This window comes from Carica papaya, chromosome 4 (genome assembly GCF_054855325.1).
Source record: "Carica papaya isolate Zhongbai chromosome 4, ASM5485532v1, whole genome shotgun sequence".
NCBI lineage: Eukaryota > Viridiplantae > Streptophyta > Magnoliopsida > Brassicales > Caricaceae > Carica > Carica papaya.
In genome coordinates this window covers 30,330,492-30,579,430 of record NC_142312.1, presented here as the reverse complement: position 1 = coordinate 30,579,430, position 248,939 = coordinate 30,330,492, and the positions used below count along the sequence as shown (strand labels likewise).

Here is a 248,939-nt window from a genome sequence, read left to right as displayed (position 1 = left end):
TCACGTAAGACTGCAATACATGCACTCAAACCATAAAATTGATAAATAAGATACTATCACGCTTTCAACTGTAAAATAAATCAACAGAAATCAATAAAGAACAATCTTTATTAACAATCCGTAATTAATTATGCATATTTATTAAATTCGCACAAAATACTATATTTATTATTTATTTAAACTTCAATTCTATGATAGATGATAGAGTGATGGATCCTTACTCGATTTGATGCTTGAAAAGCTAAATTGTTCGACTGAGCCTACGGGCGATTCCCGGTTCCCTGAATTTTTCTTAGAAAATTAAAACGCGCTAATAATATATACAAATGTCCCAAACAAACTCAAAATCAGTTATGGGGCACACTTAGCCAATTTTGGATCTCCAGTCAACTTGTAAAGAAGGACACGATGATCATATCAGTAGAAAAATTACACATAACAGGAATCGGAACGGGACTCATCGAAGGCGTTTTATGAAATTTTCTGCGGCGCCACTACCGAGCTTCGTATGCGCTTTCCTGCTAATTGGCCGGTCTTTTTGCTCCAATTTGGTCATAGGTGTGTTTATAATCGAATTCCGAGCAAAAGAATAAATTTTTACCTTTTTTGGCAGTCGGAAAAGGCTCTATTGCGACGGCGGATGGTGGCGGTCTCCTTCTCAGCGGTCGGGTCTTCTTCTCTGGCGAGGGGGTCCAGTGGCTAGGGTTAGGGTTTGGTGTTGATGGAGGTTTTTTATATCCGTCCGCTTCTAATTTGGGCTGTCGAATTGCAATTAAATAGGGAGTGAATCTGAATCATTCATCGCGATTCAATCTGGACTGTCCATCGCGATCTAATCTGGGTCGTCCAATCGTGTTCAAAATCTGACTGTCCGATCCCATGCGCGCGGAAACGGATCTGGACCATTCAATCGCGGGTACGCAGATCACCCGCGTGGCACCACGTCAACGTCCGCTGCCACACAGCGCGTCCTGATTCATCGAGTCTGTTGACTAGGTGTCTGATGTGGCAAAACTTCTCTAAATTATATTTTGACCCCTGATTTTCGATTTTTCTTTTAAAAATACCCTCATAGTCCAAATTTTCACATATTTTTTTCAAAATTATTTTCAATTTCATTCTCCTTCAATTTTTACTCTAAATTAAATTAGAAAAAATTAAAAAAATATATTTATTAATTTTAAATTACATTAAAATCCTATTTTGGAGTGTTACACCTACCTCCTTAGTATTCATTTCCTTCATGCAATCAACCCATGTTCCTTCATTCATTATACTTATTTCGCCTCTTTCTACTTTGATACAGCAAGTTTTCTCGTTCTTTGCTCTTCTCAATTAGCACGAAATGGGGAAATAGCATCATAAAATACCATTTTGTCTTGGTAAGAAAATTTTTTGTTCCAAAAAAAAAAAGAAAAATGTTTAGGCTTTTATTAAGGGTTAAGCTAAGATGGATATAAGAATGGGCTTTGGAGTTTGAAAAAAAATAGAGTTGATGGGAATTGGTATAGTGGTAATAAGATATAAAAATAGACTTATCAATTACATTAGTTAAATTTTTTAAATGCAATCATATTTTATAAAGCTATCTAATAACTTTACAAAAATAGATATGTAACTCAAAAAATTTTATCCTTTTATTCATATATATGTACATATATATATTTATTTTATCTTTTATTCAGATAAAAAACGAACAGATTTTTTCAATTCTTTTTTTTTTCTTTACCAAAGACCGGACTAAATTAAGATTAAGTTTCGGTAAAGTAATTTTAAAAAATTACCCATATAATAATTTTGTGTAATTAAAATTTTATTGAAACAATTTATTTATAGAAGTTAAATTAGAATATCATAATAATAAGCACATATACATTTAAATAATATGAAAAAGACCCACATTGGAAAAGTCTTTTGCATGGATAAATGACAAGTCACTTTTCATTTTGAAAGACTAAAAAACATAAAAAGAGAAATCTGAAAAGAAAAATTTCAGAAAAAAAAGTTCATAGATTTGCAGCACTTTAAGTTCCAAACTTTATGTGAGATGATGAAATAAAAAGTGGCCCAAAAGTTAATTTCATGAGGCTACATTTCAAAGAAGCTGCCCCTCCCATTCTCATGGAACCCATAATAGGTATAGTAGATTTTATACATGAGTTGTACACAACAAAAGATATATATACATATATATATATATATACATATGGGAAATGGTAGTTTTAGCCTTTTAATTGGGTTTTATTGTAATCAAAGTTATTTTTATCTATATTCGCATGTGTAAATTATTTTGTATAAAAAATTATCAGATTAATTGAATCTGGTTAAAAGTGATATGATACGGTTAAGAGTATATTGAATTTTAACGCATTAAGTTAAAGTCTGACCTTTTATTTTTTTGTCGATATCATAAATAGAGAAAGTGATAGAATTTTCAAGGACTACGTACTAATTTGAAGAATCTATCATATAATGTACAATTTTTTTCTACTATCAATTCAGGTACATTTTCGTTTCAAATATAATCTCAGTGATTTGATACGAAAACAATTTAGATTCGTATTTAGATTTGTGTCATTTATGAAATCATACGTTAATATGTGTAAATTTATCGTAACTTATATATTTGATGTATAATTTGACTAATAATACTCGTATCTCAAACCTTATAAACCCATTTCAAACTATACTTATTAACTAATGAATCTTAAAAATATTTAATTTGAATTAGACATTGAATTTCTTAAGATTCAAAACTTACTTCTACTAAAATCCGTCATTCAGACGATATTCTTAACATGTTTTACGAAATTAAAGGAATTAAACTAAAATATATATTCTCATACAATGTGTAACAACCCCGGAAAATATTAAAAAGAAATGAGTATTTAAATATATCGAATGCGGAAGCGAGATCAAAATTTCAGTTAACATCCCTTACACGAAAAACCAAAAACGTACTTAAAATATAAAAGGTTAAACTAACTAAGAAAGAAAACTCGAAAATAAACTATGCGTATGACTACAGAGTCTCTAGGCATCCCCTTCGTCGTCCTCCTGCGGAACGGGCTCGGGAACCATGTCTTCCTGATCTGAAATGGTTAATTAAGGAGTGAGCTACACTAGCCCAGTAAGAACATCACGATATCTCACCGTCACGGAGATAAAGGTGGGTAGAAAAACACAAAAAGACCAATGGAGCATAATTTACAACAAACTCGTTTATTAACATGAAAACCTTTACCATCCACTTACCTTGGTGGAATTTATGAAAACAATATGAGAAAAACAATAACATTATCATAATCATTGAATAATCTAAGCTGTAAAACATAACACTTATCACGCCTCTTGTAATTCAATCATTGTACAACATATCTTTTTTTCTCATTTACCAGCCTACTAGTATCCGTGGGGGTCCATAGGGGTTCCGCTACCCGTTAACCTTTAACATTCATAATCAGTTTCCAGGGCCGTCCCCATACCCCGTCCGGTATAGGCGCAAAAACCATGAACCTCAATACCCCGTCCGGTATGAGGGTGAAACGGGCCGTCCCCATACCCCGTCCGGTATGGGCGCCAAAACCATAAACCTCAATACCCCGTTCGGTATGAGGGTGAAACGGGCCGTCCCCATACCCCGTCCGGTATGGGCGCCAAAACCATAAGATCTCCATACCCCGTCCGGCATGTGAGACCACAATCCCGGTAGGGTTCCCTACGGACCTGGTCCGTCCACCATCTCCCAGGATATCTAGTCAGGCTGACCCCCATAATACAATTATCAGTCTACACAATCTTTCATTTTCCTTTTCCTCAATCAGCATCATCAATTCACATTTAAACAAGCAAATCGTAATTCATACCAAACAGACAACATACAGTATCAATTTTTCAGTCATTCAACCCATAATTAATAAAAACGTAGTACATGCACACAAATCTGTAAAATGAACACATCAAACCTCATTTTGCATTTAAAGCTGTAAACAGGCCAAATAACAGTAAATCATCAATCACACTAGACTCGGGCTCCATTAGCAACCTTAAGCAATTTCACACATGCGTTAATTCAAGAAATACCGTTTTATCATTTTGAACTTTAATACCGTGATAGGAAATAGGGTGAGGGGTCCTTACTTGTTTTCGGGATCCGAATACGATTCACAGTGCGCCTGCAGGCCGTCCCTAATTTTCCCTGAATTTTTCCCGGGGAACTGAAACACACTAACAGTACCTGCACGTGTTCCAAAAAAAATCCAAATTAGGCCCAGGGCCCCTTTCGGACCAAATCGCAACTCCGGCACGGCGGCTCTGCCGTGCTCCGGCGACGGCGAGTCGCCTCGGGTTGGCTGTTTTCGGCCGTTTTCGGCCGAATTCGGCCACGCTCGCATTGGTCCTTGTCAGAAAACAACCCTAGGGCCCTCGGGGGGCCAAAAAATCACGGAAAAACGGAGCTTACCGGCGGCGGCGCTCTCGGGTGCAGCGGCTCTCCGGCGAGGTTCGTGTTTTGGTGATTCGGCTCCGGTCAACCTGTAGAGAAAAGAATGGTGATCACGGTGATATAAAAATTGCATCGAACGGAGGCCGGGAAGGGCCTCGTCGGAGGCAAAAACCGAGAGGGGGCGCGGCGGCGCCGCTGGGCTTCGGCTGCGTATTCCGGCCGTTTGGCCGGGATTTCGGCCTCGATTTGGCCATAGGAGGAATCAGCGGGGAAAAACGAGTCGGGGGTATGAAATTTACCTCGATCGGCGGTCGAAAATTTCCCCGGTGCGGCGGCGAGTGGCGGCGGGTGGCGGCGGTCGGCCTCTGGTTCGTCTTCTCCGGCGAGCGGCTGGCGGCTAGGGTTTGTGGTCTGGTGTGGGGGTTCTATTTATAACCCCTTGCCTTTTGATCACAGCCGTTCATTTCGTTTTAATCTGGGCCGTTCGTTTTTGATTGAATCTGGGCCGTCCGTGCGTTTGAATCTGGGCCGTCCGATCGCGCGATTGATCTGGGCCGTCGGATCGCACCCACGCGGATCGCCAACGTGGTTCCTTTCGGAGTGACGCGATCTTGCCACGTGGCAGGCCCTGGTTGGCCGGGACTGCTGACCGGGCCTGCTGACGTGGCTGCTGACGTGGCGCCCCCCCCCCCTTTTTTTTTTTTTTTTTCCTCCTCCTTTCCGGGTGCTACAACTCTCCCCCCCATAAAGAAATTTGGTCCCCAAATTTGCCTCATTACTCTTGATCAAACAGATGAGGATATTGGGCCCTAAATTCTGATTCCAGCTCCCAAGTCGCCTCCCTAGGCGTGTGGTTCTGCCACAAGACTTTTACAAATGATATTTCCCGGTTACGGAGTATTCTGCTTTCTCGGTCCGTGATACTGACCGGTACTTCTTCATAAGACAAGTCCTCTCGGAGTGAAAGCGGTTCATGAGCCACGACATGAGAAGGGTCTGGATTGTACTTGCGCAGCATAGATACATGAAACACATTGTGAACCCGGGAGAGCTCAGGGGGCAGTGCAAGTCTGTAGGCAGTGGTACCAATCTTGTCTAAGATTTCAAAGGGTCCAATGTATCTGGGGTTTAATTTTCCCCTTCTGCCGAACCTACTAATTCCCTTGAAGGGGGTGACTTTAAGAAACACCCGGTCACCTTTCTCAAAGGCCAGGTCTCTCCTCCGGGTATCAGCATAGCTCTTTTGCCTACTCTGAGCCGTCTGGATGTTCTTCTTGATCTTAACTATCTTGGACGTGGTTTCTTCCACTAAATCCGGGCCAAACAATCTTCTATCGCCCACTTCCTCCCAACAAATCGGTGACCTGCACGGACGACCGTATAGCGCCTCGTATGGGGCCATGCCGATGCTTGCTTGGTAACTGTTGTTGTAGGCAAACTCTATCAGGGGTAGATGGTAGTCCCAATGGCCTCCGGAGTCAAGGACACAAGCTCGGAGCATATCCTCCAGCGTACGGATTGTCCTCTCTGATTGTCCATCGGTTTGGGGGTGGAAGGCAGTACTAAGGGACAGCTTTGTTCCCATAGCTTGCTGGAGACTATTCCAAAACCGAGAAGTGAATCTGGGATCCCTGTCGGATACCACTGTTACTGGGACCCCATGCAGTCTGACTATTTCCCGGACATACATCTTTGCCAATTTGTCCAACGAATCAGTCATTCTGATGGCCAGGAAGTGGGAAGACTTAGTGAGTCGGTCAACAATTTCCCATATGGCATCGTGTCCCGATCGTGCCTTGGGTAGTCCCGATACGAAGTCCATGGTGATGTGTTCCCACTTCCATTCTGGAATCGGTAAGGGCTGAAGCAACCCCCATGGGCGTTGATGTTCTGCTTTGACCTGCTGACATACCAAGCACTTAGATACGAAGTCGGCTATATCTCTCTTCATCCCATTCCACCAGAATCGGGGTCGCATAGTTTGGTACATTTTTGTACTTCCTGGATGCATGGCGAACCTTGAACTATGGGACTCTGTCATGATGTCTCTTTTTAATTCATTGTCGTCTGGGACACACATTCTGTCCTTGAAACGAATCAATCCGTCGGCAGAAATCTGAAATTCTGAGTTCACTCCCTGTTCTGCATCCTTCTTGCGGTTTACTAGGGCGGGGTCGATTGACTGGGCTTCCTTTATTCTTTGGATTAACTCGGGTTGGACTGCTAGGTGGCTCAAACATGTGGCCCTCTTCAGATCTTGCAGTCGAACCTGCTGCGTAGCCCCAATGGACCTGCATTCCGAAACCATCAGATGGGCTAGGGTGCCTGCACTCTTCCTACTGAGGGCATCGGCTACTACGTTGCCCTTACCTGGATGGTATAGGATGTCACAATCATAGTCCTTGAGGAGTTCCATCCACTTTCTCTGACGCATGTTGAGATCCTTCTGAGTGAAGATGTGCTTCAAGCTCTTATGATCGGTGTAGATCTGAAAGGTCTCTCCATACAAATAATGGCGCCAGATTTTCAAGGCGTGTATGATTGCGGTAAGCTCCAAATCATGGGTAGGATAGTTCTTCTCATGATTCTTTAGCTGTCTAGACCCATATGCTATAACCTTTCCATGCTGCATCAGGACACAACCCAGGCCCAGATAGGAGGCATCACTATAAACTGTATACCCTCCTGATCCACTCGGTAGAGCCAGCACGGGTGCAGTAGTCAGTCGCTTCTTCAATTCTGAAAAACTCCTTTCGCAGTTCTCATTCCAATCAAACTTTGCATTCTTCTTTGTGAGTCGGGTTAGAGGGGCCGCTAGACTGGAGAACCCTTCGACAAACCGGCGGTAATAACCCGCCATCCCTAGGAAACTGCGAATTTCCTTAACTGTTGTCAGCCTTTCCCAACCAAGTACCGCTTCAACCTTTTCGGGGTTCACCGACACCCCTTCCTTCGATATAACATGTCCTAGGAAGGCGGTTTGCTCGAGCCAAAATCCACACTTGCTCAACTTTGCATACAACTTCTTTTCCCTGAGTACCTGGAGGACTTGGGCAAGATGATGAGCATGTTCTTCTCTACTTTTTGAGTAGACTAAGATATCATCGATGAACACGATGACAAATTTATCCAAAAACTCTCTGAAGATTCTGTTCATTAGATCCATAAAGATGGCCGGGGCGTTGGTTAGCCCAAACGGCATAACCAGGAACTCATAGTGTCCGTACCTGGTTCGGAATGCCGTCTTGGGGATGTCTTCTGCTCTCACTTTTACCTGATGGTAATCTGATTGTAGATCTATTTTAGAAAAGACTTGTGCACCCTGCAACTGATCGAAAAGGTCATCAATCCGGGGGAGAGGGTACTTGTTTTTAATTGTTACCTTGTTTATCCTTCTATAATCAATACACAGTCTCAACGTTCCATCTCCTTTCCTTGCAAAAGTAACCCCGGCACCCCATGGGGAAATGCTGTGTCTAATAAAGCCACTGTTTTGTAGCTCAGTGATTTGTTTCCTTAGCTCTTCCATTTCGATGCGGCTCATTCGGTAAGGAGCTACCGAGATGGGTTGGGTTCCTGGCTGTAAGTCTATGGTGAACTCGACCTCTCTGTCCCCTGGTAGACCGGGCAGTTCATCCGGAAATACGTCTGGAAAGTCTCGGACTACTGGAATCTCTTGGATACAAACTTCCTTCTTGGGTTTACCATGTACTACGTCCGGGTCTGCATCGGCATACTTCTGGGTAAGGTTGTAAACTCTGCCCTGGATTGGAGGCCTCCCTTGATTCTGGTTCCTAGGGCACTCCCTCGCATAGTGCTGGGCACTGCCGCATATGCGACAGGTGTTGTTGAGGCGGTAGCAGGGTCGGTCCCCATGATCCCTGCCGCAGTACTGGCAGGTCTTCCCACGAGCTGCCCCCATAGCCTGAGGAGGGCCCTGAACGGCAGGCCTGGGTCTCTTACTGGGTTGGACAGGCATGGTAGGCGCTGGCCTGCGGAGCGGGGCTGAAGGTCGGGAACTTCCCGTTAGCTGAGGGTGGGTGTCGAAGCTCTTTTCTATGATCTGCGCCTTTGCCAGGACTGCCGAATATGTCTCGAGCTCCATCACCAACAAGTGCTGTCTGATCGCCGGGCGGAGACCCCACTGGAATTTCCTGGCCTTTCGGCCCTCATCCAACAATGTCTCCGGGGCATGTCGGCCCAGCTCCAGGAACTTGCGGGCATACTCCGACACTGTCATATTACCCTGGACCAACTGAGCAAATTTCATTTACTTTAAATGTTGGATGTGCTTAGGGAGATACTCCGCATGGAAAGCTGCTAGGAACTGCTCCCAAGTAACTGGTACAGGCAGGGTGGCCCGCTTGAGCTCCCACCAGCGTACTGCTTCCCCTACCAGCATGTAGGAGGCAATGGCAGCCCTCTGCTCAGGAATTACTCCCAAGGTCTCAAATGCTCTCTCAGTCTCCGCCAGCCAGTATTGGGCCTCTTCAAAAGAGGATCCCCCTGAAAAAGTAGAAGGGTTCAGTCTCCTGTACCTCTCTATGAAGCCGGGGTCGATCAAGGAGGGAGCGGGGTCCCGAGGTAAAGGGACTGGGGCCGGCTGAGGGTGAACTGGGGGACCCTGTGGTGGCGCCTGCTGATGGGGTGGGGGCACTGGAATATGCTGTGGCGGTACCTGTTGGTACTGTGGCTGTGGTACCGGGTCGTACCGCGGCTGTGGTGCCGGGTGGTACTGTGGAGGAACAGGCTCCTGCCGGGGTGGCTCGGGATCAGCCTGCTGTAACGGGGGCTCAACCTGCGCTAGCGGAGGAGGTCCGGGTAACTCCTTTCTCTCCTCTTGCCTTCGCTGGGCAGCCACGAGAGCTTCCACCATCTCATATAATCTGTCCAAATCCTCCCGAAGCGAATTATCTTGGGCCGCTCGGTTTAGTGGGGGCCTTCCTCTCCTCATTTCTGTGTACCTGCTCTTACAAGGAATGGTTGAGTAACGACCAATCGGTGAGTATTTCTTTAAAGGACTATAGTGTAAGGGATGGGTCCGAGGAAATGCGGCTCTGATACCAACTGTAACAACCCCGGAAAATATTAAAAAGAAATGAGTATTTAAATATATCGAATGCGGAAGTGAGATCAAAATTTCAGTTAACATCCCTTACACGAAAAACCAAAAACGTACTTAAAATATAAAAGGTTAAACTAACTAAGAAAGAAAACTCGAAAATAAACTATGCGTATGACTACAGAGTCTCTAGGCATCCCCTTCGTCGTCCTCCTGCGGAACGGGCTCGGGAACCATGTCTTCCTGATCTGAAATGGTTAATTAAGGAGTGAGCTACACTAGCCCAGTAAGAACATCACGATATCTCACCGTCACGGAGATAAAGGTGGGTAGAAAAACACAAAAAGACCAATGGAGCATAATTTACAACAAACTCGTTTATTAACATGAAAACCTTTACCATCCACTTACCTTGGTGGAATTTATGAAAACAATATGAGAAAAACAATAACATTATCATAATCATTGAATAATCTAAGCTGTAAAACATAACACTTATCACGCCTCTTGTAATTCAATCATTGTACAACATATCTTTTTTTCTCATTTACCAGCCTACTAGTATCCGTGGGGGTCCATAGGGGTTCCGCTACCCGTTAACCTTTAACATTCATAATCAGTTTCCAGGGCCGTCCCCATACCCCGTCCGGTATGGGCGCCAAAATCATGAACCTCAATACCCCGTCCGGTATGAGGGTGAAACGGGCCGTCCCCATACCCCGTCCGGTATGGGCGCCAAAACCATAAACCTCAATACCCCGTCCGGTATGAGGGTGAAACGGGCCGTCCCCATACCCCGTCCGGTATGGGCGCCAAAACCATAAGATCTCCATACCCCGTCCGGCATGTGAGACCACAATCCCGGTAGGGTTCCCTACGGACCTGGTCCGTCCACCATCTCCCAGGATATCTAGTCAGGCTGACCCCCATAATACAATTATCAGTCTACACAATCTTTCATTTTCCTTTTCCTCAATCAGCATCATCAATTCACATTTAAACAAGCAAATCGTAATTCATACCAAACAGACAACATACAGTATCAATTTTTCAGTCATTCAACCCATAAGTAATAAAAACGTAGTACATGCACACAAATCTGTAAAATGAACACATCAAACCTCATTTTGCATTTAAAGCTGTAAACAGGCCAAATAACAGTAAATCATCAATCACACTAGACTCGGGCTCCATTAGCAACCTTAAGCAATTTCACACATGCGTTAATTCAAGAAATATCGTTTTATCATTTTGAACTTTAATACCGTGATAGGAAATAGGGTGAGGGGTCCTTACTTGTTTTCGGGATCCGAATACGATTCACAGTGCGCCTGCAGGCCGTCCCTAATTTTCCCTGAATTTTTCCCGGGGAACTGAAACACACTAACAGTACCTGCACGTGTTCCAAAAAAAATCCAAATTAGGCCCAGGGCCCCTTTCGGACCAAATCGCAACTCCGGCACGGCGGCTCTGCCGTGCTCCGACGACGGCGCCGCCGCTGGCGGCGGCGAGTCGCCTCGGGTTGGCTGTTTTCGGCCGTTTTCGGCCGAATTCGGCCACGCTCGCATTGGTCCTTGTCAGAAAACAACCCTAGGGCCCTCGGGGGGCCAAAAAATCACGGAAAAACGGAGCTTACCGGCGGCGGCGCTCTCGGGTGCAGCGGCTCTCCGGCGAGGTTCGTGTTTTGGTGATTCGGCTCCGGTCAACCTGTAGAGAAAAGAATGGTGATCACGGTGATATAAAAATTGCATCGAATGGAGGCCGGGAAGGGCCTCGTCGGAGGCAAAAACCGAGAGGGGGCGCGGCAGCGCCGCTGGGCTTCGGCCGCGTATTCCAGTCGTTTGGCCGGGATTTCGGCCTCGATTTGGCCATAGGAGGAATCAGCGGGGAAAAACGAGTCGGGGGTATGAAATTTACCTCGATCGGTGGTCGGAAATTTCCCCGGTGCGGCGGCGAGTGGCGGCGGGTGGCGGCGGTCGGCCTCTGGTTCGTCTTCTCCGGCGAGCGGCTGGCGGCTAGGGTTTGTGGTCTGGTGTGGGGGTTCTATTTATAACCCCTTGCCTTTTGATCACAGCCGTTCATTTCGTTTTAATCTGGGCCGTTCGTTTTTGATTGAATCTGGGCCGTCCGTGCGTTTGAATCTGGGCCGTCCGATCGCGCGATTGATCTGGGCCGTCGGATCGCACCCACGCGGATCGCCAACGTGGCTCCTTTCAGAGTGACGCGATCTTGCCACGTGGCAGGCCCTGGTTGGCCGGGACTGCTGACCGGGCCTGCTGACGTGGCTGCTGACGTGGCGCCCCCCCCCCCCCCCCCCCCCTTTTTTTTTTTTTTTTTTTTTCCTCCTCCTTTCCGGGTGCTACACAATGTATAACATACGTCTATATAATTTAGCATCAAAAATAACTAATACCCATTATAAAGTAACATGAAAATTGGTCCAAATTTATTCAATAAAGTAAAATTTCATGAACTACATAAGATGATTTGCATAGTAGGTGGGAGGGCAACATTCATGACTCTGATTAATTTGATTTCTCTAAGCATTAAAAGTAATAAGTAGCAATATGTGTAACACATTAAATGCTAATTACAATAATGGGTAATTGTGGGACACACATGTGGTCCTCCTTGCCTCTAGATATATACATATACATAGACATAGACATATGTATATATATATACATGTATATATGTATGTATGTATGCATACTATTATAAGTATGGTCCATTTACAACATGATTAATAGCACAAGTCTTTTTGGCTATCATGCCCATTCATGTTACCAACATCAATTACTACTTTACCATCATTTTATTCATTACCATTAACCAACAACAATGTTTACATTATTACACTAAAAAAAAAAATGTTTATCATATTTAATTTAAATTTATTAAAATTTTAATTTACGACTTAATTTAATAATTAATACGTCATTTTTTTTATTAAAAAATTATAAATTTTAATCAATTATATTCTCGTATATTTATGATAAGATAATTAATGAATATTTAAATTTATTAATTTAATTATTATATTTTTATTTTTATTTTTCCTAAAAAAAATTTGTTTTTAACAATGAGGGTATTATTTTATTGCATAAAGACTAACTTTTTTATAACATTTTTAAAAATTAAACAAAAAAAAAACCATATTTGCAAAAAAGAAAAAATCCCATTAGCCCAAACTTCACAAATACATATACACATATATTTGTAAAAAAACAATAAAATACAAAGAAAACAAATTTATTAAATTAATAACAAATATATACAGAGAGAGAAGTAGATGTCCAAAAAGATCCAGAGAATATTGACAACAGAAGAAGATTATCATTCAAAATTTGGCTTTATTATTACGGATTGTCGTATATTATTACAAAAGAAATCAAATATTTCAATTCAATGAGTCTGACAGTAACGTAATGTAATGACTCATAAAATAGCGAGAATTACTTATTTCTATCCATATTTTCATATTCGAGATACGTTAATTTCATATATTACTATTTTGATTTATAATTTATACAAACGATTATTATTTTCTCAATATATATATATATATAATGTTGGTTGCACACTAGAGTATAAAAATAATAGAGTTGGTAATAAAAAACAAATTATAAAATGAAGAAGCTTTATTACTTCAAAAGATGTGTTTGTTCAAATGCATGGAGACAAAAGAAATTAACATTTGGAACAATTTAAATAAGGTGTGTTTGTCTATTTGATAGAAGACATAGCCTTGAATTTCATGTATGCATGACTTTATGTGGATAAACTATATACTTACACACATATTTATATATATAAATATGTAATAAAGTTATTTGGATAAGGACAAATATATTGTTTGGTAGTAGATGAGATTGGGTTTTCTCTGCACTCATGACTTTGCTTATCTACATATATATATATATATATATATACATGCTCATATACTATATATACATATATATATATATTTGTGAGTGTGTTTTCAAATTGGGTATTTTATATATTACTAATTTTATACAAAGTTTTGACATTTTATGGCACAGTGCATAAGCTTGGATCCACATGGTTGGTTCCTTTTTTGGCTTTTCTTCTCATCCTTTCTTTGTTTTCTTTTACTTTTTTTTGTCTTTAAGATTTTTCTTAGATATCAATTTCTTCTATTAGAAAATTAATTGTTATGTACATAATAATGTAGTACCAAATTATGAGTGTTGACTTATTTTTTTTTTAATAAAATAATTTTGACTAAATTCGTAATAAGAAATTTTATATTTTTAAATTTGCAAAATAATTCATTACAAGTCTAATATAATAATATATTTATTTTACTTTATAATAAGATATATCATAAAAATAAAAAAATTACACAAGTTAATTTTGTAATACCACTCGATTTGATTTGTATTAATAACGATCGAGTAAAACAATTTTAGTCAGGATTTGTAGATATCTAACGCGAATTAAAATGAGATAAAATCTAAGAGTTCGAGGACAAAAATAAGAATTTACCCACATGTGATAAGTCTAAAAAATCTTATATATATATATATATAGTGAATTTATCACCACAAGGTGACCTAGATTATGATAAATATAACCTAAGATGACATGTATATATAATATATTGTCAATTTCCTTACATGGGTCCCGCAGTAAAATTGACCGTTTGATGTCAAACATCAACTATCTATTAATATATGATTGCCTAATATTAACCGCATGATCAAAAAGGTTGAATTAGAAAATTTGATTCAGAATTTATTTTAGTGGGGCCTTAAGATTCAGTACACAAGAGAATTAGATACTAATCCCCTCACCTAATAGTTAGTATATTAAAAATTATGTTTATAAGTTTTATTGTTTATACTATATACTATATATATATATATATATACAACTGTTGATTTGTTCTCACTTTATTTTGTCAAAATACATGATGAGAGATAATTGCTATATTACTAAAAAATTATTTATTTTTAATTTTATTTTATAAATAATACATATTTATATATAATATTATTATTTACATGACATGTTATATAAACTCGTACATACGTGTTATTAGATTATAAAGATATAGAATATTAAGTCTGGTAGATGAATCGTGATCGTGTGATTAGATCGTGATTAATGACGAAGACGATTCTAAACAATTGATGCCGTAGAGGATTATTTCCAGTTAAATTTAATCATAAGTAGAGTGGTTACCCAGTTATTTGACAGACTAATCAATATATTTAATTAAAAATAATATTATATTATAAATTAATAAATATACAATTATTAGTAATTCAAAAGTATTATAATTAAATTATTTTAATTTATAATAAATTATAATACTCCATTTTTTTACATTAATTAATTATAAAATTAAAAATAAATATATTATTTATATCAGTTTCACTTATTCATGTTAAGTCATAATAATTTTAAGAATATAATTAATTGATTGTAGAAATTAATTAAAAAATAAAAGATAATTTTTAAAAATTTCTTAATATTACATATATTTAATAATTATATGAAATATCATTTTATTATATTGACATACACACATAGATTAAGCAACTATATAGTATATATTTATTTATGCATACGAAATATATTTGTTATTGACTTTATAGTTTTTTAATTTCAAAAAAATTGAAATTAAAAAATCGAATTAACCAAATATTTTATCCCAATTAATTCCAACAAGTTGAAATTAAATATAATTAGTGGTCAATTTTAAAATAGATTATAATAATATTATTTAATTAATTAAAAATTAACGAAAACTAATTTTTTTTTTTTTTTAAATACTTTTTTAACGACTCTCCTTATTGAGAGCGCCTGGAGTCATCATATCAACGCACGTCAAGAATGTATTTATTTATTATTATTATTTTAACACTCACTTCTCTCTCTCTCTCTCTCTAAAAAAGCTGCAGTGTATTTTACACAGTAGCAGACGGCGACAGAGAGATATATATATATATATATAATTAGTTTCTTCAGAAAAAAATATTTAATTTATTATTAATGATAATAATTAAATTAATATTAACTGAGAATCAATAATTTTCTGAGCAAATTTAATTGCTTTTTTTCTTCATCTTCTTCTTTTTTATTAAAAAATTTGTAATTTTTCATCTTCTGTAAATAAACTCCATCCTTCAACTGGCAAAACAATACGTGTCTCTCTGAATCTACATCCTTCTATGCCCTAGATCCATTTCTCTCTTTCTTTTTTTTTTTTCTCCTTTTCTTTCTCAATCTCTCCACAAGCCCTAGATCATTTCTTGTATTTATCTCTTCTGGGTTTTAAAGTTTCAATCTTTGTGTTCATTTTACTCCTTTTTTTTTCTGTTTTTTTGTCCCCGGGTGCATGCCTTTTTGTTAAAAGGAGCTAACCGTTTTCAAGGTAAGTGGTTTCTGTTGAAATGTTCAGTTTCTTAATACTTGTACGGGTATTTTTTGTGGTTTGGGGTTGTGGGTACTTGGGGTTTTGTTAAGTGATGAGTCAAATGGTTTTTGTGTGTGATTTGATGGAGTGGAAATTTGACTGCACAAAGAACTTTCATTTTCAGGTTGTTATCAAATTATGCTTAATTCTGGCGGTTTTTGGAGTATTGAGTGGTAATTATGTAGCTTTGTTGAGTCATATAGACATTGTGTTTTGGTTGATGTATTCGGTTTGTGTTTCTTAGCGCAGAAGAATGGGGTGGTTTGAATCTTAAGCTTAGTTTTGCTTTTGTACCTTTTTTTAGTTCAGGAATCATGTATTGATTGAGCTTTAGTGAAGATGGGAATAGAAGAGGAGGACAATGTCGCACAGGATCCATATTTGAGGGGTAATTATTGATTCTAAAGGAGGGTCTTGTTTGGAGTGGTTTTGGTGCATTATGGGTTGCGTTTGTTGCAAGCCATCTGCTATTGAGGATAGCAAGGAAAGCCCGAGAGAGCGCCTATCCAGTAAGATATCATCAGACGTGCGGGTGTCCAGAGCCACTTCTTCGAGGAGGGAGGAAGCTTACCGAGCAAAAGATCGATTTGATAGTAATAATGGGAGAACAATGTTGATTGATAAGCAAGTAAATGGGTCTGTTCGGTTGCACGGAGAGAACTTTGACAGGAAGAGGGAGAGGATGGAGTATGTAGTTGCTCAACATCCAGGGATGGGCAGTGTTCCAAAAGCTGTGGAAGGAGAGCAGGTTGCGGCAGGATGGCCTGCTTGGCTAGCTGCAGTTGCCGGAGAAGCTATCAGGGGTTGGGTGCCACGCCGTGCAGATTCTTTTGAAAAGTTAGATAAAGTATGCTCCTTTTTTGTTTTATTTTTCTATTATTATTTTTTTATTGTCGTTAACTGCTCTGATCGAAGTCCTAATCACTCCAAAAAAGTGGTGCAACTTCTAATTGTCTTCTCTTATTGCTCAATTTCCGATACCTGTTCTTTCAGTTTTTAAAAGACGAAGATTAATTTAGGCGAAATGCTAGTCTGTTTTGAATGCAGTTCCTCGCTGGAGAAGCCATTCTTGATAGATGTCTTGGTTCTTCAGCATTGTCTCATGCAAGCAAATTAGTCAATATAAAGATTGGGGCCAACCTCTATCAATCTAATTTCTCACTCTTTCCTTTTTAATGGTGAATCTGCACTAGTTTCCAACAGAGAACTAACATGTGATAGTTTGTATGACGCAAAATTAATTCAATATATTTGTTTACTAAATGTGAACATAACCATGAAAATTTTCTGTAGTCTAGAAGGTAGGGCAATGTTAAATAGAAAAGTTGGATTCTATAGAGTTTGCATAAAACTATGCAAGTTATTTCTTCTTTTATTGAGAAGCAGAGGATGCTGTGATTAAGAAATGAATTCAACAAGATTCATTTTGGTTTAGTACTTTAAATGAGTATTGTGTTCGAGCTATATAAAACATGTTTAAAATGTCAAACTTGTATTTGGGAATATCCAAGAAGGAAACTATTGGATTTATGGATTTCTGAAGTTACTTACATTCTTCTCTTGTCATGAATTGTACTGTTTCTCAATGTTGTGTCTATAAGTGGAAATCCACTACTAGATATAGCAAGTGATGAAAGAAATACACTTAAGAAAGGCTGCACATGGGGATTGTGTTAAAACTTTTATATGTGCTTGTCTTCCCTCACCAATAATAGAATCCTGGTTTGCTCTTAGAAGATGGGTATAGATCCTTCATATGCATGGGATTTTGAGGTTACTGGTTTAAAGCTAGGACGAGGAAGACTGACTTGCATTAATGATATTTTAGTATCTGTATCCCATTTATTTTATAGAATAAGAATGGATAAGAGGCTCATGGGATTGACATGAGGAGGTGGGGATGGCGCTATATTTCTGGGAGCGAACTCCAAACAAATATGAAGCGCATAGATACAAGTTATGCCTTTGAATGAAATACAGTTATGATTGAATCAACTTTTCCTTATTATTGTTACCTTTTAAAAAAGACTGTTTTAAAGGCAATATGCTTGCTTAAAGGCAATATGCTTGTTAAGATTTATCTTTGTGGCTCTTGAAGAATTTATGAGCTTGTATCAAAGATAGGGGTACGTTTTATTCTATTGTCCCAGCCTCAGGCTTGTTATCTTTTTCTGTTATTACCTTTTTTTTTTCGTGTGATAAAATTGGCAACTAGGACATCTCCACTCTCTTCCTCCCATTTCTTTTCTAGAGGTGTCATTTGTTTGTTTACTAGGTGCCATGGGGTTCAAGCAGTCAAACTTTCTGAACTTGGAATCTTTAGAAGGAAGTTTGCAGGACTAAATACATATGGATCATTTGTATCTTACTATTAGTTATTTTATATTTCTCCAGTTGTTACCTGATGCTGTCCAGTAATAACATTTATTTATGCAGATTGGTCAAGGCACTTACAGTAATGTTTATAGGGCCCGTGATCTTGATCAAAAGAAAATTGTTGCTCTGAAGAAAGTAAGGTTTGATAACTTGGAGCCTGAGAGTGTCCGCTTTATGGCGAGGGAAATTCATATTCTCCGTCGGCTCGATCATCCAAATGTCATAAAGCTGGAAGGTTTAGTTACATCAAGGATGTCTTGCAGCCTGTATCTTGTTTTTGAATACATGGAACATGATTTGGCTGGGCTAGCCTCACACCCGGGTCTGAAATTTTCAGAGCCCCAGGTACTTGTGGAAGGTTTTGCTTCATAAGTGCACTAATTGCATATTTGATGGTTCAGTATAACTGGAGTTACACGTGATGCATCCACGTATAGGTTTTCCTAACATTTTTTATCTTCGTTCTTTACTATATCTTTTAGCATGGAACCAATCTGGAAGTAAATGTTAGAATTGAACCATCAACTAATTTTTTTTTTTTGGCACTAAGTTTCTAGCAATGCATTCCTTATGAGTGCATTCTCTATTTTTTTAAAGTCAAGTTTTATGTGTTGGCAGGTTAAATGTTACATGCAGCAGCTTTTACTTGGACTTGATCATTGCCACAGCCGTGGTGTCCTACATCGTGACATAAAGGGATCCAACCTTCTAATTGACAACAATGGCATCTTAAAAATTGCAGATTTCGGTCTTGCAAGTTTTTTTGATCCCCATCAAAGTCAACCGCTGACTAGCCGTGTAGTGACTCTTTGGTATCGACCACCTGAACTCTTACTTGGGGCTACTTATTATGGGACTGCTGTGGATTTATGGAGTACCGGTTGCATACTCGCTGAACTGTATGCTGGCAAGCCTATTATGCCTGGAAGAACTGAGGTGCGTTCCTGGTTGGGTTAAGGAGAAGAAAAAAATTGATGAGAAGTTTCCAAATTTGATCTATGCTTGCCTGGTACAGCAATGATGCAAATCTCAGATGTATATATTCTGACTTAGTTCAGACCATTAGGGAAAAACTGAGGAGGATAATATGTCAGTAAAGCAGAAACCTGGACTGAATCTAGATGTAAATGAAACGATCGGACTGCTTCTTTCCACAAATAGACCTTGTTCTGTAACTTTCTTAGCTGGTTGATTAGAGAACAAATAACGAAATTTTCAGGAAGTTTTCTTGCACGACCTGAAAATTTCTTCTTGGTGGTTTCTTGTTTTATTTATTGAAGCATGTCCCAAGCATGTCCTTAGGTTTTTGGGTTGGCTTTCTGCATAGGACCTTGTAAGGATTTTATAAGTTTGACATTAGTTAGGAGTTGTAGTGTCTGATTTCAGGCTTCCTTTTCTCTTTTGAGATGTGGATGGATATTTTTCTGTCATGATTTATCACCTTTGTTCTATAATTTTCTGTCTTTTCAAGGTAGTTGAGCTGTTTGGAAAAAGAGTATGGTATTTCAGTTATATGAAATAGATTTATCAGAATCTACTTTTTCTTCCTATCAGGTGGAGCAGTTGCATAAAATTTTCAAGCTGTGTGGTTCACCTTCAGAGGATTATTGGAGAAAATCGAAGTTGCCTCATGCTACCATTTTTAAGCCTCAACAGCCTTATAGACGTTGTGTTGCAGAAACATTTAAGGAGTTCCCTGTACCTGCTTTAACGCTTATGGAAACCTTACTTTCAATAGATCCAGCTGATCGTGGAACTGCGGCTTCTGCTCTCAAGTGCGAGGTATGTTGTTTCAGTGAATTAAGTGAAATGATACTCTTCTTAACCAAAACAAAAAAGTGGAACAGAATTCTCCAGATGATTATCCATCCTTTTCTCTGTAATCCAATATGTTTTTGTGATCCCTTTCACTCAATCTCTCTCTCTCTCTCTCTTCCTTTATGTGTGTATGTGTGGTTGGGAGAGATGTCAAGGGGCTGTGGAGATGAGCTTAGTTGTAATCCCTTTTTATATTTCTTTTGCAAAAAATGTCAAAATGCACTATGTTTTTTCTACTGTCAGTCCAAAATGTAAAATGTTCGTTTTGCACTCATCTCTTATTCTACTTCTGGTAGGGGTTTTCTGGACTTGCCAATTCTAGCTGTTGACCTTGGTTTTTGCTTTTATACCATAGATTGGCTTAAGTTGATTATTTTGCACTCTTTGCTAAGTGTTCAAAAATGGATTTTTCATCACATAATACTCCTGGTAAGAATGTATAAGAGATATATAAATATCTCTTAACTTCAACTGATGGTTGGTGACAAAGAGGCAAATATGCAAATTTAGATTGTAGCATAGGTTGACTGCTCAATGAATAACTTGATTGAAGTCCATGGGAGTTAATGCTTGTGTTATAACCACTAAGATAAAAGGACATCTGCGGGAGAAAAAATTAGATTTCATGTTGGTTTTTAAATTCTATTTGCTATCATACTTACATTAATATTGTTGACACTACTGAAAATTATTATAATTTGCTGTTACATTTGTCTTTTGACTTGTTTTGGTTTATGTACCCAGTTCTTTACAACAAAACCCCTACCATGTGACCCTTCGAGCTTGCCGAAGTATCCTCCCAGCAAAGAGTTCGATGCAAAAATAAGAGATGAGGAAGCTAGAAGGTGCATATTATGATGATGATTGTCATACATGTTATACCTTAGCTCCGATCGGACTATTAGTTATTTTTCTAGTAATTATAAGGATTATAGAATAATATTGTAGCATTAAGAGGAATTTTTGTTTATGTTAGGAGTTACATATGCAATAGTGCTTTTTATTATTATTAAAATTCAGGGCCTGACCCTGTCAGCCACTGAAGATTAGAAGGTGAATTTTTTTGAGTGCTATCTTCTTATTCTCTCTTTCCATTTTGTCAAATTATGATCTGATCAATAGGAAATGAAAAGCTTAATGTGCTAAATAAAGGGCTGAGGCAAATAGGGGAGAGCAGAGATGTGAATCAGTAGCTCTGGAAGGCCTGTAGGTACTCTGCAGGGTGCCCTGCCGTTTATGAAAAGCCCTAAATCAAACAATAAAAGATGGCATCATAGTACAGGTTGTGTTCTTGTTTGGTAGTTTTGGGGAGTGGTTTTTGGGTATTTTCATGCCTAATCTCTAACTCCCTCATCTGCCCACCATTGTTTCACCACAAACCTGCCTCCAAATGCCATTACACAAAACTGTTTATCATAAGAATAGTCTAAAAAATAATTATTGAAATTTGGAGGTTCCCTTTTATTAAATGGAGTTTAACACAGCAAGCCTTTGGAGATTGACTTTATGGCATTAGTTGAGTACTTTGAGGTAACTTGAATTTGGTTGTCATGTTGAGAGTTATGTCCACAGCTTTCTGTTTTCTCCTTTTTTTTTTCCTTCTCTCATTTACAAGTGCATGAATGAAAATGTCAATTGCCTAACATTTCAATAGTTGGTTCCTACAAAAGCTAGTTTTAGTTTGCACTAAGTTGTTGGGAGCTTATCCTGGGTTTATGATCTACTTCTGCTTTTCTTTGGTTGATGCTGAATGGTTAGTTCCTGTTCTTTTATGCTGCTACATTGTAAGTATTAATAATTTTATTTCTGTTCACATTGGTAGGCAAGGGCCAGCAGGAGGCAAGGGCCAGAGGCTTGAACTTGAAAGGAGAGGAACAAGGGAGTCTCGGGCTGTTCCAGCACCTGATGCCAATGCTGAGTTAGCTGTATCAATGCAGGTAATATACTGCTGCATTTGCAATTTTATCACTTGTATCTTCATTATATTGGTGTATTCCTCACGTAATTGCTGGATCTTGTTTGCCCATGCACCCTGGAAGTCCTGTAAGCCTTCATTTAGTCTTCAGTATTGATGTCTAATATAGCCAAGGGTAGGGTCTAGGTGTTTCCTTCTTTTTTCTTTCCTTAAATATGTTTTGATTGAAAAAATATAAAGAGCAGTGACCTATTCAAAAGGAAGAAAGAACTTGAATCCAGAAGAAATGAAAGTGGAGGAGATCAGAAGCTATCTCCTGAAATATGAACCATTCACTGGTTAATAGAAGAGAGTGTTGAAATAATTTGTAATAGCTGTTTAGATAAGAAATTTTAATTCAGTGTTGAGGAAATCTAGAACATCTTCCTCTCACATCAAGGACTGAACATAACTCTATTAAAAAAGCTCTTCCTTGTTTCTCCTCTGCCTCTGAGGTTCCCCTCCTATTGCAAGACGTAGCATTTGTTCAAACCAAACTGATAGTGCTTTACCTATTATCTTTTGGAAAGATAACCAATCATCCTGCATAAGGTACTGTTTGATTGGACCATATTGATATATTTTCTGTTCAAAAACTAAAAGTACAAATAAAACAAAAAAAAACAACTCAAATTTTGGATATGGCGTTGCACATGTTACAACCAGAAGCATCGCAATCTTCTGGTCATGATCACATCAGCACTACCATCATCTGGTCCTAGTGCATGCTTGGGATCAATCATGGTCATTAATGTGGATAACATTATTTAGTCTAGTCATGCTTGCAAGTGACATTGTTTGGTAATGACCAAATCTGGTTGTGCTTGTGACTGGTGGTCACCGCAGCTGGACAAGGCTGGTTTCCAATGCTTTTTTGGGTGGTTCTGTCTGAGTTGCTACCAGTAATTGTGACCATTAGTTATGGGTGTTTTGAAATTTAAAAGTACTGAGGATATTTTATCCATGATGTTTTTATTTGTATAAAAAGAATATATTAGTTTAATTTAATTTGAGTAGAGAGGTTATGATTGTTTGACTTGTGCTTTGATAATAAATGCACCTAAACTGATTTAATTACTCTTGACACATTTAGGTGGCCTCATGTGTTTGTAAACTTTGAATATAACAATAGATTGGTGTTAAGGAAACTTATTGAGCTATTCTCTGAAAATTCTATTCGTTTTTCTTTATCCCTCCCTCTCCCTGAATGAAATTGTAGGCAATGCTGTGTCTAAAATGAAAAGGTATTCTCCACTCAAACTGCTTTTTAAAGCTGTGGGAATTTGAAGTTCAGGATCATACAAGACGAGTTAGATATTCTTTGCCAAGAATAGAAGATAGTTTATGTTTGGTTTTTTATTTTACAATTTGCTGATTGCCTGTTATAATTAGCCTGGTATTGATCAATTTTTTACTTTGTGAATGTCACATCTTTTCCTCACACATCTTTCTTTTTCCCCTTTGCACCTTATGTTTTTTCTTTTTCGTACAAAATTAATATTAATTGGATTGCTCATCTCATTCAGAAAAGGCAAGGCCATTCTAATTCTAAGAGCCGGAGTGAGAAGTTCAATCCTCATCCAGAAGAAGTTGCTTCTGGATTTCCAATAGATCCACCTAGACCATCTCAGGTGACAGAATCAAATGTAGATCCACCTCAGGGACATCCATATAAAAGAGCCTCCCATTCAGGACCACTGGCTCATCGAGCTGCATGGGCAAAGGCTGGCAAAAACCTAGACGATGCTTCAAAGATTTCGACTGGGGCTGACTTGTCTGCAATGTCAGGATTAGCCGCAGTGAGGAGGAGTTTATTATCTGAAGAACGCAGTGAGAGGTGTGGTTCTTCGCAAGGAGAAGCTCCTAAACTGATGACAAGGTTTCCTGGCTCCTTCAAGGAGACCTCAGAAACTTTGATACAACAGGATCAAAAGCACCACTGCCAGGGTTCTCATCAGAAGGATGATGGAAGAATCAGCAGTAAAGATCCAGTTCTTGTAAGTTATTGTAACCATACCTTCTTCTCCCATGATGAATTGTTTTTGTCAAATTCCTTGAGTAGGCAAAGATGTGGTATCCTTGTGTTCTATTGTCTTCTTCACCCAAAAAGTGCATTTATCCTAGTTAAATTTCCTTTTTTTGTTCTATCGATCAATGCCTTTTTTGAATGTTAGATATGTGATTATTGTTTATGTTTATTCCAGCTTGGTTATGGGTCAAAGGGACACAAAATTCACTACTCCGGACCATTGATAGTTCCATCAGGAAATATGGATCAGGTGCTTAAGGACCATGACCGCCAAATCCAAGAAGCTGTCAGGCGAGCACGCATCGACAAGGCAAAAATCAGAAAAGTTCAGGTGGAAGGGAACCAAATATCAACAAATTCATTATTTGTTTCTGGTCGGTGAGTTGAGATGAAATTAAACCCCGTGCATTGGGGGATAAAAAAAAGAGATTACTGGGGAGTTCACTGCAGAACTATTAGTACAGTGATTTTCTCTTGTGAAGTATGATTGATGGGGTTTTTGTATAGAGAATCTAAGTAGGAAGAGGGTTGTCTTGGTGAAGATGGCTGGTGGCAGTATTCAGTAAAAAGTTTATAGCTTAGAAATGCTTTTTTTTTTTTTTTTTTATTTAATGCAATTTATCATATCTATTTCTTACAACTGGCAACTGTAATTTCGAAATTTCCCAGCCCATTCTTGTAGAGCTTATTGTTAGTGATGAAAGTTATGTTGAAACCTGACAACGCGATAAAGAAGCAATATGATGTTGTATGTTCGTCCCAGAAGTTAGCATGATTTTTTCGTTTTGGCATCTTTATCTCAAGAACGCAGGAATTTCGATCATTCCTATCAGCTACCTCGAAGGTACTTGTTTATTTATTTATAATCTGTTACATAAAGAGACAATGTTAGGCAGGCGATTTCTGCACAAAGTTACTACATTGCTGTTCAACTGTTAGAAAATTACTATAAAAATATGATGTCTTTGAGAGAACATAGAATTTCTGGAAGGGTAAGATGTTGGGAATGAGCAGCAAGCAAAAATGGCGAAAGCCGACAGCCTTGTTTCCGATCTGAAGTTGAAGTACTCAAAACCCAGCATTTAATTCAATAATAACCGCGTTGGTATGAACTGTCTGAGCTGAATTCTTGTCTGTCTCACTTGTTTGGTTGCCTGCAAAAACTGGGAATTTTTTGAAGTGCAATTATAGTTTGCTCTTTCCAAAAGTTGGAAGCTTGATGAAGAAACAAAGTATAGGGGATTGATTGTCTGCAACAGCATTTCAATTCCTCAATAAAACCTTGGAGGCCCATTAATTTGTTTTTTTTTTTTTTGGCTGGACATTGTTGCAAAGAAATTCTTTCTTGATATATATATATACACACACACACACACACATATATATATATGGTGGATTTTTTTTCAGCTACTTGCCAATTTGTTGAAAATCATAAAACATTAGGTTGAAGCTTTATATATATTTGGAACTTTGTAAGTATAGATGTTTATTGCTTATGGCAATTTCATTTGATCAAGTTTATTTAGATTTAAACAAAGTGTATTTCAAATTGAATCAAAGTGTCATTGAAGTAAATAATTGACTTTGTTTTTAACTTAGATTTTTATTTAAAAGTTGTATCATTCTCTTGTTATTCAAAAAAAATATATTAAAAATTAATGTAGAAATTATAATTTATTAATCTGAATTCAAATAAAATTTTATATTTAATTCATATTTATTTTTTTTTAAAATATTATGTAATTAATAAAAAATTATTTTTTAAAAAAATTTAATTTATATTTATCTTTTAAATTGTGGTAAATTATTTTTAAAAAAATTAATTTAAACGTAAAATTATTTAAAAATATTTTTAAATTATTAATTTTTGAGTGAGTGAAGTCAATAAAAATATAATTTTTTAACGGCCTCGAAAAAACCCGGACAAAAACCATGATAGGGTTTCTCTATAAACAAACCAAATTGTCTTAAATTAACTTCCAAATCCTCAATTTTTGATTATCAAATAAATAATTTCTATTGCATTGGAAATATAATGTTTTGAAATTTGTGGTGATGATACACTGAATTTCAAAACCCTATGGGAGATTAAATGTTAGAAGACAAAAATTTATCAAACCCAAAAAAAAAATAATAATAATAATAATAATAATTTTCAACTTTGAATTGAAATTTCTTAATTGCCCCCCATAATTTGTTTTAATTAATTAAATAGTGAGATTAGTGGGTTATAATTAAAAATTAAAGAGGCTAATGATTCTTTGTTATTAATACTCTCAATGCCACCTGTGACCACATTATTTAGACTTTAATGTGGTAATAATTATTACAACTTGTGTAATGATTCTATAGGTTATTGTAAACTAATTGATTAATTAAGAATAAGTTGTACGATTAATTAATCACAATTAAAGCCATAATTAATTGGATTAAAGAGAAATAAGTAAGAATGAAATTAAATTATGGGTTTTAAAGTTCAAATTTTTGATTATTTTATGTGATGATCCACTTTTATAATTATATATAATTATATAAGTCCATAAAGATATTTTTATTATTAAAGTTGAACTTTTTAACTTTTGAATCAAGTGGTAAGTTAAGAATAATATATATATATATATATATATATATCACTTGTGAAAATGTTACATTTTTTCTAAATTTAAATGTGTATATATACATATATGTATATATAAAAGATTGTCAACTTCTAAAAAAAATACTTTTCTTCCCATGCACGTAAAATCATTCAAGTGTCATCTTACTACTAAAAGCATATATTATAACCATTATTATTATTTTTTTCTTTTTTCTTACAAAAAATTATTCATAAAAATAAAATTCAAAATAGAAAATTAATAAAAAATTATTATTATTATTATTGAGAATTCAAGAATTATTATTATTTTTTTTATAATTGAGACAAAAGTATTTTTTGATTTAATGAAATTTAATTAAGTAAATCCTTCAAGATTATGTTTGGTTAAATGTATATTTATTTATTAAAATGGTTCTTATTTTTTTTAAATTCTATATTAATTTTAATATGCATATGCATATATATATATATATATTTTAACAGTATACTTTATTTAAACTTTAATTCAAATAGTTTATTTCTTTATTTTTTTTACAAAGATCAAATGTTTAAATTGTATGAATTTCAAAATAAATTATATTTAAATATAAAATATGTTTATATCGAATCAAATAGATTAGATATGCGTATCTGAATCCGTATCGGAAGAAATTTGCATTTCGTACAGTAAATCTTTCAAATTAACACGTAATCTTTTAGAGTTCTCGCACTCTATGTTTCTAATAACAAAATAATAAAATAGAAAAATCATGTGCCTGATTTATAAATCATAATGATATATTTATATTGTTAAATTTTTATTACTTTCAATATGACCTATTATAAAATAAAAAATAATACTTTAATATTTATACATAAAAAATTTATATTTTATTTAATGCATTAAATCCTAATATCTGTTTAATCTTAATATATCACTTTTTAAGGCGGACTTAATTAATTTGATAATCTTTTATATACAATAGACTCACGTATAAGTACATACAGTTAATTAAAACTCAACACAAATATTTTAAAATGTATAATTTACAAAATAGAAATCAAAAGTAAAAATATATATATATATATATTACATATTTATAAATCATAACATTTAATCATTTAACCTTAAAAACAACAGAAATCAATTTTTCTGAAATAAATGTAGGTAAAAATAATTACTTAAAAAAATTTAAAAATTTGCAAAAATAATTATTAATCATATAAGAAGTTTTTTAAGTAATAATTTAACCACCATTAATGAAGTTACTTTCCAAGTTGCAACAGTCGCCATTCCATCATCTCAAAAGAAGATGACAAAATTGAAATGTACAGGACACCTTCTTGACCCAAAAACGTTTGGAAATTGCTAGCCTCACGTTTGAGCTCCTCTTTCTTTCTCCCTCTCCCTCTCTCTTCCTCCTCCCTCTCTCTTTCTGTCGCCTGATCCTCTTCCTGATCTGGCCAAACAAGTCTACCAATCCATATACAGTAGACAAAAAGCTCCCATTTTTGGTTTCTGGAATTCAATTTTTTTTTTTTTTGTGGTTGAGTGAGTGCTAAAGTATATCCCTAAAATCGTTGACGTCTTAAGTCTTAGAAGCAGCAGAAGCAGACAAGAGATCCCACTTGAAGATTACAACAAGAGGTATGTTCTTCCCAATTTTTTCTTTCTTAATTTAGAAACTTTGCTTGTTTCCTTTTTAGTGGACTACATCAAAGTTATTATTTTTATAATGGTATTGTGCTCACGTCGTTATAATATACTTGTACTGTGTGTTAATTGTAGAACAGCATCATTTCGTTGGGATTTGATTAAGTATTGTTTATTATTTTTCTAATGGTGCTGTAATCGCTTTATTGTAAATTTTTTTTTATAAAAAAACTGCATATTTAATATACTTTTACTGTGTGTCAAGTGTACAACAGCATCAATTTGTGGGGATTTGTTGAAGTGTTCTTCATATCTCAACATCAAGCACTAGTTGTTTATCAATGAATTCCCAGAGAAAGGAGAAAAAAAAAAAAAAAAACAATTCAAGTTTCTGGTTTTGACGCAATGACTTTCTTGTTTAGGAAAACCAGGCTCTCTTTCTGCAACACCCAGATAATATTTTATTACTTGAGCAATACTTTCTTCAAATTTTCATTTTGAGGGCCCACAGGTTATTAATATTTAGTTTTTTGGCCTCTGCCAACGAAGTTGGTGTGTTCATCAAAAAAGAAAAATGAAGGTTGGTGTTGAGGTGGTGGTTGTGCCACGTAGCCCGCACAGAATAAAGCTAAAAGAGTGGTTAAATTTTAGAAAAGAAACAATATTTAAGGGAACCTGCATACAGTGAGGTAGGCCGCAAACCCATATAGATTATATTAAAAAAAAAGAAAAAAAAATCAAAACTTGTTTTCTCAAAATACTCATACGTGGTGTGTGTTTTTTGTTGTGAGATTATGTTTTTTTTTTTTTTTTTCAATATATATTTATTGAAAAAGATTGAGAATTTATGAGGTTGTGAGGCTGTTTCTGGTGTGTTAGTAGAAGTACAAAGTGAGTAGGCTTCTTGTTTGTGGTTCGGTTCTCAGGTTTCTTCTAAGGGGGGAAGTAGATATTTTCATGGTGCAACAGGTTCTCTCTCTCTCTCTCTATCTCTCTCTCTCTCCATCTACCTATCTGAACTGCATGTATGTGCCTAATGAATATATGTTGATGGGTTGTTAATTGCGATTGTGGTTGTGATGTTTAATGCCGAGACTTGCATGTGTGCCTGTGATTGTGTTTTTGAGTAATGGGTACTTTGGATTTTGTTTTCTTGTTTAAGTTTTTCATGCTGAGCTTTTCCCTGAGTGGTGGTGATGACGGCGGTCATGGGATGTGTGTGCTTAATATTCTGCATGATAAAAGCTTATTCGTGCTTGTTTCCCGTGTGCCACAGGCAATTTTGTTGCTGTTTTTCCGAAGTTGAGGTTTGTGGCTTGATGGTAAAATTTGTTCCTTGGGCTTGAGTCCATGAAATGAGTGTCTGATTCAAAATGGTAACGTTGGAAGTTATAGGGTTTGTGGGAATTGGGAAAATTTCTCTGGTTTTTGGATGGGTTTGTTGTTCCGTTCATTTACCTCTGGGTGGATGATAATGGAGGGTTCTTCTGAGTCTGCTTGGCAGAAATCTGATAGTTCTAGGGGGTTGAATAGCTCTGGTGTCTCAGACAGGAATCCAGGACTGCTGCGTGCTGAAAGAACTGATCTTTCTGGCAGTGCATCACGTGACTTTGGGTTTAGAAAGGATGGTGATGGGGCTTTGCTGGTTCACAGTAATAATCTTAGAAACCTGGAGGTTGGTGCATCTAGGGTTTGTGAGGATGAAGTAGCTGTCGATCCTTTTGTCCCGAGCATCGAATGGGGTGATGTAAGTTTGAGGCAGTGGCTGGACAAACCCGAAAGATCTGTTGACGTATTTGAATGCTTGCACATATTTAGGCAAATAGTGGAAATTGTAAATGTAGCTCACACTCAAGGAGTAGTTGTTCATAATGTTCGGCCTTCATGCTTTGTTATGTCCTCCTTTAACCATGTTTCCTTCATCGAGTCTGCTTCCTGTTCAGATTCTGGTTCTGATTCTGTTGAGGATGGATTGAATAGCCAAACCAATGAAGTGAAGGATTCATCCTTTCCCTTGCCCCATGATATGCATCAGCAGATAAGTAGGCTTAGTAGTGAGGAGTTTCAGTTGCAAACGATGACAACAAATGCTTTATCCGAAGCTAGTTGCATGCAGTCCACCTCAGTGTATACAACCGATGAACTGTTAGAAGAGGGCGAACAAAATAAGACATTGGACAGAAAGAATATGGAAAAAGGAGAAGAAAAGAAGCAACCATTTCCAATGAAACAGATATTGCTTATGGAAAACAGCTGGTATGCTAGTCCTGAAGAGATTGCTGGTGCTCCAAGTACCTGTGCTTCAGACATTTACCGTTTAGGGGTGCTACTTTTTGAGGTTTGTTTGAAAACAAACTTTTTTTCTCTTATTCGTAGTTATTGCTGATGCTGTACTCAACTATTTTTTTTTTGTTGCTGTTTGTTTTTATTACACCGATGGGATCAATTCTACTCGGATAGTTATTCTGCCCTTTTAGCTCAAGAGAAGAGAAGACCAGAACCATGTCTAGTTTGAGACATCGAGTTCTTCCCCCTCAGTTATTGCTTAAGTGGCCCAAGGAAGCTTCATTCTGCTTGTGGCTATTGCACCCAGAACCAAGTAGTCGTCCAAAAATGGGGTAATTTCTCTTTTCAATAACTATTGTAGTTTTCACTTTATTGTCACTTTAGAGACCTTTTCTCCAGTTGTTTCTTGGTTTCTAAATTTTTATTTTACAGAATTCTTTCATTTTTCTCATGGTTAGCTGCGTCCTTTACAGCCTTTGACTTCTGTACCACTTTTTTCGTTTCAATTTCTGTCTTTTTTTTGTTCTTTCTTAAAGCTGTTTGAGGAACTAATTTCATTGTTCAACTTAGTATTAGTCCTATCCTAGCTAGTTTGGTCTATAATTAAGCTGTTATGCTTTAGTGCATGCCAGATGGAAACCATTTACTAGCATAAGACATTCGAAACGTTACTGCTTTGAAGTTGATTGTGTTCTCATGCACAAAAGTGGCAGTTCAGATTCCACTTTGAAACATTATGCTGAACTATCATAAAGGCTTCGTTATTTGATTATGAAGTTATAGAATATTATATTTTTGGAAGGTTATAATTTGACTAAGTAGTGTGCTTCTGGCATGTGAACCAATCCATAATTATTACAATTATGGTTATTGTCGTTATTGTTATTATTATTATTATTACTTTCTTGTCTAACATCTCTATTTTGTCATTGTTACAGTGAATTGCTACAAAGTGAGTTTCTTAATGAGCCCAGAGATTCTCTTGAAGCACGTGAAGCAGCAATAGAACTTAGGGAGAGAATAGAAGAGCAGGAATTCTTACTGGAGTTCCTCCTATTGATGCAGCAAAAAAAACAGGAAGCTGCCAATAAATTGCAAGATACTGTTTCATTTCTATGTTCCGATATCGAAGAAGTTACAAAGCAGCAAACAATGCTCAAGAAAAAGGGAGACTCATACACAGAGCCCGGAAAGGATGATGGCTCAACATCAAGTCCTCCCTTAGTTAATACTGTTGAAAACCATGACTCTTCAAGTACGGGGTCTAGGAAAAGATTCAGACAGGGGCTTCAGTTGCACACCATGGAGGACTGTGATGATAATCTAGATGATGATCCGAAGTCAGATACGCTTGCTGAAAATCCAGAAAGTATTCTTCTTCAAAGTTCTCGATTGATGAAGAACTTCAAGAAGCTGGAGTCAGCATATTTTTTGACACGATGCAGGCCAATCAAACCATCTGGGAAAATGTTGGTTAGACATTCAACTGTGAGTAGTGAGGGCAGAGGGTCTATTGTCATAACAGAAAGAAGTTCTGTCAGTAATTTAGCATCAAAAGATCGGCCTGGTGAACCTAGAGAAGGGGGATGGATAAATCCATTCCTTGAGGGTCTGTGCAAATATCTATCTTTCAGTAAGCTAAAAGTCAAGGCAAACTTGAAGCAAGGAGATTTGCTAAATTCTTCCAACCTTGTATGCTCTCTCGGCTTTGATCGTGATGGAGAATTTTTTGCTACGGCTGGTGTAAGCAGGAAGATTAAAGTATTTGAATGTGATCCTATTATAAATGAAAATCGTGATATCCACTACCCCGTGGTTGAAATGTCTAGTAGGTCAAAGCTAAGCAGTATATGTTGGAACAGCTACATAAAAAGTCAAATTGCTTCAAGTAACTTTGAAGGTGTAGTCCAGGTAGGTCTGGCCTTGGACTTATTCAATTATCAGTTGCCTATTTCTTTTATCTAATCAATTGCTTGAATACTTTTAGATATGGGATGTTACAAGAAGTCAGGTGGTCATGGACATGAAGGAGCATGAGAAGCGTGTGTGGTCCATTGATATTTCATCAGCTGATCCAACATTGTTGGCCAGCGGCAGCGACGATTGTTCTGTTAAGCTATGGAGTATCAATCAGGCAATTCCATTTTTGCACTTGGTGGATGTCAGCATTTGAAACTAAACGTACTGCAGTCATCTAATTTCTTACTTTATGAAGTTAATCCTCGATGTATGATAAGTTGTTCTTCTTACTTGGGTTGCTAATGCAGGGAGTAAGCATCGGTACCATCAAAACAAAGGCCAATGTTTGCTGCGTCCAGTTTCCTTTGGATTCTGGACGTTCTCTTGCATTTGGTTCAGCAGATAATAGAATATATTACTATGATCTCCGTAACTCAAAAATTCCTCTGTGCACATTAATTGGGCACACTAAAACTGTCAGTTATGTCAAGTTTGTCGATTCAAGTTCTCTTGTTTCCGCGTCTACGGATAACACTCTGAAGCTCTGGGATTTATCAATGTGCACATCTCGGGTCAATGATACCCCTCTTCAATCTTTTACGGGCCACATGAATGTGAAGGTACTTTAGCTTGCAGTGAATTATGTTTATGCATATATTCAGTCCGTAACCCACGGTCTCTATCTTTTTCTTATCAGCACCTTATGCTGTATGAGTCATTATTTTTCGTTTGTTTGTGAACTGTTTGAAACTGCTCTACTAAGAAGAGATGTTTGCTCAAAATTATTTCTCATAAACTTATGGATCACTGTAGGGTTACTATTCAGCCTTTTGGTTTTATAAATATGAGGTCTTGGAAAAAGTTACTTAGATTTGAAATCTTTCCGCATTTTTAGTGCTCTCAAGACTTAGAACCCATGCTTTTGTACTTTGCAGTCTAAAACTTTTATATGAGTGGTCATTAAGACTGCAGGAAGGAAGAGTTGTTTTACAAGACTTTGTTATATTCAATTTTTAATTAATCCTTTTTATGGGTTTTAGCAGGAGTGGCTTTTTCTCTATGGCCTGTCCATGAGTGATTTTAGTGCTTGCCTATATCTTTAATATGTCATTACGACAACTTTACTGGTTTAGTTAAATATTTGGCACCATCAATCCTTATAAGTATTATTCTTTACACAGTAATTTCTCATGTAAACATTTATGGGTTTATTTCATCATGTCTGTGTTCTTGCAGAACTTTGTGGGTTTGTCAGTATCTGATGGTTATATTGCCACAGGCTCCGAAACTAATGAGGTACTGAACTTAACATTCACCTATCGTTGCAGTGTTGAGTGGATAAATATCTTTGCAGCATGTTCTTGTGACGTTTTTTCCCTCTGCAATCGACACGCAATCATTTTTTTTCCATTTGTTGTTTTCAATTGTTGGTCCTGTTATGAACCTAGATGTGCGGTGTGCTCTTTGATTCAGGATAATAAGTGGTGGATTGCTTTCTATAAATTATGGTTAGTTTGACTTGAGTGTCTTACATGATTAAACATACTTAGTCGGACTTGGCATTGCCTATCACTTGTCTATCCCTTATTTGCTGATTCGTTTATCCTTTATATCAGTCTCTCATGGTAAGGACAAAGAACATGATAAAGTTATAACCGATTCCTAGAAGTCTAGTATTCAAATCGTGTATGTCACCCATTTCTTTTAATTAATTCCGGCACAAATAGAGTGAGCTTGTGCTTAATCTATGCCTTCAGGCCAAAGGGCTTGTGGGTGTGACAGCATATTGATGTAAAAACAATATATTCGACCTTTTCTTATCAAATTAAACTTTTAAGATAATTGATCAGAATCTATTATTTAACAAAACGACCTATCGTTCATGATTGCTATGGGATTTTCGTCCCTCGTAGATTATTTAATTGAAACATTTTGTTCCATGCATTTTTTTGTATTCGATTATTTACTGGCGCTGCATTTCAGGTTTTTGTGTACCATAAAGCTTTCCCCATGCCAGCATTGTCATTCAAATTCAACAACATGGATCCCTTTTCTGGTCACGAGATGGATGATACTGCGCAGTTCATATCCTCTGTCTGTTGGCGCGGCCAGTCCCCTACTTTAGTTGCAGCAAATTCGTCCGGAAACATCAAAATCTTGGAGATGGTTTAATCTGTCCACACTCCGAAACCACTGATGATCTGTAAGCATTGTTTATGGCGCAGAAAAGAGGAAAATCTTGTATCAACGAATTTGAAAGGTATACGAAATTTAAAACAACAATTTTTGGCAGTAGATGATAGCGGATGAAACGAACATTAAGAGTGAGAATATTCTTGTTGAAAATGTATGTAGATAAAAGAAATTCAAAGGTAGAAGGGGAAAAAAGGAATTATGCAGTCATCTAATCATATGTATATTTTGTAATACTGCTAGTAGTGGTACAACCTTTCATTTTTTACAATCACAAGTAACCTTTTCTCCATTTTTCCCAGTTTGGGGTAAGAAACTGTATGCTGATTACTGAGTGATTTTACAAGGTAACTGATCAGATGCTGTTGGTTGTAACTTGGTTTTCAACAAGTTAGACTATAATTACTGTTGGGTTTTACTTTTAACCTAATAATAACTGCTGGGTAATCAATGGTAACTTCAGTTTTACTTAAAGTTTTTACCTTGATTGATTAACTTCTCATGTTAGGTGACTGTCCAAATTTCCAAGAACAAGAATGAGGGAGTTAGGTGAGTAGCATTCTTTGTGGTATAAAATAGTTAATTTATATACAAACAGTTGATTTTAACTTAATTACTTAATTAATGGGTTAAGTTAAGTTCTTAATTATTTATTTTTTATGAAACTGCTGCAGTGATTTGAATAAATAAATTTATCTTGTGTAATGGGTGTATATTAATTTGGTATTATATCTTTATTAATATATTAAATAACACATTTAATTAATTTTGTTAATCTTAATGTTAGCATCCATTTATTGATTTTTTAAAGTTAAAATTAAATTAAGCATAAATTTACCAGCTAATTCCAAGTATTTCTCAATATCCTGAAAGTCAAGTCAGCAACAAAAAATAAAAATTTCCTCTTGGGATTTCTTCAAAGTGGCTGCATCAAATGACCTAATGTGATTGGGACTTTTCAATATTTAACTATGCAAATTTGTATGTATTTAAACTATTGAGACTCATTCTACTAATTTATTAAAAATATTTTCCTAGTAAAAGTAAAATTTTATCTCCCCATAAAATCTAAGGGGAAGAATGGTTAAGAACATGGAGAATGAATGCTCTAGAAATGAGAACCAAAAACTAAGATTGAACTGTATATTATTCATCCAAGTAATGTGGAATAAGAGTTTTTAAGAATCTGAACTCTAGGAAACAAAACAATGAGAGAATCTGTGTATCCCTGAATGTTTCTATAAATTCTAGCCTTACCGGAAAGACGATCGTGGCCATCATCTTCAATTCCGAACAGCACTCCCCATGTTGGTTTTGTATGTTTAATGTTCTAATCACACTAACATAGCTTTACTTCTAACCCGAGGATGAGGCCACCGCTGCAACTCATTCGGCATAATGTCCAAGTTGTTGCTCAGCTTGTGAACAGAAAGAATTTTGTAACCTCCTTTTTCTGATTTTCAAGTTTTTTTTTTCAATCCGCTGGCAAGAGACTTCAGTCGAAACTATGTACACTGATTTTCACCTAGTCTAGCTGACAAGGTTAGCTTAGTTATTAGCTGGAGAAGCCTCCGGGATCCTGCACCTGGTCTGATCTTGGACAAGTTCCCTACCTTGGAACATTTAGGTTTTCCGGCACACCAGCCCCCAGGGGTGAAGCCCCCACTACTACGGCCAAGTAATTCTCGATCAATTTTATCTAAAACAGCATCATCTTGTTTGAATTTCCGGGCAAATGCAGCACCACTTGCAATCATTTTGTCGGTGTCATTAAGGGAAAGAATGTGGGGATGCTGCTTTGGGGGATTATCCCAAGAAATGTAGTGCAAGTCGTGATTGATAACAGTCTTTGCATACTCCGGTACATTGCAGACAACAGTCTGAAAGTAGCCCTCAGGGGAGGAGACAAAGTTTGTGTAGTACATGAGCAAGGTCCTTGGCAAATTATCCCAACCCCAAACACAGTATTCCACAAAAGATCGTGACAGAGCCATCCATGCTGAACCTGCAATGTTATCGGAAGTTGTATAATGGAACAGCATCAATCTCTCTTTCTTGCTTTTCTAGGAACAAACAGGTTCGAATTCTTGAACAGTTCTAAACAAAGCACAAAACAGTAGCAGAAGCAGGGTGAAAGAGATGCAAAGATTCTTGGGACTAAACTCCACTTGCATCCGCTGCTTCCTCTGAAAAAGAACAGAATGCTATCCACAGAATCTACCTGTATGACTACATCTTCAATTGGTATTTTTCATTTTCTAAAGCCGAAAAGAACAATGAAAGTGGAGTATGGAAACAAATGCAGGCGAGTTATATGATCCTCCCTCGTGTGTTTTTCAGACTAATAGTAGAGTCACACTCAAGCAATTTTTTTGTGCAATTCCCACCTCTAAGCAGTTACAGAAAGCGCAGCCTCAAATCTTGCAACTAGAATCCAGCTGCTACAAGTGTCCCTATATTTCATATCTATTTTGAAATAAAAGCCAGATAATGCCACATAAATTAATGGCAGAGCCAAAAAGATTAGTGTATCTCCAAATTTGCAAATGCTTCCAGATAGACGGAAATGTTTACCAAGCAAATATATCAGTACAGAAGTAAATGACTGGAACTCCAACAGACTCTATTCAAAAGGATAAGGTGACCAATGACTCAATAACAAGGCACGATCAAGCTTTACAAGTACCCATTATAGGTAATAAACAATTATGGGACAAGAAGAACAAATGATTGCTCAAATAGCAGAGCACTAACCTGTAAATAGTTTAAATGCTGTTGGCAAGTCTCGTCGTGGTGTGACCCAAACAATATCTGACTTCGTTGTCATGTAAAGGCCAGGATCTATGATCAATGGCATTGCTCGCTTGTCCCTGAAAAACATTGTCATTTATCTGAGAATACCAATCCACGGAGAAACAGATACAGAGAAAGAGTCATATACAGGGAGGCTTACTCTTTCCAACCTAGCTGGCTTGTGTGCTCGATGAAATTAAGACCGGGGTCCGACTTGGAAAACACATGAAGAAGATCTGCACATGCCAACTTGATTAATCAAGCCATATGCAGAATTTGCAGCAGTCCTTCGAAAAGAAAGAAACTAAAATAAAAGTGTACCATATAGAAACTAACCATCTTGAGTCACAAGAGGATAATCTGAAGCACTGAGATTGATGAACCAATCCCATTCTGCATTTCTCTTGAGAAGAATGGCACAAGCATGAAGTGTATTAGCAACCATGGTGGGTCCCCGATAAGTAACCAGATTGGCCTTGGTGATCATGTAAACATTACCAACCTTGCTATACATTGGATCATTTTTCAACCGAGAAGTAAGCTCTAGTCTTTCCTCTACCGGTGATTCAAGGTCTAAATGGATAACATACTGATTCCGGGGATGATACAGCGCTTGAAGAGTTCTCCAAAGCTTTTCTAAATCACCTTTTGACCCAGAAACCAAATAAGCAAAGCGTGGTATTCTTGGACCATAAGGAGGAGGCGGAGATTGTCCAACCTTCGTTTCAGCAAAATCTGGCCTCGTCTGATTTGCTGACAGCCGAGTTGGGATTATAGAGAAAATTGAATTGATTGTGTGAAGTGAAGAGACAAGGCCCATGTTGAAGGAAGTTGCAAGAAGAAATACCAATATAAGTGAGCTTATCACAAGAGGAAACACCCATTTCTTCTCCACGTTCAGGTATCCCATTGCAAAACCTTATCATGGACTTCCTTTCAACAAACTCAAATCCCAATTCCAGTCAATCACCAATTCATCGAAGCCAGATTTTTTCATTCACCAACAACCAACAACATTCACCTTGTGCAACTGAATGTTGATGGTGGCTGCTCCAGATTCCAGAGCTTAAACAATCCGATCTGGGCCTCGCATATAGCTGTTAAATCATCAAAATAAATGCCTGAACTTAGTCTATAATCAACGTCTATCCTTTTCAGATTAATTCCAAACAAAGAACGTGACAATTTCGTGAACATCTAGCTCAGGTATTGGAATCAGAAACCGACAGGAATTATAAATAAACAAGGTAGAGACACGAAGAGCCAGCCAGAAAATATATATGATAAAGTAAAAGATATGATGCATAAGGAAGATCGACAACCGGGCAAGAAAATCAAACAATAAATAAAGAATTAGTTAAATGTTTGTCTTAAAAGGACGTAGAAAAATTAAAATTAAAATATTCTTTTGTGAACAAGCTCGTGAGTATCTAGGTTTTGAAGAACGCCATAGACGACGATATAAATCACTGGTATTACAATGCCAAATCTTGAATAATCAGATGAGAATTCCTGATCCCAAATTCAAGAACCCAAAACCGAAAAACTAGAATGAAATTTAAAGAAAGGAACAAAAGTAAAAAAGAAGAGAGAATCAAAACCCAAATCTAATAGTACAAGCTTCAAATCATTCAAGCTAACGAACATTCATCAAGATATGAACTAAGAAAATGAAACGAAGATTTCCCAGATACACGCATAGCTCAATCAAGAGCTCTAACAATACATACTCTTAAACACCAAGAAGAAAACCAATCAAAACTCAGAGAAATGCATCAGAGCTGATAACCACATCTTAGACACTAACAAGAATCGAAATGGGAGGAGAAGTACGCGAGAAAAAGAGAAGAAAGAACCTGAGTTTTGCACGCAGATGCAGAAAGCAATCGTTTCAGGCTTCACCAATGCACGTTTCAAGAAGAGAGAGAGGGAGAGGGAGACAGACTGAAGTGTAGGCGGAGAAAGAGAAAAAGAAAATGAAACCAAGATGTGAGAGAGACGACTGTAAATAAATATGTAGATATATAGGTAATAAAATAAATAAACACACCCCCCCCCCAATAAATGAAAACAAAAAACAAAACAATTAAAGATCAATACGTGTGAGACGAGCAGAGAAAGATCAGAACTTGACGATGATGATCAGCAGTCTCAAGTCTACACAACAACAACAAAGAAAGAATCTGTCGTTGGGTTCTCTCCTTTTTTTTTTCTAACTTTTCTTTCCTTCACTCATCTGCACATATATGTATACATGTGAGGGTGTATATATATATATATATATATATATAAAATAAAGAGCTTTAAAGAGAGTTTTCTGTTATTTTCTCGGCGACCTCCTGGGGGGGCTGACCCAAGCCTGCAAACAAGCAAATAGCCCATGAAAAACGAAACTGTTTCCTTCCACGCCTTTATTCCCATTTATTTATAGATTACAGTTCTCGCACACCATACGTGACTGTATCTTACTTGGGTACTTTCATCTTGTACCTTATTTCGGTGCTAATGATATCCGATTTTTGTTTTGACTCGCATTCTTGACTTCTGATAATCCAACGGCTGTGGTTTTTTCTAGGTCTATAAATTTCTTCCACTTGAAATTAATTGTTGGGTTTCTCAATAATTGCTATAAATTTTTTTTAAAAAAAAAACCCATAAAAAATTTAAAATTTTTTTATTATCGGCATATAAATATTAAAATTTTCTTTTTTATTTTATAAAATTCATTTGTAAATTTACACATATTTTTATTAAAATATATAATTAAAAATTATGAAAATTAAATTCATATAAAATTACATGTGAAATTAGGAATAACAAAAGTTAAAATGTAATGTTTAAACTATACATGAAATTTTAAATAAATATAAATTTTATTTATAGTTTGATTTTATATATATATATATATATGTTTCAAAGTTGGTTTTAATTTATAATTTATGACGAATTTTATTTGTATATTAGAAAAAAAAAATGTTGAATAATTAATAATTATTATTATTATATTGGCAACAATTAATTTTTATTTTTGATGAATTTTCTGAAAAGAAAAATTTCTTCTGCAGTGGCGCGGAGCTCGAAAGATTCGATCAGGTGATGATGCGATCAACGGCTAATCATTACGCCTCCTACCGAGATCCATTTTCAGCCGTCGATCCGCTCGGCCGTTTATTGGAAGTTAACTCATGACGACCAACCAACAAGAAACGCAAAGTTCGAAACGTGATCAACACACAAAGCAAATACGACGACGTGTCAACTTTTATTAACTCAGTGGGCCCCTACACAATTAATGGGCCACACTTTTCGATGATCAACTGATCTCAACGGCTTACCCGCAAGATCTTTAACGTGAACGCGCGGACACACGGTCCTCGCTAGTCACGGGTTGACCTTGACCTTATTTTGATTGGCCGGGATGAATATAGTATTATACTTTTATTAATCTCTTGATTAATAATTTAATTACAAAATTAATTGAGTATAATTTTGGTTAAACAAACGGGTTGGTCGTATTTGATTTTTTTGTATTAAGAAATAATTAGAGTTAATTAAGGAAGATAATTTGGTAGGGGTTAAGTCACATGTCAATTAAAGAGTAAATTAATTTTAATTAGATAACATGTTCAATTAATTTACAACTACCAAGATATTGATTGGGTACCATTTTTATATATACATATAATTATTTAAATAAATAGTTATTAGTAATAATATATATTTTTATTTTAATTATTCAGATTGTAATATATTTTGAGATTTAATTTTTTGACCATGCAAAATTGATGTGGGTCACTTAAAAAAAATGGGTATTTTAAATAATTTAAAGTATTAAAAATATAATTCATTACATGTTTAATAATTCATAATATCTTGAAATAATGATTTACATGTAACAAGCAATACAAATAAATATATATTTTTTAATTAGTACAAATAAACGTTTATGATAATTAAATAATCTAATTAAAATGTTTAATATGTAAATTACCCTTTAATATATTCAATCAATATAAATAAACGTTTTTTTTATAATTAGTACAAATAAACGTTTATGATAATAAATTAACCCAATGAAAATGTTAAAAGATGATGATTTATATATAAATTACCCTTTAATATACTCCATTAATACAAATAAATGTTTTTTAATTTAATTATAAATAAATATTTATAGGTTTTAGTGTATTAAAATTTCAAAATGTGAAAAATAATATATTGTAACGTTTAAACTGATAGGTTTCGGTTAAAATCAATCTTAAAAAAAAACGAGGTAAATATTATAATTTGGACGAAAATCAACAATTGTTTTGAAGAATAATTTTGATTTCTGTTTTACTCGTAGATTGCATTACTTAAATATAAAAAATAAAACAGCAATTCTTCTTATTCATACTTAATATATAAAGATAAAACATGTACATAAGAATAAAAGCATGAGTACAACAACTACGAAAGCGAAAAGTTGATGAAGTGGATGACCGATTTTACAGGGGTCTCGGATTGCAACTATAAATCGAGTTTTCTGTCACGCTTTCCTTTCTTTCCTTGATTTACGGCATTTGGGTTCTATCACAAACTTCTCAATATTTTTTAGTTCATCAATCCATTGGAGTATGATATTTACCAAACTACGTAATTCTATACTTATTCTTTTTCTTACTTAATTTACATGTTTCATTACAAATGTAACAAAAGCTTAGAGGTGCACCTCCCTATATCGATAATAATCATATCAATCATTCAATCGGGAAAATGAAAGTGACATTTTTTTTAATTTTAGAAAAAAGGGTATTTTTTGATTAAATTTTTTTTCTTAAATGGTGTAAAATTGACAGAGTTAACAAAAATCGAACTGGTTGAATATCTCAGTTAGTTCGGATAATGATGGAACAATTGAAAACTAACTTATTTCTTTTTAAAATATTTTTTAATGAATTATATTTCGTACATTATATTATACACAATATATTTTGTAATACTATATATTTAAAAAATAATTCGGTCTATCTACGTAAATTTAATTGAAAATCGAACTAAACTGACCTAACCAAACTAGAAATACTAAATTTAATTAAAATTGAAAGTTTAATTTAGGCCTATTTTCTTTGGATTGGGGCCAATTTTGGTTAAAAATTGAATCTTTCCAAGTTTAAAACTGGGTTTCAATAAAAGATGGGGTAGTAGAGATATATATACGCTGAATTTTAAAATTGGGCTTTTACATAGAGAGAAAAAGTGCTTTTTATACTACAGCCCAGTTTATTTTCCCAATTTGTTGTATTTCCCCAATTTCTTTATTTTTATTCAGTCAGGTCCCTGTTTTTTCTTTTTCTCTTCTTTTTTTCATTTCCTCTCTAATTTATTTTCTTTACATTTATGTCCTTCATGTCTCTTTTTTCTCTATTTTCACTTCCTCTGTAATACCCGGAATTAATTTTAAAATTAATGTATAAAATAAAATTTTTAAATTTATGAATTTTTATTTAATGTAAAAATTAGAAAAAAATAGGTGGATGATGAAATTCAAAACAACTTTAAGAAAATGGGTGAAAATTTGGATTATGGGAGTATTTTTAAAAGAAAAATAAAAAACTGGAGATAAAAATATAATTTAGGAAAAATGTGTCACGTAGGACCTAGGCAATCAGCAGCCCCGACGAACCGGAACGCGTCGCGTGGTAAGGCACGCTGACGCAGTGCCATGTGGAAGGTCATGCTGGTAATCCGCATTCCCGCGATCGGACAGTCTGGATTTGTTCCTGTGCGCATGGACGGTCTGGATCCATTTCCTCATCAGGCGCGATCGTACAATCTAGATCAAATCGCGATGAACGGTCCAGATTCATTTTATATTTAAATGTGATCGGACAGTCGAGATCAAACGCGATGGATGACCCAAATTAAAAGCAAATGGATATAAATACCTTACTTTACACCGAACCCTAACCCTAGTCGCCAGCCCCCCCATCGAAGAAGAAGAACTAGTCGCTAAAAAGGGAGCCGATCGCTGCTCGCCGCCGTGCTGGAGCCACCTCCGACCGCAAAAAAAGGTAAAAAAAATTTGTTTGCTTGAAATTTGATTTTGAACACTCTCATGGTCAAATCGGAGCAAAAGGACCGGTGGATGCGTTGGAAACCGCGGGTAAAGCTCGGCTCACCGTGGGAAAATTAAAAAATTACCTCTGATGAGGCCCTTCCTAATTCCTGTTTCGTGCAATTTTTCTACAATTGTATTCACCATTCTGTTTCCCACATGTTGACCGAAGAAAAATGCTCAACCGCGAAGGTGAGTCGGCGGAGCGGCTGCACCGAAAAATTCTGCCGCTGGTAAGCTTATATTTTTCGACTTTTTTCGGTCAACTGATGCCCCTTAACGTGTTTTTTCGTAGAGATGAGTACAAAACCGGCCAAAATCGGCCGAAACTAGCCGAAAACGGCCAGTCCAAGGTAAATTGCCACCGCAAATGACAGTACTGTCACCGTGCCGAAATTTTAAAATTGACCAAAAAAGGGTTTTAACACTGATTTTGGAGATTTTTGGATATTTTTAGGTATTTTAAGCGTGTTTTAATCTCTAAATAAAAATTCAAGGAACCAGGGGACCACCAGTAGGCGCAGCTAAAAGTTTAGTGTTCGGACACCGATTCGGATAAAAATCCCTCACCTTATTCCTTGTTATAGAATTGAAGTCTAATTATAAATAACACAATATTTTACTTAATTTAGAAAACTTCAATAATTAATTACATGATACTAATAGAGGCGAAACTAGTTATTTATTATTGTTTATTCTATTTTAATTGATTAATTGATTTTACAGTTATTAAATGTATGATAATACACTGGAATTGGTAAGATGATTTTGTTGTATTTCATTGATGCATGTATTGCTTATTTTATGTGATTTATAGTTAAATTGTGAAACTAGAAATTAAATGTAAACGAAAAATTGTTTGATTAAGTGAATGAATGAATGAATTGTAGCCTTACTAGATATCTTGAGAGATAGTGGACGGATCGGTTGCATAGGAAACACTACCGTGAACGTTGTCTCATACCGAACGGGATATCGATAATTAGTATTTTGTCGCTCATATCGGATGGAGTATGAGGACGACCCATTTTATCCTCATACCGAACGAGATATTGAGATATGATATTTTTAGCACTCATATCGGATGGGGTATGGGGACAGCCAATTAGTTGACAATGTTGAATAAGAGTTCATGCGTAGTGGGGACATTCCTATTGACCCCCACATATACTAGTAGATAGATAAAAATGAAAAGTTGTTGTTCTGGTTAATTGAATATGAGATTATGATATTGTTCATGTTATTGACTCTATAAGTCAGTTTTGAAAATTTTGCTATGGTAAGTATACAATAATGATTTTATTTATAATAAATGAATTTACTTAAATTAAGAGTTTCATTAATTATTTTTATGATTTTTACCAACCTCTATTTCCTTATCGATGAGTAGTGTGACATTCTTACTAGATTAGTGTAATAACTGGGAAGAAAAGAAAAGGAAAAAAAAAGAGAGGGGAGGGAAACGACGCCGTTTTAAAGAAGGGAAAACGACGTCGTTTTGCAGAGGAGAGAAAATGACGTCGTTTTGAAAATGGAGAAACAACATCGTTCTGTAAGGGGGAAAACGACGCTGTTTTAAGGAAAAACTGGGGTGATATAAATAGGGGGCGGGGGAAGGAAGGAAAAAAGAAAGAAAAAGAAGAAAAGAAAAAGGAAAAAAAGAACGGAGGAAGAAGGGGAGCGGGAAAGAGAAAGAGGAAAGGACAGAAAGTTCCAGAAGGAGAGAGAAAGGAAGCAGAGCAGAGAGAAGAGGAGACCGCGGACAGTGATAGCGCGATCGGCCGAAAGAAGGGAGATGGAAATGGGAGGTACGGTAACAAATTTCAAATACATGTGTTGATTTGAGTTTGAAATGTTTGGACGTGTGGCGTGCGTGGCGACGGCTTATGGAAGTAGCGTTGTATAGAGGAGGTCGTGTAGGTTGAGTGTGTGCAATAAGGCGGGCAGAAGGAAGTTGGCTGCGTGAGAATCTCGAGAGGAGAGAGAGAGAAGGTGACGGTACGGGCGAAGGCTGAGAGAGAGATAGGAGTACCGAGTGAGTGGAGATCGGAAGAGAGGAAAATGTGCGTGAACTGTGTGAGAGGGAGCGGGTTATGTGAGAAACGCGGGAGGAGAGAGGAAGATGTGTGAGGTTAATGAGCGGTGTGAGAGGGAACGTGTTGTGTGAGCAACGCGGGAGGAGAGAGGAAGATGTGTGAGGTTAATGAGCGGTGTGAGAGGGAACGTGTTGTGTGAGCAACGCGGGATGAGAGAGGAAGATGTGTGAGGTTAATGAGCAGTGTGAGAGGGAACGTGTTGTGTGAGCAACGCGGGAGGAGAGAGGAAGATGTGTGAGGTTAATGAGCGGTGTGAGAGGGAATGTGTTGTATGAGCAACGAGGGAAGAGAGAGGAAGATGTGTGAGGTTAATGAGCGGTGTAAGAGGGAACGTGTTGTGTGAGCAACGCGAGGGAAGAGAGGAAGATGTGTGTGAACTGTGTGAGAGTGAGTGGGCTGTGCGAGCAACACGGGCGGAGAGAGGAAGAGGTGTGAGGTTAGTGAGCTGTGGGAGAGGGAACGGGTGGAGTGAGTAACGCAGGAGGAGATAGAAAGATGTTGTGGCAGGAGGATGTGGTTCGAGAGAGAGATAGTGTAACAGCCCCGGAATTTTAAAATGAAATATGTGTATTAAAAAGGTCAAATGCAGAAGCATAATAAAATTTTTGATTAAACATCCCTTACACTAAAACCAAAAACGTGCTCAAAGTATAAAAGAACAAACTAACTAAAAGAGAAACTTGAAAATAAAAGCTATAAATGTGACTACGGAGTCTTCAGGCGTCCCCTTCGCCGTCTTCCTGCGGAACGGGCTCGGGAACAATGTCTTCCTGATCTGAAATGATTAAATAAGGAATGAGCTACACCAGCCCAGTAAGGACATCACACTATCTCACCGTCACGGAGATAAATGTGGGTAGAAAACACAAAAAGACCAACGGAGCATAGTTTACAACAAATTCTTTTATCAATAATAAAATCCTTTACTATCCACTTACCTCGGTGAAATTCATAAAACAATATACGAAAGCAATAACATTATCATCATCACGAAATCATAGGAACTGTATAACATAATACTTATCACGCCTTTTGCATCTCAATCATTTCACAACATATTTTTCCTTATTTACCAGCCTACTAGTATCCATGGGGATCCATAGGGGTCCTGCTACCCGTGAACCTTTAACACTTGTAATCAGATTCCAGGGCCGTCCCCATACCCCGTCCGGTATGGGTGCCAAAACTATAAACCTCAATACCCCGTCCGGTATGAGGGTGAAACGGGCCGTCCCCATACCCCGTCCGGGGCGCCAAAACACATAAGGTCTCCATACCCCGTCCGGTATGAGAGACCACAATCCCGGTAGGGTTCCCTACGGAATCGGTCCGTCCACCATCTTTCAGGATATCTAGTCAGGCTGACCACATTATACAATTATCAATTTACATAACCTTTCATTCCCCTTTTTCTCAGTCAGCATCATCAAATCACACACAAACAAGCAACCAGTAATTCATGCCAAACCAGACAACATTCAACATCGGGTTCTCAGTCATTCAACCCATAATTAATAAAACAGTGATATATGCACACGAAACTATGAAATGAAAACATCAGACCTCATACTGCATTTAAAACTGTAAAATAGGTCAAACAACAGCTGACCGACAAACACACCAGACTCGGGCTCCATTAGCGACCTTAAACAATTTCACACATCTATTGATTCATGAAATACCGTTTTATTATTTATTGAACTTTAATACCGTGATAGAAAATAGGGTGAGGGGTCCTTACTTGTTTCGGGGTCCGAAATACGGCTCTACAGTGCGCGTACAGGCTGTCCCTAATTTTTTCTGAATTTTTTCCGGGGAACTGAAACGCACTACTGGTACCTGTACGTGTCCCAAAAAATCTCAGATTAGACCCAGGGCCCCTTTCGACCAATATCGCAATTCCGGCACGGCGGCTCCGCCGTGCTCCGGCGACGCCGCTTGCGGCGGCGATTCGCCTCGGGTTGGCCGTTTTCGGCCGTTTCTGGCCAAATTCGGCCACACTTGTATCGGTCCCTGCGATAAAACAACCCTAGGGCCCTCGGGGGGCCAAAAAATTACGAAAAACCGAAGCTTACCGGCGGCAGTGCTTTCGGGTGCGGCGGCTCTCCGGCGAGGTTCGTGTTTTGGTGATTCGGCTCCAATCAACATGTAGAAAAAAGAATGGTGATCACGGTGATATAAAAATTGTATCAAATGGAGGCCGGGAAGGGCCTCATCGGAGGCAAAAACTGAGAAGGGACGCGGCAGCGCCGCTGGGTTTCGGCCGTGTTTTTCGGCCAGAATTTTGGCTCCGATTTGGCCACAGGGGAACTCAGCGTGGAAAAACGAGCTGGGGGTATGAAATTTACATCGATTGGCGGTCGAAAAACTCCCCGGTGCGGCGGCGGGTGGCAGCGGCCGGCTCCTCCGGCGTCTGGTTCGTCTTCTCCGGCGAGGGCAGGCGACTAGGGTTTTTGTGGTCAGGTGTGGGGGTTTTATTTATACCTTTTTTGCCTTTTGATCACAACCGTCCATTTTGATTAAATCTGGACCGTCCGTTCTTGATTGAATCTGGGCCGTCCGATCGCGCGCACGCGAATCGCCCACGTGGCCCGTTCCCGGGTCGACGTGGTCTCGCCACGTGGCAGGTCCTAGTTGGCCAGGGCTGCTGACTGGGCCGTTGACGTGGCGCTGACGGGGCGCAATTTTTTTAAATTGCGTTTTGACCCCGGTTTCCAATTTTCTTTTCAAAAATACCCCCAGAATCCTAATTTTCACCCCTTCTTCCCAAAATCAATTTCAATTAAATTCAAATAATATTTTTACCCAATTTTACAATTATTATTATTTTTATTTTTATTATTATTATTTTATATAGATATTTTAAATTATAAATTAAACTAAATAAATAAAATTAATAAAAATTAAAATTAATAAAAAATAATAATAAAAATGCTAAAATTATTGGGCGTTACAGATAGGGAGACGCAGTGAGTGAACGTTGGGGAAGGGAAGGATCCGCGGGGTGAGTGAGGTGCTTGAGGGAGTGGAGTGGGGTAGCTAGAGCTTTGGGAGAGAGCAAGACCCGGGGGGGGGGGGAGAGAAAAGAGAGAGAAAGTATGGGCCGCGTGAGTAAAGTTCGAGGCGGCGGGGGAAAGACGGCGTAAGTAAGGGCACGTAGGGCATGTCGCAGGTAGTGGACGAAGAGGGGCAGTGGGAGTGAATGAATAGTGTGTGTGTGTGTGGCCCGATAGGGGTCGATAGGTGGACGATGGTCGCCGATGTTGATGACGCAAGTGAATAAAAATGGTGTGCGTGTGTGGCCTGCTATAGGTTGAGAGATGGTTAGTGGTCGCCGATATCGGTGACGGGAGAGAATGATCCGAGTGTGTGTGAGTGGCCTGGTATAGGTCAAGAGATGGTTAATGGTCACCGATGTTGGTGACGCAAGTGAATGAAAATGGTGTGCGTGTGTGGCTTGGTATAGGTCGAGAGATGGTTAGTGGTCGCTGATATTGGTGACAGGAGAGAATGATCAGAGTGTGTGTGAGTAGCTTAGTATAGGTTGAGAGATGGATAATGGTCGCCTATGGTGGTGACGGGAGAGAATGATTAGAGTGTGTGTGTGTGGCTCGATAGGGGTCGGTAGAGGAGTGATGGTCGCCGATGTTGGTGACAGAAATGAATGAAAAATAGTGTGCGTGCGTGGCCCAATAAGGGTCGATAGGTGGTTAATGGCCGCCGACCTTGGCAGTGGATGGTATCACTGGCACGCCTGGGATGCTGTCGGGGAATGGAAACCTTGGGTAAAGGGATTGTAGGTACAGGGGGAAGAAACTGGAGTTCAGTAGTGAACTGTTGGTAGAGGCATGAGGTTTATATTGTTGCATTTCACACCTGTATTTTGAGTTTTATTGTACTGGGTTAAATAAACTCACTCTTTTCTCTTTACAGATGATGTAGGGACGGAGTATGGATCGAAGTTGTTAGCTTCCGAACCTAGTGTGTAGAGTAACAGGATAAAGATTCTAGTTTCTTTTGACCGAATAGAATGTGTAAAATTGATGGTAGCATAGATATTGAATATGGTTGTATTGTGTGCGATGACTTGTACATGATTGTAGGTTTATCTTGATCATTGAATAAGGGACTGTGATAGAGTTTCCTCGTGCATGACCGATTGGTTATGGAATTGGTTGCTTTATTAATTACGTCCAACGTGAAAAGAAAAAAAAACGGGGTGTTACAGTTAGTGTAGCTCACTCTTTCAGTAACCATTTCAGATCAAGATGACCAAAATTCAGATCCCGATCTACAAGAGGGTTGCGAATATGATGTCCAGTTGTTTACTTTCCATTTATTTCTTTAATTTTTTCATTGTTCTTTTATAATGGTCATTCTCGTAACCCTATTAGGTATTATGAATTATTGTGTAATGAATGTAAACCATAACGCTATTATTTCGCTTCTGAATTCAATTTATAATTTATTTCCTTTTAAGTTCCCGGTCGTTACATCATTCCTCTTTCTACTTTTCATACTCATTGACATAAATGAGGGATAAACCGTTCAACAGTCATAGTAATATTAATTGATTATACTTAAAAATTGGTTTTTCACTTTCGAGTATAGAGATGATGTCCAAAAATTGTCCACTAACATTTAATTAAGTCTTCTTGTAATTCTTTAATATAATTGAACCGTGTAGAAACTATAACCAGTATTTACACAATCAAACAATTCTTTAAAAATTTTCAAGTATTCTTACCTCCGAAAAAAAATTTCTCATACTTTACCGAGAACTTCAATCATAGACTCTATGTGAGTTTTTTTATTTAGTCTGAAATTAATATGTATAGTTGTATTCTTTAAGAGAGCAAGATCATTTTTTTTTGTATTTTTTCTAATAATTTTTTTTATGACAATGAAAGGTCTCTCTTATTATTGTTGCTAATCATGTTTTTATTTTTAATTTTTTTATTTTAAATGTTATATCTGAAATATTTAAATTCAAATAAAATATATTTATATTAAGATTAGAATTCAGCTTATCAAATTTAGAATTTTTTATTTAATGGTCGTATATATATATATATATTAATTTAGTTTAATTTTAAGTTTTTAATTATTATTTATTATTATATTTTTAAGTGAAATAGAGTTATGTCTCATAGTATTTTAATTAGTTTTGTTTAAAAATTAGAGAGATAAGATATTAAAAAATATTTTTCATTTTATTTAATGTACGCAATTTATTTTTAATTAAAATAATAAAATATTGGTAAATAATAAATTTTTGTTCGATGTATTATATATATATTTTAATTACTATTTACATCTTAAATATTTATATTATAAAGTTGACCCTTGTATTAAAAATTTAAATCAAAGTGGTTTTAACTTTTAGTAGACTAAATTATAATAAATTAAAAAATAGTTTTTCTACAATTCGAAGACCAAAAAGTCGAACACAACATGACAACAATGACGTTATCATTTAAGTTTCTTAAATATATATATATATGTATATGTGTATGTGTGTAATGTATTATCACGAAATATGTATGTATATGTAGTTACGTCTGCATGTGAGTGAAGTAGCGGATACGGTCCCAAAAAACGTGTTCACATTGAGCACGTTGTGTAAATGTCAGCATGGTAAAAATTTGAATACTATAAGGGTAATTTTGTACTTTCTCTACGGCGGATCCATCTCCGTCGGATGCGGTGCGCAGCTCTCGTGATCATCGCAAAGAGGTAAAATGTGGGACCCGCAAAAACACACGTGTAAGACGTCCCGGTGAGAAGAGTCTTGACATTGCCAAGGCAGAGACCGCCACGCGCAAGGCTCCACCAAGTAGTAAATTACTATTTACCGGAAGCAGCAACTGTCTGACACGCGCCAAAGTCTACTGCTTTCTCATTCATAACAAGAGAAAATAAATTTCTAAAATTTCTTAATTATTTATTTTTGTTATATATTTAATACATTTTTATTTGGTATTATATACGTACTATAATTTTGTTAAAATATTTAATTAATTATATAGTTTTAACTTTAGTATAAATTTTAATTCAATATTTTAATTTTAATAATTTTTAATAAACAGTTAATACAATTTTTTTAGTTAATTGTTCTAATTTCATCAAAATTTTAAATTAAATATGTAGCATAATTTTTAAATAATTTGGTAAATAATACATTATTATTAAATATTTATTATGTACTATGTACATATTATTATTTTATTAAAACCTTTTATTAATTCCGTAATTTTAATTTTAGATATCTTAATTTAGGAATTTTTAATAGATAATTTATAAAAAAAATTAATTAATTTTAATTCTAAATAAGTACATTAGAAACATATTGTTATATGAATTAAATAAATTTGTTTGATGATAAATTAAATTTTATTTATCTATAAGAATATTATATTTTTGATAAAATAAAATTCATAAATTATGAATAAATATTATAAACGATAAAGTTTTATTTCATAATATTTCTTGAATTTATTGTTCATTTCATATTTTTTATAGATTTTTATACGAGAAAAAATAGTAAATAAATTTATATTAATTAAAAATAATTTTTTATTTCTATTTTAAAAAATTAAAATATATAATTATTATATAATATCCTCACGGTAATTTTATTTTATGTTTAAAATTGTAATATGTAACATATTTATTTTATAATCAATTAAAAATAATCGAACTCTTATATTAGTGATATAATATTTTTATTATATTGTTTTAGTTTAGATTAAAAAAATTTGAGGATTATTTAAAATTTAATTTTATATTTAAAAATATAATAAATAATATATTAATTTTCCTAAGTAATCAATAATAATTTAATACTTACACCCATTATAATATTGATGGAATCATGTAGGACTATGAGATTAGTTTAATTATTCAAATGTTAATTATTTCATTACTATGTTTTTGATTTATTAGTTTTTAGGCTTTATTTATATACTAAGAGTATTATTAACTTGCGACATAGTTTTTGTAACATGTTAGTGTTCTTATAGGAGTTGTATCTAATGATTTTACCATTAACTTTTTTAAAAATACTTATAATTTAACAGAACGTAAGCAAATAAATATTATATGTGTATTATATAATATTGATTTAATATTAAATAATATTTTAAAAATAATATAATTAAAATAGATATTATTAATCTAATACATGATGCTATTTACGAATTATACAAACTAACTAATATAATTCATTATAAGAAAAAGATATGATTTATGAGATTGTCGACGTGTTATTTTCGTGACAGATGTCATTTGTTTATAGGTTAAACAACGTAATTTCATTCAATAATATATTTTGAATAATGAAAATCACGGTGATAAATGTTATACGATTTTAACTAATATAATTGTGATTTTTGATAATTTATCATATTTATTATTTATATAATTCGTCTACTAAGCTTGATAAAATACTAAATTGACTATTTTATTCTATTAACCTAGATTTGAAGTCGTGAATCGTAATTGATTTGCTTCTAAAAAAAGATTAGTATTTTATGAAAAAATTATGTTAAGTAATATTTGCAATAAATAAGTAAAGGAAGATCTAAAATGGGGTAACCAGAAATTTTTTTTTTTTTTTTACTGCTTGTTAAAATTGGGAATGTTTTGATTACTATGAAAAAAATTTCATTTTTTTTTCTCAAAATCAAATTTTTATTCTTATTTATTTTGTTTTTGATTTTATCTTCTCTTTAAAGGGGACTTAGTGTCATAGTAAATATAGCTGAATCTCTCTCTGGTTCTCTCTCCATTGCTCATCTTCTCTCTCTCTCCATCTTCAAAATAGGCTTGAGGTGGGGGGTCTCCGGGCGTTAATAAGGAAGAAGGGGTCTGAGATCTGACCATTCTATTTTGGATTTTCTGCCAAAACTCGAAATTTAAGGGCCCTTTCTCTAAAGGGTCGTCTTCTGTTCTGCTATAGCAGTTTACCTTCTTTCTTATTTTCCCCTCTGGTAATGCTACTCACCCATCTGTGTTTTTTCGTTCTCTATATGTAAATATATTCAGCCTGTTATTTATTGTAATGGTGGATCTTTTTTCTCAGTTTGTTGATTTTATGCTTGTGGTTTGATTTGTGATCGATCTGTTATTGAAGGAGGTAAAAGGCTGTAGATTTATGTGTTTGATCAGTTTTCTTTTTCGAGTTTGACTTCATTTTGTTTGCTGGATGGACTTTTTGGGTTTGATTGCGTATGAAGGCTTGATCCTGCTTGTTATGACCTGATGTGATTTTGTTGAATGGTGATCGAGACAGATTTAATTACGTCAGATACGTAGGCTGATCAAATGCATATTTATATATATGTAGGAATTTTGTTCTTAGCCTTCCTTTTTTTAATCTGGGTTTATCATGTGATTTGTTTTGAATGGTACATGAAGGTTTGGGCTGCTCATGGGATTAGTTGGTGAATTTTCTGTTTGGTTAATTTTGTTCAAGAGATCTTTGTCAACAAATTTCAAGGACCTGGATTATTCTTTTTTTGTATGTTTTGGTAAAAAATTATTGTTGAAAGATTCAAATACTATGGACACTTTTGTTAGAGGGTTTGATCGATATTGTATTACTTTTTTCCGACCTCAATAGTTTTACAGAACGTGTATAACTGTATTGTTTTTATTTGTGTTGATAATCTTGTTTAATGGATTAGCACGATTTTACAATGTCAGGATGTTGTCTTCTTTATCAGGATAAATGGGTGTTGAGGTCGTAGGTTTTGAGATGGCAACCTCACCAGTAGCAGCTGTAAATGAAGTTGACAAGTCTTCTCTCCACGAGAAACAAAATGGGAAGTTGGAGAACGAATCCATCAAATTTGGTTCGCACGGAGATGATCCTTCTCAAGTAGAAGAAAGCAATGTATCCAATTTCACCAAGGAAGCAGTTGAAGAGTGGCCTGAACCTAAGAAGATCCATACTTTCTACTTTGTCAGGCACCGATTATACAATGATCCAAAAATAAAAGCGAAAATAGACCAAACTGACAAAGAGCTCGAGAGGAGGAATCATGTCCTGTTTCAACTCAATGATGAAATGAGAGCAAAGAAGGTAAATTTAAGGGTCTAACTGTAATTCTGCCATCCTATCACGTTGTTGCTTGTCCATAAAAACTCAAGGTATATATCATTGTGCTTTATGCTCCTCAGTAATGTTTGTGATACATTATTTTGGAATTTGTCAAATGTTGGAGAAAAGTCTTTTGATAACTGATCTTAAGGAGAACATGAATTCCAATAACTTTTCATAGGTAAAGAAGTTTTGATTTGTGGCAGCACGAGTCAACGAGTTAGTGCGGTTAAAATTCCCTATTATTCAGGCTTTTTCTTGTTCTTCTTCTTTTTGGAACAAACAACATGACATTATCAAATGAGAGTGAATAGGGTTAAGCTATGAATGGAAACTGTATCAAAACTGCTTGAATAGGCTATGATGTCCAAGGATAGTGCACATATAATCCTCGGGCTGCCAGTAAGCATAAAAATTAAGAAATTGAGAGGGTTTGTTTTCTTCTCTTTTGAGTGATGGGAGGTTTTTCACAACTAGCTTTTTAATAATATAACATTATTGAGATGTGTTGGAGTAATGTTAATCTTTCTTTTTAAATGTTAATTTTGGTTGTTTCATAGTCTCTAAATGGTCAAGATGAGAGATGTCTTGCGGCGATGTTGGAAATACAGTCATAATTATACGAGAATACTATTTTTTAAATGTTCATTTGATTCATATTTAAGGATTATATAACATTTATTTTATTTTCTAATATGATGGTATAATAAAATAACTTGTGACTTTTAAGTTTACATTTTAATGCCACAATGGTGATTGAGATTTTCATTGGACGATAGGAAATAGTACTTTTGAGATGCTATACATTAATGAAAGATACTTGGATGTAATGACAACATGGTGGTATCATATGTTCTTTTTCCTTTCTGATGATGCTCTAACTTGTGTGGTCATTCTTAATGCTATAAGCCTTTTCAGGATATCGGGTTTTGTTTCTCATTAATTTTTTTCAAATCATTTATGTTTTCCTTTCAGTTAATTTGCTAATAATCATGTGTCATTGTAAGGTTGAAACTTTTGCGCCTTCCATGTTCTTGTGGAGGGAGGAGATGTTGTTTGACAGGAATCCATTGGTTATCTTATTATTTCGTGTACTACTTCATGTATATTTGACAGATTTCTCCAAAATCTCATAGATTTAAGATGGTAAGATGGTTATAAAAATCACAGCTATTAGTTCATGTGAAGGATTGCTGGTAAGGTGGTTGTGGCAAAATTAATTAGAATTAAAGATTTTATTTTGATAATATTCCTAAAATAGCAACTAGAATGAAAAAAGTAAATTCTGTTATGGTTCTATAGGATATTCCAGTTGTTAAACCAATATTTTTATTGTAATTGTAAGGAATGAACAAAATTTCAGCATTGAATCCTAATCTAATTTTTTTTTCTTTTCCTAGGCTGAAAGGTCGGAGCTGAGTGCTCAGTTGTATGCTTTGGTAACTGAGCGAAGGGGATTTAAAGAAATTTTGGATGTGAAGAAAAAGGAGATGGAACCTTTGCAGCAGGCTCTGGGGAAGCTGCGCAACACAAATAGTGGTTTATGCTCATCTGAGGAGGAACTCAATGATCTTGTATGAAGCAACTGCAAGCATTAAATATTGTTTGAGTTCATTTTCGGCTGTGTTTTTTTTTTTTTCTTTTACTTTCTGATTGGAGATTTTGGTGAATACAGATCCAGAGCTATCAGTACCGCATCCAACATGAGAGCATCCCATTAGCTGAGGAGAAGCAACTCCTTAAGGAAATCAAGCAGCTTGAGGGGACAAGGGAAAAGGTTAGAGCTCAAGATGCAATGAGAGCAAAGATTCAGGACTCTATGGGTCGAAAAGAATCTATTCAAGACCAGGTTAAGGTAAGCAATTCAACTTATAAGTTTATAAAAGGTTTCCCATGGTTATCACAAACTTCAGAAGGTCACCAGACATCTTCTAATAGTTTCCTATATTTTTTCGTTTTAGCTCATGGGTGTCGATTTGAATGGAGTAAGGAAGGAGCACCAAGCGATTTCTGGAAAGATTAGTCACCTAGAAGAAAAAAGGAGGGCAGTGGACAATGATCTCAAGGCTTTGGAAATTGAGAGAAATGCTGCCCTAGAAAAGAGGAACCAGGCATCTAATACCATCAAGGAGCTGCGTAAGCTATCTGATGAGGGGGTAGGCTCTTTTCTCTTGTAACTGAGATATTATGGTGCATCTGAAACTCTTTTGGGTTCGATTATATTAATTCAGATGAATAAAATTCAGCAGATCCTATAATTGATGACGTGTTTTTACAGAATACCCACTTTGTCCAAAGCCGAAAAGTCTTGAATAAAGCCAGAGAGTTGGCGGCAAACAAGAATATAAAGGATCTTGAGGAACTTTCATATGCTGAGGTTTGCTCAACTTATTACTTTCCTGGTCCTTCAGAAAAAAGTTACTTTCGTGGAGACGCTTTACAATTGTAATCTTTTGGCTACATTCTTATCTTTTACTTTTAATCGTTGTCTTGATTAGATTGAGAAGTTCCTGTCCTTGTGGAATGGGAACAAGACATTCAGGGATGACTATGAGAAAAGAATTCTGCCATCACTAGATAGTCGACAATTGAGCAGGGATGGACGGATTAGAAACCCTGATGAGAAACCACTGGTTGTACTTGAGGCACCTTTGCCTCCTGAAACTGAAGTATTGCCAAAACCTACTGTAAAACGACCAAAGGAGGATGCTAAGCACTCTCATCAACAAGATGTATCACCTGCCAAGACGGTCCAGAAAGAAGTCAGTAACAAAGTAGCAGATTCTAAATCCACTTCAGAGGACTTTGACATCGCAGACAAGGAGTACACTGTCCCTTCTCCGGTAGTTGAGGAAGTTGATCCAGCAAAATTGAAGGAGATGAAAAGAGAAGAGGAACTTGCAAAAGCTAAGATAGCCATGGAAAGAAAAAAGAAGTTGGCAGAGAAAGCTGCTGCTAAAGCAGCTATAAGAGCTCAAAAGGAAGCTGAGAAGAAGCTCAAGGAAATGATTTAATTAAATAAATAAATTAATTATGACTTCTTGCTAGATGGTTTGGAGTTATGCTGTTATGGAGTAACACAGTTTCCCCTTTGCTTTATTTCAGGAGCGTGAAAAGAAAGCAAAGAAGAAGGCTGCTGCTAACATGCCTGAGGAAACGACTGAAGCACCTGTCGAGGTTTCAGAACCAGAGAAGATAGAAGAAAATATCGAAGTACCTGCACCAGTGAAGAACAAACCTGAGAAGGAGAAAATCCAAAAGGAGAAATCTATTAGGTACAGGAATCGAATGAAAGGTCCTGAAGCTCCTCCAAGAGCAATCCTCAAACGCAAACGATCAACTAATTACTGGGTGTGGGCTGTTCCTGCGACTTTGGTAGTCCTGCTGCTTGTAGCGCTGGTGTACTTCTACCTTTTCTAAAGAAGCAAAAACTAGAATCTCCTTTTCTTTTTTAACATTGCGAAAAACTAGAATGGAGTAGAAGAGTTATGGACAATCTTTTCCTAGTTTTGTTTTTTGGTTTACCTGGTTGATGGGCATGGAAGAGTGGCTAGATCTATAGTGCCAAGATTAAATTCAGTTTAGTTTTGTTCTTTTCATCCTGTGGAGGGAATAGGGATGGACAGAAAAACTCATAATGGTGTTGGTAGTTTAGCCTGAAATATTTACTGAGCCAGAACCTTCATACTTCTCTCTTGGTTGATGCTTTTTCAGGTTTTTGACTTGTAATCATAATTTTTATCAGAAGCTCTTGCTTTTTAAGTAATTTTTGTGTTCTTATAGTACAGATATAGAGATGGGCACAAAGCCAGTAATGTCCATGAGTAAGTATTATGATTATTTTTTTGATATAAAAGGAGAAAGAATATTATTATGCATAAAGATATTAAGAAGGTACTAACTGAAAGCACAAAATTATAAGTTCGATTAGTTGATTCATGATGACGATTCTAATGTCTTTTCAATCTAATGTCATGAGTTAATAAAGTAAAATTAAAAGTATGAAACTATCTATTCTTAATATTTATAACTTGTATTTCAATATATTTGAAAATTTTAATATTTTTCTCTTTTCAAACAACTTATAGAATAGAAATCGGAGTAAAAAATAATTTTTTTTTATTCTTTTACATAAACAAATCCGCGCTTACAGCTTCTTACTAACACTGCCCGTAATAATCCAATTCATCCTCATAATCTCATACACATATAATTTCTTACTAACGCTACCAATAATAATCCAATTCATCCTCATAATTCCATACACATATAACTTCTTATTAACACTGCCCATAATAACCCAATTCATCCTCATAATTTCATACGCATATAACTCCTTACTAACGCTACCCGTAATAACCCAATTCATCCTCATAATTTCATACACATATAACTCCTTACTAACACTGCCCGTAATAACCCAATTCATCCTCATAATCGCATACACATATAATTTCTTACTAACGCTACCAATAATAATCCAATTCATCCTCATAATTCCATACACATATAACTTCTTATTAACACTGCCCGTAATAACCCAATTCATCCTCATAATCTCATATGCATATAACTCCTTACTAACGCTACCCGTAATAACCCAATTCATCATCATAATTTCATACACATATAACTCCTTACTAAGGCTACCCGTAATAACCCAATTCATCCTCATAATCTCATACACATATAATTTCTTACTAACGCTACCAATAATAATCCAATTCATCCTCATAATTCCATACACATATAACTTCTTATTAACACTGCCCGTAATAACCCAATTCATCCTCATAATCCCATACGCATATAATTCCTTACTAACGCTACCCGTAATAACCCAATTCATCCTCATAATTTCATACACGTATAACTCCTTACTAAGGCTACCCGTAATAACCCAATTCATCTTCATAATCCCATACACATATAACTCCTTACTAACACTGCCCGTAATAACCCAGTTTATCCTCATAATCTCATACACATATAACTTCTTACTAATGCTACCCGTAATAACCCAATTCATCATCATAATCTCATACACATATAACTTCTTACCAATGCTACCCGTAATAACCCAATTCATCCTCATAATCTCATACACATATAACTCCTTACTAATACTGCCCGTAATAACCCAATTCATCCTTATAATCCCATATACATATAACTTCTTACTAACGCTACACGTAAAAACCCAATTCATCCTCATAATCGCATACACATAAGACAAAATTCTGTACATCACTGAACACTGAAGTAACAAGTGGAATGTTAAAGCAAATCTCTTTTACATCCATGAAAATATATATCACTAGCTCTCATTAGCAAGAGTTGAATCTCATTTTTTCATTTTAGTTCTTAATGCATTAGATATAGTGAAGAAACTTCAAGTTACATATTTGTATATTGATACTAAATTTATTTTTGGTAATTATAAAAAATCAATTTCTCTTATTTATACTAAGATTTAAAATTTATTTTCAAAGTGTTACTTATAAAAATGGCAACTGAGGATTATGATTTTTAATTTTTAATTACTTGCAAAAAATAATTAGAATTGCATATGATTTTTTTCCTAGTGGGTGGTGTAGTATAATTGTTTATACTAATTAAAAACAATTAGAGAAGCCTGACCCGAAACGGCGACGTTTTGTTCCACCATTTTAAAAAAGAAAGCTGGCTTTTGCCAGTGGCTATGGCTGCCACTAGCTTCAGTGCATCGTGGATGCTAAGAAGAGGGTATCGGGCTTTTTCAGCTGCTTCTCCTCTTCGCATAAACTGCAAGAACCTCTCTTTCAATGCACCCTTTTGCTCTCCCCCCATCAACTATCCACTCAGACATTCAGGTTTATAATAGTCCATATATATACATCTTTCTTCTGCTATCAATGTTCGCGTACTGCCCTCTATGTTTTTCTTGAATTAGATGCGTTTATCTTGGTTTAAAATTGATTTTTGTATCGTTGGAAATACCCACTTTCCCAGCTTGCATAATCGTGTCAAGTATCTGGTTTTTGTTTGTGCTTTGATTTTTATCTTCCTTCAATCTTATGAGTTTGTGCTTGTTTTGTATTTATGTAAATATAGATTCCCATTACTCCAAAGTGCAATATTATATATTGAACTAATTTTGTTTAACGTTATAATTTCTTGTTTCTGTAATTGTACGGGAGATAGAGCTGGTTTAGTGCAAAGTGACACGTCAATGGTGTTCGATGAAATGTCTCCGTCATATTTTTTCTCTGTTTTGGCTTTGAGTGGAGAATTGAAGCATAAACATAGCCCTCGAATTTGTAATTTTTAGAAGCTACTCCATTGAACTTCTCAGTTCTGCTTCTCCAGTAGGAGCATTCATTGCTCGTAGCTCCTTCACATTTATTGTTGATTGAGTCAAGGCTATTGAATGAACTAAGCTCTTCATGCTTAGCTCGCTAAAAAGACAGTTCAGGTTTGTTCAACGTAATAGACATGCTCAAGTTTCATGAACTGCATTGGTTTGATTGAGCTTCAATAGTTGCTAGTGGATAAAGGTGCACAAATGATGGTAACAATAAAAATAAAAAGGCAAAGAGATACAGATTTTGTTGCACCAACAGAATCTTAATTTCATTAAACGAACCATTTAGCATTTTTGCTATTGATACTCCTGTATTACAGCTTCAGGAATATGTCACTTACCACAGGCCATTAAAGGAGATGTTGACATTTTACTTCAGGGAGTGGGAGACCAAAGTACAGCTGAAGAAGTAAAGCATATTCTTGAGATGGTATTCTTATTACCCTTCTGCTATGTTGCCCTTCTTCTCCTTTTCTCGCTATCCTCTCCTACCCATGCTTCCATTGGTGATTTCCATGTACCTCGTGTAGGCCAAACGGGCCATATCAAGAAAAGAAGTTCTCCATGCAGATTTTCTCACCCCACCAGTTTTGAAGGAGTCGCTGCTACTTTTGGGTAAGCTAGCTGATGCGGAAGCAATTGCTCAGGGAGGATATCCTCAGGTTAAGATAACTAACTCCTTGTTCATTTTGTACGGATGCAAATGCATTTAAGTTTAGGTTAATTTTTATAATTTGAAATCCTCTAGGCTGAGCGCTGCAGGATTTCTGTTGGACACTCAGACGTATTGACTAGTGATCCTGATATAGTTTCAGCCTTGAGGTAAATCATATTTTTGCTTCACCTTTTTAAACTACTTCAGAATCCTGCATATCTAAGTCTGGTGAGGTTTTTCTTTATAGATCTCTGAATGTCTCCTTCTCATTTTCCAGTATTGCAGGGAACTTCAGATTTGAACCTTGTTCTCATGGTGACTTCCTTGGAGCAATTCTTGGTACAGGGATTGCTAGGGAAAAGCTTGGAGATATTATCTTGCAGGTATCATGTACGCATAGTTCTACTGCTTAGCTTTTGTTGGTAAGAAGTTTGTGTTTCCAGATATTTGAAGGATTGTTGATGTATAAAAATTAGGGAGGAAATGTTTGTACGTCGAATCCAATATATTTGTTTAACTACTTAATGAACACAAACAGTTTATGGAAGAGCTTTTCTGTATGCCCGGGTTCAAATACTACTGCCTAACAAATTTTCACTAAAAATTCAAGTTTAATTTTCTTCAATGCCCACACATCAAAATAAAAAAATCACCTTCAAAGGAATTCATCAGGTCCAAAATTTCAGTGTGAAGATGCTAAGTCGGCGCATACTCTCTTACCATCCATAAACCCTAGGTTAATTTCAACACTACTCACTTCTTGTAGTGATATCACACTTTTTTTTTTCTATGCTTTCTTCTCCTTATATTCCTTCGCCTGTTCCAGAAACTTCCTCTCTCAATGGAAGTAAAAGAAAACCATTATGTAATTATGTATTTCTATAAACACTGAACTAATTTTTATAGTAGAAATTATCAAGTATACTTCTTTTCCTGCCCAAAGAAGTCTGTTTGAGTGGTTGGAAATTTGCTCTGCCAGCTGCCAGTGACTGGGAGATTTTTAATGCTCTGCACTTTGTATAATCAAATATGAAAGTGGGTTTGATAGTCCATTACTCAGGAATTAGAAGATTTCATTTCTTTCTACTGTCCAATGGGCATTTTACTGCTTTCTTGATATTTAGCTATCCGTGGCCTCCTTTTACTCCTATTTTTATTCTTGTTGGTTGTCCAGGAGGAGAAGGGAGCTCAGATCCTGATTGTTCCAGAACTTGTCGATTTTCTGATATCATCTCTGGACAAGGTAATAATTTCTTTTCTATGCATTCAAATTCTTTTTTTTCTTTATCAAAGATACTTTCTAAAGATTCCTTGTTACTTTGAGCCCTCCAATTTGAACTCGGCTTAGATTTACTACATCTTATTGTTTTCATTGAATTACTAACATTATTCGACCAGAAAGATACCTTCTTTTCTCTAGACTTTTGGTTCATTTAGAATTTTCTGCTGTAAGATGCAACTGAAATTTGGATGAACAAACAACCATAAACCTCAAAATTGCTTACCTTAATAAGGTAATATGCTGATAAAACAGGGGCAGGAAATTACTAACTGCTGTAAGTCGCTTGGTTTAATTGCTTCTCGTATAACTCTGCTAATTTCCGTGTCCTCTTCTGGACTTTTTCTATCACAGGTTGGTAAAGTTCGTGTCTCTTGTACAAAGATACCCTTATCTGCTCTTGAATATGAACCACCAAGGTACATGTTGTTACATCGGCAATTTATTTTCTCTAGCTTCTTGTACACTTCTCCATTCTGGTATCGGTAATGACTTGAAGGTCATCCTTGTGTTTTTCAGGACCAAGTCTTTCAAGACTGTAGAGGCATCACTTAGAGTTGATGCTCTGGCTAGTGCAGGATTTAAAATTTCACGGTCAAAACTAGTTGGTTTAATCAGGTACATGGTACATTAGTGTCCGCCTTTTCAGAATTCATTACTTGTTTAGCATGTCTACTGCTTCCTATGTTATTAACTTCAGTCTTTTAGGAGTGATTCTGGCAATGATTCATTCAAGAAACATGCGTAATTTAGTGATTTGCGTTAAACACTCAATAGATAAGCTCAATTTATTAGTTTTGAAGCCCTCGAACACTATAACTCTCTTTCTTCTAAAGATAGAAACCACTTTCCTACAAACTTCTTCTTTTCCAATTTGAGTTCAACGTCTTTGACATTGGTTGTTATGACACATCTTGTCCTCCGAGACAACGACAAAAAACATTTTGCAGCTGTTGCTTTATGAACCCATTCAATCTGTTGGGAGGCATGGGTTTAAAAAATGGTCATCTTACTGCTGACTTCTTATTGATTTTTTTTTTACTCTCCTCAGATTGACTCGTGAAAACTTTTTTGCCCTTCAAGCAAATTTCAAAATACTTGTTGATGTGTATCAACCCTTAACTTTTCAAATACTTGTTAGCGTCTGTGATCAGCGCTTTAGTCGGATCAAGTTAATATTTTTACCTGGACTCAACAACTTAGCACCGACATAACATGCTCCTCAGGTTAGTATATATAAGCTAAACTTTTTGTTCTTCTAGCAATGGGGATGTACGTGTTAACTGGACCACTATTACAAAAAATGGAACCATACTCAAGACCGGGGATATCGTCTCTGTCAGCGGGAAAGGAAGGCTAAAGGTAAGTGAGTAATCGGATTCATATGAAACACCATTTTAAAAATTTGATATATTTAGCCTAAGATTTTGTATCCATTTTCTTAGATTGGAGAAATAAATTCTACCAAGAAGGGAAAGTTTGCTGTTGAGCTTATTCGGTATGTATAATTACAGAAGCTCTGCAGGACACAGACACGAATGGTTCTGGTTTAAGCTATTTGTAACAGTTTATATGGTTCAAGGCGGGGTAGGTTGTTATACACAAGCTTTGGAGAACTAAAACAAAGTGTAATGAATGGTTGTGGTATATATTTTCTTTAATGAAGTTTTGTATATTCATTAATTAATTACATAGCAGACAGACACACACATATATATATATATATATATATTTCAGTCATGATATAATAAAATCTACACAACTACGAGAAAATTATCATGATTGGTATGGAACCATTAAGACCCAATTCAAATAAAAGCCTCTACTACTATTCCAGTTTAAACTAGTAAACAAATTTTGAATCAAACTGAAAAAGATTAATGCTTTGTAATTAAATGTAATGTAACACTAAATCAAAATTTATCAACAAACTAAAAAACCAATACCCAAAATTCAAAAAAGAGAAGAACCCTAATCGACAGAAACCCTTATATATATTCAAACAGAAGGTGTCTTGCCGCCCATCTCGCATTCATCTCTATCCTCGGCAGGCTTCACGTATTTACGCCAGAAAGGGTGCTTTTGCCAGACAATATTCATCTCCTCAATCGGCACTCCTTTCGTCTCCGGCAAGAGCTTGTGGATGAAAATAGTCATGATCACCACCCACACAGAGAAGAAGATGAATAGACCGAACTTCATGTGGCAGAGCATGGCGGTGAAGACTTGCGCGACGACGAAAGTCAGCAACATGTTGACTGACACGTTGATACTCTGTGCCGCAGACCTGATCTCGAGAGGGAATATTTCACTCGGCACGAGCCAACCCAGAGGCCCCCATGACCAGGCAAAACCGGCGATGTAAATGCACATGGCTACGACTACAAGTGTAGCATACCACTGAGGCAGGACTCCAGGGTTGCCAGTGGTTCCGAACTTGACTGCAATGGCGACTGTCATCACCATCTGTAGAAATTTCAAACAAAAAGCAAGATTTGAGGATTGCCCAGATTGGAAAAACAATTTTTTTTCTGACTGGTTATGTAAATTTACCTGGCAGATGAACATTTGAATTCCACCTTCAAGGAAAAGAGTTCTTCTTCCATATTTGTCCACACTAAAAATAGATACCAACGTTGCTACCATATTTACGATACTGGTAATCAGAGCGGACATGAGCGAGGCATTGGCTCCAAAACCCATAGTCTTGAAAAGAACAGGGGCATAAAAAACAAACACATTCATTCCTGTAAGTTGCTGGAATAAGGGGATGAAAATAGCCATGGTGAGCTGCGGTCTGTACTGTCTCTTTGTTATATTGGCCCATGGATGCTTAACTTTCCTGGACGCCTCACTGGCGGCGACAAGGTCATTGAACTCCTCATCGACATTGTCGACGCCACGGATTTTGAGAAGAAATTCCTTAGCCTCGTCATATTTCTCGCGCTCGATCAAGGAGTTGGGTGTTTCGGAGAGGAAGAAAGAGCCGACGAGGATGATGAGAGCAGGGACGAAAGCGCCGCCTAAACTCAATCGCCAGCCCCAACCGCCAGGAATCTTGGCAAAGAAATAGTTCAGCAAGTTGGCCACTAGAATCCCAATTGTAATCGACATCTGAAACATTATATTCAGAGCTCCTCTGTACTTGTATGGTGCCATCTCAGACACGTAAATCGGCACAGACTGTAACAAATACATATAACGCAAATATGAGCTAAAGCAGTAGAGCTTTTCCGAAGGTTTGAATAGTAGGTATAAATAAATATGTCATACCTGATTGGCACATCCAATGCCAAAACCAAGCAAGATACGGCCGAAATAAAGCATCCAGACATGATTAGCGGCGGCGTTGATAATTGCTCCGATGAAGAACAATAATCCTCCGAGCATCATCGTCACTCTCCTTCCCATCTTTCGGGTTATGCTCGACGCGACAATAGATGAAGCCAGAGCCGCAATATACAGCGACGAAGTAAAGAATGTCAGCTTTTCACTGTCAAATTTGCAGTACTGGTCATCGGATGCTGTCACCGAAGACTCCTTTGCATAAACCGATGGGAAAAACTGACTCAGGAAAGAATCCATGGAGGTTACACCACCTAATTTCACACATCAGTCACAATAAATCAAAAAACTCAAGAAGAAAAACACTGTAACATAACTACATATATATAAAGATTGGTGCATGCATGCACGTACGTTAAATATATAGAAGTTGAAGAACAGACCTGAAATTCCAAGATCATAGCCGAAGATCAAACCGCCGAAAGCAGCAACAATGCATGTCGTAAGAACCTTGGCGGTGAGTTTTCCAGGGTAATTTTTGCCAACTCCGGGAGCTCCGGCAATTCCTCCTCCTGCCATCTTTGACGTTTGAGAGGAAACTCTGGAAGACGGGAACAGTAGTAAGAGAGCAGACACAGAATTACAGAGCGGACGAAGATAATTACTATTGATTTATAGATGAATATGTATTCGAATTTAAGTAGAAGATAAATACTGTTGATTTATCTGAATCCGAATTCGAATATAATATCTGAATTAGAATCGTTTATGGATATAGCCTGATTTATCCGATTCAATATATCAATAGAACTTTGAGTTTTGTATTTTCAAAAAAATTAGAACAGTTCATTTAAGTATTCAATTTTCAGTTATATGTATAAAGAATATTTACAGTAGGGGACTGTTCATATTTGATAGTTTTAATTACATAGAAAATATTTAAATATAAAGCAATATATATGTATATATTAATATAATATAATTAGGGTAATTTAGTAATTTAATAAATTATATAAAAATCAATTACCCATTTTTATATCGATCCGTTTTTGGCCCATTATTATTTTGAAAGCCCATAAACCATTGAAAAGCCCATTAGCTTGTTCTCTCTTAAACCCTAATCAACACTCGCGTCCTTCTTCTTCACCAACTCAGCGGCAGGCAAACCTAGAAATTCTCCTCCTTTTTCCTTAATCTCTCAAGCCGCGGGGCTTTCAACCTTCACCGAACCATGGCGACCCCCACTACTACGGGAACGAGGCAGCTGTCTCAAAAGGAAGCCGACATTCAGATGATGTTGGCCGCTGAGGTCCATCTGGGAACCAAGAACTGTGATTTTCAGATGGAGCGATATGTCTTCAAGCGACGAAATGACGGTATCCCCTTATATTCCCTTGTCTCTTGTAAAAGGCAGCGATTGTTAGTGGGTGTATTTAAGTACCTCTTGATATTTGTATTTGCTCAAGTATTTAAGTGCTCCTTGGCTTTCCTTAGTATTGGAAAATTGCAGTCTGATTTTTCGTGTGCGTTAAGGAATTGAATAGAGGACTCTTGGATTATGCATTTAGTCTTTACAGTAGATCTTTTACCTGCTGCTATTTTTAGTTAAGCGGGGCTTGGCTGATACTGTTCGAAGATTTATGAATACTGAATATTTATGATTCTTGTTGGTTCTAGCATCTATCTTATTATATACTTGGAATTGTTTTTGGGTTTGAAGATCAGTTGACGCGACTGGTAAGTGTCTAAAAGTTTCTAGCCATGATTTGTAAATTTGTGGCTGTAGATTTTACTCAGAACCATTCACAGTTGTAAACCGAACGGAATTTTATCAGTTCTAACATGCATGTTTCCTGAATAGTAATGTGATGATATATCTTTTGTTCCATGAGATGTTACTGCAGAATGTTATTTTTCTTTATGCATGAGATGTTTTTGAAGTGCTTTGTAGGCTACTGAATTTCTCTTGGTTAGCTTCTGATTTGGTACAACAATGCAGCATTGTCTTATCTAGTTCTCTTCCTGGAGCAATTTTTTCAGTTTTTTTTTTTTAACTCACAGGTATTTACATTATAAATTTGGGGAAGACCTGGGAAAAACTAATGCTTGCTGCAAGAGTTATTGTTGCAATTGAAAATCCACAGGACATCATTGTCCAGTCTGCAAGACCTTATGGTCAGAGAGCTGTATTGAAGTTTGCACAATACACAGGGGCTCATGCAATTGCAGGGCGTCATACTCCTGGTACTTTTACCAATCAGTTGCAAACTTCCTTCAGCGAGCCTCGTCTGCTCATCCTAACTGATCCAAGGACTGATCATCAGGTACATTATGCTTTTATTATTCATATGTTGTCTTTTTCTCCTATGTGGTATGTTTCTTATGGATTCAAATTTGCATGCCAATACTCAACCTTTGATGTTAACTACTTGCAGCCTATAAAGGAAGCAGCGCTGGGAAATATCCCAACTATTGCTTTTTGTGATACTGATTCTCCAATGTCTTATGTTGACATTGGTATTCCGGCAAATAATAAGGGGAAGCATTCTATAGGATGCCTCTTTTGGTTGTTAGCAAGGATGGTGCTACAGATGCGTGGTACAATTCGCCCTGGTCAGAGATGGGATGTAATGGTAAGTAAAATGTTACTGTTGAAATATTATTTGTGTGTTAGCGGGCATATTAATTATTGTCTGGAAATTGACGCTTTCTGTCTCGACAATTCCATTTAGGTGGACCTATTTTTCTATAGGGAGCCAGAAGAGGCTAAACAACAGGATGAAGAGGAAGCTGTTCCACAGACTGATTTTGGACTTTCTGCTCCTGATTATGGAATGCCTGTTATTGGTGATCAATGGAGTGGCCAGATTACTGAAGGTCAATGGACAGCTGATGCTGTTCACCCTCCAATTGCAGCTGTTCCCAGTACCAACTGGAGTGAACAAGGTAAGGAATTTTTTTATAGATCTTGTCTCTGAATGATTGATAGTTTAACTATGATTTCATAAATCTTTGTTCCTGTAGCCTTGCTGTCCCCTGCACTCATTGAAAATAAAATACTACTCTTGCAGTTTGATTGTGTGATATGCTGAAGGAAGGCAACAATTATCCATGATTACTTGGTCCAACATTTACTATGTTTGGAGCTAGTAGAAAATTCTTATTAGTTGTTTAGGAGTTCTAATAATTTGTTTTATTTTTGTATCTCTTTTCCTTATCTGATGTTCATGGGTTACTATATTTCGATTGCAGTTCCAGTGGCAGCTGATGGTTGGGATGCTGTCGTTCCCGCACAGGTTAGCCATGATGTTGTTCCCCCACAGGTTAGCCATGATGTTGTTCCCCCACAGGTTAGCCATGATGTTGTTTCCGCACAGGTTAGCCATGATGCTCCCCCTGCTGCTGCTGGCTGGGAATAACGAGAAATCAATTTTCTACTCTTGGTTTCCAATGATAAGGATTGATGATAGTGTAGACATTTTTTATAATATTATTTTTGCAAGAAATGTTATTCTAGAATTGGATAAGTTTATTTTAGTGAATGTGCATCGTTTGCGGCTTCACTTTGGCTACTGTTTACTGATCCTGAGTAGACTGATGAATGTTGTAATGAGATTTACATTCAAAGTTTAGCTATCTCTCATTCTGGAGTTCAAAATTTTTGAAGTTTCCATATGCAGTTGAAGTTTGTGCTTGAGTTCTCTGGTTGCTAGTCAATTTGTATTTGTCAATATGATATACATCACAAACTAGTTCCTACTTTCCTGTACACAAAATAATATTGGCCAAATCACCTAAGAACTTCTTGGCCATGAACCTTGATAAGCTCTTATGATAGAGTTAATCCAATGGTTTTCTCACATTTCTTGCCTGAACCTTAATAAGCTCTTATGATAGAGTTGATCCAATGGTTTTCTCACATTTCTCCCTCCATAGTTGCGAACAACAAGAATTGATTAACTGGGAATTGATTCATTGGGAATTCTTGTCCCTTGTAGATGCCTCTCTTGGGTGAACACTGATTAGCTGGTTTGATTGTTCTCTTAAATTTAGGCTCGAAGAAAAGCTCCATTTAGATGAGGTGAATGATTGTGGGGGATTGAGATTCAAAGCCTGGGTTTATTATAAGAAATTCTCCGTGTAAAAGGCGCAATCGCCTATCCTTTAACTCGTAGTTTCATGTTCATGTATAGCCAAGCTTTTTGTGGTTCTATTTGGTAATTTAATCTTATATATTCAATGAGTAGTGTGTTTGAAATCTTTAAACACTCTGTGTGTTTTATTGGAAGCTATAAACATCAAGATTTACACCTTACTTGCGCACAAATTAGAGAAATAGCTTGAATGACTAATATACTTTATTGAAACCATGAATATTTTCTGTATACACTTTACATATACATATAATATGGTATGTAATACAATTACATTCTTATTGAGTTCATATAACATTTTGTATTAGTGAAATATGTTGGTAATAATGGTAAAATCCAAAACCTAATTCTCCTTATTGAAATTTAAGAGAAAAAAAAAACATTTATCTTTTTCACTTAAAATTAATCTTTAATTAACTACATAATTAATTACCAAACTATCCAGAAAATCAAGCATACCCACAAGTTCCAAACTCACATCTAACCCCAGACTCACACTTCTTACTGCATTTTCCACAATGATTAGCATTGCTAACAACATTAGTGCAAGCTCCACGGCAGCAACGCTCTCCAAACTTACACTTCTTCCCGCAACGCCCGCAATTGTTCATGTCCCCGAGGACGTTCCGACAATGTTTCTTGCAGCAGTTCAATATGCTCGTACCATTATTGGCCGATATTCCATTACATATGTTGTTACTTATTCGATTGCAACGAGTTCCTTTCTTGATTACCGTTTTGCTTGCTAAAAATCGGCTCCTTGATGATAAACTGCCAACTATCGGAGCATCAATAACGTAGACAACTTGATCATCGTCTTCTTCGATGCTGTTGGAGAATGTTGCCGCTGCTCCTTGAAGGTAGAGAGTTACTACAAGAGAGGAGAGAATTATAAGGGCGAAGAGGGTCAGAGAAGAAGAATAAGAAGAAGAAGAAGAAGAAGAAGAAGCAGCAGCAGCGGCAGCCATTTTTGTTTTTCTCTCTAGTGTATCTCTAGCAATAGAATTAACATGTTGATGATATTTAAAAAGGTGTAATTAGTGGGTGTATAATATGTGTATATATATATATATATATATAAATTCATAATGTTAGGAGATGGCAATTGATTGATGCTGCTCTGAGTTTTCACAACACGCCAAGTTGCTTGTTCTACTTGACCATATGCTATTGGTAATTAGGCAGGCGGTAATCTTGATTATCAATTAATTAATATTAATTAATCGTGGTTAATTAAAATTTAATAGAAAAAATAGCCTTGCAAATAAAGGTATTGACGTAAAATTTTTGTATCAATACAATTAAGAAGTAAGTCCTCTATTCTCGCCATGAAATTCGTTTGGGTCCTGCTTATCCGCACTGGATCCTGCCCCGGTTAACCCGCGCAGAAACACGTGGCAAAAATCTTGTGCGGTTGAACCCAGTTTTCCTCGTTTCTAATAAACAAATCGCAGCCGCACAAAAAAACAAGATGTTGACGTTGACCTCACCAATGACCAACAGGGATTGCGGGTAATTTGACCAATTAAATATTAAGAGTGGTTTAATTAGCTATATTTAATAGAAATTTATATTAAATATTATTTATACATTAGTAATAATATAATTAATAATACTTCACGAAAATAAATGTAAAATATATAGATTTGAAACAATATTATTATAAAAAAATAATATTATTCTTCAAAAGATTAGCTCAAAATCTAATATTATTTCAATTATTTTTTAAGTTTATGTGATATATTTTGTAAATAAAAACTATCAATTATATATGATGTATACGAAAACTATATCACTATATATCTATTAATTATATATAATTTTTCGTTGTAATTCTAATCCTAAGAATACAAAGTTTACGAGCATTCTTGAATTTATAAGCTTTAATTTATGGAGGTGAAGAAGTATTTATTTAACTCAAATGCTAAATATAATTATATAATATTATGTATGAATATTATAACACCAAGTCCAAACTTTTTTTTTTAGCTATATCATATGGTATGTGATAATTACATAATATCATATATCATATACATGTATATGATATATGATATATGATATATGAGTCATGTACATATATATTTAATGATCAATTTATATATAAATATATTATTACATTACATTGAATGGGTACAAAAATATATGTAGGCTCAAAATAAGATGGTAAAAGTAATTATATATATATATATATATATATAGAGTTATATAATGATATTATTAAAAATCTAAATATATGTTATTAGAAAGAAATAACACATGGTTTGTTTGTTTACCTACCTTATAAGTAATTAAGTTGACCTCTCACCAATTTTTGTAATTGGATGAAATTTATGTTGAATGTTGACTAAATTGAGATAATTAAATGGTCCTATACATATATATATATATATATATGTATAGGTATTAAATAATTATAAGATCTATAAATCTATAATTGTTTTTGATTTCAATTGGAAGGCACTACATTAATTAAATGACACTCCATTTTGGGTAATTCTTTTTTGAAACCATACCAATGGGAGTTGAAAATTGAACCAAAAAATTTATTGCAATGATCTCTTTTAAGTTTTTTTTTTGTATTGATATATGACGAGATCTACTTTATATTTATACAATAACGGTATTTAATTATATTTTTTTGTACTAATAAACAACGAGATGTATTTTATCTTTACACAGTAACGATATTTAGTTATAAATATTAGTTAGGTAGCTGACCCTGGTAGTCCGTTCTTATAAGAGTAGAAACATAATTTTTTTGTTTATCTTTTTTTTTTTATATAAAAAAATAGAAATTTCTTCGCTTAATGGATAACAGTTTGTTACTAATGGAGGATTTTTTTTCTCAAAAAATTTAAGTTATTTTTTTGTATTAATATACAACGAGATTTACTGTAACACCCAAGTATTTTAATTTTTATTCTTATTATTATTTTTTTTATTTTCTTTTTTTTTGTATTTTAATTTTTTATATTTTTAATTAATTTAATTTGATTTAATTTAATTTAATGAAAATAAAAATAATAATAATGATAAAATTGGGTAAAAATATTATTTGAATTTAATTAAAATTGATTTTAGAAAAAAAAAAGTGAAAATTTAGATTCTGGGGGTGTTTTTGAAAAGAAAATCGGAAACCAGGAGTCAAAACGCAATTTAGAAAAGTTGTGCTACGTCAACACCCACGTCAGCAGCCACGTCAGCGGTCCGGTCAGCAGCCCTGACCAACCAGGACACGCCACGTGGTAAGAAAACTCTGAATAGGGGACGGGCCACGTGGGCGATCCGCATGCGCGCGATCGGACGGCCCAGATCCGTTCCCACGCGCACGAACGGCCCAGATCAAACGTGCGTACAGAGGGCCCAGATTCACGCGTACGGAAGGCCCAGATTCAATCAGGCACGGACGTCCCATATTGCATCACGATGGACGACCCAGATTTAATTCCAATAAAATCGCGATCGGACGGTTCAGAATTAATCTTGATGGACGGTTGAGATTAAAAGACAAATGGTATAAATAACCTCACCCACACCTGACCACAAAACCCTAGCCGCCAATGCCTCGCCGGAAAGAAAGAACCAGACGCCGGAGCCGCCACCCGCCACCACACCGGGGAAGTTTCCGACCGCTGATCGAGGTAAATTTTCTCTCCCTGTCTCGTTTTTCGATGCTGAGACTGCCTATGGCCAAACAGGAGCCAAACCACTGGCCAAACGGCCAGAAAACCCAGCCGAAGTCCAGCGGCGCCTTCCCTCTATTTTTGCCTCCGATGAGGCCCTTCCCGGCCTCCGTTCAATGTAAATTTTATACCACTGTGATCACCGTTATTTTCTCTACAGGTTGATCGGAGTCAAACATCAAACGCGATTCACGCCGGAAGAGCCGCCGCACCCGAGAGCACCGCCGCCGGTAAGTTTCGGTTTTTCATGATTTTTTGGCCCACCGATGGCCCTAGGGTTGTTTTATCTCAGGGATTGATGCAAGTGTGGCCGAATTCGGCCGAAAGGGGCCCTAGGTCTGATTTGGAATTTTTTGGGACACGTGCAGGTACCGGTAGTGAGTTTCAGTTTTCTGTAAAAAATTCAGAAAAATTAGGGACAGCCTATAGGCACACTGTAGAGTCGAATTCAGACCCCAAAATAAGTAAGGACCTCTCACCCTATTTTCTATCACGGTATTAAAGCTAAATAAATAATTAAACTGTACTATTTGACTTTATAGATGTATAATTGATTTAAGTTGTCAATGGGGCCCGAGTCTGATACAGTGTTGGTCTGTTATTATTTGATCTAATTTCCAGTATTAAATGCAGCATGATGTTTGATGTAATTATGTTATGGTCTCGTATGCATGAACTATGATTTCTTTTATTATGGTTTGTATTATAGTGAACCCAGTACTGTATTATCTTATTTGGTATCAATTACTGTTTTACATGTTGTGTATGATTGGATAATTGAGATTAAGGAAAAAGGAAAAAAGGTTATGTGAATTGATAAGTGGAAAATGTGGACAGCCTAATAGATATTCTGAGAGATGGTGGACGGATCGGGTCCGTAGGGAACCCTACCGGGAACGTGGTCTCTCATACCGGACGGGGTATGGGGACGGCTCATTTCACCCTCATACCGGACGGGGTATTGAGGTTCATGGTTTTGGTGCTGATACCGGACGAGGTATGGGGACGGCCCTGGAATCAGGTTGTAAATGTTAATGGTTCACGTGTAGCGGGGACCCCCTATGGATCCCTATGGATACTAGTAGGCTGGTAAAAGAGGAAATATATTTTCTGATGATTGAAATGTAAAGGTATGATATGTGTTATGTTATAAAGTGTGTATGATTTCATGATATTATAAAGTTATTATTTTCATATGTTGTTTTCATGGATCTCACCGAGGTAAGTGGACAGTAAATGTTTTTATGTTAATAAACGAGTTCGTTATAAATTATGCTCCATTAGTTATTTTTGTTTTCTACCCACCTTTACTTCCGTGGCGGTGAGATAGTGTGATGTTTTTACTGGGCTGGTGTAGCTCATTCCTTATTTAACAATTTCAGATCAGGAAGACTTTGTTCCCGAGCCCGTTCCGCAGGAAGACGGCGAAGGGGACGCCTAAAGACTTTATAGTTATATTTATAGTTCTTATTTCGAGTATTTTTTTTAGTTAGTTTGTTCCTTCATGTTTTGAGTATGTTTTGGTTATTGTGTAAGGGATGTTAATCAAAATTTTTATTACGCTTCCGCATTTGAAATTTTTAATACATACATTTTATTTAAATTTCTGGGGCCGTTATATTTACTTCATCTTTATGCAGTAACGATATTTGATTATAAAGATTAGTAAGGTAACTGACCTTGTTAATCCGTTTTTACAAGAGTAAAAGTATAGTCTTTCTGTTTATTTTTTTAAAAATAAAATTTTATCTGCTTGATAGATAACTGTTTAGATCTCGACCGGTAGAAACCATAATAAATTTATTATTATAAAAAAGTACTATATTAATCAATTATCTATTATCAAATATTTTGACGAGGTCGTTGTTTATACTATTTCTATATGATAATTTTGTACTTAAAAATTTTTTTATAAGGAAAAACTATGTATTTAAAAATATTATAATAACTAAATAATATAATTATATCTATCAAATAAGGTTGATTAAAATTGTTACTTTCCAACAATTGTAAATCTAATTCTAACTTTATAAAAAATTGAGAAATTTTTAATATGAAATTATGAAAATCTTTGGTTAAAAAAAGTAAAAAAATAATATCTTATATAATTTTAAATGAAATTGAGATAACAAATATTGAAATCTACAAAATTTAGTAGAATTTAAAATGTAATTATTGAAGTAATTGCTCTTAAAATTTTTTAAGAATATATTTTTTTATTATTTTACAAATTTTTTTATCTTAATTACATATTTTTATTAAAATATATATATGTATCAATTTTTTTTTTTTAAAAAATAAAATTGCTTATACTAAATAAAACCTTAAAAAGTATTAGAGGCCCATAAAAGAGAAGCCCAAAAAGGCATAATCAGAAAATGGAAGAGCCCAAACCAAGCCCAAACCCAAGCCCAAACCCAAGCCCAAACCCAAGCCCAAACCCACGCCCAAGCCCAAGCCCAAGCCCCATTATTAGCGCTCTCCTTTTCCCAACGGCTTTACAGATTCAAATTCAAAATCTGACAAACGCACAGACTTCTCTCGTCTCCCTTCGACCCTCTCCCGGCGTCTGGTTTTCTTGGTGTTCTTCAATGGCGACTCCTAAAACCTACCTTACAACACCAACCAAGACTTCTTCATCCAAAAAGCACCACCTGCAAACGCAAATGCTAAACCTATCAAATTCAGTTGAGTCCTCTTCAATTAGGAACCCCAACTCGTTGTCAAACTCTGACTCCAGGTCCCGATTTGAGGCTTACAATCGACTCCAGGCGGCCGCAGTGGCATTCGGCGAGAAGCTCCCGATCCCGGAGATCGTGGCACTCGGCGGTCAATCAGATGGAAAGAGCTCCCTTCTGGAAGCCCTCCTCGGTTTTCGTTTCAATGTTCGCGAGGTCGAGATGGGAACTCGCAGGCCTCTCATTCTCCAGATGGTTCATGATGCCTCTGCTCTCGAGCCTCGGTGCCGGTTCCAGGTCACACCCTATCAATTCTCTTTTTAGTTTCTATTTCAGTTTTCACTATTTCAATTTTGTGTGTTATTCGTGTTTTCCTTTTCATAATATTTTTTTTTAATGATTTAGGGCTCTGCATAGGTTTCAACAGTGTTTGGGCTTCAAATGGTTATTGGGGCTTTTTCCTGCAATTAGCTTCTCTATGTTTTTAAAAGAGATTTGGTTTTAATGTGTTGAATTAGGGTTTGAAAATTGCTGTGCATTTCAGTATTTTGTTTGTCATGTAAACTATGTTTGTTTGTTTAGAATATTGGAAAATTAAAAGGAAAATGAGTTGAAGTTCCTTTCCTTGTCTCTGTTTCAAATAACAAACTTTAGTCTTGTTTCTTTATATGCCTTCCTATTAATTCTTAATCATGAAAGGGAAATGAGACTTGGCCACTGAAAGCAGGAAGAAGATTCTGAAGAATATGGAAGTACAGTTGTTTCCGCATCAGCAATTGCAGATATTATAAAGTCAAGAACTGAGTCACTTTTGAAGAAGACAAAAACGGCAGTGTCTCCAAAGCCAATTGTAATGAGAGCTGAATATGCACATTGTCCTAATCTCACTATCATTGATACCCCTGGCTTTGTGCTTAAGGTAGCCTATCCTTGTTGAAGTCTTTGGGCACTAGAAAGTTTTACATATTGCAGTGCAATGTACCATATTGAGGAATTGAATTCAAAAACTGTTGACAGGCAAAAAAAGGAGAACCAGAGAACACTCCTGATGAAATTCTTTCAATGGTGAAGTCATTGGCTAGTCCACCCCATCGTATTCTTTTATTCCTTCAACAGAGCAGTGTAGAATGGTGCTCATCTTTGTGGCTGGATTCAGTTCGAGAAATTGATCCAACCTTCAGGAGGACGATAATCGTTGTCTCCAAGTTTGATAATAGACTCAAGGTATAAATTTTTGTTCTTGTTATAATACAACGGAAAGAAAAATGGCTGTGATGAGACTCCGTCTGATGAAAATGAGATGCATGCTATGATATTGTGTTCTAGCTAACTGCTTTTAAGTGCATATCCTAAAAAATGTAGAGGTAATTTACTAGTGATTTGTTGCTAAGTTAATCTGATTTGTGAAAAAGTGAGTGCAGTACTAATAATGACTGATAAGAATAACAGGGGGGAACTACAGACAATTGTGCGGAATGTAGTGATTAGTCTGTACGTAATGCAATGACAGGGGTCCTAGTTGATTGAAAGACTCTCTAACAACTGCAGGAATTTAGTGACCGATGGGAGGTTGACCGATATCTGAGTGCAAGTGGATATCTCGGAGAGAACACTCGCCCATATTTTGTTGCTTTGCCAAAGGACAGGAGCACTATTTCAAATGATGAATTCCGCAAACAAATATCTCAGGTAGATGCAGAGGTCCTGCGTCACTTGCGGGAGGGAGTTAAGGGAGGATTTGATGAAGAAAAGTTCAAGCCAAATATTGGTTTTGGATCTCTAAGGGATTATTTAGAATCTGAGCTCCAGAAAAGGTATAAAGAAGCTGCTCCAGCAACTCTGGCTTTGCTTGAGCAGCGATGCAGTGAAGTAGCTGCAGAATTGGCAAGAATGGACTTCAAAATTGAGGCTACTTCTGATATTGCTCATCTTAGGAGATCGGCAATGCTTCATGCAGCTTCTGTTAGCAATCATGTGGTCAGTGATTGATATAACTAGATTTTATTTTTTAAGATTCAGAAAGCCAGCCGCGTTGCAATATTGCTCTAGGATATCAAACATTCTGGCTTTTTTAATAAAGCTTGTATCATTTGAGTTTTGAGTTAATTAATAGATTTATTCTTCTTTATTTAAAGGCATCTTTGATTGATGGAGCCGCAGATCCTTCCCCAGAACTGTGGGGTAAAACAACACAAGAAGAACAGTCAGAGAGTGGTATTGGGAATTGGCCTGGTGTAAATGTAGCTATTAAACCTCCCAATGCTACACTTCGATTATACGGAGGAGCAGCTTTTGAAAGAGTAATTCATGAATTCCGCTGTGCTGCATACTCCATTGAATGCCCCTCCGTGTCAAGGGAGAAGGTATAATTTCTAGAAAGCAATTCACCTTAGTAAGTGTTTGCCTTTGATCCAGGTAAGAAATAAATCTTTTTATGAAACAGGTAGCAAACATATTACTTGCCCATGCTGGCCGTGGTGGAGGTAGAGGAGTAACTGAGGCTGCTGCAGAGATTGCCCGTACTGCTGCTCGGTCATGGCTAGCTCCTCTTCTTGACACAGCTTGTGATCGTCTTTCTTTTGTCCTGGGAAATCTCTTTGATCTTGCTTTAGAAAGAAACCGCAGTCGCAACTCAGAATGTAAGTGGCCCTCAATACTCCTCAAAGTTTTTGTACACTCTCCATTCCAAAAGCTTTTATAGCAAAACAGATTTAGGTTGTCATTCTCATCTAAATATGATAGTTTTTGCGTTTCATCAATAAATTTTTTTAATTGTAACGGGATGTGCTTTATCTTAAAATCCTTGTGACTTTCCTTTTTCTATATTTAACTTGATACACTAAACGAATATTAGTGGCCAAGGACTCAAGTTGGGAACTTGTATGTTTTTGGGGTAGCAGTTAGTATCCCTGACATCCTAAAATTTTACATTGGAGAATGTCTCATGATATTCTTGCTATATATCAGTCTATTAGACATGATCTATCTGTAAATGGAAACAGAAGTATGAGGAAGCTGAGATATCAGTCTATTAGACAATATCTACCTGTAAATGGAAACAGAAGTATGAGGAAGCTGAGATATCAGTCTATTAGACGTGATCTATCTGTAAATGGAAACAGAAGTATGAGGAAGCTGATAATTTATCTGTAATATTTGTAAGCCCCAAAACTAACAACCATAAGCTTGTTAGATAACCTTTCTTTTTACAAATTATGAATGCTCAATTTATTTCTGTAACTATATTTTCTCCTATTCCTCTATTTAATCCTGCAGATGGAAGGAAACCAGGAAATGTGGATGGTTATGTTGGTTTTCATGCTGCTTTAAGGAATGCCTATCTTCGCTTTGTAAAGGATCTTGCCAAACAATGCAAGCAACTAGTTAGGCACCTTCTTGATTCAGTTACTAGCCCATACTCTCAGGTATGCTATGAGAATGATTATCATGGAAGCTTTGGCTCAACTACATCCTCTTATTTCAAGTTCAATCAAGCTTCAGCTAGTTCATATTGTCTCGAGCTATCTGAGGCAGAGACAATGTCTCATGAGGAAATGATGAAAGATGAGGAGAACATACCTCCTGAAAAGAAAGGGCAGCAAACAACCCCAGGAAAAAATGCAGATGCCAGAGAAAGTCAGATGACTGTGCCTGAGACTCCGTCTCCTGATCAGCCGTGTGATGTATTGTACGGTGCAGCCAAGAAAGAGCTTGGAAATGGCACGGAAATTGGAGCACGGAAAAGGGTTGCTAGAATGGCAGGAAATAGAAATGCTGAACCCTTGAGAGTCCAAAATGGTGGTAGCATTCTGTTTGGAAACGTTGATACTGGCTTTAAATCAGGCTCAGCCTACTCAGAAATCTGTTCATTAGCCGCACAGCATTTTGCACGAATACGTGAAGTTCTTGTTGAGCGAAGTGTGACATCAACTTTAAATTCTGGATTTTTAACTCCTTGGTAAGCTTCTGCATCCTTTTTACAGTTGAGTTAGTTGCCATCATGTTGTTTTAGGAATACAAATAGGCTACCACCATTGCATTTCTTATCTCTTTTCCCTGGGAACTATTAAGGAGATTCTGCTTGTTTTCCCGGCACTTTGATGCCACAAAAAGATGACTTGCCTCTCTTCTGTATCTATGTAAGTTCTGTTTTTCATTGACATCAAGCGTTTCAATTGTAATTATATTGTATCCAAAACTCACAATCAAACTATATACCTCCCTATCTTACAAGCATGTACGCAATAGCGATAAAAATATCTCAAGATTTTCCAAAAACAGATCTCTTTTGTTATGTTATCAGAGCCCTCAAAAACACCATGGCTGACTCCTCTATCATGATACTGCTCATCCATCCTGTCATTTCCATATCTTACTCCTTTTCCATAAAATTAACTTCTAAAGATTACTTAGTGTGGAAGACTCAGTTTCATCTTCTCAATTATCAAAACCTACAAGGGATTATTGATGGAACCAATGTGGCACCGCCAAAGGCCATCCCATATAAGTCCAATTCCCGACCAACCCCAGCCTTTGTGGAATATAGTTTAAATAAGAGCAGAATTTCCCTTAATAAAACTAGACAAAGCCTGGTCTTGCCTTCACTAGTTTTGTGTAAGACCTTAATTTTTTTTTTTGGAACTGCTTTTAGGTTCTGGGTTGCTTGATGGCCTCATGGTTTACTCAAAATTTAAGTTAATCTTTGCTCTAAAAATTAGTGGGATTTTGGGAATGCTTGTTCCTCTCGGGTATTAGACTAATGCAATCTTTGCCTGCACATTTCATGGAGATATGTTCTCATGTTCATTTCTTTAAACAAAAACCAGTAAATTATATTTCTTCCATTTCAGAAATGCCTCAATTGAGAAGTCAAGGACCTAAAATTGAATCTATGATCTTCTTGTTCTATGTATCTAATAAATGAATTTTGTCCTTAAATCCATTATCGTTTCACTCTTTAAAGAGTTCGATATTCTGTGACCATATTGAATTGGCCAACTGTTTAATTAGGAAGCATTTCTTTCATTTTATTTGCTGTTTATATTTTACCATACTACTTCTGACCTTTTGCATATAATGATATTTTTGTTCAATTTGTGAAGCCGTGACCGGCTTGTGGTGGCACTTGGATTGGATTTGTTTGCGGTGAACGATGAAAAATTCATGGACTTGTTTGTTGCACCCGGAGCTATTGATGTCCTACAGAATGAACGGCAGTCTCTGCAGAAGCGTCAAAAGATACTCCAGTCTTGCTTGAACGAGTTCAAGAGTGTTGCTCGTGCACTTTGATAAGACAACCATATCCACATCTTTGCTGAAACAGTGGCTAGGCCCAAGGTAAGGCTGTACAACTCTTTCACATCCCGTGAATATGTGGGCTCCTAAGTCAACTCCCAATTTCCCCTTTCAATTGTTGTATATGCAGACACTATCACTCTACTGTGGGTATGAATATCAGTTCCCTTTAATATAAACCTACGTTCAAAATAATATTAGAGTTAACTCAAGCCCTCAGTCATTGCAACATGGAGATTAGAGCTATTTAAGTTATATTGATCAACTGCTCGTTATTTCAATGGGTCAAATTGAACTTTGAGAATCCCCGAAGTTTCTTTTAGTGTATAAATTTGTAGAGTTCTTTGAAGAAAGTTCGGTTCTTTTGTGTTTTTTCCAAAAATAAAGTAGAGATAGAGATTACCAAACGTGATTCCTCTATAGACATTTTATTGTTTAGAGTATTCTTACACTATTAAATATTGGGTTCGAGTTATAATTACTACTATTTGAATATTTGGGATGATACTCACTCATATGTGAGTGTTAAAAATTGATTGCTTGTGTTTATAGAGAAAATTAGGTTGACAATTGAGATGTTGTGGTAGAGAAGGTTTGGTTTCCTTTTTGCTCTCTTTGGGCGCAAGACTCGCAAAAAGGCAAGCCAGGAATTGATTCCATTTGATGGAAGCATTCATTCATTCATTCACATTTTTCCTGCACTGTTCTTCTTTTTCAGTCTTCCTCTTCCCAAGAGATCTCAAATATCATCATACCCTTCTCAAATTTGAGTCATTAGAAAATTTTTTTGTATTTACCCAGCTACTAAATCTTCGAAAAACTTTTGAATATGAATTCGCACGTTTCATTAATTAACTTGAACAGACAAATTAACGATAACACAACATCAGAAAGAAGATATAAACAATACAATTTCTTATATGTAATGTAGATATTACTCAAACCCACAAAGCAAAATTACTCAACATTCTGCCAAGATTCCAAATTGTGTAAGTACTTGTATATTTAACATCATATTATATTAGTCAGTAGGGTGTGGTGGGATTCCAAATTCAAAATGTATGATGATTATAGAACTGTTGAAATTAGAAAGTACCAAACAGCCTGCTATGGTTGATACTCAACAAAGCACTAATTAAAATTTCCCTCCCCTCCATATTATGATTACACACATGAATCATGATTATATATTTTTTTGACTTTAAACACCCTAAGAAAAATTAAAAAAGAGAGAAAGACAGCTATGGTGTCAGCATTGTGTGTGAATTATTCATGAACCATGTAACATGGATCATGGATGGGGAGAATGGTCCCCACTCTACATATCTCCATTGTCTCTAAAACCAGAGACCTACTCCAACCAATATATATATATTACTTGTAAAGAATAATTTTACCTTTTGTTTTTTCATTTAGAGATAATTCCTATTTGTATCTACAAATTATAAGGTATTGATTCATTGAATCAATCAAAAATAGTTGAAACTAATCTAGAAAAGATAATCATTATTAGTTTTTTAATCAAAGAAACAATATGATTAGTAGATGATTATTTTTCTTTAAGTATTTTGATTTTGAACAAATTATCATTTTAATTTTTGAATCACTAATAATATCACGATTTAATCTTAATTTTTTTTTTTTTTATATTTTTAATGCCTAAAACTTTAAGTAAATAGTTTACTCTCAATGTTTTTTCTGGTAAGTTATTCTGTTCGGTCATGATTGTTATATTTTGAATAAATTTTTTACGATGATTTAATCTGTCGCTGCTAAAAAGTATGTTATCGAAGTAAGTTTTTATTTACTTTCGATCTCTAATAGTTTTAGTAGATTTGCAAATCTACGTGGGTTTGGTTTAGCGTCAGTTTGGTCTGGTTTGGTCCGAACTTTTACCCAATTTGGTAAAGAGAAATTGTGATGTTATGTAACTACTTAAAAGTTGTATTCTTATGAAACCAAAGATTGTTTTGTTTGTGTTTGGTTGAATTTAACTTAGGCTAAAACATTATCAACATAGAGGTGGGGAAAAAATTGGTCTAATTTTTGACTTATGTCTCATGATTGCAACCTTCCTATCAAAGCCAAATAAAAAGGAGAATTCTAAAAATACCATTTTGGATATTAATGAAGTTTTTTTCTTTTGCCACTTTGGAAAAAAATAATAATAATAAATTGTCTACACTACCTTCTAAAACATGGGTACAAACCAAGTCATTTCAAATTTTATTTCACTATTTATTTATTTTTTAAATTTTAAATACACCTAATTATAATAAATTATAAATAATTTTTTTAATAAAATTATACATATTTTATTAATTAAGTAACATACGCACATAAATTATTTTAATAAAAATATACAGAAATACACATTAATATTTTTATTAACAGAAGAAAAATATTAATTATCTAATAAAAAAAAATAATGTGTAAAGTTATATTTTATAATTTAGTTAGTTGGGTTTTTTTTTATATTTTTATTTTGAAATTTTTTTAGATTTTATATGGGATTATAAAGATAAATACTTATTAAAAATGAATTTTTTAAATAGATAAATATAAATTTTAAAATTGTTTAATTTATTATTTTTTTTATAGGAGCTTAATTTGTATTGTGTGAAATTATAATAATGATGTAACTATTATTATTTTATGATTTATTTATTTATTTATTTATTTATTTATTTTTTTATGACTTTGTCTTTCTCAATGGCATAAACTACTATCACAAATTCTTGTTTTTGTATTGGGTGGATTTATTAATTACAATTGTTTATAGCAACTCAATAAAGGAAAATGTAGGACCATGTAGTTTGACTCACAACCACACACACACACACATATACACACACATATATATATACACACACATATATACACATATATACATATATACACATATATACATATATACATATATATATATATATATATATACATAGACAATTTAGTGATTAGAAAACAAATGAGAAAATTTGTGATGAGGAAGGAAGGACACAAAGTCAAGGTCCTCCCTAACTTGTCTATCAAAGTACATGTATCCAAACAAAACACTCACCCACCAAGAAACTTTCCACTTTGTTTTCTTATTATTTCTCCTTACAATTTCCCACTTGCTCTTTACATCACCACCATTCCTACCTATGTACTAAATCATATATATATATACATATACATATACATATACATATACACAATTTATTAATTTTTAGTAAAAACATATAAATTTACTTTGATTTTTCTTGAATTTAATGGATGATTGATCATGGGTTATTTTTTTTTTAGAAAAAAAATTTCAACATGTTAATTTTAAAGAAAATAAAATGTAATTACATGTATATATATATATATATATATATATATACCTAGATTGAAAATACCATGAAAAAAATTAGTAAATAATATTTAATTTTTATTTTATATACGAATCTTAAAATAAATTATAAAATTCTTCGTAAAAAAAAAATTAATAGATTTATAATATTTTAGGTACAAAATAAATATAAAAAATTAAAAGAATAATAATCCCACTAATGATGGGATTTAGAATTTTAATCCCAATATAATTCCCACTAATGATGTGTCATACACATTTTACTGTCGTATATAAATATACAGTTCATCAAAAGTATAATATATATTTTTTTTTACAGAGACAAAGTGTATATATATATGTGTGTATATATATATATATATATATATATATATATATATATATATAATAAGGTATATTGTAGGGTGTGTTTGAATTAATTAGTTGTGGGTTTGGTAGGTTAAATTGGTTTGACTGACTGGCTGTGAGCAATGAGAACGACGGTGGGTTTAATACGACTGTGTTTTGGGCGGTCCCTACAAAGTCAACAATGTTTAAAGCTAAGGTTCCTCCCAATTAAATATTAAATTTATTAAAACCTAAATTTTTAATTGGATTTGGTCAAGCCGGCCGTAACCCTTGACTTTATAATTAGTGTTATTAATCATCATCATTATTGTAATTATCTCAATTAATTTAGTTAATTAAACAATTAATTATTACTAAATTCATATGGTTTATGGTTAAATTGAACACGACTAAGTTAGACACATAATTCATTGATGAAATATTGATCATCTTTTAGATGTGTATTATATTATATTAGACTATATATGTATATATATATGTATCTACACATACATGTACGTATGCATGTATATATATATATATATAGATATAGAGTTTCTTTTTAATGTCAAAACAAATCCCAAAATATTCCAATTTGAAATAGTAGTAGGTATAGCTTATCTTTGTTAAACAAACTAATACAAATTAATTTACTTAATTACAAAGTTAATCATATATTATAATACACTAGTGTTTGGCATTAATGCATTTTAACTTATCGAGTATATAAAATAATTAAAGTTAGACTTATATACAAAATAATGCATAACGCTAGGGTAAATTACAGATTTATCCTCTGTGATTTAATTAATTAACTTTAAAACAAACAATGTGGGATGTTAAAACTTTATATATACTAAGAATTTCATATGTAAATGATGATAATATGTGTATATTGTTAATTGGGTTGATAAATAATAATCAAAATTTAGTTTTACTTTAACAATTTAATTAATTAATTAATTAATTAATCTTAATGGGTCATTAGCTATAGTAACTAATTATCAATTTGTATGCCAAATACATGACTCTTCACATATTTCTTATGAATTATGGGAACCCAATATATGTATATATATATATATGTATGTATGTAGTTGGATGGTAAAGTGAGTGGTGAGAAAATGATTAATGATTAATGAAATGGTTTACACATATGATTAGGGATTAATGGTAGAAAATAATGAGTTTAGTGATGAAGGAATTTGGTCCCCCCACTATATAACTTTTCATATAATAATAATTTATATAATTGAGAATTTGATTCTCTTAATTAATTGCATTTTCTCTTATAGATTTATACATTTGATGATGAAATTTAGAATGTGAACATTTTTTTTTATAATTAATTATACACTAATAAATTTGGAATAGAATATATTCATAGTATATTATTAAAAAAAAATTAACAAAATTTGAAACCCACTTAAATTAAAAAAAAAAAACCCATAAAGTAAATTTCTATAATTAAGGAATTTAATACAACAAATTATATCTTAAGTATGTATTAAGTTTGAGCTTAATTGAAATTTAAATGAATAATACATATGATAATAATAATTAAAGAGGGTGAGTTGCATATTGCAATCCCATCAATTATAAGGATTCTCAAGTCAATTGTATATCTCATATTTGTATATTTATGTATGTATATGTGTGTGTGTGTGTGTGTGTATATATATATATATATATATATATATATATATAAGCCCACTTTGTGGAATAATTGGGAAAGAAATTTTTTTTTTTTTTTTCCTTTTGAAGTCCCAAAAGCCTTGGGAGAAGCATTTTGTTTTCTCTCTGTCACCCAATCAAAAATCAACCCAATAACCCACTTATATTTTGGATTTTAATTATGTAATATATAAATTTTAATTATGTTTGTATATGTGATATATAATTAAATTAATTTTATTCATAATTTTATAATATAGATTTATATTTTTATTTATTGAGTAAAAAAATTATGAAAAAATATTATTCAAAATTTACAAATTTGAATACTATTTTATTTAATTTTTTTTCTTTATTTGTTTATGTATTTATTTATTTTATAAAATTAAGAAAAATTAGAGTAATATGAAGATGTGTTCTTTAAATTGTCAAAGAAAAATCAACTTTGAAATAAAATTTGACCTAAAAATTAAAGAAAAAAATTATTAAGAACATGAAAATTTATATATAAAAATAAATAAATAAATAAAAACAAAAATAAAAGACATAACAAATATTATAAGCAACTCCCTCTCTTCCTCCTCCTCCTTTTTCACTCATCCTTCTCCTTCAACCAATCTAACACAGAACACACTTTTCTTCTTCTTCTTCTTCTTCTTCTTCATCCTTTCTTTCTTTCTCTGCTGTAATTGATTACTGTAGTGATTGGTGTTGAAGGAAACTGGTAGTTCTGTGTTAATGGAAGCCACAACGAGGTCATCGCCATTGCAGGAGACCTATAAAAACATCCCACCATCATCATCTTCCACAACCTCCCCAACCAGTTGCAGCACCATTAATGGCTGTCAAATCCATAACCCACCTCTTTCACCACTACCCATCACCAGATCTGACTCTTCAAACCCTTACCCCACTACCTTCGTTCAAGCCGACACCTCAACTTTCAAACAAGTCGTTCAAATGCTCACCGGCTCCACAGACACCGCCAAACAAGCTTCGTCTCCACAAGATCCGCCATTGATGAACACCACCACCACCACCATTAATAACAACACCAAGTCCTTTGTAATTCCACCTATCAAGACTACGACGCCTAAGAAACAAAGCAGCAGCTTCAAATTGTACGAGAGAAGACATAATTATAATCTCAAGAACAGTCTCATCATCAACACCTTCATGACTGCTTCTTCTTCTTCTTCGTCTTCTCCTGCTGTGAATTTTAGTAGTAGTGGTGTTAATCATGGGTTCTCGCCGAGGAAGCCGGAGATCTTATCCCCGAGCTTGCTTGACTTCCCTAAGCTCGTGCTGAGTCCTGTTACGCCGTTGAATGAAGACCCATTTAACAAGTCGTCGCCGTCGACGGTCGGAAATTCGTCGGAGGAAGAGAGAGCGATTGCAGAGAAAGGATTTTACTTACACCCATCACCCATTTCTACGCCTAGAGACTCGGAGCCACAGCTCTTGACGCTTTTCCCATTGACTTCGCCGCGAGTTTCGGGTTCTTCCTCTTAAAAAGGAAACAACTCCATAGAGATGGAGTTGCAGAGTAGGGTTTGATTTGAGTTGAATGAAGAAGAAGAAGAAGAAGATGATGATCGTTATTGTTAATGGGGTAGGTAAATAGATGTTCAATTTGCTTCAATTGTACAATTTGATTTTCTTCTTAAGCATTATCTGGTATAAAGCTCTTTTCTTTATCTTCTTTCTCTTCTAATTTTCATTTTTCTTTTTTCAACCATGAAAATTCTGAATCAAGATGAACTGAATTTCTCTGGGTAAATTTTCATTCTTGTTTTCTCTGTTTCTTCCCATATTTTTCATGTCAATTACAATGCACAACATTAATATATATATATATATATGTGTCTGTATATATACACACACACACACACACACATACACAGAGAAGACAAAAAATTTCAGGTCTTTGATCCAAAAAGTTTGAATTTGGTAAGAAATTAGAACTGAATTACTTAACTAAAATAAACTCTTAAATGCATTAGGTTAATATTAAGCTAATTATGAAGGTGATTTAGAAATTAAGATAGTTTGAGTTTATTCTATGAATAAGCTTTATAATATATACATACATACATACATATATATTAAAAAAAGAAAACTAGAACTAGAATTATGTACATTGCATGGTGAAGTGATATACTCCTGTTACATTCACCTCCACCTTCACCAACCGAGAGTTGACAATTGACATGACCATTTCACTGTTTTTGCACTGAACCAAATTTTTCTGAAAAGAGAAAGACTTTTAATAATTTAAGTAGCTGTTTAATTAATTAATTATAATTAATTAGCTATGAAACATAATTAATGATAATTTGCTAAGTAAAAGAATTCAAGAAGACTTGTGATTTTTCTTCTCTGTTAACTCAAATTTTAAGTGTTAAACAACTTTGGTTCATTAATTAAGAACACAGACCCTAAATTTTCTTCTTCTTCTTCTTCTTCTTCTTCTTTCTTTCTACCCCTTTTATAATCCCTCCCCCCCCCCCCCCCCCCCAAAACTTTGTGATATATATTTATATGTGTGTGTGTGTATATATATATAGGGTATTTTCTGCATTCAATATTGAATGCAACACTTGGATACTAAAAACTTATGCTTCATATGAAAAAAGTATATGACCAATCCTACTGTACAAATAAAAAAAAAAAGTATATTTTTTTTTAAAAAAAATAAGGATATGAATGTTTTTAATTTTAAAAGTTATATAGTATATAGGCTGTGTGTAATATGAAAATGACTTCATGCATGCAAACATGACTATTTTGGTCATCTGATATGTTGACTGGAAACTAAGAGAAAAACAAGTTCAACAAGTGAAAAGAATGTTTACCAGTTAATGACAAGATCATCCACAAATTGAGAATTACCATTTTCTACCTACCATCCTTGAAATCTTACTACTTTTCTGATCTGGGTTTGATATATAAATCACTTTTTACTGTGCCATTGTTTTTATCTGTACATGGTAATTTGTGGATTTGATCGAAACGTTCGATCTACTGAGCTTTCATACGAAGAATACGTGAACGTATAGATAATAAATTAAACAAATTTGTATCGGTTTAAGGTTTTGGAAAGTTTAGTATAACGTTTTCGAGGTTGATAGGAAGAAAATTTAAAACAGAGCTGATAATACCATTACTCGAACAAGCAAAGAACCAACCGATCATTTCGGAACTTGGTTATACATGATGCAATCTGCGAGCAAGTTGGGTAAGCTTAAAGATTTTTAGGTTTATGTGGGTATGAGAGTAGGGAAAAGATGGGAAGCAACTGTGAAGGACAAAAGAAAAGAAAAGATATCAGTTTGTTGTTTGAAAAAGAAAGAGAGAAAGTCATTGTGGTTAGCCATAACTTTTGAATTTCCAGGCAATCATGCATCCATGTTTACATATACATATATATATATATATATATAATTTTCTTTGCTTTTCTTTCATTTTTCACCCTCCCTTTTGTTTGTCCTCTTGGGTCTGTGATGTATTCTCTTTTTCTTGACTTTTTTCAGTAAGGGGCATGCAGTAGAAAGCTCCAACCCACATATTTGAACAGAGAAATAAACATATAATTACTCAAATAATAAATAATTTATGTCTTTTATTTTTTTAAAAGAGAACTTGTTCAAACATAAGTGGGAGACATGAAAAGTGTTTTTTTAAAAGAAAAACAAAAGTGAAGAGTTAGTGGGAACTCTGAGATATGATGATGATTGAAAATGAAGCAGAGAAAAAAGATTATGACATCTATATATATATATACATACATATAAACAGATATATCTTTCTTTTTCTTTTTCAATATACAAAAATGTTAAAGGCTTTTTCTTTTTCCTTTTGAAATGTCTCAAATTTTGTGTGATGGCAGGAGTGGACCTGCGGACACAGTAGTTGGAGAAGAAGACAAGAAAAAACACCAAAGAAAAGAGTTTCTTTTTGTACCAACTTGGATACCTTTTTACTACCACTTCTGGTTTACTTGCTAAGCAAGTGTAGTTTTCCTTTGTTCTCTCTCTCTCTCTCTCTCAGATTTTATTCACCATTTCTTCTCTGAATCTATTCACAACCATTACTTTCACTTTCTTTACAAGCTTCTTTTTCTTCCTTTCTTATTTGTCATTTACTAACAATATCACAAAGTCTTAACACTGAAATCTGGGTAGGCATTTATTTTCTGTTACAAATATCCGCTATCCCGCTTTCCGTTATCACTGGAAAGAAAACATTAAAACGATAAAAAAAAAAAAAGATTCATGATATAATTTATGAGTCTAGCGATAATGAAATGAGATATCCGAGAAAATTCCTCTCAAGTATCTTGTGCGATCATCATCATGGTAGAATTAAGCATAATAGAGGCTATAGCTTGGTCTCTGTCTTGAATCTTGATTGATTTGAATATCAGCACAAAAATTTTCTTCAATGAAATCCTCTCTGCCTGATGCTAGAATCCCTAGCAGGTTTGAAGTTATCCGACAAAGAATCAAAGGTGTGGCAGACCCTTTTTTTTTGGTAAAATAACAATACTTTTAACTAAATAGACCCAACCTACAAAAGTGGGGAATTTGGCTAATGGAAATCTCCAATTATTGTAACTTTTACCAAGAAGGATGATCTGTAAACCAATTGGCCTTTGGTTTATAGACTCAAATTCCAGGGTTTTTTGTTTTAATTTTTTTTAAGGAACAATGTAAGTGAGGGTTTGAGAACTAAAAAAGATGCCCCCTTATTTCAGAAACAACTGGTGTTGCGTATTATGTTTGATCTGATAGAGCACAACCTATATCAAAATATATTGTATAATAGAGAAACAGAAACACACAGACACCTCAGATTTCCGAGAAAGAATTGATTGTCTTGAAGCCATGATTCTCCGGAAGGGGACCATTTCCAGGCCGAATGGAGATTACAACGTCCAAACCTACAAGGTTGAGAGTTTAAGTATTAGTTTTAACTGTATGATCATACACAAAGAAAGGTGTAAAGGTAAGAATACAGAGCGAACGATAGCAGCAGACAACAATTTTCCCATATGGCTGTTAAATGTGTAGCACATGGAAAATGAATAGATCCATCATAAAGTCTAGAAGATTGTCCATGACTTGCTAAAGTTACAGTTTTAGAGTAACAAGACAGAGGCATCTAGTTTACATCAAGGATAGATTGATGGTTTGCATGACAGGAACTATTGGAACAACATTTTGCTAGTTGACAAAGTAAATGCTGAAAGCAGCTCAATACCTGCAGCTTTGGCAGCTACAGCTTCTTGGAAAACATCTGTTACAAATAAAATCTCGGATGGCTTATCAACTCCCAAAGACTCGAAGATTTCAATGTAACTTTTCGTTTCTCTTTTGTTCCTGCAAGCAATAAACATAGAATGTTCTTATTTACCATAAAATTGTTGGTGAGACACTATTTTTAGGAGAGCCTCATTGGAAGTTGTAGAACTTACCCAACTGCAGTGTCAAAAAATCCTGACAAATATTTTCGTAAATTCCCATATTTTGTATTTCCAAAGATAAGTCTTTGAGCTAACCTGCTACCACTAGAATATATGTAGACCTACAAGATATATGAATCTTTAGTAACATCAACAAGGAACTTTGCAAGGTCACAAAGCGAAATATCCAATAAACAGGAATATTTTACATCTGAACAAAAACTTTTTATAATCTATTACATAGAAGATGAAGGTCAAAGATAATTAAATTCCTAGATTAAGCACCAACAAGTCCTCTTTGACAGTATCAAGACCATTCTTATCCAGAGGATTAAGCTCTAATTAAGAAAATTAATCACTGTGCATAATTATCCTTCATTAACTTGAGAGCGAATAACAGATGAGAGAACTATCTTGTTGGTTAGCTACTCCTGTTGTTTAGACAGTTTTCAGGAAAAAAAAAGCCTCCCTTCCACAGTCAATAACTAGCTAAATCGTTTTAGACCTTACGCTTGAATATAACTCCATATTTTCATAACTTAAACGAGCTCACATAGGAGAAGAGAAGCCAACAAGTGCGACATAAAATAAAATGCTTATGTTTCTGTGTAAGGGAGAAAAGAGATGATTGATGCAATTCTCCCGCTAATGAACTAATAATCCACAAAGCTCAAATTCATTTGAAATAGGTCCAATGTTACATATAAATTTCAACAGCTACCTTATCAAGATACTAAGGATTTACAAGTTTTAGAGAACAAGGCAGTGTTCCCATTAAATCCTTCTCTAAAGACTACTCAAGCAGTGAAGATAATTATCCAAAGACCTTTTTTAAAAAAATAAGTATAGTATGTATAATTGATTCACAAGCACCAATGGGGATGTCAATCCATATACAAAGCAATTACATATAAATAAGGATATCAACAAGATCACCAAAATCCTTCATTGAATAAAGAGGTTCACCCAAAACCACAAAATCCAGGATCTAGAACCATATATTCTTAAACCCATCAATATCTTTATCTACCCCCCCTCAAAAGCTCTCCTGTTTCTCTCTTTCTACATAACATAAAAAATAGCAAGGGGGATGAGATCCACATGTTTTTCCCACCACTGATACCCTTCTAGACCCAAATCTCATCCCTTACCGACCCAACCATCAGCTAACTGATCCCCAGCCACCTGTAAGTTATACTCCATAACTTGTATGCAAAAAGAACACTAAAGTAGGACATGATTACAAGTCTCCGCATCTGTTTTACATAGAAAATAGGACATGGTTATTCACCATGAACTTTCCCCATCTCATCAATTTGTCTATTGTTAGTATACACCCCCTTCCAGCCTCCAACGTGAAGAAAGCAACTCTTGAGGGAGTTTGGATATTATCCAAAGACCTCGCTGTACTTCGTCATTTTTATTTAAATTGGTCCTTAACAATTTAACTTAAACATGAAAATTTTGTATTTTCAACTTTTATCAAATTGATACTTAATTTTTAAAGTAAGAAAAATAAATCTACAATATTTACCAACTCAAATGCTGAAATACCCTCATATAATTCCCTTCAAACTCAAAATCACACCCGACCCACTGCACGCACATGTTTACCTGGTTCCCATCTGCTGCAAACAAATCTAAAACTAACTTTCTCCAAACACACAGCACTCTAGCAACACATGTTACTTCAATTTTGAGGCTACAGGAGCGTATAACTCCTCACTGTCTGGATTATCTAAATAATTGTTCCTCCATATTCACTTCTACTTCTACATCTGTCACAGGCTGGCCACCCGAAGAACTATCTAAATTGTTACCTTTTTTATTCCTTTTTTTATCATGCCTAATAATAACTTCAAACAAATCACCCTCACTACTTCAGTTGCTTCCTCTCCCTCTCCATCGTCACCATACCCATCACCATCTCCAGTTTAGGCATTGTTAAATTATTAGTTCATCTAAACCTGTGTCATTATAAAGGTTACACATTTCAATGACATCTTTGTCCCATTCTATCCCAACAAAACCACTTAGGACATTGTAAAGGCTACACATATAGAGGTTTTGATAATGTATATAGGTCTCCATCAACATACCATAAAATGTTTCAACATTCCACTATTTCAAAGTAACACAATAAATGAATCTGAAAATAATAATCAGGTTAACCAAAAAAGCCATCAACATATGAGTTGAGGGAAAAGCCATCAAGTATAGGACCATCCAAATTCAGTTCAGTTAGATGCAAAATAGAAGATTCACCACTAATTAATTTTTAGAATTCAGCAATATAATATGCAGTGCATTAAAAGAATGAGCTTGTCAACAATTACCTGTTATTTCATTTAAAGAATAAGCTCCTGTGAGTCCTATGCTGTCTCATTAACAATTACCAGTGAATTTTCTTCAAAAGAATAAATACGGTATTTCATTATATGGAACACAACTTTGGTTCTCTTTAGTTACATGACTACATAATCACGATTCAAAATCTATGACGTTGAAAACAATTGCATATAAGTAAACTTAACTCTCACAAACAAATAGAAAACTGATAACCTTTCAAAAAAATTGAAAGGGCGTAGCATTTTTACAAAAAATCTACAACTACCCAAGCACTAGTAATTAGTACCAGAGATAGTACAATCTAAGGTCCAAATGAACTTTTCTACTCAGGACAATTAGTGAGTTAGTGATGGGAAATTTCCTTTAAAAAGAATAAGCACAGGGTAATGCCCATTAAAGGAACAGTGAAATGAAATAACAGCCTCTTCAAACATTTGCAAATTAAAATACAGCCAGTTTTATTAATTGGAAAAATTAATATACATATCAACAAGAATATTTTTATGAATCATCCAGATATTCTACATAGCATGTCAGTACCAAAAGCACAAGAAAGAATTCCACGCATATTATCTGTCATTCTGAATTAATTGCAGAAAGCACAAAAGAGAGAGACAGAACGAGAAATTAGAATAAAATCAGGGAAAAATAAGCAAAGAAGTTGGAGAAGTAAAGTCATAAATGACCTTTATTCCTGAAGAATGCCATTTCTCAAGAGCTCCAGGCACATCCTCAAAAACTACTCCTTCCAATTCATTATTTTCAAATCCAGTTCGCCATATATGACCCTGCATAAATTAATATTAGGTCATATTCCAGTTAGGCTCTATATGGAAGAGTTATGCTCCTAATTTAAATTTCTCTCACCTGCAATTGTTTTAAGGCAGTGATCTTCCGATCGGCTTTTATCATCTCTTCTACATTAGTAACCAAAGCTGCAACTACCTCCTCTTTGCTTGCATCATCAGAGGGAATGGGCACAGCGCCATCAATACCTTTCTCCAGATCATCTTCAACCTGCAACAACAACCTCGTTAACAACTACACAAAGGTTAACAATAGTAAAATGCAAAAAATTATCCGTTCTCTTGAAATTTTCAATGTCCAATTAGAAATTGATTCATTCCTCTGCAGCACAAAAGGATGCAAATCACACACTTAAGCATTAGAACTGAATTCAGATGTTGGTCCAAGTGCTGAAATCGTCTTTTCCTTTTGCCTCCTAAAAGCTAAATATTCATGATGACAAAGATTTCTTTTTAGACCAAAAGTCTAAATTCACCTTGAACTTCTTGTGATTAAACATTTAACCCCCCCAAGATCATTTTCTGTTTAATCAAATGCTGGACATTCTCATCTTGTGCAATTAAATCTTTCTGTCAATGAAAATGTGACTAACATTGAACGTTGTTAATTTTTACTTACGTGGTTCTTAACATGATCTTTTGCATATGTGGCACTGCATGCATGCCACATGTATAGGAACTTTTTATTTTTCTTCATTATTTGAAAAAAAAAAAATTAAGTTATTAAATAAAGTAAACATTGAAAAAAATATTTTTCAAAACAAAGCTAGAGGGTACAGGGATTGCTTATTGGTGCTTATAAACTGCTTTAAGCACCCCTACTTCAATATCCATAGTTAGTAACATAAAAGGCAAGGTACTAATTAGATTCTTAAAAATAGATGAAAAAAGGATATATTTTAGTTTGACCCCATTCAGTTTGAGATTTTTCAAATTAAAACCTCGTAGTTTTTTTTTTTTTGACAACTCACTACCTTGTGGTCCAAACATCAAACTCAGTACTTCATAACCATAAAAGAGTTGAAGAGAATTTAAAAACATATTTATTAGAGGGGCTGGTTAATTAGTTTGACAAAACTGAACCACGAGGCAATGAGTTGAAAAAAAAAACATAAGATTTTGAAATTGAAGAACCTTAAACCACAAAGGGTCAAACTGAAATTTGCTCAAAAAATAAGCACTCGAATCCTAACTTTTTAGGTTTTTATTTTTAACATAACTCAATTATTCTTTTGATATCTTCTTAAAATTAACAATATATATTTATTTCAAAAAAAAAATTAACAATGTATACATGGAACAACAAAAGTAGCAAAATATTTGTGGTAAACATATATTTTTAAATAATTTTTAAATAAATTAACAAATTAGTCCCCAAAGTTTGACAATTGTAACAGTTTGGTCTCAAATATTTTTCATTACAATTTGATCTTCGAAGTCTTATACATGTTTCAAAAGTCTAGTTTCCATCCATTTTCTAATAGAAAAAACTAAAATAGTTAGGACATATTTGGATACCTTAAAAAGCAGTTCATTTTAAATTTTAAAATAGTCTAAAAAATTAAAAAAGGCTCATGTTTATATAAAATGAGTTGCTTTTTAATTTTTTTTTTTTTAAATTTGTTTAATCACTTTAAAATTTAAGATGAACTGTTTTTTAAAGTTTCCAAACATGGTCTAAATACTTTATTTTTTTTATTTGACTGAGTTTCTGAAATGTTGTCACTACTGCAGCCAAAAAAAAATTATGGGGCCAGAACCTCCTTTCTGCAAACTTGATATATATGCTTTCTTTTTCTCTCAAAAGAAAAAAAGGAGCGGCAGTAAATCACTAAAGCAACTAGGCACTAGATTCCCCTCATCTATCACTTCAAACATTAACAGCATACAGGTAACAAAAGGAAAGAGATGATATTTCAATTTCCAAAATAGCTTCCTCAATGAAAGGCAATCCTGCATTTGAGTTCCCTAACAAAGAATCTACGTGATGATAACACAGTAGCAAAAAACAATGATTTTAAGTTGACGCTGGTAACAAAGATGTAAATATGCCACAAGTAGCTTCTTCAAATTAAAACACATAACAAGAATCTTACTTGAGATCGCAGCAATTTAATATCATCTTGAGTTTCGGCAGTATCATATGTTGCAAGCAAATGCTTTCCAACATTATCCCGGGCATAAGGAAATAGAACATCCATGACAAATGATATAGGAGTAGTAGTCCCTTCAATGTCAAGCACGACACAACGCTGCCATCAAAATAGCTTAAAATGAAAATATAATTTCCAGAATGCAAAACAAATTCTTTTGTTCCCAACCTATGGCCTTGAACGATATAGACTGCAGCTCAAGCCCAAATGGAAAGATTTCATGACATTATTGAAGCCCTAGAGAAGACAGAAAATGTAAAATTCTTACATGGTGGGGCTCAATTTTGTTGTTTGAGTCTTTTGTCCCTGCCTTCACACAAACATTTGTTTGACGACTATCACCCATAACTCCTTTTACCTTCTGAATAGGTCCATGGTCTGGGGTAGACCAGTCAAAACCTAGTTGATGAAGCTTGATAGCAGCATCAAAGAGATAGTGATAACATTCAGCCTGAAAACATGAGTCACCAAATTGAAAGAAAAAGGCACTAAATAAGCTCAGAAAGCTGTGAGATATTCCTCCCTCTTGTTGATGGGAACGTCACATGCATTAAGGTTGAAAAGAGAAGAAGACACAAAGCAAAAAAAGACATGCATGCATTTTAGCAAATCCCATGTGGTCAAAGAAACGGGTACACAAATTTGTTTACATCTTTGAAAAATGCCATTTTAACATATGCTGGTGGAGTGCTACATGCTAGTTATTTCATCCATACATTTTCATACAACATCTAGTCCCTGGAAAGTCAGAAAATTGCATGCTATTTATCCCCTTTTATTTTTCTCTTTTCTTCCTTTTGAGAAAATAGACAATTGCCAAGGCACCTAATATAATTAGATTAATATCCTAACTTATGATATCTGTAGGAACTAGAGAATTAGCATAACAAGTGAAACAAAATTGGAGAGAGAAAAAATCTGTTTCATTAGTCCAAAGCTTCAGTTAAACAAAGGAAATAAATTACGAAAAAAACGATTAAATTAGAAAACAGGTGAATTCTGTCAAAATTTATTCAAATCTTTTAATGGATAGCACAAACCTGAGTTTTGGCATTGATCCATGAATCCCCCCACACATAAATGCCGTGATTGCGCACAAGTACAGCTGTTGCCTTTGGGTAGGCTTCTATCTACAAAATATCAAGCAATTTCAGCTTCCAATCAGTTAAAGAAAATATCGAACATTGCAAAAAAGATAAATCAGTGGAAGAAGATATTCAACATGGAAAAAGAATTAATATCTTTTGAATGGAGATAAGAGCTACAGGAATTTCTTAATATGCATTTGGACAGTGCTCCCAAACAAACTGATAAATCACATTGACATAGCTTTTTCTCCCTTTCCCCTTCTGAGTGACAACTTAATGAAGTTTTCTAATTTTGGCCAGTGAAATGTGTTTTATTGATTTTTCGAACATGCTACCCCAAATAAAGTATGCAACATCTTGGACTAAGAGTCAAAAGAAGTTGAATAAGCATGCAAGATAAAGCTATTCAAGTAACATTACCACAATATTTGTTTAAAAAATACACTTTATCAAATATACACCATCATTTTCTTAGGTCTAAGTCAGTGATATCTTTGTTATTTCTCTCTAGGAGCATTGCCTGCATTCCATAAATCAAAAGAAAAGGCAGCACCAGTATCACTGCATGAGGCTGATTGAATGTGTGAAAAGAACATACAGCTTTAGCAAGAGATTCAGTGAGCTCGCTCTCGTAGGCTGTATTCTCTATTATTGGCACAACAAGTTCATCATAATAACCATGTCCTTGGATACCTTTTATCATCTCCATATGAGTAATCTGTTTAGTGGACCAAAAGAAAGGCTGAATTAGATAAACGAGAGAATAAGAAACCATATCCATAAGTAGATGATGACAGTAATTTATATGCAACAAAGAAACCACCATAACAACCAGTGCAAGCATGTGAACAATCCATCAGAATATGTAAGTTATCAAAGTCTATTATAACAATTCAATAATATTAAGTGGTTTTCTAAAGTCCCAAATGCAACACACAGGAAATTTTTTAAATAGCAAGCCTGAGGCTAAGCCCGAGCCAACTAATTATGGTATAAATAGATAGTTTTTTATCCTGTATATAGTACAATGGAACAGTCACGAGAAACCTGTGAGGTGTTCCTTGTCTTTCTTGTAACTTGAATTAAAGAAAGTACTCGGGTTCAAGGGGTGGTGAGCGAATTATGACAAAAGATTCACAAAGGGTTACTCATCTTACTCTATTATTCTTAAACTATAGCAATGTTTCAACTTTTTATTACAGTGGGAAACTGTTGTTTTTTATTGATATACATCAAAGGAACTGAATCACATAAATATAGCATTTTCTTGCTCCATAATTAGTTGCATGAATTCTAACCAATAAGCTATTCGTTTATGCTTCAAAACAATTGCGTGAATTCAGTTTCCCTTACAATAACAACTAAAATGAAACTCTATGAAAACTGAGAGAAAACATCATTATTAGAAAATCCATTTCCAATATCATATTGAAACCATCAATACTAGATTTCAAAGCCTAATCCAGCTAGCAATCAAATTGGCATTGTAGAAACATGAACTGGTGAAAGACCAAGGATCATGATAAACAATCACATAAAAGAAGAGTATAAACTTTTACAATTTCTTATACATGGCCAAAAAAATGATAAAAGACAAGCTTACACGAAATTCTTTTGCCTGTGGATTGATCATCGTTGCAAGACAAGATTCTATTCCATGACTGTGAATAACAGCTCCAGCATTACGCATTTCATATGCCTGGATTACTAGGTAAATAAGTGTTAATGATGACTTCAACCAAAATCAAAAGGCAGAATTAGAAACTAAGACAATATCACCCAAGTTAGGATCTAACTGGTTATAATCATGATAACAATGGAATGAGAATATGAAATGAGAAAACACATATACAGCAGCCTTGCCAACAAAGAAGGCAGAAAGCACTACTAAGATCTTGATCTCAAGAATTATGAAAAACATTAAGAAAACATAGTTTCAATGAATGATTCAATCAAGATATGCTCAAAAATTTAAGTAAATTCTCAGCCAACAACTGAAAGCTAATAAGACAAGCAATTAGACACCAAACAAATGAAAACTACAAGTTAAGAATTACGTAAGTTATTACCATAAAGCACTGGCGATCACCATAAACCTGGTCCATCAAAGATTGCATGGGAATGCTTATTATAATTAGAGAGAGTACATAACTTGGTTGAGAGATTATCTCCAGATAACTTTTATCACTAAATAAACCATCTCGACAAACCTTCAAATACAGAGACATACCTCACTCAAGATATTTTGTCAATGTTTTGAAACTACATTCAAGTTTTTTTTTTTTTGAAATAAAAGTGGATAGTTGTATTGAGAATCAACATTCAAGTTATCAATACAAATTATAAAATATGGTTCAAATAAACATATTAATTAAAAAACTGAAGTTTCAGCTTCAACCACTAACTTGGCCCCGCATCACTGAAATTTTAAGGCAATGAGGATAAGGCGGGTTTTGTCAAACCCCATCAAGACTGTCCAAAAGCAGGAAATATTTGAATGGGATTACCTTTTGATTGAAATTTCTCGGCCTTTTCCTCAATGCAGGCACTTGGCACTTGGCCTTGCTCTGATTGCAATCCAGGGATTATTAGCAATCAAACTTATCAACAGTGTACTTCTGACTGCTGAATAAATGTAGGAAAACATAATAATTTCAAGAGAAAATAACCATAAACTCCTTGATTGAACCTAGCATAACCATTTGGTTCAATAGAGTATTTTTTTTCTCTTTTTTCCTCCAAAAGTGAATCAACTCCAGAAACACAAGAAATTTTCAGTTTCCTTTCTTTTCCTTCATTTCCTCAGCAATCAGAAGGGAACAACTGCAAAAGGAGCAAATAGTATAGGCGACATAGCCACCACAACAACTAGGACTCAAATTATTGCACCCATTTTCCAGAGTATGCATATGAAATCAATCTAACGCACATAACGGTCCAAGTACCAATAGATCCCACTATCTGTTGTCATAAGCAATCTAATAGCATTACGCATTATCAACGAGACAAGACTGCTATGGAAACAATCCAAAATGCATTCCAAGCTGTTTAGAATCAAACATTACCTACAGTAAGCAATCAGGTATGGTTTATTAATTTAACAACTAATAAAGCAAGAAAACTCATACCTTCATGAAAAGAGGAGCACAGTCAGAACATTTGGGCGGCTTATGAGGGTATGGCTTTGGAGATGGTGAAGATATGATAGATCCATTTGCTGATAAGACATACATGTCCTCCGGTTCCATCCTCTCTTTTTGAACACCTATACGCATATTATGACGCAAACACACAATTGATCAATGACAAGACTGCCAACTAGAGAAACAAACCAGAAGAATAACCAGATTAGGATGGGAAATGAATAATAATGGCCAGAGAAGCAATGAGAAACAGAACAACAAACTCACACTAACAAATATATTCCTTCCTGTTCAACAAAAAGTGACCAAGTTACCAAGAAAAGATTTTAGGAAATAGCATTACAGTAAGACATACGGATTCTCTGTGGCCTAATAGATTGTCTAGCAGCCTACTTTTTGAGAAAATAACTGGAAGTATTGGACTAAGTCCAATATCAAAAGGCTTACAGCTAAATCAACATAATTCATGGCTAACTAAACAAGAAAGATAGATCAAGCAACAGATAAACATATACAGGACTCCAAGCCAGAGTAACTCAGGAACTGAAGAGCCAGGGGGATATATAAGATACACTGCAGAAAGTCGGAAACAAACACTCAGAAACTAAACATTCTAAGAATTATGTAGAGGTGCAATTTACTCAATAAATATGTAAGCAGGAGAACAGAATCCAAAAGAATATACAAAACTAAATACAAATCGCGCACAAGAACAAACACATACAAGTCATTTTGCACAACAACAGCTTGCAGAAAATCAAACTGAAAGAGACTGTCTGGAAGAGAATAATGAACAGCCCAGTATAGAAAGACGAACGGCCCAGAAGAATGAACGTGTGAGCATCAGGAACAGACCTACAAATCAAATATCAGAGAAACGGGGAAAAAAAAAAAAAACTTAATCCTAAAAATACAAGCTTGGAAATCAAACAACCAACGAAACAGCAAGACCGTACAATTGATCCCAACAAAAATAAAAGATACATAGGACCTTGGAGAGAAACCAGACATGCACAAGCAAATGAGCATAAAAAACAAGTATAATGATAAAGAAAATCGAATTAATATAACACATACCCAGTTGAGAATAAGAAGTAACAAGCAAATGAGCCTCAATAATCAATAACTCAAGAGCAAAAGGAGAAAAAGAAAAGGAAAAAAAACCAAAGAAAGAGCCCAGAAAACCATTTGCTTTCCAATACATGATAGATAAAAATCGGATGACTACCAGAAGGGGACATGAGGATGAGCTGCTGAGAGCGAGGAATGGAGTCATCCTGGACCTTGATTGTGATGCTACCACCAGTCCCGGATACCCATCCAAGAGTATAGAAATGACGGCATAGCTCCGATATCAAGGCCCTGGTATCCTTAACTGGCTTGCTATCCAGATACGCTTGTGATACTACACTATTCATCTTCACTCCGTTAAAAGCCACCGCTGCTGCCGCCGACGCCGCCATTGTTGCTACGGAAAGAAATCCCAACCTACGTATCTATAAGATTGAACTAGAAACAGAGAAATTACAGGTGAATTTTAGCCATTGTTGCGTTTGATTCTTTTGAAGTCAGCACATTTATCTCGTCGTGGGAATTCAGTTACCTGGCTGTGACTGAAGCGTGTGTTTCTATTGGACCACGAGGAGAACCTTAAAGAGTTAGATGCTTGTCTTTAGCACGTGTTATAATGTAGTCGCGTGTCAAAATGTTAGGGCTGCTTAGGTGCTAATTTAGGGTTTAGTAAGTAATTAGAGAGATAATTATTAACTGAATTTTATTGCAGTTGGCATGCTTCAGCCTTCATTGCTTTGTGGTGTCAAAATTAGTTAATGAAGTCAAAGTTCAACCCATTTTCTGAATAAATTATGACTTAATTTAATTAATGAGCATTTTTCTCCTTTGCTTTACTAATAATACGTTATTTGTTTTTTTTTTAAATAAAATTTCAAAATTTATTAAAAACGTGACAGAAGATTACAATAATAATATAAGAAAAAAAGTTTCATATATATGAAAATTATAATAATTCTTCGATTCATTAGTAATACGTTAAATGGGTTTATTACAGTTTCGTCGAATTCAACTTATCGAAATTTTAGAGTACTGAGTTAGTATAATTTTATAGTCTTCCACGATAAATCTAAATTCAAACACATCCTCGGTTTTTCTCAACAAAACTCACTATGCTTATAAAACATCTGTTTCTACAATATCCGAACTCATAAAATTTAAAATAATGTATTTTTGTGCAACCCGACAACTTAACAATTTAGTTAGTTATGAGGATTTGTAACCCTATAATTTTTTTTTTAAAAAGCTAATAATACATGTCCAGTCGAGTTTATGACAATCGTCCTATATCCACACTCGCTTTCCAATGAGAAAATAGTGGCATCCATATTGCATTTTCACAACTCAGATGGCGATGCCGTTCATTTTTAGTTGATCCTAAATTTCTCGAGCATGTCTTCAATCATACAGAAAAGGATCAGGCAAGGTGTATTGGGGTTGCTTCGGCATATATCCTCCATTGTCTGAGGAGTTTATTGTGTTTAGTTTAGAGTCGCCATAGACAGCATGCAATCTATTGCACTCTGAATTTTGAATATTTCACGATAATAAATTACTCGTTTTGTGATAGCAATATATGAATTATTATATATATATATATAACTAATTTAGATATTAATTAAATAACTTTAAAATATTTGGACTAATTAAAAATTTTTATATTTATCATAAAAAGTTTTAATTATTATATATTTTTAATGTAAATAATTATAAATCACATTAGTCAAAAGATTAATAGCTGCAATTATATTATTAAATATTATTATATTCATATTCATATTAGTAACTATAAATGTTTCAGTAAATGTTTTTATATAAATAAATAAAATAATAAATAGTTTAAAAAAAAATTGAATGTATATTTTCATATACAAATAAATAAAAGTGGTAGAAATTAAAAGATTATTAATTATAATAATTTATTTTAGTCATTAAATAATATAATTATTTTTTAAAATAATATAAAAATTAAATGTTTTTATGTAAATAAATAAAATAATAAATATATTTTTTAAAAAAAGAAAATTGAGTGTATATTCTCATATACAAATAAATAGAAGTGGTAGAAGATTAAAATATTATTAATTAAAATAATTTATTTTAGTCATTAATAAATAGTAAAAATAGTAATAATTAGTGTTAAAAGTTAATATCAAGAATGGTAAAACAAATAGTAAAAAAATTATTATACCTCCCCAAACCATTATTATTCGCCCCCCTAAAAAGGTAAAAGCCAAGGCTTCATCATTTAAATAAAAAGGTTTTAGGTAAATATAATGTGAGAAATGTGGCGAGGTTACCAGAACAGCAAAACGATGCGTTTGGTCACTGCATTTTATAATAGCGAAACGGAGCGTTTTGATCACGGAGACGGCAGCGAAACGGAGCGTTTTGATAACGGAGACGGCCTTACGTCAACACTATCCGAATCTTCGAATAAACCACCCTTACACCCCCGCGGCACTGCAACTCATCGCCCACAGCCACAGACTGCACAAACACTTACCTTCAATCTCTCTCTCTCTCTCTCTCTCTTTCCCGCCCATGTCTCGGGGAACAGACCGTCTCGTGAAGAGCTTGAAGCAGTTCGCAGATGTTCAGTACAAGTTTTTCACTGCTCGTTATGGCCAACAACTGATTGACATTTTTGAATTTCCAATCAAGCTAGTCTTGTCACCTTTCACCCTCGCTTTTGACATCGCTGGCTCTGCTCCTCGCGGGTTTGGCGTCCCCGAACTGATCTCCAAAATATCTTGCGCTTCAATCTTCGTGAGTTCTCTTAATTTCTACAAATTCGCGAGGTTTTTGTCCGCATGGGTTGATAGGTTTGGCAATTTAGCTGCTGTTATCGGTAATATATGTAATTAGGTGAAATGAGTCGTCGACTATTCTTTTTCGGTGCCTGCAACCGATGCTGACTTAGATAGTAGTAATGTTTGTCAGAACGTGGAAATGTGGGAATATCTTGAGTGATATACCTCGTTTGGGTGGATGAAATTGAGCCAATTGATGTTCATTTATCTGCTATTGTGTTTTCTTAGATTTCCGGAAACACTACTTTCTTACTATTGGGTAAATTTTAGATATAGCGTGCCTCGGAATTTGAAAATCTACTAGTAATTGTGGTCAATATTTTTATGCGTCACCAGGTGTTTGTTAAATGTTTTTATGCCCGTATAAGTGCGGTTTTAGTTTCTCACAATTTGGTGATGCATGCGGTTAGTTAAAGAGCACACTGGTGCTTGTTAGTTTGTTTGGTTTTCTTAGTGTGTTTCCCCTTCTCAATAATGGCTAAAGACAGGAGATTTGCAGTAGATTCTTTGGATTCAAAATTTTCCTTCATGGATATTTTTCAGGCTGTTGCTACTCTTGGTACTTATGATATTGTACTTGAGATGGGAAAGAAAGTAATATGTCAAAGGTAAAATTCAATATCCCTCTCAAATTTCATGCTTATGATATTATGTATGTAGTGTTACCATGTAATCATTTGCCTTTTTACTAATCCATATGACTTGTAGTTTGTCCCTTGTATGTGTCACGGTGTTTGATGTTTTCTATAATGCGTAATGATGGATTTTATATTGCTTGGCACTGAAATTAGTTATTGGAAATCAAGTTGAGTCATCATGATCTGATAGCTCATTTTACGTTTTAACTAGACATTTACACATTTGGAATTTATATTCTTGTTCGTTGTGTTTGAATGTAAGACACTAGTTTTGATTTAAATTGACTGCTCATGAGAAAAATTTGTTTATGAATCTTAGGAACTGTAAAACTTGCAATGGATGGCAGGCACTGCGGTGTACCATGTGCAGAGGATCTGGAAAGGTCCACTACCAAATCAAGAATTATACATTGAGAAGGTAGGTAGACCTCCGTTCAGCTTTGAGTTTTCAGGTTTTAATCATATAAGTGAATAAGCTATGGTGATAGGATAAATTTTTTTTGGGAGATTAGCAATTTCTAGACTAATTTTTATATGCATTTTAATGGAAAACTTTGTTGAATATAATTTACAAAGTTTTGGGTGTTGTCTTTGTCTATGTCAGAAATAACACTGGAGGAAACAGAGTCTATATTGTAGATTCGCTGCCGACTTAAAGCCTAAAGTTTTTTGGTTGAGCTGTTAGTATTTTCTTGACCTAAAGGGGCTTTATTTTAGAGGATTTGTGGACCCTATTTTCAGTAACAGTCATTTGGAACAGAATATTCTTTATTGCGTTTCATGCTCTCTAGGTCGAATATACACTGATTAGTTGGTCATTCTTTAAACTTTTTTCCCTCCAGATGTTCCCTATACATGTCAAACTTTGTGTTCATAGAGCTCCTTTGGTCCCAGAACTTGCCTTTTTTATAGTGTTCGTATAGCCTGTAGGTGATGTAGGTTTACTGGCAGATTTGTGAGGGAAAGCTACTAGTGAATTCAGGTCCAGACTGACATGGGTCGGAGGCTTTTGTTCTTTAGTTTCTGAAATTATATTTTGCTTGGAGGGTTTCTTCAAATTTATGACATTACCATTAAATTTGACTTCTGTAAATTATTGAAGCTTAATTTAGCCTAAAGTTATATTATCTTGTTCTCCTTTATTCTTTGGATCTTCTTGCAGTGGTGAAAAGGCAACAGCAGAATGTGTTGCAGATGCTATTGTTGATAATCGGGCTGAGCTGGTGCATCTTCCATCTGCATTGGATATTAATGCACCATTACCATCGAAAGATTGTCCAACTTGTGATGGAACAGTATGTTAAAACTTTTTACTCCATTGTTTTACCAATTTGGACTTGTCTGAGCAGATGTTTAAGTCTTGCGATGTCTTTGTTTGGAAGATAATTCTTGGAAGTTGTAGCCACGAGGATGTTAAACCGCATTGAATTTTATCTACATCACAAATCGTTGGTTTGATTTTTCGTGATGAAATATGTTTTGACAATACAGGGGGTGATGGGCTGTCCTGAGTGCAAACACAAATTACAAGTCAGGATCTCTGCAGATGACGTGAGTTCCTGAAATTGTTAGTATTTATGATGTTAACTTCTCAAATTATTTTATTATATAACTGAAGTATGTGTCAAAAACTGAAATTACAAAGATATTTATAATGCTTCCTAAGTAACATGTCCTAAATAAGATTAAACTAAAAAAATACTAATACTAATATGATTAGGAGATAATATTACTAATACCATTAAGAAACTAACTACTAAAAGAACAAAACCTTAAATTTTAAAACTATAACAATACATTCTAAATAGTAAAATAATGTTATATTTAAAAGAATCATAATTCTTAATCTATTTAGGATATAAACCTCATCTATTCTGTATCATTTTCTCCCAGTTGGAGAAAGGAGAAAGTTCATCCACGAGTTTGAAGTGACGAATGATGTAAAGTCTTAACCTTTGAGCTTTCTGATGAAAATTTCAATTGTAATTTAGTGCCTATAAATAAAGTACCCTAGCTTAGTTGTTTAGTAGATTACTTATGGTTGTTATTCAAATACTGAGATATTCAGTATATTTAAGTTTCGTTCTTAGTAAAATTTCTCTAAGTTTGTATTCACGTTCTATTTGTTCTACATCACGGAGCCTTTGAGCTAACTCTGGTTGAATGAGAGATGACTGTTGTTAAAAAATGATGAAGAGAGGCATATTATTTAATTGATTAATCAAGTAGTAAATTGCAACTCTCTATGCTGCAAGGTTTGTTAGCCCCCTAAAAGATGTAGTTTCTGAGCTTTAGCACCTTTAACAGTGGCCAGAACACATGCCTGATATGATATTTTATGTACGCTGTTGATATAAATAAAATTAGATTTTGATGATCACATATAGTCAGGCCATTTATATATATATATATATCCATATATAGTCAGACCTATATAACCGGTCCAACTATTATTATCTCCCTTAAAAAAAGATGTTCCAAGTTCTGTAAAGTGAAATCAGATATTTGCGGTGTTGACATTAGGATCTAATCTTTTGGCTGATCAGTAAAAAATGTCCTTGCTCAATTACTTGTTTTCTGCAGATCATGGAACCTCCCTGGAAAGCCTACAATGTCCTGAGAAAGATGGATTATCCATATGAGGTCAGTTCTGGGTTTTCGTATATAATATTCTATAGCTTGCGTCATGATTATCATCATTATTATTATTATTATTTCTTACCACTCCTCTGCTCAAATTATTAATATCATCATTATTTCAATATCTTTTTATGTTATAAATTGTTTTATATTTATAATGTAGTAACTTATTTTTTATCATACAGATCATTATCACATAATAAAAATATTTTCACTTTATTTTGATACCTTTTTTGTAATTTTGTATTCCATAACCAAAAACATACATTAGGAGTGTTAGGGTAAATTTCACCAGCCTTCGCAAAAAAAGCAGAAAGGTGCACAACTTCAGCCTGCAAACAAATGGTATAATATCTATCGTAGGATTTGCAGTATCTAGGCTGTTTTAGGTGATAAGACGTTATCATTGTGGGAATATGATTGAATGTTTCTATATGAAATAGATTAATCTTTGGGATTTTCTGGCATCTGTAGATTTGTTATAGAGAGGCATGCATTCAGTTAAGGCGAGGGCGAAAGATAGCTTAAGAATTGAATATATTCAGGCTGCTTTTCTAACTGATTGGTTTTAGTGATGTAGGATAAATATGATTGATTTGTCCAATTAGGGATTTAGATAAAAAAATCTAGACTTTGCATTTAGGGTTTTTTAGGCATCATATTAAGAAGTTTTAAGCATCACATTTAAGAGCTGGATTGTAACACACAATCAGAAATTGAGAAACTCTCATAATATATTATTAAATAACTGAACTACCTCCAATAAGTGAAATTACAGAACTACGTGTCATAATTTCTTAAATAACATATTTTAAATAGAGTTAAACTAAAAACTAGTAAAATAGTAGAATTAGGACTACTACTCCTAATACAAATAGAAAAGTACTAATAAAAATAGAAATCCTAAGTTACTAAAGCTACAATAATATACTTCTACATAGTATAGTAGTTTTATATTTAAAAGAATTATTATTTTTAATCTATTTAGGAAATAACCCATTTTGCATTATTTAGGCAACTGAATGGAATTCTTTGTTGGATGCTGGAGCAGTTTGTCGGTTTAGTGGCTGGCTATATTTTTATCCATGTTTTTTTAATCTTTTTTGCAGGAACACGTTATTCCGTTGGTTTTTCTACTTTTTCATATAAATCTTGTAATTTATGTCTTTACTCAAGTAATAAGTGGGTTGATGTAGTATTCCAGAATAGGTGAGTAGTGACTATTTATGTAAATATCAATTTAAAATTTTCTAATTTAATATTGTTAACCATGTTTTCTATTTCAGCATATTGTTCACAGCATGAAAGATCCCAGTATTGCAGCATTTTGGCTGATTACCTTACCTCAGGTTATGGGCGGATTCAACTATGATGACGAGGTCAAGCAAAAGATTTGGTGGCAATATGAGGTTTCTTAACTACTTTGTTAGTCTGTGTTTACTTGATCATATTGTTTTGACTATTTAGTTTCATATTCTCTCTTTTTTTTTTGCAGATTATTATTTCTATAATTTCTAAAATGTTTGAGTTATTCCTGCAGTTTTAAGCCACCAATAGAATCTTCTGAAGAAAAAACCATAGAGAAAAAATAAGAATGAAACAGTGTATCAGCTCTTTTGAGCTTCTTACTCTTTATTATGGGAAATTTAGTGGTCTAACATAACGAGGAAAGACAAATGATTGATTCAAGAAAGGACGTGTGGCTAAGTTAGATTCAACAAAGGAAACAGCGAATAGTGATATCCTCTCTCGCAAGAAAGCTTCTGTTCTCTTTTCTAGCTAGGCCCTTCTATTTGGTCTTCCCTCCACTTCTCATGCCAACCTCTTCTACTCAGTGATTTATGGTCGGTCTTTTGGCATTGATCTTGAGGGTCGAGATGTTGACTTAGTGACAGTGATTGAGAATGGCAGAGGCAGTTATGCCTCCATTTTCTTTGGCATGTTGAGATGGGGTGATTTGTCAATGCCTTGAGCGATTTTTGGAGAAATAGAGAAAGCTCGTGGCTTAGGAGCATGAACAGGTTACATCAAACATTTTGGTTGGCCTAAAAGTCAAGTACAAATTTGAGGATAAATGGTTGAAAGTTAATGGTTTATGTGGTAAGGTCAATGATTGGTGAAGTGGAGCAACGATAGATTGTATGACCATATTTAAGGTAATGCAAAAGTTGAAGATTGTGAAAGTTGAAATCAAGAAGTGGAGCAAGGAGGAGGGGAGGAGTGAATGTATGTATATCCTATCTTTACTTCAGGAGATTGAGACGATTGATAGGAGGGAGGGTGAAGGTGATTTGTCTATAGAAGACTTGCCTCATAAGGAATCTTCTAAGTTTAAACTATCAAATAGATTACAAATGAAAGAAACGTCTTGGAGACAGAAATCGAGAGCCCGTTGGAGAAATAAGGAAGACAGGAACACAATATTTTCATAGTATGTCAAATCATCACGCAAGGAATAATTATGTGGAGGAGATGAAGATCGGTGATAAGGTAGTGAAAGGTAACGAGTAGTTGAGGCAAGGGATTCATAATTTCTTCTGCAGTTTATAACAAGAGAAATTGGATGGAAGCCCCAGCTGGATGGTATCAATTTTAGGGTTTTGGATGAGACAAACAAACTATCACTTAAAAGAGAGTTCAATAAAGAAGAGATTTTTGAGGGACTCATGCATCGTAAAAGGGATTAAGCTCTTACCCTCGATGATTTTAACATAAGATTTCTTAAAAAATGTTGGCATATAGTGAGAAGAATATTCTTGAGCTTTTTAAGGAATTGCACGAATCTGGATCCTTTGTTATATTCTTAAATTCCTCTTTTCGGATACTTATTGCTAAGGTGGAGAGAGCAATTAATATCAAGGATTTCAGACCATTCAGCCTGGAAGTATTTATGAGTTTATAGCAATGGTGCTGGCTATAAGAATGTCCAAGGTAATTGATAAAGTTGTAGGTGAGTGAGTGCCAACATGCTTTGGTGGAAGGAACGCAAATTCTAGATGTTGTGTTTGTTGCCAATAAGGTGGTGGATGATCTGTTAAACTGGAAGAGGAAGAGTGGTTTGCAAATTAGATATGGAGAAAATTAGATCATGTGAATTGAGGCTTTCTTAATTATTTACTACGGAGAATGGAATTCAGGGACAGGTGGAGCAGGTGGATCTTGTAAACAGGGGATCTTTCTTCTTTTTTCTAGACTTCTAGACGTCTTAAACAAGAAGATCTATTGTTTCCATTGCTTTTTGTTGTTGTCTTGGAAGCATTCCTTTCCAAAGGGGGGAGATTCACATTTATCAAAGTACCTTGGCTGACCTACCTATTTATTACATGTCCTTCTAACAATCCCAATGAGCGTTGCCAAGAGACTGAAGTCAATTTAGTGTAGATTCCTATAGGGCAATTCTGATGAGAGGAGAAAGTATCATTTGGTACTATTGGATGAGATAAAAAAACCCAATGTCTAGGGAGGTTTGGGGTTGAGATCCTTCGTGAAGATGAATCTGGTCTTAGAGGGTAAATGATTTTGGAAGATCATGAAAGAAGAAGGTACTCTGTAGTGGAAGGTGATAGAGGCAAAATTCAGTACAATGGAGAGAGGGTGGTACTCCAGAGTTTTGGCAAGACTGCACGGGAAAGAGCTGCAGATAAAATATGCATGAGTATGAGTAAATTGCATTGGTTGGCAGGAGAGACAAAATTGGATTTTGACAGGATCATTGGCTTAAAGGAGGAGCACTCATAAACTAGTTTCCTTAGATTTTCGCTGCCGCAGGCACAAACTTATCACGATTGTTGAGTCATTTGAAGACGTAGGAGGGAAAATGGAATGACGTGTGAATATGTCGAGAAATCTTAATGATTGAGAGATTGATGAGTATGAGATTCTTCTAAATATTCTCTCATTCTCATCAATGGACAGAAATAATGACCAACCAATATGGAGTCTCCGTACCGTAGGGTCTTTTACGATCAGATCTTTCTATAATTATCTGGTTAAGTATGATACAGTAAAAACCAGGTTTCCTTTTTGACAAATCTGGATGTTTAATACCCCCACCCAGGAATACTTTCTTTGCATGGGAGGCTGGTCTAGGGCGTATATTGACTATCAACAAATTGTTGAGAAGGGATAAGATTATGGTGAATGGTTGTTTTCTTTGCAAAAAGGAGACAAAGTCATGTAATCATGTCTTGCTTGGTGTTTGTTCGCTCCGCCCTGATCATTATTTACTACCAACCATATCCACCTTGTCCCGAACCAAACTTTTTTTCATAAAAAAGTTCCTTTGCTTGAATTTGGGTCGAGTGCATCATGCAAATTTGGGTGGGTCTTGTCATCTCTATATATTATTTGACTAACAGTTAAACCACAAATATTAAAACTACTATAAATAAACCAAATGTATTAAATTTACAAAACCCCAAATCACAGGCATGAAATTGTCCTGGGCCTTGTTTAATGGAAAAAAGAATTACTATTAGAAAAAGGACAAAAGATACTGTGGCAGAGGACTAGAATATTTCCGTCAAAATAACTGTAAAAAGTGCATAAAATTAAAAGCAACATTGTTTGCCAATAGTTCTTGAGGATTGTCAAAAGAGATATCTCTAAAGAAAATGTGGGCTTTGCTCATAAAGAAACAAAGAAAACCAATTTGTCCCAAAGAAAAGAGAGAAGGTAAAAATGATCCTTGAAAAGTCTAAAATAGCACTCAACCACTACGTATAGAAACCATGCTAGTCATCTTAGAGCTACGAGTCAAAACAATGTTCACCAACTCTTCCATAGTCAAATAGTTCATATATCAGAAAAGCTTTTAAAGATGAGTTTTTCTTTTTTTCTTTTTTGTTATATTCAAGTCTTTTGTCTCCTCCCAAGTTAGCATTACTGAGCGGGCAAAGAAGCAGAGAAAAACAATATGTCCCAAAGAAAAGAAAGAAGGTCATAACGATCCTTGAAAAGTCTAAAATAGCACTCCAAGCACTACATACAGAAACCAGTCAAAAGAGCTCTTTGAAGCACCCTAGCTTCCTTCTTGAACCACCCTCCCTCGAAATGACTTGAATGAAGCACTCAACGAAAGATAACGACCCACATAAAGCTAAAAATATAAAAATCCTAGACCACCAGCCTCCAAGCCACCTCACAATGTAGGAAAAGATGACAATGGACTCAGCCTCCCTGAAGCACATAATACATGTTTGGGGAAGAGTGCGGTTTGGTTTGCGAATTTGCAACAATTCCTTAGTGTTGAGCCTATTCAGAACTGCTGTCCAGACAAAAAACTAAACCTTTGAGGGAACTTTAACCTTCCAAAAAGCTCTAGCAACCTTCCCAGAACACTGATATTAACTATATCCCACATATGGACCAGAAAAGTCGTAGTGCGTCTTCTATGATAGACCCACTGGTATCTGAAAAGTTGATAGTAGAATGTTGTTAACCCTTTGGTTTTACATCTTTCTGCTACAATATTAAGCAAATCAGTGTGTTATGGTGACTGTTTGATTTTGTTGCTTTCAGGAATCAATGCGGTATGATCAACTTCGAGATACAGTAGCCAAGCGAAATCCAGGCTGGGAGTATTTGCAAGAAGTAAGATGCTCTCAAGATAATCAAAATTCACTTATAGTGTTTTCCTAAAGATTCATGATTAGATGTGATTTTTTCTGAGATATTAGTTATCTGATGGAATAACCCAGCTATGGCTTTTCATGCAAGTTGGATGGTGACCAGTGACTTGTGAACCAAAACAGCAACTTATATGGAACAGAAAATAGAATAAATTACCTATTTTTAAGTGAAACTTGAATGGAGCTGTAATCACTCTCTTTCACGCATATATGCCTGCATAATCCAATCTCTCTTCTTTATTGATCATAATGGGCGTAATCATTTTTCAAAACGTTTTTTATGCCAACTAAAAATAATGCTCATAAAGAAGCTCGTTTACCTTTTGTTGGGGGGGAAATATGCCTAATATTGTAGAACAGAAGAATCCTAAACGAGAATAATTTCAGCACTAAGAAAGATTAATGTTGTTATTGTTATTATTTACTATCATTAATTTCTTTAGCTTATTTAAGTTAGTTTTTAAGTTATAGAAACTTAGGCTATTGAGATAGATTTTTAAGTTATAAAACCCTTGGTTTCCTCTTTTTATTTGATACTTCTTTTGTTAATTGTAATAAATGCCTACACAAGAGCTAGTAGCTATTAACAATAAAGATAGACGATAATAAATAAAAAACTCATTTGTCAGGGTTTTATTCCTGTTATCTTTTTGTCTTCATTCCTCTTGCTATTCATAACAAATATAGATGATGATAAATTAAAAACACATTTACTAGGGTTTTATTCCCTGTTATCTTTTTACTTTCTTTCTTCTTCATTGTTATAACTAATTTATTCCGTTTAGTACATTTTTTCATATATTTATTCACCTTTTCTCCATTTCCTGAGGTATACTTTTATTCCTTTGTTTCTCATTTGAATTTTCTTTATTTTTAAACTATACATGAGACAAGTTAGTTTCCCTGCTACTTGTCCTGCATCACCTAGTGATGTTACAGGATTGGGATCTTTGTTCTAACTTGTGACATTGCAAGATTGATTCCCTTGTTCTAACTTTTCAATCTTAAATTTTGTATCATTTTGCAGGCCTTGATCTCCATAGATCCTGTTCGTGCTAGGGAAGATCCTGTTATAGTGAAGAATATCCCTTACTACAAGGCCAAGAAGGCCTTAGAGGCGGAAGTTATGAAACTGAATCCTCCACCCCGACCACAAAATTGGGGTGTGAGTATCCTATGACATTCCTTTATTTGTTATGGTTCTTATATCTATAATTTTCAATATGCATGCACTTATCACTATTAATAGATTTATAGTTGGAGGACAATTGAACTAACTTCAGAGCTTTGGCAGGAGCTGAACCTTCCCTTGAATGCATCTTCTTGGACGGAGGAGGATCTCAAAGATCCAGCAAAATTATATGAGATGACGATTCTTCTTAACGCTCAAAGAGAAATTGCCGATAAAATTTTGGATGCACAGTGGGAAACAAAATGGCGTCAAGAAAAGGTTAGTTATTTCACTTTATCTATTCCAATGAAAAAAGTGTAATGTATGTTAAATATGCGACAATGACCTCTTTCAATTGTGGACATCATTCTCTTCTACATATGCAATTCTGAATTTGATTCTTTTCCCCCTGACTTATTAAAATTTTTATGTACTGTTTGCATTTTCATGACCTGTTAATTATCTGAAGGAGTACTATATTAAAATCTGGTGTGTTAGGGTAAAAGCTATGAAGTTACTTTCTTTCAGTTGTATATTTTTGTTTAAAAAATATTAAAGTTCCGTGGAAAGTAACCTTGAAGTGAATATGAGATGTTTGCATATAAAAGCAACCATTTTTATGCAAACATCTCATGTTCACATGCCGATGCATCTCATTTTTAGGCAACCATTTTTATGCAAACATCTCATATAAAAGCAACCAATTTAAATTTATACGAACATGCTTATATGCAGATACCATGAGTTTTTGCTTAAAAGTACTCCAGTTTCTCCTGGAATGAGTTTTGCTTTAAGTTTGATACAGTGAATGTATATAAATGTATGTTTTTCAATTTTCAGTTGAATGAGATGTTGGAAGAGAAGGTACGGCCATACCTCAAGAACACTGGCAATGCTGTCCTTCCTCAGCCTATTATAATAGAATCCCAAAATCAGAATAAGAAGGTTTGTTCTTTTTCTTTTAGCTCACTTCGTTTAGGTTGCTTTTGGTTTAAATATATTATACTTCTGTTCAGTTTTTAAATTTAATTATTTCATAAGTAAAATTAGTTATATAATATACATATTTGATACATAATTGAATCAATTTCACTTTTATGGTCAGTTCCACTATACTGAATTTATATTCTCACTTGTCAATGAAAGAATCATAAAAGAATTTAATTTGAATTGGATATAGAACCTATATATTATGCCTTTTGTCCCTTCATCAAAAACAGAAACGTTACTGATTCAGATGAAATTTTTGGTCATGCTTCATAAAATATTTTGAGGTAGAACATGAAGTTCCCAAGATGATGTAGCCTCTCTCTCTACATATATAATATGCAAGATCTGCATCTTCTCTTTGTTACAGTTTGAACTTTGAACCATCATTCAACATGATGCAATAATTTTGGCTACTTGTCTCTATTTTTGTTTCAGAGCCGTCGACAAAGAAGATGGTGGTTCTTCTAAACAGAGTTGGTTTCAATCAATAATGAATTTGATCCGCACATAAGTGGTACACGCTCTAACTTCTTCTCATCTCTTCATTTTGTATCATGCCATGTTTTAGTCAAAGCAGCATTTCTATTATTAGTCTCTGCACGACTCTGTATTATTGTTTATTCTATTTCTATTCCTTAACGAGATGTATCACTAGAGAAGATACAGATTACTGTGATTTAGTACTATAGAATTCCTTAGTTGCTACAAATTTTCCCTTAGGTTTCCCTGATCAGACTGGATGATATCACAATTATATGATGAAGAGTTTGATTTCATAGATGTTGATGGATTTTGACGTCGATGTTGAAATTTGAATACGTAGACACCATATACTCTCGCAAATAAACTTACACCTGGTCCGATAGCAGCATTTGACTAAATGAATGTGAACTGAGAAGCCAATTTATGTATTATGAAGAAAACACCAAAAAAATAACATCATCTTGCTACATACACAACAAACACAAACAAACAAACAAAAAAAAAAAAAGCCTTATCAAACTTGCCTGTTCTTGGTCCCATTCATAGTAAACCAGAACAAGTATACTTCACACTTCATATTCTACAACAGCTATAACTATTCAATGTATATAGAGCATTTCTGTTTTTTGAACATATGTAACACATGTGCATACACCAATATTCTACATCAGCTATAAATATTCAATGTATATAGAGCATTTCTTGTTTGAACATATGGGACACGTGTGCATACACCAATACATATTTTGATTTTATAAGTTACCCTCAAATTTTATTTATTTATGGAACAGTAGAAAATAGTCATCATAATGAAATTTGGTTAGTCTTTTAAGATAATTATAAAAACTCCCATAATTTTTCTAAATTTTGATACAGTGAATGTTTATATTGGAATATAATTGTATTGATTGATTGATATATATATATATATATATACATACTATAATAAAATTGATGATTATCAACTGTAGTATTCTAATAATATATAAATTATTTTATGCACAAATTTTTGAACCAACAATAAAATTAATATATCAGTAACTATTCCTAGATTCACTTGAAATTACAATATTGGTATATATAGATTTGTATGTATGTATATATATATATATGTATATGTCTATAAAGTGATTAATTTTTTTTTTAATTCAGTGAAAATTAAATCATTAAGTGTAAAAAACTAACACATTCTAAAAGAATTAATTATGATCATTTATACTATAATTCAAAAATTACAATTTTTGTGTCTTATTCAAGAATCCAATTGAAATCATCACTAGAAGTGAAACCTCGTTATTACTCGAACTTTCTGGGAGTACACCGCTGACAAAATCTTACAATATCATTATTTTCCTGTATATATTTAAAATGTAAATATATGTCTACATGTATATATATATATATGTATATATGGTGTTGTAATAGTGTATTAAAGCATCTTGAATTGTGTAATAAATTCAGCGCTGTGTTATGGGGCCTGCAAACAATTGACTTATGAATTGGGTGCAGAGTGGCATCTGCTTCTCTCACAAGCCATGATACATGGCTTGTTCCTATCCTCTTGTTTATATATCATATATATATATATATATATATTATATGTACACATGTATAAATATAATAAAATAATGGCTGTCATTTTCTAGATGATGTTAAAAAAAATACTTAAATTAATGGGTTTATTTTAAATTTTATTTTTGTTCATGATATCATTTTGAGGAATGTATATATACGTATATATACATACATATATTAGGCATACTTTATATACCATGTACATATATACATACATGGTATATGATAATTATTCTGGGTTCTTATTTGATTCTCGTAGATTTTCACGCAATCAAAACATAATCTTTGGACAAAATAAAATTGGATATAAAACAATCATTAATTGTCTTCATAAACATACATAAATCATCTTGGTTAACAAGACTCCATAAACTTAAACACGTTTTTTATACATATACATATATATATTTAAAAGATTTGAATTCTTATCACAGTAAGACAATTCTATAAATATATCATTAATCATATTTTTAATAATTACGTTTTAAGGATGATAAATAATTATATTTAATATAAAATAACATGTTTTATACATATATATATATATAAGATTTGAATTCATGGGACGACAATTTTATAAATATATCATTAATTAGTCTCATATTTAATAATTACATTTTAAGGATGTAAAATAATTATGTTTAATATAAAATAATACGTTTTATTTATACATATATATATTTAAAAGATTTGAATTCTTATTGTAGGAAGACAATTCTATAAATATATTATTAATTAATCTCGTATTTGATAATATAGTATGAGTCTATAAATATATGTTCATGATCTTCAAAAATATATATTTAAAGCAATATAAAATATATTTAGAACTAAATTTTCCATAATTTTATAATTATTAGTTTTTGACATGTTTATCTTATACTCTTTTTTATTTTTATATTTTCATTTATTTACTCCTAAATTTTTAAATATTCACCAAATAATACACTATAAAATTATAATAAAAAATCTTACAAATAAATATAAATTTTTATTAAATATTAATATAAACTCTTTACACAATATATATATATATATATTTATCAAACATCATCAACAATCCAAAAAATTAATTAATAACATCAAATTCAAACAAAAAAAACTTCAAAAAATTAAAAAAAAAAATCAAACAAAGAAATCATTGTTTAGTATAATAAGTTAATTATTTTTTTAAAAAAAAAAACCCATGAATTTAATAAGTTTATTCATTTAAGCACCCAAAACCACACTCAAAACCACACCAACTGATAAACCCAACAAGCCCGAGTAACGCCTCGTGGTTTCCGGTGACTTGCTCGGCGCCGGAGCTGGGGCGGAGATATCAGACGGCGTGCCGGACTGCGACGACGATGGTGCCGGTGACAGAGTCGACTCACCTCTCTGTGATGGAGGACGAGACCCTACTGGAGGTTGTGCCGTTGGAGATGGAGCTTCAGAGGGAGGACTGATTATTGGGGAAGAAGATGATGCAGGAGGGTTTGCATGAGGAGATGGCGCCATGGATGACTTGGGAGGATGAGGAACAGGGGAAGTTGCAGGAGCAGGAGATGACTTAGGACTCCTCACGGCCATGACAACAACGATGAGTTTCTGTCCTTTTTGGCAGTTATCTTTCTCTCCACTAATGAAGAAGAAAGGTCCAGAGTGCTCAAACTTGAAAACAGAATCTCCATCTTCCATTTTCTTAATCGGATTCTTCGTGTTACAGTTGTTGTAATCATCTTTCCCCACCACCAAAACTGAGTCCGATCCTTTCTTGTACTTGAAAACTGGAAAAAAAAAAAAGTTACAAAACACCCATTAAACTCAACCAAACAAAATTTCAAACATGAAGTGAATCAAAAACCTAGAAACGGGAAAGATTAATCAATTTTCAAACACTAATAAATTGTTGACTTACCGATGATGTCATTGACTTGAAATCTGCTTCTTCCAGCCCAGTGATTGTAATCTTCAGAAGGGTGCAACACCCACCCATCTCTTCCACCCGCATAGAATTTATACCCGTGGGAAGAATAAACAAGACATGAAGCCATTAAAACAAAGAAAACCAAGAGATATCTCTGCAACTCCATCTTGGAAAAATGGAGACGGATGACAGAATCCAAATATGGGGACTTTGGTGTTTTAACCTGCGTATATATATATATTATATACAGAGATATTAAGCGAACACAGAGTGATCGAGAAGAATAATGTGGAGGAAGCTTGAGAATTTCTTTTATGGAAGTTGAAGATTCTCGAGATTTCAATGTGGAAGATGGGACACTGAAGGTGGGGATTATAAAGAGTTGCCTTGGCGAGGTTACCGTTGAAGAAAATTTTCGGTAAGCGCGTGAGCTGTCACTGGTAAAATGTGATGAATCATCATCAGCCGTCTGTTCATTTCCTAATTTATAACCGTACACGTGGCGAAATCTGATGGCATCGGGCTTTAATTTAGTTTAGGATAATTAATTCATTTAATAAGGCGTAATGTGCATAAATTATTATATTAATTAGTAATCTTAAATTTTAAATACTAAGATAAGACATAATTTAAAATTTAAATTTTACAAAGTAATTTTGGACCGTGTTATATAAGAATAATAAACGGATGGATTATTTTATTGGTTAATTAGACTTATAAAAGTAATTAGAGATCTAATTATCATGTTTTGTTCATTAATTCACAATTTCATTTGGTAAAACTTTTTTAATCATGATTAGTGCATATGGGGTCGTGAATCATGTTTATAACCTTAACAATTTACTTTTTCAAAGAGAAAAAAAGGAAAGAAAGAAAGTGTAAATTACACTTTTAATCACCTCGTTTTATCGATAAATAATTTAATCAACACAAAAAAACTTAGTATTTAAAATATATGTAAATTCCAACATTTAACGTGTGTTTTGATGACTTTTAGGATGGTTCATTAATATATTGAAATTGTATGATAATAATAAAATTATATTATGTTTAAAAAGATTATATATATATATTAATGTACGGTAATAGTAACTGTTTCTATTTGAATTGATAGAATGATATGATTGTATATATGATTAAATTATTTATTTATTTATATAAAAAAATAAAATAAATATATTTTATAAAAAAAAATAAAGTGACAATGTGGTATACATATACAAAAAAAAATTAAAATGAGAGTATAAATATAAATAATAAAAAAGAATAAGAGTATAAATGAAAAAAAAATAAAAAAATTATTCAACCCACACAAAATTACCGAGTCACTAATGTTGAAGAATCAGCGGATGAGTTGTGGTTAGGGGTGAAATGCCACTCGAACCCAGAGCTAGCTGGTTCTCCCTGAAATGCGTTGAGGCGCAGCAGTTGACTGGACATCTAGGGATAAAGCACTGTTTCGGTGCGGGCCGCGAGAGCGGTACCAAATCGAGGCAAACTCTGAATACTAGATATGACCTCAAAATAACAGGGGTCAAGGTCGGCCAGTGAGACGATGGGGGATAAGCTTCATCGTCGAGAGGGAAACAGCCCGATGATTTGAAAAATGAAAAAAATAGTAGGTTTAAAAACCATACAGCAACTACTAAAAAACTATTCAATATATCTATAAATATAGATAAATAAAATAAAATTATAAAATTATCGTACTATACATTAATAAACTATCATTCATACAATAAGTACAATAATTTTAATACACTTTTATTTTTTTCAACCCAACTAAATATATTAATGGGAAATTAGTTGTTGCGAACCAAATAATATAATATAATTATAATTATAATTTCAATTTAATCATATTATATTCTCATTAAATTATCATATTTTTATTATTTAATACCTAATCATAATATATATATATATATATACATATACATAGTTCTAATTTTTTTTTTTAGATTTAAGTTTGATTTCAAGATTTCCACTTATTTAATTAAAATTGGTTTGTCTTAGTAGGTTATTAAATTGAAAAATATCTACATCATCATAACAACTTATAACCTAATTAATTCATACACTATTCCATCAAATTCCAAACATTTATATATGCATACATATAAATATATTCTTAATTTTCGATTCTTTTAAAAATATTATTAGAATTTAAATTTTCACTAATTTTTTTAAAAATTATTTTTAATTTCATCATCTATCAAATTTATTTCGTTTTTATTAAAAATTAAAATTAAAAAATTAAAAATTTATATTTATAAATTAATATTAAATTATATTAAAAATTAATTTGAGAGCCAACTAATACCGTAGATTTTCTTTTTTCTTTTTGAAAATATAGATTGCATGTGATATGATAATTATGCCCTTCTGGAATTTTGGTTAAAAAATAACCAAAACCCCTAATCCACAAACCATAATTATCATACAATACATGCAATTAACGTGCTTTATTATTTTAATTTTAATTTTAAATACAATCTAAAACATTAATTAATTAATAAATTAATCAAAGTATATTTAGAAATAACCCAAATATTAATAAAAATAATTAATAATATATAATTAATTATGTATTAATCCCATGATTAGTCCGTAATTAACTAAAAAAAAAATTAAGAGAAAATATAACATAGACAACCTTAAAAGTTTCAAAGTATTGTTTGTTTAAGGAAAGGTGGTCTTTTGTTCTCCAAAGCATAATATCATTTGAATGACTAAGAATATATATATAAAAAAAAAACGTTTCATTTGATGTATAGATATATATATATATATATGTATATATATTTAGTAATATAAATTATCAATAATATAATTTACATGGTATTTTTTTTGGTTCAATTTTTTGAAATATTATATTTTATAGAAAACACATTCTTTTAATTTTTTTTTTGTAAAAAAAAATTATATTTGGTATTTTAAATAAGATATGATTCAATTAATGAATCATTTGTTAAACTAATAAATTATATTAACTATTAATTTTAATCATAATTAGCGAGAATGACTAATCAAGAACAAGTTCTACTAATATTAACTATTAATTGCTTTATTAAGAAGCAAATTTTGGTGGTGCATGGCCTCTATAAAGTAAGTTAAATTAAAAAAAAAATTAATTAATTATAAAATTAACTTATTTTAATTAATCGAGCAGAACGAACTAAATCGTAACTTATAATCGATAATAAATTAATGAAGTAATATCCGTTAAATTTATTAATAATTTTTTAGTCATTTATATAAAATATAAAATAAAATAAAAAAATTAAAATATAAATGTTTAAATTTTTAATATAAATTTTAAAATTATTTATTATATACATTAATTAATCATCATAAAAATTATCAAAACGTAGCGTTAGCACTCTAACGACAGTTAAGTAACACATAGTTGATGAAGTGTCAAAAATATGACAGGTCATCAATGACGTGACGCATGACATCAGCACCTCGTCAGATTAAAACTATGAAAATTCCATCCTTGTCCTCGAAATTCCCCTTTCTTCTTCCCTCGCCCTTCAAGTCCTCATACCTTGGAGCCCTAAGGTTAGGGAACCCCAAAAATTCTTGCCATTTTAGTCATCTCCTGGCTCGGTATCGCTCATAGCAACTCCGCGTTGATGGTTTTCTCTCTGCTTCCTGGTCAACTCTGCGTCGCTCATAGCAACGTTGAAAGGATACTGGTCAATCCTTTTTCCTTTTCTATTCTCTCTTTTTCTTTCTTTCTTTGTGGTTATTCTTCTTTTTGTTCCGGTACTGGTTTATTTCTCTGAGAGTTGATGAAACGTTGAAAGGAAAGTTTTGATTAAAGTGCGGCGAACGGCTCAGGGTTTTAATGTTGTGCATTGCATATTACTTGTTTGATGAAATGCCGAAATGAGCCTCCATTTAGATTTGGGAACATTTGAAGTTGACATATAAATATTCTTTCAATACTGATACCTTGGTTTGGTTATTTTCACCATATCCTTTTTAGTGTCCAGTGGTTTTGCATGCTATAAGTAAACTGTATACCCATTGTAGGATACTGACGTGATGAGTCAAGTTATGTTCTTGATGAAGATATTGAAATGGATTTTTGTATAGTTCTATTCTCTTTGAGAAAATTTTCGTGGAATTTGGCATGAAAATAGTGAGTGAGGATAGTAAAAAACACAAAACATGAGAGAGAGAGAGAGAGTGTGTGAGTGTAATACAAAATCACAATATCCATTGTTTCCCCCACACAAAGATACAAATTGGAAGTACAGAAACATAGAAGTAGATAGATAATAGAAGAAGCTTATCAATTATTTAATTCTATTTTGATCTGTGAACAAGACAAAATGTATATTGATATAGAAAAATCAGACCAATAAATACTAATTCTCACCTTGAACCATGAAGGAACATTGCTGTGATACCCAGTTGCCAGAACAACAGAATCAATATCAAGACTTTCTCCATTGACAAACTCAACTGTGTCTCTATAAACATTTTTTATTCCAGGAACAATCTTGATTTCACTCGATTTGATTTTCTGCAATGCACCAATATCCAATAGAAGAGTCTTCCTTACAGTGTTCTTCAGCTCTAATGGACCCATAGAAGTTCTTTTAACTTCATATTTCTCTACATTTCCAATTATAATCCTCACAAGAATGGGCAGAATCTTGTTTACAACCTAAATGGGTATCCACTAAATTTCCTAAGAATCCCATGAATTCATGATTATGAATCATTTTATGCTTGTCTTGATAACAATTACTCTTATTGGAGCATGAAAAACATACAATTGTATTTTTATACATTGTTATTGTGATATTGGTTTTACATTCAGTTCACATTATGTTATTTGTTATTCCCCGACTAAAGGGAAATATAGTTGAACCCTAATGTCGATTCATTCAAGTTCCTCATATTGTCCCAAATGCCAAAGTCCTGATGTGGATTATGATGGTTCAATTGTCTACTATTAATGTGGATTTAAAGCCCCATAATAGACATCAGAGAGCTCAAAGAATCTCAACAGAAGATTTTTTGGGTGCCCAAACTACAAGGTACTTTAATGTGATTTTCGTTGTGCAAATAAGTTTGAACTCCTATTTACATATACAAACTTAATTTTAACTATTGCTGCTTGTGAATAAAACTTCAACGATTTAGTTTTTCGACTAACAAAATGCAACATTGTGGTTTTTTTGTTGGCGCTTCACCTCCAAATACTAGAAGAACATTGATTATGTTGGAGGAAATTAATTTGTTCATGAAATTCATTTAAAAAGTCCATATATGAGAGGGTAGAGATTCCCTACAAAATATATGCATTGCAAATCCAAACAAGGTATCCAATTGTTCATTTGCAGATTCAAACTGTAATTGTATGTGAATTTACACCTCCAACAGCTTGATTGAAACAGATAAATATATAACAACTTTTTTCTAAAAATATTTTTCCTAGAAAAGCTATTTTATCATTCCTACTAGAAGGCATAGCCATGTACAAAATAATTTTTTTTTTGAAATTTTTTATTTTAACTGTGAAAATACCTTTGTGCAAACTTTCATGGAAGGACACTAATGAACAATTTCTTCAGAGTTAAAAGTTTGTTACTAGTTTATAGTTTAAGCTTCTTTTTTGACCCATTACCAGAAGTTGAAGCAGTGAAATGTACATGTAATAAAATTGCCAAGATGTCACAACCATGTACCCTTCTGTAATCCTAGAAATTTCTAGGAAACTGGCATACACACCAATAAATTTACTTGTTTTTCTTAATGTTGAAGTTTCAATGGTGTCAATGATATCTCCAACTAAAAATTCTTGCATATTTCAGGAACAAGAACCTAAAGTCATGGTACAATATTCCTCTCCTACAGTATTTTATTATTGAGATTTTGTTCCACATGACACATTCTGATTGACATTTGTGGAAGTGAATGCTACATCAAATGTTGTACTCGTAACATTAAAAAATTTTTCATGTGAATCAGTTCCAATCGGTTTGCAAGTTAAAAAAAAAAGACAATATTAACCTGAAAATCCCAATTCTCTTCTCACAAGCTCAGACTTACTCCCCTTCTTTTACATGCCTTCTTGTCGAGCAACTCACCCAAGCCCATCAATACTCATTCATGGAGTGACCAATTACCAGTCAACATTCTAATTCAACTGCCTTATAATGCAAGTTAGCAGGAAGGAAGTGGCAATGGTGTCTACTCTTATTCAACTACCTTATAATGCAAGTTAGCAGAAAGGAAGTGATAATGGTGTCTGATGAGATGTCGAAGGTGAAGGCTTATATATTGCAAGTTATTTTTATCAGTATACACCAAAGTTTTAGTGTTACATTGAATATTACATAACATATGAGTTGCATCTACTTTCAGGAGTCGATAAGAAGATATCACGTGTAGTTAAATATGGCATGTAATACCAAATTTAACGACATCAGTGGTGCCTTACAAATACTAGTCATTCTCACTAGTTAGTTCAGTTTAAGTTATTTAACAACTACACCTCTGTAAGTATAGTGCCTATACATTTTTAGCCATTAAAATTTTATTACAGAAAATAAACACTAACACACACACACACACACACACACATGTATATGTATAAGAAGTTGGGTAATTTCTTAGCAGATGAGAGAATCAGGTTCTTTCTCTCTGTTCACTGTGAGACTCACTTTAGACAAGTTTCTGCAAAATGTAATCAACAAGAGAGTGCTGCCTTGACACAACAGTCCACATATCAAACCAATCCACAACCCCTGTATTCACCAAAAAATGAATAATCAGAAATATATATATACATATATAGGTATATATATAAAAGAATGGTTATATATGTGTGTATATATACACACAGACACATTATTAGACTGTTGAGAGGAGTTATCTCACCTTAACACCAAGGTTGAATTTAAACACAAGAAGGCATGCAACAGGCATTCCAACAAAATAGAACATTGCCAAGTTGATATACACTCCTATCTCTTGCCAACCGCATCCTCTTGCCACCCCTACCAAATCATAATCAGTCACTAACAAACCTCAACCTTCTTAAAAATGGTAGAATTTAACTGAAATTGTAATTCGAACAAGAATAAAAGCTAGATTAGAATTGATTATCCCACTAATTTAAACTCAAACTGATAATCATACATTAATAAAAGCTACAAACCATCACTCAGAAAGACTAAATTAACAATGTTCCGGAGCTAAATGTGCGGTGGAAGGTTACGATAATCAATATATGATAGGAGAGGTTGATTTTAATTTACCAACCTGATATGGCACCTTGGATAGAATCAATTGCCAAGGAGATGGCAAGTAAGGGTGTCATTGAAGAAAATTCCTTTATAATTGAAGGGCTGTCACTGAAGAATCCAGCCCAAGTACTATGACCAAAGGCTAAGAAAAGTGTTTCTACAATAGCAAGAAGAATAGAAAGCTTGAGAGTCACTTTCATCGCATTTTTCGCTCTCCCCAGATTTCCGGCTCCTAACTCATTCGACACCCTTGTGCTGCTCAAATCAGAATGTACATATAAACATAAACAACTAAAAACAATGGAACATCGCCAACCTTTTTTAAACTAGCTAGTTAATTACCTTGCAGCAGCACTTAATCCGTAGGTGAGCATGTATGCAATCGCTTGTGTATTCACACTGATATGTGTGTGTGTGTGTGTAAATCAAGAAGTTAGTCAGAGTACTCTAAAGTTGGAAATGATCAAAGGAAGAGAGAAATAAAACAAGTAAGAGAAAACAGTTAAATGAAGCTCACCACATCGCAGTCAGTGAAGTGGTAATTTCTGAATTTGGCATCAGCCCAGATAAGAAGACCAAAATCTCAAATGCCCAATCCTCCAAACTGCAAAAGATTTGGCAACTTGATCAGTTTTTTAAGATTTTCCAATGTCAAGACAAGGAAAACTTGTCGAGAAAATCAGGCAATTTACGCCCAGGAAAGATGACGGTGGATGTGCTACAAACAATTCTAGGAACTATGATCTATTTCTCTTGTTTAATTCCCACTGCCAATATAATAGAATCTCATAAATTAAATAGCTTGGAAGTGAAATAGACAAATTACGAGAAAAATTTGAGGATGCTTACCATACCATTGCAGCAGAAGGTAGTGCTAGTTTCAAGTTTGTGTGGATATACCAGAGTGAGTCGAGTGAAAATCCTTGCCATGTATGGCGAAATCTCTTGGCACAAAACACATACAAGACCAGCAACAAGGTTGATATCCATAACGAAATCGAAGCTGCCAATGAAGCTCCCTTGAAATCAAACCCTGCAGGATGGACCAAAGCATGTACTATACCAAAATGTATCAACAATGGGAGCAAGGAGAGCCAAATCAATGGCATAACAACTGATTGTGCTTGAAGAAACCTCAGTATGTTTTGCTGGAACGCATATGCGAACAAACCCGGAATAAGGTATTTCATATAGAGGGCAGCTGATTTCGATATATCAGGATCTTGTTGAAGATAGAGTAGTAAAGGCTCTGTGTAGAACCATATGATGGATATGACAAGTGAGAAGAAGAATGATATGATGCAGGATGCTTGTAAATGAATTCCCAACACCTTGTACATTTTTGCTCCAAATCCTTGTCCGCAGAGGGTCTCTAGTGCACCACTTAATCCTGTCTAAAATCCAAACAAACAACAACAGGGATCTTGTAAATCTACTAATTTGACATACACAGACAATGAGTTAAGCCTTATATATATACGCACACACCTTGTAATGCCCAACAATTTTTCCACTCTGTATTACCATTTACACACCCATTTTATTTTCAGCTGCATATATTTAATCGATATAGTGTAAAGCTTTTGACTTTGGCCTCATTATGGAAGTGCAAGCACTGATGTAAATATATACACACACACGCACGTATTTAACAAGTTTACATGATATCACAAAGATCCTACAGAGTACCCTTTTGATATCAGCTAATGTAACCCACTAATCCTTGAAATTTCTAGGAAATAAAAGAATTAATCTTTCCCCGGCCTCGGTTTCAAACGAAGCCCCAGATTGAATTTCTTCCGAACTAGAAAAGACAACACTTGAAGTCTTTTGAAGTACTAGAAAACAGGAAGCAAAAATAAGTTCTTGAAGTCCATGAATCAGCTAATAAAGATGATAAAGATTTCAACTTTGAAGTGACCCATTGCAGGGATTTATAGAAATCTCTCAAACCAAGGAAGAACAGGCACTGATGTCCACACATTAATACACATGTTATATATATATATATATATATATATTACCATGAAGGCAAAGCCAGAGACAGAAGCCCAGGAATTGGCAAGAGTGGAGCCGGCGAGTTGGAGCTCGCCGAGGTGGCCGGCGTACATGACAGAAACCAAAGTGATGCAGTAATAGAAGACATTGGTGAGAATCATTGGCGCTGAAAACATTATTTGGGTTTTGATCTCTTCGGCATCCACCATTTTACTCCACCAACCTCTCATTCTCTCTTCAGCTTCTTCTCCACCTTCACCTGCCAGCAAAGGACTGGTTTTTCCATCACAACTTTTCTCGCTCCCCATCTTTCTCTCTCCTCCTCTTCTCTCTCTCCTCTCCTCCTCTGTGATCATATACATACACCCACGCCCTATCCTCTGAAACACACACACACACGCATATATATATATATATACATATATAAATTCAATGCTATTTATTATAATACTCTTCCATATATTCAAGTTTCTGCAGCCGTTCACGTGGGATATTATCTTGTTAATTTTGATTTTTATCTCAAATTTTTTAAATTTATTTCTATTATTTTTATCTTAATTAATTAATTAATACCAATTATATGATAATAAAAATAGTTTTAATTATTTTAATGCCACTATATAATATTAAAATAATTAAGTAAAGTATTTATATTAATATAATTAGAAAAATGATATTTATAAATCTCTTCCTTCAATGTATTGATATTATTTTCAGCCTTTAATATTTGTTGGGCGAACCGAACTCGCGTAGCCACGTCGCAGTTTCGTGACAGTGACATCTGACAACACGTTTTAAAATTTATCTAATGCTATACCCATATTTGGATTACAGCTATATATATATATATATATATATATATATATAGAGCACGTGTATTAAATCATTAATGTATTTACTTAAATTATAATATTTTTAATAAATAAAATTTAATGATTTTAGAAGAAAATTATATTTAAATATCATATTTTTTTTAAAAAAGTTTTATTTTATTATTTTTGAGGATGAGAAAGATAAGTTTTATTATTATTATTTTATTATTTTATTTTATATCTCCTTGGTTACAAAATTATAATACATTTTGAAAAAAGTACTTTAATATTTCCTTACATTATAGTATATATATATATGAACAGCATCATTTATTTCTCAGCTGCATTCTGCAATATGCATGTACCAAAATAAATAATATTTCACGAGTATTATAGATGACACCAAAAGGATTATTATTTGCATAATTGTATGCATTGTATATATATATATATATATATATATATATATATCCGTAGTATTTGCATAGTTGTATGTTATACACACAGACAAATACACACACACACACACATATATATATATATATATATGTAAAAATCCATATTCACTCAGGCAAATTAGACTTTTCCAACGTTTTGAAGTAGTTTTGGCTTTAAAACTTACAAAGGGTAATTCCCACTCATAGTAATATATATATATATATATATATATTATATTCTCTTAATCTTGTCTTAATTTGATATATGATCTTTTAATTACTCTAATCAGTTTCTAACTTTTATTATATATATACATTACAATTAAATACTAAAATTAAAGGGAAAATGGATTGCTTATAAATTAATGTGCATGCATTTAAATATATGTAATACAAACACTATAAAATGATCATGATACATAGCACATTCTTTATGTTTACAGCACAACCAACCCTCAAAGCCATATTACAATACATATATATATATATATGTATATAATACAGATTCACATATCTTGTGACCCCTTCTGCTTTAATAATATTCTCTCACATTTATAATATATATATATCTGTTTCTCTCCCCATAAACTCTGTCATCATCAATATGATCATGAAGATATATATATATATATATTGTTATTGTGGGGAATGCTCGAACATATAATCACACAGCGGCTCGCATTCATCCTTGCAAATATGAGGAGTTGCATGAATAAGCTCCTTCATGCACTTTTCATGGCAAGACACGTAGCATCCCTCATCCAAGTGATCTGCTTTTCCATTTTCCGGGCATCCAAACACCACAATCACAGCGATTAAAACCGCCACCAAAACCTTGTTATTCGAAGCCATTAATCTCGATTAATTAACGATAATTAATGAATAAATGTGAAATATAAAATGGGGTTATATTATGAGAGGGTTTAAGAAAACGTAAAAAAGAAAAAATAAGATATGCGTGCACGCGTACTTGCGTGTGCAAGGAAAAATGTCGAGAGTGTTTTCGTTTTTATAAGGCTCGAGAAAGTTCGTTAATTAGCTAGAAGGCAGACTGTCATGACTGTTTATACATGGTGAAGAGATAATTTAGATGAAAAATTTCATGGCAACCGAGTATAAATTTTGATAGCTTAACCAACACGCTTCCTAATTAGTTTTCATCATATGAGTTTGTTAATCCCATATATAATATTTCAAAACATATGTGTATGTATATATTGAAATTTATATAGTAATAACTAAAATAATTCGAGTATCCTTTTTTATCTTATAATTATTTCGAAATACTTTTTCAAAAGTAAGACAGTACAAAAGTTTATATTATATATCTATGTATACATGTTTTGCGTGTGTGTGGTGTGCATGTTATAGTACGAAATATCTTTTTTTTTTTTTCAACTATAATGTTCTCATTAATTATTATATACAAGATGATTATCTTTTGGCTTAATGATTAGTAATTTCCCAAAACCTCAATAGATTTAGGAAAGTTAAATGGATGATGGTGAAGAATTTTAAAACCCGAGTTCCTACTTCCATCATCTAGTGATAATTTGTCATTTCATATGTCACCGATAAATATAATAAAAATATTGAAACACAAATTAAATACGTAATAGTATTCGTCTTAAACTGTTAACCTATAGACATATCCCTTTTTAGATATTGGCATTGTGCACTCAAACGAGTGGCTTTCCTCATTAATTTCCTTCCGTCTATAGCTCTCTCGATGAAATCTCCCTTATATTCCCTTAATAATACAAATCATGACTGCTTATAACTTAAGATTTCTTAGTATCTAAGTATTTTTCTCTCCCACACTTATCTAATAAGCATAAAATTCTCTTTTTTTTTGACATCTTAACTTGTCTTTGAAGCTTTTCTTGGCCATTATAGTCATTAGTGTCTTGATATTTAAACCAATGCATATATATTGCAAGCCATGCACGATTAACGAAATTATTTTCCTATGTCATGGTCGAATTTAATTATAAGTCTACCTTTAATGATAATAGCTATAATCTTCTATATATGTCTTACCAATTTTTTTTCAAAATCCAAAGATAATGTACAACTAGTCTCTATTTTTGTCACCCTTCTATGAGCCAGGCCACCCTTATTGCATTATTATAGCATCAGGTTGTATTAATGTTTCATCTTTTCGTAGCCTTAAGCTTAAGTTAGTTACCTAATCGATTATCACTTTCCAATTAGATTTAGTTCTCGTACCTTGATAGTAGGACATGCAACATGGTTTTAAAATCACATACCATGGCAAAAAGCTAAGCAACTACACGACCAACATCCTCCATAAGCCATCTACCTTTTCCCAAGCCAAAATCTATCAAGAATTGAGAATTTTCATGTAAAAGGAATTTAATGTCTTAATTAAAAACTATACATGTGATCCTGTCTTTTGTTATATAAAGTGTAATTTGATGAGAAATAAATGGATTTACAAAATAAAAAAACATTGATGATTAAATAACATATCCAAAATACGTTTTATTATTAAATGATATTTGCAAAGGGGATACTTGAATTATTCAGGAACTTTTGATCAAGTACTAAAATTCACTATAATTAGAATGATTATCGTGATTACGATTTCACTAAAGTGAGAGATACATTAAATTGATATCTCTAATACCTTCCTACATGATGATCTTCAAGATGGAGTTTACATGGCTTAACTTTAAGGCTTTATTGATAAGAATTTTTTGTTAAAATTGAGTTTCGATATATATGCATAACATAATATCACTTTGATTTTAAGTTTATAATGCAATTAATATATAAATGTAAAATATAGGTTGTACACAAATTATAAAACTTTACCTGTTGTACTGACTTTTAAAAATCAATAAAAATTATATTTAAGAATTTTTCAATTTATTTATTTATTTTTTTACCATTAATAAAAAATACTATCTCGATCCTTACAAGTTAAATGTTTAAATTCTTTCAACATTATAAAGAGCACATAATCCTTTTAGATGACAGAAACCTAGTAGATATATCGCAACCTTTTAATAACTAAAAACAAATATTTCTCTAAGCTTAAATTTTTATTACATTTGGCTCGTGAATAACGTAGTGAATAGTGTGTTTCACATATAGGTTTTATTATCATACCATATTTATGAAAAAGTTAAGAAAACAATTATCGTTATTGCATAAAAGATAATATCAACCTTTTCTTAATTGAAGTCAATGGCGGGAATCGTAGTGACAATAGGGGTGACGCAACAATAGCAATGGCAAAGATAAGGACAACGATAATGAAAATAATTGTGATATTTGTTACGAAAACGATCATATTATTATTTTATATTATCATTAATTTATTTTTTTAAAACTTAATGGCATTATTATCATGTCAACTTATATAACTCTAGGCTTAAAAATTATGAGAATTTTGAGTAAAATTTAAACATAGGTAATAGACAGAACTTTCATTCGTTTGAACCTTCAATTATACATAATAAAAGAAGCTTATAATAGAATATCTCTTTATTAGTGGGATCACGGTAACCTGCAAATCATAATAAGAAGATATAATAAAGAGTCAATTAACATTCATATCTTTTAACTACATTGATTTTATTAAAAGAGTTAAAAGTTACGTGTTGCAGTTAATATCTTAAATAATGAGAAACGGGAGAAAGATACGACAACGAGAGGGAAGTTGTTTTGCTTTCTTACGTTTGATATCAATGAAACGTGTTGTAAAGCGTTTGCATAATTCCCTACGATCTTTAGTGGAAGCGCCCATCTTGTTTATAGTTTGCACGGCCGCACAACAACGTGCGTTGGGTTTGTCAACATGCTTCAGCACTAGAAAAGATCCGCACGCCATCATTCTCCTCAGAGCATTTTTGGCATTCAATAGCACTTACACTATTTATACTCACTACTAAGATCAATAATCCGAACCCAATTTAGCGCAACCCAAAAATTATGTCATTTTTTTATTGACCATAGATTTTGAGCAGTAAGGCCATTCAATGTCATCTATTCTTAGTGTTTTAAAGACTTAGTTCAAAACTAATATGCAACTAGATTGAATAATCCATTACATATTGTTACTCTAGAGAAATTATATAGTTATACAGTGATTATATTCGTAGTGAGTCCAAATAATAATATCTTCATACGGTAAATTTACAAGATCTAGTTTCAGTCCTATATATTACTTTTAAAAAGTTTTGTATGGTTAATTTACATAGAGATAAATTTGGTTTTAAACTCTGTTTAATAATTTAAAGATATTATGGATGAAGATAAAGAATATGAGTTGAGTTCGAGTAATCAGCTCTACCAAGATAGAGCTGCATGGTGTTTACAACTCAGTTATAGATATAATATACATATATATATATATATTAAGATATTTTAACAAGTAGAGTTCAAGTGAGAATTTGTCAATATTTGACTAAAGTAAGCAATAACTAATCTCGTGAAGTGACAACATGCTGAGAATTATCTTTATCTCCAATGCTTGCAGAGATATTAATCTTGTTCCAGTTTCTGCAAAATGTAACAAATAGCAGAGCAGTAGCTTGGCTAAACAGGCCACAGATCAATCCAATCCACAACCCCTGCACAAAAAGATGAGTGGTAGATATTGAGTAGTTGAAGTATTCATCAAGATGGATTAGCTACATTGTCAAAAGGGCTGTCTCACCTTTACATATAGCTTCCATTTAAATGCCAGAAAGCCAGCGATTGGCATGCCAATGAGATAAAACATTCCCAAGTTTACATACACAGCTAAGTGCTGCCATCCACATCCTCTTGCCACCCCTACAGTATCAAAATCACAAACATGAGTCGATATAAAGTACAAGCCCGGGTAACTTAGTACGATATTGCTTGTATAGAAAAGATACAGATCGAGTACTTCAACTAGACCTGATAAAACACCCTGGATAGAATCAAGTGATATGGAAAGTACAAGGAAGGGAGTAAGTGAGGCAAACTCCGTAATTATTGCAGAGCTGTTACTGAAGAAGCCAGACCATATGTTACGACCAAATCCCAGAAGAGTAATTATCACAAGAGCAAGAAGGACAGAGAGCTTCATGGACATGATCATGGCTTTCTTTGCACCATTTGGATTTCCAGCTCCCAGCTCATTTGACACCCTTGTACTGTCAAGAAGTGTAGTTTTTGTTAGCAGAAAACCAAGCCTAATTAAAACCAAGGAGCGTTTTTTGGCAAATCAGTTCAAATCTTCAAGTTTTTGTGGCTACTGACCTTGCAGCAGCACTTAGACCATATGTGAGATTATATGCAATTGCTTCTGTTTGAACACTGAATGTATGCAAAATAAAAAATGCTGTTAATGAAGGTAAATTTGGACAAAAAATTACATGGACGAAGGAAGTAAAGAAGATGATCACGAATGAAGGTTTACCATATTGAAGTTAATGAAGTGGTTATTTCCGAGTTTGGCATCAACCCTGCTAAAATCACTAGGATCTCAAAAGCCCAGTACTCTAAACTGGCAAAATAGAAAAACAAACACTTGTAAGAGTCTATGATCTTGACAGTTTCTTCAAACAATTGTTATGGAGATGCTTACCACACCATTGCTGCAGAAGGCAATGCCAGCTTCAAGTCAGCGAGGATATAACAAAATGCTTCCAGTGAAAATCCTTCCCATGTATGCTGAAATTTCTTTGAGCAAAACACGTACAAGGCCAACATCAAGGTTGATATCCATAATGTAATGGAAGCTGCCAAGGGAGCTCCCTTGAAACCAAGAGATGTGCAGTGAACCATTGCATAAACAATTCCGAAATGAAGGATAAATGGGACCATGGAGAAGAAGAGCAGTGGCATGACAACCGATTGTGTTTGAAGATATCTCAAAATGTTTTGGAGAAAGCCGAATGCAAATAAACTTGGGATGAGATACCTCATGAAGAGAGCAGCTGATTTTGAAATTTGAGGGTCTTGGTGAAGAAAAAGTAGCACAGGCTCTGTGTAAAACCAGAAAATGGATATAACCACTGAGAAGAAGAATGATATAATGCAGGATGCTTGCAAATAAATTCCCAGCATCCTGTACATCTTAGCACCAAATCCTTGTCCGCATAGAGTCTCCAATGCTCCACTTAACCCTACCTAAGTATGACATTAGACAAGAAAAAAAAATCAATGCAAAAGTATGAGTCTGCATTGAAGTGGTAGTCTTAACATGAAAATTAAAGTTTATAAGACTTTCCAATTTATTTGTGCTTATAGAACACTTTATAATTACTAAAAGAAATCATTGTAAGTGCATAAATTTTGCTGCTCAACTTAGCTACATATGAGATGAATATAAGGCTCTAAAGTCAACAACGGCATGCAACCTACTCCAACAAGTAAAACAATTGTACTGGCTGGACATTGCACAACAAAATAAAACCAATTTTCCCTATAAACAAAGCTGAAGTGAAAGAAGAGTTAATACTAATCTATTTGCAAGACTACGAAATTAAGAAACTGTGTTTGATTAATGAAAATTAAACATAAAGAAAGATAATGAGAGAGTCATCAATCATCAAGGAAGCAAGGACTAGTAAGAACTTGCGGCTAACCAATCAAATCATTCGGCTGTGTTTACTGATTGCCATTATCTTTATCTTCTTTGTCTGCTTCTCCTAATTTGCATTTACCGTCCAGAGAAAATAAAACAGATACATATAAAACAAAAATACCTAATGATGTAGAAAGGCAAGTAACAGACAAACACCAAAACCCGACCAAGCTTTTCTCCCTTTTCTTACTTGCATGGAGAAACTCTACTCCACTAAATTTTCATTTTCAGGGTTTGGGTCCCTAAAATTTCTTGAACAAAATAATGGGTATGAATCTAAGAAAAGAAAGATGGGCTCGGGAGAGAAACAGAGAAAGAACACACTTATTCATCATTAACCCACGAAAACTCAAAAAAGGTCAAAATTATGCTTCTCAGGTATTTGACAAAACGTTTCTCTTAATTTTCATGAAGAAACACACGATTCCATGAACATACACACACGAATATACATGAATCTGAGTGTATTTTTGGTACATATACGTACATATACAATCACGGGAGAGGAAGAGGAAAAGTGAATGGGTCTCAGGCAGTTACCATGAAAGCAAAACCGGTGACAGTGGCCCAAGCATTGGCGAGGGTGGAGCCGGCGAGCTCTATGGGGCCGAGATGGCCTGCAAACATTACCGAAACTGTGGTGATGGAGTAATAAAGCACGCTGGTTAGGATCATGGGAGATGCAAACATAATTTGAGACTTTGCCTCCTCAAAATCAGCCGCTCCATACCACGGCCACCACTTTCTGCGTCTGCTCTGTTCATCTCCTCCATGAAAATGGGCATGGCCGCTGCCACTCACCACCTCCAACAAAGGAGCGGCTGAGCTGATTCGATTATCAAAACTGTTGCCGGGCAACATCCCTCTCGGCCGCTGCTGGCTATGTCTCTGATACAAAGTAGAGCTACGAGATGCTGCAATGATCCATTTTTAGCCAATTAAAATGAATGATGAGAAGCAAACCAGCTGATTTACCGCTCAATTAATATGATATTCATGGCTAACATAAAAAATGTGAAAATCCGTCACGGATGCATGATTGCAACTTGGGGAGGTACGTGAGTAGGAAGATGTCATTTAATAGCTATATATATATATATATATACACACACACATACATACACATACAAGAAAAAATATTATGTACCCGAGTCTAGATTTTACAAATATTGATTTTTTGTATAAAAACCTGAAATGGGTATTCTTCAATTCATTAATATTTTCTGAATCACTTAATTTATTATTTATGCATGAAAATAATTTTTTTATTATAAAAAAAAGTCACCCAATGATTTGCAAAGATTTTGGGCTTACCGTAGGTCCGGCTGCATGAGAATATTTCTCTCCAAGCGGAAGACATTGCGGAGACGTGTGCATTCTTCCTTATGCTGAATAAATTTTCTATAATTATAATAATTTATATAATATAACTTAATTAATAAATAAAATATGTAAATTTGTAATTAAAAATAATATATAATAATTTTTTAATTATATAGAAAGCATGTAAATTAATAAAAAGATAAAAGAGAATAATAATGACGACAATAAGAAAATTAAAAAGATATATTATATATATATAAATAAATTACAAAATAAATACTTAAATTAAGTATGAAATTGAATAATTACTTTCTTTCAATTTTTTATTCTATTCATATTTATTCCCTCTTTTTTTTTCTTATATTATTCTTCACCAAATAATTATTTATTTTTTAATTTAAGGTTTAATTATCAAATGTGTTTTTCATATATAATATTATAAGTAAAAAAAATTTTAATTATAATTTTTAATTTTATTAAAAAATTATTATATAAAATTATAAACGTTTACAACACTTCTTATAAAAAAAGACGACTTTTTGTAATCCTATAAAAAACAAAATTTTATTATAAAAAAATATGACTCTTGATGAGTATATATAAAAAAAAAAATGTTTATGATGTTTTAAGGAAGCAGATAACACTTAAAAAATACATATTTCTATTATCTCTCACGTTGAGTTAAAATATAAATAAATTTGAGTTTTGAAGTACGAAAATTATCCGAAATTCTAGTAGCATATTAGAGAAAACATTCAAGAGCGTTAAGAATAAAAGATTGTTCTCTGTGGACAGAAAAGTAAATATTTTTTTCTATTATTTTCGTATTAAATTTAGTTCTAATTTTCTAACAAAAATAATAATTTTGATTTTCTGACCTTATTTTAGATTTTTTCGTATTTTCTACTCTAACACATACTTCGTAAGTTAACTTTTTTTGTTAAATAAAAATCATATTTTTTTTTTTTACGAGGAGAAACAAAATTAATGCTTTTAAAATAAATCTAAAAGTTTAGGAACTAACTGAGAATGAAAATATTTTAAATATAAATTATAATAGTAATCAAAATTTGGAGACTAAATTAGATATTTTGGGTAAATTTTATTTAGTTGGTATAAGAATCTTTTCTATAAAAATTATATATTTATATATATATATATATAAATTACCTTCTTAACTGTATTTTAACATTAGAATACTATAGCTTATATGTTGGTAATTACTTATATCCTTTAAACACCAAAAAGTAAGCTTCTACTCAATTTGGAAATCAAAACTCAAAATATAACACACTTTTCCATTAAGCAATTTAGTCAAGATTCTTTTCTTCTTTTCAGTTTTCTTCTTCTTTTCCCTCTGCAACAGAAAAAAAAAGGGTCTTGTATATTCCAAGATATCTCAAGAATCATGGTCCTCAGAAAGATTTGAGGTAAACATGATTCAAACCAGTAGCAGTGATCAGTGTTTTTATCAAGCAATAATGGAGTTTTTTGGTAAAAGAAAATTACTTGAAAGCAATAATGGCTGCTTGACAAAATTTAAGGAAAAGAAATAAGAAAAAACCCTGTTTTAATTTATTAATCTTCATTAATCCAAACTGTATGATGTATATTCTTGGATCTGTATGCCTGGTACCTGCAGAAACCTGTCATATATTCCAGAAAATAATACATTCTGTAGAAAATGCAACATTCTGGAATTATATGCTTGACTTCACTGTAAATAATTGAAGATACCCTAATCAGATTTAGGACAACTTCGATCTGCTAGATCTAATTATTCAACCAGCAAAAGAAAGTACATTTTCCATATGAAGAACAGAATCAAAATGACAAAACCAGTATCTTATTTTGAGAGTACATTGCAATTACAACTAGAATAGAGATGCATCAGATAAGTTGTAGCAAAACCAAGACATGATATAATTTAAACTTTGATGAAGAAAAAGAAAAGCTTATCAGTAGAGTACGTACAAAGAAGAAAGCTGGAATGATTTCTGGTTACTGCCATTTGTATTTTAATCATTCTTTTTTCTCTGGCTTTGCTTCTTCTTTGGCAGGCTTTGCCTCTTCTTTGGCAGGCTTTGCTTCTTCTTTCTTCTTATCTTCTTTGGCATCCTTCACTTTAGGTTTTCCAGGCTGTGGTTTCATGAAGCAGAAACAGGAGCAACATGGACATTGGAACAAGAACTTCATTGCTCCTTTTCTCTACCCTAACACTGACAACTTCTACTATTTCTCAGATGAAGAAGACTATATTATCTCTAAAACTCTTTTATGTTTTTTTTTATAAAAAAGGGCTTAAGCTTTTGCAAACCCTTTTTCTTTCTTCTTATCTTGCCTAATAATAATGCTGTTCAATTTTTTTCTATTTCTTAAAAAAATAAATTATTGCCCATTGGATTCCAGTTCAATCACTATCCTCAAGGAGGAAGACATGTTATTAATGATATCTTTTAGGGTTGTGGGGCTACCCATGATGCAAAAATGAAACTAACAAGCCTCCTCCAATTTCTCTGTGGGTCATCTTGAGCATGATATGTTGAAAATTATAGGCTGCTTTTTAATTTTCTTTGTCTCACATTATAAAAGATTCCTAAGCTGGCTGCCAATAAACACACCACAGATTTACACTACCATGTTGTTAAACATTAAAGACTCTTCTTTTCACCCATATGGTAAAGTTATTGTCTTCTTACTTTAATCTGATTGTAGTAATACCAGATTACCTAAAAACCAAATAAAGCATGTCACCTTTTACCTTGAATTTACAGTCCTTAGTCTAATAGCTTTCTACCATTTGAACAATCCTAGAGTAATATTCTTGTTGCTTTGTAGAATGGATGAGAGACAATTCTAGACTGCTCTAAAAAGAATGATGTTTGGCTGGCATGAATTTACAGAGCAACTGTATATTTATAATGTGGGATTGACTTTTATGAGCAAATGTTTCTCAACTTTTACCTAAACGTTATGAGATTCTCAATCTTATCTTCAACCAAGTCGAATGATAGAATTCATAACCAATCGTCAATAAATAATTGGGGGACAGAGAGTATATCTGTTCAATGACAATGCACGTGGCAGTGACATAATTTTTCATTCTACGTATCTGTGATAGCTACATATCCTACTATTGAAGGTGTTCTTGCTATCTACAGTATTTGAAACATCGGATTGGGATTTTTAAAGGTAGAATTCAAAGTCGAGCTGATGGTTTTGCCTCTTGAGAGAGATTCCGATAGTCATAAACCCCAATACCTTGTTTTCGTCCCAAACGACGAGCATCAACATATTGCACAAGAAGAGGACAGGGAGCGTATTTGTTGTCCTGAAGATTAGCATGGAGAACTTTCATTATCGATAAGCAAACATCCAAGCCAATGAAATCTGCAAGCTCCAATGGACCCATTGGATGGTTTGTACCCAGCTTCATTCCGATATCAATGTCTTCCTTAGTTGCCACACCAGTATAAAGAGCATAAAATGCTTCATTTATCATTGGCATCAATATCCGGTTCACAATGAAGCCAGCATAGTCCTGCGAGCAGATTATTGTCTTCCTGAACCTGAAATTTCACTAATCAAACACTCCAAATAATGAAAAAGAAAACACAATCTTCACCACCCTGCTACTCCTTTCATCAGAGCAATTTCAAACATATGGTTTGCTTCAATACTTCAACCTTGAACTTTTTCAAACTTTCCAGCAACTAAAACAAAAACTATGGAGAAAACCAAATGATTTTTGGAAATATTTGTATATGAAGATAAATGCAGAAGTATAGATTACTCAATTACTTGGATTAATTGGACTCGACTTTAATGGTAACCCTACGATAACTACGTAACTTACGAATTCTCTAGTACTATAAATAGGTATCTAACCAAAATAGAATTTCTACCTTGCTAGGCTCTTTCCCAACAGACCAACCCAAGAAAAAATAGGATATCTACGAGAAATTCCATTATTATTATTAAGTATTTTTCTTTTTTTGAGTAGAAGAAATATCATTTAAATGATAGAGAAGGGGAATGTTTAAAACAGTTTTCCCTCTATTCCTCAAGGGGCACATCAAACCATGGCAACCAAGAGCAAAAACTCAAATGAAGCAGCAAGCTATTGATGAACAAAGGAAGTTATTAGTAAAAGATTGCAAGTATCTTATCTTATCTACTCACTTCTCTGCCAAGGCCTTAGTGGCATAAAATGTCTCATCTGATGTATCTGCACCTCTCACAATCTCAACCAGCTTCATTATTGGAGGAGGATTCATGAAATGCATGCCAATCACCTGCACATCACATATGTTCTTCTCCCCTAATCAGATTATGAATGCAGATCAACTAGAATAAACCCAAAAACAATGAAGATCAACTCTGCACAATTAGTATTCTCATTTGATTTATTAACCTTGTGAGGTCTGGTTGTTGATGATGCTAGACGAGTGATGGATATGGAACTTGTATTGGATGCCAAAATGGCAGACTTCTTTGCTATCTTATCTAGTTCAGTAAACAACTTTTTCTTTACATCTTCGCTCTCAATAATGGCTTCAACAATAAAATCCACAGAAGAAAGTTCTTGCAGATTTGTGGTGAAATGTATGCGAGCCAAGGCATCAGCACCAGCTGCCTGTCATATAAAAATCGTAAATTTAAAGGCTAAACCCTACAAAAAAAAAAAAAATTCAAACATTTTCTAAAAGAATTAACCATTCTTTTTTCTTTTCCGATTACCATCTATCAATATATAGACTAATTATAAGTTGACCTCCGAGTCCCTTATAATTACTTCATATATTTTTATATATAGTTATATAGCAAAGAAAAAGAAGAAAGTTACAAATTTAGCACATGGGCAGTTGTGATTTTTAAGATATGAACTTCTAACATGATCGTCATTAAAAATAGTAATACGGGAATCTTTTATTCTTTTTTTTTTCTCGGGAACCAAACATGAAAAAAAATCATGCCTTGGAGAGTAGTCGTTTAGAGACGAAGCGTTGGATGGAGGAGGAGATGGCGGTGGTGGCTCTGGTGAGCGCGTCGGGATCAGTGTCGACAAGCCATACATGAAGGCCGTAAGTGGCTGCAAGTTGCGCGATCCCTGAACCCATCTGGCCGCTACCCACCACGCCCACGCTCTTCGTCTCCGCCATTTTTCTCTGCAAGTCAAAGGAAAGAAAGATTAACACTCTTGGTAAAGACCGCGTAGAATTCGGGAGAAATCGGATGAGGATTCGCAGACGCGTGTACACGCGCCACAGAGAGAAGTGGGTAATGTTTTGCAGATATGGGTTTTAGAGCCCAGGTAAATAGGCTCTGGACTGAAATAAATGAAGACATTAATTTGGAAATCAGATATTAAAACCTAATTAATTAAGAGCTAATTGGAAAATGGGCCTGCCTCCATTTAGTTATTACAATAATATAATATAATATAATATAATTTTATGTAGTAATTATTTAATATTACCCAAATAATAAACTATTGCTAAATTATTATGAATAATTACCACATAAAATTATATTATAATTATATTATATTATTGTAATATGATCATCAAGAGGAGTCTTCAATTCAAATTTTCTATGAATAGAAAGCAAATTATGATCATTGGGTTATAAATTTTGGTTTTTTTTTTTTTGAATTAGATTGTAAAAGGGTACTCAAAATTTTAAGTGGGTATGAATTTTTTTTGAATTAGATTGTAAAAGGGTACTCAAATTTTCAAGTGGGTATGAATTTTTTTTGAACAATTTTAAGAAAATACTCCTTGACATTATTAATTTGGTGTTGTCAAGAGTTTTAAAAAATTTATTGGCAAGTAAATTAGTCACAACACATGAATAAAGTTAACTCCTTTTATTTGCTATTTTTAAAATTATACCACTTTTTTTTTGCAAATTTAATCCAAATTATTCAACCAAAAAAAAAAATGAGAAATTCCTACCTCTCTATCTATCTCTGAGATGTTTGGATTTTTCAAAACTCAATGGACATGCAGAAGATAAATGTTATCCCTACTCAGACCAAGACATAACTTTGACTTGTTCAAATAATAATTAAGGTGAAGCAGGATCAGGAACAACGAATCTCTTTATGATAAACAGATCCATTTTGCAAGTTCGTTATTACGGGTAGTTCCTACAAATGATCGGATTAATATAGTTGATTCTCATCCTTCAGAGACTACGAGTGTAGTAGGAGCATCCGTCGACAAAAAGATCACCCTAAGATGATTATCTCATGGCTATTGAGAACGAATCAAATCAGATGGTTCTATTTCTCAATCTTTTTTTTTTATCATAAATAAAATTGAAACAATTTTCTAATCATACAAATTGTAAATATATAACTTTTTATATATATATAATTTGAAAAGAAAAATCAAACATTGACTGAAAAAAGATAAAAAGCAAATGATGGTAGGTTGGATTTCACTTGCAATTTCTAATGTCAACTATGTGGAAAAAGGGAAGATCCATCAATTGGTCATGATTGTTACAAGGTGGTCATAAAAATTTACATAATCTTCTAAACTTGCTTAGTAAGTTTTAATTATGACTCTTTTACAAAAGCCACCACTCATTCTTTTTTACCCTTTCCCACCACTTTCTTTCTTTTTTTTTTTTTTTAATCTTCTATAATTAGTAAACTAGCTTTTATAAAATCAAATCTTTGAGAAAAATAGCTTTGTTCAACTTGATAAAACTCTAATTATGACTTTCTGCATTATTACGGGTAAGAACGAATTATTTTCATTCTCAAATTTATAGAGATTTTAAAATAAATTAAATCTCAATTTTAAGACATATTCACCTCGAATAATTGAGATTATATTTAAAAACGAGAACGTACCCAAATCTACGACGGACGAAATCTGTATTTTGTGCGGTAAATTTTCTAAATCGATACGCAATCATTTGAAATTCTTACTCGCTCTCTATTTCTAGTGACATGATAATATAATAGAAAAATTTTACGTATATTTTTAATTTGACTGATCGCAAAAATTAAAAATAACACTTGATCTCTGTACATAAAAAAAAAAAAAAAATTCGTACTTTATTAGATGTGTTGAAGTCCAACATCTGTTTAACCTTAACAGATCACTTTTTAAGACGAGACGAATTGATTTGATAATCTTTTGTGCACAATGAACTCACGTATAAACTCGTACACTGGATTAAAATCCGACGAAATTATTTTTAATTTTAAATTTTAAAAAGTAAAATTGAATAAAATAACACGTAAGTCAACCAAAAATGGTGAAAAAAAAAAGTGGTGTTTGGTCTCACATGAAAAATAGGTTTTGAGTAGTTGACCAAACACCACCCCCACCCCAAAAGTATTTAAAAAAATATATATATATATACATTAATTTATATTACACAAAAAAATTATTTAAAATTTTTTAAAAATGAATTAAATATTTTTGAAAATACTTAATTGTATTTTTATTTATTTATTAATTTAATTTAATTAATTTTGTTTTTTTTGAGAGAGAATTAAGAGTTGGATGGTCTTATCACATAAAGTTGAGTGCCATTTTACTTGGATCACGGCATTAGCCCGTGACGTCCGCCTCCCGCCGCTGAAAGTCCACCGGCTATATCCGGTCAAAACCTCTCCTTATTATTTTCGGGCTTGTCTTCCACTTCCCAACTAGTGTTTTGACCTCCCTTCACTCTCCTTACACGTCACCTTCATTTTCTCCACTCGCACTATAGCGCGTCATCCCCAAATTCCAGCTATTTGATTTTGATTTTTTTATTTATTTGTAAAAGTTTTAGTGTGGTCAAATCTTTAATAATTTGTTAAAATTTTAAAATATTATTTTTCTTATTTATTTAATTTAATTAATACATCATCTTGATATATTTTTTGAGTTTCAAAATACCTAAATATAAATAATAAAAATATTTTAAATAATATTATATGCGTTTTATAAAATAATACCATTTATTCTTTACATTTATTTTTTTATTTTTTTAATAAAAAAATATATATATATTTACATAAGATATATTCTTAATTCGTTAATTTTTAAGGTTTAATTTTTACTAGTAGTACCCAAAGAATATAATCTGGAAAAATGGATAGTTATAATTTTTTAAATGAATTTAATTTAAAATTATTTAATCTCAGTACATAAATATTAATATAAGAATACTTTTATTATTATTAAAATGTAACATTAATTAGAAATTAATTCAAAAAATAATTGTTTAGAAATAAAACAATGAGAATAGTTAATTAAAAATATAAATTATAATTTAAAGCTTAACTATAGTTTAATAAATTAATTAATTTTTTTTTTAAAAATGCAAGTCAATATTTATATTTTGGAATATACATTAGTGTTAGTCTAAATAAAATAATTATAAAAGCTAAAATCATCATTAAATCACACAAACACATATACATATATATATATATATATTGTAATTAGAGTGAAAATCAAAGACTTTGGTGCAATTAATTCTTAATAAGAAGAGAGGGCGAGTTCATTTCACGCGCAAATTTGGGAAGTGGGATAATGTAAAGCTTCGTAGTTAGAAGGCACCAACATCAAACTCCAAATCTCATCATGTGTTTTGTTTTTTTTTGGGGAGGGAGATAGAGAGAGAGAGATAAAGATGAAGACAAAGGTAGGTATTTGACGAGCAGAGGACAAGCTCTGAGTCTCTCTCCCTTGTATTCTACTACACACCTCTGAAAACCCAATATATATATATATATATATATAGTTATTAAACTCGAGACTTTAAAAGCATTCAAAAACCCAAATCAAATTTTTCCAGAAAAGTCAGCTCCCGTGTCCTCATTTCAAATCACTAGCAGCTGGGTGTTTGTTTAGTCCAATAAAATATGGAGTAGATTCTCAAGAAAGAGAAAGAACTTTCCTTTTCTGTTCTATGTTTCCTGTGTCCTTGTCCCTGCTCTTCCTTTGATTTGAAATACCTACTCTCTCTTGTCTTTACATTTTTTTGTACTCTGTTTTTTTCCTCCGGAAATCTAAAGGTGGTGGAAGAGAGACGTCTGGTTTTGAAATTGGAGAGGACCCATTTGTAGAAAAAGTGGTGCCTGTTGATTTCGGAAACTTATAAGTGAATATATTGGTAGTGCTAGTGAAATTTCCATGATTCTGAGGCATTTGGGTTTTTCACAGTGCCTTTTTTTTTTTTCCTCATCTTGCTTCGGTGTTGGGATCTGATTTTTTTTAAAGATTCCTCTATTTTCTTCTGTCCAGTTTGAATATTTTTCTAATTAATTCTGCTTCTTTTGAGAGTGCAAATGTGTTCATAGATGTGGGTCTGAATTTTCTTCATCTGGGTCCTTTTCATTCCTTTTATGTTTGGATTTCAACATCTAGGGTTTTGGGTCTCTTGATTTCTCAGGGAAGGTTTTGGTTTCAAGTAGGGGGGGAGGGTGGTCTAAGATCTCAGCTCGTTTTATGGTAAGTGCTAGTTGCTTTACTTGCAAGTTGTTGTTGGTTGGGATGTGAGTATTTAAGTTCTTATTTTCCCATTTGTGTCTGCATTTACTCTCTTTCCTTTTTCCACAAGGCCTCCGTCTGCTGTGTTCATTAAATAGCTTCACGTTTAACTGTATCTGGGTTGCTTAATTTATGGTCTCGGGATTTGATTTTTCAGGTGTGGATTGGTGCTATCTCAATTTTATTGCTTCATTTTCAAGTTCTTTTTCTTCCTTCATGAAGCTGTTTTGGGATGTGAATTTGTGATTTTCTTTTCTTCTTCTACTTCCATTATTGTTCTTCTGGAAAGCCGTGGATTCCCAATTTGACTGTCAGATTGAAGAAAAATTTTCATGGTGTTGTCAGCTGTTGTATAGTTGGAAAAGTTCTTCTTCGGTTACAGTAATGGTGGCTCTGGATTTATTTCCAATAACTTTTCTCAAGTGGGTTTTCTTTGCTTGCTTTATTTATTCATCTTTGAGCCTGGAATCCCCAACTCAAACTTGCCATCCAAATGATCTTTTAGCACTTACAGAATTTGCTGGAAACCTTACAAATGGTTCCATCATCACATCATGGACAAATGCATCCCTTTGCTGTCAATGGGATGGTGTTTTATGTGGAAATAAGAGTAATGGCTTAGTTGCTAATAGAGTTGTCATGTTGGTTTTGTCTAGAAAGGGTCTCGAAGGTGCGATTTCAAGTTCTTTGGGCATTTTAGACCAGCTGGAAATTCTTGATCTTTCTTGCAATCGACTCCATGGAGAATTGCCCGCTGAGATTTCCAATTTGAAGCAGCTGAGAGTTGTTGATTTGAGTCAGAACATGTTGTCTGGACAGGTTTTGGGATCATTTCCTGGTTCACAATCGATCCAGTCATTGAATCTCTCTAGCAATTCATTCGATGGGGATTTAGTGGAGTTTGGTGTGTTTCCAAATCTTGTTGCTCTTAATATAACCAACAATTCATTCAGTGGCCAAATCAATTCAAAACTGTGCAGCTCCTCGAGGGGGATTCAGGTTCTTGATTTGTCAATGAACCATCTTGTCGGCAACATTGAGGGGTTAGACAATTGCAGCACCTCACTTCAACAACTGCACCTGGATTGCAATTCTTTCTCAGGCCCTCTTCCAGGTTATTTGTATTCAATGTCCGGCTTGGAGCGACTTTCACTCTCTGGTAATCACTTGTCTGGTCATTTGAGCCACAAGTTGAGTAAGCTCTCTAGCCTTAAGTCCTTGCTTATGTTTGAAAACCGATTATCGGGTTATCTTCCTGATGTGTTTGGTAATCTTACACAATTGGAACAGTTTGTTGCTCACTCGAATAAATTTTCTGGGCCATTACCTTCAACCTTGGCACTTTGCTCAAAGCTTCATGTACTTGATCTTCGAAACAATTCTTTAACTGGGTATATCAATCTTAACTTCACTGGATTGCCTAATCTCTGCGCACTTGATCTTGCCACTAACCATTTTTCTGGGATTCTCCCAGATTCCCTATCCAATTGTCATGACCTAAAAGTTCTGAGCTTGGCCAAGAATGACTTGAAGGGTAAAATCCCCAAGAGTTTTATGAATCTCAAGTCCCTTTCGTTTCTCTCCTTGTCAAACAATAGTTTCGTCGACTTATCTGGAGCACTGACTGTGCTGCAACAGTGCAAAAATCTCACTACTCTTATTCTCTCAAAGAATTTCATTGGTGAGCAAATTCCAAAAGATGTTAGTGGGTTTGAGAGCCTAACTGTCTTGGGACTCGGAAATTGTGGTCTTAAAGGTCAAGTTCCAGTGTGGTTGTTGAGTTGCAAGAAGTTACAGGTTCTTGATTTATCATGGAATTTCTTGGACGGAACTATTCCTCCTTGGATTGGTCAGATGGAGAATTTGTTTTACTTGGACTTCTCAAATAACTCTCTCAGTGGAGAAATCCCAAGAAGTTTGACAGAGTTGAAGAGCTTGGTATCTACAAATTGCAGTTCGTCTAAAGTAATTGCTTCTACTGGCATTCCTCTTTATGTAAAGCGGAATCGAAGTGCTACTGGTCTCCCGTACAACCAAGCATCGAGTTTTCCCCCATCATTATTGTTGAGCAATAATAGAATAAATGGGACAATCTTGCCAGAGATTGGACAATTGAAGCAGCTCCATGTGTTAGATTTGAGCAGGAACAACATCACTGGTATAATCCCTGGCTCCATCTCCAACATGGAGAACTTGGAAGTCATAGATCTATCATACAATAATCTCCATGGGTCAATTCCACTTTCATTTGAGAAGCTCACTTTCCTTTCAAAATTTAGTGTGGCATACAATCACTTGAAGGGACCAATTCCTACCGAAGGACAATTCTCCAGTTTTCCACACTCGAGCTTCGAGGGCAATCCAGGACTTTGTCGGGATCTAGATTCTCCTTGTAGTGCCATTAACCATTCAGTAGGTCCTAGTTTCGCATCACACTCTGCCAAAAAATTTGGTCGAGGCAGCATTGTTGGGATAACCATCAGTATAGCAGTTGGGATTTCGTTGCTTCTTGCATTTAGTCTTCTTCGGTTGTCGAGGAGGAATATGGGGGATCCAGTTGATGATTTGGATGAAGAACTCAGCATGCCACAGAGATTATCAGAAGCACTGGGATCTTCAAAGTTGGTGCTTTTCCAAAATTCAGAATGCAAGGATTTCACAGTTGCTGAATTGTTAAAATCTACCAACAATTTCAACCAAGCTAATATAATTGGTTGTGGTGGGTTTGGCCTGGTTTACAAAGCGAACCTACCCAATGGCTCAAAAGCTGCAATCAAGAGACTTTCTGGAGATTGTGGTCAAATGGAACGTGAGTTCCGGGCTGAAGTAGAAGCCCTGTCCAGAGCTCAGCATAAAAACCTTGTTACTCTACAAGGTTATTGCAAGCATGGCAATGACCGATTATTAATTTACTCGTATATGGAGAATGGAAGTCTGGATTATTGGCTGCACGAGAGTGTTGATGAGAATTCAGTTCTTAATTGGGATGTTAGACTTAAGATAGCTCAAGGTGCAGCTCGTGGATTAGCATACTTGCACAAAGTTTGCGAGCCGCACATAGTTCATCGTGATGTAAAATCCAGCAACATATTATTGGATGGAAAATTCGAGGCTCATTTGGCTGATTTTGGACTCTCGAGATTACTTCGTCCTTACGACACTCATGTCACGACGGATTTGGTTGGCACTCTAGGTTACATTCCTCCTGAATACAGTCAAACATTAACGGCAACCTGCAGGGGTGATGTTTACAGTTTTGGGGTTGTTCTTCTTGAACTTATTACTGGTAGAAGGCCAGTGGAAGTTTGCAAAGGGAAAAATTGCAGGGATTTGGTTTCTTGGGTGTTTCAGATGAAGTCTGTAAAGCGGGAGGCTGAGATAATAGATTCATCGATTTGGGAAAAGGATCGCGAGAAGCAACTCTTAGAAATGCTTGAAATCGCATGTAAATGCTTAGACCAAGATCCGAGGAGGAGACCTTTTATCGAAGAAGTTGTCTCATGGCTTGATGGAATTGGAATTGAATCTACTCAGCAATGAAATTCAGTCAGTTTCTTCTCAGAATTCTGAAGCTTACAGTGAGATTGTGGTAGGGGGAAGTATACTTGTAAAGCAAAACTGTTTAAAATTTCAAAAAAGGTCAGACCAAACCTTGATCAAGTGACTTGTGTCTCACATAAATCCAGACCTTTGCTTCTGTATTCTGACAGATCAGCTATGTATACATGGGCTATTTTGGCCATTTATTATATATTAAATAAGCAATATATAAAATTTCTAATTATTTGTTCATATAATTTCTTTCCTTCCATATAAATTTGACACACTGCTGAAGTAAAAGAACTTCCTTATGTTGTATGATTCTACATGTTGAACTCATAATTGCTTAACACTACAAATTTTGAAGTGTGAGATACTACTAAACTCCACTCGGTTCTCTGTTGGATGGGAATTGAGAAGCTTTGAAAATTTCTTTTTGTCCGTCAACTTTTTGTTTGTTCAGATTTCTTGGGGAAAGAGATGAAAGAGTTGATTTTTCAACTGAATTAGGTTTTAAGACAAAGAAAATCCTCTTTTTTGACTTTGGTTTTTTGCAGTAGTTGGAGGAAAATCTCTACTCTGCTTGGAAAGCAAGATGCATTCCTACTGTAGAACCTGGAAAAGAGGCTTTTCAGGAAAGAATTTGCTTCTTTTTTTGAAGTAAATTAAAGGCTGATTTGATTGAATGAGACTCTTTGGTGAGCATCAAGCCTTGAGCAATGAACCTATTTTTAGTTGTTGAAATTTTTGCTTCAATGAAGTTAAAAGGGTATTAGTTGATTCCATTTTCAAACCTCTCTCTCTCTCTCTCTCTCTCTCTCTCTATATATATATATATATACACATACACGTATGTATGTATACATATATAAGAATGCATTAGAACTGCTAGCAACAATGAATCAATGGTGATAACTCCAAAATGTAAATTAAGAAACATCTTTTACAAACTAACCACAAAGTTACCATTCCACCCAGTTCCACTTTTTAAGTAAATATGAACTCAAAAACCGAGTATGGGTGACAGAATACATGTTTGTTATATAAAGAAAAATTGTAAGCAATGTTGAAACGTGTAAAAGTTGTTCAACGTGTACAGAAAGTAGCTCACAACAGTGGCATACACCTTCATCCCCAGGTGTCACTCTTCAAATTGGGAAAGCATACAATACATACATATATGTATGTATTCATGTACATATATACGATCAACATCTCCAAAGCTTCCCCCCCCTCCGCCAAAGAACTATTTTCATTCTCACACCAGACTCACCTCCGCTCGTTTCTTCTACTCCAGTTTATGAACCTGCCGCAGCTATACATATAATCACTTCCCCTACTTCATTATTAATATGATTTTAAAGGTAGTTTCTTCATTATCAGACTATGAAATAAAAGAATAAATAAAGAAAACTACGAGTGGAATACATGAATATACGTGATTTATATGTACGTCTTCTTGGGGTGGTGGTGTTAGGTGTTGAAATTGTTCTACTACTGACACGAGCATGCAGGTAGGTGGGTATTTCACTTTATATATATATATATATATTTGTCTTTTCCTTAGATTTTATGGGGGTCTTAGTCAATAATTTAACTCATTCTAATTTGAATATTATATATTTATCACATAATTGTATTAATTATATTCATATTAACACTATATTTAAGGAATAATAAAAATAAACATGTTGAATTTAAATTGGGTATAAAATTGCTAATAGTATATTTATAGAATATTATTACCAGGGAAGGAAAGGAGTGGTGGGAGAAGCCGAGACTGAAGCATTGGGAACCAATGACGGCAAGCCACCCGGCAGAAGCGCAAAGTTTCCCGGCCGATACCGGGGGGAAAGACGGGATGAAAAAGGCGGTGGAGATGGCGGAGGAGAAGCCATATAACAAATTTTAAGAGGCCTTTTTGGATCCCCCAACAGGCCCATGGGCCCAAAAAAAAGGCGGTCATGGTCCAAAGTTGGTGTTAATGACAATTCAATACAACATGAAAAAATATTATATAAGACAATATGAAAAAATAAAAAAAAATAAAAGATGATAATGTTACACTTAATTTTTTTTTTTCCATATGTATAAGGTTAATGTTAAAAATAGTAATTAAGGTAAATTTTAATTATAATTATATTTAATTCAGAGTTATATGAAATGAGTATCACGAAAATTTTTATTTGTTTATTTCTATAAACATGTTTGTTTCTCTATGGGTAAAAAATAAGTACGTGTATCTCTCACCATTATATGAATACTCATTTTATTCATTTAGGAAACGAGAAAAACAAAGGAGACATTTGAAAATGTCCTAGGGTTTGCTCTCTCGTAAACCTTCGCCTTCTTCCTCGCAAGTAAATCATTTCTTATAATATTTTCTTGAGTTTTAATGTTTTTTTTTTGCTTAGATTTAGTGCAAAAAATCTTTTATTGCATTAGAGCCAATGATAGAGAATGAAATCCCCACCTTAAATGTCATTTAATATTAAGATCTACCGAGTAGAATGATCAATAATCCTCCATATTCGAGTATCCTATATTACATTACAATTAATGAGAATTTCAGAGCCTTGTTAGTTACACAGTTGCTAAGCTCTAGTAACTATTACTTTTGGGCTAAATCTATGAAACGTGCTTTTAGAATTAAGAACAAGTTAGGTTCGTCGATGAGAGTATTACAAAATCTATAGATATGAGCAGCCCGCTCATAAAATACCGCTCGTATTGTAATAATATTGTTATTACCTAAATACATAACATATTATCAGTAGATACTAAATGCATCACGTTTTATATAGAGAATATATCAATTACAGAACGAACTCGAATAAAAGCATGCACAAAACAACATCCACAAAATCTATGAGGTGAAACAGTAACCTCGTAAAGGATCAGGACACTGTAAGTTTTATTTTTTGAAACTCAAAGTCTTTTCGACAAGTTACTTAATTATGAGCCAGTTCCTAATTGTGCATGCGGATGGTTGAAGTTTGTAATAGAGTATCAATAGAGAGATTGAGTAATGAAGTTTTTAATAGGGTTGAATGAATCATATAAGGAGATTAAAGCATAAGTGTTTTTAATAAAATTTTTTCTTAACTTGAACGAAATGTATTCTATTGTATAACAATAAAAGAAATGTAGGATGACTGAATATTTCACCCGATAGAGCACTGACTTTCAACATTAAAGAGCCAAACAAGAACACTAAAGTACTAGTTCTAACTAAGAAAAGTACTACTATACACACTGTGAGGTAGTAGATCATCTTGTAGAGAGGTGTTTTAAAGCCAATCCCAATAAGCATGTGTGCGCACATTATGGGATGTTTAGGCATAATGTAGGGGGATGCTATAAACTATACGGGCATCTAAAGGGCACAAATTACGTGGGAAAAACAAGATATCTATTGTGAATCATGTTTCAACTTTCCCCACGGTTGCAGAAAGTGGAACAAGAAACTAGAGTATCATCACTCTAAAATAATATATACAATTGATGACCTTACTACAACAAAATAATAGTCTCAACTCACATGGTACAATCATTGTTCTCATCCTGTTCAGGTAACAATATCTCAAAATTTTCTAATATGTCTTTTTATCTCGATTTATATACAATAAAATAAAAAATATTAGAAAAAATTTCTCAGATAATTTATTCATTTATGAAATAAGAAGAAAAAGGAGAACATTCGAGATGGCGACCTAGGGTTTGCTTTCTCTCAAACTTTCGTCTTTTTCCTTGCTAGTAAAGCGTTTTTATGATATTTCTTTAGATTTCTAGCAATTTCTTGCTCATATTTTGCGCAAGAACCCTTTTGTTATTAAGTCGTTCTAACATTTCTACACATAAAACTAATGATTTTTCATTGGATGTTGAGTGCTACCTTATCAGTCAAATTTTTGTAAATAATAGACTAAATCTTTAGGTTTGGTTATTTATGAAATTTAGGTATTTGTCTCTGAACATTAGTAACAGTAGATCAAAAAAATCATTTTACTTACAGAATAACTCCAAGTTATTGTTTATATTTGTAAAATATTTTGAAATGGTATAAATTTGAAGAAGGGTGTTTTGGATATATAAAAACAACACCAAGTCTAAGAATCTGATACTATCTTTCTTCACCACCAGAAAATAGCTGGAAAAGTTGTTTGTATGAAGAAAACGATGAAGAATAAGATAAGAACAGAAACCAAACAGAAGAAGCATTCCCAGTGAAAATGACCCACCATTATCACTACACCAGTTCAATCATTTTCTTCATGTTCCAATTCATTTGTCCATCAAAATGTCAATTTTAAGTCTTTGTCTTTGGAGTAAGTCCATTCCTTTTCAAATTTACAAATAACTCATGTCTCAAACACTGTTTATTCTTAACAGTGAAAAAACAGAGGTTTTCTCTTATCATGGGTAAGATTTTTGGTTTGAAAACTCAAGTAGAAGGGTGATTTGGCTGAGGACATTGATGGGAAGAAAGAAAGAAAGAAAGAAAGAAAGAAAGAATGAAGAAAAGAAAAGAAGAAAAGAAAAGAAAAGAAAGTAAAGAAAGAGAAGGGTATCCTAAAATGAGAAAAACAAAATACACAAAGACAGTGTACCATTGATGTCCTGTAAAAAGCATTTTGGTGCTAAAATGAGAAAAACAAAATGAAGAATCTGATGAAGATGGACCAAAATAAGGATAGAAAATGATTGGCACTTTGAGCCATTTTATTTGCTATAAAAAGAGCGACGCGGAAGAGTGAGCGGGTGAAATTTAAAGCTTGATCAGATAGATACACACAGGACCATCATCTTCAAAATTTACTACACAAATTTTTTGTTCTTATATGATTCTTCTACCATTGTTTTTGGACATCTACCTCCAGTATTATCCAAAAGAATTAGTTGAAACTAATTATTCCAAGAATTTACTGGAAAAAAATCAATATACTGTTTATTGTTACCATCGAACAGATGTTAAACTAAAGAAGTAAATGGTTGATAGTGTAACATATCAAAACAAGTTTTCTTACCAGTAAGATTTCTTGAAGTATTAAAAAAGTAGACTGAAAAGAAAATTAACTTTTACATCAACACCAAGAGGGTAAGTTTTGCAGTTGAACTATCACATTTCAAATGTCCATATATATATAGAAAAAGCAGAAGAAGGAATAAAGCATGGAGTAGAAAAGAGATTAAATCGATTTGTCCATTTGGATTGGAAAAGCATAAGGCACTCTGCCACTGTACTGCTTGTCCAACACTAACAGGCAGAATTTTTTTAACTTATAGTGCTGTACAGTCCATTATACATTTCTTCTTCTTCATCTTTTTCTTTTCTTTTACTTTTCAAATTAAGGTTCGCAGAAACTTTACCTTCAGTCCACCCTTATGTCAGGTTCTTGGCAATGTGAAACTGTAAAAAGTAAATTTTGTAGTCAAATTAGGGCAGGAAAAAAGAAATGAAGAAGAAAAACTCAGATTCTAAAAATAAAACAAAGTTAAAATGCATTTCTCTCTCTCAAACCTTAAGCCTAATACACACGTCTCAAAGAGCAGCAAAGATCTCAGTTCTAATGATAAATAACACAACTATGTATAGTGACTTCATGAAAAAATATAAATAAAAAAAATATGCTGCATGGTACTGAATCATATAGCGTTAAGGGAGCATGTTCTTTCTGAGAATTTTTATTTTCTTTGCTCAGGTAATGTTGTGTAAAATCATGTGGTACTACCCACCTAAAAAACTGTTATTAGTAGGGACAGCTTCAATTCAAACTTCCCAATTCCTTCAACATCTCTGTTCAATCTTTCCCTGTCTCCTTCTTAATCAGTATCTTTTCAGGGTTCACAAAACTTAAACTCAATTGTTAAAAATCAAATCTATATCAGTTTAATGACATTTTAACATGATGGTTTTACATATAGAACAGAATCATTATATGCATGTCTTCTTAAACTATACATAATTTTTGTGAGCTATAGAATTTCTATTCCCATAAATTCAGGCTATAAGAGCCCTTTGTCCCACCAATAATTGCCTGTATGCACCATACGGGTGCTTTGCTGTCAGGTAGGCCTGTTATTCCAACCATTAGTAAGAAGAGATTTGAGTTTAAAAACTTGTAATGGCATATCAGCTAAGACCCAGTTCCTAGCTTCTCTTAATTTTTTGAGCTTGTAATCCTTTTCACCATCACACCAAGCACAGATATACACATACAAACAAGCAGCGAAATGTACTATGTGGTCCTGCTCCAACTTTCTTTTTTCCTTTCCAACTTTTTCTTGCTATCTATTCACCTTCATAAACAGGATATATCCGCATACCATTTTCCATCAGCACTACCATTCACTGTGACATATTTTGAAAGCAATGGAGGCCAGAGGTCTTGAAGGAAAGCTATACTCAAAGGAGAAGGCCATCAAGGATTGTCTTGTTATGGAAGTGGACAATGACATGGAAGACGAAGAAGAAATTGGTAGTATGGGAGATGGTTTTGGTGGAGATGATGAAAAGAAGAAGAAGGTTTCTGGTAAGAAAGGATCTGGTAGCACCAGTGGCAGCGTGTCTCCACCCTCTTGCCAGGTAGAGAAATGTGGAGCTAATTTGGCAGAGGCCAAGAGATACCACAGGCGCCACAAGGTGTGCGAGATTCATGCCAAGGCGCCGGTTGTGCTTGTTGCAGGACTCAGGCAGAGGTTTTGTCAACAATGTAGCAGGTCTTGATTTCATTTCCATGTCATTTTGGTTATAGCCTTTTCAACTACTCCCTCGTTTTGACATGAAGTAGAAATGCTAAGGATTTTATAAGCTATTGGTTAACTGAGGTCTGCCCTGCAGTACTAGAATGGATTGAAATCTCTAATGACTATCAATTCTACATAACTTCATAACCATGGTTAACTTGAACAGGTTCCATGAATTGTCAGAGTTTGATGAAGCAAAGAGGAGCTGCCGCAGGCGTCTAGCCGGACACAATGAGCGGCGTAGGAAGAGTGCAGCTGAAACATGCAGCGAAGGGTCAAGCCGGAAGGGGGTGAGTCCTCAGTGCAGGCAGACAGATGAAAGAGACAGAATACAGATCAATCTTCCCGGTACTTCCTCATTCAAGCGTTCTCAGATCAGATGAAGTGGTCTGCTCTGCTGCTTCATTTGCTCCCTCTCTTCTGTCATCTACAGCTTCCTCTATTCCCGTATCAATATGGTACTTATTATATGCTACGTATGACGATAAAGCTACTGCAACCAGGCATATGTTTCAACTGTTTTCCGTTATGTGAGTCTATATGATGCTACTATTGGATAAAATAATCGGGTTACAGCCATTGCATGATTCACTTTTGGTGAATATGTGGTGAAGAAAACCAACTCCTAGCTTCAACTTGAATTTTTTTGCGTACTTTGTAATCAGACATGACGGCATGATGAGGAATGCTATAGGGAGAAAAAAAATGTTGCACTGGAAATTATTACATATTGGTTTGCTAATGCTGTTTGTAAAAGCTTTCTCTGTCCTGCATGTTTGTAATTTATCAGGTAATTTAAAATCTCTGTAAACCAGCTTATGACCTAGTTTGGTTAGAAAATATCTCATAAGGGGGTTTGTTTTGGAATTGTCAGCTTATAAGCCAAAAAAATTTAGCCATTCTATTGGCTTGTAAGTCATACAATAAGCCATTTCTTTCGTATGTAACACAAAACATAAACTTCTCCTCTTCTCTTCTCTTATCAAGGGGGGAAGAAAAAAGAAACATAAACATCTAGCATTGCAAAAGATATGAACAACCAATACAAGAAGATTTTCTCAAAGGAGTGGTGAAACTCACCAAATATTATCTTACCATTAAAACTTCACAACTATGACAGAAATATCATCTGTGCTACCCCTAGCAAGAGCCTCTTCTGTAAGGTGCTTTGCTGCAGACCGAGCATCCTTAATCACGTGCCGGGCAGAGTCCACTGCTTCTTGATTAGTCATTACCTGCCATTGTTTAGGGGGAAAAAAACAATAAGAATGCAAGAAAGCACAATCATATGCCAACAGTGTTGTAAGTTCAGATTTGTCCAAGTCACTAACCTTCCATAGCCCATCACTAGCCAAGATAGCAAACTCAGTATCATCGTCTATCTTTTCCATTGCAACATCTGGTTCTGAACTTAGATGTACCTTTATGCTCTTGTCACCAAATGCCCTTGCCACTGCCAACTGCCCATCAACACGCGGAACATCCCCTGATTTCAAGATAAAAGCTTTTGGTCTTAACATAAAATGTGAATAAGAAAAAAAATTGCCATGAGTACAAGGCTTAGAATTTGACATAAAAGTCCACTTTATCACCTTAAATACATTATATTCTACCACTTCCCTTATGTTCTAATAAGCAAGAGTGTGGATGTAATGAGATAGGCCATCTCTGGACTTGAAAGATTTGATAGCGTGTAAATAATTGAGTTGAGTAGCTATATGTTTAAGCAGACATCAGTCTCTTACCTGGGAAGTTTGATACAAAACCACCTCTATTCTCAATGATCTCCTTTTCCATGTTTGGTTCATGATCAACTGACAGCTGTTTGGCAACACCATTCTTGCAAATAACAGCACGAGAATCACCAACATTAGCCACTATCAGCTTCTGGCAGTTGATCAGTATTGCTGTCACAGCTGTTGAACCCCCCTTTCCCAAATCAACTGCCTTGTCCAATATTTTAGTATCAGTAATACGATATGCTCTCCTGATTGCTTTCTCTGGCTCTGACCAGAAATCAGGCTACTTTGCAAGAAAATGAAGATCGAAAAGAAATTAGCTAATCACAGAAAACCAAAACCCTTGTTACATAGTACTCAGACTGCACATAGTTCAACTTGGTGTAGTAAAATTATCATTCAATTTCTAGTCAATTCATTAGTATGATTCTCCTATTACTCTTAATATGCATAGTTATAACATAATTTGGATGAATTCCCAGCATAAAAAATTTAAGGTGGGGTGGTGTCAACTAATACTTCATAAATTCTGTTCTAAGTACTAATAGACTTACGAATTGAATAAGACTGAAGCAAATGCTGCACAAGTGAAATAGATATCACTACAAATATGATAAGAAATGGGAAAACACAAATTCAAGGCTTCTCTATAAGTTCGTTATTCTCAAATTTAAGAAACTTCAAGGAATATCTAAGTATGGTCCTCCATGAATACTAATCAGTATTGCTGCTCAAAAGGAATAAACAGTGTATTATATGGAGAGATGAAGATGAAAAAGATTACCTCATTCAGTATATTATCAAATAAATGCGAGCATAAGTAGTCCGGAATTTCGTGGCTGAGATGACCATCAAAAATTGCAAATAAACCAAGCTCGTTTTCGTCAACTTCCTTGAATTTTGCAACAACGTAATCTTCCATGGCATGGTGAGCTTTCCCCTTTACTAAGTGATAACCATGTGTTATTTGCTTTGACATCTTACTCTTCCCTTTCCCAGAATCAATCTGTGATGAACCTAACTTTTGCTGCAATGTCAAACACCAAATCTAAGCACTTGCTCCCCCAAAAAAGAAACCCATAAAAATGGGGGGAAAAAAAGAAAGACAAACCTAAACAGATTACAAACAGCCGGTCAAAATCAACCCATTAATCCAGAGAGAACAAAATCTAATAAATCTAAAAACATACCTCTCGCAAAAACATGAAAAATCAAGCGAACCCAAAAGCAAGTTTTAAATTTTAATATAAACCCATTAACCAAAACACAAAAAGACAAGTGGGTTATATAAGTGGCGGACGTGCGTACATATATTATGTACCTTGACAGACATCTTCAACCTGTGAAGGAATTCTCTAGCGATCATGGCTACTGGGTTACGTGGGTATATATATATATATATAGAGACAAAATATGTTGATTAACGGCGAATAATACAAAATTCAGAAAGTGGGTATGACGCGGGCACAGTGGCCGAGACGAAGGAGAGAGATGGGAAGAGGAATCAAGGGTGGTAAACGGAGAGACAAGTGTAGAGGGTGAAAGACGAGCAGCGTTGTCGTCTTGACACGACTCACCTCCTTCCATTTCTTTGGCTGCGTTCTTTGCGCTAATCCTTTGAAGCATCAGCCCTTCGCGCCACACCACCTGCTTATTCTATTTTATTTTATTTTTTCAAAAACCATTATCTAAGTATCTTTCTTCTTTCAAAAACAATTATCAATTATCCATTTGGTCTTATTCAAATTTAATTGTGTTCCTCTTAATTTAGGTTCTCATTTACGAAAATTTTTATGTTTATAATCAGTATATACATATATATATATATATTTGAACGTTCATTATCTGACTGAAATTAAAAAAATTATATCAAATTAAGGTGTTCTATCCACATCAAACAAGATTAAATAAAGTTCTAATCTATACTCAATCTACAACGATGTTATCTGAGAAGATTAATCTATTCTGATATGATTCTGGTTTAAATTGATTAATATATAATATATATATATTATATGTAATACATATGTTTTATCCTTAGTTTTAGCTTGTGATTTCATAAGAATTTAAACTTGCTTGCTGATTCTTTTTTTTTTTTGGTTTTATCTAACAAAATGGAACTAAGATTCAAACTTGAGTTATTGAGCTTCATAGAGGGCATGCTATATAAGCTATATATATATATATATTCATGGCTTGTCATGAATCTTGACCATCCATACTTCCATTTTATCTACAATAGAATGATATTAAGTATTTGGGACCATCTATATATATATATATATTAAGTATTTGTAAACTTAGACTGTTTATATTAAAATTAAAAAATATATATAAATTTGAATATGTACTTTTTTTTTATTAATATTTTTAGCGAAATAAATTATTCAATTAATTTTAAATAAGTAAAATAAAAAATAAATAACAATATAAAAATACCAAAATTTTTACATAAAAAATCTCTCTTCCCACACGAGGGTGCAACCATGGGCATCTCTTCAATGGACGTAACATATGAAGGATTGACGTACTCCTTCTGTAATGGTGCAGCCATGACCACCTCAATTAATTCTTCATTATTACTAGTATACGTAATATACGATAGATTCATATACTCTGCCTACAAAAATACAGTCATAATCATCTCCTCAACTATTTTTCTATTATTATTAGTAGGTGTAACATACGATGGATTGATATACTCCTCCTGCAATGGTGTAGCCATGACCACCTCAACGGTCTCTCCATTATTATTAGTAGGTGTAACATATGATGGATCGATGTTCTCCACTTGCAAATGTGCAGTCATTGTCATCTTCCCGGTTATTTCTTTATTGTTATTATTAGTAGGCGTAACGTATGATGGATTAATGTACTCCTACAATGTTGCAGTCATGACCACCTCAACAATCTCTCCATTATTATTAGTAGGTGTAACATATAATGAATCATTGTACGCCACCTGCAAAAGTGTTCTCTTCAGTTATTTTTTTTATTATTATTAGTAGGTATAACATATAATGGATCATTGTACTCCATCTGCAAAGGTGTAGTCACAGTAATCTCCTCAATTATTTTTTTTATTATTATTAGTAAGCGTAACATATGATGGATTGATAAACTGTATTTTATTTTGATTATGATCTTCTACATCAATGCTCAACTTTTTTTTTGTGAGCATTATCATTATTGTCGTGTTGAAACTTCATCAATTAGATTTTTGTTGGATGTTGGAGTTTATCCATGTCTTTATTTCTAATTCTACAAAGTACGTAATCATCTGATTGTACAAATGAAAACGAAATATATATATATATGTTAGTTTTGTTTTATAAATTATTGATAATAATCTCAAATGAAACTAATTGAATAACATTTAAAAATATCGGTACGATACATTCAAAATTTCAACAGAGATTGAACTCAGAGAGTTAAAAGGTAAAAAACCTTGCTTCTAGACAAACCTAAGGATTTAATTGTTCATGCTTAGATTAGCGTTTCCTTTTCAGTTTACATTAATCTTTCCATTTCAGTTTAATTCAATCACATATTGTTAAGAATTTTTAATTCGATCAAAAGATAAGTTGTGCTTCTCCATAAACAATATCAAACCTTGCAAATGACACAAACAAATGAGCCTGCAATGTTAAAAAACTTGTTTTCATAGACTCACAAGTTAGAACATTTGTGGTGATTACTTATATATATATATATATATAATATATATATATAATTCTTATGTATTTCGTGCAATTTTGTTAAGCTCCTACGCCTCTTCACTGTACATATTTCATCTTGTAAATTTTTCTCTATTCAACCACCTTTTTGTCTTCAATCAAAAAATGCAGACATGTTAATTCATCAGGACATGAACCAGCTGAGTGTCTGAAGTATTTGAATCTTTTCAGAAACTCCGAAACAATGGAGGCCGAAACCTGATCATCCAAAACTGCTTTGACAGCGAGCCTTCTATAACCATTCAAGGGGAAGGAGGAAAAAAGAACCTCTGAAGATCTTGGACGTGTCGGTAATACAGCATAATTCCAAGACTCTCCAAGATTCTCCATTGTCAATCAGCAAGAAGAAACAATGCTACTCCAATCACCACAAAGAGGAAAACTCGGAATAAAGAAAATAAAGAAAAGATATATAATATGTACATTCCATCCAAGAAGCTGATTGCAGAAACTAAAGAAAGAAAGAAAGAAAGAAAGAAAGATTACTGACATCCAGTAGTGAAAACTCATGCATGATCCAGCGACCATTCTCGGTGTTCTTCTTCTTCTCCTCAAACGCAAGCATCTTCTCGTACCCAATAACGTTCTCGTCTGTGTCGACAACCTCCACCGACCTCTCCATCTTCCATGCACCGCAACCAACCGTCGGTTCATTCTTGTCGAACACCATCCATGGCTCTTTCTCATACGGATCAACCTCAGTCACTCCACCCACTTCATCCTCTCCTCTCACCTTCATTCCAAGAATCTGAAACACCTCTTCATCGCTCGGTGTAAAATGGAAGCCAATCCTTGCAACGTCCATCACCCACTCTCAACTCGCAACTCTCACCCAAATTTGCTTTCTTTCTTGCGCTTCTCTCTTTCTTTCTCTCTCTCTGGCGTACTCTTTTCTGGTTTCTGACCCCTCTATCTCTCTCTCTCTCTCTCTATATATATATAACAGACATAAATTTTTAATAAATATATATTCATATATTATGGAATATTGGATTAATTATATATTCCTCCAAATAAACTTTTCAAAATATAATTAGTTAATTAATTTTTATATAATAAGCTTCCCACTAAATATTTTTAATATTAATCATATATCACTTTATTATAAATATTTTACCAATTATACATAAATAAACTTTTAAACAATTGTTATTATACTTAATTTTATTACATAATTTAATACATGTTTATTAATATTATATATATCACTTTCATTTGAATGTTTCATAAGTAAATAAAGTTATTCCTAAGTAGTTATAAATTAAGTATTACAACTAATTATTTTTTGTGTTATGTAGTAAATACAGATTTTAGGTTAGTGAACTCATCTCTTTATTGAAAACCCTGCAAGTAATATATGATCATATTCATTGCTTGTAATATTTACTGTGCCTAAATTACACTCAGAAGTAAATTTTTGTATCTATAACTCAAGAACAAGCTCATTCAGTTGGTTATCTAAAAGAAGTGATTCAAAGATTACCTGAATCCATGTTTCTCATCACACTAACAAAAAAAAGCATATATGTATAGGCAAGTTCAGATTAGTAAAGCCAAAGATCCATTAAATAACCAGAAATCCATTCAACATAACAAGTAATCAATATAGAATAACAAAAATGCAAAATCTGTTTACAGTACTCGGCGAAACCTTCGAAATTAAAAACATACTGCCCCTATACCTGCAACCAACTGTCAAAATACCTCAGCGTTTCCCTCCACCACCACCAATTTTGGGACCTGTAGCGCCCTTAGGAGCGTTACCCTTGCTTCCCGTCTTCTGTTGCCTTGACATCACTTCAGCCTTCTTTGCCTTCTTTTCGTCCTTCGTCTTTTTGATCCGTTCCTTAATTTCACTGCAAAATAATTATAAATCAAACGAGAAGCAGACCAAATATACATACTAATAATATTTATTCACTTCAGGAAAACACAGAAATGGCTATGAAAACTTAAACTAAATGTTCCAGAATAGCAAACAGGAAAACTATTAAAACTACACACACCGGAGAGCAGCTTCCCTAGCAGCATCACGAACTTCTGGTTTCTCAGCTCTTCTCTTTTGGATAACTTCCAAGGTCGCACCCACAATGGACCTGGAGTACGGTTTCTTGGTGGTACGTCTTCTCTTCTTCACAGCCTCTTGGGCAATGTCCTTAACATGGTAAGGAGACATGACTATGAGTTGGCTGATACTAGATATATTTTTTTCTTTCATTAAATCGACACAGAAGCATTGCGCAGGTGCAATTTTAATAGGCCGAAAATGAGTCCAAAAATATATCCAAGTAACTGATTAAACAAATTTGACTACCATGGTTTAAATATGGACCACCTACTCCTTTGAAAAATTGAGGGGCTTATCACATATCATCTTATCACATTATCCACTCAAAGAAACAAGATAAAAGACAGATCTTATTGATCAACTGACTGCCCTGTCCAGAATCAAAAACCAAAATCCAGTGAATTTTACCTTCTTGTGTTGCTTTCTGTACATGGCAGTCCAGGTCAGCTTCGATGGCTTCAAGCGATTGTGGAAGTACCTCTTGCATTTTGAGTTGGCAAAGAGGAAAACCTAAAAAATACAGTGCACTTAGGAGAAAGTTTTGCCATTTAGGAGAAATGTCAAGCAGGGAAATCTGATAAATTCAAATAAAAGTAGCCAACATTCACCTGAGAATCAGAACGAATAAATCTGATGCCTTTCCCAGGGTATATCTTGGCCCCACTGAAACGACAGAGTTCCGTCCTATAATGCCAGTAATTTTTTAAGTCTGAGTCAGAATCTCAACATGATTATCCAATATTTAAGCACAAAAATTCATCCTTGTCATGTGAAATAGAATAAACATTCTACACAGGAAACCAATTGCTTTAATTGTTTTTATCTGCAATGAAAATTAACCAAAACTAAATCTCATATGTTCAAATATTTTTATATGCATTTTCACTCTTCCACCTATGCTGATGCAAGGAGCACAAACCTGAGAACTTAAACCTAAGCCTCGCCAGGTATTCCAAGAAAATAAAATATCTTAATTTTTTGCTATCCGTAACCTCAAGCGTGAAGTACCATATGATGTAAGAATGAAAATGAAGTGGGATGCAACAAGGAAACCACTGCAATTCCATTTGCATTTTCATCATAACTAATCAAAATGGAATTTTTCAGCAAATATTGCCTTAAAGAATTTAATTTAATTTCAATCATTAAGGACATTGACATCATGACTGGAGTACCGATTCCCTAATGAATTCAGATAGTAAAGCCAACCAGAGAATCCTGCTATTTGTCTATTCCAGGAATCCAACACTTTTTCTTATGTCCGTTTCCTGAACCCAAAGCTTGTAATATTCAGGTATTCATTTGAAGGAATATACTAAACTTAAAGAGAATGTCCAGGGGATCATGGAGATCACTTATGAAAAAGACAGTGTCCCCTCGAAATACCATAGAAGACCAAATAATGATCTATTAATTTTTGCCTCTTAACTAAGCTAAAATGACATATATTGATACATATAGCTACTCAAAGAGGCATTTTGAGATCTTCACTCTGCTAGGGTTTACAGGAGCCCTGTTGCAGCCTTCCAGCAGAAACAACGGCTGTCCCCGTCCTTACAAAGAAAATTGTGAAGGAGCGTCTGAAAAATTCAACACGCCTCCAAGTTATAAGAAGATTTCCGTCAAGGAAAACTTGCGGAGGCTAATGGGTATTGACTCAAGACTCAGAAGAAAGTCCCTTATTGGTTATGGCTCGTCACTATCTTCCCAATAGATTTAAGAAGTTCGTTGTTCTCAATGTGAAGGAGCTTGAAGTTCTGATGAACATAACAGAACCTACTGCCACGACGTACTAACCATAAAGAGAAATGAGATTGTCGAGCGCACAGCACTATCCAATTTGGTGGTTTTAGCAATTTTTCTTGACATTTTCAGGATTTTTTGGTTTCTAAAATTGGATGTTTTATTTTTTCTTATCATGATCTGTAAACTTTCAGGTTTAAGTTCGGAGCCTACTAGAAAATCCTTTCTTTTTTTTTTTGTAGAAGAATGAAAATAAAAAGAAGCATTCCGAGATAACGAAGAGGAGAAACTTACTTGAGAACCATGGATGCTACTCCGCTAGCCGCTGCTGTTGTTCCTCCTTTCTGCGGAAACCCTAGAACATAAAATAGGAGACGCAGTATATATATCGTACAATTATCGAATTAAAAAAAAGAAAATGAAAGCCCTAAAGGAAAGCCTCTGTCGTTTGCGGGTGAAGAAAATCAAACGATGCCGTTTTAATGCCTCAAAGGGGCCGGGCTTTTTGGATTTCCTTGGGCTTGAGAGAATTCAGAGATGGGTTTTAAAATAATTTGAATAATTAGGTATTTAGAATTATAAGATTAATTTGGATTTCAATGTATTTATTTGATAAATTATTAAATTAGTTTACAAAAATTAACACTTATTATAATTTATTTTTTAATTTTTTTTATTATAATTTAAGTTCTCAATTTTTTTAATTTTTTTTTTCAAACACTCATTTTTCTTTTATTTTCTAATTATTTTTTAAAAAAAAAAACTAAAATAGTTGTTTTTATATTTCCATGTTTTGAAAAATAATTCAAAAAATTGAATTTCACTAATTAATCAAATTAATAAAAATATTATGTGTATTTTTATTGTTATTAATTATTAATTTATTCAATTTGTCAAAATTATTTTTTGAGTTATTTTTGAAGAATTCAAATATGGTTTAACTATTTTTTATTTTTTAATTATTAAAATAGAAAAATTAAGTATTTAAAACAAATAAAAAATCTTATTATACAAAAAAAAAATATTAAAAACGAAACTGTAACAAATATCAAACTACGATGATTGATCTAATGATTTATCATTCTTTGAATGAGAAGAAGATATGTCGAGTTTTTTAACAATTTGTAATTATTCTAACTAAGAAACTCCGTCATTTCATGATATTCTTTTTGTTTATCACAATTAAGGGAATCTAGCCGCTTGTAGATGTTTCTTTTACTCAAAAGCGTAATAAATTCTCTGGGATCGAAGCTAATTTGATCGTTGCAGTCTTTCTAACAGATTAATAAATTAAATCATTATCGATCATACTGAATCAAATATTATAAATCAATCACCATAAACTCAAATACATCTACAAAATGATAAATTCTACATATTTAATAAAATACGAATTTGTAATTTTCAAACTTTAATGAAATTAAAACTAGGATTTTTCACTTGATTTATTTTTCTTTTGGGCTTGGATTTACACATTAGTTATTTATTTATTCATACATACATATATTATTATAATTATTGTACTTACATATAAATAAATTTATAATTTATTGGGAAAGTTTTGAATTTTCTTTTTTTTTTTTATAAGATAACTGTTAAATAACTTTTTTTTTGCATATTTTTAAATAATAATAAAATAAAATACGATATAACTATTAAATAACTTTCAAATTATATCCATAACATGTAAGAAACATGCAAATTCTATTTTTTAAACACCTTCATGTGACCCAATTTGCCTGCCTAAATTTATTTATTTTTTAAAGTTCAGCAACCCACAATGAAAGATAAAAACAAGAACATCAAATTCCTTTTCTCTTTTTCTTCACTCCATCTTCTTCCTCTTATTTTTCATCTGTTTCGGAATCTCTTCTGCCGTCTTCTAGCGCAGATGTACTTCCTTTATAACCTGAAAGATAATATTACAAAACGCTAACAATTTTATGTTCTTGAATTGGAAGATTACGTATCTAGAAAACACTAGTCTTCTACTTCTCACCCATTCACATGTTGTTGTCATACATAATAAATTTGGTTCGAGTTCAAACAGACTTTTTGCATCTAAATTTGAAGTCGACCCTAACTCAATTTAAAAAGATAAATAGATCGTAGTAGATCAATTTGATCATACAGAATTACAATGTATCTGACATCTTTGCATCTTCTTCCTTTCCATTCTAGTTGTCTCTCCATTGGAGACTAATGGCCAACCTCCAAGAAAATCACTTTGTTTCCTACCCCGAGTTAATTCCCCTCCTCTTCTACAAACCCAAAAAGATCATCTTTAATTCTCTATGGAGAGAATACCCAATAAACTCAACTAAAAAGATTAACAAAACTAAAATAAAAATTTCACCAAAAGCATAAATTAGATAAAGAAGAAAAGAGAATAGTGGAGAGAAAAGACAATGAGGAAGAAGAATAACAATTATGTACGGAGAGATCTAACAACTAGGTCTTCAAAGAGTACGTGCATGGAAGTAGGTTTTTATAGATCAGTTTGAGCATACAGAATTACAATGTATCTGACATCTTTGTATCTTCTTCCTTTCCATTCTAGTTGTCTCTCCATTGGAGACTAATGGCCAACCTCCAACAAAATCACTTTGTTTCCTACCCCGAGTTAATTCCCCTCCTCTTCTACAAACCCAAAAAGATCATCTTTAATTCTCTATGGAGAGAATACCCAATAAACTCAACTAAAAAGATTAACAAAACTAAAATAAAAATTTCACCAAAAGCATAAGTTGGATAAAGAAGAAAAGAGAATAGCGGAGAGAAGAGGCAATGAGGAAGAAGAATAACAATTATGTACAGAGAGATCTAACAACTAGGTCTTCAAAGAGTACAGGCATGGAAGTAGGTTCTTATTGATGTTAGTCGTTAGGGCATATCATCTTCCCTTGCCTCATCCCTCTCCTTCATGTAATTGTTAAGCTCGCTTAAGTCGCTCCTCTTCCCCACTTTATCTCCTCCCCTACAGCTCAACCTCTATATGACCCTTTAGCTCTTAGTTTCACCCATTCAACCTAGCCCCTGACTATCAACTCTGTTCTCCCTCAAATCTCCATTCTATTTCCACCTTTAAATTGACACCTATAATTATGCCTAAATATCAAAATAAAAACTTGAAAAAGAAAACTGACATAAATTCACATTCCAAGACACATACAGACTATAAATTTACATTCCTTTTCACAGTTGTTAAACCAAGATCTTATCCATCATAACATGAAATCCAAACTGGTAAGAATACACAGCATGAACCGGTGCATAGACAAGGAAAGTCTGTACAATTTTTCTTAAATACAGAGCCAACAAATAAATGGATATGACAGGGTGACTGTTAGTCTCATATTTGCAAGTTCATATACAAAATACATAGCAAAGTACCTCTCGATTTTGTCATAGTAATAATTACAGATCAGGAGAAAGGCAATAGCAGCACTTTTTTTTTTTCTTTGGGGGTGTAAGCTCACCACTCACCACTGTCTATACATCTTTCTTCTCTGTGGCTACTGCTTCAGATTTGCATATGGGACACACATTCTTCACAAATAGCCACTTCTTCAAGCAATCCTCATGGTATTCATGTCCACATTCAAGACTTCCTATCTTCTCTTGGTTCTTATAGTTTTCCTGTCAAATACCAGGTTCCCAGTAAATAATTCTAAAATTCCACATGCCAAGACTGTTTATAAGTTTATACCATGAGTGTTATTTTACCTGGCATATAATGCAAGAATCATGTTCCTGATCCATGGCTGGTGCTTCTTCCAAATTGATTGCACATGATAGATAAATTCTTGTTTTCAATCGACTTTGAACAGTTTCTTCTGATAAACCAGTGTTTACATTGCCAATCCGCTCACCCAATGCAAGAAGCTCCTGCAATCAAAATTCATATATGCTCAGATATAATTTTATAAACTTCCATAAAATCCGGAACATATTTAAACAAGCAGGAGACCAAAGTTAAAGGCAGTGGAGCAAAAGAAACTAGTAATTCATAACTCACCTCATAAGACATATTCTCTATGTCTAAACGCATGTCCCTGTGGTGATCAACATAATTGCCTACATCATATATGTCTGGTATCTCCAGTAGAGCAACTCCCTACAAGCATAAACCAAAGGTACCTTAATGCCAATATAAACACACAAAGAGAGGGAGGAAAGGGACACGTCATTAATAACAATCATAGACTTAATCGTAAGTATTTTACTGCCAAAAGAACTACAAAAGCTATTTGTCTCAAATGAAACTGCACATCTAGTAAATTTTTTTTAGAATGAAAAAAGGAAAACACAAGAGAGAGAGAGAGAGAGAGAGAGAGAGCATTACATCAGTTGGCATAACTCTCAGATGCGGAAGATTGTGGTGTCTTAGAGTTGTGTCGTGCACAAATCCATCCCTGTGAGGCTGATATATCCTAAAACCAGTAGGCTGAAGAGGTCCAAGATGCCTGGGCCCCATTTCCAAATTATTCTGTGAAGGATTCATCATGCCACGCGGAGCATAACTAGCTGGCACTCTATATGAAGTTGCTGCTACTTGATTGGTATGGCCTCTCACTCCTTGAATAGCTGGTGCTGAATGATGATTAAAAGTATGATGCCGGAGGTTTAGCTGGGAAGGATGTAGATAAGCTGTGGAATTCCTGTTGCTGGATGTCTCATGATACCTTGGTGCATTCATGTTTCCAGTTTCTACAGAACCAACACTGACGTTATTTCCTGCAGGAATACAAAATAAAACAGAACAAATGAATTACGATACAATAGAAAGGCCAAATATTTGAAAGGAAAAATATGAGAACAGTGAGCCTAAAAAATGAATAAGGCCATATCAGAACAAATATTGACTTGCAATGGGCAATGAAACAAGGGATGGAGAAATTACCTTGTATATAAGGGAGAGCAGGCGCCTGAGACCAAACCGAAGGACCTCCATCATTGCGATTATTGCTCAACTGTTGATCCAACCAGAGAGGGCTGGATTGTGAAAATTGCTGTCCCATATAGTTTCCTTGAACAAAACTATTATGGCTCTGTGCCAGAACAGGATCCATTGCAGTAGAACCTGATCTGTTTCTTACGCTCCTCTGAGATACTACTTCCCTAATTGGAGCGCCTGATCCTCTGTATTGAGGCAAGGTGAAAGATGCACCATCAGTTGCAGCAGCAGGCCCATCTGGATGCCTCATATTCAAAGGAGTAAAAGAAGAAGTAGAGGCTGCTAATGTACTAAAAGACTGAGAATTCCCTGGAATCCCTTCAGAATTCTTTCTTTTATATGAGCCTCTCCCATGATCCATGAAATGCGTATTTCTTTCATATTCATCTGAAGCAACTCCAACCACTCCAAAACTACTGGAAGATGGCAATTGATCAGGTGACCCATGATTTATAGGAACACCAGATAGATGAGTGGGCATATAAGGCACATAGAAATTGGACGCAGACCCAACACTCAAATCAAGATTTGAAGCAGCGTGATGATGCTGAACACCATGGTATTGTGGGATCCCATAGAACATAGCACCCTCATAATGCTCTGGTAAATGATGAGCATCGATATTACTTGTGTTCCTTGCAGCCGTCATTACTGTCTGAATATCAGGATGTGGGAAGCCTGTTACGCCCCCCAAAAAGATGCAAGGCTCAGGATGGAGATAACCCTGACCACGTTGATCCATTTCTAAATCAATCATCTGACTAGAGCATATCATACTTCTTTGTCCCATGTTGCCACTGCAGATTGTCCCTGCTTGTAAAATTTATGTCAAAATTAATCAGAGCAAAAACCACCAAACAAGTTGATATCCAATTTTGCAGAAACATTAAGGTTGGTAATTGCTTAATAAATGTCACAAGTAGGAGAGAAACGTTTACATGACAAAGTAATTGGTTGGATGAATCCATAGAAAATACGTAAATTACAAGAGGAAAAACCTTCAGCAATTTCCAGGTTGAAGCAGACATGTCATAAAAATTGACATCTCCACTTTTTTTCTGAGAGAAAAAACAAATAACACAAACAGAGGGACTTGCATTTTCAACTGACATTCTCTCAAATCCTCATACGTAAATGCTCATATGACATAAACAATCCCCCCTTCCAGATTTTATTTGACCCGTGAAAGACAAAGGAGGTTCATATTTGACATGTTGGTTTAATGGGCACTCTTTTGTAAATAAAGAGCATATAGATATTTGGAGCTTTCTAGTAAGCTTTTGTTAGAGCCCTTTCTCTTGTGCACTGAAGTGACCACCCCAGTTTCCTTCTAAACAATAAAATTCCCTTACTACAATTAAAAATCATGCTAATAAGTATAGCTTCCACTGCGGCAACTTTTTATTTCCAGAATCAAAATCCAGAAATAGTAAGAAACACAGGATCCTATCCAAATAGCCACATGAAAGCTTTTTCTTCCAAACACGACTGTGTGCAACAATGAATACAACCACTCCCGCAAATAAGAAATTCAAGAATTTCAAGCACATCCAGAGACACAAGCACGGCAACATATAATTATTCAGCCGAGCTGCTTAGTAACAAACCTCGTGCAATCAGCAGTTAAGTTCCATATAAGGTGGCATTTTCATTCAAGAAAAAGCATATTTCTGAAGTTCTATTACTAACTATTACCAACTTTAACCATCAAGAATAGAAAATAGAGATCCGAGCACGGTTGGCCAAGAAGAAATATTTCTTTTTCATCAAGCCATTCCAAACCTCACTGGTTTAAGTTCACAGGCCATGCCCAGAATCATGCGAAAAATCTCTTCCTAAGTTTCATAAGAAATAATTAAGGACCTCTTAATTTTATCTCAAACCAATAAGCCATTGACAAAGCCCCTACGCACAATAAGAAAATAACGGACACGACGAACAGAATCTCGAGATTTTACTAATTGTTGCATTACAGAATAAATATCAATTTCATGCTTTAAGGCTCACCTGAAACAACAAATATAGCTATATATTAGTTATAGAGCATGTTGAATCAAACAGATACAAAACGCAGAACCAACTCCCTAACAATAACTTCAAAACCCAAGAAAAAAGTCACATAAAACTTCATCCACTCTGAACTCATGCAACCATGGAAGAATATAAGTTCCAAGTAATTATATAAATAAAAGAGGGGAAATCCAATGAAACTGACGTTAAAAAATTATCAATTGTCAGAAACGCAAAAGAGAATATCAAAAATCTTTTACTTATCCACCTCTTTCTATAAATTCACCAGCATCCCCCGCAAGAAACGAATAAAATCCAAAATTTTCAGCAACAAAATTTGCTAATGATCATGTAAGTTTTTATTTTTTTAAAAAAACTAAAAACTATGCATAGAGATTATTAAAGATATCCAAAAAAAAATTACGTACCTTGTTATCATGAACAAATACACAACTCTCAAGTTTCACCGGTAGGTGTCCGCTTCAACAAGGATGAGCATATACCGAAAATCCCTGCAAAAAATAAACATGAAAAAACCCAATTTCCTTTAACAATCAAGCTGATCAAAGGCGATTAAGTGATCAATCTAAATTGCGATCGACCCCCCAAAAAATAAGTGCTCTGAAAACCCTAGAATCAAACCATTTAACAACAATGGCCGGACGAGAGTAACCTAAACGTCGAAAAGAACAGAGATTGGACACCGATAGAACACCAAAACGTTCAATTTGAAGGAGAACAAATACATCTACCTGATTAATTAGAGGTTTGTCAAAGGGAGAAGAGATCGGAGAGGGAAATTTAGAGAGAAATAGAGAGAAGAAGTTCTCTTTGGTTCTGGTTTTTATTTTCTTTATAGTCGATTATTTTTTATTTATTTATTATTATTTTTTTATTTTTCGCTCTCAGAAGATACACACAGCTGTGGGACCAACCCCCATTCCTAATTATAGTTTAATATTTAATTAATTATCTAATAACGATTAGTAGTTGTAAATGAGTTAAACTTTTTCTATTTTTTTTTTTAAATTATAAACTTAATCACAAATTTAATATAAAAATATAATTCTATTCAAACTCGTAGAATTATAATTCGATGCAAACTCATTTTTTTTAATAAATATATATATATATATTAAATATTTAAATAAACAATAATAATTATTTTTTCTATTTCAATTATTAATAAAAAAAATCAGAATTATATTAAAAGAATTTTAGTTTCGATATGATCTAAAGCTTAATTTAAAATTTAAAATAAATAAATAATTACCTATGAGATAAATATTTTTTTATTAAAATTGTTAATTATTTTCATTTATAAAATAAATAAATAAAAAATTCAAGATTATTTTTTTTTAAAAAAAAAAGAAAAAATATCAATAATAAAATTAAAAAATAGTTACGTTAAACAACGAAAAATATAATTATTATTTAATTTACTTGTTAAAAATATTGTAATTATGAGATATTTGATGTGTATGACCAATTAAATGCACTCAATAATTTCGTTGAATTTTAATTGTACGTCATATTTTATTCTTTAATTCTAGTTAAAAGTATTTTTTTTTCTTACGAATTATTTAGATTTTGTTAGAATAAACTATTTTATTTTGATTATAAATAAATTTAATTTGAATATATAAAATTAATTTTTAAAAAAAAATTATTTAAATTATATTTTCTAAATTATAAAATTACTGAAAAAATACAATGTCGATCATTTTAAAATAATATACAATTAGATTCACTAGAATAGTAATTTAGTTAAATAAAAAGAAAAAAAAAAAGAACATATGGAAAAATGGGTCTTATTGTTTCTATTAACTAGTCTCTTTTTCATCCTCAAATGATCCAAACCATTAATTATAGCTCCAACTAATATTGTCTTGTGACTTATATATATATATATGTAGACACACACACATAGAGAAGTGGGGAGAGAGAGAGAGAGAGAGAGAGAGAGGTGAGAGAAAAGGGAATTCCAATATTAAGGCATTAGGTTTAAAAGTTAAACCGTGTTGTAACAAACAACTCGTGTAGGAATACAAACAAATCCCACAAGAGGTACCATCTAATCATGTAGTTCAAGTTATTCTTATTGTTGTTGACCAAACAAATGACACCCACATGCCCAAAAATGTTGCCATATACTTTTGGTCATTGCTAGCACCGAGTGATATACCAAATTTCAATACACCTTCGTATCTTTTAAATGAAAAAATTCTACTTCTTCTAAACTGCTTTACATGTATTTGGTCATTATTGAATCATAGATAATGGGGTTAGCCAAGAAAGGTAGAATAAAATGGTATGTTGTGGTGTGGTGTGAAAAGGAACTTGATGAGGCTGCAAAGAATAGCCGTAGAGTAGAGGTTAAGGGGTGATTTTGAGAGAGAGAGAGAGAGAAAAAGAAATGCCAAAAGCATATTCTTAAGTCCCATGCAAGGCTTTGGACTTTGCATGTATCCATCACCGGCTCTTTTTATAAATAAATATATGTATCTATGTGTGTGTATATATGTGTATATAGAGAGAGATTATATTTGCAAGTGGGTCCTACCCTATATGATTTTTTAGCCGCAAAAACTTGGATTGAAGTAAGTGGATCCCACACTTTATAGGCAAGTTAAGAATCCCATGTGCTCTTTCTTTTATAGGTGAACGCAAATACGTCTTGTAATTTATTACCCAACAAAACCTGCTTGTTTCATGCCTACTAACCAAATTGCAGCATTTTGTTGGCCAGACATTTCCTATTCAATTCACACATCAAACTCTTGTGCAAAACAAGAGTATGTGTGGGGGTGCTACTTACTCAATCCAAAACAAAAATACTAAAGCAAATCATAATCTACTTAAAAATCTGAACTTTTTACAGATGAAAATTTTGGAACAAACAAATCCCTACCTTCTAAAATGAACCCTCTTAATATTTTACTCATTGATATGTGCCCCCCCCTTCGGCTCCATCAAATTAAGACCCACAAAATACCTTGGACTACCTTATCCAACACAAAGGTAAAGCAGAGAGAACAGAGAATCTTGTTAATTACATTCCAATTCTGGGTTAGATTTGAAAGTTTCCCCAGTAAGTGAGAAAGCAAAGCATCGGGATTCAACCAGTTCGTGCAAAAGCTATAAGAAACTTTTTGTGTTTTGGTTGCATAGAGACCCCCTCATAATGCCCCTAATGTACAAAATGCCTGTAATCTTCGAGCCCGATTAACAAGTTTAACTTTTTAAAAAGGGAATAAGGATGATTTTTGAACTAAAAGTTAACTACTCTTAAGCCACATATACTTAGATAATTAACAAGTATACAACTTGTTGAAACAAACTTCTGATAATGGGATAGGACCAGATTCTTTCCTAGGCAATGTGCTGGCTTCTGCCCAATTTTGGGAGGCTACCTGCACCGCCATCCCAAGCTTCCTCCTATACTTTTTATTATTTTTTATTCATTCATGTTTCTCCAGTGGAAAGATCGGCAACCACAACCTTCATCACCTTCCTCTGGAGAATCTATTCTAATTATGTAACTATTTATTTCCTTATCATAAAGTTTCCTAAACAGCCGAAACATAAGCGAACTGACCCAGAGACCTAATGTCATTTCAGTTAATCGGGTATCTTTTCACCAATTGATGAAACATTAATAGTTGGCATATAAATTATGAGATGCTCAATGAGATAGAATAAAATACAGTAATTTCTAAAAGGTATCGTAACTTTATCGGCTTTAATATACCCATGCACCCGCCACCCACCGCAACCCCTTCACTTTTGTCCAAACATAAAGCTTTGAGTATACAGACAAACATAAGTGTCAAACATTGAAGGAAAAGAAACACTAATAGTAAGCTGATTGCCCTCAACTGCTTACTTGCGAGCTTCAGCCTTTTTCTGTTCTTTGGCTGCCACAAAAAATAGAAAGACCATTACTACCCAATAAATGAAAAATGTTCGTATCCATGTGGGTGCATGTGCATGTGCAATTGTATCTTGCTGTGCTATCTACATTTTGCAATACAAAGTCCATGGGGGCTTGTGCAAAAGTGATGCAAAAATTGAGCAACATGAATTATGACATACCAGCTTTTTCTTCTTCTCGCTTCCTGGCAGCTTCCGCTCTTTGCTGCCGTATCAGGGCTAAGCGCTCTGTGACATAAACTTTAAGTCAAAGCAATGAACAAAATACTAGTTCTACAGAGAAAAGAGATCTCATCAAATAACAAATGGATGGAGAACTAGAGAAAAAGTGATAATGATGCCTCTTCCACATGCATAGTGGTATATAAATATTGAAAAACTAACCAATTATAGTTTAATATTAACCAATTATACTTGATGTCTCTTGTCTCTCAGTCAAACTATTTAATAAATAGTATAATCAACATCAATATGATGCAGCGCTTTCTTATTCAGCTTCAAGGTTCACATGAAATGGAAGTTGAACAATTTAGTAGAGCCAATGTCCAAAAACAAGGAAGCAGTGAACATGACACTTAAACTGGCTATCTTCTAAAGAAGAAGAATGTTATAAACAAAGCACCAAGTGGGTGCTACCCCCGTATAAAGAAAACATTACAGCTATCCAGAAGAACACCAAATGTCAATAATGATCCCAAGATCCTTCCCAGAAAAGATTGACTGACCTCTAAACAAAAAACTCAAGATCTGAAACCAATGATCTCTTATCCTACCTTGAGACCAATGATCTCTAATTCAACCCTGAAACAAATGATCTCTTACCCTACCAAAAGAAGAAATGGTTATACCAAATGGGTGCCCAAAATTTTTCTACCACTGAGTCGCTTACTGCTCAAGAGATGTTCAGGTGATTGACGATTGAATTCTGTGATCTCCTAGACTCAGGGCAGCAAAAAAGATAATTAGAGAATGAAGGCAATGCATTCTCACGAAGGCACAACAGGCAGCCATTGATGATGACTTCTCCCTCTTTTCTGTAAGTTACAACTTGTGTCATTTTGCACAAGGCTGCTTGAAAGGCAAAGAAAGCAACACAAGGCAATGCTTTTTTCTTCCACATCTACCTCCAGATAAGGTAAATATTATAAAAGCAACTTCAGATTGATAAAGAAGACAAATATAGGACTTAACAGAAAATACTCCATTCTCGAGAGGGTGTAACCAGATTGGCAGATGCAGTGGGGTCAACTTGGCAACTAGACAGCAAAGACAATGAAGCAGCTAAAAATTCCAATCATTCAAATTGCAAGTCAAATATTCCAGGAGGGTGTTGTAAAATCATCCCCACCCGAAAGATCCTTGACTAAAGCATCTTTGCTTCGAGAGAACTCAAAAAAACCCAAAACCATAACTTTGAAGGGCACATTCCCAAACCAGCTACCGTGCCAGAAATTCACCTTTCTCCCATTACCAACCCTCAAATGAACCAGTTGTAGCACCAGATTCCACTCCCACTAATCCACTCCATCAGCCTAGCGCCAAAAGTGTCTACAACCCCGCCGTTTTCCACCTGCTCCCCTCAAATTTGCTAGTTGCCTCCTTCCAGAAGTGGCCTTTACCATGCATAAATAGCAACTGCCATTTATCCGACAGTGACTTGTTCAAAACCCATCCTTTGACCTGATTCCAAGGCTCAAGTACGTACAATTACGGCTCTGATCACTTCGGATCTTTCTAGAGGCGTATTTGGTACTGCTTCCTTGATCACAGCAACAATAACGTCACCAATATGAGCATATCGGCGATTACTAGCTCCTATGATTCGGATACACATCAATTCTCGGGCCCCGCTGTTGTCTGCTACATTCAAATGGGTCTGAGGTTGAATCACATCATTTTTAAAAATCTGTTCTTTAAATGCAAAGGACGAAGTCACAAAAAAAAAAGAAATATTGTTTGTAAAAAAAAAAAGCACCTTAGGATGCTTGATTGAGTTCCAAGCCCCAAGATGATATCACCTATGCTCCTAAAAATCATCCTCATATAAAATGATATAGGAACCACCCTTTTCCTAAGTCAGAGAATACTTTGATGGGGTAAGTCTTCCACCCTTATACTTCCTCTTCCAGATAGAGAACTTTCTTTCCATCCTTGATGATTGGATCCCACACTCTGAGATCATTAAACTTCGCAACAAGAGGCAGATTGAGGTACTTGAGAGGAAAGGATGTCACTTTCCACCCTAGAATCCCAGCCAACATATCTACTACCTACATCATTCCTAAAGGAGACTATCTTATAACAGTCGAAGGTTAACTCTTAGCCCCGAGACAACCTTAAAGCAAAATCAAGACACATTTTATATTCAACATGAACTCTCTTCACAATAGAAAAAAAAAAAGATGTCCTTAGCAAATAATAAGTAGGTGATCTCCTTACGAGAAGATCCACTACCAACAACCAAACTGTAGACAAGTTTGCCTAGATTAGTCTTCAGCAACGTTCTGTGAAGAGCCTTTATAACACTAACAAAGAGGACAGAGTGCAAGAATCCCCTCGTCTTAGACCTTTAGAGGAGGGAAAGAAGTCTATACAAACCATTGATTAAGATTGCAAAGGAAGTAGATGCATCTTTTGATTCACTTGCACCACCTCTCTGATCAAGTATATGAATATAGAGCAGGGAACATGATTATAGGTTTTTTCTATATGCAATTTTACATAATATAAATCCCTCCCTTGACTTATAGATAAATTCCACCACCTTCTCAGGCAATTAAATCTGCATCAAGAATTTAGCAACCTTCCACAAATACATGTCCACTCTTCCCCATCACGTGCCGAACGACTTGCCTCAAACGTATGGAGAGGACATCGGCTAGAAATTTATAAATACAAACCAACATGTAAATAGCTGAAAATCCTTTACATGCAGAGGTCCATTCACAGTGGCATTAGAACAAGAAATGTAGATTTCATGAAAGCAACAAGTTCAACCCTCTGTGAAAAACCTCAACTAGTTGTCAGCTTGAGTACCCTTCAGAGTGAGAAGTCTTCTAGCACCTCCCTCATTACTTTCTTCTAGTTCCAAGTAAACAGCCTTTTTGTTATTTTCCAAGCCTGATCTGCAAGTTGCCATCTTCCTTTAGGACTCGAAACCACAACCTATGACCTCTAATCCAAAAGAAAATTGCAAGGGAGATCTAAAGAACCATTTATTTTCCTAGCTGAACAGATAAAGAAATTTGATTTTGACCCATTCTCTGTAACTCTAATATGTCTGGCACTTCACCTTCCAAGATTATGTCAAAAAATCTCCCATCTATCACTAAGGAATTTCCTAGGAGATAAAAATGGCATAAGTGGAGGAACCAGCCAGCCAACAAAGGATAAGAACGAAATAACCTATGGAGGGAGAATTCTCTCTATTAAAGGGAGTGAGAGAAATGCTTTAAATGTATATATTATCTAAAACCATCTCCAGTTTCCAACAGGCCATACCATGCTAAAACCAGTAACAACATTAGAATGTTTCAAGTTCTAATAAAGGGAGTGAGAGAAATGCTTTACATGTATATATTATCTAAAACCATCTCCAGTTTCCAACAGGCCATACTATGCTAAAACCAGTAACAACATTAGAATGTTTCAAGTTCTAATAAAGGGAGTGAGAGAAATGCTTTACATGTATATATTATCTAAAACCATCTCCAGTTTCCAACAGGCCATACCATGCTAAAACCGGTAACAACATTAGAATGTTTCAAGTTCCTGGCTAAAGCTGATGTAAGTAGCCAAATGATCACTTTGCAACAAGACTATGTTATTAGACCATATGAACAATCAATGCATCCTATTATGTTAAAAACATGAACAACATTAAATATTTCAAATCTTCAGCTGAAACTGATGTAAGCAGCCCATAATCACTTTGCAACAGGACTAGAGTACCAGACCAAACGGATTATCAACACAATCTCATCCCTATAAGGCAACAATGCAGAGAAGATATCATTTGGTAACTCAGGACAAGGTGAAACAGTCTACCCAGAGAGGAAGTTTGGGCTTGGAATCTTTAGTAGGGTTCAATAAAGCTCTTCCAGGAAAGTGACTTTGGAGGTTAGTGGGGAAGCAGGGGAGTCTACAGAGAAGGACGGTAGAGGCTAGATATGGGCTGGAGGGTTGGGGATGGTTCTCTGAGAGTCCAGAGGATCCATACAGTGTGGGGTCGTGGAAGAAGATTTGTGTGGGAAAAGGGGATTTCGAGGATCATATAAGGTGCGGGTCGGTTCAGGGGAAAGAATGAGATTTTGGAAGGATGAATTGATGGAGGCTGGCTTATTATCTCATTAATTTCCCAACACTTTTGCTGTTGCTAGAAGTAATGAAGGCCATTGGTAGGCAGTCCTGGGTACGATCCATAGGTAATGAGGTGTGGTATGTGAACTTGATTAGTAATTTGAAGGACCAGAAGATCACAGAATATATGAAGCTCATGGAAGCTAATCACTGGTTAAATCAAATAGTTTGGAAGTAGACAATCCGAAATGGAAGCTAAGCTCTTCCGGTGTCTTTTTGGTGAAGTCATTCTATGGGCATTTGTGCAAAGGAGTGATGGAGATAGAGGATTTTCCAGCTAAGCAAATTTGTAAAGGATAAGAAGATGTTGAGGGTAGCCTTTTTTCTCTTAGAAGGCAACTTGGGAAGAGTATTCTTTCCTTGGATAAGTTGATTATGAAAGGGAAAAATCTTAGTGAATAGATGATTCTTGTGCAAGAGTAATAGAGAATCTTGTCAGCATATTCTTTTCTGGTGTCCATTTGTGCATTAGCTTTGGAGTTTGGCATTTAGATTGTTGGGACCAAATTCAGTTCGGTTAAGGAGGAGCTTCGTGCTTGGAAGGGCATTCACGAGGATAAGAGATTAGGACTTATCCTTCTGACTATATTTTGGGTCATATAAAAAGAAAGGAATAGAAAGATTTTGAGGGCATCAATTCTAATTTTGATAGTTTTGAAGATTCTTGATTCTAGACCCTAAGCTTTTTTATTTGGGGTCATCCAATTTATTGTAATGAGGAACTTAGGGAACTAAAGATATTTTATTTGAGTTGTAAATGCCTCTATACAGGTTGCCTTCTTGGTGCCTATGAAAATAATTCGTACTTTATTTTTCAAAACAAAAAATGACAAATGTACCAATTGTATGGAATAAAAATAAAAATTCAATAAAAAGAGATAATAATTGGAACGAAAATATGACTTTATTCCATGTTCAATTCAAGCTAAGCACAAAAATCCACCACTATGGAATTCAATATAATAGCAGAAAGGAGTCGAGTGAATTTGATGGAAAAATTATCATGAAGCCCTAAATATCAATTAGTCGAGATCAAGGAATAAAACAAGAATTAGACCATGCAAGGTGCTACTTCCCATAGAAAAGGAAGTAAAACAGTAAGTCAGATGAAAGGAAACTTCATTAGACTGATGTTAAAATATGGTAGCCATGTTCAGGAACTTTTTTAAAGGATATTTGCAAAGATCAGTTTTCACCATTTTATATTTTGCCAAAGAAACAGAGGTGCATATAGTTGGTTAAAAAATAATTACCCAAATCTTTTCTTGCTTGTTCGGTTTTCCCTTGTTCCTGCAGCCTCATATATCGCTCATGAGCTTTTTGCTTTTCTATCTCCTCTCTGTAAACATCATGGTCAAATTTACAACAAAAGTATGAATCCTCATCCAAATACAAACACATTGCTCAATATAACAGGTCAAAACTGCATTCACAAGCCTCAACCCTCAGAAACTGAACCCAAATGTGTAAATGCAAATCAATTACATTTGACTTAAAAGATCAAAGTTCAAAAATATGACCTATGGTTTTTTTGTTCTTTTGAATTTAAAAAAAAAATCATCGTATATTCAGCATCTTCAATATGCAGAAACAGATGGCAGTTAATAGGTTCAATCAGCACAACAAGCTACAAAAAGACAAACATTTCAAGTCGAATTTCCAATTAAAGACATTGAAAATAACTACAGTAATTTAACAAGCCTTTGACACAGACTATGCTGGGCCCTACTTCAACTTTGAAACTGGCCCACTAATCTTCAGCCATAAAAGCACCCATTGTTTGGGAAAACGGAAGACATATTCTAGATCATTTATGAGGACAACTCATTCATATTTCTGTTTTAACATTTTTTCCCATCAATAACTGAAACTTCTTTTTTTTCCGAAAATAAAATAATAATATTTAAGAGCATCAAATCAATGATTGAAACTTCTACAACTACGCTTGAAAAAACGTAGTTCTAAAAGTTTTCACCAGCATTTAGATATTTTTATCGAAGAGGAAAGGGCCACATTAAAACACAGAAAGAAACTACGGCGGTTTACATGTAGAAAAACCCTGAAATAATCTTTTCTTTTCTGGCTCACAAGATCCTCCAAATTATCCTGTTATCTTGTCAATTAGTCTTAGCCAGAATAAAAGAATATCAATAATTACATTAATAAACAAGTGATAGTTATAGATTCACATGATAGTTTTATTTTTCCTTCTTTTTCCTTTTGAAAAGAAAACCTTAATAAGAATTCAGATTATTCATGTGATAAGTATTCATGATTATAGATTCACATTGTTTAAGTGTTTGTTTTTTTTCCCTTCCAAAAACTAATCCGTACTAAAATTTCAGTATCATCCATGTGCGCTGTCTTTTTTTAATAAAACTTCACGTGCAAGTCTTGATGGAGTTAATAGATAGCACCTCATTCAGTTTTTAGAAACTCTATTGGCATGATACAGAATTCTCAAAGTCCCGGATTTATAACGGAATTAAGAAGCAGAGTAAAGAATTCTTATGCACAATATAAATTTTTATTAGGAAAAAAAAAGATAAATATATAAAACTGATGTTTCATAAAGTAAGCAGACCACAAGCAGGTGTACGAAAGTATTTTACTGATACTGATGCCATAAAAAGATAAGATTACCTTTCACGCCTTGATAATTCAGTTGTTCTGCCAACCTAGATGTAACGTTTGAACAACGTGAACAGTTAGGAATTTTGTAAAAATAAGACTGAAGAGCGTGTTTATAAGAATTATACGTAAAACTTACATCAGCATCTTTAGCCTTCAGATTCTTTGGTTTTGCCAAGTTAGGATTATCAATCTCAATAATTCCCTGGGTACCTTTCTGTTTCTGCACCAGTTTAGAGCAATTTTAAGTGCAATAAAAAAGGCAATATAAACTATTTAGACAAATATTGTATGCGAATACTCAGATAAGTCATATAATAACCTCACTCTCTTCGTCCACTTCCACTTCCTCTTCAGATTCTTCTTCCTCCAATTCAGCTTCTTCCTGATACAAATTAAAAGCACTTTCTGCTTAATTGAAACGACAAGTGTACAAGTGAGTGAGGGATAAAGAGTAATTATCAAACAAAAATTTGAACTTAAATTCTTACAACATAGGATTCCTAATAAACGATAAAATCATGTAGCAAACAATACAAAGAAAAAAAGCATCACAAAATTACTTTTTGTTATGAGCTTCAACAAAATCACCGTGAAATTTAATAGGATAGATAGACAAACATGAAAAATTCCATGCATCATCTCAATTGATAAAGACCAAGGAATGGATAAAATGTTACAAATCAGTTTTTTAACAAAAACAAAAGAATGATAATAACTGCTTGGAATCGTTCATGTACACTGTAACAAAGTCAACAGTGTGAAAGTAGAACAATACATTGACATTCACATGTTTTAGACTGCCATCTCCTTGTTTAGATAAATATAGCTTCGTTTTGTCAAACTGGAAGCAGTCATCAAAATGGGTACCGCAAAACAAATTGCAAAAGATTCCATTCTTCACTACAAAGACTATTGCTTTATATTTTAAACAAAGAAAAAGGGAGGACATTCATAAAACTGCACAGACTATCTAATTTCGTCAATGAGAAATTAGTGCCAAACACAAAACCTTTTAAAGAACAGTCATACCCGTTTGAAAGTGCGAGGTCGAGCAGAGGTACCAGCAACTGCAACCACAAGAATCAGCTTAGGTCAAATAAAGTATCGAAGCAAACAAAGCCCTTAATCAATAGCACATTGACCCAATTTACAAACAAAGATTATCAAAATAATCATCTTCTATCCATTTCTAATAGTGCTTTATGCATTTCTCACACTTGGTTATATACCAGCTACAAAGAGCTCTAGTAAAAAATGGATGAAGAATCAACCGATCGAACACGTTTCCACAGTAAACATATCTGATATCTTCCTCGAATATTGTGAGCCAAATTACTTAAATTACTATTATTTAATAGAGTTTAAACCAAATCTTAAGAACTTGTAGTTTTCAACTATAACCGAAATTCCACCTCGAATCAACTTCGTGTAAAGCTCCCCCGATTTTTTTTTAAACCACGAGTCATTAGCCCGAACGACCACTGATTGTTTACAATCAACTCAATCCAATATGCAAAACGACGATAATATTCCCTAGATCTGGTCTTAATCGCACAAAGCAAGATATACCCTCACGCATCCATATAATACGAATGTCTCTTATTTATACAAAACAAAAAATATGTATATGCACACACAAAATCTACTAATATAAACACGATAGACGCATAGATAAAGATATATACGTATAGCAAAAGATATATATATGGATAGAGAGAGAGAGAGAGGGAGTACGGAGCTCTTCAGGAGTGGAGAAGTGGCGGTGACCGGTGGGCTTGGCCTTGAACTTTCCTCTCCCCATAACTGCTGCAGAGAACCGTCAACAATCAGAAGATGAACAGATTGTATGGAAGATTTACAGTAGGAGCGCCGAATTCGTAGCAATTTTTTTGATTCGGCGTTTCAATTTCCGGCCAGCCTACTTTTCTTTTCGTTTTCGAACTTTCAATCTTCCGCTCTGCTGATGCCTTTTTGTAGTTGCAACTGAGAATCCCCTCTAGCGTTCCTTTCACGCGCCAGGGTAGCGATGCCGATGTACCTTTCGGCTTTTTATCTCCCCATCCAGAATTTCCTCAATTTTTTTTTATTCTTCGAGTTAATATTTCTAAAATAGATATTTTTGGAAAGGGTATTTTTGGAATTTCACTTTTTTTTGAAAAATTATTTAAAATTAAAATTTTTCCATAATAATAATGTTTATTTAACGAGTTAAAATCTAATTAATATAAATTATTAATAAGAAGTTTATCGTTGATTTTGTATTTAGATCATATTTAATTACGTTAACTATTTAACTTAGTATAGAAACTCATTATTCTATAAGAGAAGAAAAATATAGTCGTGCTTTGTTGGTATATAATTTTATTTATAATATCGTGTTTAGTCATTAAAATTATTTGTATCATTAACAGTAGTGTGTCAATGACATTTACGTTCAACTGATAATTTTTTCTCTTATAATGTATAAGATACGTGAATCATTTTTATAACATCATTATTGTTTCATTCGAGGAAAAAAATTATGTGTCCAATATTATTACCTAATATTACTTTTCCTTATATAATTCAGTTATGTAATCTGTGTAATTATTAATCCCGTTCTATATAAACTAGATGATTGGTTTGTGTTCCTAAATTGAGATACTTGTTTTAAGTTTCAAAATATGTTTCTAAAGTTCTGAATATTTGATGTTGTTCAAAAATTTCAGTGTAAACATTCTGAAGTTTGTTTGCACTATCGTTTATCTTTTATATATTTTTCATTGTCTTGTAGTAAAAAATTATAGTAATTGACTTTTTTTACTTTGCTACTTATATAAATAATAATAACTATTTCTTAAAAATATTGAGGATTTTGTATATTTTGTAATAAAAATAGATATGTACTGTTTACAACAGTTTTAAGTGTGTTCTCATTTTTATGTAATGAGAATATTTTAAAGAATTTTTATTACTATTTTACTGTCATTATGATTATTTATTTGACCATTTTTAATGTCTAAAATTCACTGTGAAAATTTCTCAGATATTTCAAATTCGAATAAGAAGATCTTCAAAACTCTACTCCAAATACAACAACTTTATCGTAAAAAAATTGTTCTGAATTATTTAAATTTAAAAATATAAAACTATCTCTTAAAGTTCTATCCAATTCTTCTAAACTAAATCTATGCATCTTATGAGTCTTATCCCAAATAATAAGTGTTGTTTCAATTAATAAATGAACTTAAAAACTTCCTTGTTTGATGTTGTAAGTCGATTCCTTACAGCCATTTGTAGGAATAACAAATATAAAGTGAGTTGTTTAATCACTTGGAAGGATGAGAGATGTGATGTTGCTCGATTAACAGTCAACATTATTATTATTTTATTTTGAAAGCATACCTTGCAGATAATGTTTTCAATAAAAACATTTTTCGTATTCCATCATATCCATTATTTAAAAATATTCCTCCGTTATCTTGAAAAAAACAACCACGATAATTCTAAGAAAAAATTTCTATTTCTATTGTAGCTAAAAGAAGTTTCTTATATTCAATAGGTAGAAAAGCTTTATCATATTGAAGTTCATGTTAGATAAGTATATATCGTGCTTCCATTAAACTATTGTTTATCTTGAACAAACATTAGCAGATAATTAATAAGAATTTTATTATATCAATTAGAGAAATATATATGTTAAATATCAAAAGTAAATATCTATTGAACTACTTCACATGAAGATGTGTATCTATAATCGTAGTACGTTTAGATTTCATAATAAAGTTCATTTGAACAATTATTTATAGAGCTTTGGTAAAAGATTGTAGTCACCCGATCATGTCATGTGTTAAGATAAATAAATACTTTATTGACATTGACTAATTGCACTATTATATAGCTATGATATTATATACTTACTTTGGAGGATGTGTTTATTTCTTCTCCATATAGTTTCAGTCAATCCTTTAGATATTTCAGTTCTTAATTTTTTTATGATGATAACATATATATGATGGTCTTCTAGCTTCAGTTATACTACAACCATGCATAAAAAACTATTGGTATAATTTTTTCGAAGTCAATATAGTTGTACCTCCACAATCCTATTATGAATTATGTAAGCAAAAAATTATCTCATGCTTAGTTTTGTCCTTATCCTTATCATTATCTTAGATCTAATTTCATATAAAACACTATAACTAATATCCTCGTTGAATCCATTTTCACTATAAGAAAAAAATAAGGATCTTGTAAAGGTAGATAAGATCGACACAATTTAGTATATATTGTAATAAACTATTCTAATACTACGATTATATATCTTTTTCATTGCATGTGTTTCCAATATTACCCACGATTTTTATAAACTCTTTTTTCATTAATCTTAAATTGAGTCCTTAGATTTTTTATGTTCATAATCTATCTTTGACCATTTCAAAGGATTTAACCAACACATTATTTTCGTCTAAAGATATCTTTCAAATCATTTATAATTTATGCTTAAAACTCTTCATGATTACTTAACATGTAAGTTTTATAAATAATTACAAAATTTCAATTATTATTATTTTTGAAATTAAGAAGAAAAAAATGCACGTGTTTGTGTTATATAATATAACCATTAGCATATAAATTTATCGTACTTTATCGCACGCATGCTAGATTGTTCGTTTTTAGTGTCATATATATAAACTTGAACTAAGTAGGTAGCATAAGCAAATTTCCAATCGTATGGTAGGTTTGCTTGTGCGTTTTGAAGACATATGGTCCTTAATATTTGATCATAAACGAATCAGTCTTTCCATCCATTAAGATAAAAGAAAATATCATATTTCATATCCTTGTTTTTTCAACAAAATGTCTGCTTTTTAGGTCTCTAATTTATCAAATGTTCGCTAATAATGTTGGTGGGTTACTTGATTATGGTAATTGAACATTTTCTTGTATACAATACTTTAAGAATGAAGTATTTTTTTATGCACGATCTTTTTTGATCTCTAAACATGCTATTCCAAGCACTACATAATTGACATACACATAACGAATTATCAGTATTCATAAAATACAAAATAATAAAAAATTAATTTTATATTTATAATTGACGTTAATGCCAAGTTAATGTTAGATAAAAAAAGATTTCGGTTATAGTTTTTCTTGCGATGTCTGAGACGAGGTGGTACTCATGATATTTCGGCTTGGAACATATTTTATTTGGTAGTTTTTTGGATGTTAAATACTATTGGATATGTTACTTTTTATTGGCATTGGAAATATATCACATTATGGTAGGGTAACATTGCACAGTTTAATACATCTTTCACTTATTTGATGGGATGGTTAAGAGATTATCTATTGTTAAACTCTTCACAACTTATCAATGAATATAATCCATTTGGTATGAATAGTTTATCAGTCTGGGCGTAAACGTTCTTATTCGAATATTTTGTTTGGACTACTAGATTTATGTTCTTAATTTCTTAACGTGGTTATTGGCAGGAATTGATTGAAACTTTAGCATGGGCTTACAAACATACACCTTTAAACGGTCTAAAGATATAAAATGAAGAGTGCCTGTGAGGAAATCAATCCCAATTACGAAGATGATAAGACCATTGCTTATTTCGGTCTCGAATTTATGTTATTTACTATGCGTGTCATTTATTAATTAAAATTATCATATATTATCATTATAAAATATAAAATTAATTTTTCTGTAATTTTATGTATAATTATATAACAAAATATTATTTTACTTCAAAAATAAAAAATATTTATAATAAATACAAAGTACCGATATATTCAAGTACTTCATGCTATACATCTTTCCACAAATTACTAATATATACTATATAATTTACATTTTACATTAATAATATAATTATTGTATTTTTAATTTGTCTTTGTTGTTATAATAATTTAACAAATATATTTCTTTATTGTAAACAATTATATTATAATCTAATTTTGTCAACATTAAATTATAAATCTTACACTAAACATACATTAGCTTTCTTTTTGGACATGGATTGTACACAAGCGGTCCATCCCACAACCAATTGAAACGGCGTCGTTTGCTCCTCCACCTCAGCTTGACCTGAAAGCAACCCAATAAAAACACAAGAAAGTAAGAGCCATGCCGGCGGCCCTGTTTGGGTAAAATCACTCGGTTTTCTTCCTTGTAGTTTCTGTTCCGGCGTCTCTGTTACTTCACTGTTTAGTTGCGCTTGTCTGTTTCTACCGCGTGAGGCAAGATGGGTACCAATCTGAAGAAAAACCCTAAGCAGCCACATCTTAATCCCAACTGGGTTCAACTCCAGCAAGTCTCTTTCTATCTTTTTATTCTATACATACAAATCCCTCTCTCTCTCTCTCTCTCTCTCTCTCTCTCTCTCTCTCTCTCTCTCTCTCTTTCTCTCCCTCTCTCTGTATATAATATGAACTTAGTTTATATGTTTTGACTGGTTTGTTTTTGTTGTTTCATCAGAAACTGAAAGCTCATTGCTCTAAGCAATGTCAACGCTCAAAAGATCAAGAACCTCAGACCTCAAATTCGATTTTAGGTAAAAACCCATCATTTTTTTTTCAAAGCTCCTTCTGGGTATCAATTATTGTTTGCTTTTGAAAACTGATGAAGCGTATTTAATTCGCTAACCAAACAAACCGTTGGTTTCAGTTCGTTCTTTTAGCCAATTTTATTCGTTTGTTTCTGCTGGCTTTGTTATTTATGCCGATTATGGTTGCATTTACTCCTTGCAGGGAAGCGGAAAGAGAGACCTGATGCGGAGCTTGATGGTTCTAAGAGTAATCCCCTTACTCCAGTAAATGACGATTGCAGGTGCCTATTTTTTATTAGTAAAAGATGGAGTCCTTCATTATCTTAATTATTTCAAATATTTTAACTAGTGAGTGCCATAAACTGTTTTAGCTTTTTGTTGTATCTTTTATGTGGTGTCCTGCGTTCATGGTAGATTGTGGACAGAGGAGAGATGAATTTAATAGCATTGGGGGAGTTGAATTCAGTAAGAGAGAAAGATTTTGAAAGAGTTGATTCTTTTCGTGTATAACTTTTCAATTACTTAGTGATCCATGCTTGAGGGTCTTCACGTTTTATGATAATATTCTCTGGGGTTAGAAGCTTAAATGAGAAAAAATTCTCAAGGTTTATGTTCAGAATCCATCAGAAAGATCTTACCACGTGTTTAGGTTAAATTTCTAGTTTATTGAATATGAATGAGAATCAAATACAAACGGGATAAAAGTTTCAGTAAAAATAGAATTTTTATTATTCTCAGGAGACAATAGGTCTTTAGTTATGAGGCAATTCTCTGTCTAATATTTACAAGTGAAATACAAATAAATAATTATAGAATTGGATATATGAGTGCAGTTAGTTCAATTGTATTTTGAATATATTAACAATAAATAAATTCTACCTATCAAATGATTAAGATTTAGTAATAAAATAGGAACATGATAGATTTTAGCAGAAGGGAACATTATTGTTAAGCTCACGTGAACCGAGAAGCAATCTGGAATCAATGAGCAAAATGAAAAGTAATGACTAGGTTGTGATCCTAAAGATCACATTAAATCCTAGATAAGTGCAAGGATTTCTTCTTGAGAAGTCCAACTTCTACAATTCATTTTATTTTGAAAGTGCTAGTCATAGCTAAAATTAACAAAAATACCCAGAGCCCCTTGGTTGACTTTCCCAAAGTTTTATTAGTGATTGATTTCTTCTTCTTCTTGAAAGACTTTCACAGTAATTTTTTGTTTATTATTGTCAAACCTTTGCCCAAGTTGTTGACTCCATATTGATTGTGATGAAAAAGAACTCAAGGTATTTTCCTTCTTCTTGCAAAGGAGATAGAAATTTGTTTGCTTAGTTCCTTTCTTATGACGTTTTCGGGCAAAGATACATTATCTTAAAGTTGAAGATGCTGATTACATCTTTATTTTAAAAGCTGAGTTCTTGTGGTCTTTTTTTTCCGTGTCTTATTATTATTTTTTTACTCTTGCATCACTCATGAAACATTTGCAGTTTGACAGATGTGGTGGCAATGGATTGTGAAATGGTTGGTGTTAGTCAAGGAAGCAAAAGTGCTCTTGGAAGAATTACATTGGTACTAATTTGTTCCCCTCCGCATCATTTTATCAATCATTTCAATCAATATGATCGACTGTGGTGCATGCTTAAAGATGAACTCTGATGTTATTCAAATTTTAAGTAAAGTGCTTAGAACACATGATGTAAATATACTTTTCTGCCAGTTTGTTTTTTGGAATTATTATCTTGCTGGAATATTTTTTGTGTTCTTAGGGGTTCTGTCAGTGACAACTGATCTTAATGCCGTTTCTTTTGTAGTCTGCATGAAGTACTTGAAACCTGGTTCGCTGTGCCATGTGATTGCTTCCTTTTCCCATTAGTCCTGCTAGTGGTCATATTCTTTGATGAATCCTACTGGGTCTCATTTTCTTTTTTATATAAAAATATAAATGTATCATAAATAGGGCACCAAGGGATGAACTATAGCCTATGTATAAAAGATAGAGGAAGCTTTAGTAAGGTCTAAAAGATCTGCTTCTTTGACCTTATGGTTAAACCCAAAAGGTGGATTATATATCTCCTTCAAAGAACCAGATCTGTCGCACTTTCTTTTGGAAAGATGATATATCTCCTTCAAATGCTCGAGTTTCTTGTCCCCAAATTTTTCATAAAACAGAAAGTGTGACAATGTAGGTTTTTTCTTTGCCGTTCAGAACATGCCACATGTTGCCATGCCCAAGTTTCGTCCAGAATGTAACCATCCACCACCCAGCTCTGCCCTACAAATTTTAAGTCAACTTCCCATAACTTTCTAGTCCAGCTGTACCCAGTAAGTTAAATGGCATGGTGAACCTGTTTCATTTTTACACAGAAAATAAATATATTATGTATATATTGGTTTTATCCGTGTTACTTTGTGTCTTCCCTTCATTATGAAGTCAAAACACAGTTTAGATGAGGTCACTGTCACCTTATATATAGAGTCTAATATTTAATGATTCTACTTCTCTATCAACTCTCATTTTGGGGTATGCTGTTCTTCAGCATGAAATAATGCAGTAAGTACTTCATCCGTGCCTTTTGGCATAATTAGCCTTTAAGGGACGAGGTGCTTCATTTGACTCTTTTGCATTGTAGGTTTTATCTGAGTATTACGGTCAAAATGATAAATGGTCTTAGTTCTCTAAAAAAATGTATTGAAGTCTTTCTTTGGTTGAATAAAGGTTATAATTATATTCATATGTTATGCACTTATAATTATTTCAGTTAATGGCAGGTAAACAGGTGGGGAAATGTTGTATACGATGAGTTTGTTCGCCCAGTTGAACGTGTTGTTGACTTCCGGACACAAATTAGTGGTATCCGACCTCGAGATTTGAGGAAAGGTTGATGTTCCTTCTTTGTAATCTTTTATTCTCCTTCCCCTCTTCCCCAAAACCCACCACCCCCGCCCCCCCCCCCCCCCCCCCAAAAAAAAAGAAATTGGGAGCAGTATGCGGTATACCAGGTTGTTTGTGATTGTCTTTGATAGTCATGGTTATCTGCGGGGTTCCCGTTGTAGATGGACTGTTTTCCCTTGAAAGCTTGCAGATCTTGAGTGACTTTCATAATGTGGGACTTTTTTTTTTTTTCAAAGAATGGTTTTGTGGGATTTACACGTTAGAGTTAAAAATAAGTGCAAATTTGAACTGTTGACTGATACATCTCAGCATTTGGTCCACAATCTAATGGTAGCAAATAATGAGAAATGCTTCAATAACTGTCCCCTTCTCCATTTAGTAAAAGTTTATTTTGGAAGTGACCCGTAGATAATATGCATACAGAATTATTACATTTGTTGACCATCCAATGTCTTTCTTGCAGCAAAGGATTTTCGAATTGTTCAAAAGAAAGTAGCAGAGTTAATTAAAGGAAGAATTCTTGTGGGGCATGCCTTGCATAATGATCTTAAGGTCTTAACGATCCAGTTTCCAGTTTAGCAGATTGCGTTGAAAAATGGTTCTGAGATTTTGACATGGATTCTCTTTCTTTATAGGTATTACTACTAACTCATCCGAAGAAGTACATCCGGGACACATCAGAGTACCTGCCATTTTTAAAGTTGTGACTTTATCACCATGTTATGTTGGGCTCAATTGTTAGTTGCAGCTACTTTATTGTGTCTTCTTAAACTAAAGATGGGTTATTGGAAAATCAGGGAACGGAGAAGAAAGGCTCTTAGGCATCTTGCTGCTGAGTTTCTTGGTGTTCATATCCAAAATGGGGAGCACTGCCCGGTGAGTTAATCCTATACTTGCTTCTTACATGCTTTGCAAGGACCCGAGAGAGAAAGAGAGGAAAAGAAAGCTTTCTTTTTTTTTGAGACGATTAAACTTAGAGTTCTTGATAACTGGGTTGATCTTGTTTGTTCAAATAACTGTTACTTTTTTCTGAACTTCCATACTTTGATGTTTGAGCATAGTTGTTATTCTATTTTTAACTATCAAATTGTGTGTTTTGTGCTCATGGCAATTAACCAAGACAACAAACATGGTAATTTACAAATTCAGAACATTATACTGGAATGTAGTTTCCTGCAGCTCCAATATTTCTGTGGGAGCTGATATAGGACCTTTATCTGTTGTTTCAGATAGAAGATGCACGAGCTGCAATGCTGCTTTACCAAAAGCACAGAAAAGAATGGGAGAAGAGTGTGAAGGATCAAATTAGGCTCAAGCAAAAGCAGAAGAAGCGCAAGCCGAAGAAAAAGGGAAAGGAAGGGAATGTTTCAGATTCTAATCATGCAGTACCATGACCAGCTAATTGTTTTATTTGGTCATTAAAAAAGGAAGAGACTTCTCTACAAGCAAATGCATAGGAAAGAAAAAAGACGACGATGTAGCATCTGTCCATGATAACTCAAGGATGCAAGAAAAATGATCTTATAATTTAATTGGTGGTCTCATGTCAAACAGACGCAATCGATTAGAAATTTTCGTCAATATTTATTTGGAATTGAAGTATGTTCCTTGTCATTTGGAGAGACCTTGATATACCAAAACCAGAATCTTCAAAGTGGATGTATTGCCCTTTTGATTCTATTTTATGGTAGAACTTTCAGAATTGAAGCTTTTGGATTTTCATTTGAATGCACAATTGTAAAATTGCTGGGTTTTAAACTTTGTGGGAACTGATATAAAAATGATAAGATATATATATATATCTCTTACCATCACTACTTTGAATAGTTGGAAGTCTTGTGGCATGTTTCTTGGTTTAAAGATCCCTGCTTGAGCTTTGGTCATCATCTGGTGTCTTGGTGCTTCTATCAGCGTATTTTCAACTTGTATTCTCTCTTCTTCTTGTTCTGATGGTGTTATGCTTTGACTGGGATAGGACACTGGTTCTTCATCTCTTGGTGAGTGTTGCGGTGATGACTCTGCCACAGGAGAGGAAGCTGGTGCTAGAGTTTCTTCAGTGAATTGTCTGCTTGGACTTTCTGGGATAAGAGGTGTTGGATTGGAAGATATGTTCAACTAAGAAGACGGTGTGATTGTAGAAACAGTTTTGGGTTGATATGTTTTTACGAAGCCATGGTGATAAGGGAATTTTAGTTCATTGAAGACAACATTTCTGAAAACATGTATTTTGCCGGTGGGACTGAGACATTTGTATCCCTTGTGTAGTGGACTGTAACTAAAAAAAACACATTTTGTTGAGTGGAAGGAGAGTTTGTGGTTTTAATACGGTCGTAGGCAAGGAAAACAGGCACACCTAAAGGTCTTAAGTTGTTTGTAATTAGGCTTTTTGTGGTAAAATTTTTCTAGTATTGAAAACTGATTCAAGGTAGGTGTAGGCATTCTATTGATCAAGAATATGGTTGTTTCAAAGGCATCAAGCCAGTATTTCAATGGTACACCTAACTCGACAAAAAGAGTGAGACTAGTTTCGGTTATATGCCGATGTTTCCTTTCAGCACATCCATTTTGAGTTGAAGAGTAGGGGCATGAGTATCTTATCCTAATCCCATTATTTTGGAGAGTCTGGGCTAGGCCAGTGAATTCTTCTCCCATGTCTGATTGAAGACACTTTATTTTCTTTCCAAACTGAGTTTCTTTTTTAGTGTTTGAATAGAGTAAAGGCTTGAAGGACTTTTGATTTCTATTTTAGTGGATAAAGGCAAGTGAATCGACTATAATCATCAATGAAAATTACATAGTACCTATGGCCAGAGAGAGAAGAGAGAGTAAATAGTCCCCAAACATCAGTGTGAACAATTTTGAAGGGGGCTTTTGCATTTGATAAAAACAGAGTGTAAGGAAGAAGATGAGACTTGCCCAGTTAACATGCATCACAAAATATATTTTCATTAAATTTAAATGATTCGTTACATGATTTCAGGATGACAGATTAAGTTTTTGAAGATGGGTGTCCTAATCTTCTATGCCACATCAAGATTCTTGATTCAGGGGTTTGATTATGTCTGCCACTGAAGAAGGCTTGACAACAAGGATGAATAGGAGGAGTTGATCCTGATGAGCCCGAGCAATATAAGCCGACTTTAAGCTTCCCTAGCAGCAGCACCTTGCTTGTAGCTTTGTCCTTCACAAAACAGGAAGATGAGTCAAAGGTAATTTCAACATTGTTAGTGGAGGTAAGTTGAGAAATACTCAGTAAGTTTTTATTGATCTTTGGTACATGCAAGACTTTGTTTAATGTTAGTTTTCTATTTTTGGGAGTGTGAATGTTTATCTTAGCAACGTGTTTGATGGACATTTTCTCACCATTTCCAATCATGAGAATTTCACTTCCTTTATATTGTTGCTTGGACTGCAGTATGTTGGCATCTCCTATTACATGATTGTTAGCACCACTGTCAACATAGCAAAGTGGATCTTCAAGGGTGTCTTCAGGAGTTGTTGAAAAGGTTGAACTTTGATATGCCTTTGGATAGTTTTCTGGGATGGTTCCCATGTAGCTATTGTCATATCGGTAATAGCAGTAAACAATAGTGTGGCCAATTTTGCCACACACCTGGCAGATTGGTCTGGAGTTTCCACTAGCTCTTGCTCCTCTTCTGTTGTTGTGACGAACTCCTATGTTAAAAGAGCTGTTGCGTCATCCTCCTCTATTAATTGATTGAGATGGTAAGTTCTGATGAGTTCTGTTATTTTTGATGCTGGAGAAATGCGCTGAGGGACGTTCGAGGTTTAGAGTGGCCGTGGTCAAGTTGAGTTGTTGTAGCCGTTTTTCATAATTGAGTAGTCGAGATTGTAGTTCGACCCAACTTATGCTTTCTTTCTCCGTGATTCTACACACGAGTGAGTTGTATTCAGAGGAATATAAACTAGTAAGAACTTGTGAGGTGAGATCCTACAGAGTAACATGATGTCCTGCTAGGGCAAGGTTATTAATAATTTGTTTGATGGATTTGAAGTATTCTTCCATCTTCAAGTTGCCCTTTTGCATTTTAACAAATTTTCGTTTGTAGTAGATTATATTTGCTTGTATTTTAACTGTGAAAAGATCACGGATTCCTTCCCAAAGGAGTTTTGATGTTGAATGCCCCATCAGTTCGGAGGCTATGTTAGTTTCAGTGGAGCTGTAAAGCCAACCCAGCAGCATCTGATCTTGTGCAAACCAGTCTTCAAATTCTGAATTTACTATGACTTCAATTTCAACACTTCCTTCTATGGTTCTTTCTGTGTACTCAGGTGGGCTTGATTTGGTGCCGGTGAGGTAACTTTCAAGTTTGTTTCCTCTTATGATTGGGAGTACCAAGTTTTTTTAGAGGAAATAATTGTCGTGATTGAGTTTCAGAGTACACACAGAGCTCATTGAGTTACTAGATAGAGTTTAAACTCTTTGAGGTGTTGGGTTGAAGGTTGAGGAGTTGCTGTTCTCTCCTGCCATTATGCCTTGAGCTCTGATACCAAGTTAAGAAAACAATTATTTTGGTATTGTGTATGGAAGCTGGACAATTCACAGCAAAATGTAATCTTCATTCATAGTCATCTTGGTTAAAAGGAGAATACATTTATAGAGCTCTTTGGCTCTTAACAGACAGAAAATAAAAATAACACATGAGACAACAGAGAACAAAAAAACAACGCGGAATAAGCATGAGGTACATGCAGTTTTAACGGTTTTCAGAAAGAAAAGATTTGGCTCTTAAACTGAGGACGATTGCATTCCAGTTGTCGGCCATGCGTATTTGTCTACGGTCTGTGGGATGAGTTGGCATGCTGACTAGAACTTCTGCTGATCTCGACAAGTTGGCACACTTGTCCTAAACAAGTACGGTTGTTGCCAGTTGTTCCTATTCCTTTTATATATATATATATATGTATCGTTTCTATAATTTCTTCATTCAAGTTTTTCCATGCGCGTAATCATAGGAGTAATTTTTTTTATATGTTATATATATGTGATACTCTTTCTTACTTTCTTGAAGTTCTTTAATCAGCTTCTTGCTTTGTATGGATATAGTTATAGTAGTTCTTTCTTCTTTGTTTGTATAGATATTTATATACATATACTTATGTTTCTTTTATATTATATTTCTTGCATTGCAATCAGCTTCTTGCCATTTGCCACTGAGATTCATCAATATTCAAGACTTTTGTGAGAAGATGCTGAGTTCTTGTTCCAAGTCCTCATTAGAACCATACAGTACTTGTCCACCATCATCAGCTGCTGCACACATAAACTTTAAGATTTTATTTTCTTGCTCTTTCCTTGTATGCCATCTGTTTCTTGTATTCGTGAAAGTATATATATATATATATATATATATGCATGTATATAGGAGTAAAATTAGAACTAATGCTTCTTTCATATATATTATATTATATTATATGAATCACTTCTATAATCCATCATCTGAAGGATTCCACCTCCATCAGTTTCCATGCATACGTTTGCAAGTCTTTAATTACCATTTCTTGAATCTGCAAGAACGGTCCAAATTTTATTTGTGAATAATGTTGGGAGAAAATTTAATTTTTCTTTTATATATACATTTTTGAGCTAATAGGTGAATATTAACTTGATTACTGTAATATTAAATTTCTATATTTGTTACTTTATATTTTATATTAAAAATATTATTTAACAGTTTTATTTAAAATTATTATAATTTTTTTAATTCACTCAAACGATTACATACTCGTAAAATTAAAAACAAAAATATGGATAAACTTCAACAATTAACAAAAATTAAATTAGTATATCATCAACAAGATAACAACACTTGAAAAAAAAATTAAACGTTGATGTAGAAGACCATAATCAATATTAAATCGAGTGCATCAATTCGTCATTTTTAATGCATACTACTAATAATATAAAAATAGTTGAGGATATGACCATTAATGCACCCTTAGTAGCGGGAGACATCAATCCATTGGTCACTGCTACACACTTGGCGGCAGAGTATAATGATGGAGAAATAGTTGAGAAGATGATCGTTGCTGCACCTTTGCGAGAGAAAATTGAACGAAATGGCAACATCGTATTTGATATAGATTAATTGTGGAAGGAAATTAAACGGAAAGACAATTTCATAGTTAATAGAAAAGAATTGCAAAAGGACATTGAATGGAGTGACAATCTCGTAAAAGAATTATTAGAGAACTGTGATGAGTAATTATATTAGTTGAAGATTAGAATAGGGTCCAATATGTAAAAATTTCAAATAGAAAGACTTTAAAATGAATGGTTTGTATGTAAAATTGTTTATGTTCATTATATTATTATTGTTATTTCTATCTTTCTATTTCTTTTTACTTATTTAAAATTTATTAAATGATTTATTACATTAGAGATACTACACATAAAGTAAATTTTAACACATTACAATGCTGATAGAGACAATACAATTCATAACTACAAAAAATATCGAGAAAAAAAATTTAAAAAAATAATTTAACATATATTTGAAATAGATAGATTGGTATCGAAGCATAGTTATTATGATATTTATCGATGTCATTCTTACATACCGAATGTTGGGAAAACACACAACCAAATCTGATCCGAGACAAAGGGGCATACTAGAGAATCCCAGGGTGTTGCTGTCTGGGCAAACTGAAGGTTGTGTTAGAACCATGTAAGCAGAAGCATTATTTCGCTAAAGCAGTATCATCAATTGTGCATACTGTTTTTGAGCGATCATGTTGTGGTCTCCCAATCCATTTTCCTCAACCATGGGTGAAGTGGAGACCTGGTTAACAATTAACATTTTGCCTTCCCACGCAATGCAGCTTGTTTCCTTTAGGGTATCCATGAAGTTTCTAGCATTCCTCCACATTTTGTCCAGACATCTCACAGTGTGCTATGACCGGTTTGTTTGAATTGGCCTTGAAGCACCTCTCCACAGAATGGCCTACTACCTCACAGTGTGAGCAGTAATACTTCTCTCCAATAGCAACAGTAACTCCAGTGTTTTTGTTTGGCTCCTTAATGCTAAAGGCTAGAGCCTGTTTGGTGCAACATCCGTCGATATTTCCTTTCATTTTCTTCCTGTTATACAATTTAGTACACCTCATTTAAGCTCGGAAAGGATTTTATCAACAAACATGTGCCTTAATGTCTTTATATATTTCGTTCAGTCTCATCAGAAACTTCATCACCTAATCTCCTCGCCGGTGTTCATCAAAGGGAGCTCTAAGCTTCAAAAAATAAACCTCAAAAGTGCCATTCTCCTATACTAGATTAGCCATTGATCGTTTCACTTCATGAATTCTAGGGCAATTACTTTGAGTATGTCTTTATTCAAGTACATTTCAAAGTTGAAAAGCAGATTCAACACAAAAGGTACTTCATTTAATGTCAAACAGACACTGTTATTTGTATCCACGTTGTTATTACGATATCATTACAATGCAGCCAGTGTCCATGAGTGGGCTGTTTGGATCTACAGATTCTCTAATACTTCCATCAGTAAACACTAATTTGTTTTTTTATTCTAAGGGCACGCTTCATAAATCTAGCCCAAGAATGGTAGTTCATAGAATCCAACAACTGTGTTATAATAGAGCACCGGAGCTTTCATTAGTTCCCATGTAACAAGGGCTACTAGGGTGTAAAGGGTCCCGGACCCCTCTGCTAAAAAAATCTGGCTGTTGGGTTGCATTTGAAACAAAGTTCTCATTCTTCATTGCTCTAATACCATGTAAAGTTTCTAGCCCTAAATCTAGACGAGAAACTGGCAAAAATGTAAGAAAAATAAGCAAAGAAAATGCTTACCTGCACTAGGAGAGGAAGGCTCATGAGAAAGACGAAAACCTTAATCGCCATCTCCAGAATCTCCTTCCGTACATCTTCTTCAACAAATAAAACAATTAGCTATCCATCTGCCGGCGAGATTCACGTGCACCAACAACACATACACGTACGATCAATGCCACAACCACACCATTTGCATAAATATACGCACAAATTGGCATGACGCATACCTGAGTCATTCTCGGAACTCTGTCCACGCTCCTACTTCATGCAATCCTTAAAAGGAAACAACATTATCTCTCTTCCTCGATCTTTGGAGGTCCAACCAAAATTGACCTAGCCGCAAGCCATCTAACCTTTTCCCTTTTCATTGCATCACAGCACCTCCGCTCTCTTCTCCGTCATTGCAGGAGAAAGGAGAAAAGAGGGCAAATGTTGGTAAAGAAACCCCAATCTCCACCCCCCTATACGGCTTCCTAATACGCCACCGTTTTGGGACGCCAGATGTCAAGTTGGGCTTCGGGCCAATTTTGACAGGGCTAAGTGAGCTGGGCCGAAATAAAGGAGTTTGGGCTTTGGAATTTCAGGGTCTCTCCTTTTTTTTTTCTTTTTAGCTCGCACAATAATAATAATAATTAATATTATTTAAAAAATTAATTTCACTTATTACCGATTAAATCACAATTAATTAACGTTTGAAATAATTAAAATCTATTGTGTGTATATATTTATCCTTTTAAATTTACCATAAAATTGCTGGTATGAATTTTCTATTTGTATTTTCAAGCGTACACATGGTTGCTGACCTGACCAAATGTTGAATTAATTTATGAAGAATATATAATAAATAAGCATATACGTAGCTGTATATTCATTCTATTGATAGTTTTCATTTTAAGTTGAAATTCGTCCAAAATTTTGAACCTTAAATTCACCCGACCTATTCAATTGTCTTACATATATATATATATATATATATATTTGGTCCAAACAAAATTATCTTTAAAGATATTGAACTTAGAATAATGGTATTCTTTGGGAAGTGAAGTTTCAAATGAATTTACTTGGATTAGTGACGTTAGAGGAGCGGCTAAGATAACTGAATTTATCAAAACAGAACTCACCCTTCAATGCAAGATGTATTGCTCTAAAATTATTCCACACCATCATGTAGAACTTTGTTCCTCAAAAGTATTCTTGAAATTATTGTAACTATAGACATATATATATATATATATATTCATATGTTTACTAAGACATTATATACTTCTTGTAATACCCGAATCCAGAATTTAACCACGTGGAACGATGACTATTTTTAAAAGAAAAATTAGAAACAGTAGATCAAAATGTAAAAAAAAAAAAAAAAAAATCGGTCGCGTGGGATGACCCAGTCAGCAGCTTCGACGAACCAGAGCACGCCGCATGACAAATCACGCTGATGTCAGCGCTACGTGAGAGAAAAAGATAAAATTTATTCATACCCACTCGGAATTCGATTCCGAATCTCTTTGTGGCTGTATAAGAGCAAAAGTGACTGCGGGTAAGCCAAAAACTACAGACAAAACCCGGCGGAGCCATCGCGGTCGAAACCATAAAACTCCTTCGATGAGTTCCTTCCCGTTTTCTGTTTCACGTAATTTTTTGACCATTGTGTTCACTGTTCTTTTATATGCAGGTTAGCTGAAGAAGAAACCCCAACCGCGAAGGAGAACCGGTAAAGCCACCGCACCTGGAGACCCCCCCGCTGGTAGGTTCGGTTTTTTTGTAATTTTCGGCCAACTAAGGCCCCATAACGTATTTTTTTTTGCATGGATACGTGTAAAACCAGTCAAAACTAACTAGACCGAGGCAAACCCTCGCCGTGGGCAGCGGAGCCGACGCTAAAGCACAACGGTGGCGCGTGCTGGAACCCTAAAATTGGCCAAAAAGAGTTTTCGACACCGATTTGGGATTTTAGGAGTATTTTTAGTTGCGTGGTAAATATTTTGAATTTTCGTAAAAAAATTCAAGAAATTCAAGACCCGTTAGGAGGCGTGGTAGACAACGTAACATCTCCAAATACCGATCCAGGTAGGGATCCATCACTATATTCCCTGTTACGGTAAATAGAGGCTTAATAATTGATAATTCTATGTTTTGTAAAAATTAAAAAAATTTCTAACAATAATTATAAGTCATTAGTGTAACTGAAAAACTGGTAAGGGTGCAATTGCCCTAAACTCGTCTATGTGGCTATTTATTTTCTTGTACTGCTTAAATTACTTATTGTTCTATCGTATGAATTAAATTATTATATTTAATTGCTTTCTCGTTATTAATTATCCAATTATAATTTTTATCTGATTGATTGAGTTGAAATAAGGACCCTAATTATGTTTCTTAATTGTTAAAATATAAAAATGTACTATTTGCTTAAATTCTGTTTGATTGATCTGTGAATATAAAATAAGATGTTAGTAGGCGATTAGTGATTACTTATTGATGGGGATCTATATATGAAAGGTTTACTAGGTACCCTAGGAAAGGGTGGACGGACCCGGTACATAGAAAAACCTTACTGTAGACAATATCTCAGCCGTACGGGGCTAAGGAGTCCCATACCAGAAAGGTTGGGGGATATGGTTCACTCTTATACCGAATGGGGTATCGAGACGGTGGTGTATTTGGCACCCATTACTGGAAGGGGTATGGGAGCGATCAGATAAATTTACAAATCTAGATATTGAGTTCATGAGTAGGGAGATATTCCTATGGACCCCCAGGAGTCCCAATGAGCAGGTAAAAAGGAAGAATGACCGGTTTTACTCACTTATACATAAAATTATAAATGTTATATGGGTGTTTGTCTTATATGTTGATTTTGGAAAATTAGTGACGGTAAGTGTAGAAATAACGTTTTGATATTAAATGAATTTACTTATATTAAAGACTTTATTAGTTATTTTGTAATTTTTACCAATCTTTGTTTTTCGTATCAGTGATTAACGTGATATTCTTACTGGACTAATGTAACTCACTATTCTATTAACTATTTGAGATCAAGAGCACTAAGATCCAGATCCCGATTAGCAAGAAGGTTGTGAGTAGTTTACCTCCCGGACCCATTCAAGAGCTAGTGGAGATTAAATCCTAGGACATTTATCTATTCGTTTTAAATCATTTATTTATTTTTTTTACAAACCACTATAGTAGGAACATTCCCGTAACTCTATTGGGCATTCTAATTTACTGTGTAAGGAATGTAACCCTAACATTATTATTAACTTCCGTATTTAAATTATAAATTCACTTTCTTTAAATTCTGGGTCTTTACAATTGGTATTAGAGTCGTGCTCCTTGGAACCATTCCTTACACAAAGATTTAAAAATACTAAAAACAAACTATTGCCCTTTCTTGTGAAATGTAAGTACAACGATATGAGGAGAGGAAGACCTCTACAAAATCGAATAGCCCGGGATAGTTCGCTTCGAGAGGATGTTAACTAACTTTTTGAGATGTTAGAGAAACTTATCCCTGCCTAGTAGGCCTGTGAGGAAAGGAGGGAGCTGCCAAACCCTCCCCCGCTACTATAATTTGAGTTACCCTTATAGTAGGAAGATCTAGAGCCACCTCAGTACAACCCTGCTCCTCCACTGTATCATTCGATACCACCATAGGGCAACCCAGTCCCTCCACAACACAATCCAATCCCTTTTCCACGGAACTCAGTTCCACCAATGATGGACCCATGCTACATTGAAAGGGACGAAAGACTAAATTCATATACCTTTATGGGGGTATCCTCTTTTGAAGAGGCCGAGTATTAGTTAACTGAGACAAAAAAGACCTTTGCGACTCTTGGGGTGGTTCTTAAACAAAAGATTGCACTTGCCACCTATATGCTCGTGGGAGAGACAGATTGTTGGTGGCAGCTCAAGCAGGCTACACTACCTATTCCAGTCACTTAAGAATAATTCCTGATGGCCTTCAATATAAAATACCTCCCAGAGCACCTCCGATATTTAAAGAAAATAAAGTTTGCACACCTAGTCTAGAGTAATATGACTGTGTCGAAGTATGCCCGAAGGTTCCTAGAGTTGGGCTGGTATTCTCCTAAGAGCATGATAGGTGAATGCAGTAAGGTAAGGAAGTTCGAGTGAGGCCTCCGTCCTGAGATCAAAAAATAGCTGTACGTATTTGAGCGCAGTACCTACTCAGCCGTTTTGACCAAGGTACAACTAGTGGAGAGGAACCTTCGCATTTTTCTTCCAATAGTGGAGAATTTCATACCCTCAGTTTCACACTACAGACCAACACCCATTACACCAGTTCAGCAGAACAAGAGGTCTAAGTCAGTGACTCAGGCTCCTCCTCAAGATCCGGTAGCAAGACGCGGTAAGACTTACTAGCATTGTGGCAAAGATTATAGGGACCAACTTTACTATTGTCTTAATAATTTCTGCTACATATGTGAGAGTGCCTAACACTACGCGAGAGAGTGCCCAAGAAATTAGAACCAGGCCAGACCTCCTATCTAAGCCAAAGCTAACAACCTCACTCAGCAGGATGCTGAAGCCAATGCAGACGTGATACAGAGTACGTACACTATCTGTAATCACCTTGTACATGTTTTGATTGATACTGGTGCTTTATATTTATTTATCTCACATGCTTTTACACTAAACTTAAATGTATTATCTGAAAAACTTGATTCTGCGTTGTTTGTGTCTTCTCATAGGAGTAGAACACCACTAGGGAATGTTATATAGAAAGTTTATATTATAAACATAGCAGATAAAAAATTGAGTGTGGACTTACTAGAGATTGACACGGAGGACTTTGATGTAATTTTAAAAATAAACTGGTTAGTGATGTATCACGCCACCGTAGATTATTTTCACAAGAAACTTGTATTCAACCCTCGTAATAAAGAGTCATTTATAAGTTAATAAAAATTTTAAATATTATTCTCTCATGACAATTTCCTTATTACATAGTACTTTAACTCGGTTTCTTCTCTACATTAGGCAAACCCAAGGAAAAAATTTGTATTCAAAAGATCCTGACAGTTTCAGACTTCCCGGATGTGTTTCCTGATGAACTACCCAGATTGCCAGTAAATAGAGAAGTTGAGTTCACCATAGATTTAACATCAGAAAAAAAAGAATTTGCTTTATTTCATTCTAAAATAAACTAGACTATAAAATACTGATATGTTTTGGCTTATATGTAAAATTAAATAGTCTAGTCTTTAATTCGGTCTCTGTGACACTTTTGGTTCATAATTTGGTATAATTCTAAACTAACGAACAATTTTAATTATAATTGGTCATTGCAAATGTGAATAATTTGTATACCGTAATGTGGAGTAAGTTGTGCAATACAACAATTGATAAGTGAGATCTTTAATTTATAGGAAGGGCTTTATCTCAATAAAAGACTTAGAGGCACTTTTAGCTTGTGGCTTTATACTGTAGTTTGGTCAATATGGTTAACAAGGAAAGATAAACTTTTCAATACAAAAATAGTATCCCTTAAAAAAATATGTGGATTTCATGTCAAATTGCTTGGTGGTTAAAAGTGGTATGTTCTAATTTCTTTTTGGTTTCTTTTCTAGATTTTAATGTTTCCTTACCGATGGTAAGAGATAAATAGTTGAAAACCCAATTCATTGAATTAAATGTCTTGGTAGATCCAGGTTAAGGAAGAACAAAGTTTAATATAGATAGTTCAACAAGGGAAAAAATAGTATTGGTAAGTATTATAGGGTGTTAGAGAAATATGGTGAGTCTACATAGTGTTTGTTCTCTAAAACTACTGGTATAGAAGATTTAAATAGTGAACCATTTCTTTTAAAAATTATTAAAATTTTTATATATCTGTATCAAATTGACGAGACTTAAAATCATGATTATCAAGAATGACTTTAGGTTGTAATGCTTATATACTCTTGGTATAATTTGAATGTTAAACTGGGGTGATAAGAGGTAGTGTTTCAATTAGGTTGCTTGTATTAGTGATTGATTATAAAAAAGTAAGAAGATATTGTTAGTGTATTAGCTGGTTGTAGTATGCATGAGGAGTACCTTGATACGGAAGAAAAAATGGATATTTTTAGGGCATTTATATCTAATGATCTTTTCTTTGATATAGATGTGTTGGTGATATACAATTTTTTTAATAATTTACTTTTACAAAATGATACCTTTTTTTTTTAGTTTTTATGTGTTAACTTTTAAAAATTGAGTTTCAAAACTATATTGTCGAAATTATTGATTGTATTATGAACTATAAGCACAACTATTTTAACTTTATACATCGTTAGTTATCTTGTTGTGATGTGTTTATTAGATATCTGATTAGTTTTATGTACGAGACTTTATTTTCAATTGTGCGGTTTTATTTGCAAGAGTTATTTTATTTTACGATATTGCATGGTTTATTTTAACAAGCCACTTAATTTTTTTTTTCTTTTTTTTACTTTTATTTCGTAGTGCAATTTTGTTTCCATATATTATTTTTGTGACCTTACTGGATATATTAATTCCTTTCTATATCTAATGTGCTTCTGCTTTCTTTCCAAGCTTCTTCTTTGATGCAAAAAGATGTGATAAATGTTGACCGCAATGGGTTTGACCATGGGCTTATTTTTGTTGATTTTTATATATGGTTGATAGTTGTGACTTTGTATCATGATACACTAAGATATATTATACTTAATATACTTATCTATACTTTCCAAAGTATTCAAAAAATAATATAATAACCAAGAAAAAGAACAAAGGCAGGCAAAAAGACAGACAAAGAAAAACAAAAAGTTCAATTGCTCAATTTCGTATTTGAAGGGATCAAAATTAGTTATTCCATAAATTCAATGGAAGCAGATTAATTATATAATACTTATAATATAATATAATATATAGAGCGTTTGGTCTAATTTGTCAAATGTATTTGCACACTTGGGGTATATTGATTAGTTGATTAATTCTTGAAAATATTCTTGTCTCTCCTGCCAAAATTAAACACACGGCTACCTTGTTAATTAGTTCCTATGGAATTTCCTCCTTATGACATTCTTCTTTCTTCTTCAAATTCAACTCAACTAGTAGCCAACCCTTTACGGGCGCCATTATGTATATATATATATATATATGTCTGTATGTATGAGATAGTACAGCAAACCAGCTGAAAAACAAAAGTAATACATACATACCCTAGCTAGCTTACCTTACGAGATACAGAAACAAAGATCAAAACTAGGGTTTTAATTTACAGAAGACGGAGAAGAAGAAACAAAAAAACCATGCAGTACCGATCAGCAGCGGTAAACTTCCAGCGCCATTTCCTAGCTTCCAAAAACAAAACCATGCAGATGGTGAAGAGCACCATTAATGAACCCAGTTGCGACGTCTTCATCAACCACAGAAGCGTGGACACGAAGAGGACCATCGTTACTTTGCTTTACGATCATCTTTCTCGGTTAAATCTGCGGCCATTTTTGGATAACAAGAACATGAAGCCTGGAGATAAGCTGTTTGATAACATCAACTCCGCCATTAGAGACTGCAAGGTGGCTGTCACTGTGTTTTCCCCTACCTACTGCGAGTCATACTTTTGTCTTCACGAACTGTCGCTAATAATGGAGTCGAAGAAGAAGGTTATTCCGATCTTCTGTGACGTTAAACCGTCACAGCTTCAGGTCATGTACGGCGGAAAATTCTCGGTGCAGGAGTTTCAGAGGTTTAAGTGGGCTCTAGAAGAGGCTAAGAATACCGTAGGCCTCACGTTCGATTCTTTTAAAGGGTAATTTATTTCCGTCAACTTTCTCATTTTTTCTTTGTATATATATAAACTCGTTGGAGGATGTTGTTTTCCGGCCTCATATATAAACATATATACATATACATATAGGCCAACTTTCTCATCCTTTCTTTTTCATTTTTTTTGCTAATGATTATACGAACTCTGAATATAATATATATATATATATATATAAATTATACACTATATAAATTTTTGATCGTACATTTGTTACTTACAATATATAAAGTTCTTCTGAAATTATAACATGTGATTAAAAACTGAAAATCTAATTTATGTTTACAGGAATTGGTCGGAGGTTGTAACCAACACTTCAGATATTGTGATTCAAAACTTGATGGAGATGGAGGAGAAGCAGATCAGGAATAGCTGGAAGACTAGTACATAAATGGCCGTTTAAAACGGTGCATTTCGGTACTGGCAAGACGGAATGCAACCATATATATCGAACATGATACAGCACCCTGTCTGGCTGTGTAATCTAATTTGCATACATATATAATATTATTTCGATTAATTGTTGGTATTATATATGTTAATTAACCTTGTAATATTCCTTTCTTTTCTTTTTTTAATTCCAGTTTTCTATCTTTTGACGTGGTCGATTTATAAATGTAATGTTTCTTTACATTGTATATTAAATTATACATATGTTTTTTTATTTCTTAATAAAATTCAATATACATTTAAATTTGTATACTGATGTTGCAGTTTGAAGAAGAAAAGAACAAGAGAAAATTTTCTATCTATTGACCGATAAAAGGAATGTTTACACAAGTATTAATACTGCCAATACACACATGCACACTCAAGATGGATTATGAATATCTCATATATATATATATATATATCTTAAACAATAATGCAAAAGAAAAAGATTGGTTGGTAAAGGCTTGGTAAACAAATTACAAGAAAGAAATCCAAGACAATAGCGGCTACAACAATTGACTGTGAAGAGAGGAAGCTTAATTTAAATTTAATTTATTTTCTTTTATTAAGAATTTTAATAATTTAAAGTTTTCCTAATGCAAGTCATATTAAGTTATTAATTAAGTTTTTGAAGTATAACCATATACACTCGAAAGATCATATATATACTCGAAAGGTCATCTCTAAGATTTAATCGTACGATGTCATTTGTCGTTATCGAGGAGAGGCAAAATGGATCCCCCCATTGCATGGATAACACACACAAAAAATCTAACAATAGCCACAGCAGTTATGTTTGCTAGGTGACCCACACTTACAAACACCTATCTACATCTAAATTACATTTTAAACTCTATCTATGTGCAGTTTCACCGTGCCCGCTGAACTTCAGCCACACACATACATATTCCCCTCCTCGATTTAGATTAAACGAAAAGGTATCTAGGGTCCACACCCTATTCACTCACATCCTCTCATTTCCAAATTCTTATTTACTTTCCTCTTATTCTATTTTTCTCTTAAATTTTATTTAAATTAATCATTTCATAATCATAATTATTTTCCTCCTATTTTTATTCATTTTCTTACATTATTTTATTTCTTTTTCTTAACCTTCTGCTTAATTGCTGATTTCTTTTAAATTTAAATTTTATTCCTTATCATCAGTTCAAGTATTCCTCACTCCTTGATTTTTTAGTCTCCATCTCCTCATAAATTCCAAACAGGTTAGGGTTCACTCGTCATAGGTCCGGGTTCTGTTCTTCGTCAAAAAATCAAGTCAATATTTGTTTTATGTTTAAAACACACATAAAATTAATAATATACATGCATAAATTTAAAATCCTAATCTATATTCAGAATTAGAAATACTTACAACTACTTTGCACAACGACCTTTCCATATCTGCTTGAGTCTTCCTAGATATGCTCGAACGTCCTGTTTCATGGTACACACACAACACATATTATTTAATGCAATTTAAATATTAAACAAAGGCTAAATTCGACCGAAATTATAGACTCTAGTGATAACCCGACAAGATGTTCAGCTCACTATGTAAGGGTGAGCAATCTGCTCCCCTTACAGTCCCCGATTCTATACCTGGGGATATCAAGTTCTGTACCCGAGGAAAAGCACCTTGGTTCCCTAGTGAGCGAGTGACTAGCTGACTTCGACCGTCCATCCCGTTGTCGTACAACTAAAACAGTCACAAAAAGCTTACTTGGGCCGGCGTGGTACGATTCAACCTCAGGTTCAACTCTGGATGGTCTTCTCGGTTCCTCGCTACTCCCTTTGTTTGCTTCGAAGCTTAAATAATAGATTTCACACCTACATACCGATTGGTGCGAAATAGGAAAAGGGATTGAAGGAAAATAGAGATGAAAAGATGAAATGGAGGAACTTACCTTATTTATTTCGGTTTCCATCGTCACCCAATGCTCCTCAGCCCAATTTCCCTTTTTTTCCCCTTCCCTTCGACTTCCTCTTGCATGACCCTCCCTTCCCTTCGGTCGTTCTCTACTTTTCCCCGCATTCTCCCGCTCAGTTATGCTCCCTCCTTATCTCCTTTCCTCTTTTCCAACCTCCTCTCTCTCACCCGAGCGACTCTTTCTTTTCTTCTCTCATTTTCGAGTTTTCCTCTCAAAATGAAGAAGAAACCTTAAATTTTTCCTTATATACACGTCTCCTTGGACTGTTGGATCTTGCAAGTCTCAATCTGATCTGTTTAATCTAACTAGAATCTCATCAGTTGAATTCCTCGGACAATTCAATTAGAACTGTCCATCTCCCGATTTTTTTTGCCCCCCTTCCATTTCCATTTATGTATGCTTTTACTCACTTTTTTCTTACATATTTTTATTTAGATCCTTAAAATAAATAAAAATCCTTAGGTTTTAATATTTCTTTCATTTAGACCCTAAATCCTAATTTGATTATTTATTTATATATCTTTTTTTATTTTATTTGGGTTCGAAATATTATATGTTGCACAAAGTATTTTTATTAATTATTTCATCATAATATTTTAAGTGTACGGTCAGGACTCTAAATGAAAGTTCGGGCTATTATATCATGGGTTCCACATTATGTGTAGAAGTGGAACATCATTAGCATTAATGAAATTTTTGGATCTATAAAAAGATTGGATAGTTTAGATGCCAAAAAAATAATGTTATCTAATAACTCAAAAGTATAATTTTTTTAGACAAATTGATACTCTTGTTGGATCTTATGATCTCAAAGGCCAAAGATTAGTTAAGTTGTCGAAGATTTTTCAAATGAAATTGTGTATGAAGGAATTATTTCACGCTTTTGATAAAATCTAAAGAATAGTTAGCAATGACGATGTCTTAAATAAATTAATGCATCCAAAAAGAAATATTAATACCTTTAGTAGATGATGAGTAACCTGATTTTGATTGTTGAAAGCCAAAAGAAGAGCCTGATTGAATTTAGATTTTCATTATCATGAAGCTTGCTTAAAACCATAAAATGATTTTTGAATCTTACAAACTAATTTAACATCTAACTGGGAAGACTCCACCCGTGTCTTTTGATATCCGAGTAGAAAATCCATGCAAACTTTCTGGAAAAATCATGATTTAAGAAGGTATTATTGACGTTTAATTGTGTAAGATGCTATTGTTGAGAGGTTATAACAGTTAAAATGAGCTTAAAAGTGACTAATTTAGCAACAAGAAAAAAAGTTCCATAAAGTCCACTATCTCTTGTTGGGTAGAGCCTTTAGCTACTAATCGAGTTTTATATCTTTTGGTAGATCCATCTAAATTATATTTTATTTTGTAAACCCATCGACAACCAATCGAATACTTATTTCACGATAACTCTACCATGTCAAGTGTTGTTCTTTCCTATAGCGAGTAACTCTTCCCGTATGACTTTTCTCTTGTGATCATAAATTATAACCTGATGACAAATTTGTGGCTTAATTTGTAAAGAAACGGAGATAATAAATGTCTCATGTACATGGGACAAGCGATCATAAGAAATATATCGAGATAAAGGGTGCTCAATATAATCAGATCAAATGACATGTTTAGAAAGACTATAGTGAAACTCTAGTCGATAGGAAAGATGTCTTCTTACTTCTAAAGATCTTTAAATTACCTAATCTGAATTGGAGACCACTTGAATAACCTTAAAACCTATGGATTGTTGTTCAAGACTTGAAATATTATTGTCAGCAATAAGAGTGGAAAAAATAAAATGATCACATAATTAAGAAACAACTACATATAAAGGCCTAACAAAATATGGAAAAGGATTTGCATAAATATATTGAGGACATGCATCATATAAGAAGTTATTTATTCATGAAAGCTAAATCTCGAGAGATAAAAACTTTCTTTAATGTCAATAATTTATGTCAATGTCGCTAATATTTAGTATCAACAATAAGATCTTTGGTTGGAAGGAAAGAGAGCAATTGGGTCTTAGTTTTGATAGTTCTTTTCTTAGTTTTAATTTTTCTTTTAGGCCCGTGATTGGTAGGATTATTAATAAAGATTGTAGTTATGAGAGTGAAGTAGGAATGAAATCGAGTCAAGTTTTAAATGAGTCTTATAAAATTCAAACCAGATCCATCTACGAAATAAAAATTTGAAAACCGACTCAAGTCCAAAATGGATTGATAAAAAGTGTCATGTAGTTTAGGCAGTGCAAGTTTTGAGTTAAAACTAAAATGTCTCATGTCCAATATATAAAGTAAAATATTTTTAATATATAAATTATTATTATATATAAGCGGTTCTATTTAGATTTGTTACCTCTCTGATTTTTTTGACATACCAGTTTTGGTTGGAGCATCTTCTTAATTTCTTGCACTTGAAACATCTTTTTGCCTTAATTCCAATAACTTATTCTTTTTTTGTAACTTTTTTTTTTACTAAACAAAATTTAATATATTATTTTTTGGTTTAAAGTTTGAAATAAATTTAAAAATTTAACAAACAAATTGTGGTAAAAAAGTATTTTTATTAATAATAAACATTGATCAAGATTTATATTATCGTAATTAAATTCATCTTCTTATTAAAAATCATACGATAATTACTAAATTAAATTGCTTACACAAATTACTTCATACATACACATACATATAAATCTTTTTTTAAATTGTTTCGTCAAAGATTAATATTTACGCACAATAAATAGAAATTAATTTCTTGGGCTGGACCTATCGATAAGCCCAAGCTAATATCAATGGCTGACTCAACTCATCTCGGCCCATAACTCAGTCTGTGACTGCTATTATATTTTTATCAATAACCTCAAAAAAATTTGAATACAATTAATGATATTATTTTTTATTTCAAATTTAATATTATCAATGAACATTTAAAGTAGAAAAATTAAATAAAAATAAAATATTTTTTATCTAAATAAAAAAAATAAATGTATATTTAATTAATATTATTTATAGAATAAGGAAACTAATTATTATGAATCGGTGGTAATAATAAATATTGTTTTCGTACAAAATAATTTTTAAAATAAAATTTCTTATTAGGCTTCAGATTCTTTTGCGCAATTTGCAAACGGTTTAAAAGCTTCTAGAAACTCAAATTATTTATTTATTTATTTATACAAGGCAAGTATATATACAGCTGCCATCCAATTCAAAGAGCCGCGAATGGCTCTCTCACTACCAGACCCAATATCTCCTCTCTCTCCCATGAACCCTAACCAATTTGTCTGTATTCCCTTTCTTTATTTTAGTTATATATATGTATATGTTTACATATATGTATATGCATACATGCAGATGAAGAGAAATCAGTTCTACTCATCTTCCCCCTTTCATTCTCAATCTTTATATGTTATTTCCTTCGTCTTCTTCTTCTTTTTCTTCTTCTTGGTTTCTTGGGCTATAGAGTTGTGGGGTATCAACGGAGTCAGAGACGATGGACGTGGAAGTCAAGAGAATTAGGGAAGAAGAAGATGACAATCGTGATGAGTTAGAAACAGCCGCCATTTTCAAGAAAGCAAATCGACCTGTGACGTTGAAGGTAATTGTTTAGTTACAACCCACAAAATGTCGATGTTTATAGTTTTGAATTAATCCCGATTAGATTCTTCATGCGATAAAACTGGTTGTTCGTCACTGGATTTTCAAATCTTTAATTTACACACATCTTTATCTTTTCTGCATTGGAATCTGACCCGGAAACCGTAATTTCATTATCATATGGTAAAGATACGATGATATTTAGATATATGTGTATTTATATATGTGTACAATAACAGTTTGAGGATGTTGAATACAAAATCAAACCCAAGAAAGGTTCTGTATGGTGGAACCAAAATCGGAAAGAAACCCAAGAAAAGCTCATCTTAAAGGGAATAACCGGCGTGGTTCAGCCGGGGGAAATGCTGGCCATGCTGGGCCCATCCGGAAGCGGCAAGACCACTCTCCTAACAGCTCTCGGCGACCGTCTCGGCGCCGGCAGCGGAAAACTCACCGGAAAAATAACGTACAACGGGAAACCTTTCTCAAACGCAATGAAGCGAAACACAGGATTCGTCACCCAAGACGATGTTCTCTACCCTCACCTGACGGTGACGGAAACCCTCGTCTTCACCGCCTTGCTCCGGCTCCCAAACAGCTTGGGAAAGCAGGAGAAGATTGTTCAGGCAGAGGCAGTCATAAGCCAATTGGGTCTAAGCAAATGCGAGAACAGCATAATCGGGGGCCCGTTTTTAAGGGGAGTGAGCGGAGGGGAGAGGAAAAGGGTGAGTATCGGACAAGAAATGCTGATAAACCCCAGCTTGTTGTTCCTGGACGAGCCGACGTCGGGTCTGGACTCGACGACGGCGCAAAGGATCGTGTCGACGCTGTGGGAGCTTGCAAGAGGCGGAAGAACTGTGGTGATGACGATACACCAGCCGTCGAGTCGGCTGTTTTATATGTTTCATAAGGTGTTGGTTTTATCAGAAGGGAACCCTTTGTATTTTGGGGATGGAGAAGCTGTCATGGACTACTTTAAAGGCGTTGGCTACGCCCCCCTCATCGCCATGAATCCTTCAGATTTTCTGCTCGATATTGCCAACGGTATGCTTCATTATCTTTTTTTTTTTAATTTATTTTCATCATTATTTCTAACTTCAATTCTTTTTAATCAATCGACAAGCAGTTTAGTCGGTGGTCAACAACCTGGTGGCAACAGTTCTCCGTTCTTCTACGACGAGGCGTCAAAGAACGCCGCCACGACTCATTCTCCGGCCTCAAGATCGCTCAAGTCCTCGTCGTCTCTCTACTTTCAGGTCTTCTATGGTGGCAATCCGACCTCTCCCACTTACAAGACCAGGTAAAATTCAAACAAAACAACTTGCATTTGAATTTCTTGGCATCAATTAATTCTATCTCGCAGATCGGACTTCTTTTCTTCATAGCTGGATTCTGGGGATTCTTCCCTCTGTTTCAAGCAATCTTTACGTTCCCCCAAGAACGGATGATGCTCGAGAAAGAAAGATCTTCGGGCATGTACAGACTATCCTCATATTTCATGGCGAGAGTCTTGGGAGATCTCCCAATGGAACTCGTCCTTCCCACCATCTTCCTGACAATAGTTTACTGGATGGCTGGCTTGAATCCCACGGCGGAAAGATTCTTCCTCACCCTATTGACTCTTCTGCTGAGCGTGCTGGTGGCGCAAGGGCTGGGGCTGGCGCTGGGGGCAATGGTGATGGACCAGAAGTCGGCGACGACGCTAGGGTCGGTGATAATGCTTTCGTTTCTGCTAGCAGGGGGGTTTTACGTGCAGCACGTGCCTGGGTTCATTGGATGGATAAAGTACGTTTCAATAAGTCATTATTCGTATAAGCTGCTGATTGGATCGCAGTACGGGTGGGATGAGACTTACCCTTGTGGGAATGGTGGGACGTGTTTGGCTAGGGAGTTTGAGGCGATTAAGAGAGTTGGGATTGAGGATCAAGTTTTATCTGTTTTGGCTTTGTTGTTAATGCTTGTGGGTTATAGGCTTGTGGCTTATATTGCCTTGGGAGGATTTCAGTGAGTGAATAAAAAGTTCATTAGTAGAAGGGTGATATATATGTTTTTCTTTTTAAATTCTAATGGGTATGTGCGTAAATGTGTGTGTATATATATATTTATATATATATGTGTGTGTGTGTATATATCTGTGTGTTGTGTATAACTTGGATAAAGCTGTTCGCATTGGACCTTAAGGTGGATAATTAATGGGCCTAAAAAGCCCATCACTGAAATAATAGAGCCCGTAAGAGATATTTTAATAAATTATGTTTTTTTGTTGTATATCATTAGGATCGAACTCGGGCCGCGAACAAACTTCAAAGTGGAAGTGTTTCATCTTGGAGAAAAAAAATAAAAGGTACATACATAGCAATTATGTAATTACAAAAAATTTAACCAATAAAATATCAGTTTAGTTAATATATTATGTTTTATTTACATGTTACGAGTTCACATTCATTGAGTATGCGGAGTTCTCGACTCTGAATATATTATTATTGAACGGCGATGATCGTCTTATAATATTAATATGAGGTTCTTCTACCATCTTGTTAAGTAAGTAGTGCATCTACTTATTAAGGTACGATCCTGTGGCATTTTTCCATTCTATTTATTTTATTTTCAGTTACCTTAATTTTTATCATTCTTGATAGCGGGTTAAGTATGAAGGATTTTTATAGGATCAATTCATTTAATGCCTTTAAATAAAATTATATGAATTTATGATCACGTTGATTGACTTTGGATTCCGCATCAAACATCTTCAAACTATTGTACACATATATTTAAATATCATCGTATCTTTATCATATCAAAATGAAGATTATTGTTTCCGGATCAGGTTCTAATGCAGAAAAGATATAAGTATGTTGTGAATTAAAGATTTAAAAATCAAGTGACAGCATGATCAATTTTATCGCATGAAGAGTCTAATTGAGATTAATTCAAAACTATAAATATCGACATTTTGAGTTGTAGCTATATAATTACCTTCAACGTTACAGGTTGATTTTGCTTTCTTGAAAATGGCGGTTGTTTCTAACTCATCATGATTGTCATCTTCTTCTTCCCTAATTCTCTGGCCCTCCACATCCATCACCTCTGTCTTCATTAGTGCCCCGCTACTTCAATGCCCAAGGCACCAAGAAGAAGAAGAAGAAGAAGAAGGAGAGGAAAAAAGAAGAAGAAGAAGAAGAAGAAAAAGAAAAAGAAGAAAAAGATCAATAAAGTTGATTTCTTTTTGTTTTACTTCAATTTAAAGCCTTAATTTGATAAAAATTAAATCTTAGGAGACTGATTTTTTCCAACTAACAATATTATTTTTCTCAATAAAAATTTTACTTTTCAATTTGATTATTTATTTATATGTTACATTTTTCTTTGAAAAATCTTACACTATTACTTTGGAGTTTATCTGAATTAGATATTATAATTTTATCATATCACTATTTGAAAAGTTAACTTTTATTTTTATTTTTATTTTAATATTGAGATTATTTTTTGCTTAATAAACTTATGACATGTTTCGTCTGAATAATTAGACGTTCAGCGTGTGATTACAACGAAGTAATTTTACTTTTTAATGATATTATTAATAAATAATATTTATTTTTTACTTGGATCTCTTCTTTCTTTGAACGAGACTTTTCCTTCAATGAATGAAAGAGCTCATTCTCTAATTGGGATTATAAATTTCCTACTAATGTAGATTCAGCTTATTCGTATGTTTATATCTTTTCATTCCATTCTTCTTAGTGGCAAGAGAACATTTTATTGATATCTCAGAGGAATTGTATACTCCTACTTGTGCTAAACAATCGCTTTAAGTATGAGATATGATCCCTTGACATTATGTTACGCGAGAAAAAAATGCACAACCTACTATTTCAGGTGTGGATGTTAAGGCAAAGAAAATTTATATCTTCTATAAATAAAAAAATTCTATCATTGGTGGGTTAGATTTATACATCAAGCATAGAGCTAAATAAATTACATTTCCATATTACAAATGAGACCCACGACTTCGCTCACTCCTTCTCCCGCTTTGAAAGACCTTGATGAAGTTACACACTTTGTTATGTACGAGGCTCCGACTCAATGTTCTGCTCCCAACTCCCACTTAGCTTTTTTTGTACATTGAGATTAATTTTTTTAAAAAGATAATTAGTCATGTGCCTTTTATATTAAAATAATACATTTACCATAGTTTTTCGTAATACTGTTAATAAAAATTATCTAAATTATTAATTAAGATACTGTAATTTTTTATAATATGAATAATTAGTTGCTGATTTTAAGCGTGAAATTCGTTAACATATCAGTTTGAGTTGTGAAAGAACTAAAAATATAAATAAATAAAAATTTGACTAAATAATATTTAAATTTTTATTAAAAATTATGAATACTATTGAAGTCCAAAATCTAGAGGAGAAACGAGCATCTTAATCTGAAACTACTGACACCGAAATACCATGAAATCTAATCACTTTCTTAATATATAGCCTGACAAGTTTGTCTAAAGGGTCTGTAGCTTCGTTAATCTGTCCACTATCATTCAAATAGTATCATGGTTCAACTTGGTTCTAGGCAAACCCATCACAAAGTCCATAGTGATATGTTCCAACTTCCATTCTGAGATTGGTAAAGGTTGAAGTAAACCCCGTAGCTTATGATGTTCAGCCTTGATCTTTTGACAGGTGAGACATTTATTAACAAATTCAAAAATTTATTTTTTCATTCCATTCCACCAATATCGAGGTCATAAATTCTGATACATCTTGTGATGCCTGAGTATATGGTAAATCTATAATTATGTGCTTCCTCTAAGATGAGTCTCTTTAAGTGCGGATCATCAGGAATGCACAGTCTTCCTCTGAATCGAAGCAACCCATCATCATGAACTCTGAAGCCAGTCTTAAACCCTGTTCGGTCTCTTTCCTCAAGGTCCCTATAGTAGAGTCAGCTTCTTGAGCATTTTTAACTTTTTGAATCAAGTTACAATTTTAGTAGAGTCCTTATAGTAGAGTTAGTCTTCCATACCATAGGCCATGCGACTCAATGCATCAGCCACCACATTTCTTTTTCCTGAATGATAAGATATCTTGCAATCGTAGTCTTTAAGAAGGATTATTCATCTACGTTGGTGCATGTTCAGTTCTCTCTGCGTGAAGAGATATTTACAACTCTTGTGGTTAGTATAAATCTCAAATGTATTTCTGTATAGATATTGATGCTAGATCTTAAGAGCATACACAATTGCAACTAATTTCGAGTCATGAGTCTGGTAATTTCGTTCATGGTTCTTCAGTTGTCTTGACCCATAGACAATGACTCTACGATGTTGCATTAAAACACATCTTAAACCCTGATATGATATGTTAGTGTACACTGCATAACCCTCTGATCCACTTGGCAGAGCTAATACTGGAGCTGTCACAAATCGATTTTTAAATTCATTAAAACTATTCTCACAGTTTGTAGTCCATTCAAACTTAGTATTTTTCTTAGTAAGTCGGGTAAGAGGGGTTGCATTTTTAAAAAATCTCTTCATAAATCAGTGGTAGTACCCAGCCATAACTAGAAATTTACGATCACCTTTTACAGTTGTGGGACGTTCCAATCCCATAATAAGCTCAATTTTTTTCGAATCAACATATATTTCGTCCTTGAAAATCTCGTGACCTAAAAAGGTAACCTACTCAAGCCAAACTGTATATTTGCTCTATTTTGCATATAGCTTCTCTTTCTTAAGGATTTTTAGATCCCATCTCAAGTGTTCTATATATTCTTCTTGACTCTTTGAATAAATCAAGATATCATCAATAAATACAATAACAAATTGATCTAGGCAAGACTCAAATATTTGATTCATCATATCCATAAATACTGTCGGGACATTTGTCAATCCAAAAGGTAAGACTAAGACCTCGTAATGGTCATTTATGGTTCTAAAAACAGTCTTTGAAATATTTTTAGGTTTAATTTTCATCTGATGGTAATTAGATCGTAAATCAATTTTGGAAAAGACTTAGGCCCTTTATAATTGATAAAAAAGATCATCAATCCTAGGTAAAAGATATTTATTCTTGATAGTGACCCGATTGAGTTCTCTATAATTAATACAAATTCGTTTGGTTCTATCTTTCTTCTTAGCTAACGTCACAGGAGCGCCCCAAGGAGAAACACTAGGGTGGATAAATCCTTTTTCTTGGAGTTTTGTTAATTGTTTCTTTAACTCTTCAATTTCAACTCTTTGTAGTCTATAAGGAGTAATAAAAATAGGTTGAGTGTCTGGTTGTAGATCAATATAGATATTCTTGAACTACCAACACATTATAAAAATCAATCTCCTTATTTTTATTACCTACCACGTCAACCTTCACACGTTAGGTTTTTTAAGTTGTATAACTTAAATAATAATATACTATTAATAACACCATTCTATCACAAAATAAAAGTTTCTTCATTAGTAATATTAAATACAACTTTCTTATTACGACAATCTAGAGTCGCATAGTAAATTGCTAGCCAATCCATTCCTATAATTATATCAAAATCTCTTACATCTAAAAGTATCAAGTCTATCTTTAGTTCTCTCCAAGCTATCTCTATTGTACAATTTTTATATATAACATCATAAAGTAATACATTCATGCCTAACGTAGATATCATTAAAATATGCTTCAAATAAATAGGTGTAACACCCAATCGTGGTGCAAAAGTGTGTGACATGAATAAGTGTGGAACCAAGATCTATTAGTGTCCTAACTAAGTTTTTAGAGACAAGATATGTACCCTAGACGACGTTTGGATTTACTTTAGCATCTGATGCAGTAAGGGTATACACTCATCCCCGTTTTGGAGCTTCCGTATGTTCCTTCATAAGTGGGCAGTTGCAAATCATATCTTGTTGGCTACCACATTTGAAACATAATCGAGTAACACAATGGCACGACTGATTACCATGATTCTTCCTGCAAGTACGGCAGGTTGGTGCCTTACCGAGTGTTGATGGTGGTCTAGGAGATATTTCTGTTGTCATTCTAGGCCTTTTATCTTGTGAACCAAAATTGGAGTCGGCCTTATCCGAGGTACAGAGTGTCAGGAAAATATTCAGTGTTGAACAACCCAGAAACCTTTCACAGGTGATGGGAGCAGGTAAAGTGGTCTGTCTAAATTCTCACCAATAGTCAGTTTCACCAATAAGTAGGTATGTAGCAAGAATCACTTTTTGCTCAGTAGTCACCCCCAAAACTCAGAATGCCTTTTCAACTACCTTTAACCATCCTTCAGCTTCAATAAAATTCTTGGTACTAGCAAAGGTAAGAGGATTAAGTCTCATAAATCTCCTATAACAATCTGAATCTATAATGGGTGATTTTGGATTATGCGGAGCCAATACTAGGGGAGGACCAGGTATCCCTTCCCTAGGCTGATTGACAAGCTCCTCTACCATGTGGTACGACCAATTAGTATGTTCCTAGAAGGACATATAATTGGGATGTTGTTCGGTGGAGGTCGTACACATATCATTTTACAACCCTACATCCAGAAAAGAATGGATTAGAACATTCCAACATAACGTTTTCTGCTCCTCAATATCCCAAAAATTATAAGAAATCATATTTAAACTCTAAAACCTCATGCACAAGGGATGATTCTAGGAACATGGGCTCTGATATCACCTGTAACACTCCAAACTTGGTATGAGGTGCAATTCCTACTCATGTCATTTTCATACAATGGGCCTACAAAATATACATATGCATAGCTTCAAAAATTTAACATACAATTTAACATCACATGTGATATATATAATAGTTATATATATAAAATATGAGGTCAAAATTTAAAATTTATCAAAACAAAATGAAAATTTCTTGAATATGCACAAAATATACATGAACAGAAACTCTTTCACAAGTTCTACTCGTCTGGCAACGATTCTAACTATTCTTTCTCCTCTGAAAAATATCATGGTAAGATTTAATGAGTTTTACCAACCCAATAGGTATTTTCGTTCTTCCAAACCCATATAAGATCTCATACAAAAATACATAATATGAGACAAATGCAGCAATAATGTTTTCAATGCAAAATTTATTTGTAATTTCTATCATTTTCTAAACCAGAATTCACTTATTAAATACAATTATTTTGAACATTCTAGTTTCACATGTTTCTGGTTAGATTTCTAAATTTTTCTCGAATATCATTTACAACCTCGAAATATAACTACATACACTCAAAAGAATATATATACTCTCGGATATCATTTATAACTTTGAAGTATAACCATATACACTTGAAAGATCATATATACACTCGAAAGATCATATCTAAAGTTTCATCGTGTAATGTCATTTATGTCGTTATTGAGGAAAGACGAAATGGATCCTCTCATCGCATGGATAACACACACACAAAATCTCACAATGGCCACAGCAGTTACGTTTGCTAGGTGACCCACATTTACAAATACCTATCTACGTCTGGATTAAGTTTCAAACTCTATCTATGTGCAGTTTCACCATACCCGCTGAACTTCAGCCACACACACATATATTCCCCTCCTCGATTCAGACTAAACGAGAAGGTATCTAGGGTCCACACCCTATTCACGCACATCCTCTCATTTCCAAATTCTTATTTACTTCCCTCTTATTTTATTTTTCTCTTAAATTTTATTTAAATTAATCCTTTCATAATTATAATTATTTTCCTTCTATTTTTATTCATTTTCTTACATTATTTTCTTTTTTTTTTCTCAACCTTCCACTTAATTGGTGATTTCTTTTAAATTTAAATTTTATTCCTTATCATCAGTTCAAGTATTCCTCAGTCCTTGATTTTCTGGTCTCCATCCCCTCATAAATTTCAAACAGGTTAGGGTTCATTTGTCATAGGTCCGAGTTCTGTTCTTCGTCAAAAAATCAAGTCAGTATTTGTTTTATGTTTAAAACACACATAAAATCAATAATATGCTTGCATAAATTCAAAATCCTAATCTATGTTCAGAATAAAAAATACTTACAACTACTTTGCACAATGGCCTTTCCAGATCTACTTGAGTCTTCCTAGATATGCTCGAACGTCCTGTTTCGTGGTACACACACACAACACATATTAATTAATGCAATTTAAATTCGACCGAAATTATGGATTCTAGTGACAACCCGACAAGATGTAAGGGTGAGAAATTTGCTCCCTTACAGTCCTCGATTCCATACTTGGGGGTATCGGGTTTTGTACCCGAGGAAAAGCTCCTTGGTTCCCTAGTAAGCGAGTGGCTAGTCGAGGTCGATTGCCCATCCCGTTGCCGTATAACTAAAACAGTCATAAAAAAGTTTACCTAGGCTGTCGTGGTGCGATTCAGCCTCAGGTTCAACTCAGGATGGTCTTCTCAGTTCTTGGCGACTCCCCTTGTTTGCTTCGACGTTTAAACGATAGATTTCACACCTACATACGAAATAGGAAAAGGGATTGAAGGAAAATAGAGATGAAAAGATGAAATATACGAACTTACCTTATTTGCTTCGATTTCCATCGTCACCCGGTGCTCATCGACCCAATTTTCCTTCCTTCCCCTTCCCTTTGGGCTCCTATTGGACGACAGTCCCAACTCCGCTACTCTCTCTTTTTTTTTCCTTGCAGCGGTCGTTCTCTGCTCTTCCCCTGATTCTCCCGCTCGGCTACGCACCCTCCTTCTCTCCTTTCCTCTTTTCTGGTGTCCTCTCTCTCACTCGAACAGTTCTTTCCTTTCTTCTCTCATTTTTGGCTTTTCCTCTCAAAATGAAGAAGAAACCTTAAATTTTTCCTTATATACCTGTCGTACTAGGCCGTTGGATCTTGCAAGTCTCGATCTGGTCTCTTTAATCTGAATAGAATCTCATCAGTTGGATCCCTCGGACAATTCAATTAGGACCGTCCATCTCCTGATTTCTTTTGCCCCCTTCCATTTCTATTTATTTATGCTTTTACTCCCTTTTTTCTTACCTATTTTTATTTAGATCCGTAAAATAAATAAAAACTCCTAATTTTTAATATTTCTTTCATTTAGACCCTAAATCCTAATTTGATTATTTATTTACATAATCCTAATTTGATTATTTATTTACATATCATTTTTTATTTTATTTAGGGTCCGGATATTATATGTTGCACGAAGTATTTTTATTAATTATTTCATCATAATATTATGGGTGTACGGTCAGGACTCTAGATGAGAGTTTGGACTATTATATCATGGGCTCCACATTATGTGTAGAAGTGGAACATCATTAGTATTAATGAACGTTTTGGATCCATAAAGAGATTGGATGGTTTAGATGCCAAAAAAATAATATTATTTAATAACTCAAATGTGTAATGTTTTTTAGACAAATTGATACTCTTGTTGGATCTTATGATCTCAAAGGCCAAAAATTAGTTAAGTTGCCGAAGATTTTTCAAATGAAATTGTGTATGAAGGAATTATTTCAAGCTTTTGATAAAATCTAAAGAATAGTTAGCAATGACGATGTCTTAAATAAATTAATGCATCTAAAAAGAAGTATTAATACAATTAGTGGATGATGAGTAATCTGATTTTGATTGTTGAAAGCCAAAAGAAGAGCCTGATCGAATTTAGAATTTCATTATCTTGAAGCTTGCTTAAAACCATAAAATGATTTTTGAAACTTACAAACTAATTTAACACCTGGCCAGGATAACTCCCCCCGTGTCTTTTGATATCCCATTGGAAGATTCATGTAAACTTCCTCGAAAAATCATGATTTAAGAATGTATTATTGATGTTTAATTGTGCAAGATGCTGCTGTTGAGAGGTTGTAAGAGTTAAAATGAGCTTAACAGTGACTAATTTAGCAACAAGAGAAAAGGTTCCACAAAGTCTACTATCTCTTCTTGGGTATAGCCTTTAGCTACTAATCGAGTTTTATATCTTTTGATAGATCCATCTAAGTTATATTTTATTTTGTAAACCCATCGACAACCAATCGAATGCGTATTTCACGATAACTCTACTATGTCAAGTGTTGTTCTTTCCCATAGCGAGTAACTTTCCCCGTATGACCTTTCTCTTGTGATCATAAATCATAACCTAATGACAAAATTGTGGCTTAACTTGTAAAAAAACATAGACAAGAAATGTCTCATGTACAAGGGACAAGCAATCATTAGATATATATCGAGATAAAGGATGCTCAATATAATCAGATCAAATGACATATTTAGAAAGATTATAATGAAACTCCAGTCGATAAGAAAGATGTCTTCTTACTTCTAAAGATCTTCAAACCACTTAATCTGAATTGGAGACCACTTGAATAACCTTAAAACATATGGATTATTGTTCAAGACTTGAAATATTATTGTTAGCAACAAGAGTGGAAGAAATAAAATTATCACATAATTTAGAAACAACTACATATAAAGGCATAACAAAATATGGAAAAGGATTTGCATAGATATATTGAGGACATGCATCATAAAAGAAGTTATTTATTCATGAAAGCTAAATCTCGAGAGATAAAAACTTTCTTTAATGTCAATAATTTATGTCAACGTCGCTAATATTTAGTGTCAACAATAAGATCTTTGGTTGGAAGGAAAGAGAGCAATTGGGTCTTAGTTTTGATAGTTCTTTTCTTAGTTTTAATTTGTCTTTTAGGGCCGTGATTGGTAGAATTATTAATAAAGATTGTAGTTATGAGAGTGAAGTACGAATGAAATCGAGTCAAGTTTTAAATGAGTTTTATAAAACTCAAACCTGATCCAACTACGAAATAAAAATTCGAAAACCGACTCAAGTCCAAAATGGATTGGTAAAAAGTGTCATGCAGTTTAGGCAGTGCAAGTTTTGAGTTAAAACTAAAATGTCTCATGTCCAATACATAAAGTAAAATTTAACAAACAAATTGTGGTAAAAAAGTGTATTTACTAATATTACCGTAATTAAATTCATCTTCTTATTAACTTAAAAAAATCAAATAACACTAGATTAAATTGCTTACACAAATTACTTCATACATACACACACATATATATCTTTTTTGAAATTGTTTCATTAAGCATCAACTATTAATATTTACGCATAATCTATAGAAAATAATTTCTTGGGCTGGACCCATCAATAATCCCAAGCTAACATCATGGTTGACTCAACCCATCTCGGCCCATAACTCAGTTCCCACCCTATACAAATATGTTATAAGGTTTTGTAATTATATTTTTATTAATAAAAATAAGATATGTTTGATCTAAAATTATAAAGCTAACATAAAATTTATAGTTATACAAGTGAAATTATTTAAATTATACATTAGCTATATAAAGTGTAATTAATTTTATATAATAAATAACTATAATAAAAAATTAAATAAAAATAAAATATTTTTCATCTAAATAAAATAAATAAATGTATATTTAATTAATATTATTTATAGAATAAGGAAATTAATTATTATGAAGCGGTCGTAATAATAAATATTAGGCTTCAAATTCTTTTGCGCAATTTGCAAACGGTTTAAAAACTTCTAGAAACTCAAATTTTTATTTAATTAGCAATTTTTAGTGCCCTAATTATATATATAATTAAACAGAAAGAGAAATTGAGAAGCTTTGGAAGTGGAAACAAGGCAAATATATATACAGCTGCCAGCCAATTCAAAGAGCCGCGAATGGCTCTCTCACTCCTGACCAATCGCACCTGACCAGACCCAATATCTCCTCTCTCTCCCATGAACCCTAACCAATTTGTCCGTATTCCCTTTCTTTATTTTAGTTATATATATGTATATGTTTACATATATGTATATGCATACATGCAGATGAAGAGAAATCAGTTCTACTCATCTTCCCCCTTTCATTCTCAATCTTTATATGTTATTTCCTTCGTCTTCTTCTTCTTTTTCTTCTTCTTGGTTTCTTGGGCTATAGAGTTGTGGGGTATCAACGGAGTCAGAGGCGATGGACGTGGAAGTCCAGAGAATTAGGGGAGAAGAAGATGAAAATCACGATGAGTTAGAAACAGCCGCCATTTTCAAGAAAGCAAATCGACCTGTGACGTTGAAGGTAATTGTTTAGTTACAACCCAAAATGTCGATGTTTATAGTTTTGAATTAATCCCGATTAGATTCTTCATGCGATAAAACTGGTTGTGCGTCACTGGATTTTCAAATCTTTAATTTACACAAATCTTTATCTTTTCTGCATTGGAATCTGACCCGGAAACCGTAATTTCATTATCATATGGTAAAGATACGATGACATTTAGATATATGTGTATTTATATATGTGTACAATAACAGTTTGAGGATGTTGAATACAAAATCAAACCCAAGAAAGGTTCTGTATGGTGGAACCGAAATCGGAAAGAAACCCAAGAAAAGCTCATCTTAAAGGGAATAACCGGCGTGGTTCAGCCGGGGGAAATGCTGGCCATGCTGGGCCCATCCGGAAGTGGCAAGACCACTCTCCTAACAGCTCTCGGCGACCGTCTCGGCGCCTGCGGCGGAAAACTCACCGGGAAAATAACGTACAACGGGAAACCTTTCTCAAACGCAATGAAGCGAAACACAGGATTCGTCACCCAAGACGATGTTCTCTACCCTCACCTGACGGTGACGGAAACCCTCGTCTTCACCGCCTTGCTCCGGCTCCCAAACAGCTTGGGAAAGCAGGAGAAAATTGTTCAGGCAGAGGCAGTCATAAGCCAATTGGGTCTAAGCAAATGCGAGAACAGCATAATCGGGGGCCCGTTTTTAAGGGGAGTGAGCGGAGGGGAGAGGAAAAGGGTGAGTATCGGACAAGAAATGCTGATAAACCCCAGCTTGTTGTTCCTGGACGAGCCGACGTCGGGTCTGGACTCGACGACGGCGCAAAGGATCGTGTCGACGCTGTGGGAGCTTGCAAGAGGCGGAAGAACTGTGGTGATGACGATACACCAGCCGTCGAGTCGGCTGTTTTATATGTTTCAGAAGGTGTTGGTTTTATCAGAAGGGAACCCTTTGTATTTTGGGGATGGAGAAGCTGTCATGGACTACTTTAAAGGCGTTGGCTACGCCCCCCTCATCGCCATGAATCCTTCAGATTTTCTGCTCGATATTGCCAACGGTATGCTTCATTATCTTTTTTTTTTTTTTAATTTATTTTCATCTTTATTTCTAACTTCAATTCTTTTTTTAACCATAATTTTCGTATACGAATTAGACTCAATGTTGAAAAGTTTAACTCAGTATTAGAATTAGAATTAGAATTAACTCATCTTTTGGGGTTTCTGCTGAAGAAGCATCTCTGTATATACATATATACATATATATATATGTAATTAGTGGAGGTAGATGGGTTCATTTAATCGAGAGTCTCGGAACTTTGAAGCCTTTTATCTAAAATGGAGAGAAACAGGTTCCCCATGCAAGAAATATATGTTTGACACACAGAGTCAGACCTTTTCTCTACTGCTGCCACCTTTCTTTCTACTCTCTCGACATGGCATCTTCTGCCAACTTCTCCCTTATTAAATTTAATTAAACTCCCTATTATATTTTTCTCATAAATTATTTTCTAAAATTATTATACTATTTTCGTTTATTTTTCAGAATATTTTTACTGTATTTATATTTACAAAATTATACCTAATCTTAATCAAATCCAAAGAATAATATTTTTCCAGAACGATTATTCGCTAATTCCAAGAGAGTGTTGAAGTCAAATTAAAGCTTTTCCAAGTCAACTAATGATGACGATATGAGTGACGTAGGTGTACCCTCTTGCGAAACGCACGAGGAGCAGCAAGCCAGAGTGAAGCAGACGCTAGTTGAAGCATACAAGACCAATCTGGCCGATAAATTGAAAGCCGAGCTTCAAGAAATCCGCGATCCGCCGTCCGACCGATCAATCGACAAGCAGTTTAGTCGGTGGTCAACAACCTGGTGGCAACAGTTCTCCGTTCTTCTACGACGAGGCGTCAAAGAACGCCGCCACGACTCATTCTCCGGCCTCAAGATCGCTCAAGTTCTCGTCGTCTCTCTACTTTCAGGTCTTCTATGGTGGCAATCCGACCTCTCCCACTTACAAGACCAGGTAAAATTCAAACAAAACAACTTGCATTTGAATTTCTTGGCATCAATTAATTCTATCTCGCAGATCGGACTTCTTTTCTTCATAGCTGGATTCTGGGGATTCTTCCCTCTGTTTCAAGCAATCTTTACGTTCCCCCAAGAACGGATGATGCTCGAGAAAGAAAGATCTTCGGGCATGTACAGACTATCCTCATATTTCATGGCGAGAGTCTTGGGAGATCTCCCAATGGAACTCGTCCTTCCCACCATCTTCCTGACAATAGTTTACTGGATGGCTGGCTTGAATCCCACGGCGGAAAGATTCTTCCTCACCCTATTGACTCTTCTGCTGAGCGTGCTGGTGGCGCAAGGGCTGGGGCTGGCGCTGGGGGCAATGGTGATGGACCAGAAGTCGGCGACGACGCTAGGGTCGGTGATAATGCTTTCGTTTCTGCTAGCAGGGGGGTTTTACGTGCAGCACGTGCCTGGGTTCATTGGATGGATAAAGTACGTTTCAATAAGTCATTATTCGTATAAGCTGCTGATTGGATCGCAGTACGGGTGGGATGAGACTTACCCTTGTGGGAATGGTGGGACGTGTTTGGCTAGGGAGTTTGAGGCGATTAAGAGAGTTGGGATTGAGGATCAAGTTTTATCTGTTTTGGCTTTGTTGTTAATGCTTGTGGGTTATAGGCTTGTGGCTTATATTGCCTTGGGAGGATTTCAGTGAGTGAATAAAAAGTTCATTAGTAGAAGGGTGATATATATGTTTTTCTTTTTAAATTCTAATGGGTATGTGCGTAAATGTGTGTGTATATATATGTGTGTATATATATATGTGTGTGTGTATATATCTGTGTGTTGTGTATAACTTGGATAAAGCTGTTCGCATTGGACCTTAAGGTGGATAATTAATGGGCCTAAAAAGCCCATCACTGAAATAATAGAGCCCGTAAGAGATATTTTAATAAATTATGTTTTTTTGTTGTATGTCATTAGGATCGAACTCGGGCCGCGAACAAACTTCAAAGTGGAAGTGTTTCATCTTGGATAAAAAAAAATTAAAGGTACATACATAGCAATTATGTAATTACAAAAAATTTAACTAATAAAATATTAGTTTAGTTAATATATTATGTTTTATTTACATGTTACGAGTTCAGATTTATTGAGTATGCATAGCTCTCAGACTCTGAATATATTATTATTGAACGGCGATGATCGTCTTATAATATTAATATGAGGTTCTTCTACCATCTTGTTAAGTAAGTAGTGCATCTACTTATTAAGGTACGATCCTGTGGCATTTTTCCATTCTATTTATTTTATTTTCAGTTACCTTAATTTTTATCATTCTTGATAGCGGGTTAAGTATGAAGGATTTTTATAGGATCAATTCATTTAATGCCTTTAAATAAAATTATATGAATTTATGATCACGTTGATTGACCTTGGGTTCCGCATCAAACATCTTCAAACTATTGTACACATATATTTAAATATCATCGTATCTTTATCATATCAAAATGAAGATTATTGTTTCCGGATCAGGTTCTAATGCAGAAAAGATATAAGTATGTTGTGAATTAAAGATTTAAAAATCAAGTGACAGCATGATCAATTTTATCGCATGAAGAGTCTAATCGGGATTAATTCAAAACTATAAATATCGACATTTTGAGTTGTAGCTATATAATTACCTTCAACGTTACAGGTCGATTTTGCTTTCTTGAAAATGGCAGTTGTTTCTAACTCATCATGATTGTCATCTTCTTCTTCCCTAATTCTCTGGCCCTCCACATCCATCACCTCTGTCTTCATTAGTGCCCCGATACTCCAATGCCCAAGGCACCAAGAAGAAGAAGAAGAAGAATAAGGAGAGGAAAAAGGAAGAAGAAAAAGAAGAATAAGATCAATAAAGGTAATTTCTTTTTGTTTTACTTAAATTTAAAGTCTTAATCTGACAAAAATTAAATCTTTGGAGACTGATTTTTTCCAACTAACAATATTATTTTTCTCGGTAAAAATTTTGTTATTTTAATATTGAGATTATTTTTACTTAATGAAGTCATGACATGTTTCGTCTGAATAATTAGACGTTCAACGTGTGATTACAACCATGTAATTTTACTTCTTAATGATATTATTAATAAATAATATTTTATTTTTTACTTGGATCTCTTCTTTCTTTGAACGAGACTTTTTACTGAACTCTTGAAACTCACTTCAATTCATCTTCTTTCATATTAGATAAGACTAAAAGTAAGTTCAAGTTCAATAGAAGATTGTAAAAAAAATAATTAATTTACAGATACATGAGATATCTAAATTAATTTACAATTCTAAAATAGAAAAAAGATATATATTAATGTGTAGTTCTGTTGTATAAATAATACAGTTGTGTGCAAGTATTCGTACCCACCGACATTTGGGGTCGGACTGTTACAAATTTAAATTTTGAGTTAACCTTTTTAATTATTAAAAAAATTGGATAAATATTTTAAAAATAATAATAATAACTAAATGTACTTGAGAAGACAAAAACAAAAAATTATATATTAGTTTCTGTCTTTATATATAAGTCAAAAATAATATGGAGCTTAGAGAAAACTACATACACCTCGCAAACCTACCATTCAGAAAAACCAACAAATATCATGGCTTTACTTATAAAAGTCAGAAGTCATTCCATATACCATTTTAACCCTTTTCATATTCTTTCAAAATTCTAAGCCAACATGTAACTTAATCTTAACTTAAACTTTTAGACTGTAGTTATATATATATATATGTGTGTGTGTGTGTTTTTATTCTTCTCCCATTATAATTTACCTTAAACATATACATATATGTATATGTATCTATCAATAAATAAATAAACGTAATTTGTCACGTTTTTCATGTATCTGCATGGGGTCGGAATTTATGTCTTTCAAAGCAGCCACAAGGGAAGATAATATTTTCCCACATTAAAAAAAATCAGAAAAATAAGCTGTTTATTTTTTAATGTATATAATATAATATATATTTATATATAATATATATAATATTATAATTAAAAGCTGGCGCCATGTATTTGACTGTAATTCTTTAGTTATTAAAATTAAATAATTAAAACAGTAATATGAAAAACAAGGCCGCCTCTTCATTGGGTCTAATTATAGTAAAAAGTAGACTGTGTGCATGTGTGTGTATAGATATATATATATATATATATATATATATATAATATCTGTGTGTCGTGTTTGAATTTATTAATTACTTTAATTGTGAACCAAAGAATTTGTCAAATGGTTTTTAATTTCAAACTAAAACAAAAAAAGCGTATATATATATATATATAATATCTCTGTGCAAGCATGCATACTATGAACTATTAATGAAAAGTAAATTAGCACATGCATGACCCGACCGACTGAAGAATTTCTTCGTTATATTTGGCCTTTAATGTGGACGAATTACACGCTTATTTATAACTTAATTCAACATGATATTGTCCATAATAAATATATTTAACTAATAAAATTAGCTTTGAATATAGGTTAGAAAGGTTAACATATAATATAATATAATATAATATATATAGATTTAGAAAGGGTAACATATAATAATGTATATAATATCCTCATACATATATATCTTGAGGATCATGCCGACACATATAGCAATATTAGGGGGACATGAATGTAGCCACCTTCATATTGTCTTATTCAATTCATTCCCTATGTTCATTTTGTCATGTGAAAGGAGGCTTATGATTAAGTTACTAAATTTTTGTCTTATTATTTTTTTTTTTGTTTTAACAAATTTAAAATAGATAATATTAATCAACCAAATTAAGAAAAAAATAAATCCGTCACAATAATAGAACACCAAAATCTAATATAGTAAAAAAACTTACACTGATAAATTAAAAAATAGATTCTTTGTCTAAAGATGGAAATTAACAAATAGACACGAAAAGGCGGAGAGATCTAACCAAATAGGGTTTCAAAGAAACCTCGCTGTAACGCTCTTAATTAATTTTTAAAAAATTTAAAATTAATGTATGAAAATTTATTTTTTAATTTATGAATTTTTATTAGATATAAAAATTTAGAGAAAAAAAATAGGTAGATGATGAAATTGAAAATAATTTTTGAAAAAAAGAGGTAAAAATTTGGATTTTAATGGTGTTTTTCAAAGAAAAATTAAAAATTTGGAGGTCAAAACATAATTTATGAAAAATGTGCCACGTACGACGTTCAGTCAGCAGCCCCGACCGACCAGAGCATGCTGCGTGGCGAGGCACGCTGGTGCGGTGCCATGCGGAAAGCCACGCTGACAATCCGCGTGACTGCGATCGAATAGTCTAGATTTATTCACGCGCGTGTGGACGATCCGGATCCGTTCCTCCTTTAAAATGCGATCGTACGATTTAGATCAAATCACGATGAACGCTCTAGATTCACTTCCTATTTAAACGCGATCGGACAGTTCATATCAAATCACGATGAACGGCCTAGATTCACTTCCTATTTAAACGCGATCGGACGGTACAGATCAAACGCGATGGACGATCCAGATTAAAAGAAAACGGATATAAATACCCCATTTCACACTAAATCCTAACTATAGCCGTCAAACCTTCCGCCGGAGAAGAAAAATTAGTCGTCAGGAAGGGAACCGACCGCCGCCGTGCCGGAGCCACCTCCAACTGCCAAAAGAGGTAAACAATTTTCTTTTGTCTTGAAATTCGATTTTGAACATCCCTATAGCCAAATCGGAGAAAAATGACCGACGGATGAGGCAGAAACTACAGGTAAAGACCGGCGGCACTACCACAAAAAAAATAAAAAACCACCTTCGATGAGGTCTTTCTCGATTCTTGTTTCGTACAATTTTTTCATCATTGTGGTTAACCGAAACAAAATACCCAGCCATGAAGGTGAGCCGACGGAGCTATCAAACGAAAATCCCACTGCCGGTAAGCCTCTATTTTTTGAGTTTTTTCGGTCAACTGAGGTTTCTTAATGTGTTTTCTCGTAAGGAGAAATACAAAACTGGCGGAGGCAAACTGCCGCAGGAGGCAGCGGTGATGTCACCAGAGCACGATGATATCCCTAAATGTAAACATAAAATTGTTTGATTTAGTGAGTGAATGAATGGTAGCCTTACTGGATATTCTAGGAGATGGTGAACGGACCGGGTATATAGAAAACCCTATCGTGAATCTTACCTCATACGGGACGGGGTATGAAGGATTAGTACTTTGTCACTTATACCGGATGGGGTATAGGGACGATCCGTTTCACCCTCATATCGGACAGGGTATTGAGAGATGATATTTTTGACGCTCATACTGGACGGAGTATGGAAATGGTCGGTTAATAAAAAATATGGGATAAAGGTTCATGCATAGTGAAGACATCCCTATGAACTCTCATGGATACCAATAGACAGATAAAAAAGAAAGATTATTGTTCTGGTTAATTGTATATGAGATTATGAGATTGTTTATGTCATTACCTCTATAGGTTAGTTTTGAAATTTTCGTTATAGTAAATGTACAATAAATGATTTTACTTATGATAAATGAATTTACTTTAAATAAGAGTTCCATTAGTTATTTTCATGATTTTTATCAACCTTCTCTTCTGTATCGATGAGTAGTGTGACATTCTTATTGGGCTAGTGTAGTTCACTCTTTAATTAACCATTTTAGATCAAGAGGACTAAGATCAATATTCCGATCCACAAAAGGGTTGCGAGTAGAACGTTCAGTTTGTTTACTTTTTATTTATTTCTTTGATCATTAGTTGTTCTTTTAGAATGGTCATTCCCGTAACCCTATAGAGTAGTCTGAATTATTGTGTAAGCAATGTAAACTTTAACGTTATTATTTCGCTTCTGCACTTAATTTATAATTTACTTCCTTTCAAGTTCCTGACTGTTTCACTGATAAAGAAGAAGTTTTTAGACAACACCATTCATTTTAAAGATTGTAGTGCGAGGAACAAAATATTAAAAACGAGTAAGAATAATATATCCAATCTTGGCAAAATAGCTTTCTTTTTTCTCTTTAAACTCAAAAACCCCCTCTTTTAGTCTTATTTTTTATTCTAATTTCCTATTCTTCTTTCCTTCCACCAAAACCTATCCAAAAAAGTCTTTTTGCTGTTATGACTTTTTGCCTCTTTTTAAGACAAATTACCACATTAGTTCATAAAATTTGGTGCTTATTATAAATTATTTTTTAATTTTTTATTGTAAGTTAATCTCTGATATTTTTTATTTATTTTTAAATATTCAGTTTTATTTCATTTTCTAACAAAAAAAAGTAAAGTACTTAAATCATTTTTGAAAGTTTAAAAAGTAATTCGAAATCAAATGCACCCAACTTCGATCAAGGTTTGAGTTTATTTGTCGCGGGGCGAATCAGATTTGGATTTGGTAAAACACACCATGAACTTGCCTCATTGCTATCGCCAGTCTACAGGGTAAGGTTGTTCAGGAACTAAAAGGTTGTGTTTAATATAAGGGATGTTTTAAGTTAAAATTTTGGTTGTGCTAAATTCTTTACATCGTGATTGATTATTTTGCAATAGATTTGGGATTGGGAAAGCAAATAGATTGATATGATCCAGGACTTAGCCCATATACACCTTATACACGTCTTGTTTATTGCCTCAAGTGATAGGGATAAATAATGATACCTACAGTGAAGGTTGAGGGTCAGCAATGGGGATCATAGGCATGTAAGGTGAAGTAAGGGAAAATAATGATTCTATGGATAAAACAAGTGAAGATGATAATGTATTTGCAGGGATAAAGAGTAAGGTAGCAACAACTAGGGAATGGTGGAGAGGAGGAAGAAATAGCCTAAATAGCTCTTTAGATATTTCCTCAAGAGATGGAGTTTACAATTAATATAGGAGCATGTAAGATTAAATACATAGCATAAATGGGCCATTGTAGAGGACCAAACAGTGAATAGAGATTATAGGGTTGCCAATTATATAGGGGAAGTGGATTGGACGAATTGCTAGAGTAATTTTCTAATTTCTCAAGCTTCTAACACATTTCTATGCATGGTATCTAGTTTTCATCGATGGACCATGGGTTTGAAATTTTTATCTTTAAGGATAATAAAAATGGTTAAACTAGGTAAATGGGCATCTTCTTATGACAAATGTAGTTCATTGCAACTATAGCGTAAGTCTGAACGTCGTTCATACTAAAAGATGACTCAATACTCCTCTCCTAAGGCATGACAAGAAGGAACCCAGTGATAAAAGGGATGATAAGATTAAGTTTTATTTTCTGCATGGTATAGTTTACGCAATTCCCATAATCTCTTGTTAGTTTTGTATCAAAGGGGATGCTAAAGAGTTCGACAATTTGAAAAGCATTAGACTAAATATCATGCCTAAAGTTAGGCCTTTTATTTGAATCCAAGCAACACCTGTAGTAAAGTCAAGAGCATCCAAAGTAGAGTAGGTAAAGTTCACTAACCAAAGCTTAAAAATATTACCTATACATAATATTATATATAAATAAATGAGTGATTGACGGCATGTAAAAAAATATAATACAAATAATATAAGTATCTAAAACAAAATTATAATATCATTAGCTTTAATGATATTTTTCTTGACTTAAAATTGGAAAGTGTATGTACGTATGTGTGTGTGTGTGTGTGTGTGTATGTACGTCTTAGTGGGTATGCAGACAGAAAGAATGGATAAGCACCATAGAGATATTTTGCAAAGTCAAAAAATGAGGGATAGACAGCATATTATAACAAACAAAAACTTTGAAATTTAAAGTCGGTCCATTAATATTACACCTAATTTCTCTGTTCCTATGAAGAATATTTATCTCATTTTTTTCTTTATTTTTAGTATTGAAAATTCAAATTCAGAAATAAAATTCAACAATCCAACGCAGCCTTACAACAAAATCATTCAATTTTCTAATATATATATATATATATATATGTGTGTGTGTGTGTGTGTGTGTATAAGAATACTAATTTCTAATTCCACTATACATGCATATGTATAGGAACCTATAGCTGGCTAGCTTGGCTGTTCATATACATACATGGGTTCTAATTCTAAAATAATTTTTTAATTTTTGAAAATAATTGGGACAAACTAGAATTTATAAGTCAAGATATTTCAAGAATTGAATTGAAATAAAGAGGTCATAATTTCTATATATACATATATATATATATTCACATTTTTTGTCAAAGTCTATATAAATTTCCCCTTATTTCATTTTCATTAATACTAATCCAAGATTTAATTAACATTTTTTTTTTATGTGGGTGGTCGACTTCCATTTGTTAAATTAATTAATTTTAGGAAACAATTAGAATTCAAAATCACAATTATAATCCACTTTTGAAATTATAATTAATGAGTAAGAACAACAATAATTAAGAGATAAAATTTATCGAAATCATATAATCTTATCACTTATATTATAAACGAATCAAAATCATATAAGCAACAAATTTATCTTAAATTAATTAGTTCATAAATGAAGATGAAAGGTTGAGATAATGTAGGACCACGAGATAACGTGTGCTCTCATGAAATAATATAACTAATCACGTATATACTATTAGAGGATTGCATGTTTTGTTCACATAAACTTTCCTTTTTAAAAATCATCGTAATTTAAAATTAAATAAAAAAATTATTAATATATCTGTTGTATAAAATTAAAAACTTCAACAATACTTTTTTTTGTAAAAAAATACGACTCTTAGTGAATTTAAAAGAGTAAAATATTTAGTAATATACATATTACTACTCTCTTATTCACGCTGAATTAAACCATGAAAAGATTTGAGTTTTGGGATGTGAAGATTATCCGAAACTTTAATATTATCTGAAAATATATATATATATATATATTCAATGGGAATAACAATTAAAGATTGTTCTTAGTTGTCAGAAAAATAATTATGTTTTTTTGTTATTTTTACGTTAAGATTAATACTAATTTTTTTAACAATATCGATAAAATTAAAAAATATATATATTAATTAATTAAAATATTATTAGTTAGATAAAAAAATTAAGGAATTAAAATAATTTTACATAAAATATTAAGAATTAAATTATAATAAAAAATTCTTAAAATTTAATTATAACATAACGAATAATTTATATATTAAAATAGTAAGTGAATCTTACCCACCTCGATATATTAGTTAATTTTTTTATTAAAGAAAAAAAAAAGAAAAACACTAATTATTAATAATAGAAAAGTCAAAGAAACTATAAAAATAAAAATATAATAAAAAAGTATACGTGCAAACACACGTGCCGAAGATAGAAAACTTATCTTGTAGTATAAAGAAAAAGTTGGTGAAGAATCTTCAAATTTCTTTCTATTTTTATTTAATAAATAATAGTTTTTTTGGACAGGTGGATTTTACTTTTTGATAAAATTCAAAAAAAAAAATATTCAATTGGGTAACGCCAACTCAAACACGTCATATCTGCACGTGGCATAAATCCAACTTACTCCCATGAACTTCACGTCTGCAGTTGACATGTAGATACAACTCCATCGTACAATATATCTATATATATATATTTTTTTTCCTTTTTATTATTTCTTTACGCTTTTGGTATAATGTATTTAATAATGCATGTATCTTTTTTTGACAATTGACCTTTGACTTTCTCCAATTATAAGTGTCTAATGAGAGTATCTCTAAATCATAGAGATGACATTCGGATAAGCATATATTTTTTTTTTTTTTATAAAATTAGGAACTGAAAATTACAAATCTTGTATATATTTAATATTTTAATACAATATATTTATTACTTTAATTTTACTTTTTACAAAGACATGCTACAAATAAATGGGATTTGAGTTTTGATACTTTGCAACTTTTACAACTTCATATCTAAAGGGTCTTACACTATTGTTACATGTGAACGTATACTAAAAATACAAACACATAATTCTATATTGTCAACATACGCTACGTGACCAAATGTTATCTACGTGCCCTTTTTGACCTACCGAACAAGACCCAAATTTCCACATCTAATTTCTACAAGATTTCTCCACGTCTACGATCCCAATTTTTTTATACATAAAAATTAAATATGTACATATGTATATATATAAAATAAAGAAGGAATTTATACCCATTTCACTTCCTCAATACGACCAAAAAAAAAAAAAAACACATAATTTCATAGAAGTTCTTGAGTGAAAGAAACCTAATCAAAAGTTGTACCAAAATTTAAAAAAATAATAAAATAATTTAAAGAAAAATACAAAAAAAGAAAACGAAAGTCACTAACGTGGCACGAAACTGCGTTACTTATGGGTGCATGCACATTTCTCTATCACCCGCTTTGCCGTCATAACAAAAATTCTCCACGCCTCTCGCCACGTGTCCATCCTATGTCGACCGTACACGACGTCGTTCTTGTCATCCACGCGTGAACAACGGCTATTAAACATTTCTTTTTTCTTTTTTTTTTTAAAAAAAAATTTTTTGCTCTTAATTAAAATTAATAAATATTTAATTATAATAATTAATTTCCAGTAGTTATCTAAATATAAATAATTGTTTTTAATTAAATAAGAAATAAAATTATTGTACGTGTGAAAACTTATCTTGTAGTATATAAAGAAAAGCTGCTTCAAGAATCTTCATTTAATCTAATTTAATTTAATTTAATTTAATTTAATTCAAAATTAATAGCCATTCAAATATTTCAATTGGGCACTGTACTGCCAACTCAAAGACTCCAGAATCTGCACGTGGCACAATCCCAACTTACGACACGTGCCCCGCCCATCTTCTTCCTCTATAAATACCTCCCCAATTTCACCTTTCAAAGAAAAAAAGAAAAGAAAAGAAATATACAACTCAATTTCCGCTGTAAAAACAATTGGCCAACTACGAACCTTTAATCGGATTCGGATCTCCGAAAATGGGTGTGCAGCAGATGGACCCTTTAGCTCAATTGAGCTTACCTCCAGGTTTCCGGTTTTACCCCACTGATGAAGAACTTCTGGTTCAGTATCTCTGTCGGAAAGTCGCCGGTCAGCAGTTTTCTCTTCAGATTATTGCGGAGATAGATCTGTACAAGTTTGACCCGTGGGTTTTACCCAGTAAGGAACCCTCAACCATTGCCAATTTTGAATTTCTTCCGATTTTATCTTCTCTGGGTTTGGTTTGGTAAATAGAATTCGTTTGATATTTTGACAGGTAAAGCCATATTCGGCGAGAAGGAGTGGTATTTTTTCAGTCCCAGAGATCGGAAATACCCAAACGGGTCCCGACCCAATAGAGTTGCCGGGTCCGGGTACTGGAAGGCGACGGGTACTGACAAGATCATCACGACGGAGGGACGGAGAGTTGGTATCAAGAAAGCTCTAGTCTTTTATGTCGGCAAAGCTCCGAAAGGAACCAAAACGAATTGGATTATGCACGAGTATCGACTCATTGAGTCGTCTCGTAAAAATGGAAGCTCCAAGGTACGAATTTACGGAAACTCATGAATTATTTATCACGTTTTTTGATGTTGAGCGCGAGTGGTGAGTTGACGCGGTGTCTTTTGCAGTTAGATGATTGGGTTCTGTGTCGCATATACAAGAAGAACGCGAGTTCTCAAAAGCCTATGCTGTCGAATATTTCGAGCAAGGAGTACAGTAACAATGGCTCGTCGTCTTCGTCTTCTTCCCATCTAGACGACGTGCTCGAATCATTGCCGGCGATCGACGACCGTTTCTTCTCCATCCCACGCATCAACTCTCTGAGAACTCTCCAACAAGATGACATCAAAACAGGGGTGATTCCCAACCTGGGTACGGGAAATTTCGATTGGGCGAGTCTCGCAGGGCTCAACTCAGTGTCGTCTGTGGTCCCGAGTGACCACACTCAGAGTCAGTGTATCCCGAGTTACACCGACACCGACGTGTTTGTTCCCTCGTTGCCGCCTATTTCCCATGTGAACAAACTCTGCAACGCAGTGGATGAGGAGGTACAAAGTGGATTCAGATCTCAAAGAATCGATAACTCGGGTTTCCTGCAGCCGAACTCGAACGCTTTATCTCAGAATTTCACGAACTCGGTAGACCCATTCGGGTTCCGGTACCCGACTCAGCCGGCGATGTTCGAGTTCAGGCAGTAAGGAAAAAGAGGGGAGTAAGCAGCGGGGTATTTGTGTAAATATCTGGAATTCTTTGGGCTAACTTTTGGGTTTGGTCGTGAAATTCCAAAAAAGGCCATGGAGGACTTTTTTCCTGGGTAGGGACTTGAATAGATGCAATGTATACAGAGGGGTAAAAAGGTAAAAGAAGAAAATCCTGTAGAAGATAAATCCAGATTAATTTAATTAGCTTGTAATTAATTACACAGATTTTGTTTTTTTTTTTGTTTTTATTTAATTTTTCTTTTTCTTTGTTAAATATTGAGTAATTAATTTTATTATAAAAATATTTACACACGCTATAAGTAATGCTAAGATTGTTATTGGGTTTAATTAGTTGTTTATAATTTTATAATAACTATATATTATTTTAATTTCTTGATTATTATATTTTTTGGAGTTTAACTTAAGATTTTCTATTATTTTATTTAATTTTATGGTATCCTTAATTAAATGATATATTAAAATAATTTATGTAAAAAAAAAAAAAAAGAATGAAGAAGACGAAGTGGAATAATAAAAGAGGCAGCAATTTTGAGAAAATCTTAAAGAGGCTTCTCCTTTTTCTTATTTCTTTTTACCTTTATTCTCAAAAAAAAAAAGAAAAAGGGTATTTATATAGGGTACAAAATCGGCTATATTTGTATATGACACAAACATTTGCATTATATTTTTAACCTTACTTTTACATATATATATATGTATATTCATCATATACTATTTTTTCGATTTTCAAAACATTGAAGATGATCCGAGAAAGACACAATATCCTAACACATATCTTAGTACCTCGAAAAGCTTTTCATGTAAGCTATAATTTTGAATCTGGATAAAACAATCTTATTTCGGGATGCACCTTTGATGTTGTCGGAATTTTTTTATGACGAAGAAAATATAAATTTCTATTGACTTCACTCACGTTCAAATTAACAATTTAAAGTGTCTTTAAATAGTTTACATCGAATTCAAATTTCTTAAAAATGATATACCACTATTTAAGAAATAAATATAAATTAAATCTACTAAAAGATAAACTCCTATTAATAACAAGATTTTTTTAAAAAAAATAAACATGTTATAAATTTAACTAAAGATAAATTCTATTTGAATTTAAACTAATAATAAAATAAATTATAATCTCTATATTTATTCTCGACACTCTCACTTAATGTAAAAATTATAATCACTAAATTTATTTTGTTGGAGCACTTCTTTTCAATATTTCTTATTTGATCTTCATATTCTATAGCACTTATTTTCAATTATTGATGTACTTTTCACCAACTTCTTATTATTGATACACTTAAAATCAATTTTCGATTATTTGATGTACTTCTCATCGAAATTCCTTGAAGTACTTCTCTCCAAATCCCATCATTTTCAACCACATTATACAAATCAAAATATTGTAAATATGTTTGTATTTTTACATGGCGTAATTGATAATTTTCTTCCGTAAAAATGGGAGGTGAAGCCAAAAAAAGTGTTTGAGCTCTTATTTGATGTATGAAACTCCCTTAATTTTCTCTCTATATATTTTTTTTTATCACATACTTATGATCAATAAAGGTTCTGATATCACTTGCTAAGATTTTTTCGGGATAAAGAAAACATAAATTTTCATTGACTTTGCTACTAATAATATGATTTTTCAAAAATAAATATGTTGCAAATCTTGTATCCTATCCTTAAACTATGTTACTCCAATTCAAAGGAAGAATATGAAGTTTTCAAGATATTTGATCTTAATCCTCACATTATTATCTGTTATCATTATATCATCAATATAAATCAATATTACAGTATACTATACATATATTTACATAATTCTTTCAACTCTACCGATATATACACACACACACGTACATATATTATGTACACGTAGATCTTCTTTGAGGCACCGTGGCTCGAGTTAATAGCACCACAAAAATTAAAACTATTGGAAAAATATTTTAGTTCTAATGTCTTAAAGTTGATGGGAAAATATGGATTCTTTATAGGTAAATTGAAAAAAAAAAATACATATTACACAAAAGGACAAATGAAAATGAATTTTTTGGGTCCAATGGTTTTAGCCACCTTTAGGCTTTTGGAATATATGATAATAATTAAATATATCAAATTATTTATATTTATGACAATAATTAAATATATCAAATTGCATTATCGTTTGGACAATTTCGTATCATGACAAATAAAATCGCTATCCTTTAAAGTTTAGATGTCTATATAATAATATATATATATATATAATATTCAAGTTACTAAGCTTTTATACATAAAAAATTAAGTTAATTTGTACTTTGATCAAAACAATCATACTAAAAATTTATGAAAAAAAATTATTATGTACTTCCCTAATTCAACAAATAATTTAACCATCAAATTAATCTACAAGTTTACTCATATATATTTCCTTAATTCAAAAAAATATACGATAATAATCATATTTAATCTACAATTATTATATACTTACAATGGTTAATTTAGTTGGCAAAAAATATATATTTCCTTCTATAATTGAATTGAATTTACAGGACCAATTTAGAGAATTATTTATTTAAAATCGTCTTGAAAATAATTTAATTCTATATTTTTAAATAACGAGAGAAATGAAATATTTGGTAGTAATATGAGAACAAATATAATTTATTTATGTGATAGTTATTTTTCAAATAATAAATTATTATTATTGTAATTTTCATGGTCAATATACAATTTGTAATAGATGGTCTGTCGTATTCATCAATTTAATTTACACAAAAGGCTTGAAAATTTTATGTTAATGGACCACAGTGTATGTATATGACCAAAATTATATCCTGTTTTGTATGGTCAAAGAAGACTTAGGCCACCTTCTTAATTGCAATTACTTTTATATTCGAAAATTATATTTTCATCTAAACGTAAAAAATTTCACGTGATTAACTATTACTTTTATTGTGAATAGAGATGGAAACAAGACGGATTCGAGAAAGATTTTGTCAAATCCGAACTTAAACAGCTCGAATTCGAGAAAGATGATTTTGTCAAATTCGAACTCAAACTATGTCTCAAATCAGAGTGAGCTTCAATTTTCTTTTTTAATTTCTTAGATCACATTAGGTTTATCAATATAAATATTACTTTTAATATATATAGCTTATTATATTTACTAATATAAATAAAAATATATTTATAACAATAAAAAATTTAATATATATATATATATATAGTTAGTCAAGATTAGATGAATTTTTAAAATAAAAAATCAAATCGGAACCAATTTTGAATAACTCATTTTTTTTTTATGTGAATTCGAATCCGATTTGCTACGAACTTATATTTCAATATTAAAAAAAAAAATTGTATTAAATCGGATTCAAACAGGTCGAATTAAACAAATTTGAAAGTGAAATATCATCACTAAGTATGGACTCAATCAAGTAGCATAACAATAATTTTAATATGTTTATAAGAATTACGTGAACAAATTAATCATACACATGCATTGAAGGGAGTCTATAAATTTAATTTGATAGTAGATTGATTACAACCTTAATTATGTCATTATTATATAAAGTTAACTATAGCGTTATATAACGTGTATAACATATATATATATATATATGAGTGTGGGCGTGCGTGTGTACTTATATCTTGAAACTCACATTGTAAATAATTAATTTCATCATTAATTAGGTGTGGAAATTACTCAAGTCTTATTCTATTTTCATCACCCAAAGACACACAAGGAAATGCTCATATATAACTAATTATATAATTAGTTAAATTATATAGGATAA

The 248,939-nt window shown here is 33.9% G+C and overlaps 28 protein-coding genes, 3 long non-coding RNA genes and 1 pseudogene across 53 annotated transcripts; 16 read left to right on the top strand and 16 right to left on the bottom strand.

Annotated features, from left to right (window-relative positions):
* Positions 1-3,508: 3,508 nt before the first annotated feature.
* On the bottom strand, positions 3,509-5,099 carry LOC148266549 (uncharacterized). The gene is made up of 3 exons (XR_015818213.1): positions 4,744-5,099; positions 4,463-4,533; positions 3,509-4,237 (listed from the first exon to the last, which is right to left on the bottom strand). It is a non-coding gene; the product is annotated as an uncharacterized LOC148266549 (long non-coding RNA).
* A 10,469-nt stretch (positions 5,100-15,568) lies between these two features.
* On the top strand, positions 15,569-24,893 carry LOC110811817 (Protein kinase superfamily protein). Of its 4 annotated transcripts, XM_088218920.1 has the most exons (10): positions 15,569-15,909; positions 16,076-16,124; positions 16,256-16,798; positions 18,388-18,672; positions 18,946-19,263; positions 19,882-20,109; positions 20,890-20,990; positions 21,968-22,082; positions 23,626-24,096; positions 24,304-24,893. In XM_088218920.1, the coding sequence occupies exons 3-10, from the start codon at positions 16,391-16,393 to the stop codon at positions 24,508-24,510; spliced, it is 2,133 nt and encodes a 710-aa protein (XP_088075046.1). In that variant the 5' UTR covers positions 15,569-15,909; positions 16,076-16,124; positions 16,256-16,390; the 3' UTR covers positions 24,511-24,893. The 4 variants fall into 4 exon arrangements, with proteins under 4 accessions (XP_088075046.1, XP_088075048.1, XP_088075045.1 ...); XM_088218922.1 differs by lacking the exon at positions 16,076-16,124 and having other exon boundaries at positions 16,261-16,798; XM_088218919.1 differs by lacking the exon at positions 16,076-16,124.
* A 3,138-nt stretch (positions 24,894-28,031) lies between these two features.
* On the top strand, positions 28,032-35,090 carry LOC110812293 (protein SPA1-RELATED 3). 4 transcript variants are annotated; one of them, XM_088218916.1, is made up of 9 exons: positions 28,032-28,354; positions 29,287-29,329; positions 29,637-30,698; positions 30,821-30,978; positions 31,585-32,557; positions 32,634-32,780; positions 32,914-33,225; positions 33,842-33,901; positions 34,589-35,090. In XM_088218916.1, the coding sequence occupies exons 3-9, from the start codon at positions 29,793-29,795 to the stop codon at positions 34,775-34,777; spliced, it is 2,745 nt and encodes a 914-aa protein (XP_088075042.1). In that variant the 5' UTR covers positions 28,032-28,354; positions 29,287-29,329; positions 29,637-29,792; the 3' UTR covers positions 34,778-35,090. The 4 variants fall into 4 exon arrangements, 3 of the variants coding, with proteins under 3 accessions (XP_088075042.1, XP_088075043.1, XP_088075041.1); XM_088218917.1 differs by lacking the exon at positions 29,287-29,329; XR_015818726.1 differs by lacking the exon at positions 28,032-28,354 and having other exon boundaries at positions 29,060-29,329; positions 32,634-32,827; positions 34,589-34,834.
* An 823-nt stretch (positions 35,091-35,913) lies between these two features.
* Positions 35,914-39,954, bottom strand: LOC110812282 (beta-glucuronosyltransferase GlcAT14A). The gene is made up of 6 exons (XM_088218918.1): positions 39,692-39,954; positions 39,448-39,535; positions 37,928-38,688; positions 37,752-37,827; positions 37,553-37,668; positions 35,914-36,803 (listed from the first exon to the last, which is right to left on the bottom strand). Exons 3-6 carry the CDS (start codon positions 38,499-38,501, stop codon positions 36,304-36,306), a joined length of 1,266 nt encoding a protein of 421 aa, XP_088075044.1. The 5' UTR covers positions 38,502-38,688; positions 39,448-39,535; positions 39,692-39,954; the 3' UTR covers positions 35,914-36,303.
* Positions 39,955-53,630: 13,676 nt separating this feature from the next.
* LOC110812249 (proton pump-interactor) lies at positions 53,631-58,393 on the top strand. 2 transcript variants are annotated; one of them, XM_088218914.1, is made up of 8 exons: positions 53,631-53,775; positions 54,511-54,869; positions 56,288-56,461; positions 56,563-56,742; positions 56,849-57,043; positions 57,166-57,264; positions 57,386-57,889; positions 57,990-58,393. In XM_088218914.1, exons 2-8 carry the CDS (start codon positions 54,516-54,518, stop codon positions 58,305-58,307), a joined length of 1,824 nt encoding a protein of 607 aa, XP_088075040.1. In that variant the 5' UTR covers positions 53,631-53,775; positions 54,511-54,515; the 3' UTR covers positions 58,308-58,393. The 2 variants fall into 2 exon arrangements, with proteins under 2 accessions (XP_088075040.1, XP_088075039.1); XM_088218913.1 differs by lacking the exon at positions 53,631-53,775 and adding an exon at positions 53,873-53,921 and having other exon boundaries at positions 57,386-58,147.
* Positions 58,394-60,570: 2,177 nt separating this feature from the next.
* Positions 60,571-64,829, top strand: LOC110812229 (RNA-binding S4 domain-containing protein). Of its 3 annotated transcripts, none has more exons than XM_022038953.2 (10): positions 60,571-60,739; positions 61,610-61,660; positions 61,761-61,892; positions 61,979-62,052; positions 62,163-62,268; positions 63,060-63,128; positions 63,519-63,583; positions 63,684-63,782; positions 64,427-64,526; positions 64,610-64,829. In XM_022038953.2, the coding sequence occupies exons 1-10, from the start codon at positions 60,692-60,694 to the stop codon at positions 64,670-64,672; spliced, it is 807 nt and encodes a 268-aa protein (XP_021894645.2). In that variant the 5' UTR covers positions 60,571-60,691; the 3' UTR covers positions 64,673-64,829. The 3 variants fall into 3 exon arrangements, with proteins under 3 accessions (XP_021894645.2, XP_088075038.1, XP_021894643.2); XM_088218912.1 differs by having other exon boundaries at positions 61,577-61,660; XM_022038951.2 differs by having other exon boundaries at positions 61,551-61,660.
* Positions 64,830-65,116: 287 nt separating this feature from the next.
* Positions 65,117-67,149, bottom strand: LOC110812250 (sugar carrier protein C-like). The gene is made up of 4 exons (XM_022038977.2): positions 66,893-67,149; positions 66,438-66,763; positions 65,718-66,347; positions 65,117-65,630 (listed from the first exon to the last, which is right to left on the bottom strand). Exons 1-4 carry the CDS (start codon positions 67,026-67,028, stop codon positions 65,163-65,165), a joined length of 1,560 nt encoding a protein of 519 aa, XP_021894669.1. The 5' UTR covers positions 67,029-67,149; the 3' UTR covers positions 65,117-65,162.
* Positions 67,150-67,582: 433 nt separating this feature from the next.
* On the top strand, positions 67,583-70,107 carry LOC110812329 (small ribosomal subunit protein uS2y-like). Its single transcript, XM_022039083.2, has 5 exons — positions 67,583-67,825; positions 68,511-68,773; positions 68,885-69,082; positions 69,182-69,395; positions 69,702-70,107. The coding sequence occupies exons 1-5, from the start codon at positions 67,681-67,683 to the stop codon at positions 69,866-69,868; spliced, it is 987 nt and encodes a 328-aa protein (XP_021894775.1). The 5' UTR covers positions 67,583-67,680; the 3' UTR covers positions 69,869-70,107.
* Positions 70,108-70,868: 761 nt separating this feature from the next.
* Positions 70,869-71,656, bottom strand: GRI (Stigma-specific Stig1 family protein). The gene has a single exon (XM_022038978.2). The coding sequence runs from the start codon at positions 71,569-71,571 to the stop codon at positions 71,053-71,055; it is 519 nt and encodes a 172-aa protein (XP_021894670.2). The 5' UTR covers positions 71,572-71,656; the 3' UTR covers positions 70,869-71,052.
* A 5,143-nt stretch (positions 71,657-76,799) lies between these two features.
* Positions 76,800-82,481, top strand: DRP5A (Dynamin related protein 5A). The gene is made up of 8 exons (XM_088218910.1): positions 76,800-77,264; positions 77,695-77,886; positions 77,985-78,191; positions 78,516-78,944; positions 79,103-79,330; positions 79,411-79,606; positions 80,244-80,925; positions 82,070-82,481. Exons 1-8 carry the CDS (start codon positions 76,881-76,883, stop codon positions 82,254-82,256), a joined length of 2,505 nt encoding a protein of 834 aa, XP_088075036.1. The 5' UTR covers positions 76,800-76,880; the 3' UTR covers positions 82,257-82,481.
* A 5,684-nt stretch (positions 82,482-88,165) lies between these two features.
* On the top strand, positions 88,166-89,297 carry LOC110812286 (VQ motif-containing protein 4 pseudogene; annotated as a pseudogene).
* A 3,025-nt stretch (positions 89,298-92,322) lies between these two features.
* LOC110812252 (haloacid dehalogenase-like hydrolase family protein) lies at positions 92,323-104,173 on the bottom strand. 4 transcript variants are annotated; one of them, XM_088218909.1, is made up of 14 exons: positions 103,832-103,970; positions 103,328-103,458; positions 102,589-102,725; positions 101,968-102,027; positions 101,064-101,159; positions 100,059-100,178; positions 99,413-99,502; positions 98,641-98,823; positions 98,316-98,471; positions 96,281-96,430; positions 96,100-96,201; positions 93,077-93,186; positions 92,863-92,981; positions 92,323-92,542 (listed from the first exon to the last, which is right to left on the bottom strand). In XM_088218909.1, exons 2-14 carry the CDS (start codon positions 103,332-103,334, stop codon positions 92,451-92,453), a joined length of 1,422 nt encoding a protein of 473 aa, XP_088075035.1. In that variant the 5' UTR covers positions 103,335-103,458; positions 103,832-103,970; the 3' UTR covers positions 92,323-92,450. The 4 variants fall into 4 exon arrangements, 3 of the variants coding, with proteins under 3 accessions (XP_088075035.1, XP_088075033.1, XP_088075034.1); XM_088218907.1 differs by lacking the exon at positions 103,328-103,458 and having other exon boundaries at positions 103,832-104,172; XM_088218908.1 differs by lacking the exons at positions 101,968-102,027; positions 103,328-103,458 and having other exon boundaries at positions 103,832-104,171.
* Positions 104,174-106,113: 1,940 nt separating this feature from the next.
* EMB2737 (embryo defective 2737) lies at positions 106,114-118,336 on the top strand. The gene is made up of 12 exons (XM_088218906.1): positions 106,114-106,443; positions 107,031-107,095; positions 107,445-107,543; positions 108,288-108,420; positions 108,617-108,676; positions 109,709-109,768; positions 111,052-111,174; positions 115,286-115,357; positions 116,423-116,560; positions 116,690-116,845; positions 117,407-117,511; positions 117,992-118,336. The coding sequence occupies exons 1-12, from the start codon at positions 106,219-106,221 to the stop codon at positions 118,022-118,024; spliced, it is 1,269 nt and encodes a 422-aa protein (XP_088075032.1). The 5' UTR covers positions 106,114-106,218; the 3' UTR covers positions 118,025-118,336.
* Positions 118,337-120,667: 2,331 nt separating this feature from the next.
* Positions 120,668-121,891, bottom strand: LOC110812308 (early nodulin-like protein 3). Its single transcript, XM_022039049.2, has 2 exons — positions 121,515-121,891; positions 120,668-121,383 (listed from the first exon to the last, which is right to left on the bottom strand). Exons 1-2 carry the CDS (start codon positions 121,687-121,689, stop codon positions 120,824-120,826), a joined length of 735 nt encoding a protein of 244 aa, XP_021894741.2. The 5' UTR covers positions 121,690-121,891; the 3' UTR covers positions 120,668-120,823.
* Positions 121,892-125,028: 3,137 nt separating this feature from the next.
* On the top strand, positions 125,029-128,043 carry LOC110812266 (uncharacterized). Of its 2 annotated transcripts, none has more exons than XR_015818724.1 (3): positions 125,029-125,224; positions 126,396-126,580; positions 127,358-128,043. It is a non-coding gene; the product is annotated as an uncharacterized LOC110812266 (long non-coding RNA). The 2 variants fall into 2 exon arrangements; XR_015818723.1 differs by having other exon boundaries at positions 126,396-126,864.
* LOC110812265 (protein DETOXIFICATION 19-like) lies at positions 127,935-131,187 on the bottom strand. The gene is made up of 7 exons (XM_022038990.2): positions 130,819-131,187; positions 129,644-130,188; positions 129,312-129,398; positions 129,137-129,193; positions 128,811-129,049; positions 128,427-128,545; positions 127,935-128,293 (listed from the first exon to the last, which is right to left on the bottom strand). The coding sequence occupies exons 1-7, from the start codon at positions 131,152-131,154 to the stop codon at positions 128,159-128,161; spliced, it is 1,518 nt and encodes a 505-aa protein (XP_021894682.2). The 5' UTR covers positions 131,155-131,187; the 3' UTR covers positions 127,935-128,158.
* A 5,090-nt stretch (positions 131,188-136,277) lies between these two features.
* Positions 136,278-139,746, bottom strand: LOC110812331 (protein DETOXIFICATION 19-like). Of its 2 annotated transcripts, XM_022039086.2 has the most exons (8): positions 139,606-139,746; positions 139,171-139,518; positions 137,629-138,173; positions 137,461-137,547; positions 137,301-137,357; positions 136,956-137,194; positions 136,729-136,847; positions 136,278-136,642 (listed from the first exon to the last, which is right to left on the bottom strand). In XM_022039086.2, the coding sequence occupies exons 2-8, from the start codon at positions 139,489-139,491 to the stop codon at positions 136,493-136,495; spliced, it is 1,518 nt and encodes a 505-aa protein (XP_021894778.1). In that variant the 5' UTR covers positions 139,492-139,518; positions 139,606-139,746; the 3' UTR covers positions 136,278-136,492. The 2 variants fall into 2 exon arrangements, with proteins under 2 accessions (XP_021894778.1, XP_088075030.1); XM_088218904.1 differs by having other exon boundaries at positions 139,171-139,699.
* A 1,954-nt stretch (positions 139,747-141,700) lies between these two features.
* LOC148266548 (uncharacterized) lies at positions 141,701-142,786 on the bottom strand. Its single transcript, XM_088218905.1, has one exon. It carries the CDS (start codon positions 142,147-142,149, stop codon positions 141,976-141,978), a length of 174 nt encoding a protein of 57 aa, XP_088075031.1. The 5' UTR covers positions 142,150-142,786; the 3' UTR covers positions 141,701-141,975.
* A 155-nt stretch (positions 142,787-142,941) lies between these two features.
* LOC110812268 (3-hydroxyacyl-CoA dehydrogenase family protein) lies at positions 142,942-145,243 on the bottom strand. Its single transcript, XM_022038993.2, has 4 exons — positions 144,930-145,243; positions 144,368-144,589; positions 144,136-144,248; positions 142,942-143,522 (listed from the first exon to the last, which is right to left on the bottom strand). The coding sequence occupies exons 1-4, from the start codon at positions 145,113-145,115 to the stop codon at positions 143,153-143,155; spliced, it is 891 nt and encodes a 296-aa protein (XP_021894685.2). The 5' UTR covers positions 145,116-145,243; the 3' UTR covers positions 142,942-143,152.
* A 3,384-nt stretch (positions 145,244-148,627) lies between these two features.
* On the top strand, positions 148,628-153,240 carry PSKR2 (phytosylfokine-alpha receptor 2). Its single transcript, XM_088218903.1, has 2 exons — positions 148,628-149,420; positions 149,617-153,240. Exon 2 carries the CDS (start codon positions 149,844-149,846, stop codon positions 152,997-152,999), a length of 3,156 nt encoding a protein of 1,051 aa, XP_088075029.1. The 5' UTR covers positions 148,628-149,420; positions 149,617-149,843; the 3' UTR covers positions 153,000-153,240.
* A 4,934-nt stretch (positions 153,241-158,174) lies between these two features.
* On the bottom strand, positions 158,175-163,215 carry LOC110812314 (Protein phosphatase 2C family protein). Of its 5 annotated transcripts, none has more exons than XM_022039064.2 (6): positions 163,063-163,215; positions 162,270-162,512; positions 161,492-161,768; positions 161,078-161,232; positions 160,842-160,981; positions 158,175-158,409 (listed from the first exon to the last, which is right to left on the bottom strand). In XM_022039064.2, the coding sequence occupies exons 2-5, from the start codon at positions 162,462-162,464 to the stop codon at positions 160,844-160,846; spliced, it is 765 nt and encodes a 254-aa protein (XP_021894756.2). In that variant the 5' UTR covers positions 162,465-162,512; positions 163,063-163,215; the 3' UTR covers positions 158,175-158,409; positions 160,842-160,843. The 5 variants fall into 5 exon arrangements, with proteins under 5 accessions (XP_021894756.2, XP_021894755.2, XP_021894754.2 ...); XM_022039063.2 differs by lacking the exon at positions 163,063-163,215 and adding an exon at positions 162,807-163,042 and having other exon boundaries at positions 160,827-160,981; XM_022039062.2 differs by lacking the exon at positions 163,063-163,215 and adding an exon at positions 162,807-163,040.
* On the top strand, positions 159,055-160,488 carry SPL5 (squamosa promoter binding protein-like 5). The gene is made up of 2 exons (XM_022039067.2): positions 159,055-159,719; positions 159,913-160,488. The coding sequence occupies exons 1-2, from the start codon at positions 159,373-159,375 to the stop codon at positions 160,127-160,129; spliced, it is 564 nt and encodes a 187-aa protein (XP_021894759.1). The 5' UTR covers positions 159,055-159,372; the 3' UTR covers positions 160,130-160,488.
* Positions 163,216-165,145: 1,930 nt separating the features above from the next.
* Positions 165,146-166,147, bottom strand: LOC148266547 (NAC domain-containing protein 72-like). Its single transcript, XM_088217033.1, has 2 exons — positions 165,713-166,147; positions 165,146-165,577 (listed from the first exon to the last, which is right to left on the bottom strand). The coding sequence occupies exons 1-2, from the start codon at positions 166,025-166,027 to the stop codon at positions 165,455-165,457; spliced, it is 438 nt and encodes a 145-aa protein (XP_088073159.1). The 5' UTR covers positions 166,028-166,147; the 3' UTR covers positions 165,146-165,454.
* A 619-nt stretch (positions 166,148-166,766) lies between these two features.
* On the bottom strand, positions 166,767-169,484 carry LOC110816270 (large ribosomal subunit protein eL24). The gene is made up of 5 exons (XM_022044397.2): positions 169,328-169,484; positions 167,899-167,974; positions 167,699-167,800; positions 167,229-167,377; positions 166,767-167,078 (listed from the first exon to the last, which is right to left on the bottom strand). The coding sequence occupies exons 1-5, from the start codon at positions 169,336-169,338 to the stop codon at positions 166,928-166,930; spliced, it is 489 nt and encodes a 162-aa protein (XP_021900089.2). The 5' UTR covers positions 169,339-169,484; the 3' UTR covers positions 166,767-166,927.
* Positions 169,485-172,206: 2,722 nt separating this feature from the next.
* On the bottom strand, positions 172,207-176,870 carry LOC110816253 (RING/U-box superfamily protein). Of its 4 annotated transcripts, none has more exons than XM_022044372.2 (7): positions 176,753-176,870; positions 176,429-176,512; positions 173,937-174,800; positions 173,379-173,770; positions 173,052-173,150; positions 172,760-172,921; positions 172,207-172,672 (listed from the first exon to the last, which is right to left on the bottom strand). In XM_022044372.2, the coding sequence occupies exons 3-7, from the start codon at positions 174,778-174,780 to the stop codon at positions 172,526-172,528; spliced, it is 1,644 nt and encodes a 547-aa protein (XP_021900064.1). In that variant the 5' UTR covers positions 174,781-174,800; positions 176,429-176,512; positions 176,753-176,870; the 3' UTR covers positions 172,207-172,525. The 4 variants fall into 4 exon arrangements, with proteins under 4 accessions (XP_021900064.1, XP_021900072.1, XP_021900078.1 ...); XM_022044380.2 differs by having other exon boundaries at positions 176,643-176,838; XM_022044386.2 differs by having other exon boundaries at positions 176,674-176,837.
* Positions 176,871-179,644: 2,774 nt separating this feature from the next.
* On the bottom strand, positions 179,645-188,877 carry LOC110816243 (28 kDa heat/acid-stable phosphoprotein-like protein). The gene is made up of 8 exons (XM_022044361.2): positions 188,661-188,877; positions 187,956-187,993; positions 187,246-187,308; positions 187,063-187,146; positions 186,936-186,970; positions 185,546-185,631; positions 180,096-180,161; positions 179,645-179,917 (listed from the first exon to the last, which is right to left on the bottom strand). Exons 1-8 carry the CDS (start codon positions 188,725-188,727, stop codon positions 179,883-179,885), a joined length of 474 nt encoding a protein of 157 aa, XP_021900053.1. The 5' UTR covers positions 188,728-188,877; the 3' UTR covers positions 179,645-179,882.
* A 4,144-nt stretch (positions 188,878-193,021) lies between these two features.
* LOC110812333 (Polynucleotidyl transferase, ribonuclease H-like superfamily protein) lies at positions 193,022-198,169 on the top strand. Its single transcript, XM_088218900.1, has 9 exons — positions 193,022-193,228; positions 193,393-193,468; positions 193,665-193,743; positions 194,950-195,031; positions 196,232-196,340; positions 196,819-196,907; positions 196,991-197,055; positions 197,153-197,231; positions 197,585-198,169. The coding sequence occupies exons 1-9, from the start codon at positions 193,160-193,162 to the stop codon at positions 197,747-197,749; spliced, it is 813 nt and encodes a 270-aa protein (XP_088075026.1). The 5' UTR covers positions 193,022-193,159; the 3' UTR covers positions 197,750-198,169.
* A 4,677-nt stretch (positions 198,170-202,846) lies between these two features.
* On the bottom strand, positions 202,847-204,607 carry LOC110812341 (uncharacterized). Its single transcript, XR_002539269.2, has 3 exons — positions 204,393-204,607; positions 204,184-204,290; positions 202,847-203,457 (listed from the first exon to the last, which is right to left on the bottom strand). It is a non-coding gene; the product is annotated as an uncharacterized LOC110812341 (long non-coding RNA).
* A 6,729-nt stretch (positions 204,608-211,336) lies between these two features.
* Positions 211,337-212,564, top strand: LOC110812254 (putative 2' cyclic ADP-D-ribose synthase BdTIR). The gene is made up of 2 exons (XM_022038981.2): positions 211,337-211,948; positions 212,252-212,564. The coding sequence occupies exons 1-2, from the start codon at positions 211,449-211,451 to the stop codon at positions 212,352-212,354; spliced, it is 603 nt and encodes a 200-aa protein (XP_021894673.2). The 5' UTR covers positions 211,337-211,448; the 3' UTR covers positions 212,355-212,564.
* Positions 212,565-217,543: 4,979 nt separating this feature from the next.
* Positions 217,544-219,966, top strand: LOC110812261 (ABC transporter G family member 9). Its single transcript, XM_022038987.2, is given in 4 exon segments — positions 217,544-217,926; positions 218,165-219,008; positions 219,011-219,225; positions 219,289-219,966. Coding segments are annotated over 4 exon segments (1,809 nt in total). The 5' UTR covers positions 217,544-217,821; the 3' UTR covers positions 219,934-219,966.
* A 10,615-nt stretch (positions 219,967-230,581) lies between these two features.
* LOC148266546 (ABC transporter G family member 9-like) lies at positions 230,582-233,735 on the top strand. Of its 2 annotated transcripts, XM_088218899.1 has the most exons (4): positions 230,583-230,984; positions 231,221-232,025; positions 232,672-232,994; positions 233,058-233,735. In XM_088218899.1, the coding sequence occupies exons 1-4, from the start codon at positions 230,880-230,882 to the stop codon at positions 233,700-233,702; spliced, it is 1,878 nt and encodes a 625-aa protein (XP_088075025.1). In that variant the 5' UTR covers positions 230,583-230,879; the 3' UTR covers positions 233,703-233,735. The 2 variants fall into 2 exon arrangements, with proteins under 2 accessions (XP_088075024.1, XP_088075025.1); XM_088218898.1 differs by having other exon boundaries at positions 230,582-230,984; positions 232,672-233,735.
* Positions 233,736-243,833: 10,098 nt separating this feature from the next.
* NAC3 (NAC domain containing protein 3) lies at positions 243,834-245,373 on the top strand. The gene is made up of 3 exons (XM_022038988.2): positions 243,834-244,114; positions 244,212-244,480; positions 244,567-245,373. Exons 1-3 carry the CDS (start codon positions 243,934-243,936, stop codon positions 245,134-245,136), a joined length of 1,020 nt encoding a protein of 339 aa, XP_021894680.1. The 5' UTR covers positions 243,834-243,933; the 3' UTR covers positions 245,137-245,373.
* Positions 245,374-248,939: the final 3,566 nt, after the last annotated feature.

What these genes read in the sequence shown, in the direction of transcription:
- LOC110811817 (XM_088218922.1), top strand. Translation starts at nt 16,391, where the DNA reads ATGGGTTGCGTTTGTTGCAAGCCATCTGCTATTGAGGATAGCAAGGAA. An exon ending in TTATGCCTGGAAGAACTGAG is followed by an intron (nt 19,264 to 19,881) that starts GTGCGTTCCTGG and finishes TCTTCCTATCAG; the next exon opens with GTGGAGCAGTTGCATAAAAT. An exon ending in AGAGATGAGGAAGCTAGAAG is followed by an intron (nt 20,991 to 21,967) that starts GTGCATATTATG and finishes TCACATTGGTAG; the next exon opens with GCAAGGGCCAGCAGGAGGCA.
- LOC110812293 (XM_088218917.1), top strand. Translation starts at nt 29,793, where the DNA reads ATGGGTTTGTTGTTCCGTTCATTTACCTCTGGGTGGATGATAATGGAG. An exon ending in CGGGCCACATGAATGTGAAG is followed by an intron (nt 33,226 to 33,841) that starts GTACTTTAGCTT and finishes GTGTTCTTGCAG; the next exon opens with AACTTTGTGGGTTTGTCAGT. An exon ending in CAGGCTCCGAAACTAATGAG is followed by an intron (nt 33,902 to 34,588) that starts GTACTGAACTTA and finishes GCTGCATTTCAG; the next exon opens with GTTTTTGTGTACCATAAAGC.
- LOC110812282 (XM_088218918.1), bottom strand. Translation starts at nt 38,501, where the DNA reads ATGGGATACCTGAACGTGGAGAAGAAATGGGTGTTTCCTCTTGTGATA. An exon ending in TCCTCTTGTGACTCAAGATG is followed by an intron (nt 37,828 to 37,927) that starts GTTAGTTTCTAT and finishes TGGCATGTGCAG; the next exon opens with ATCTTCTTCATGTGTTTTCC. An exon ending in AGCCAGCTAGGTTGGAAAGA is followed by an intron (nt 37,669 to 37,751) that starts GTAAGCCTCCCT and finishes AATGTTTTTCAG; the next exon opens with GGACAAGCGAGCAATGCCAT.
- LOC110812249 (XM_088218914.1), top strand. Translation starts at nt 54,516, where the DNA reads ATGGGTGTTGAGGTCGTAGGTTTTGAGATGGCAACCTCACCAGTAGCA. An exon ending in AGGAGGAACTCAATGATCTT is followed by an intron (nt 56,462 to 56,562) that starts GTATGAAGCAAC and finishes TGGTGAATACAG; the next exon opens with ATCCAGAGCTATCAGTACCG. An exon ending in GTAAGCTATCTGATGAGGGG is followed by an intron (nt 57,044 to 57,165) that starts GTAGGCTCTTTT and finishes GTGTTTTTACAG; the next exon opens with AATACCCACTTTGTCCAAAG.
- LOC110812229 (XM_022038951.2), top strand. Translation starts at nt 60,589, where the DNA reads ATGGCTGCCACTAGCTTCAGTGCATCGTGGATGCTAAGAAGAGGGTAT. An exon ending in TTGGAGATATTATCTTGCAG is followed by an intron (nt 62,269 to 63,059) that starts GTATCATGTACG and finishes TTGGTTGTCCAG; the next exon opens with GAGGAGAAGGGAGCTCAGAT. An exon ending in TGATATCATCTCTGGACAAG is followed by an intron (nt 63,129 to 63,518) that starts GTAATAATTTCT and finishes TTTCTATCACAG; the next exon opens with GTTGGTAAAGTTCGTGTCTC.
- LOC110812250 (XM_022038977.2), bottom strand. Translation starts at nt 67,028, where the DNA reads ATGGCAGGAGGAGGAATTGCCGGAGCTCCCGGAGTTGGCAAAAATTAC. An exon ending in CTATGATCTTGGAATTTCAG is followed by an intron (nt 66,764 to 66,892) that starts GTCTGTTCTTCA and finishes GTGTGAAATTAG; the next exon opens with GTGGTGTAACCTCCATGGAT. An exon ending in GCATTGGATGTGCCAATCAG is followed by an intron (nt 66,348 to 66,437) that starts GTATGACATATT and finishes TATTTGTTACAG; the next exon opens with TCTGTGCCGATTTACGTGTC.
- LOC110812329 (XM_022039083.2), top strand. Translation starts at nt 67,681, where the DNA reads ATGGCGACCCCCACTACTACGGGAACGAGGCAGCTGTCTCAAAAGGAA. An exon ending in CTTCAAGCGACGAAATGACG is followed by an intron (nt 67,826 to 68,510) that starts GTATCCCCTTAT and finishes TTTAACTCACAG; the next exon opens with GTATTTACATTATAAATTTG. An exon ending in TACCAACTGGAGTGAACAAG is followed by an intron (nt 69,396 to 69,701) that starts GTAAGGAATTTT and finishes TTTCGATTGCAG; the next exon opens with TTCCAGTGGCAGCTGATGGT.
- GRI (XM_022038978.2), bottom strand. Translation starts at nt 71,571, where the DNA reads ATGGCTGCCGCTGCTGCTGCTTCTTCTTCTTCTTCTTCTTCTTCTTAT.
- DRP5A (XM_088218910.1), top strand. Translation starts at nt 76,881, where the DNA reads ATGGCGACTCCTAAAACCTACCTTACAACACCAACCAAGACTTCTTCA. An exon ending in AGCCTCGGTGCCGGTTCCAG is followed by an intron (nt 77,265 to 77,694) that starts GTCACACCCTAT and finishes CACTGAAAGCAG; the next exon opens with GAAGAAGATTCTGAAGAATA. An exon ending in CTTCTGTTAGCAATCATGTG is followed by an intron (nt 78,945 to 79,102) that starts GTCAGTGATTGA and finishes CTTTATTTAAAG; the next exon opens with GCATCTTTGATTGATGGAGC.
- LOC110812252 (XM_088218907.1), bottom strand. Translation starts at nt 104,066, where the DNA reads ATGGCGGCGTCGGCGGCAGCAGCGGTGGCTTTTAACGGAGTGAAGATG. An exon ending in ACAAAATTGAGCCCCACCAT is followed by an intron (nt 98,472 to 98,640) that starts GTAAGAATTTTA and finishes TTTTGATGGCAG; the next exon opens with CGTTGTGTCGTGCTTGACAT. An exon ending in TTTTTTGACACTGCAGTTGG is followed by an intron (nt 92,982 to 93,076) that starts GTAAGTTCTACA and finishes TATTGCTTGCAG; the next exon opens with GAACAAAAGAGAAACGAAAA.
- EMB2737 (XM_088218906.1), top strand. Translation starts at nt 106,219, where the DNA reads ATGTCTCGGGGAACAGACCGTCTCGTGAAGAGCTTGAAGCAGTTCGCA. An exon ending in GTCCAACTTGTGATGGAACA is followed by an intron (nt 108,421 to 108,616) that starts GTATGTTAAAAC and finishes TTGACAATACAG; the next exon opens with GGGGTGATGGGCTGTCCTGA. An exon ending in GCTGGGAGTATTTGCAAGAA is followed by an intron (nt 115,358 to 116,422) that starts GTAAGATGCTCT and finishes ATCATTTTGCAG; the next exon opens with GCCTTGATCTCCATAGATCC.
- LOC110812308 (XM_022039049.2), bottom strand. Translation starts at nt 121,689, where the DNA reads ATGGAGTTGCAGAGATATCTCTTGGTTTTCTTTGTTTTAATGGCTTCA. An exon ending in TCAAGTCAATGACATCATCG is followed by an intron (nt 121,384 to 121,514) that starts GTAAGTCAACAA and finishes TTTTTTTTCCAG; the next exon opens with TTTTCAAGTACAAGAAAGGA.
- LOC110812265 (XM_022038990.2), bottom strand. Translation starts at nt 131,154, where the DNA reads ATGTATATGATCACAGAGGAGGAGAGGAGAGAGAGAAGAGGAGGAGAG. An exon ending in CCTTCTGCTGCAATGGTATG is followed by an intron (nt 129,399 to 129,643) that starts GTAAGCATCCTC and finishes AATCTTTTGCAG; the next exon opens with TTTGGAGGATTGGGCATTTG. An exon ending in TATCCAAGGTGCCATATCAG is followed by an intron (nt 128,546 to 128,810) that starts GTTGGTAAATTA and finishes ATGATTTGGTAG; the next exon opens with GGGTGGCAAGAGGATGCGGT.
- LOC110812331 (XM_022039086.2), bottom strand. Translation starts at nt 139,491, where the DNA reads ATGTTGCCCGGCAACAGTTTTGATAATCGAATCAGCTCAGCCGCTCCT. An exon ending in TCACCGGTTTTGCTTTCATG is followed by an intron (nt 138,174 to 139,170) that starts GTAACTGCCTGA and finishes TGTCATACTTAG; the next exon opens with GTAGGGTTAAGTGGAGCATT. An exon ending in GGTCTAAGTGCTGCTGCAAG is followed by an intron (nt 137,195 to 137,300) that starts GTCAGTAGCCAC and finishes ACTTCTTGACAG; the next exon opens with TACAAGGGTGTCAAATGAGC.
- LOC148266548 (XM_088218905.1), bottom strand. Translation starts at nt 142,149, where the DNA reads ATGAAGTTCTTGTTCCAATGTCCATGTTGCTCCTGTTTCTGCTTCATG.
- LOC110812268 (XM_022038993.2), bottom strand. Translation starts at nt 145,115, where the DNA reads ATGGCGGAGACGAAGAGCGTGGGCGTGGTGGGTAGCGGCCAGATGGGT. An exon ending in CAACAACCAGACCTCACAAG is followed by an intron (nt 144,249 to 144,367) that starts GTTAATAAATCA and finishes TGTGATGTGCAG; the next exon opens with GTGATTGGCATGCATTTCAT. An exon ending in ACTAAGGCCTTGGCAGAGAA is followed by an intron (nt 143,523 to 144,135) that starts GTGAGTAGATAA and finishes GTGAAATTTCAG; the next exon opens with GTTCAGGAAGACAATAATCT.
- PSKR2 (XM_088218903.1), top strand. Translation starts at nt 149,844, where the DNA reads ATGGTGGCTCTGGATTTATTTCCAATAACTTTTCTCAAGTGGGTTTTC.
- SPL5 (XM_022039067.2), top strand. Translation starts at nt 159,373, where the DNA reads ATGGAGGCCAGAGGTCTTGAAGGAAAGCTATACTCAAAGGAGAAGGCC. An exon ending in TTTTGTCAACAATGTAGCAG is followed by an intron (nt 159,720 to 159,912) that starts GTCTTGATTTCA and finishes TAACTTGAACAG; the next exon opens with GTTCCATGAATTGTCAGAGT.
- LOC110812314 (XM_022039063.2), bottom strand. Translation starts at nt 162,851, where the DNA reads ATGATCGCTAGAGAATTCCTTCACAGGTTGAAGATGTCTGTCAAG. An exon ending in GGTTGAAGATGTCTGTCAAG is followed by an intron (nt 162,513 to 162,806) that starts GTACATAATATA and finishes TTGACATTGCAG; the next exon opens with CAAAAGTTAGGTTCATCACA. An exon ending in CTAGTGATGGGCTATGGAAG is followed by an intron (nt 160,982 to 161,077) that starts GTTAGTGACTTG and finishes AAACAATGGCAG; the next exon opens with GTAATGACTAATCAAGAAGC.
- LOC148266547 (XM_088217033.1), bottom strand. Translation starts at nt 166,027, where the DNA reads ATGGACGTTGCAAGGATTGGCTTCCATTTTACACCGAGCGATGAAGAG. An exon ending in ATGAGTTTTCACTACTGGAT is followed by an intron (nt 165,578 to 165,712) that starts GTCAGTAATCTT and finishes TGATTGGAGTAG; the next exon opens with CATTGTTTCTTCTTGCTGAT.
- LOC110816270 (XM_022044397.2), bottom strand. An exon ending in TTATTCGTTCTGATTCTCAG is followed by an intron (nt 167,801 to 167,898) that starts GTGAATGTTGGC and finishes TGTATTTTTTAG; the next exon opens with GTTTTCCTCTTTGCCAACTC. An exon ending in GCTAGGGAAGCTGCTCTCCG is followed by an intron (nt 167,079 to 167,228) that starts GTGTGTGTAGTT and finishes ATTATTTTGCAG; the next exon opens with TGAAATTAAGGAACGGATCA.
- LOC110816253 (XM_022044372.2), bottom strand. Translation starts at nt 174,780, where the DNA reads ATGGGACAAAGAAGTATGATATGCTCTAGTCAGATGATTGATTTAGAA. An exon ending in TGCTCTCCCTTATATACAAG is followed by an intron (nt 173,771 to 173,936) that starts GTAATTTCTCCA and finishes GTATTCCTGCAG; the next exon opens with GAAATAACGTCAGTGTTGGT. An exon ending in TAGAGAATATGTCTTATGAG is followed by an intron (nt 172,922 to 173,051) that starts GTGAGTTATGAA and finishes TTTTGATTGCAG; the next exon opens with GAGCTTCTTGCATTGGGTGA.
- LOC110816243 (XM_022044361.2), bottom strand. Translation starts at nt 188,727, where the DNA reads ATGGGGAGAGGAAAGTTCAAGGCCAAGCCCACCGGTCACCGCCACTTC. An exon ending in TGAAGGCTAAAGATGCTGAT is followed by an intron (nt 186,971 to 187,062) that starts GTAAGTTTTACG and finishes CGTTACATCTAG; the next exon opens with GTTGGCAGAACAACTGAATT. An exon ending in GAATTATCAAGGCGTGAAAG is followed by an intron (nt 185,632 to 186,935) that starts GTAATCTTATCT and finishes TGATGTTTACAG; the next exon opens with AGAGGAGATAGAAAAGCAAA.
- LOC110812333 (XM_088218900.1), top strand. Translation starts at nt 193,160, where the DNA reads ATGGGTACCAATCTGAAGAAAAACCCTAAGCAGCCACATCTTAATCCC. An exon ending in ACCTCGAGATTTGAGGAAAG is followed by an intron (nt 196,341 to 196,818) that starts GTTGATGTTCCT and finishes TCTTTCTTGCAG; the next exon opens with CAAAGGATTTTCGAATTGTT. An exon ending in AAAATGGGGAGCACTGCCCG is followed by an intron (nt 197,232 to 197,584) that starts GTGAGTTAATCC and finishes CTGTTGTTTCAG; the next exon opens with ATAGAAGATGCACGAGCTGC.
- LOC110812254 (XM_022038981.2), top strand. Translation starts at nt 211,449, where the DNA reads ATGCAGTACCGATCAGCAGCGGTAAACTTCCAGCGCCATTTCCTAGCT. An exon ending in ACGTTCGATTCTTTTAAAGG is followed by an intron (nt 211,949 to 212,251) that starts GTAATTTATTTC and finishes TTATGTTTACAG; the next exon opens with GAATTGGTCGGAGGTTGTAA.
- LOC148266546 (XM_088218898.1), top strand. Translation starts at nt 230,880, where the DNA reads ATGGACGTGGAAGTCCAGAGAATTAGGGGAGAAGAAGATGAAAATCAC. An exon ending in ATCGACCTGTGACGTTGAAG is followed by an intron (nt 230,985 to 231,220) that starts GTAATTGTTTAG and finishes GTACAATAACAG; the next exon opens with TTTGAGGATGTTGAATACAA. An exon ending in TCTGCTCGATATTGCCAACG is followed by an intron (nt 232,026 to 232,671) that starts GTATGCTTCATT and finishes TGAGTGACGTAG; the next exon opens with GTGTACCCTCTTGCGAAACG.
- NAC3 (XM_022038988.2), top strand. Translation starts at nt 243,934, where the DNA reads ATGGGTGTGCAGCAGATGGACCCTTTAGCTCAATTGAGCTTACCTCCA. An exon ending in TGACCCGTGGGTTTTACCCA is followed by an intron (nt 244,115 to 244,211) that starts GTAAGGAACCCT and finishes ATATTTTGACAG; the next exon opens with GTAAAGCCATATTCGGCGAG. An exon ending in GTAAAAATGGAAGCTCCAAG is followed by an intron (nt 244,481 to 244,566) that starts GTACGAATTTAC and finishes TGTCTTTTGCAG; the next exon opens with TTAGATGATTGGGTTCTGTG.